We start from the raw sequence: 202,650 nt of genomic DNA on the forward strand, positions 1-202,650 counted from the left end.
CACACCCAGCATCCAGATCTTGACTTCTAAATACCATTTTCATGAAAATGAACCAAGATCCTTGGAGAAATGACTGATTCCAGGGCTGGCACAGGAAAAGTACAAGACGAGCCTAGAACACCTTGTGCTGGAAAGCTCAAAGAATGACAGGCCACGGCAAAAGGACACAGCAATTAGCTTGAATGGGCTCCAGGAAAATTGGGAATAATTATCAAAATAAGTAATGAGAGTAATGGGTGATGACCCGCTGAATCCATGAGTCTATGTGGACATAAATAAATTACTTGCCCAAGATCACGAGGAGGTAAGGTAGCACCGGGGAAGCAGGACGCTCACTCTCATTTTCCTTTTTCCTATTTTTAAAAAAAATCCTGTGAGTGGAAAGGATGTGACACACAGAGCAAACTAGTCGCCCAGAAAATTCCTAGAGAGACTGTCCAGGACATATGGACTTTTGAGATCTGTCCAGTATCACTTCCTGTTGGTGGGGAGGGAAGATGCAGGGGTGCCAGTGAGGAATGGGATGTGGGGGTGAGGGGAGCAGGAGAGAGGGAAGGGGGCTGGGCCCTCAGCTGCTGCTTCTCATGAACCCCCTGCCCAGGCACCGAGGGGCTGGGGGTGGGGGGCGAGGGGCCTCCTGGAGTGGCCTCTGCCCTGCAGAGTGAGGTGCCCCACATCTGGTTCACATCGCAGGGTAAAAGCAAACGAGTTTCTGAGCTGGAAGGAGCCCAGCGGACTTGGCCAGGCCATGCTGCTTGGACACCGGGGCACAGCATAACCTCCTCCGCGGGTCACCAGGCCTGGCCAGCCCCCAAAGGCCTGCAGAGGGGACGTGGTTGGAACGAGGCCATCTTCTCTGCTTAGAACCACATTATCTGGGCCCAGCTCTGCCGAATGCACAAAACAGCCTCATCATGTGTCCAGAGGGGCTGGTTCTGGGACTGGCGGATGACTCACTTCAGGCCCGAATGAGGCTGGAGCTGCACATACACCAAATGGAACCATCTCCACCCACTGGGCTTCTTTGTGCTTCTCCTGGCACCTCCCTTGACTGGGAAGGGACAACTGCTTGCAGTGGCATCTTGAGCAACTCTTTAAGCTTCTCTGAGCCCCGGTTTCTCCATCTGTAAAATGGGAACAACAATTCCTTCTTCCATGGTTAGCCTATTAGAGTTACTGAACACAACCACAGTCACAGCTCCGGAAAGCTCTCGAACAATGTCCGCCATTCCTATCAGTCATTTGGATAGCAGTCCTCTCTCTTCTATTGGATAGTAAAAATCTTAGGGAAAAAAAGGACTTTTTCTTCCAGACTTTGTACCCCAGCAGTTAGTACCAGCCCTGACAGTGGGAGGCAGGGGACAGATAGATGACAGCTCACTTTCTGGTTTTTCTATTTGGTGGCTGTGTGACTCTAAGAAGCTTCCTTAACCTCTCTGAACCTCAGTTTCCTTCCCTGTAGAGGTGGAGTCCTTGCCCCTGCATCCCAGGTGTTTTCGAGAATTCAGAGGTAACGCATGTCAGAGGATGGTTTGTGGTAAATACTATTTTCCTTCCCTGACTGATATTAAAGGCTCAAAGAACATTTGATGGGTTGAAGGGACACATGTCAGGGAAGTGTCTCTTAAAACCATCCAGCTTTGTCCTTTCTCTGCCCAGCGTTAGTTCCTTCCTCTTCAAAAATCAGCGGCAGCTGGGGGCCGGCCCGGTGGCGTAGCGGTTAAGTGCGCGCGAAGTGGCCCGGGGTTTGCAGGTTCAGATCCTGGGTGTGCACCGATGCTACTCCTTGTCAGGCCATGCTGTGGTGGCGTCTCATATAAAGTGGAGGAAGATGGGCACAGATGTTAGCCCAGGGCCAATCTTCCTCAGCAAAAAAGAGGAGGATTGGCATCAAATGTTAGCTCAGGGCTAGTCTTCCTCACCAAAAAAAATCAGCAACAGCCGGAAGATTGCTGATTCATTCTGAGGAGGGCTCTGAGGCCCAGCGTCCCAGGCAGTGCCCCTTGGAGGCCTCAGCTTCCCACCCTGGGCTCGCCTGTTGTTGTCCTCAAACTTACAGAAAGGACATTGCCTTTTTGCCGGATGGAACCAGCTTAGTCTTCTCCAGTGCCCTCCTAGATGTTCACGGGAGCCACGCAGCCTCCGTGGGCACGCTTGTCCATTGCAAGGAGCCCTGGCCAGGAGCCAGGTATGCAGAGCAAGAGTCTGGGTTCTGGGACACCACGTCCCCCAGTCCTTTGGAGAGGAAGGTGAAACCAGAGAAGCTGGCTCCACATTGGCAAATCATTTGGCCTCATTATGCCTCAGTTTTCTCATCTGTAAAAAGGGCTCATAGACACCACCCACCTTATAGAGTGGGAAGAGGCTTTCTTGAGAGGTCCAAGCATGTAAGGGGTGTACTTAGTGCAGTACCTGGTACACAGTAAGTGCTCTGTAATTGTTCACTGTTAGGAATATTAGGTCTCATCTGGAATCTCTCCAACCCTAAATAATTCCTGCTCAGTAGCTCAGAAGTTGCCAGAGTTGAAGCTCAGCTCTGATTTATCAGTGCGACTGGGGGGGGGGGGGTGAAGAACTCTCACTTGGTTTCTCTCCTTTCCACAAGTGAGGAATCTGATACCCCACCACCATCTAATCCCCAACTCTAACCAGCCCGACCATCTACAGATGGAGCCATAATCTGATCAGGTGATCCAATCCAATTTCCTCTCATCTGACCACCCGGATCCCAGCACATCAATTAACCCCTCTCCTCCTCTAAAAGTGTTGTCAGTCTCCAAACAATCACCCATTTAACTACCAGCCATGATCTAACCTCCCTCCCCCCAAAACTTGGACACTGCTCGGTGTCATCAACACAAAATTGAAAGCTTTCACTTTAAGCTCTTTCTCTGAAAGCTTGAACAAGAAAAAGAGCAGAAAAAAGCAGCCTTCCCTGCCTCTGTGAAACCCTAAATAAAAAACTCAAAATAAAAAACTAAAGATAAATATTATACATAATTATAACATACTATACTACATAATATAATATTACATATAACAAAATAATTATATAACATATATCATTTCCGTGTGTGTGTGTGTGTGTGTATGTGTGCGTACACTCAACCAAAGGCTAAGAGAAAGCTTGTCACACTCAAGAATGAAATGGAACAAATTACATATCCCTTGCATGACAAGAAAGAGCTAGAAGAATAACATTGTGGAGAGTCGCGGTTTCTCTGAGGCAGCTGTTGAAATCTGCTTCGTGACCAGAATGGGATGTGGCTGTAGGTGAGGATTAGGGACGGGCTTTCTGAGTAACTGTTTAGAGATTTTGGGGTTAAACCATTTTGCACAGCCTTAAAAATATCGTGCTCTCAAAAAAATCTATCCATCTATTTATTTCAATTTGTTGCCTCCTCCCTTAAACTCCTGTTTTTTAAACTAACACTAATTGAGAGCTTACTTGTTGAGCTGTTTATCTCATTCACCCTTAACACATCCCTGGGAGTTAGATATTAGTTTTATCCCCATTTTGCTGAGTTGGAAAGTGAGGCACAGAACAGTTAAGTAACTTTCTGGAAGTCACACAGCTATTAGGGGCCAAAGTCAGAATTCAAACTCAAATCTGTATGATTTCGGAGCCCATGCTATTAACCACTAAGCTCTACTGCCTCCTTGTGGCGGTTTTTCCAGTTGGGAGGAAGCCACGGACTATTATTTCATAAATAACCTCCCTGCCCCACAACAGGCAGAACTCAGTATCCCTCATGTTGCTTTTTATAGCAAACCCCACACCCTGTGTTCACATTTTCAACATACATAAAATATTAACTCACCGTGAGAAAAAAAATACATTTTTTTAAACCAATAACTTTTACTTTCTCTGATTCTAGACCATTATAAGGAAAGCATTTTTTTCTCACTTTCCTGTGTAAAACCAAAAGAATTCACTCGCTGTCAACTCACGGTGCCTTTTGGAAGCCAGTTATAGGTGCTGGGGGTTGAGCCTGGTGAGAGGGATCTGACGATGCACAGCCCAGTTTGGGGGAATTCGTTTTGACACCTAGATCTAGAATGCTGGGGCAGGTAACACCTCTGAAGTTCCAGAAACATCTTTGTTCTTCATACCAGTGTTTCAGATACCTCAGGGGGCAGGGAAGCAGGTTTATTTTTTCCTTTAAAACTTTCAAAGTTCGAAGCTAACATTTTTGGCCTCGGAGGCTGGTTCCGCTGAGTGGTGGGTGAGGCATGGGGTGGCGGGGCCGAGGGTCCTGGTGGGTGCGGTAGGTTTGAGCTATCCGGTGGGATTAGGAGCAAATGTGGCCCCTTTAATTAGAAGATCTGAACAGAGCTGCTGGGGTCTGGGTGGGATGGATTGAATTAAGGTTCTGTTGGGTGTTTGGTTCCTTACTATTTACCGAGTAATGTGGAGGGCGACAAAAACAGCCCAAGAAGAGGGTGAAGGAGAGAGTGTGGGAGATGGTGGGGTTCTGAGGTCGGGATAAGTGTTAGGACAAGAGGGAAGGGAACTTGCAAACAAGTAAAATAAAATAATTAAAAGGGTAGAGATACTGTGTTTCCTTTATCTTTTCCAAACGCCTCTCCGAATCAGAGCTTTCCGTGTGAAATTCGCTGAGAACCTGCAGCGGTCCAGGAAGGCAAAGACCACCGGGCCCCACACTCTTCTCATCTTTTTACTGGCATTCAGCCATTCGACCCTCATAACAACCCCATGAGGTGGGGACTATTTTCCATGTTAACAGACGAGGAAACTGAGTTACAAAGAGGTTAAATAACTTTCTCAAGTTCACAGCAAGTAACTGGCCGGCTGGGGCCCCAAGCTGACACTCCCAGCCCCCACACCAGACGCCAGTGTTGGCAATTTCTCCCTCAAGGACAAAGAAGGCAGACTGAAAACCAGGGGCCAGCCCCAGTTGTGGCTCCTGTTAGCTGTGCAACCTTGGACACCTCACTCCCCGTCTCTGTGGCTCAGTTTCCCCATTTGAGAAGGAAGATGTGGAATTAGATGGTCTCTTCTGCCCCTTGAAGATCTGATTCCATGACTAATATGTGCCTTCTTTTCATTACTCTCAAAATGTTGACAAATATGGCTGTCCAAGGGTTTCTGAGTTTTCGTTGGTACCATCATGAAAGCCATTTGTGCCCATCTATTGGGGCAGTGAGTGTGTGTGTGTGTGTGTGTGTGTATGTGTTCAGCACACAAGAATGATTATTTTGTGCATATCATGTGCTTGGCACTGTTCTGGGTACTGTGGTGAATACAAAGAGACAAGGTAAAACCCTATAAAGGCAAACATCCGTATTCTCCTCCTCTCCCTGGACACACCACTAAACTACATTTCCCATTCTCCTGGGAAGTTAGATGGGACCATGCAATTGAGTTCTGGCCAGTGAGATGTGGGCAGAAGTGATGTATGTGACTTCCAGGCCTGGCCCATAAGAACATACCTGTGGTTGTTCACGCTCTCTCTCTCTTCCCTGTGTGCTTGATCAGATGCAGAAACCGCTAGAAAATGATGGAGCCAATGGATGGAAGAAGGTTGAGTCCCTGAACGAGCATGTGGAGCAGAGCCCCCCAACACACACACACACACACACACACACACACACACCTGCATCAGAATATGATGTGAGCAAGAACTAATCTTTGTTGTGCTAAGCCACTGAGATTTTAAAGTTGTTTGGCCTATAAAGACTTTTTCCAAACAGAGAAGGAGTAAAAGCATTGCAAAATGAAACAAAGCAAAGGGATAGAGAGTGATTAGGGAAAGGGATGATGTCAAGGAACGCCTTCAGAGGAGGTAACATTTGAGGCAAGATGTGAATCATGAGAAGGAATGAGTCACATGAAGATATGTGAGGAGACTCCTGCAGGAATCTGGAACAGCACAAGCAAAGGCCCTGTGGCAGCAACAAGGTTGGAGAGCTTGAGGAACAGAGGGAAGACTAGTATAGCTGGAGCACGGGGATCTTCGGAAAGCGTGAGAGGAGATGAGGTCAGAGAGGTGGGCGCCAGACAGGAGCCAGTTCATGGAAGACCTTGCAGGCTACAGTGAGTTTTATTCTATGTGTGATGTGAAGCCATTGGAAAGTATTAAACAGAGGAGTGACAGGATGCGGTTTTTGCTTTAAAAAGATCCCTCTGTGATTGAAGTCAGATTAGTGGCTACCTCTGGCAGTACGGGGGTGGGGAGTGAGTGATACAGTTGTGGAGAGGAGGGATGGGGGGTAGATTAGTAGGTAATTGACTGGAGAGGGGCCTGAAGGAATCTTCTGGGGTCCGGGGAATGTTCCATGTCTTGATCTGGATGGTGGTCACCTGGGTCGGCACGTAGGTAAAAATGAGCTGCACGCTTAAGATTAGAGCACTTTACACACACGAGTGTATGTGTATTTACCGCAGTAAAGACAAATGACAGGGAGGAGTCGAGGAGAAGTTGTTGTAAGGATGAGCAAGATTCACCCAGGACCAAGCTCCGGTGGCTGCCGTGTGGATTGGAGAGGACAGGAGAGGAACCAGTAAGACCAGAGCTGGGGGCCACTGCTGCGCCAGCCCTTTTATTCTCCATTAGGCCGAGAGGGAGAGGACAGGGAGGCCTGCTCTTTCCGTTGTCCCCAGCTTTACTTTTCCATTTGTTTTTTGTTTTTGTTTTTGTTTTTTGGTGAGGAAGATTAGCCCTGAGCTAACATCTGTGCCAGTTTTCCTCTATTCGTATATGGGAGGCCGCCTTATTGGTGCATATATCCGCCTCCTGCGATCCGAACTCAGAAGCCCGGGTCGCGGAAGCGGAGCGTGGGAACTTAACCACTACGCCACTGGGCCAGCCCTACTTTTCCCTTTTAAATGTAAGTTGGTTTCACAGTCTACTTTCTCTCAGATCCATCTAGAGAGACAGAGTCACTGCCTTACTTTCAGAATCCTGGTCCATCTCTGCACCCCCTGCCACCTGCTGCCCCGCCTCTATGCCATGTCCTGGACTGCAGCGTCATTGATCCAGGAGGCCAGGCCAGGAGAGGTGACCGGAGTGACCCGGGCTCGACCTCAGTCCTGTGCCCCTGACAGGAGTGTGCCAGGACGGCTGAGCCCCAGAAGCTGCTCTGCAGGTTAGGGGGTGGGGGAGGGGAGGCGAGGGAACCACACGGGCCCTTACAGCTTCCGGTGGCTTTCTCATAGGAGGAGAAACCATGTGTGACGCTTGGGTCACCCCAATCCTACGACAAAGAAATGCTCCTGAATTGACTGGTGTGTCCACCCACTGAGAGTGCCTCCTGTCGACTTCCTGGACAGTTGGCTCAGATTACAGAATGAATGAAACCGCCAGGGACTACCCTAGGAGAACCATCACCACTTGAAGGGTCACCCAAGGAATTAAGGGCACTCTGCCAGTCTTTCCACTGCCCGTATGAAGAGGCCTGCCCCAAGTCACGCTGTGCAGGTCACTGTCACCTGGAGGTAGGCAGAGGGGTGTCACCCTGACCCAGTGGATGCCTATTAGGCCACAGCATAGGAAGTTGGTCCTACTGATCAGGAGCCCAGGACCCCAGGCAACCATCCTCCTCATGGATCTGCTGGGTGCACACCCCTCCACCTCCCAGCAAGGGGTCTGCCTGTGTGGCAGGCGCTCCATCAATGCCTTACAAGGAAACAGTAAAACCAGAGGGCCAAGAAGTCTTCATTTTCAGAAGCAAAAATACAAGCTTCCTGGTTGAGAATTGATGATGTTCTCTTCCTAAAATTCTACCTGCAAAGAGCTGGGAATAAATTGGAGAGAAGAAAGGACCCATCTCCCATAAAAATGTCAACTATACGATTATTGTTGCTTTTTTTTTTAATTTTTACTCTTTTTTTTTTTTTTTTTTTTTGTGAGGAAGGTCAGCCCTGAGCTAACATCCATGCTAATCCTCCTCTTTTTGCTGAGGAAGACCGGCTCTCAGCTAACATCTATTGCCAGTCATCCTCCTTTTTCTCCCCAAAGCCCCAGTAGATAGTTGTATGTCATAGTTGCACATCCTTCTAGTTGCTGTATGTGGGACGCGGCCTCAGCATGGCCGGAGAAGCGGTGCGTCGGTGCGCGCCCGGGATCCGAACCCCGGGCTGCCAGCAGCAGAGCGCACACACTTAACCACTAAGCCACAGGGCCGGCCCTAATTTTTAATCTTGAATTAATTTTAAACTTAAAAGAATAATACAAAGAATATTTTGCCATTGATGCTCCCCTCATATATATATTTAAAATTTTTCTGGGCCGGCCCTGTGGCTTGGTGGTTAAGTGCGCGCGCTGCGATGCTGGTGGCCCGGGTTCGGATCCCGGGTGCGCATCGAGGCACCACTTCTCTGTTCATCCTGAGGCCGAGTCCCGCATACAGCAACTAGAAGGATGTGCAGCTACGACATACAACTATCCACTGGGGCTTTGGGGGGAAAAATAAAATAAATAAAATCTTTAAAAAAAAAAAATTTTTTTTTCTTTTTTTTTTTTTTTGTGAGGAAGATTAGCCCTGAGCTAACATTCATTGCCAATCCTCCTTCTTTTTGCTGAAGAAGACTGGCCCTGGGCTAACATCCATGCCCATCTTTCTCCACTTTATATGGGACGCCGCCACAGCATGGCTTGACAAGTGGTGTGTCAGTCCGAGCCCGGGATCTGAACGCGTGAACCCCAGGCCGCCGAAGCAGAGGGTGCAAACTGAACCGCTATGCCACCGGGCTGGCCCCTAAAGTTTTTCTTGAATTATTTGTGTATAAGGTCCATACCCTTTTATGCCTAAACGCTTCCACGTTATCTTCTAAGGGCAAGGAGATTTTTCTATATATATAGAACCTATATAACCACAGTACAATTTTCTATATAACCACAGTACAATTTCCAAACAAGAACTTTAACATTGATATAATAATATTATCTAATATAGAGTCCATATTCAAATTTTGCAAATTGCCTCAATAATCTCTTTAATGTAATTTTTTTTTCCCAGTCAAGGATCCAATCCCAGATCATGGATTGCATTTAATTGTTGTTATGGGTTGAATTCTTCCCCCCTAAAAAAGATATGTTGAAGTCATAACCCCTAGTACCTCAGAATGTGACTTTATTTGGAAATAAGGTCTTTCCAGAGGTAATCAAGTTAAAATAAGGTCATTAGAATGGGCACTAATCCAATATGAATGGTGTCCTTATAAAAAGGGAAATTTAGACACAGAGAGAGACGCGCACAGAGGGGAGATGATGTGAAGAGGTGCCAGGAGAAGATTGCTGTCTACAAGCCAAGGCAAAGAGCCTGGAGCAGACCCTCCCTCACAGCCCTCAGAAGGAACCAATCCTGCCCAACACCTTTGTCTCAGACTCGCAGCCTCCAGAACTGTGAGACATAAATTTCTGTTGTTTAAGACGCTCAGTTTGTGTACTTTGTTATGGCAGCTCCAGGAAACTAACCCAGGTGTCAGAGCCCCTCTGACTTGATGAACAAATAGTAGATGACCCACCATTGGCCCTGAAGCAGCAGGACCGTCACCCAGGGAAAGAGCCCCTTCTCCCAGAACCACAGGCTGCCTGGCTTGTGGAGCAAGTTTTCAGGCATCCACAGCACCGATTAGGTGAGATCTGGGTGGACTTTCTCCCTTTAAATGTTCACCGGAGACGTGGGGCGGGCCAGTGCCCAGTGCCAGGCCCTGGGGGAACCCAGAGGGCACCAAGACTTGGACGTGCCCTCAGGCGGCCCATGGTCAGCAGGGTGGAGGGGACACCCTCCTCCCAAGGAATGAAGTGGACACAGCTTGGTGAGGGTGGCAGAAGGAGGAGGCCAAGGGGGTGGCAGAGAGGAGGGAAGGACTGCATGGGGGTGTCCGAGGGGCTCCCTGGTGAGATGAGGTTTCCCAGGTTTTCTCTAGAAAGGACAGTTTTCCAGTTTGCAAAAGGAAAGGTTGAAATTAAATTCCCTGGTATCTTTCTATTGGCTGAACATCCCTGTGGCTGCTTCTTGCTGAAGGCCGCAGAAGCAGCGATAGCCTGGGGTCTCCCTGGCGTTTGGGCCTTGAGGAGGGAGGAAATAGCTGCTCGCTGAATAGGCCCTGTCAGAGACATGGAATGCCTCACTCTAGTCTCTGCAGGAAAAACAGGATGTCAGAGCTCTGGGGCCCAACCGGAAACTACGCAAGAAGTGGCTCCTTTTCCAGAAAGATCACTCACAAGATGCACAATGCATCTGATTCCCAGAGAACACATGGTGCAGTGAGAGGCATGTCTTCTACGCCCATGGCTTAGAAGATTGGCATCACCCGCAGATGCATCCACAGCAGGCCTGAGCCCAGAAACCCTGGGTGCTCCCAGGAGCTGAGATCCTAGATCTGAATGGCCTAAGAGGTCACCAATATAAGATTTGGGGCTAAGAGAGAGGACACCAGCCAACACTCACTCACTTTGAACCTTTAGACCAGGGTTTTTCAATCTCAGCACTATTGACATTTTGGACCAGAGAATTCTTCATTGTGGGGGGCTGCTCTGTGCATTATAGAATGTTAGCAGCATTCCTGACCTCTATCCACTTAGATGCCAGTAGCATCCCTCTCCCCAAGATGTGACAACCAAAAATGTCTCCAGACTGTCAAATGTCCCCTTGGGGGGCAAAATCTCCCTCAATCGAGAACCACTCCTTTAGATAAAAATTAATCTTGGACTTGTCAATTTTTTTTTGAAAAAACCTGAAATCTTGCTCACAAGTCTAAATGACCCAATTTAAACACCAGTATCTGAACCCCACTGAATGCAGCAAAAAGCAAATCAAGGAGGCCATTAATTATACAGTGCTTAACTTGCTTCTTCTTTGCAGTTTCAATTGCATTAGCAGTCAGCTTCCCTTCCTCTCCACTGTTTGAATTGTTGCCGTGCAGGGCAAAAACAGCGGCTGGTCCACCTCAGAGCTGGCTGCCTTTCAATAATGGCTGGGAGGACTCTCATGGGGCTTTCCAAGCTTAATTAGTTCATATTTGTAAAGTTCCTTAGGAAGCTCAGGCCAGGATGCTATGGGAAGTCCAAGTTACTAGGATTCTCGCCATACTCTTAAAAAGAACATTCTCACATGAAAAGGCTGGGAGAGCCAGAAAAGAGCTCATAGGAGCATGTGTGTGAATAGGGAAGGAGTCCTTGTGAAGTGCATTTGAGACCGTAAAGAAAGAGAGTAATACTTTCCAACTTTCTGGCCCTCCTCCTATTCTCTAGAGCAGGAAATTATTTAAAGTATTTCCTGAACAGCTGAAGTATGTTAGAAACCTGCTAGCATTCTCTACATTATCTCCAGGAAATAGACGCTGAAGAATTTCTTTGCAACAAGAAACTATTTGAGCTCTGCTGCCCATTTCCACCTGAACGGGATGGATACTCTGACTCTGGCAACTGGAGACTACAATCTTCTTAGATCATTTTGATGTCACACTCAATGTCCTAAAGAAACATATCCTGGAAGAGAACTCTTTTAGCATTTGTATGTGTGCGTGTGTGTGTGTGTGTGTGTATATATATATATGCGTATATGTAAAGAGATAGAGGTAGATAGAGAGAGAAAGAATGAAGAACTTTGCCAGGTAGTTAGCAATGTCAATCATAGCTGGTTAGTTATCTAGTTATCTTAATCTTCGGGTGGGGTAAGAATGAGGTCAACCTCTTCTGTTTTAGGCAGAACTTTAGAACGTGTCACAAAAGGAAACTGACTAGCCCCATCCCATCTCTAGAGTTTTGCTCTCTCCAAGGTCTGAGCCCATAAATCTCCAAGGGTGGGGGCCACAGGCACCCTGCTCCAGCAAGGCAGGTTTAAACCTCCCAAGCAAATCAATGTTGGGATACTGGTGGGGTCACAGGACGGAGAGCCATCTGGGAGCCAGCTGTGACTTTGGCTAGCAAATTCCCCTGGTCTCCTACGAGAAGGGCAAGCATGATTACCACGGCAGAAATACTAGAGGAAAATGGCAGTTGTTACCTCCAAAGCAAAGAACAAGGCCTAGAAAGAAAGCCAATTCCTGAAGAGAATGACAGATCTGATTATGCTGGTGAAGGCCAGGCGAGTTCCCGGCTTCCTAATAACACTCAGGGACCGTTCCCCTGCGGTGGAGGGCTGAGGATCCAACACTTGAGAAGTGTGTGATTTGCCTCTCGGAGACTGGCTGTCAGTGGAGGGTGAAGAGCCAAACAATGGACGTCGTTACCGCCCACCCCCTGGGGCCTGAGGGGAAGCCCAACTGGAGGCCAAAGAGAGGAAAACAACCCCCTGCCATCTTCTCTCTCCGGGGACAAAGGCACCACATCCTTGGGGTGCTTCATCACGCTTTTGGAATGAATGTCAACCAAATGCCGTCTTCAGCTCGAGTTCTTGAGTCAAATTACAGCTGAATTCGTTGGTCCCAGGTCTTCAACTACCGCGTGAAGCAAGCTCAGGTGGTGATATTAAAAAAGAAGCCCACTGCAAATGTGTACGAAGTACATTGGAAAGATCTGTACCTGAAGTTTGTGTGATATTTTGAAGATGGCTACACCTTTGAGAAGCTCATTTTCATTAGGCTATGAGCCCTTCTCAGAAAAGCTCACATGCACGTATTTAAAAGTAAACTTTGCATACAATTTCAGGGGCTCATGGGTCCCTTTAAGGCCCATCCTGGATCTCAAGCTACTCAGATTAATAATCCCTATCTATGAAAAAATGTACAACCCAATGGTGGGATTTTAGGTTATTATTTTAATCCTGGTGGTATTCTGTGTTTTTTAAATTTTCTAAAATTAATATTACTTTTGTAACTAGGAAAAGGTTACCAGAAAGAAAGAAAAGGAATAAGCTCCGTGTTCACTAAATTAATGTTTCCTCCGAGTGATGGAGACTTTGGTTGAGAGGATTGTGCAGAGACAATCATCGGTCACCTAAAACCTTGCTCTAAGCCAAAGTTTTAAAAAGTCTTCTCATTTTTAAGTTTCCCCACATTTCTCCTGTACTCTAACAATTTTACTAAAACACGATATGTATTTTTTGTAGCTACAATCAGGAACTGGCTTCTCTATATCATACCTTGACTCTTCATTCATTTTAAATTAACTCAGTTTTCTGATTCATGCCATCCTTCCTCAAATTCCCTTCTTTTTATGGATAAGCTTCCAATATTTCTGCCTGAATCTGTTCAAGTTCTAAACATTGAACGTTTTTCAGAGTAGAAAATACAGCTTTGTTTCGCTGTCAAGTGTTTGCTTGTTCGAGGAGCTTTGCATCACGAGTAAGTAAAGACCAACCTGCTGTTTGCAGACAAGCTTCTAAGCACACCCTCACTGAGTTGGACTTGCGTGGCTCAGGTGGCATTCTCATGGCCAGTGAGAAGTGAGATGAGGAGGTGCTCCAAATAATCTATTGAATAGAATTAAGAGGAAAGGAAACAGTGGGCACAGGAAGAGAGCCCAGAGTTTCACTGGGATAAGCTGCAAAGGCTAGAAGCTGGTGGGCCTCGGGCCAGCTCCGCTGTTCAGAAAGCTATGGCAAGCCTTTAAAAGGCCTAAAGGCTGATAAAACATCCAACTTTTGGATACAGTCCTATCATTGAGTATAGAAACAATCCTTGTGTTGTCTCATGTTGATGTATATCTGTGATTGATAAGAAAAAAAAGGAAACATAATAATGAGCTTAGCCTAGGAGGTAAAATATATCAAAATAGGGGTCTGTGAAGAACTAAAAGAAATCTTTGCTGTTAAAAGTTTGGGAATAGCTGTCTATGGCTATAACACTTATCTAGGCTATTAATATTATACAGTAATTAATATCTGTAGAGTACTTATTTGTACCAGGGATTCAGCCCAAAGGTCACTCACTAAAATACAGTAGAGGCAGGATTTGAACTCAGGCAGATCTGGCTCCTAACTACTAGTCCGTTCCACTGCACCACCTCGCAGAAGTATGACAGGGAAAGACATTTATGATTGTGAAAAGCCTGGGAGGAATGCATGAACTGATCAATTTAAGAAGGTTTGGTGCATACAACTCCCACACAGTGTTATGAAACTGTCCCAAATATTTAGGAGGAACTGGACATTTTTAGACACCAGAATTATGCTTTCAAACTGTGCCAACAAAATGCCACTTAACATACAAATGCTCACAATTACATTGCTCTTATGCCCTCAAAAAACCCTACTTCATAGCCTGAGTGTTTATCATCTTTATTAGCTGGGGTTATGAAACTTAAATCGGTGATGTTGCTAAAACACTTTTCACTAACCCTTTCCCTTGGGGGAGGGGAGCATTGCAGGATTTGGCCAGGTTTTGTTCTTCGCAAATGAGGTCAACAGCCCAATCTCAGAATAAAGCACCATTAATGACATATTTCAAGGGCTTTCCAAAATCAGCCAGCTGGGTTTTGGCAAGCCTCAGCAAGGGTGGAGGGAGGAAAAGAGTAGCCAGCTACACTTCCCTTGATGGCCATCTGCACTCGGGGTCCTGTATCTCACAACGTTTCCAACTGCTCATACAAACAAAACTGAAGAGTTTGCTCTTACCACTATTTAAGGATGGGAAGGAACAAAGGAACATACCACTTTGGTGAACATAATTTTGGTTTTAATTGACCTGGTTCTGGGAAGCTCAAAAAAAAAACCAATTTAAGAGGCCAAATGCTGAAGCACAAATCTTGTTTAACAATGACTTACTAAAACAAGAAATTACCCCGAGTTTTTATCCTTTCAGTGATGATGCAGCCACAGAAAGGTTAAGGATGAGGGGAAAACCAAACAGCCTTAAGAAATGGAATGTTGGGGCCAGCCCGGTGGCATAGCAGTTAAGGTCACGCACTGCGCTTCGGCGGCAGACCTACCCACTGCTCGTCAACCCATGCTGAGGCGGCGTCCCACACAGAGCAACTAGGAGGATGTACAACTATGACATACAACTGTCTACTGGGGCTTTGGGGAGAAAAAAGAAAAAAAGGAGGAAGATTGGCAACAGATGTTAGTTCAGGGCCAATCTTCCTCAAAAAAAAAAAAGAAAAAGAAAAGAAATGGAATGTTTATTTCCTACTTTGTTCCCAAAATAGTCAAGTAGTTTGATAAGATTTAAAGCTAAGATACAATGTAGCAATTTAAAGAATCAATACTTTGTGAAATATTTAACACTGATGTTCAATCTTTTGATGTTAGCGTTACTTTTTAAAGATCTTTGCAACAAGCAAAATCAGTGTTAGCAGTTTTTACTTTGATATTTGCCCCATGAAAATTTGTGTTACCTTCCCACTCTTACTTATCTACTACAACTTATACAAAAATGAAAGTTACGGGCAAAAATATATAATTTATTAAAGTCTTAAATGGGATTTAAAACCACTAGGAGCTAAAATATTTAGTGCATTAATAAAAGCAATTTAGGCATTAACATTTCATGAAAGAGGGAAAAGGTGGTGGCTATAGGGCGTTTTACCACTTTTTAAAATCAAACTGAATATGCAAACATTCTCAAAGATATAAAATTTTATCCAGTTAAGTTCAATAAAAACACGCAGTTGCCTGTGGATTTTAACAACTCCAAGGAAACTAGCATGTTAAGAATTTTATCTAAAATATGAAAATGTATTTTTGGAAATCAGCTGTCTCTGGACCATTACTTCACTATTGAGTCATGCTTCTACTCTAATAAATCCAGACCTTATACTTTTTATCCAAGTGTATATTACACTAGTCCCTCTAAAGCCATTAAGCTCCATTTATCTTAAAGCAAAAACCTAGGGTGTCCAGGTTTACTCCCACATTATCTTTTCTCAAAGACTTTTGGATTCAGCATCCAAGAGACTTATGTTGGGAAAAGGATAAGAAAAGAGAGCAGTGGATTGAGAAGCAGGTGGGAAAGGGAAGGCAGCCTGCAGAGCCATGATTTTCTTACTTCTCTTCCCCCCACCCCATCCTTCTATGGAAGCCTTTGTACAGAGAAAGCTGAGAAAATGACCAGGACTCCTAATAAGATGACCTAAGCTTAGGGGGGACCACACCTAACATGGTTTAGCGTTCCAAGTTAGGAACTAGACTGCGGGAGGTGCTTTAAATAAGCATTAGCCAAAGGGTTCTTTATTTCTGCACTCAAACAAGATAAGCAGTAATAGACATTCTATTTCATGGAGAGAACTTTAAAACTCTGTTATCTGCAAAAGGCAAAATGTACTTATGTGTATGTAGATAAACCAGGGAAAGAATATCCTCACGTTTGTACCCATTGAGAGAAGGTAAATGGAAACGTGTTGCATTACACAACTGACTTGAGACACTAGCTTATTTTACTGAATACAGTAGCCTCTAAAGTTCATGAATTACTTTTAACTTCAGTCTTTCACCAAATGCTCACCTCCACCACCATACCTTTTTATCTTCAATGGGAAAAAAGGCAGGCAAATCTGTCAAGATTTCAGCAGTGGAGGCTTGGCTCATCACTTTTCCACTACCCAAAAAAGCAGAAATCGTATTTTTAAGATGCCATTTCATTTTTCCTGACTTATGGGGTACTGTAGTTAACACTCCCCCCACACTCTGTGCAGAAGTCATTTTCTATTCTGCTAACAGCACAGCTATTCTTGAGAGTATGGCTTTCACAACCCAGACTGCACAGAAAGAGCACCTGGGGATTAAATTTAAGAAAGATACAATTCTTGGACCCCACCCCTTACCAATTAAACAGAACTTCTGGGTAAACTTTCCCAGGTGATGCCAAGGAGCAGCTTTGAAACCACTTTTAGCCTTGAAGTTTGGGAAAAATGAATGCATGATTAAATTTAAGATTTTTATCCCATCTCCCTGGCCAGTGAGTTTTAGGAGACACTGGCTGAGGATTTCTGGGAAATTTTATTCATTCTTCTGTGAAAACTCCTGAAAATTTTTTTTTCTGGCTGGTGTGGAGTGGATGTGAAGTCTGGAAGTGCCAACAGCCATTATTACCAAGAGGGGAAGCAGCCTAGAGCAAAGCCAGAACTTAGAAGCAGGCAGGATAAAAATGATCACCCTGTATCCTTGATGACATCACAAACCTTACATCAAATGACATATGCAACCAAACTACACTTCTGGTTAGTCACATGGGTTTGGTTTGGTTATCCTTCATTTGCGACCTTTAAGAGCTCCAAATTAGGGAGCAACACGTAGGCATGATGAAGTAAAGAAAAGGGTGGAATTTAATCTTTATTTACAGGACACTGCAAGATATGAAATTCCACATAGAAATAAGAAACCCATTGAGAGGAGAAGCTTCATACAGTATGTACACAGTTTGGAACTGTTCAAGTATAGTTTCATTGTAAAAAGTGCTACAATAACAAACCACATTTAAAAAGAGTTCTTAGTAGAGAAACAGTTAAGACAAACTTACACCAAACATAGCACACAACAAACAACTTTATGCGTCAGCTGTACAATCTAAAAGTTAAAGGTCCCAGGAGTGCCATCCTGAACTTGGAATGTATAGCCTTCAGAGGTAGTTTCTGGCACAACATTTTGATCTTCCTCTTCCTGGAAGTGTTAAAAAAACAAAACAATATAATCCCATAAATATGGCACATTTCTAAGCAGTAGCCTGCCTAGAAGTCTGTATTTACTTTTTTCCCTCAATTTATTTAAGCTAAACAAACAAATTTAAGTTAAAGAACAGTTCTCTCATTTCTCCCACCCCTGGCAACCACCAATCTGTTCTCTGTATCTATGAGCTTGTTTTTTTTTTTAGATTCCACATATAAGAGAGATTTATCTTTCTCTGACTTATTTCATTAGCATAATGCCCATAATGTATTTACTCTTAAGGTCTTCATCTGCATATTTCACCTTTAACCCTGTATCATATTTCAGTATTTGAAATAGTGGAGGGAGGGCTACTGAAACTTGCCAATTCATGAGTGCTTGAGAGGGAAGGTTCTGAATGGGTTAAGGAATGCTACTACAATAACAGACAAATAGTGATTTTCTTCTCCATCTGTCACTTTTCAGTAGGAAAGGGGGAAACTGCTTATTAGGCCCAGTGTATGGTTGTGGGGATGGCCCACTTTATTAACTCCTACATACACTTACTCTTAAGAAACTCTAAGATTCCTAAGGCTATTAAGCTACTCATTTGAAAATAAATTGGTGATTTTTAAAAATCTCAAATTAACAAGACTCTATTATCATCAAGCCAAACATTAGAGGAGCAAATATGTACATTATATCCTATTCACACTGATATTTTGTTATATTTAACAAGAGTACAGGACTCATTAAAAAAGTATGAGGGGAAAAAAAAATCTTATGGGCTTGACCTTAAATGTGTATCTCCAAGTTCTTGCTAACATTACCATGTTACTCACCTCTACAGAAAAATACTTCTCAATCAAGTTTAATGAAGCTTTGTACACAGACTCATTTTCATGGTTTTGTAGAGCTTCAATTTTGTCCAAACCTCCACATTCTTCAATCATTATACTAAGTTTCTCAGTTTCACCCAGTTTCTCAGCAGCCTAAGAAAAATTACAAGTTTACTGGTCTATACTCTGAATGTTCTTTAATGAAGATAATAATGTCTATGTTTGAGTATCAATTTCAGACAGAAATAAACAGCTGACAGTTCCTTCAAAAATCCTACAAGAGAGTTTTATCTCCATTTTACATTTTTTAAAAATTCAAGGTGATCAGATCTATATGTGCTCTTAGCAATTACTTCTGTAGCTTTTGGCCACAGAGATCTTAGAACAGTTCTCAACCTTTTCTGTGCATCAAAATCACCTGGGCAACTTTAATAATGACACTATATCTAGGTTCAACTTGTCTGTGATGGGAACAGGAAATTACTGTTTTGTAAAAGCACCCCAGAAAATCTAAAGGTCTACATAGTCAAGGTGGAGAAGCACTGTTTAAGGGCAAAGATGGCCTATGGTGTGTAAAAACAAATTCCCCTGACTGGATTATTTGTTGATATCAAGAATTTATTAGATTTAAGAATGAACTGTGGTTAATTTTTTAAATTCCTCAACTTTTAGGAGATGCATAAATATTTTTAGGAGATACATAAATATTAACAAATAACTTACATGCTTCAAAAAAAAGATTTTAGGTAAGGTGGATGGAATAGGAAAATAGGCCAAATGTTGACAAGTTATTTATGCTGGATGATGGATACACCAGGGATTATTATTCTAGACTCAGCTTTTGTATTAAAAATTTCCATAATTAGAGGTTTAAAACTTGAGTAGGACCTACCTACCAACAATCACTGTGACAAAGTGCCATACACTAACATGCTTGGATCAATTAGGAATGGAACCAAAAGAAAAAAAATTAGATAACTTAAGTCATTCAAATTTAATTTCACTAAAATCCAGCATGAAATTGGGGAATTAAAGATTCTTGACAAAATAAATAGGTATGAATAGTGTCCACATACAGACTTGACTTCAATTCAGGTCACATCATGCACTTGTCATCTTTACCTCTCTTAAAAATCCCTCATCATGTCTTTTATCAAGAACGTGGTCCAAGGGCTGGCCCGTGGCTTAGCGGTTAAGTGCGCGCACTCCGCTACTGGCGGCCCAGGTTCGGATCCCGGGCGCGCACTGACGCACCATTTCTCCGGCCATGCTGAGGCCGCGTCCCACATACAGCAACTAGAAGGATGCGCAGCTATGACATACAACTATTCACTGGGGCTTTGGCAAAGAAAAGGAGGAGGATTGGCAATAGATGTTAGCTCAGAGCCAGTCTTCCTCAGCAAAAAGAGGAGGATTGGCATGGATGTTAGCTCAGGGCTGATCTTCCTCACAAAAAAAAAAAAAAAAAAAAAAAAAGCACGTGGTCCACATAAAGAGGCTTTCTGATTCTGTGGCCTACTGAGTAAACTTAGCTACCCTCCCCCTAGTCTAAATAGTAAACCTATTGTCATCAAGCCCAAATCCAAACAAATGCCACCTTGTTAAGCCTTACCTGAAAGATATTTGAAATGGCATCCAGAATAACCAGAATAATTTTGGTATCTTTCGCAGTTAAGAGGTTCATCAATGGTTCTATTATGCCACAATGAACAAGGTATACAATCTGTTCAACTGTTCCACCACTTGTATAGTTGGTTACAGCCCATACAGCTTCCTTTTGTGTCTTAAAGTCTGCCTAATAAGCATAAGGAAACGAGTTTATTGCAGAATGGTCATAAAAATAAGATTCCAAAACTACTGTTTTAGAAAAACAGTGACTAAAACTACCAACTGGTTTCATCGAACTTAAGTGAAAGAGGTTACTGGCTATTATTTAGCAAACCAACACTGGCACCTTAAGAATCTTATCAAGCACATCTCTACCAAATGCCTGTCCATAAACACTAACAATCCTCTGATTAAGTCCTAAGAGTTCATTACCTTAGAGAGAACGCCAACAAGGAATGGGACTAATCCATGATTCACAACTTGCTGTATCTGGTCCTGGCGGCCAGCTGTGATGTTGGACATTGTCCACGTAGCTTCCTTCTGAATATTAGTTTTGGGATTCGTTAGCAGGCTGGGAAAGATGGCCAGTGCTCCCGCATCTATTACAACCTGAGTCTGTTCATCTGTCCCAGTGACAATATTTCCTATGGCTCTTAGTGCAGGAGTCTGAAAAGGAAAAATAATGTTGATGCTGGTGGTTATCCTTTATTTTTTCCAGCATTGCTCAGAAACTCTGTACCCTAAGAGTTTTGACAAGTAAGAGGCTCATTATGGCTTAAAACAGAAAATATGTCAATATTAGTACCAATTGATGATGCTCCTTATACTTTATATTCTCATCTGAAAGTTAACAACTTACCACAATTGGCAATTCAGTAGCTCCTAGAAGCTTCACAAGTTGGGGTACAACTCCTGTTTTCACGACCATTTCAATCCGTTCATTTGGACCATCAGTAAGGTAGGAAATGGCCCAGCAGGTATCTGCTAATACTTCTGGATCATCATGATGCAGGAGACGAACTAAAGTAGGAAGAATTTGCTCAACAGCATCTAACGGGGGTGCAGGATTCTTGTTCCGACAAAGGTTTGACAGCGTCCAAGTAAGATTACGTAAGTAACCACACTGCGGGAAAAGAAAAAGGCAATGAGAAGTCTTCTGTTTTTTTGAGGGGGTGGGAAAAATTAGAAGCAACAAGTGAGTAACTTATGTCAGTAACTTACTGCTAAAGATGACATATCAGGAACTGCAAGAAGAGCCAACAGCGGCTCAACTGCACCATACTTGATCACCAAGTCTCGGAAAACTGAACCATCACCTGAAAAAAGGCAAGGTTACCTAATCACGTCTACGTGCCTAGCACCGTCAATGTTGTGACTGAGTGCACTGGTGTCTCACTGCAAAGACAACAAACACTCTTGGAAATTCCCTAACTTACTTAGATGCCACTTTTGCCCCTAATAAGCACTGGAAGCAAGTAAGTTCAAAACTTAATACAAAGGTCACTATTACTTACAACAAAGCACTCCTCCCAACCTCAGTATGATGAGAGACATTTGGTCAAAAGAATTTTAAATGCAAGTACCTGCAATGTTTCCTAGAGCCCATACAGCTTGTTCACTGATGTGAGCGTGGGGAGATGCCAACAGAGAAATGAATGCTGGGATAGCACCTCCATCTACCACAGCCTTGGTCTGTTCGGATGTCCCGGAAGCAATGTTAGTGAGGGCCCAAGCAGATTCAAACTGAATGGGACTACAGTCAGTTCTGCCCAAGAAGGACACAAATTTTGGAATCAAACCAGCCCGGATTATGTTGTCTATTGGGGGCTGTTTTTCCCTAGAAAGCAGTTTCCTAAGGGTGAGCAAAAAGAGAAACAAAAGTTGAAGATGGTTAACAAAAGAAGTTTGTGAAAAAAACAATTTAAAATGCAATTCAAGAATTTAGAACTTTAGAGAACCTGTTATAGAAAAGCACTAAATGGTGAGATAGCCTGGAATTTAAGAGGAGCTGAACAAACTGGTTGCACAGTGCTACCCTAAGTGGTGCCTATAACTACCTTTTTTCCAAAATCGAAATATTACCAGTAATGTAGAACCGTCCTCTCTGCTTCTTTGCAGAAATCTACTTTAGATCTTGTCACTTTTTTAAAACTGACAATCTGACAGAGTGTAACTCTGTGTTAATTTAATTTGCATTTCTCTGACCACTAATGAGGTTAAACAGCTTTTCCATGATCATTTGCCATTTGCTTTTGTTTTTCCAAACACTGTCAAGTTATAGAAATTATTAATCTTTTCTGTTATGGATGTCACAAATATTTGTGTATGGTAGGATGTAAGAGTCTAAATATACTTATTTTCTAAATGAATGTACCAATTCTAAATGGATATGCCAATCCCACTTACTAAATAATTCCTCCTTTCCCTGACATTGACTTGAAATGCCACTGACAAAAACTTTCTAATTTTCTTAATACACCAAAAGGTTAAAAATGATTATCACCGGGGGTAGGTGGGACTTTAGGCGATTATAAAAAATTTTAGTTTCACCAAAGGGAAGATTCTAATGAAAACGGGCCTATGGATGGCTTAACCTTTACTTTACCCACACCATCTGCCTGTCTCTTTCCCACCAAAAAATCTAAAAAGGCTGATTTCTTAGGTTACCCATGCTATAGCAGACAAGACTTACCTAGCTGCTTGAGTAGCTTGCAGCTGGCTTTCCAAATTGTTGCTATTTATGCCTTTGACAATGTCATCAACAGACCAATTTACAGTGCCCTACAAGAACAAAGGAATTGCACAAATTATCATTTTTAAGATTAAATACAATCAATAAAATTCCTACTTGCCATTGTGAAGACATTTTTAAGTTTATAATCAGTTACTGAAAGTTTAGCCCTATATTTAATTTTGCCTGTTAATAAATACTCATTATTTTATATATAGAACAGTTCTCAAACGTGGTATCATGACTCACTGGAGTCTCAAGTTATGGCGTATTCCAGAATTTTGTCACTAAAAAAGGTGGCTGTGAACAATTTAAAAAAGTGAATTAGGAGGAAAAAACAAAAAAGTGAATTAGAGCAGTTTGAAGGTTATTTCTACATTAGTCTCAATCACTCGCATTTAGATAAGCTTTTAGGGGAAAAAGGGATGGAGTTATAGGCAATGTGCTGGGGATTTTCACATCTAACCTTATAATCTATGCATTTCCATGGTATAGTGCTGCAAATATAAATGTTATATGTTGTAATCCCAGTAGAAAGGTTTGAGAACCAATACTATAACTCAAGTAGACAACTCAAAAAGACAGTGTCCCTTTTTCCCTAGAAGTTTACAACTTAACAAGGAAAATGTGACATCAACAACCGTACAACAAATAGTGTATATATATATATGTATGTGTATATATATGTTATACAAGCATTTACTCTCCATTGTTGGTGCAGAACCAGAGTGCTAGAGGAATTCTGAGAAGGGAGCATTTTTCCTGCTAAGCTGACCAAGGAGTGCTATAAGGAAAAGATGGATTTGAGAATAATACCCTAGAAATAGCACGTATTCAGTGGGGGGGGGGACACACAGATAAAATGTAGAGCACTAAAGGTAGGAAAGTGCCCAATATCTTTTAAAACTGAGAGATATTTAAAAATCTAAGATGGGTCTAATTTAAAAAAACCTTCAAATAATATGGATTTAAAACCATCAAAGTTTTAAGCAAAGAAAGAACATGTCTAAAGCAGAATTTTAGGAAAATTTTTAAGTAAATAGTATGTGGCATAGAATGAAGGGAAAGATAAATTAGGAGACTACTGAAAATATTTCAGAAAGAAAAAGCCCTGAACAAAGCTAGTGACAAGTACAAAAAATAGAGAATATCAAAAAAGGTAGAAATAAGCCAGAAAGTGGTTGGTTCTGGATACACTAATTTCAGTTAGCACTGGAATGGCCAGGTTAAGGTACCGAGCTGGCAGCTGGAAATGCTGGGAAACTCGAAGGGAGGAGATTGGAAATGCCGGGAAACTCGAAGGGAGGAGATTGGAACTCAGGACAACCTTGGAATCAGCTTCAAAAGATTATGGAGGGTGGGCAGGAAAGAAGACAACCCATCAGAATTACTGATTGGGAGCAGAAAAAATGATCTTCAGATTTGAGAGTTAAAACCATAAAGCCAGGAATGTTAAATTTCTAAGAAAAACCCCATATTGATTTTCTGGGTTTACCATAATTCAGAAGCTGAAATATATTTACCTGGTTGTTGCGGTTTTCCTGTAGTGGAGACGTAGCATCATCGGGAAATGAGCTTACATTTCTCCTTTTCAGCATCTGGTCATCCTTCTTAGCTTTCCTCAGCTCCACATTAACTTCTATTCGGCGCCGCCTCATTTCCTTGCAAAAAGATAACACATCATTTCACCTATTAGATTAGTTTTTCTTGCCAAGTGAGGGCATTTTTTCAAATTCCCTCAAAGTTCTGACCTCTTCTCAAATATCTTCCCATTTAAAAAACACCATAGGAAATCAACAGAAAGTACTCACTGTACTGTCTTTACCCTTGTTCTTGAATCTGTTAAGGCGGGCAGCTGGTGAATTAGCATTCTCATTCGTGGACATGGTTATGAGACAAAGGGAGAAAGCTCTAAGATGGGGGAGAGAAAAAATTTCCCTTTTATCATTTTGCTTTGTCAATAAGAAGAGCATCAACACAATTACCAAGCATATATTGAATCTACACTTCTCTGTTAGAGGACAAACTTCCTTTCTGAGCACTACGAAATAGTCTTGGCCAAATGATATCTGTCCCCTCCCCTCTGAAGGGGCTGAGACTTCCCGGAGCAGTGCTGTCCATCAGAAATATGATGCAAGCGTGCATAAATTTAAATTTCCTAGTAGCCACATTTTTTAAAAAGGGAAAAGAATTACGTGAAATTAATTTTAATAATATATTTTATTTAACCCAACACTTCCAATATATTCTCATTTCACCACGTTACAACATTAAAAAATTGAGATGTTTTATTTTTTTTCATACTAGTTCTTCGAAATCTTGCCTGCACTTGAAGCTTACAGCATATCTCACTTCGGATGAGCCACATACATTTAGTGACTATCACACTGGACAGTGCGGCTCTAGACTCTATACGGAGTCCATAAAGAGCCAACGGAAGACAAAGCAGGGGAACTGACCTTACTGTTAAAATCTATGTCCCAGGGGCAATAAATTCAGATTCTCTGGAGGCTCTCTATTGTCTTTAAATGGCCAAAATAGCTACATTCTCCCTGAAATTTCTCACTTGAAAACTAAAGAAAAATTTGGTTCATCATTACATTATGGAGTCTTCCATCACATTTCCTGTCAACACTGAAAACTTGCGACGCAGTTCTGCATCCCCAGCATCCCGCACCCATTTTCATTTCTAGGAATCGCGAGTGAATGCACTTAATCAGGCTGATATTAATGGTGCTTCATTCAGACTCAGATACCTTAAAAGCAATCTCTGAAAGGTGACGAAAGTAAAAGTCCTCCCTACGATCTGTTATCTTTAATTCCACTACGTTCTTTTACGAAATTGTGCCACAGCCAACCCAGCGCCTACGTGTTAAGGAGCGAGTCCTTCCAACTGCCGCCTCCACCTCCGGTCCCGTCCCCTGCCCCTCACCCCGGGGAGACGCGGCGGGGAACCGGCGGAGGAGGGGCCGGAGGCGCCGGGCCCACTCCCGGACTTTGGCCCTCGGGCCTAACGGAGATTCTCCGGGCCGCAAGGGCTCCCGCTGCGGTCCGCAGAGCCTCGGCGCCCTACAACCCACGCACTCGCATCGCGGAACAGCCGCCTAGTCAACCAACGGCGCCCCCAAGGCCTCGCCAACGAGGGAGGCCGAAGGCAGGCCGGGCGTGTACCCGGGCCTCCCCTCCCGCCACCCGAAAGCCAAGCGCGGCCTGGGGCCAGCCGTTACCGCTCGGGCCAGGCTGCGGCCTGAGTTCGTACCTTCACAGCCGGGTCAGGCTTCCACAGCAATCGGCGCGGGACGCACAGGCTGCGGATCGGATGCCCTCAAAACGTCCACCACGGCTCAACCCGAACACGGTGTGGCTCGTGCAGCCTGCCGGCGCGATTTAAATTTCCCGGTGGCTCCGCATTCCGATTGGCTGGTTCGAGCAGACGCTGTGCGTCCATTGGTGGATTTGAAAAACACGTTGGGGAGGGGTGGTGATCATAGGGCCCAGAGGAAGGGAGGATAACATCGCGAGATGGGGGAGCGGCCGGGCGATCCCAGAGCGCCTTGCAATTCTTAGTGGAAAGACTTCAGATCCCGGCATGCAACGCGAAGGGCCGGTTCCCAGCCCTGCTTTGGCTGGATGGTCCGGTCGCTGCTGAGGGTTTATGCGTGTAAGGTCGCTGGTCGTTTCCCTGGGTAGCCTTAACCACGTACCACAGATGATTCCCAAAATCTTTCTTTTTAAAAATCTTGATATAGAAAAATATTGATATACATTTTTTCCCTGATAGGACACAGAAGGAACGTGGCAGGGGTTTCTGGCCACTATGGAGGGGAGGGGTAAGGCAGATTTGTCTTGCATTTTTTAGTTTCTCTCTTTTTTTTTTAAAACTTGTGTCATAAAAGACTGCAAAGAAGCCACAAATATGGTAACAAAAGGTTTATTATGCCTGTTTTTCCAGACACTTATTTTTAAATAATTTCAGTACAGAAGAATTGCAAATCTTTACCCAGATTTGCCAAACGTTAACATTTGCCACATTTATTTCTCTGTCTCTCTCCATGTAAATACATATACACACATACATATATATATATGGCTTTTACATATTACTTTTTGAACGATTTAAGAGTAAGTTTCAAAAATCATGTCTCCTTACCTCTAAATATATCAGCGTGTATCTTCTAAAAATAAGGGCATTCTTTTATATAACCACACCACAATCATCAAATTCAGGACAACTGAACTTTGATGCTATTATTAATTATATAGTCCATGTTCAAGGTTTGCCAATTGTTCTAGTAATGATCTATGCTGTATTTTATACATTTCTGAATAAAATGTTTACATTTTCTTGCCATGTACTTTTCTTTAAGCATCAGTGAGGATTATCAGACCATCAGGATTGTGGGCCATTTTGTTTTCTTTCTGCTGTTTCTCTGTATTCTGAAAAAGGTATTTTTTAAAAAGTTGTGTTGATTTATTTTTTGCTATAAATGAATTGAAACAGTGAACTTAGTCGTCTTGCAGGCATTTATGCCAGTCTCACTCATTGTGTAGCAGCATGTGGTTCATAGGAGGTTGATTCTATTCCCACCTACCCAATCAGCAGAATCCTATCCACTCTAAGTGCAAAAACATGGAAGGAATTCACCCCTAAGCCAGTCATTGCAGGGCATTCTCTTGGCTACTGTGAATGGTTCAGGGGCAGGCATGTGACCTAAATTCATCCAGTTGGGAAGCCTATGCCTTTTGTTTAGTGATTGCAGGTAGGAAAGCAGGCTCTGTTCTTCTGAACTGAGGGATGTTACTCCTGGAAGTATGAATAGGACAATGGTGGAGAAACCATGAAAGCTCTGATTGACAGCATGCCCTACCTCTGAAGGTTGCAATTATACAACTTTGTGATTATGTCATCTGATACACTTTCTTTGTTGTTTAAGCTAGTTAAATTGGGTTTTCTTTTGCTTGAAAATATTGAGTACTATGTGCCCAGAAGTGTTCTGTTTTACATATATTAATACATTTAATCTTCACAACTGTGCGAGGTAGTATTATTATCTGTTCCATTTCACAGAAGAGAAGACTGAATCATGAGTGGTTAAGTAACTCGTCCAGGTTTACACAATGAATAAGTGGCAGAGACAGGATTCAGACCCAGGCTGTCTAGTCCAGGATCCATGCTCTCAATCACTATTCTGTACTTGTACCTGAAAACAACCTGAAACAGAAGTATAATGTCAAAAGTGAAAATTGCCTTTGAAAGACACAATGTTGCCCAGGGGGAACCATACATCCTCTACTCTTAGCTATTGTAGTCTGGACAGAGATTCAGGAGAGGGCCTGTCTGGCCTAGGCCAATCAGTACATTCTATGGCAGAGACACAGCCATATTGGTTTGGTGATGAAGATGTTAACACAGTACAGTAAAAAGTTTACTGAGGCCCTTGAGAGTGAGATAGCCTCTCTCTTCCACAGGACTGTGTGCTGTGATGATGGGCGCCTGAGACTGTAGCTGCTCTGGAGAACCAAACCCAAGTGTGTCCAAATCTGAATAATCATAGTTTGTCTGTCAGTCATTCTTTCAAGTAAAAACGATGTTCCACTGAAAAAGCAGCTAGTTTAGCCTGCAACTCAAACATCACACAAATGTTTTTCTCAGGAGACAACCACTGTATTTTGGTATGTGGTAGAAGTGATTTATGCACACTTCCCATTTTGTTACACAAAATATTAAAAAGATATGTACTCAAGACTGAATACAATTAATAATTCTTATATGATTATCAAGGACATTCTTAAATGAAGCTGGCTCCCCCCCCCACGGCCAGTGCGCAAAGGTGAAGAATACACCATTACTAGTTTGATGCCACTGCCTTGATTCACTAAGGTGTCAGTTTTACCCACCATCACTTCCGCACCATCAGTGCTGAATGATTAGTGAATTATTATTCACTAGTAATGTCCTAGCTTTCATGAAAACCATTTCCTGGATGAGTCAGGGTCCACAGGTAATAAAACAGTGACATATGACACAATGACACTTAAGATTTGAAAAATACACATCAAAATGTTGGTAGTGGTTAACTCCGAATGGTAGAATTATGGTCAATTTCAATGTTCTTCGTTTGGCTTTCCCATACTTTATACAATTTTACAATGAACAGGTATTGTCTGTCTAACAAGAAAACTAAATTGCGTATTTTTAAAAGCCACAAATGCAGCATCTTTACATGCAACAAGCACAGAGATATTGTGTATGGAACCAGAAAGTCTAAATCTTTATCCAAAACCCAGCTTTAGGATAAAAACAAACAAACAAAAATCCGTATTATTTTGTATTCAGGGACCTCGTTATATTCATTTTCCCTTTAACCTGGAGGGGAAGAGGAGACGGGGAGGAAAGTGGATGTAGACGAATGAGGGAGAAGGGCAAATTTGAAGAAAAGCCTGTTCACCCTGGAATCCCGCAACAGTCCCCAGCACATAATTATCAAATTAATGTACGTTGAATAAATGCAAGAAAGAAAGGGAAGGAAGGCCCTGTAAGGGATGGGAGGGTTGGGTGTAGGGGGCAGGTGCCGGAGGCCCTCACGCCCGGCGAGTGGTTCCTAACGCCGGCGGCAGAGGAGGGTCCTGGGGAACTTGTAAATACAGACGCCCAGGCCCAGCCAGATAAACAGAAATAGAACGTTAGGAGGACAGGCATTGGAATTTTGTGGTAAGTTCCCAAGTGGGCCTAACGTGCAGCCCGCGCAACGAACAGAACCCACCCGGAAGGAGGCCGCCCAGAACAGTCCGCGTGCCGGCCACGCAAGCCCAGCGCAGCGGGGCGGACAGGGCCCCGCGCAGGCGCGCGGGGGCTCGCCCTGCAGTCCGAGCCGAGGGCGCAAGCGCGCGCTGTCGCCGCTAGGGGCGGCTCCCAAATCACACACCGTCCGACGCGAGGCCGCGGAGCGCAGGGCGGGGCGGGGCGCGATGATGGCATCACGTAAGAAGACGGTGTGAGGACCCGGATTCTGTGGTGACCCAGTGGCCTAATGGATAAGGCATCAGCCTCCGGAGCTGGGGATTGTGGGTTCGAGTCCCATCTGGGTCGCACAGAGATCAGTTTTGGTGCAGGGACAGACGATAATCACTGACGACGGCGAGGTAGATTTTAAAATGTGGTTATTTCACTTCTCTACAGCGACCTTGAGGAGATTGTGTTACAGATTAGGAAATGCATCTCCGCTTGTTAAAAACACCGCAGTTGACAATTTGGCGTGAAAGCTGAGATAGGATCCGAAACAGGGGCATTTATTCTTGCTTAATTTACAGTGACTTTTGAAAGAAAAAAGCCTTAGGAAACATGAACTGCCGACTGGACGGATGGCATTACCTCTTTTTCTGCCTACCTTTTCAAGCAGAGCTTCACCACGGGCAGCCATACATGCAAAACTTTCTCCCCATCCTAATCCCTAGGAGTTTGGGAGCAGATCCAACTCTGCTAGCTCCAAACATTTATTTTCAGTACTAAGGAGAGTTTATAGCAAAACAACTGTGCTGTTACAACATACAAATATAATAAACATAATTTGTGGTTTCTGTCCCTAAACTATTACGAACAACAAATTGTATTTAGAACTTAACGGGTTTTGGGGTGTGTGTGTTTGATTTGCAAATTAGTGTAATAAAAGAAATGCAATCAGAGTTTAAACTTTTCAGGGTTCAGTTGACTAACTTGAAGAGTTTAAACACTTCTTGCAAAACTTGTACAAGAGGAATATTACTGAGTTAATTCCTACTCTTCAAAAACAACTAAACACTAAATGCAGTGTGGTATCCTGGATTTGAGCCTGAAACAGGAAAAGGACTTTAGTGGAAAAACTAGTGGAAGCAGAATACAGTCTGGAGTTTAGTTATCAGTAAGGTACCAATGTTGATTTCTTAGTTGTGACAAATGTACACGTAAGATGTTACCCTAAGGGGAAGCTGGGTGAAGGGTGTATGGGAGCCCTCTGTTCTGTCTTTGCAACTTTTATGTAAATCTGAAATTATTCCAAAATTAAAAGTTTATTAAAAAAACAAAACTAAACAACCAGTGGAGAAATATAACTGACACTTTTGCGCCCCCGCCGCCCCCAGCTTTAAGATTAGGAATGTAGTGCTGAATTTTTTAAACCAGAAGACATTAACAAATAAAGACCAGGGGACGATTTCCAGCTTCATTCCTGGTATCTCAGAGTTGGTGGCCACATTAGGTCCTTGCATGTAGCAGGTACTCAAAAAATCTGAACTGCATTGTCTCCTGCCTCCCACCTGCAGGCAGCATCTGAGGAAAACAGACAGTGACAATGTCTTGCTGGTCCCCAAAGGCAAGACTGCTCTCCTAATGGAATGCCCAGCACTGAGAACTGGGCAGGACAAACTCCTCACCAGTTCTCTGCCCTTGGACTTCTGACTGGCCAGCTCAGTCCTCCAGGGTGCTCACCCGAGTCTTCCACCTCATTTCTCTCCTTCAGCCTCCTTCTCAGCCCAGCTCCTTCTCTCTGGCAGATGTTTTGTGGCTCACTCACCATAGTGCATTCAGCTGAAGTCAGCAAACATTGATTGAGTGCCTGTGGAATACCCCAGATTCAGCTCACTCAATGCAAGTTCCACATTTTCATCTTTCTTCACCTCCATCATCTCCCCCATTTCTTTCCTCTCTGGCTCATACGAAGAGATGTCTCTCCTCCAGTCCCAGGCCAGTTCCTCTCTCTGACTTTGCTCTGAACCCATCCCCTTTCTCCTCAGGAAACTTGTCTGGCACTTAGTAAACACTCAAAAGTTGTCAGTCCATTAATTTCCCCTCTTGTCTATGTCTTCAGCTTGCCCCTCTACTGGCTCTTTCCTCTGAGCCCAAAAACGTTCTACGGTTTCTCCGTTCCTTGAAAGCTCACCCGTGGTCCTGGGAGCTTCGCATGAGTCCTGGGTGCACGCTCTCCACACAGCCAGGCTGCTCCCAGGGCAGTCTCCGGTGTCCAGTGTCTCTTTTTCTCTCCCTGCCATGCTCTTCTCACTATCCTGCCGCCCGGCACACTCCTCCCTGACAGTGACCTTTTAATTGGCAAATTTAAGAAACACCTTTCTGTTCGCATCTTGCCTGACCTCGCCCTGAGGTTTGAAATTCTTGACCCATCCTTCCTTCTTGAAACACAGTCCATTCCCAGGCTTCCAGGAAACCTCCTGTTCTTGGTTCTCAAACAACTCCTTCTCAGTCTCCTTTGCTAGTTCCCTCTGGTTGCCAACCACGGAAACCGACCAGCCCAACTGAAGCAAAGCAAATAATAATTCACTGGAAAGACATGGGGTGGGGATGGCGCTCACTAAAGAGCGGGGCAAAGCTGGAGGACCAGGCTCGGGAACCAGCAAGAATCAAGGACACACCAATGGCCCCCCAAAAGCAAGAAGCTGGAAGCACAGTGACTCTCAGAGCCAGAGACGCCTGATCAGGATGCCACCATTGCTGCCATCGTTGCCACCTGTCATGCAGCTAGAGCAGCAATAAGTGCCTCTGACAGTTTGCTTCATCCTAGGGCTACTCGCTCCAGAATCCAGGTTCCAGAGAAAAGCTTACAATTGGCCCAGCTGGGGTCACGGACCGTTCTCCTGTTGATTCATGGGGCCGGAGAGGAGTTACCCTCCCATCCAATTCTTCCCATAAAGGGGAAGAGGTAATTCCTTAAAAGGAAAGAGAGGCATGAATGCTGGCTAGCCATGCAGAACACCAGCACCTCTCCTCAGCAGAAATTTTGTACATTTTATTTTTAGTCGTTCTATCTCCACTGTTGATCTTAGGTGATATAGACTGGGATTTTTTTTCTCATTAAACGTTGTTTTCATGGGTCTCAAAATTCTCTGACAGATTTTTGGTCAAGTTATTTCCATTAAAAAGTACCAATTTTAAAAATTAATAACTTAAAACTGCCACACACACCAAAAGACGAAAGGTCCACAAAACATTCTCCTTTCCCTCTGACGGTTTTACGATGCATTGTTATCATTAACCAGTCTTTTAATATTAAGCTTAAATGGCCAATTGAGACAGACAGTTCTGAGACCCTTCTTCCAGCACTGGGGCCAGCGCTGGGGTGGCAGGTGTTGGGATAATATTCGTTCAGCCTTCTGAGCTTCCTGGGCAGACCTGGTGACCTTGCCGCTCCATCAGCCTTCTTGTTCACTGCTTTGATGACACCCACAGCAACCATCTGTCTATTGCCCCAAAGAGCAAAACAGCCTGGAGGAGGATAGTCAGAGAAGTCTCAACGCACATGAGCTTGCCAGGAACCATATCAACGATGGCAGCATCACCAGATTCAACATTTGCGGCTATCTTCCAGCTTTTGCCCAGAACGACAATCAATCTTCTCTTTCAGCTCGGCAGACTTGCAAGCAATGTGAGCTGTGCGACAATCCAGCACTGACTTGGCCAGGGTGGTTTACAGTAATCACCTGAGCTGTGAAGCCAGCTGCATCCATTGGTGGGTCATTTTTGTTGTCACCAGCCGCATTGCCAGGATGAGCATCTTTGACAGACACGTTCTTGACAGCGAAGCCCACGTTGTCCCCAGGAAGGGCTTCACTCAAGCCTTCATGGTGTATTTCAACAGACTTTGCTTCAGTTGTAGCACTGACTGGTGTAGCACTGACTGGTGTAGCACTGACTGACTGGTGTAGTACTGACTGACTGGTGTAGCACTGACTGGTGTAGCACTGACCACCATGCTGGGTTTGAGAACACCAGTCTCCACAGGGACAGTACCAGTACCACCAATTTTGTAGATGTCCCAGAGGGGCAAACATAAGGGCTGGTTAGTTGGACAAGTTGGTGGCAGAATGCAATCCAGAGCTTCAAGCAGCGTGGTTCCACTGGCATTGCCATCTTTCTGAGTGACTTCCCATCGCTTGAACCAAAGTATGTTAACACTTGGTGCCAGCGTGTTGTCACTATTTCAACCAGAAATTGGCACAAATACCACTGTTTCGGGGTTGTAGCCAATTTTCCTAATGTAGGTGCTGACTTCCATAACAATTTCCTTGTATCTCTTCTGGTTGTAGAGATCCATTTTGTTAACACCAACAATTAATTGTTTCACACCCAGTGTGTAAGCCAGAAGGGCATGCTCATGGGTCTGCCCATTCTTGGAGATACCTGCTTCAAATTCACCAACACCAGCAGCAACATCACGACAGCACAGTCAGCCTGAAATGTGTCTGTAATCGGGTTGTTGATAAAGTCTCTGTGTCCTGGGGCTTCAATGTTGATCACATAATACTTGCTGGTCTTGAATTTCCACAGGGAGATAATAATGGTGATACCATGCTCCCATTCAACTTTCAGTTTATCCAAGATCCAGGCATACTTGGAGGAGCCCTTTCCCATCTCAGCAGCCTCCTTCTCGAATTTTTGACGGTTCTTTTGTCTATCCGACCAATCTGTAGATGAGGTGGCCAGTAAGTAGCAGCAGTCTTGCCTGAATCTACGTGTCCAATGACAACGATGTTGATATGAGTCTTTTCTTTTCCCATTTTGGCTTAGATTTAGCAGTGGTTTTCATGACACCTGTGTTCTGGTGGCAAACCCATTGCAAAAAAACTAGACTGTGAATTTTTAAGGATTCAGACTCTCATTATATGTCAGTATATAAAGTGTACATCCTTGACATCATTAATAAACAAAGGCATCAAATCTTGGAATAAAGTTAACAGCTTTTAACTAATCATAGCTGCATCAGATTTATTATTTCAAAGCTGAGAAGAAAGATAAAATTACTAATATATATTATATAACATTTTTGAAATTTGGTTTAAAATCAACGTGAAGATTTAAATATGCTCTCCTATATCACATCACAACAAGGTACACTTAATATGGTTGATGGGTACTCTTGGCCATATCTGAAGACATCTTTAATTGTCACAACTGGGGGAGTGCTAGTGGCATCTAGTGGGTAGAGGCCAGGGATGCTGCTCAACATCCTACAATGCACAGGAAGTCCCCATAACTAAGAATGATCTGATCTAAAATGTCAACGTTGCCCAGGTCTAGGAACTGCCTTAGAGGCTTCACAAACAGGGATGGTATGACTATATTATTGACGGGCCTCATGAAAAATATTTTAGGGCCTCACCCATTGTTCCTGTTTTTATCATTTTTCCTTTGTCCCTAAGCAGACTCAGGGGCAAAGTGAGAAATAGATCAAAGGGTGCTTCTGAACAGATGTCTGGGGATGCTCAGGATAAGCTGGGTATAAAACTGCCCTCAATGAGGTCCTTGCTGTTCTAGGGCCTGATTCTGGAACCCTAGCATCACCAAGGGAGGCAGACTGGCATGTGCGGAAACTAATAACGTCAGAACCCCAAAATGTTGGAATTCGTTATATAGTATATAGGCTGGGGTGTTTGTCCCCACTAGCATTATATGACTAAGGACCCAATTATTTGGAGAAACCCATTTTCCCCACAGGAAAGTTATATTATACCTAATATCAAAGATAGAATCCTTAATAAATGGAAGAATATGGTAAAACTCAGATATTTAAAGATTTTGCCTAAAATTCTCCTTTGCATTTTAATTGAGCCAGATAAATATCAGTTGTTTACTAGGATCATAACTTATTTTGAATTATAGGCTGTTCTTCTTTTAGGTTAAAAAATAATTTTTATTAACATGTAACATACATATAGAAAAGTCACATATCATAAGTGTGCAGTTCAATTATGTTCACAAACTGAAGACACTTGTATAACCAGCACCCAAATCAAGAAACGAGACATTGCTCACTGCAGAAGCCCCCCTTGTGCCCCCTACAATCACTACCTCCTTCCAGGGTGACCAGTAGCCTTATTTCTAACAATTAATTTTGCCTGCTTTTGTACCAGATCACTTTGGAATTTTAATTTTTAAAGTCTTAGATGAATACAAATATTTATTAGTATTGTATTAGTCCAAATTTTCAAAATTCATTTAAGAATGTCAGAAAATATACCAGAATTAATATTAAAATACAATCCAATAACATCAACATCCAGAATTATCATACTTAAAATTTACCAGATTCCAGTATTAAAACTACAGTAAAGCTGCCATTTTTCTCCACTCCTCTCGGAAATCCCGCAAAAGCAACGAGGGAGATGAGAAGCAGAACCACAAACACCATCGATGAAACTCCTCTAACAAAAGGAGAAAAGGTTACCCAAAGCAGCGAGGAACCAACAAAGGTAAAAGGATTAGAAGAGGATGCTCACGGCCCCAGATTTTAGGAAAGGCCAGCAGAGGGCGCTTCTCCAAGGGAGGGTCGCACCCTGAGAGGCAAAACAATAATCCCTTGTTTGCAACGACAAGACTGGGGTGTGTGGACAGCGCCTCCTCCTCACAGGACAGACCCGTGTCCTGGGGATGGATTTGCCTTCCTTGCCTGCGGGGCTTCTGCCGGCACCACCATTCCTGGATTTAGACATTGCCGGAACACACGGGCCCAGGAACCAAGGAGAGGAGCGGAGTGGCCCCTCACACTATGACCCGTAATAACTCACTGGAAGAAGTTTTTGCTTTCCTTGCCAGTGATCTGGGAGTCAGTGGGGCCAGAGGTCCTAGTGTCCAAGGGAGAAATGTTCAGACCAGGAAACACTATCATGTGTCCTTTCAGTTGGAAGCTGAGGCTGCCCGTCGGCCATTTGGGACTCCTCATGCTGCTGAATCAATAGGCAGAGACTGGAGGTGGGGGTAGGGGGAACGTCCCTGTTATGGGCTGAATGTTTATGTCACCCTGGTATCCATATGTTGAAGCTCTACCCCACAATGTGACGGTATTAGGAGGTGGGCCTTTGGGAAACGATTAGGTTTAAACGACGTCATGAGGGCGGAGTTCCCATGATGAACTTAGTGACCTTATAAGAAACGGAAGAGTCCAGAAGGAGGCTGTCTGTGAGCCAGGAAGAGAGCTCTTCTCACCGGAACCCAACCATACTGGCACCCTGATCTCAGAGTTCCAGCCCCAGAACTCTGAGAAATAAATGTCTGTAAGCCACGCAGTTTGTGGTACTTTGTTATAGCAGCCCCAGCAAAGACGGTCACTGAACTAAGCCCGCGTGATCCCTGTGATTACCAACGGGAAAATGGCTCTGCTGTTCAGTGGAGGAAGAAGGAAATATCTAGAACCCAGGGGTTCACTGGGGGCACATCTTAGTGTACCCTTGTCCCAAAGACCTGGTTAATGGGAAAGTATAGCAATCCAATAAAGCCAGTAATATTAATTAATATTATAAAATATTGATTTACTATTAATTAATATTATCAATTAATATTAATTCATATTAATTACACCAAGAAGGCAGGTCCTCCAGGAATAAAGTTTTGAGTCTCCCTCCCAGGCACAGAGCCGTGCCCAGCTGAGGGTAAGAGGGATATGGAACAAGTGACGGAAGAGGGCAGCTGTGACGATCAGCTTAGACCTCACGGCCATTTGTAGAGGAGCCTCTAACAGCTATGTTTTATGTTAATTGGCTCTTTTCCCTTCTTTTTTCTTTCTATGTTATATGAAGACCTCTGGTAGTACCTAATGGTTTTGGTAACACTTGACTATAGCTGTATAACCTTGGGCAAGTTACTTAATCTTTTTGTGCCTCAGTTACTCATCTATAAAACTGGGATAATAGAAGTATAACCTCGTATTTCTTGTAAAGATTTAATACTTGGAACAGTGCTCAATAGGTGCCAGCTATTATTACAATCATTATTATTAACAATAGATTTTGGGGGCCGGCCCCGTGGCATAGCAGTTAGGTGCACGCGCTCTGTTGCTGGAGGCCCAGGGTTCGGATCCCGGGCGTGGACTTATGCACCGCTTGTCAGGCCATGCTGTGGCGGCATCCCATATAAAGTGGAGGAAGATGGGAGCGGATGTTAGCCCAGGGCCAGTCTTCCTCAGCAAAAAAAAAAAAAAGAGGAGGATTGGCATGGATGTTAGCTCAGGGCTGACCTTCCTCACTGAAAAAAAAAAAAAAAAGATTTTTTTTCATTTCATTGCAATGTTAGACAAGCAAGTCCCCAGATTAAGAAAGGAAAATTTATTATCATTAATTTAAAAGATCATTTATTGAACTACAAGTACATATTCATATTGAATGTTCCAAAATTTGGAATTAGAATTTCTTTTAAAAAAACCTCAAAATTAATTTATAATTTTTTTTTATGGTAGTAGTTGGCATAGTTATAATGGAAAAAAACATCCAAGAGAATGGTAGAAACCCCAAGTTCAGCATGATGATTTCCTCTGGGAAGGAAAGGAAATGGATTGGTGGGTGGCGGGGGGCATAAGGGGCTTCAATTGTGTATTAGTTATCTATTGCTGCAAAATAAATTACCCCAAAATTTAGCAGCTTAAAACAATAAACATTTATTAATCACACTTTCTGTGGCCCAGGACTCTGGGAGTGGTTTAGCTGGGTGGGTCTGCTCAGGTCTCTCAAGAGGCTTCAGTCAAGCTGTGGGCTGGGGCTGCAGTCTTATCTAAAAGCTCAATTGGGAGAGGATCTGCTTTCAAGCCTACTTGCTGGTTGTTGGCAGGCCTCAGTTTCTTACTCCTATTGGCTGAAGACTTCAGTTCCTTGCCACACGGGCCGGTCATAGACTGCTTGAGTGTCCTCTGAACATGGCAGCTGGCTTTCCCCAGAGCAGATGATCCACAAGGAAGAGAGAATGCACACCCAAGAGGAGAGTTAAGTCTTTTTGTAACCTAATCTTGGAAGTGCATGTTATCACTTCTTCCATACACTATTGGCAACTCAAACCAGTTCCGCTACAATGTGGGAGGGGACTACACAGGGTGTGAGTAACAGGAACTGGGGATCATTGGGGGCCAACCATCTTGGAGACTGGCTACCACCAACTGTATTTGTGATTTTTTAACACTAAAAAATATGAAGCAGGGGCCGGCCTGGTGGCATAGTGGTTGGGTTCACGCATTCCGCTTTGGTGGCCCGGGTTTGGCAGGTTTGGACGTGGACCTACGCACCGCTTATCAAGCCATACTGTGGCGGCATCCCACATGTAAAGTAGAGGAAGATGGGCACAGATGTTAGCCCAGGGCCAGTCTTCCTCAGCAAAAAGAGGGGGATTGGCAACAGATGTTAGCTCAGGGCTAATCTTCCTCACCAAAAGAAAAAGAAAAAGAAAAAAAAAAAAAGCAAATATGGCAAAAATGTTAAAATTTGAAAAAACTGGGTCAGGCTTATGCAAGTATTCATTATATTATTCTCAATAGTTTTCTGAATGCTTGTAATATTTTATAATAAAATATCTTCCCCTTAAAAATGCTCAGAAGAAAAGCACACCTCAGGGCCGGCCCTGTGGCTTGGTGGTTAAGTGCGCGCGCTGCGATGCTGGTGACCCGGGTTCGGATCCCGGGTGTGCATCGAGGCACCACTTCTCCGTCCATCCTGAGGCCGAGTCCCACATACAGCAACTAGAAGGATGTGCAGCTATGACATGCAACTATCTGCTGGGGCTTTGGGGGGGAAAAAAATAAAATAAATAAAATCTTTAAAAAAAAAAAAAAAAAAGCACACCTCAAATGATGATGACAAAGAATCTTGAGGACATCTTCAAGAAACAGTTAGGCATTCTCACAAAAGTACAAGAAGAAATGGTCCTTGTGAATCAGGAAATTATTAGAAGGGAGTAGACTAAGATGAAAAAACAACAGGATGAACCAAAACAGGAGCTAATAAAAAATACTCCCTTAACATTAAAATCTCTATTGGAAGAAGCCAAAGGCAGAGTTGATACTACTGAAAATGAAATTAGTGACATGATGTGCAAATTCAAGAAGGTCTCCTAGAACGAAAAGGAAAAAGATAAAGAGACAAAAATGATGAGAGAGAAGATAAAATATATTGAAGACACAATCAGAAGATCAATAATAAGAAAGTAACAAAAGAAGAGCAGTATTTGTCAGATTCCTAAGGTGAAAATGGCGCGGGTGTACAGATAAACATAGCTTAATACACTTGAAGCAAAATCATGTCTTTAGTCACTTGAAAATGAAACATTTAAGGTGTTCTGCATAAATGAGGAATACTAATGAAACAAAGATGATGACTATAATTGATATTATTCAAGAAACTTTGGAAAATTCTCATCAATGCAATAAAACAGTTAAATATTTAAGAGGAAGAGGCAAAATATCATTATTTATAGATTATATGGTTTTCTACTGGGAAAACCCAAGGGAATCAACTGAAAATAGTTTGGAATATTTTTGGATATACACAGATGGGGATATAAACCATAAATATGGATGTTCACACAAATCAGTAGCTTTTTTATACACCTACCAAAGCCAGTTAGAAAATCTAAAGGAAAAAAGATCCTTTCCATTAAAAGATAATATATTTTTATATAATATTAAAAATATAAAATACCCGGGAAATAAATTTAACAAGAAATGTTTAGAGCTTAGATGAAGAAAAAGATAATATTCTGACAGAGGGGAAAGAAGACTCAAAGAAATGTAGAGAAATTGCATTTTCATGGACAGAAAGATAATACAGGAATGTTGTCAATTCCTTTACAAATTAATCTATGCATTTAATGCAAATTCAAAAAAATCCAACAGGATTTTTAAGATTTAGCAGAATAATTCTAAATTTCACTTGGAAAAAGACCATTATAATAGCCAAAGAAATTATTGAAAAGAAAGATGTAACCCCACAGTAATTATAACAATGCCCCGATGTGGGCATATGGGCATGGGAATAAACAGATGCAGCAACAGAGCAGAGTAGAAAGTCTAGAAATAGACCTAGATTTATTAGAAGGTAATACTCTCTATGTTAAAGGTGACATCTCAAATTTGGGAAAGGATGGATTTATTTGCTAATTGGATTAGACAACTTTTTCCCAGCCACACACCGCTTGTCAGGCCATGCTTTGGCAGTGTCCCATATAAAGTAGAGGAAGATGCGCACAGATGTTAGCCCAGGGCCAGTCTTCCTCAGCAAAAAGAGGAGGATTGGCATGGATGTTAGCTCAGGGCTGATCTTCCTCACACACACACACACACACAAACACACACACACACACAAAACGGATTAGATACCTTTCTAGTTATTTGAGAAAAAAATAAAATTTGATTCTTACCTCATACCACACACCAAAATAAATTCCAGATGGAATCAGGATTTAACTACAAGCACTAGAAAAATATAGAATAATATATATAATTTTGAGTTGGAGAAAGTCTGTCTAAGCATGACCCAAAAGACTCAAGGGACATTGTTAAACAAAAGCTTGATGGATTTTACTATACAAAATTTAAAAGTTCTATGGCCAAAAAATTGCTACAAAGTTAAAAATCAAACAAAATTCTGTGAGGAAATATTTGCAATATGTAGAATGGACAAAAGGTTGAAATTCTTCAGCTATAAATAGCTCTTAAAATCATAAAGGAAAATATGAACATCCTAATAAATGGACAAGGAATATGAATAAGCAATTAACAAAAGAAATCCAAATGGCCAATAAATCTATGAAAAAATGTACAATATCACCAGCAATCAAAGAAACGTGAATTAAGGCAAAGAGGAACCTTTTTCAAAAAAACTCTTCAGAAGAGGAAGGATATCAAATAATGATGACTTGATATCCCAGTGTGGAGAAATAGTCATTGTTATATGTCTACATTGATTGCTGGTCAGTGTAGGCTGATACAATGTATCTGGGGAACAATTCAGCAGTATGTAGCAAAAATATTGAAATTATCATATCCTTTTTTTTTTTCCTTTTTCTCCCCAAAGCCCCAGTAGATAGTTGTATGTCATAGCTGCACATCCTGCTAGTTGCTGTATGTGGGATGCCGCCTCAGCATGGCCGGACAAGCGGTGCGTCGGTGTGAGACCGGGATCCGAACCGGGGCCGCCAGTAGCGGAGCGCGCACACTTAACCGCTAAGCCACTGGCCGGCCCTGAAATTATCATATCATTTGACTCAGCAATTCAATGTCTAGGAATTTAGTCATTAAAAATGATCATGGAATCCTATATTTATTGAAATGGAAAGATGCTGACACATCATTAAAAATTTAAAAACCGTGTCATAAAATATGTGTATACCATAATCCCACTTTTACATAAAGAAATTATGTAACATATTAACATGTACATATGTGTAGAAAAAGTCTGGAAATTGATACTCCAAAATATTTATAGCAGTTATTTCTAGACAATAAGATTATAGTTGATTTTTTTCTTTTTTCTTATCTGTAATATCTAATTATTCTTTAATGAATATGTACAACTTGTATAAATTTCAAAGGATTTGTAAAGGGATGGAAGATATCACCAAAAAAACCAACAGATTTGACTACATAAAGTAATAACATTTCTTATTTAAAATATCAAAAATTAATCGATCAAGCCATAGAACACTTCCACACCACAGAACCCTCTTCAGTAATCTATCCAGTCACTACCTACTACTAAGGATAACCATTATCCTGACTTTGAACTCCATAAATTAGTTTTGCCAAATTGTGAACCTTTTAGAAATGAAATTATGTAGTATATAGTCTTTTGTGTCACACTTCTTTTACTTGATATCATGTTTGTGAGATTCATCTATACTTTGCTTTTGTAACTGAAGCTCGTTTATTTTCATTGCTGTATAGCCATGAATATGGCTCCATGGTTTTGCCCCCAGGAGACATCTGGCAATGTCTGAGACAGTTTAGGTTGTCACCACTGAGTTGGGAGGAACTACTGATATCCAGTGGGTAAGGCCAGGGATACTGGTCAACATTCTACAGAGCACAACCAAGAATTATCTCGCCCAAAATGTCAATGGTACCGAGGTTGAGAACCCTGCTCTGTAGTGTTCCACCATGTCACAAGATATCCATTCCTCTGTTGATGGGGACACAGAGAGTTTTACAACAGCAAAAATTGAAAGTAGCCTAAAATGTTCACAAATTATGGTTTGTCGAAATGAGAACATATTATGCAGTTATGAGATTTCACATTTACAAAGAGTTTGTAATATTTTAATTGAATAAAAGCTGGATACAAAATTGTATACACAAAACATAAAACGGTGAAGCGCTTCTGTCATGGTGTATGAGAACAACACAGGATCCAAAATAGTGTAGACACTCTGACTGCACCTGTGTAAAATGCTATCTAGGAAAGAGCCCAGAAGGAAAAATGTGGGAATGTGGCAGTGATTGTTGGGGGTGGTGGTGGTGGTGGTGAGACAAGGCCTACGTTTTGTAGTTTTTGTGTCTACTCTTATTTTGTTTTCCAGATTTTCCATTACAATAACGTAGAGTGATAGGAAAATAAAATAAAGAGTTAAAAATTAGCTACTCGCTGCCTCTCCTGGGCTCACCACCGTCTGTGGGAGACTCCGTCTCCAGGGCATCGAGGCTCTCCAGCACCTTCTCCCACTGGGGATCCTTCCCTCCTGCGCCACCATGCTTCCTGGGCCTGGATGGACTCCACGCTCTCCCATACCTCCGTGCCTTTGCACGTGCTGTCGTCTCAGCCCGCAGTGCCTGCCCGTCTTGATCTAGCTGGTGAGCCCCAGTCATTCTTCAAACCGGAGTTTACAGGACAGCTCCAGAAGCCTTTATTGGCCTCAGCCTCCTGTTGACCGCTCCTGTCTCTCTAACAGGTACAGCTTTTTCCTATTGCACTTAACACCATGACTGAATGTTATTTCCCACAGTAATCTGAGAGCCTCTCCAGGGGAGGATTTTTTTTTTAAAGATTTTATTTATTTATTCCCCCTCCCCAAAGCTCCAGTAGATAGTTGTATGTCATAGCTGCACATTCTTCTAGTTGCTGTATGTGGGACGCGGCCTCAGCATGGCCGGAGAAGCAGTGCATCGGTGCGCGCCCGGGATCCGAACCTGGGCCACCAGCAGCGGAGCGTGCGCACTTAACCGCTAAGCCACGGGGCCGGCCCTCCAGGGGAGGATTTATATCTTAATGTCCCAGGACCTAGCCCAATACCTTTGGGAGTAAACCTAAGGGCTGTTTGTGAAAGTCCAAAGAATTTGGGTTGACCCTGGTCCCAATCAAGATGGTCCTGCAATAGAAGAACTAGAACATGACCGCAATTTGCCTAATGGAAACCAAAGCGACTGTATTATACTCTCTGGAAGAATGATTATGGCTGGTATTTATGGCTTCTCCAACAGTGCCTGGCACATAGTATGTTGATACCAACTGGTGAACTGCATTTCAGTTCTGGCACTAACCACCCAGAGTCAGTGCAGACCCCATGAGTGAAAGGGCATGGTCCACCAAGACTGCCCGCACTTCAGACCAACTGGCGACAAGCCCGGGGGTTTCTCACGAGCCCCCTCAGGTGTCACAGAATTCAGGAAAGTGCTATACTTACAATCACAGTTTTATTATAGAGGATACAGATCAGGACAAGACAAATGAAGAGACACATGAGGCGATATCTGGGAGGGTCCCAAATGCATAGCTTCAGTGTTCTCCCTCCGTGGATCAGGGCGCACCACCCTCCTAGCACATGAATGTGGTCGCCAACCAGGAAGCTCCGCTGAGTTGTCATTGGCATTTCACTAAGTAGGCATGATGGATTGAATCATTGGCCATCTCATTGAACCCAATCTCCGGCCTCTCTCCCCTCCCTGGAGGTCAGGCTGGCTCCAAGTCCCGACCCTCTAATGGCATGGTTGGTCTTTCTGGTGACCAGCTCCCATCCTGAAGCTATCAAGGGGCCCTCCAAGAGTCACTCATTAGCATAAACTTAGGTGTGATCCAAGAATCTCATGAATACATAAGACATTTCTATCACTTGGGAAATTCCAAGGGTTTTAGAAGCTCCATGCCAGGAGCCGGGCACAAATTCTTTATCATACAACACATAGTAGATGCTCAACGAATATTTGCTAAGCAGAAAGATACACTCAAAACACCAGAAGCTGGCAGGGGAGAGGAAGGCGGTGAGGCTCTTAGAGTCTTCCACCTGACAAGTGTGTACACCTGTTGTGGAGAGGGACACATTAGGCTATGAGAAACCAATGCCGTTAAACATTCCAATCCTATGACGAACTCCTTGTGCTCTGGGTCACATTACTAAGCATCCTCATGATAATGTGGCTTCCCATGTGACTTGTTTATAGCAAGAGAATGCAAGCCAGGCTGACATGAGCATGTCCTTCTGCCTGAGTCAATTTCTTGTTGTAAATTAATAAAATGGCATTCTGGCTTACATAGATCAGTCTCTTTGAGCTCTTTGTGCCTTCCACCATTAGTGTGGTTTCTGAGCCTGCAAGCTAGATGCTGCCCAAGACACAGCCCTGGACCCTGGCAAGTTCCTCCAGGCTGTGCCACCCTGGGAGCCTCTAGGAGCCTGTGGAAGCCATCCAGCCAGCTTTCTGCCTCTACATTTCAGGGTGTGGGCTGCAGGGCATTCACAACATTCCTGCAACAGAACAGCTTTGGGAACACCCCAACTGGATCTGGGTGACTTGAATATAATCTCAAGCAGGTATGTCTGAGATGTGGTTGTAACTGAGAAAGCTTAAGCCTAATTAATTTTATCCCCTTTGACTTAAAGAAAGAGCACATGAAAGAAGGGGCTCTGAGGACATCATAAACTGGGCCCCAAGAGCACAAATTCCACAGTGTTTATCTGGTCCTGGCCAGAGGCTGGAGACACTGACTCTGGTGTATACAAGCCTTGCAGTGACTGGAGAGATTTACTCTTTTGGAGGAAACAGAGAATTCACTCCTCTAAAACCTGAATGAGGAAGACTAGCTTGCCTTCAGCTGCAATTCAATTTAGTGCTCAACAGGCAAGCTTCTGCTTAATAATTAGACCTCTGAATCACCTTTCCTATATCCTCTCCATTGCAAATTAATAAATGACATTCTGGTTTATACATCTGCTTTTATGAGTTTGGTTAATACAAGTTGGTCCCACAAATCTCAGCTCTTTGTGCACAAATCTGATCCATTGACATAATTGAGTTTCAAGGTGAGGAAAGTTGAGGACCAGACTATAGAACACAGTGACCCCCTCCAACACATTGTCAGCCCGTGAGTAGACAGCCAGCTCCTTTCTAGATGAACATATTTACCTCACTGTATCCTTCAGTCCACAACACACCTAACTCAGGAACCTGTTCTACGGTATCTCTGAACGATGTTCTCTTTGGATGCCCCCAGTGGTCAGGAGCTCACGGTCAGAACCCTTCAAAGCAGCCTGCTTTCTTGGAGATCTTGGTTGGTAGAATATTCTTTCTTTCTTTTCTTTCTTTTTTTTTTTTGTGAGGAAGATCGGCCCTGAGCTAACATCTGCCAATCCTCCTCTTTTTCCTGAGGAAGACTGGCCCAGGGCTAACATCCGTGCCCATCTTCCTCTACTTTATATGGGACGCTGCCACAGCATGGCTTGACAAGCGGTGCGTTGGTGCACGCCCGGGATCCGAACCGGCGAATCCCGGGCCGCCGCAGCGGAGCACGCGCACTTAAACCACTTGCGCCACCAGGCCGGCCCTAGAATATTCTTTCTTAAATTGAAATTAAATCCGTCACCTCATCACTTCCACCTTCTGGTTCTTTCACAAAATGTAACACAAGTTTTTGTGTGCCTCGGGTGCCTATCCTCAGTTCCTCCAAAAGAACTTGAACATGACTGAGTCCAGCCCTCTCTCACCCTATTATTCTCCTCCTAGCGTTCTAGTGTCTTTCTTGAAAACATGATCCCCTCAGAATCTGGTCAGTCCACTAGCACTATTATATCATGATATAAGCGCAGCGTAAGTTTGCTGTTTCTTTTAGCAGCTGCATCTCACTGTTGGCGCCTATGCTTCCGATAAAACGCCTTCCATCTCAATGCATTTCCCCTTCCTTTTGGATGTGAAGCTGTTGAAATGAGATCCACACCGGTAAGGTTGTGGGTTTACGAGGGTGAGCTTATTTCCCCCTCTGGTGAATGCTGTTTCTGTTTAATCTGAGGCAGAGGGTCCTTAGCTCAGGACCAATAAACAGAGCTGTTTCAAGAATTCAGACCTAAGCAGTGAATGAGTTTATTTTTCTTAGGAAAAAAAAAAGATCCACCTTTCTTGAGGAGATGAGCCGTTACTAGAGATCTGGGAGGGTGTTTGACTCATCTTTGTCCCAGAGCACCCGGCAGGTAGAAGGCCCTGGGTATGGGCTTGATGAATCTAGCTAACTAGATACTTATTTCAGTTGGGGGCGGGGGAGGGGGATAAAAGGGAGAAGAAAAGCTATTTTGCTGTTTTTCCTTCTGGTTCTAGAATATAAATATTGTGTATATGGTAAACAGTTTGACCAAACCTAGGATGTAGAGGTTTGGTTTCTCTCAGAATCCCTGACACATTCCGGGATGAGTTATCTGTCATCTGGAATTCTCTCCCTTACACAAGCCCAAGCTGCCTCAGGCACTAATTTGCCTATTTGCTGTTGACTTAACCTAGGAAAAACTCCCTATGGCTCATTCTCCTCCACCCTGTCCCTCAGCTCCTCGACACCCTTATTCCGTCCACTTGCCACCCCTCCTTCTCCTCCCCCAACCCCAGCCCGCAAACGCACCCGGGGTTGGAGTTTAGGATTTGATCTCTCATTGCCCACAGATCGCAGGACAGACGTTCGCAGGGACAACTTTGAGAGGCCATGTGCTCGTCCCCCTCGGGAGTGGGAGAAATCCCTGCAGCTCGGTTTTGTTCCAATGGTCTGTTCAGTGAGTGAGTCCCGTTTCCCCAAAGGCTGCCCCTCATTAGCATGAACGGGGGTGGGGGTGTGGAGAAGGGTGGTGGGGAGAGAAGGAGCAAAAGCCCAGGCTCAGTTTTAGAGCCTGGGAACCGTGTCTACAAAGATGACAGCTAGAGCTTTCTGGCTCCTCTGTTTGATCGTTGGATCATCTCCCGAAGCCCCGGTGGCGGAGAGAAAAGGTAAGATCGATGAAATGCTGAGCCCTGGGAGAGGGGCTGGGATCCGGGGGGTACTGGGGAGAGGGCGCGATGAAGGGCGGGACGAGAAAGGGGTCAGAGCGTGCGAGGCAGGCGACTCCAGGTCCGTGTTCGCGTTCGGAAGGAGCAAAATGTGTCCCCAAGATTTTGGGTGTCTTGGCAGCCTTTTCGGAAAGAAGCCAGTTCAGCTACTGAAATGATCTCGAGCGAGCCGGGCAGGCTGGAGAAAACTTTGCATGCTAAGTAGTTGCTCCATCAGCGAGGAGGGAAAGTGTCAGAAGGGGTCGCGGCGCGCCTTTCGGGAGCCGTGCGGGCTCGCAGGACGCGGCGGGCGCCCCGGGAGCGCGGGGTCCGCCCTGCGCCCCGTCCCGGTCCCCGTCCCGCGGGCGAGCAGGGGCGCTGGGTGCGCCCGCCGGGCTGAGGGCGAGGGGAGCTGCAATCGGACACTGCTCCCCTCGCCCTGAGCCCCAACGAACGGCCTCGGGACACCTGAGTCTTGAAATTTTTCACGCATGAAATGAAAAGGTTACTGACGGAAGGGAGCAATAAGGGACTGTCTACGGGGACGTGTTTTTGTTTTGCTTTATTTGGATGTCCTGTTCGATTCACTATCTCTGGGAAAAATAGCTTCCGCACCTCACAGGGCAATTTACTTTGGGTTATTTTTCCACATGGAAATTGAATGACTTCAGTGGCATTTAACCCAAATATCAGAGAATCTTTCCCATGACAACAGATGGTGATATCAATGGGGAAGCAGTTCTGAGGTCAACAGTTGACAGTCAGGAATTGGATATCCACCAGAACTTTACTCAGCTGGGTATGGGACAACGTTGACCATGATGAGTCAGAATCAACCTCTTTGCAAAAACATGAACTATAACCAGCTATTATTGCTGGGTGAAAGCTGGCTTTAAAGGAGACTGTCAATTTGGCAAGTAGCAAACGAAGTGTTGCAAGAGCTGCAAACGGTGGCCCGAGCTCTTCACTGCAAGAGGAGAGAAATGCTGACAACCAGCCGTTAAAACAACAAAAAAAGAAAACGACTAGCTCTTGTGCCTGTTGGGAGGGCACTGGGACCCAGGCAAACAGGGAGGCGATATTGTGTAACTGGGCATGGAAAGTTGCCCAGCCTCCAAGCTGGCTGAAGTTTGCTCACCAACCTGTCTGCAGAGCTGGGGAAAATCATTACTAATTTAAAAAATTTTTCATGCCATACCATTTGGGAGATTGTTCTCCACCATGGAAGGGGGCAGGGGGATGTAAGCGGTGTGTGTGCTTTTAGACTTCACCAGGGGCCTCTGCCTCCCAACCACGCTTTAAAAATCTTTCTTAGCTGTGGTTTACTAGTAAGTGGTGTCCAAGAAGCCAGATAAAAATCCACTCACAAATGCTCGATTCTGCAGAGACCAAGATGACAGTGTAAACACGGATGGGAAAACCAAATAGTTCTGTTGTCAGGGGCGCTGAAACAATTAAGAGAACCTGTAATATGAGACCTTTCTCCCTGGGGTTTGCTCTTGGTACTTACTCAACAAACTGTACATAGCAAACAGGCGGATGTTTATATATATATATATTAAAGCAAGGACAAAAAGAGTTTGTTATTTAACCAAAGTTGTCAGATATGTTTAGTCCTAGAACAAATTGGTGGTTGTAGTTTTAGAAGCTATAGATTTGAAAAGGTTCCTCAGCAAAATGAAATGTTCCCATCAGGCCTCCGATTCCTCACGTGGTGAGAAAAATTTTCCTAGTTGGCCTCATTCTTAGAGGGCAAGACCCTCATCGCTGTCCTCCTTTGGGGCCTAGGAAACCTGTGCTCCACGCGGACCAGAAGCGGAGGCTTCCCTCCCCTCAACGTGGGGGCGCCTTCCTCTTCCCTCCTTCTTCCACTCCAGGTCTCCTGACCTCCCCATCTCTCCTCTCGCAGGTGCTAGCGGAATGTACATTGTCCCCCATCGCCTCTCTCCTCCCACAGCCCTTTCTTCTCTCCCCCCGTCGGCCTCCCCGGCCTCCTCTCCCCTCCCCCGTCGGCCTCTCCTCCCCTGACAGCCTCCCCGGCCTCTCCCCTTCTCTCCCTGCAGCCTCGCCGCCCCACAACAGGAAGCCCGGCCCCGGCGGCGGCCAGAGTGCGGAGGAGACGCCCGGGCCCCGGGCGCAGCCGCTCCCCGAGGCCCCGCGGCGGCCGCGCGCAGCCGAGGCCGCTCCCCGCCCCTGGTCGGACCCGCGGCGCCGGAAGCCCCCGCCGCCCGCCGAGAACCGGGCCGGCTTCCGGGAGACCGCGCGCGCGCCCGCGGGCCCGCCGAGCCCGCGCCTCGCGCAGGCCGAGAACCGCGCGTCGCCGCGCCGCGCGCCCGCGCTGGAGGAGTCCCCGCGGCGCGCGCGCGCCCCGGCACTGCGCTTCCCGGCCGCGCGGCCGCCTGAGCGCGCCGCCGAGGCTCCCGCCGGCTCCGCCCACCCCAACCGGCCGCGCGCCGCCGCGCCGCCCCCGGAGCCCGCGCCCGCGCCGCTGCCGCACCTCAGCCCGCCGCCCAGGGACGCGGAGCCCGGCGCCGAGCCCTGCGCGCGCGCCTGCAGGGCGGACCTGGACGAGCGTGAGTCCTACTGCGCGAGCGAATTCGGTGAGCCCCGCCCCGCAGCTCCTCCCGGGCCCGGCCCGCAGAGCCCAGGCCGCAAGGCGAGCCTCTCCGAGCCGAGAGCGCCGGGTCGTGCGCGCGGACACCCTAAGCCAAACCCTACAGAAACCCACCCGCTCGATCCCGCGGGCCCCAGACCCGTGTGGACTCGGTCGTGATTTGTTCAAAACGCACTAGGGAAGGAAAGAGGAAATGAGCGTTATGCATTTCTCCAAACTCTTTGTTTTTTGAAAGCAGCAGTGAACGGAATCGTGCATGATGTGGACGTGCTCGGCACGGGGATCCGGCTGGTGACTCTGCTGGTGGACCGGGACGGGATGTACAAGATGAACCGCCTGTACATCACTCCGGACGGGTTTTTCTTCCGAGTCCACATATTAGCCCTAGACTCCTCAAGTTGCAATAAGCCATGTCCAGAATTTAAACCTGGTATTGAAACTGACCTGACCACTTCATATTTGTACTTGATGCTATCATTTGTAACTTGGATGCCACAGCTCGGTCTTTGTTGGTCACCCCAATACCTTTTTTGGGGGGGAGGGGCATTCTAAAATGAAAAGAATTTAGACGACAGGTAATATTTCGGCCACTCTGTGATTTAAGCTTCATCAACCTCCCCCCTGCCACACCTCCAGTTAAAGGTGGGAACAGCGTGGATTGGCACAAAGAGGGCACCCAATAAATATTTGCTGACAAGTTGAGTGAATGACGAAACACCGTTGCCAGAAGGGATGTATAAGGGGCTCTATTTAAACTGAGTTTAGAAGTCTTTTTTTGGGGCGAAGAGAATACCCACTCCAACGTCTTTCTAGAGATACGCTCTGGAAAATCCTGCTGGTGCATTGTGATTAGGACGTTTGTTCTGTAATGACAGGCTGATTATCTGCTTATCTTATAAAGGTCACTAGACTGCTTCAGACCTGTTGTCTGAGGGTTACATGTCTGAGATTCAACACATCCAGCAAAATAGATTCAAGCTTAGGCATTTCTTAAAGGTCTTACGTTTTCTTATTGTTTCATGGCATTTAAAAGACACTATGAATTGAAATTTTGGTTATGTTTTTTCAGGCAGCAGGTATATTGTGATGGGCCACATCTACCATAAGAGACGGCAGCTCCCTACAGCTCTGCTCCAGGTCCTGAGAGGGCGCCTCCGACCAGGAGATGGACTGCTCAGGAGCAGCAGCTATGTGAAAAGATTTAACAGAAAAAGGGATGGGCAAGTTCAAGCTGCAGTTCACACCCAGTGTACTTGAAACGTACCATCTTGCCATTTCTGGATAAGGGACTTGGAATTCGCAACAAGACAGGAAAGGTCTTCATGTAATGGGGTCTTCCTTTAGAATAGGACACAGCTCCTTTATGAACTAGTTGCATAGTTCCAACTCTAATCTTGAAGTTGTCACTTTCTTATTTACAAAATGCTTCTTAAATGGTATGCTTCTGAGCTCTGCAGCAAAGTTATCCAACTCTTGTGCCAGTTATTCACACAGCTCAGATGACTGACCTGTCTAGTTAACAGATCACTGCTTCATATCATTTATTTTTAATTATTTTAATTTAAATACATTCTTCAGTAGAAATAGTTCACAAAACACATTTCCTTAATTTTAAATATACAACTTTGAGTAGTTTATATCATGTATCAAACCAAATTTTATACTCAAACCATCACGTTAAAATCTGTACATAGCAGTAAGTGCACTAGTCAGAGACATGTAAGAAATGTCATTGAGGTCAAACCCTAGGTCAGAGCCCAAGACAAGTATTAAAGTTTTACACCTAAAGAGTGCTCAAGGGCTTAATTCAAGCAAAATATTACTGAGACAAGTGTTCCTCATGTACCAAAATATAAAGTATAGTTTATTTTCATGCCTGTCTGCTCCTAAAAACATATGTTTTGTGCTGAACTGGCAGCTATGCCAATGCTCAACATATTCTGGGTGTATCTGATGTCATTTTTCTGTTAAGACCAAGTATCATGTTTGTGTTTGTAAAGCAGTAAATCTTGCCTTGAAATCAGATCTTGGATGCACCTGGTTTTTTTAGCCTCACTGAACCCCAAAGTTTGAGGGAAAAGCCTTCCTCAAACTTACTCCAAAACCCTGGACAATATTCAACGACAGCTTGCAAGCATGTGAATTTTAAACATTTTCCAGTTGGTTTGAAAAAGGTTTAATCACTAGTTAAATTTAGTATTCATTATACTTGAGTCCACAAAGACATTAATTTTTTTTCAGAAGACCAAGCTGTACTTCAGTTAACTTGAAACACTGTGAATAGAGAGACTGGTAAGCCATGGTTGAAGATCACTGCCTCAAGAAAGATAAAAAGGAACTGCACTGGAGAGAGAGAAAAACAGCCCCTTTGGTCTCAAAGGAGATGCACTCAGGGAGGTCAAGCTGTGTCTTCAGTCTGTAATGGCCGCACAGAAGCACTGTATCCCTGAAGGACACCAGGACAGGACTCGTGGGGAAGCAAGCAGCAACAGCACGAGACGTGACATCTGATCGTGATGGGAGATGCTGTTACCTTACTTATCCCAAATGGGACAAAGAGGTGAAATACAAGTTGAGAGGTTCTGACTCTTCTGTCATAAAGCATTAACTGAGGGATTTTTAGAGAATTTTCCCAAAATAAGTCTTGCCCAAACTTACTAAAAATCGTACTATAATTACTTCTTGGGTATATTACAACGGCATTATTATACAAACTATTGGCAGTAGAGTATGCAGTGAATGAAGAGCTTCTGGGTTAGTTTTCTTTAAGATAAAAGTTAACTCAGACGTACGATAGCACCAGTCACAAAAATCAAAGCCAAATTTTTAAATGTCAAAAGGCTAAGTGGTGATCTTGAGTAACATGGTGGGGAAAATAACAAGATGGCCCACCAGAAAAATTACTGTTTGGATGGTCAGATGTTAGAGCATAAAGAGAAGAGTTATAGGGGCCGGCCTGGTGGCGCAGCGGTTAAGTGCGTGCGCTCTGCTCCAGCGGCCTAGGGTTCGCAGGCCCGGATCCCAGGAGCGCACTGGCGCACTGCTTTGTCAAGCCATGCTGTGGCAGCGTCCCATATAAAGTAGAGGAAGATGGACACAATGTTAGCCTGGGCCAGTCTTCCTCAGCAAAAAGAGGAGGATTGGCATCAGATGTTAGCTCAGGGCTGGTCTTCCTCATAAAAAAATTAAAAAAAATAAAAAAAGAGGAGTTATAAATAGCTCTGGTTTAAAAGAAAAAAAAATCACTTTTACATAAGCCTGAGGGTTGGGGTTCAATTAGACCAATTTGATAATACTCAGTTTCTAAGAAGTTTTGGAAACACAAAAAGGACCAGAACTGTGTGGTCTCTGTGGTATTTGGAGGTCAGACAGCGTATATACCCTGGCAAACACAGGCAGGCCAGCTTTTTAGGAAGTGCCTCGTTAAAATTAAGGCCATCGTTCAAGACTAGGTTTGCAATGAAAGAGGAGTGAGGCTCAAAGGAGGCAGAAGAGTGGTGGGCCGGGGTGTGCACAGGAGGCAGTGAACACACCGGTAATTCCAGGTTAGGCGAAAAAGGTTAAGAATCATCTTTCAATATTCAGTCAGTACCTTGGATACAATATTTAATTTTATGGAAAATTTTAATTAGCAAATTCATTGTAGTTCCTCATCCTTCTGTCCGATAGAATTTTCTTAGCACAAGGGTTTGTGCTCCAGAGACTAAAGGACTATGTGCACAGTGCACACGTAATAGTCCTTCATCCAGTAAAATACTATGTTGCCTTCAAGAGTAACTCAATAGCATCCCTCCTTCAAATTGTTAGAATACAAGGGAAAAAAAAAGTACTTGTTTTCCTTTTTGGTAGGGAAGGGTCTATAAAACATACTTTTTTTTTTCCCGAGCTTTTTATGTCTTTTAAAGATATCATTTGGCGCTGTTTGTTTATATTTCTCTTAAAATCATTTGTAAGGTTGATCAAACACACATATATGCAAACAGCTAAAAGCTGGCCTGCTGCTTACAACGCATAACCTCAACTTCAGGTACAGGACTTTACCATTTTAAAATGCAGCTTATTTCTTTAGTTCAATTTGGTCCAAATTGGATCAAGAGGGGTGTGAGCTTCTAAGAAATGTCTTTTTCGGTATCTTAGGTATCTAGAAGTAGCTCAGAAGATTTCAAGTTATTAAAAGTAATTCTCAGCTGGCTATTTCCCCCCCAAGTACGTATAAGACATTACTTTCCCATGGGGTACCACCATTCTCATTTTGAGGACTGGAAATCAGAGACTTATAGGCAATGGCCTCCTCAATCATGGCGAGCTCTGTCGAGCTCAGACTGTGAAGTGTGCAGATTTCAAGGATCAGCAGGCTGGCTCTTTAATATCAGAAACACACAAAGATGCAGGGAGTCTGCCTGACCGAAGTGAACAGAGACAGGGAAAGAACGTTTGTTTGTGGAGTCTAGGAAGGTGGATTACAAACAACAGCAAATCTCAGTGTCTCTAAATAACACTCCAGGCCATTTGAAATATAAAAAGGTAATTGTTTTGCTTTCGAAAGTATCTCTGAAAGTTCACAGTTTTTTTTAAACCTACTGCAGGATATTAACTAAAACACAAATCCTGCAGAATTTGGACAGGAGAAAAAAGCCTTACCAATATTATGAAAGTGCTTTTTATGAAATGGTTTCAAGGATTGTGAACTTGGCAGGTGAGGCATAACAAGCATTGAAAATGCTTTTAGGGGCCGGCCCCGTGGCTTAGCGGTTAAGTGCGTGCGCTCCGTTGCTGGCGGCCCAGGTTCGGATCCCGGGCGCGCACCGACGCACCGCTTCTCCGGCCATGCTGAGGCCGCGTCCCACATACAGCAACTAGAAGGATGTGCAGCTATGACATACAACTATCTACTGGGGCTTTGGGGGAAAAAATAAATAAAATTATAAAAAAAAAAAATGCTTTTAGCCAAGGAAATCTATTGATGCAAATTAAATATGTTTGCAAGCCCAAAGACTGGGTAGAAAAATCCTAACTATCCCAAATGTGCACTCTAGTACTTGGATTATTCAAAGCAAAAGAGCTGTAATGTGTATATCTTATTGAATAGCAGAAGCTTGTCAAAGAATACTCATAGAAAAGCAGCTTTTGAAACTCATTTTGTTATAAGAATGTATGTTTTTCAAAAATTACTTTTAAAAGACTAAAGCTCTGTAGTTGATAAAACTATGTGTTTATGTATTTATAAGGTGATAGAAATTGCAAATACTATCAAATACACATGAAATTAACATCTTTTTGGTCTGAGGATTCCCATAAAATTTACCTTTTTTGTACAATTTGGCAATGCCAACAGCTACAGAAAATATATCAACCAACCAACCATTGTTTCATTAGGAACTGCACCAAATCCAATGTCAAAAACATTACTTTATTTTTCTAGGATGAAATGTCCTATTACGTACAAAAAGAATTGCTGTTTAGAATTTGCCACAATCTGTTAAAAACATAGCAATCTATTACCTACAGGTAGGAAATTTCTTGCTGCAACAAGTTTTAAATGATTAAGCCCATATATATCTATATTTATATATATGAATAAATAGTACAGAAATACTGTGACGTGATGAGATGCAGAATAATTTTATAATTCATTGAAATGTAGGATTCTTGCATCAGCACAGTGCATACAATATGTAACATTTTTTAAAAAAGGACCAATTTTTTTAAAGGATAAAATAACCTATATTTGACTACTTCCATGTTAATATTTTAAGCAAAAGCTTTGTTTCCATGTTTTCATATTGAGCAATTAGTCTCTTTAGTCTGTAAGCATAGGTTTAAGTGACAGTTTTATGTACAAAAAGGAATGGGCTTCATTAGATAAAATTAACCCAGAATAACCTGTACACCTGAGCCTGTAATAAGAAAGAATTGGGAACTGTAGCAACGTCTTTCTTTTAAGAAACTAAGGTCTGGGAAAGGTTTTGCATAGCAGGGTGATATTAAACAGAAGGAAATTTTTTAAAAACAATAATTAGATAAATTCCAGAACTTGGTAGAACAAAGCTAACATGAATTAGTGTAAAATTTTTGCAAAGCTGCATAAACCAACTATGGCAGATCTTATAGAAGCTATGATTACAACGCAGTAATACAATGTGTAAGGTTAGAACACTGAAAGGAAAAACATGCAAAATACACCTGCCTCCATTGTTTCCATTTTTTTCCTACTGATTACACTACTTTTCCTTATGTGGGAAAAAACCCAAAACAACTCAACCAACAAACAAAAAATACAAAAAGATGAAGTCATCTAAAAAATGCCCTTCATAAAATACAAGTAGCTGTCTGTAACTGACAATTTGCCTGGTATCATGTAATGTACAGATGAAGGCAATGTGTATTTTGTCACATTACCTTTTCTATTAGTACGATCAATTGCTGCAACAGGATTAGCACCCCTGAAGATTCTTCTTTGATGTGACGACAACGGGCTGGGAATTATGAAATGAAGGGCTACTACTATCCTGGAGAAAGCCAGGCACCATTCAATTCTTCTGCCTTTTAGTTACCTTACAGCCCTCCCTTTCCCCTCAAGGCTTACAGATAACCATCAGCGCACATTCAAAGACACCATCTGTGGGAGAAAAATTATCTCCATTTATTTTGTTTCATATACATCCATAGTTGAATTTTAATACAAAAAGAAAAAAATTAGAATCTGACAAATGTTTACAAACAAGATACCTTCAAATAGATTTTACTCATTTTAGCCTGGTGCAGAGTAAATGACAAATTGTACTGTTATAGTCAAGGCAACAGAGTCTGTAGTCCAGGACCACTTAGCCCAACCTTTATGCAAGCTTAATTTTTATCTACCATGAACAATAAACTCATTGTTGATTCCCAGTTGTGTGTGTGTGTGTGTGTGTGTGTGTGCACATGTGTACATAGCAGCTCCTTTCATAGAAAGAAAAGACATCTAGAGGTCGTCTTGTACTTTTACCTACAGGAATCATGATAAGATACAGAATGGATTACAAGTAACCGGGGCTGGATTTTATAAGAAAAAATAATTAGCTGACAAATGAGGGCAGCAATAAAAAAGCGTCTTTTTTGCAACAATAAATAAATACAGTCAAAAGTTTTCTGTGAGACTCTAAACCAGCTTCTTCACTGAAGAGCAGACGTGGCATTTCCATGGAGTTACACTTGACCCCATATTATCTTTTTTTCTTGCTTTCTTTTTTCTTTTTTTTTCAATAAACAAAGTTTTCCTGCTTCTGCCACAATAGTAAAACCATTTGATCTTGACAAGATAATGGTGTCGTTGACTTTGCTTTTCTCTTGTCCGTTGGACAAAATTGGCCAAGAATATAATTGGACTATTATGACCAATAAAAACGAAGTTTAGGTCAAGTCTTGTCAGGATAACCTGACTAAAAACATCTGGCTCCTTAATTTAAAATAGTTCAGACAACCAGATTCTTGCTGTGTTTTATTTTAGGTTAACACGCTGAACTTTAAGAAGCTGTAGACTGCAGTTTGTTGTTATGAGACCTACAGAATACAGAAAAAAGGGAACAATTAAGCACCCTTCATTTTTGAAAACAATGATGCTTTATGTGGATGCCAAGGTCAATCTGTCTGGGGGAAGCAGCCATGTTCTTTCATTTACTCTTGGCAAGCAAATATATGAGAACAAGTAAGCAATTTTTAACCTATAAAAATTTTCACTGTACACTAAACATGATAGTTCACTGGAAAAAGCCAATATTAAAAATATATATATATTTGTCTAGTAAAGATTACAAAATTCTTAGCCAAAGGGACAAATAGAGACATTTACAGAAGCATTACCATTGTGGTAAAAGATGTGTGAGTGTGTGTGCGCATGTGCTTATTTACATTGATTGGGGCATATGAAGAAAAAAAATTATGTTAAAAAAAAGAAATAGCAGTATTAAAATCACATTTTTCTATTAAAGTCCAGAAAGTCTCCTTTCTAGTTTCACAGTTTTATTCACAACTTTCGTTAGTAAACCAAATTACTGTACAGTTACCAGGACTAAGTCAAAGTATGTTCTATTGCAATAGTGTATATAAATACAGTATTCCAGGAGTTTACAATTCTTAAATACATTGTTCAACATGGCTGCTAGAATAAACTGTTTACTACTATACATCTTTAACATTAAAAAATTATATTAACTAATCTGAACTTTTGGGGGGCAATTTTGAATTAGGTAATCACGTGGTACAATAAAAAGAGTGACCCCAACATCCAGTTCTGATTCCAGTTAAAAATTCAGACTAAAGATATCACAATCTGTAAGAAAAGAAAGAACATGGATGGTATAAATGATGAATTATAACAAAATACAGTATTGAAAACAATGTGCAAACAATGTTGGAGATCAAAAAAAGGGGGAAATATGCCAAAGGAAATACATGTTTCATTCTGCCGTAAATCTGGAAATCAAAAATTCCCTCACATCTCTTCACATTTCATTTTATCTAAGCAGAATTGAAACTTCTCAACTGGCTCCCATGTTCTTTAAATGAAAATTACGTAAACCTGAATATAATAAAAAGCTACATGAGATAACCAGGTGGCAAGCTCTTCTAAGTGGCCCCCTTACAGTGCAGACCCAGCCTCTAGGCCTCCTCTCCTCCCTGCAACTCCTGTGTTTTGCCACAGGCCCACAGGCGCTTGCCTCTCCTTCAGCAGCAGCTGTTACCACTCCCACTCTGGGCTCTGCCTGCAAGCCTGGAGCAGGGTGGGATCCAATCCCCTAGCTTCCACCTCACAGTTACAACCAAAGGCTAGAGCCCTTCCAATTTAAAAAGCAATTTTAGAAATTTAATCAGAGGAATAAATGCACGAGGTACAAATCAAAAAGCACAGAGAGGCTGGGGCCAGTCCGGTGGCGTGAGCAGTTAAGTGCACGCGCTCTGCTGTGGGGGCCGGGGGTTCACGGGTTCGGATCCCGGGTGCGCACCAATGTACCGCTTGTTAAGCCATGCTGTGGCAGCGTCCCATATAAAGTAGAGGAAGATGGGCATGGATGTTAGCCCAGGGCCAGTCTTCCTCAGCAAAAAAGAGGAGGATTGGCATTGGATGTTAGCTCAGGGCTGGTCCTCCTCACAAAAAACAAACAAACAAACAAAAAAGCACAGAGAGCCTTTGATAAGTTGTGGTCCTCTCTCCTATCTTTACTCAACCTGAAGTCCAGGCTCCCTAGGATCAATTACGTTGAAGTTTCAGTTCTTTGGTAGTTAGATTTCTTATACTGCTATTTCTTGTTTCATCAACTTTATATTGTTTAAATCTTGTTATGGCAAATGAGAACTGAGCTCATGTAACCTTTTTCCCACCTCCCTTCTTGAGTCCAAGTTTTATTTCCCTGTAATTTTAAATTGAATCTTTCTATGCTTTGTCTATGGGCTGATTCTAAAAGTTGAAAATCAATGTAGTGTTTACTTATTATGATTATATAAATATTTTCCTCTGTAGCAGCTACTCCATTGCTAAAAGGGCATTCTTAGCATTCCTATACAACTTTTTGTTTTTCATGGAGTTTCTAATTGCCTTTCATTTTCCCCCCTTACATTCTTAAACAAATTCTCTAATGTATGAATCATTTTTTCCCCCAGACACCTCCCTCTTGGGAGTGCTCCATTCTCCTGTGCTAATTTGGACTCCTTGCTATATAGGCCTGCTGTACAAATGTCACCCCCAGTCAGAGTAATTCTCATTGCTTTCTTAAACCTCTTGTTTCCTGGATCCAAGGTCTTTTGTTTTCTTGATTTACTTCTTTATTTTGCTAGCGCATATCTTAAAAAGGAAGCATGTCTTCGAAGGAGGCCCTTTCTGAATCCTTACATGACTGAAAATGTATTTGTTCTACTTCTACATTTGATTTTTTGGCTGGATACAGACTTCTAGCCTCAAAATCATTTTTCCTCAAACTTTTGGATTTCTTCCTCCATAATCTTCTAGCATTCCATGTTGTTAGAGAAAAGTCTGATACCAGTCTAATTCTTGTTACTTTATAGATTGTCTATTTTATCCTCTTTAGAAGCTCTCAGAGAGCTTCTTTTATCCTTGGCATTTGGGAATTTTACAGTGATATATATGCGGGGTGGATCTTTTTCCATTTGTCCAGTTGGCTTACTATGTTTATCAAGTGTCCTCTTCATTCCACCCCCCCGCCCCCGCCCTGTCTCCCTGCCCCACAAGAATGTAAGCTCCATAGGGATCAGGAGCTTTATTTTATTCACTGCTATATTCAATATCTGACACACAGCAAGGTCTCAATAACCACTTGCTGAATGAATGAACTCATTCTACGTGGATTTGCAGTCTTGTGCCTCTCATCAGCTCAGGAAATTTTTCTTACATTAGTCTTTTGATAATTTCCTTTCCTCTGTCTTCTCTGTTCTCTCCTTCTGGAATTTCCGTTAAGTGAACCCTGGATACTCTATAACATATCTTTTCTCTCATATTTTTCATCTCCTTGTCTTTTTGTTCTTTACACTGAGAGAGTTCCTTGATTTTAACTTTCACTGCTTGCAATAAGTTTAAATTTTTTCTAGTCACTTTCTCTCAGATTGTTCTTTATTTCTAATATCCTGTTCACCATTTTGTAGATGCAATATCTTCTAAACTTTCTCTCAGGACATGACTTAGAGGCTTGTTTTGTTTTTTTAAAGTTCTCTTTTTTCCCCTCTGGAATCTATTTTTCTGCTATACCTCGACCTTTATCTTTTACAGTGCAGGCTTTCCTTACATATCTGGGCATCCCTGGCTGTCTGTTCATACTCAAGAATAAGTTAACGGACTAAATAGGTGCCTGGAGAGCCCTGTGTATGTACGTAGGGCTTACTGACTGGCAGGTTTAGTTTTAGATCAGGGTTTCTCAATTACAATATTATCGACATTTTGGAGCTGGATAATTATTTGTTGTGGGGCTGTCCTGTGCACTGCAGGATGTTTAGCAGCAGCTCTGGCCTCTACCTATTAGATGCCAGCGCCACTCCCCACCACTAAGTGTGATAAACAAAAATGTCTCTCAGCATTGCTAAATATTCTTTGGGTGGTGGGGGTAGGCAAATTATCTCTGTTGAGAGTACAACTTTAGAATGAGGGTGCCAGGGACCTGACCTTTCAGAGGTTAGGGGACTTGATTCCAATTCTCTTCTGTCTACTCTAGTTCTCTGAAGAGAGTTTATTCCGTTTCTTTAAAGAAGAACCCTGTGTTCTTCCAGTTCCTCAGGCTTCCTACACAGGTCTGCTCAAAGGGGTTGGATGGGGTGGGTGACTGGCCCATATACAGATCTTCAGTTAATTCCTCTTTTCCCTCTCTCTTGACTTCTACTGTATTTCAGAATCTCTGTATTGGAGGCTCTCTGGGGTTCTATTGGTCAACTCTGCTGAAGAGCCCTCTAGGAGGAGTATGGGCTGTGGCTTGCCTGGCTTCATCAGTCAATCTTCTTCCACCTGCTTTCTGTATTCCAGAATCTACTGAAATCTCATCAGCTAATTAACTTCTACCATATTCTTTTCACTACTCTGAGTTTATCCCTTTATTATTTTCCTGGAGACTCTGTCATATTCAGTAAGCCCTCTTCCATTTTAAGTTTTACAGCGAATAGGTTAACATATAGGAGATGATAAATGGGGAAATTTGAGAGATTTTGGAAAGTTTCTTGGTTCCTGGTCTACAACCTGCCTGCCTACCTACTTGCTTTCCTTCCTTTCCTGCTTATAGTTTTTGATTCCTTTGCTGGGAAGGTAATTGGAAACTTCAGCTGGGCTTGCCCTTCACGTTTAGTTTAATGTAAACTGAATTTAAAATACAGTTCTTGATCTACCTTGCTACAGGAGAAGGAGAGAGACAAAACACCCTACAGATTTCCCTCAGAGGAAAATTACTAGGTAGAGCGTTGATTCTTACCCTCTGGTATGCAGAGTCCCTTGGAGTTCATTAGACAACATAGATGCCCAGGCCCCAACCCAGCCAAGATCTACCCAATCTGAACATCTAGGGATGACCAAGCTTGCGGGTTGGATGGGGGATGGTGAGTAATGAATCTCAGGGGCTATAGAGTGGTGGCAGCTATCATAGGAAAGGGAAACAGGCCTCTGTGGAAAGGAAGAAAGTCATGGGCTTGAGAAAGGAGGCTGAGGTTCAGAAACAAAGGGCATGAAGGTCATAGTATCTGAATATCACGCAAGGTTGCTCAATGCTTTTATGTCACTAGAGGTTCAAAGAAAAGATCTGTGGACTTAGCGTGAAGTCTAGTTTTGCCCACAGAAAAAACATCCAGAAAAATAAAACATTTTATGATTTCAAAAATATGAACAAACATAAATTAAGGAGAAAGTGTGTAAATGCCCCCTTCATGGTCTTCCCCCTTACTCTACCCTATAGAACAGTCATTTTTATACTTCCGTAAACTCAACAAGAGCAAGAGCTCTGTCTTAGTACTATCTTTGTATGTGCCCAGTGGCATTTAAGACAGCATCTCACATTCTGTAAGCATCTGATAAACGCTTTTTAGATTTTAAAAAATGACTTTAATTTTAAGTAGATCACAAACTCAGCAATTTCTCATTATTGAGTCTGTCTACTTGTCCTTGGCAGTATATCATAATGCTAGGGTCTCGGTTTCTTTTTTTTTTAAGATTCTTGATTTTAAGGTTCAAATTTACCATAAACTGCATTTGCTGAATCCTTAGACAGTATAGAGAGTTTGAGGAGGTGAATTAATTCAGAACACTGAACACATTTGCTCACCTGCTAGCCTTGAATCCTTTCAATTTCTGTACAAAGAATGATTCAAGAACTTCTGCACACTGGTAAAAAGGGGAGTCACTTGGATTGTAGTAACGACAGTTATCAAAAATTTTGGTCATATCTGCTACAAATTCCGTCAGCTTTTCATAGTATCGTCTTTGTACTCTTTCTTCCATGGTGGCAAGGTCTTAAAAACACAAAATGTAAAACATTTTCAAAGCTTTAAGGTTGTTCCGGTATGAATATTGCCTGCAGTTTTGACTAGCAAGAATATATATTTCCTCTCCAAGAAGTCCTGGAACCAAGCTGGTTCACCACTGGAGACTATTTAGCAATTCATAAAGAAAATAGGAGCAATTTTTCCAATTTTGTTTTTCACTGGGGTTCTAAAATATAAATCTTGGCTACTGTTAAGAAGGTTCTTTTACTTTCAGTTAACTACAGAGAACAGCTCCCTATTCAATTGGTTCGAAATATAGGAAACTGCACCAACATGATCAATACATATCTAAGTATAATACATCTTCACATGCAAACAATTAATTAAGTATATTATATGTACAAAGAGAAGTGGGGAATCCAGAATTAAGAACATCTCTGTGGTTTTCTGATCCTTTAATAACATCACTTTGTTTTCTATCTTTCTTTGTTTTATTTTTTATGTTATTTTCATGAAGCAATTTCAATGGAGATTATTTTTGGGGGGGGAAAGATTTGCCCTGAGCTAACATCTGATGCCAATCTTCCCTTCTCTCTTTTTTTTCCTCCCTAGAGCCCCAGTACATAGTTGTATATTCTAGTCGTAAGTCCTTCTAGTTCTTCTATGTGAGCAGCCTCCACATCATGGCTACTGACAGACGAGTGGTGTGGTTCCATGCCTGGGAACCAAACCTGGGCCGCTGAAGTGGAGCACACTGAAACTTTAACCACTAGGCCATCGGGGCTGGCTCTCTTTATTTGTATTGTTCCCTTCCACTGGTGACAAGTGATACTGACTTAACACTTATGGTAGTAATGATATAAAGTGTCTACTTAAAATAAGTTTAAGGGAAAAATATTAGCTGATATGAATAAAAATATTAGTATGTAATAGTACAGGTAGTATGCAGAAATGACAAAAATCATTAGGGTGGTACACAGGTAACTGCTTTGGAATATACTGAGCTATGGAATATACTGAGCTAACTCTACCTGAAATAACATTAGGGCTTAGGAGAGAGTTGTGTTTGAAGAAAAATTCTTTTTTTTTTTTTTTTAATAATTTTATTTATTTTTTTTCCCCCAAAGCCCCAGTAGATAGTTGTGTCATAGCTGCACGTCCTTCTAGTTGCTGTATGTGGGACGCGGCCATGGCCAGAGAAGCAGTGCGTCAGTGCGTGCCCGGGATCCGAACCCAGGCCGCCAGCAGAGGAGTGTGCACACTTAACCGCTAAGCCATGGGGCCGGCCCTGAAGAAAAATTCTATATACAATTTTTTTTTTTTTGGTGAGGAAAATCAGCCCTGAGCTAACATCTGCCACTCCTCCTCTTTTTGCTGAAGAAGACTGGCTCTGGGCTAACATCCGTGCCAATCTTCCTCCACTTTATGTGGGACGCTGCCACAGCATGGCTTGACAAGCGGTGCATCAGTGAGTGCCTGGGATCCGAACCCTGGGCTACCGCAGTGGAGCGCGCACACTTAACCGCTACGCCACCAGGCGGCCCCTCTATATACAATGTTACATAAAAATCTGGGAGAGTAAGAGGCTAGTGATGTCGAATCAATCTAGGACTGAAAGATAACACAATTCCAAACTAAATGTCAATGATTACTTCAGAATTTGAGAAAATGATTTTAAAGTTCATCCAAAAAATAAAAGTTCAAGAATATGTAAGAAACACTTGAAAAATAAAGCTAATGGGAAATAATTTAACCTATCAGACATTAAAAAATATTATAAAGCTGTGATAATGAAAAGTGTGGCACTGTGCAGGATCACACAAACATTAATGGAATGGAATTCAAACTAGGAGCAGACCTAACTGTATTCAGCATAAGAATTTCATATATGTTGAGGATGTCATTTCAAATAAGCAGAGAAAGGAAGAATTCATTAATAAATTGGGTTGAAGCAACTGCCTATACACCTGAAGAAAAGCTTCTACCTTACACTATATGCCAAAATAATTAAGGTGCCCTTAATTAAAATTTAAGGGCAAAAATTAAAACCATAGAAAATACTAAAAGATACAACTTTGTGAATGTAATTAATCATTGAATATAAAAATATAAACCTAGTTAAAACAGCAAATTCTATGTTATATATATTTTAACACACACACGCACACACGTCTTTGATAGTTCCACTTTACGTAGGCAAGGGAAAAATGTGTAAACAAGAACAACTGCACAAATGCCTCTCGCCTGATTAAATTCCAAGCGAGACTTGGGCACATCCATTCTGTGTAGGTTACGTAAGCTGTACAGGGAAGAGTGAATGCTTAACACATTACACAAGGATGTTATTGTCTTCATACTTAAGTTCTGGGTACTTACTGCCTGACTAATTTTAATAAAGTATGTGAATAGTGTCTGGACATTTTATGATACCAACTTAATTAGGTATCCCTTTAAAAAAAAAAGGCACTAGGAGGGGGCTGGCCTGGTGGCATAGTGGTTAAGTTCTCGCACTCTGCTTCGGCAGCCCAGAGTTCTCGGGTTCAGATCCTGGGCTTGGACCTGCACACCGCTTATCAAGCCATGCTGTGGCAGGCATCCCACATATAAAGTAGAGGAAGATGGGCACAGATATTAGCCCTGGGCCAAGCTTCCTCAGCAAAAAGAGGAGGATCGGCAACAGATGTTAGCTCAGGGCTGATCTTCCTCACACAAAAAAAAAAGCACTAGGAGAACACATAGGTGAGTAGTTATATATTTGTGGTAGGGAAAAAGACTAAAAGCATGACTCCAAAGGCAGAAGTCTTGAAGATTAACAGATCTGAATCCAAAAAATGTTAAAAACTATCACAGTCCAAAAAAACAAAATCACTATAAAACTTTTAAATGTCATTAGTATATAAACAGCCCTTAAATAACACTAACAATATGAATATCCCAAGAGAAAAATGGGCAAAATACATAAATAGGAAACTCACATAGAAAAAGTTCAAACAGTAAGTACATCACTGGTTATTGAAATTACGTAAAATCAAAGAACCACTTTTTTTGTGCAAACCAGCAGAAATGAAAAATTATAACATCAGCCTATTAACAGAGGTTACCTCTAAGGGAGAGATGAGAGTGACAGTAAATTTTACATTTTACTCTCTACACATCTGTCACATCTGCATTTGTACACCAAACATATTATTTTGAAATAAATATTTTCAAAGAAAGAAATTTCCCCTCAAAGAAGTGATAATACTCAGTGTTTTCAAGAGTGCAGAGAGAAGGGTACAGATATACACTATTAGTGGAAACTGCTTCCGTTTGCTCAAGTGCAATTAGACAACAGTTATCCAAACTCTAAAAAGTACATATACCCTTTCACCCAGAAATTCTCATTCTAGGAATTTTTCCTAAGAAAACAAACAAGCGCAGGCAGGTGCACAAACAAAGATGTTCACAGAAGTGTTGTTTATAGCGGCAAAAAGTGCACACAACTGGAAAACTCATTAATGAGTGATTAAAAAAATTATCTTAATTTCATACAATTAAAAACGATTCAGGTCTACACCACAGCTGATGTGAAAAAGGGACTGACCAATTTACAGAGTATGTTATAAAGTATGGTAACTACAACACTATTTCTGTTTAAGAAAATAAAAGCTGCTGATCTTGTGGGCTCTCTCATACCCCCCAAAGAGGCTACTATTTTCAATTTAGTCCATATCTTTCCAGATATTTTCTATGCATTTCTAAACACATTTATCTACCCTTAGAAAATATGTAATTGTTCACTGCTTAAAAGTTAGGTATTGTTCTGTAACTTTCATTTTTCTTTCAACAATGTGTCTTGGAGATTTATATCATCTTTATGTACTATCTACAAAAGATGATGTTTATCTTTGCGGTATTAAAAAAATTTAAAAAAGTAAAACGATCTAGCTCTTCAAGAAAAAGAATTTTGGTTAAATAAGTTAAGGTATATTAAATGTACAGACTACATAAAGCAATTAAAATCATGTTATTCAAGATTAATGACACAGGAAGATGTTTGCCAGACAGATCATTATATAATCTCAATTTTAACACAAACACACACACAAACACAACAAAATGTAATGAGATTCAGTGAGGAAAAGATAAAAGGTGCATTTTATCTTTCTTATTTTTTTCCCTCATCTCCTACAATTAACTTGTGTTATTTTTAGAAGCAGAATTATCTACCTATTTAAACATACAGGGGCCGGCCTGGTGGCATAGTGGTTAAGTGTGCACGCTCTGCTGCGGCGGCCCAGGGTTTGCGGGTATGGATCCCAGGCGCGCACCAACGCACCGCTTGGCAAGCCATGCTGTGGCGGCGTCCCATATAAAGTAGAGGAAGATGAGCATGGATGTTAGCCCAGGGCCAATCTTCCTCAGTAAAAAAGAGGAGACTTGGTTTTGGATATTAGCTCAGGGCTAATCTTCCTCACCAAAAAAAAAAAAAAAAAAAAAAAAAACCCACTTCCAAGTACTTTCTCAAAGGAGATTATACAAATCTAAAATATGTACAAGGATTAAGTTCTTTAGTATCAGAAGAATAGAGATAATGACTACTTATTTATTTTTCAAAGATAGTTTTAACTAAGCCCTCATTTATCTCTTCCTCGTTTCCTCCTCTTTCAAGGTGCCATCAAACACAAACCCTTCCCATTTTTTAAAAAAAATTTTTAATTGAGATATAATTGGCATATAACCTTGCATTAGTTTTAGGTGTCCTACGTAAATCATTTGATATATGTATATATTGCAAAATGATCACCACAGTAAGTTTAGTTAACATCCATCACCACACAGTTACAATTTTTTTTCATTGTGAGGAGAACTTTTAAGATCTACTCTCTTAGCAACTTTCAAATATACAATAAAACCTTTTCCACTTAAAAAATGCTTAGCTGGCTTTTGGAATACTTCTTTCATTAGATGGAGATGATCCTTTAGCAATTTTGGAACCTTTTATCTATGTTTTAATTTTTATAATTTCTTTTGCAGATAAACTATTTTCAACTTAATCATCTATAGCTGTTCATCATAATACAATCACTTGTAGCTGTTATTTACTACCATTTTTTTTCTGGGAAATGAAGCTCCAGTCTCTTGGATCTCTACCATGGGTCTATCAAATTTGCTCTTCTTCAGGAAAAGATGAGGAAGAGGTGACAGAGAAGGATAAGGGGCTCAGACAGATTCCGACCCATTCATTGATTTCATTCATTCTTTTATATAGCTGTATAATACTCTGCTTATACATCATTTGATTTAGCTATTCCTCTATTGATGGCTATTTATTTCATTTCCAGCATTTTTGCAATCATAAACACTGCTGTGATGAACGACATACTTGTGCACATGTAAATCCTAAGAACTGAAATTGCTGGGTCCATGGGTATGCACATTTAAACTAATATACATTCTTAATTTACTGTACAAGTTACCACACCAATTTATACTCCCACCAGCCTTGCTCAACATATCCTCATGATTTATCAATTTTATGGATGAAAAATGAAATATCTGCTGACACTTCTGAAAAAACTCCATATTCAATGCAAGTACTTACCCATAGGTTCCTTAATAACACCGTAATAATCTGGTGCATCATTAGGATCCACTGGTTCAAGAAAAGGCCAGGCCATCTTATGAGCCTATAATGAAAAAACAAAAATGCACCATTATACTCAGGTGGAAATACTAATTCCATTTAAATTTCCCATTTGTGTTACTGCATCAATCAACCCTTAAACTCCTGAAGTCAGTTTTAAACTTGATAGATGAAATTATTTACACATAGGGGCCGGCCCCGTGGCTTAGCGGTTAAGTGCGCGCACTCCGCTACTGGAGCCCGGGGATCGGATCCTGGGTGCGCACCGACGCACCGCTTGTCCGGCCATGCTGAGGCCACATCCCACATACAGTAACTAGAAGGATGTGCAACTATGACATACAACTATCTACTGGGGCTTTGGGGGAAAAAAAAAAGGAGGAAGATTGGCAATAGATATTAGCTCAGAGCCGGTCTTCCTCAGCAAAAAGAGGAGGATTAGCATGGATGTTAGCTCAGGGCTGATCTTCCTCACAAAAAAAAAAAAAAAAAAGTGAGGCATTTTAAATACGAGTGTTAGATAAACAACAGTTGAGCTAGTGTGTGGAGATGGGAAACCTCACGACACTGGCATGTGAAGGACTGAAATCTGTGGAGCACTTCCCTAGACTAGCTGGGAGTCAGTAAATAATCATGTACACTAAGATCAGCAAGTTCAAACCCAAGAAGTGTTACCAAAGTCACACTGGTTGATTTCATCTTCAAACACTGAGCACAGAGTGGTTTCTCACCTGTAAAGAACGTAGCACCCTCTTCAAACCCTCATAATCTTTCTCCGTTAGTGGCGTGAGCACTGTCATGGCATCCTCTGTTGACTGGCACTGTGGACAGACATACTCGTCAATGAGCTCTGCCTCACTTTGCAAGATGCCAACGCAGCGCCCATGGTACCAATTCTGACAGCGATCACAGCCAATATAAAATCTGCAAGATCCGAAATGGAAATGTGAGTTCAAAACAGATGGGATCACATTCCTTATACTTGACTTTTAAAAAGTAATAAAACATGCACCTGAAAATATTATAACCCTGGGATATAAAACAGTTTTAGTATTATAATTATTTTAATACTTTTGAAGATTGACAGCAATGTGTTAATTTAGTATTTGTGATGTTAAGATCAAGCATTAAAAGTTTATTAAGAACACAGCGTAATATTGGAGAACTAATATGAAGAAAAATGTAAAACATTTAATTGACTTTAAAGCCCCAAACAAAAAGCAAAAAATCTTTCAACTAGTACTGTATCAAATGGGAAGCTGATATTGGCCACCCAAACAGGAATTCAAAATCCTATAGGCTAATAACAGAGTCTCAGAGCTTGTACCCAAATTAGTGTTTTTCTAACCTTCAATGAAGTGCCATTTCAAACACTGAAGTCCAAACAAGTCAGGCTATTTTAATCTCATTAATTTCTATGTTACATATTGAAGAATCAAGCCTACCATTAAACCATATTTTTCTCAATGCATCTCAAACATTCACTATGAAACAACAAAAATTTTGAAGGAGAGGTAGAGAGAAGAGAAAAAAAATTGGAAAGGAATTTGTAATGTAAGTGTATAATATATGCAGAAAAATATCTTGCTTTTTATTTTATAATAAATAAGTAACCAGTCAGAGCAATTTGGCTTCCTAAATTATTAAATATGATGCTCTTATCAGAACTCACTGTGACTCATCATAAGGTGTTCTGCAGATACAGTACAATTCCTCACTGCTGCCCTCTTGTGCCCGTTTACAATCATTACAGATGTACACATCCATTTTCTTAGCCTCCTTTTCTGTGATGCCAACACATTCTCCATGATACCAGTTAGTACAAAGATCACAGCCAATATAGAACCTAAAAGCATTCACAATGAAAATGACAATGTAATTGTCATTTTGAGCTGCATGGTACTTAAATCTCTCTTCCCTGCTCTGATTCACTTTCTTACAGGATAACTTTCTGCAATGAGTCAGCTAAACATCTTGAATCCAACCATTCTAATCCTGGCAAACTACAGCATCTGACCCTGTATCAAGCGTGGAAACATAAAGTCACTCACATCAATTTCAACAAATACACTGTTTAGTGAAATATGGGTCTTTAAAAACATACTGGAATTTGAAAAAATAAACAACACACTGATGGTAATGTCTCCCTCTTAATGAATGTGTGTAAAACTGTTAACAGGCACAAAAACCAAAGCCAAAGAATCAGACTTACATCTGTCAAACCTATGCCACAGAAGCCATTTCAAAATCAGGGCTATTTCTTAGATAGGTTTGAAAATGTATCTCACAATTTAAATTTGAAAACAAAGCAAAGCGCAAACACCAAGGAGAAGTTACACTACAAGGAACATGCAGATCAGCCAGGTGTAGAAGATAAATAAACGGTCAAAATATGATATGAAGAAGAAAACTAAGAAAGATACATGGAGTGATTCAATTTCTACCATATTTTCTAAATAAACATGGGAATTTAATCTAATTGTAACAGATTATGACATGGGCCAGTTTTTCAGTTAATATAGTATGTGTGACAATGTGCAGGAGAGTGGTCAGCTTAATTAACTGGTGAGGAACTACTTCAATTCAAAACCAGGGATATACGGTGTGGAGAGTGATGTAAGGATAGTTATCCAAAACAGCGAGAGGTTCTACAGTACTGGGCAAGGTGGGGCTGCACAAGTTACGCGTAACTGTGGGTACTCACATACAGCTAACCCTTGAGACTTTTGTAATATAAGATCCCAAATGACAAAATGAAAAGTATCCCTGACAAACACATAGTGTATTTAAAAGTGTTGACAGGTGCTGTGTAGGAATGCCATCTCAAAGTCACAGCAACAATTAGCATGAATCACAGAGAAGCAGCCTGGCCTTGCTGATACCATTGGTTCTACCAAAGTGTTTCTTGGTAGATTCACCTATAGGAATGGAAGCAGTCCTTGAAGGAAGCTTAAACTAACCTGCTTTATGAACATACAGGAATAATACATGGTTGTGTGGTTTATCCTTTTACCACTTTTTCTTTTTTCTTTTGAATTATGACTCTCACGTGATTTTCAATGCCACAGGTGGGGGCCTTCAAGCTGTTTCTGTATGTTGCCTTCATCAGATGGTGGGCTGTGTGGTCTGGAAGTAAGCTCAGGACTTGAATTTCAAGTTTTAGTCACTCTCACTAGATTTCCAAACCAGCCTAGTTTGGTACAAGAGATTACAAAATACTCCTGAAAAAACACTACCTCATCCCAACTAGAACAGGGAGTGAATGAACCTAGTATACTGAAGCATTAATGACAGACTGAAAAATATGAAATATCCACAAAATAATGAGGCCATCTCAATAGAATGAGCACATGTACATGTGTGCCTCATTTTAGGCAACTTAGGTATTACAAAAAAGTTGTGTGTGAAATGAATTTCTGTGATCTGAGTATTTTAAATAGGCCAAAGAAGCCTCATTATTTAAAGAAATTCCATAAGCAGATCTTTTTGTAAAGAAAGTAAATCATGTTGTTTTGTTCTATAAATCATTTAGTATATTTTGCTTAAAGGGAGGCACACTTGTATTAGACTAAGGGGAAATCAATTAATAGGGTTCCACTTTTTACATTATACATAATTTCCAATAAAATAAGACAATGAAAAGTGAAGATGCCTAAACTGATCTGTGTTTAATGCAACACAAGCTAAATCTACCAACAAAAAATCTTGATCTAGCACTTGCAAACAGATTATAATTTAAATAGCACCACCAACACAGCTTCAATGTTGCAACTTAAACATCATTAAAGAGACCACAATTTTATTTTATAAATTGATTAGGCATCGACTTAAGGCAGACACTAAGCATTCCTAATTCTAAATGATCATATTTTTTAGCACAATCAAAATAAACATTTTGGTACTGCAAAAATACTTTGGTTAAATTATTTTTTAATTGTAATTAATTTTGGCTTTAAAAAGCTGGACTACATTTAAACGCTCAAAATGGAAGCTAAATACTTAGTTGAATGAAAATAATGATAAAAAAATGAAACTACATTTATGGATTAGGGTCTCTAAAATCTTGTATTTTCACCAAATACAAGTCACAACTGTCAAAAACAGCTTCTAGCTGCCACGCTTATCAAATTTTTGAAGTCATACTTGAGGAATGGGTGAAAGGAACACTTTTTGTATTTTTCTGACCTTTGTCCCCAGTAAGAGTGGGAACTTTGACAAAAATAATATGAAGTTACAATATTCCAATACAAAAAACATAGAATTGCTTAAAATTAAACAATAAAATGCCAAAACCACTCAAACTCAAAACCTCTTGCACCATTCATATTCAGAGTGTCTAGGATTGAATGTGATCATAGGTTGTGAACAGATTCCAGAAAGGATACTCTCAACTTTGGGCAGTGATAATAACACACTTCCTTCTCCAGATAGCATTACTGATGGATTTGGAGTTAATCCAGAGAGAAGAGGAGAAAGCAAAGGAGCAACAGAAAGCTTGCTTTTGACAGAAAAGAATATGATGAAGGACAAACACAAATCATGAACACATGAAATAACAAATTTTTACTTTTCTAGTGTCCAGGTTAAGATATCAGATGCAAGACCACAGATGAAACATTATTATCTTAAACTATTTTCATTTACATTGCTACCAATATACTCATTTTCTTGAAAACTAGAAATTTAACAGCTAAACTTTGAAGAAAATAAACTAGAGCTCAGAAAGGTCTACTCACTTAGATTCATCGTAAGGCGTTTTACAGATACAGTAAAGCTTTGTGTCTTTCTTAGTTTCCTTTGAGGTAGTAGAGATCATTTTCTTCTTCTTGGACTTGGAGCTTGAGTCTCTTTCCTCTTCCCGCTTCCTCTTCTGGGAAGCAGCAGGCAGCGTGGCTGTGGCCGTGGCAGTGGCCAGTGGGCCCGAGTGCTGCGGGGGAGGTGGAGGTGGAGGCGAAGGCGGGGGGGCTGGAGGCGCAGGTGGCGCTGCAGGGGGGGTGGCAGCCACTGCTGTGGCCTGCACCATGTCTTTTTCTTTCTTAATTTTCAGGTCTCTCTTCAGCTCTTCCTGTTGTCAATTAAAGACAATACGAGACTGTCATTTGACTTATGTAAACGCATGATCTGGCCAGAGGACATTACAATACCTCCCCCTGTCCAAGTGGCTCCATGGTTCAGCCGAATGTGAGAGAGTTTTCCTAATTCCAAACAAGAGTGTTGTTATTATACCTTAAACCCAATTAAAACAACTAGAAATAGAAAATGAAGATTACAAAACAACTAGAAAGCTGCTACTTATCTTCAAAGGAGATCTGACGGAAAGATGAGCAAATGTCTAAAAAGAATATCCCCTCCCAGCTTGCCCTTGTCGTGCTTATTTCAATTGTCGCTTAGGACGTGATTTTAAGGGTCCTCACCCACTGGCTGCTTTCTTCTGGCTGCTCTCCTTCTGTGTCCTTAGAGTGAGACTGAACATGATACTCAAAATGTGGTCTAACCAGCCCCAAGCAGAATGAGAGACAGATTTGCCTTCTTGCATACTAATGCTCCTATGTCTAGAATTTAAGACTGCAGGGAGAGCTATTTTCTTAATACAGATTTTGCCATAAATTAAAATACTTTTTTTCACGTGAAATATTTTATAGACACACCTCTGCTACCTAGTGCTACCACTTATTCTTAGAAATGATGATTAAAGAAAACTGTATTTCCCTAGAGAAAAACCACTGTGATTGGCAACTACGAACAAACTTAGTGTAAATAAATCATAGCTATGACCAAGCCCTTAAATATCACAAAAATCCTAACAAATAAACCTGAATGGTCCTGGTTTAACGATTAAGAGAGTCTAGACAGTCTTGCAAGTGAGAAGATAAGCTCTGTAGACTATTCAATAGCCCTTCTTCACTTAAGAAGTCTGAACTTCTTTCTAGGGAAGAAAGTAAATCTTGAGTTTCACTTTCCTAATTAATATGTGTTTATAACATAATGAGATGATTTTTAGGAAAATCAAGATCATCAAGACTGTATAGTGGGCACAAACTTTGATCCCCCCTTCAAGAAGATACTAATGACAGTAAAATATACAAAAGAGAAACGACATGGCCATGCTTGAATAAGATATAAATGTCTCTAAGGAGCAGAAACACAAAACTGTGAACGGGGTAGGCTCCAGACATAGAGCTGGAAAGTGATGGCCCAACAGGAACGGTTTCTGCAGGAGGAGACTCAACACTCTTCGTGCGAGCTGGGTAACAAGAGCAGGCTCCCTGCAGGATGTGAAGGTTGGATGGGGTACGGTGGGCGTCAAGAGCGGAAACAAAAACAAAACTCCTCTCACTTAGAACACCAAATGCAAAACCAAATGCAAAACATGTAATGTGAAAGAAGCAACCAACAAAATCAATAACTGAATCTGAATTCGCTCCAAATGAAATTAATTATATATAGAACAATTTCACAAAAACTTTATTGCATGTTATGTTTGAGATATTCAAAGAGCTAAATGAAGGTCTAAGTGCTATTAAAAAATGAGTAAGAAATTATTTTTCAAAAAGACAAAAAGGGGATGGAGGAAGGATGAAAAGGTGGAATACAGGGCATTTTTAGGCCAGTGAAACTATTCTGTATGATGCTGTAATGATTATTCTGTATTGCATAGGACACTATGGATCTGTCAAACACATAGAACTGTATAATAGAGAGAGCAAAACTTAATGTAAACTATGGACTTTAGTTAATAATAATGTATCAACATTGGCTTATCAATTGTAACAAATGTGCCACACTAATGCAAGAAGTTAATAATAGGAGAAACTGGGGGGGGCGGGGAGTATAAGAGAACTCTCTACTTTGTGCATATTTTTCTGTAAATGTAAAACTGCTCTAAAAAAATAAAGGCTGTTTAAAAAAAAGACAGGCAGAAATGACTTAAGAACAGGTAGATGTAAAGGACTAATCACATATCTTGAAAATAAAAATAAAATCATTAGAATTAAAAATTATTTTTAAAATATGCTAGTATATATACATTTGAATGTTGTCCTTTAAAGCAAATTATCTTAGCAATAAATTCTGAATTAAAATAATGCTGAACATTTTCTTTCTTAAAGTTTAATTTTTCTTCCTCATTAGATAATACACCATAATTGCACAACAGAATATTTATAGTAGTAATAACATTTTTAACTGGCTGCATAGTGTATTGAATGCAGAAAAATGTTTAGTAAATGTAGTCTCCAGTGTGATTCTGTTTTTGTATAAAATGTGTTTATATATGAATACATGTATTAAAAATAATGTATACAGATTATTTTTAGTTGTTGGCCAAGGCAATTGCTTTGAAAGACATCTGAATGTACATGTACATGTCCAGTTTATTTATTTATATATAAAGGATATAGACTACAAATATCTCCCCACTCCGCAGACTATGGAGTGGGAAGAGTGTGTGACACACCTTAAATGTTAAACAAATACTTGCTAAGTGAATTGAATGAATATATCACATTATATATACTATTCTGCAACCTGCATTTTTCATTCAAGAATTTATCATTGAGAATTTTCCCCTAAAATTAAAAACAAAAAAGCACCAATCCTACCCTAGCCATTTTGTTAAAATGGCAGTCCATTGTGTGGACACTCCAAAACGTATTTAATCCAGTGGTTCTCAGCTGAGGGTGGTACTGGTAGTGTTTGAAAATGTATTTGGATGGGACAAGGTCATTTTTTTGGTGGTTACAATGAAGGGGATGCTACTAGCATTTGGTACCTGATGCTTAACTTCCTACAGTGTGTAAAAAACCGGCCTGTTGAAAGGGCCCAAAGTGCTCCTGTCGAGAAGCACTGATGACCAATCTCTTCTTTTTGGACTATAGGCCGATTTCAAATTTTTGTCATTATTAACATTTATTCTATCTTTGTTCATATATCATACCTAATTGTTTCTTAGATGAATTTCTAGAAGTGAAATTATGGATCAAAGAGTATCCACATCTTAGAGTCTTTTGATACATACTGATGAAATGTTCTCTAGAAAGATAGCATTTTCTTTTCTTTCATTAATAGTTAGGTTGAATATCTTTTTATATGTTTATTGGTATTTGGCCTTTTTTTTGCTGGGGAAGACTCGCCCTGAGCTAACATCTGTTGCTAATCTTCCTCTCTCTTTTTTACCCCCCTCCCCAAAGCCCTGGTATATAGTTGTATATTCTAGTTGTAAGTTCTTCTACTTCTTCTATGTGAGCTGCCGTCACAGCATGGATACTGACAGACAAGTGGTGTGGTTCTGTGCCCAGGAACTGAACTCAGGCCACGAAAGTAGAACATGCCAAACTTTTTTTTTTTTATTTTTCCCCCAAAGCCCAAGTAGATAGTTGTATGTCATAGTTGCACATCCTTCTAGTTGCTGTATGTGGGACACGGCCTCAGCATGGCCGGAGAGGCAGTGCGTCGGTGCGCGCCCGGGATCCGAACCCGGGCCGCCAGCAGCAGAGCACGCGCACTTAAGCGCTAAGCCACGGGGCCAGCCCTAGAACATGCCAAACTTTAAACACTAGGCCATCAGGGCTGGCTCAGTATTTGGCATTTTTAAATTTGAAAACTGCTTTTGTGTTTTACACATTCTTCTACTAGAGTCTTCTTTTTTATTATTTATTTTATACCTTTATTGAGGTATAATTGACAAGTAAAATGGTAACATATTTAAAGCATACATTGTAGTGATTTGATATATGTATATACTGTGAAAGGCTTCTCCTCATCTAATTAATCAATGTTCGTCTTTTTCTTATTAAGAGCTCTTTAAATTTTAGAAATACTAATTCTGCCATAAATGTTACTAACATTTTTTTCTGTTATCTGTTTTTCAATGTTGTTTATAGTATCTGTTTTCCTACACAATTTTTTTTCTTCTTATGTCATCAAATCTCTCTTTTCCCTTTGTGGTATTTGGAATTTGTAATGCTTAGGAGCGGTTTTCTCTACTCCAAGATTATAAAAATGACAATCATGTTTTATTATTTTTGTGGTTATTATATTAAAATTTTTATATGAAATGTATCTTAATTTGAGGTGGGAGATGGTATTTTAGATATTCTGTTGCTTCTGTGAATTGGCTCTTTTGTTTATTACACCTTGACAATGGTTATAGTCTCGATATTTATCCAGTTAAGTGACTACCTTACTGAATTCTCTCATAAATTAAAAAAATTTTTCTTATGGGGTTTTGATATAATAATCATATCATATGCAATAACAATTTTATCTTCTTTCTTTTTTTCTTGGCTTAACACATTAGCTAGAATTTCCAGAGATGTTAAATAATAATGATTTTTGGCACTGTTGACTGGTTTCTGACTTTAGTGGGAAGATCTCTAACGTCTCAGACTTATGTGTAATGGTTATTGGGCTCATCAATATTTTCTTAATGTTTCTCACCTTCTTAAAATATAAGCCACTTTTAGGGATGCTTTAGACAGCCTACTTCTCTTTTAAAAAGCTGTCTAAATATGTATGACTAGATGTCTTCTTCCACTTTTCAAAAAATTCCCTAAGCAAGCATAGGATTAGCAACGCCTGCAGGATCGGTTACAGATCAAGGAAGAAATTTGGTCTTATTTAATGGGCACACTTTGTTTTTCATTCTTTCAACATTATTTCAGTTTCTCTGTAAGAAACTTGACTCCTGATAAGTTTTGGAAAGACTGTGGCATAGACAACAAAAGCTATTCCCAAGAGAGTTCTCAAATATTTTAATCAATAGACTAATCCCTTAGAGATTACAATATACATTTAAAAATATAAAATCTCTGTCTTGTTTCAAAAGACATGTGTCCCACTGCTTTTTACTCTATGTACAAAGATGCAAATGTCAGAAAACAAGCTGAAATTTTAAGCTTAACCAAAGTTTCAAGGGAAAAAGAAGAAAATTAGATGCTAAACATTGGACACAGGAAGAAAGGAAATACCTTCTTACCTGCACCTCGATTTGTAGATCTTTGTCCAGGAGGGCTCTCTTTCTCAGTATCTCAGCTTTGAGTTGCTCTTTGTGTTTGAAGAGCAGTGCAGAGAGCTTGGTAGCATTCTGCTTGCTACGTTTCTGTTCCACGCTCTCTTCGCGCTTCCGTTTTTTGGCTGCCTGTTTTTCTTCTTTATCTATCTTATCCAAAATATACTTCATCACCTGGTTACAGACAATCATTCTAGAGAGAAATATACAACCTATGTAATGCTGGGCATTTCACTCTGAAAGGCTTAAGACATGATTTTTCTACGTCTCTACAGTTGATATACAAACTTTCTGACTGGAAAGCTTCCAAGAGTCATTCACACCAGTTATAAGCACCTATTAGTACCATGTGTTCTCATTTAATGAACTTCAAAATCAAGATAAAAAACCATAAACTCAGAACTCCTGTGTGTGTGCATGCTAAAGAGAAGAGACCTACATCCAGTGAGACCCTGCGTTCCCAGGTTAGAAACAGTTCTCCCTACCTTTGATTCTCTTCTCTTTCAGCTGGAGTCATGGTCTTTTTCTGTTTTAAATGTTCTATTACAGCATTATGCTTCATCACCACCTTCAGGACAGAACAAAATCCAAAAACGTATATTTTATAATGACTACAAATTGGTACACAGATAAAAGTAGAAATCTGAGCATATGTATATGTTTCCCAAAGAAATTCTAAGAATTTTATATCATAATACAAATAAAATTAGAGCTACCATACGGCCTGGGTGCTTAGCATGTACCGGGTACCGTGCTAAGGTAAACATTTGACGTTACCTCATTTATTCCTCATACTAACACTGGAAAGTAGGGATGATTTTATAAATGAGATAAAGAAATTAACCAACTTGTTTGAGATTAAATAAGTCATACAGCTGTAATTTTAACCCAGATACCATTCTCCAAAGGGCAGGTTTTTAACATTATGCTCTCTTCCCAGGCATTAATTTTAAAGATTCTCCACCTTCATCCTGCCTTGTATAGAGATTAGGGTAAAGACATACACTGTAATAATTCCCAATTTATAGACTATATAGTAGTAAAAGCTGGGTAAAAATGAATTTTAACAAATTATGTATGATGTCAATTTTAAAAGAATATTACCATACATGTTTAAAGTCCTTTTGCTGTTTAAAAAGTGCTTCTAAAACAATATTGTATTATAATCATCAAACTTGCTAAGAGACTAGATCTTAAGTATTCCAATCACTAAAAAGAAATGACAATTACCTGACATGACAAAGGTGCTAATTATCGCAACAATAACAATCATATTACAATTTATAAATGTATCAAATCAACATGTTGTACACCTTAAATTTACATAACGTTTTATGTCAAATATATTTTAATAAAAAATAAAATAGAAGTGCTTCTTCATATATGACCTCCTTTAATCATTATAATAATCTTGTGTGGCTGGAAAAAGAGGGAGATTTAATGAGGATGTAGCTCAGGGGAGGTGAGTGAGTTTCATGGACTGTGAATGGGAGACCCAGGAACTGACCACAGGTCTCATGATTTGGGAACACTTGAAATCCACACTCATAATCCTGACAAGTGCTGAGCGGTGCACGCTGTAGATGCAAAGAACGTTTTCTCCAGTAATGCTACAGGATGTTAAACTTGTGACTTCATTTTAGGTAGAATAATTCTAACTCATCTAAATTGCCTTCACTAAGATGCTACTGTATGATGCCACTTTGTATTTAAGCTATGGAATAATAGTATTTAAATCTTTTTTATAAAGGTGAGGCTAGAAATGCAAATGAGTTTAATCTGTCTATAATTTGCTTAGCCTACATGCAAACAAAGGAATGACAACTGCAAATAATAACTTCAAACAAACTGCTATGATGCTTGAAGTGACTTTAAAACTTAAACTTTCAAGTTTTGTATTAATGATACTTAAACTCCTAACTCCATTCTTCCGATCTTCGTTCTCTCCAAATACAGGTGGTTTTTCTACTGTTTATATCCCACAAAGAGTTCCAAACTGTACTAAGTCATTCGGTACTTTTGGGTCAATCCAGTGCTGCTTCTACATGGAAACACCAGTGACTTCTGTCTCATTTAGGAAATCTAAGACAACCAGACACTACGTCTAATGCACAGCACAATAATTCAAGCTACTGAACATGCTGCTTTTACTTAATAACTTTACCTGTTTCTGAATGATTTCACTTTGATTAGAAGCTTGGAGGGTGTGTTCCCGCTTAATTTCTATCTGTTGCTGTTTCTTCTTTTGCTGCTGATCCCTGAGTTGCTGAACCCTTTGCAACTGCTCTTGCACACTGGCTGCCTGCACTGTAACCACATTTTGAATCTGGTGAGTCTGCACAGGACTGCTTTGCTGAATTTGAATAGGTAACTGGAGTTTGATTTGCTGGGGCACACCACCTTGCTGAGCCTGTATCTGAGCCACAACCTGCGACTGGATCTGAGAGAGAACCTGGACTTGTTGTTGCAGCTGAGGCACAGCAATGACTTGGGGCTGTGGCTGCTGTATTTGTAGCTGAGGACGGGATGGGGATGAAACAGTAACTTGACTTAACGTTTGTCCTGATGAAAGAGTTTGAGTTGAAGACTGTACCTGGGGTTGTGATTGTGGCTGGCCCTGGGAAGGTATCTGAAGAGATGTATGTGGTTGAATTGGAATCGGTTGTGAGGTTGTAGTCTGGACCTGGGATTGCTGTCCAGGAGACACCTGGGATGGAGTTGATGGACGTATTCGAGTCTGTGGTGGACTGTGGACGCGAGCAGGAGACTGTCCTTGGGCATTACTCTGAGGCTGACACTGTACTGCAACCTGGGGTTTGGATGACTGAGCTTGGGTGGGTTGTGCTTCAGAAGGGACATGGGATGCAACAGTTGTTTGGGACTGAACTTCAGGCTGAGTCTGAACTTCAGGCTGAGCTGGGGACTGGGGCTGGGTTTGGGGCTGGGGCTGGGGCTGAGCTGAAGGCTGAGCAGTCTGTGGCTGGGCTTCCGGAGGACTCACACTTGATGACTGAGCTGGTGGCAAGGTTTTGGCTTGTTGCACCTGCGTTGGGGGTGATAATTTACTCTGCTTTTGTTCACTTGTACCTGTGAAAAAGAAAGACCAAATATTTCTATTACTCGAGAACATAAGACCATGGTTAAAGAAGAATTTGAAGGAGATTTTCTAAAGGTGAAAAATCTGCATTTCAGTATAGAAGATCGATGCCTTAGAAACACTCCATTTAGACACACTTGGGTTAGGACTCTCCTAAACTGGGGAGTGTGGGTCCTGGTTCCTGGCCACCCTCTTGCACACTCTGCTAACTCTCCAGAGGGCTGGCTTCCAAAGCAAGGCACAGTCTCTGGAAATCGGCCAGGTCTTCTGGCCCAGGCTAACGGCAACCCTCATTTTACTCCTATGGAGTGGTGGCAGTTAGCCACAGGAGCTTGCAGTAAGAGGCTAACAAAGTGGTTCTGGACCTGCAGCTCTCAACTGTACGTTATGAGCTGGATATATCCACCCTCCGTGAGATCACCTCTATGACTCAATCAGTGCCTATAAGGCTTGGAAAAGACTAAGTGTGGGCATCGTTACCAAAAAAATATCCACATTTTTTTGATGTCTTCCCCAACCCTTCAACGTTCTTTATGGGGGGATGGCGGTAACAGGGAATCTGTAAGAACAAGAGATCTTGTCGAGATCTTGTGAGGCTGACCAATCAGCTGTAAAGCTCACTGGCTTGAGGCATATCCTCCCAAAGATAAGCCCTGGTCCTCCTGTCCCCCCTGTTAGCCCAGCAACTTGCAGGAATAACACGCAGCCTTTATGATAGACCCCAAGTTCTACCTGCTGCTGTAGTGGAAACAGTGGTGGTGGTGGTGCTGGCTGCTGTGGCTGTTGTGGCCAATGGGGTAAAGAGGAATCGCTGAACAGTGCCATTTGGCATCGCAGCTTGCATCAGCTGCTGTCCTGGACCAGGAAGTACAGACACCCCTTGAGGTATCAGCTGCAACTGTCCAGTAGTTTGACCTTGTCCTTGAATTACTACTGTCAAACCTTGATTGCCACCCTATGGAAAAAACACATAACACACAAACAGTGTTCACAGCATCAATCTGTAAGTATATCATTTTTTTTTAATATTTTTTTATTGATGTTTTAATTGTAAGTATATCATTTTTATGTTGAAAAGATCCTTTAATACAACGAAAATACACATTTGAATGTCTATGGAATGGCACCAGGAGGAATTCAGATAAGGTAAAATAAGAATATTTATTTAAAAAGACTGATGTTGTTTAGTGGAAAAAACAGGAACAATGCAGAATGCCAGTCTAAGCTCTCCAAATGGACAGCCAGGTCTCTGTCTACAAGTAACATCACTCCTCCATATCTAAATTTCCCAATCTATAAAATAAGGGCATTATAGTGAATGACTGAGGTCTCCACAAAATTCTGATTTCCAGTTATATTATTTTACAATTTTCAAAGCATCTTTATTCATACTGCCTCATTTGATTTTCAGAATGGACTTGTGACTCTGTAGAATAGGGAGAGAAAATATTACTATAATCTTATTTCCAATTAAGAAACTCAGGTTAGAAAGTTCAGGTCCCCTGCCCAAAGTTAGAGACCAAGTTAAAGGTGAGATAAAAGGAGGAACCCAGGTCTCCTAGTTTTGTTTTTTTCAGTATGTACCAAATTTCCTATGGTGTGTGTTTGTGTGCGCTCAAGTATAAAAAGCTTAGGGTTTTAGACACGGAATGCAAATACCAAGTCAGGAGGGCCACTAATGTCTGAGGAGTTATCAAAATGGAGACTAGCAACTAAAAACTCCGTATGTACTGCTTCTTCTTACTTATGTCCAGGACTTAAACCTTAACTACCAGGAGAATTAGAAAGCAAAAGTAAAAACAACCCACTCCAAATTCCCAATAGCCAAAACTGACACTACAAAGTTCATGTACTATTACTAAGCTCCATTTTACTCATGAGTCCCTTACATACTCTTGCTTTTCTAAAATATGTTTTGTGTACATTCAAAAATACATAAAACACTAAGTTTAAAGAAGAATTATAAAGTGAACATCTATAAAGCCAGCACTCAGGTCATCACTGCCAGTATCAGAGAAGCCCCCGATGTGACCTGCTCTGATCTTAATTCCCTTCCTTTCCCCTAGAAGTAACCACTATTCTCACTGTTATGATAACATCACATTTCTTCACAGTGCTACTAATTAGGTATAGATTTATAGGGCCACAGGCTCACAACTTCAGGTGCACCGTCCACAAAAAATATGATAGGAATGGTGCCCTCTCCAAGGTAAACAATGTAGCAGCCTTGTATCTCTCCACAATACAGCTAGTTTTGCCTGTTTCTGAATGTGATGCAAATGAAAGCCTAATGTAAGTTTGTTACATAGCTCAACAGTGTAGTTCTGTGTGGCTGTAGTTTATCTTCATTGCTGCAGGAATGTTCCACCAATTTACTTACCTAATTGATTGTAGATAGACATTTGGGTTGTTCCCAGTTTTTGACTCTTATGAACAATGTTGCTATGAATATTCACGTCCATTATCCTGGTGCTCACATGAACAAGAACTACTCTAGGAAATAGACCTAGAAGGAGAACTACTGGGACCTGGGGCATGCAATCTTCAACTTTGCTAGATAATGTCTAGGAGTTTTCCAGAATGGCTAAGCCAATTTATACTACTACCAGTTGTGCATGAGAGTTCATTCTGCTTCACGTCTTTGCTAACTCTTGATTTTGTCCAACATTTTAATTTATAACAATCTCTTAGGTATATGGTTTTAATATGCATTTCCCTTTTTACTAATAAAGTTCAGCAGTTTTTTTGATTTTTGGATATTTCGAATTCTTTTGCCCTCCAGTTTGTTTGCCCTTTTTTTTTCTTGAGCTATTGGATTTTTTGCTTCTTGACTTATAGTAATTCTTCATGTACGCTGGATAACAATCCTTGGTTGGTTGTATTTATATCTTCTCTTATTCTTCTCATGCTCTCTTATAATGTTTGATGAACTGAAGTTCTTATTTTTAATGCAGTTGAATTTATAACTCTTTTCGTTTTAGTGTTTTTTGTGTGTTTAAGAAAGCTTTTCCTACCCTGAGGTTATGAAGATTTTCTTCTATCTTAGCTTCTGAAAGTATCATAGTTTTGCCTTTCACAGTTAGGACTTTTATCCTCCTGGGATTGAGTTTATGAGTGAGATAGTGGTCCAATCTCATGTTTTCCCATATACACTCAACTGTCCCAGCACCATTTACTCAAAAGTCTGTCCTTTCCTCAATAATCTGCAATGCCACCTCTATCATATAACAAATGTCCACATATGCATGAGTCACTTTCTGGACTCTTTACTGTTCCGTTGGTCTATCTAACCTTGTGTCTGTACCTTACTGTATTAATTAGTGAAGCATTATATTAAGTTTTGATATCAGGTTATCACATAGGGCAAATCCTAGTCTTTAAAAGTGTTATAGCTATTGATCCTTTGCAGTTCCATATAATTTTTAAAAATCAGTTTGCCAAGTTCCACAAAAACATCTCTTGGGATTTTGATGGGAACTGCATTCCATCAATTGATTAGTATTGGAAGAACTGATAACAATATTGAGTCTTGCAAGAAAGCTAAAGCTTAACGTACTCAAATTTTATTTTTCCCGTGGAAATTGGCCAACTAATAAAATTTTGGTAGTTAAAAGGGTTATCCACGTCACTGTCATAGCTCACCATCTAAGGAGTCTAGACAGTTGAGGTTTACTATATCTTGCCTGTAAGAAGTATTTTTGTTTGACTCGAGGAAGCAGCCATTTCTTAAAATAAGTACATTTTTAAACTTTTTTTTTTTTTTTGGCTGAGGAAGATTCGCCCTGAGCTAACATCTGTTGCCAATTTTCCTCTTTTTGCTTGAGGAGGATTTGCCCTGAGCTAACATCTGTGCCAATCTTCCTCTATTTTATATGAGGGTTGCCACCACAGCATGGCCACTGACAAGTGGTGTAGGTCCATGCCCGGGAACCAAACCCAGGCTGAAGCGGAGCGCACTGTACTTAACCACTAGGCCATGGGGCCAGCCCTTAAACCCCTGAAAATAAGTACATTTTTAAACTTATAGGAAGAATAAATAAGATCACCTCTAAAGTTAAAATGAAGTCATGGTACTTACGTGGCCCTGTGTTAACTGAGTGAGTTGAGCCATGGTAAGCTTCACCTGTCCTTGTTGGGGGCGAGGGGGTTGTGAGGCTGAAGACTGTAGATTTGCAGTGGATGTTCCTGAAGTTAATCCTTTCTGCCCAGGTGCTGAGGAAACTGCATTAGGGGCAGAGATTGCGGTGGAAACAGGCTGCCCTCTGATGATCTGAGTTACCACTTGTTGAGGAGCACCTACATAAACAGCAAAACATTACGAATGCTTATATGCCCTTAACAGAATTTTGAGTTGAAATATTGTTCAATACTGCAGATGAATATACTCTTTTCATTTTTCAAAAAGACTTATGGGAGGCCGACAACCCAAGCATGGATTCAGTCATATACCCACACCCAAAGGACCCACTGGGTTGTCAGTGAGCCTGTTTTCACTCAGCTCACTGACAACCATTCTCCAGTTCCCGCTTTCTGTAGTAGAGTGAGAAAACAATTAATATTCTCCCTATGAGTCTAAAGCCAAGATGTCAATAGGGAAGACAGAAGAAAATATGTAAAATATACCATTTATAAGGCTGCCTTTCCTTAGGAGTATAATATCAAAAATAAGATGATAATCTAATACACAGTTAATTCATGTGAATTTTAAACAAAACATACAGAAACTGGAATATTCTGGGCCAACTACATTTATAAATGAGCACTTCTTATTGCTATTTGCCAGAAGTTTGGGAGAACCAGGAGGGCAAGGACCACTACATCCTGAAAGCTGGGCAAAGTGCTCACAGAATGCCTCCATTGTTCCTGTTCAATAAACATCTACTGAATAAGTGAAGTTTAATTGGAATGGCTCTATAGTCTTTTAGAAATTTCCATTTTTCATTAAACTTACTCAAACGGGAACAGGTGGAATTTTTTCCCCTGTGGAACAGTTGCTAAGAGTAATTATTTGGTAACTAATTTTAATTTACAATGTCCTATTTCATTATTACTCAGTGAATAACATCCCATTTCTGAAGTTTTGTATTCACTTCCTGTTTCTCCTTCTGTGAATATATCCATATTTCTGTGTATATTTCTTTTAGTGACTGTTTTTTTTTGCGGGGGGAAGATCTGCCCTGAACTAACATCTGTTGCCAATCTTCCTCGCTCTCTTCCCCCCACCCCCAAAGCCCCAGTAGATAGTTGCTTATTCTAGTTGTAGGTCCTTCTAGCTCTTCTATGTGAGCTGCTGCCACAGCATGGCTACTGACAGATGAGTGATGTGGTTCCATACCCAGGAACCAAACCCAGGCCGCCAAAGCAGAGCACACCAAACTTGAAGCACTAGGTCATCAAGGCTGGCTCTAATAACTGGTATTTAATATTACTGCATATGTATAAAACTGAACCTATTTTGAAATTTAGAATAGTTTCCTTTTCTCTTTTTTAAAATAAATGCCTTGGTGAAATCCTTGCTTATAAATTTTTATGTGCCTCTAATTATTTCCTTAGAATAAACACCCCCACCAGCACCCCTAAAACATTACTGGGTTTATAGTAGGAACACAGTACTCAATTGAATTTTAGAAAAGTTATACCAATTCACACTCCCACCACTGAGTGCCCATTTCACTGAACCCTTGCTAACACCAGGTATCATCACTAAAGTAAAATATTCCAGCCATCAGAAATAGTATAATAGGACCACCGTGTCTGAATTTCTTCAGTTACTATAGAGGGTCAGCATTTGTGAACTCTCTCCATGCTCTGTCTATTCCACTACTTTTCTTACTTATTTATAGTTGCTTTTTATAGATTAAAGATATAAATTACAGATAGGTATTTTTCCTACTTTGCTGCCTGCTTTTAAATTTTATTTATTTTTAAGCCTATAAAAGGTTTTTTAAATGTGGTGGGGGGTTTTTTTGGCTTTAATTATTGCTTTTAAAATTTTTCTGCATTCTCTAATCAGACATGTCTTCCCAAGTATGTCCTCAGTCATGGCGTATGTTGGCAGAGGTCTATTTTCCCCCCAAAGCATAAACTGATTATTCCAGTATCATAAATGGATAAATCTAGTCTTTCTCTCCTGACTCAAAATGACACCTTTGTCATAACTGCAAATTCTCACATATAATGCCTCTTTAATTGCTTCTACTGGTCTAGTTTCCTTTGGTGTCACTCTCCTAATTCTGGTGGCTTATAAAAGGCTTCAATAACTGGCAGTGCAAGTTTTCCCTCATTACTCTTTCTTCTTAACTTTTCTTGGTTATTCTCATTCACTTATTCTTCAAGATAAATTGAAAAACAGTACGGCATGCATAGTCAAGTGCTTTAATTAGAGAACTTCTGGACCCCAACACTATGTCCTTGTACTGTGGTTCAAGGGACAATGCATGAAAAGTTTTTTAGTTGATTATCTGGTACTGATACTGTGTCATCATAAACACAGATGGATAAAAGGGTTGGTATCAATTGATTATACGATGGTCATTCAGACAATCCCCGATATGTATGTGTCAATTTATTTTTAGATTATCACCAAAACGCAAATTAATAATTTTCAGATTATATCCTGGGAGTCTGCGAATTCCACTTTGGGAAAGGCTAGCGTGGTGGTAGGAAAAGGGATAAGTTGATCTGTGCCAACCCACCTGCCGTCCACACCTCTCTGACCACAATTCCTATATGACTCTTCTTGTCTTCACTGGGCCCCCACCAGTCCCATCGGCCACCCTGCTTTTCCTTCCACACACCAGACTTCACACTTTTCCTTCATACTCATATGTGAAGCTACAGAATCACATATGCAAATCAAACACATAACTGCAGCTACATAAAGCATTAGGGAACAAAGGCTCTATACATCTAGAGTACTATCTTGCAATTTGCCAAATTTTTCAGTTTTCTAAGTGTATGACCATTTATCATCTATAAATTTTTTTTATCCTTTACATTAGTCTTATCTTTTCTTTTAGTTACCTGCCTAATTGACAGCTATTTTTAAACGGGAATATTGAATTTTATCAATTGTCCCTGTAGCATTAACTGACATAATAAACCATACTTTGTTTTCTGGGGTAAATCCTGCTGAGGCATTAGAAGACTGCCTTTAAAAACAAAACAAAACAAAACAAAACTATGCCATGTTTCACCTTAGAATTGTGCTAAATTTGTAAAATGAATGGGAAAGATTTAATCTTTTCTTCCCCCTATGCCCTGGAACTATTTTTTTCTTTTTTTTGTGAGGAAGATCAGCCCTGAGCTAACATCCGATGCCAATCCTCCTCTTTTTTTGCTGAGGAAGATTGGCTGGGCTAACACCCGTGCCCATCTTCCTCTACTTTATATGGGACGCCGCCACAGCATGGCTTGACTAGTGGTGTGTCGGTGCGTGCCCAGGATCCGAACCTCTGAACCCAGGCCTCCGCAGCAGATCACGCACACTTAACTGCTGGCGCCACCAGGCCAGCCCCTGGAGCTATTTTTTGATAAGAAGGAAATTATTTGTTTCCTAACCATTTCAAAGAATTTTACTTGTCAAACCATGAGCATGAGGTCTGGAATTTCTTTTTGTAGGTAATGCTATGGCAACTTTCCAAATTTCTTTCCTTGATATGATTCATTGAGACTTGAAATTTATAAGCATAGAATATAATTATGCTTCATCATTCAAATAGATTTAGTTCCTGAGTTTGGATAGTGAGGATTCTTGAAGTCTTACCACAAGGTTACCTGTTCATAATTCTCTTTCAATTTAAAAAAGTTCATTCTATTTTTATAGTACTTTCTCATTCCTAATTCTGTAAACTAGCATTTTGTTCCCTTTTCTCAAGATTAGACTTGCAAAAGAATGGTTTATTTTAATAATATTTGCCTTTTCTGTTTTCTAATGGTTAATACTTGTATTTTTATTTTACTTCCTCTCTCCTTTTTTCATTTGACTTGTTTTATATATTTTTCTAATGTCTGATTAAGATTTAAGAATACGGATTTTTGGTCTATTCTGTTCACCAATGTATTTCACCTGCCTAAAATAGATGCTCAAATATTTGTTGAATGAATGAATTTGCCTCTGAGTTCAGATTTGGCAGCATGGCTTAACTGCTATTTGGTAATCTGTTTGTAATTACACATATGATGTTTCTTTAACCTAAAAGTTTCTTATAAGAATATACATTTTTAAATTTCCAAGCAAGTAAAGGTTATTAATACCTTAATATAAATTTCTAGCTTTACTTACTAAAAGAATGTGGCCTATACATATTCTACTTTTTGGAATTCATCAATGTTTTACCTATGACTTATTATATAACCAATTCCCTACAAATATTTAAAATTTGCCCATAAATATTTAAAACCAATATGTATTCCTGAAAGTACAAAAACTGATACACAGTCTGTTTCTGGTCTACTAGGCTTTTGTTAATCCTTCCTTGATTTCAAATAGTTTTTGCTTTATACACCTCAATGACATGTTACTTAGTTCATAAAGATCCCAGATTGCATCTGCATTGCAACCTTTATGTTTAAGCAATATAAAATGACCCTCTTTGTCCTATTTAATGCTTTTTGTAACACTGAATTCTACTCCATCCAATATTAGTAGAGTTATCCATGTGTTCCTCCTTCTCTCCTTTCTTCCCTCCCTCCTTTCCTCCTTTCTTTCTTTTGCCTTTATTTCACGTATCTTTGCCCATCTTTTTATTTTTTACCTTTTCGTGGTAATTTGATTTTAGGTATGTTTCTCATAAATGTATAATTGGATTTTTTTCTTTTCACTCAATCTTTACAGTCTTCAGCTTTTAATATGGGAGCTTTAACCTATTCACATTAATGAAGGGCTGGCATTGCCTCTGTATTCTTGTTTTATGCTTTCTGTTTAAATGCTTCTTAGCTGTTTTCCTGATTTTATCTCAGTTTTTTGCCACAGAGACTATTTTCTTTGCTCATTCTCTTTACTCCAATGATTTGAATGTATATATCCCATTTATCAGAGGTTTTTAAAACATTTTTAATAAGCATACTTGGATCTATTTTTCTCTAACTGGCAATGCCAGAAATTAAATAATATCTATGGATGCATCCCATGATGGATTAGAAATTTAGTGTGTTTTGAAGTCTTAATTCAAACTGGTATTTTCCAATATGTGGAGTGCCAAATACAGAGTATTATAGATCTCCTAGACTGGTTGTTTAGCTGTAAAACGATAATACTGGATGGATGAATACCTGGCTGTACCATCACAGGTGTTCGAATAATTGCCTTTCCTAGTGTTGACTGTTGGAGTGGTGTTCTAATCACCGTCATACCAGGGCGGATCTGAGGCCCTGTGATTACCTATAAATGACACAAAGGACAATGAATTAAAATGTTTTTAAAAAACTAAAGCATGATGGACTTAGAACACAGATCTTTAAACATCCTATATTGATAAACATGTCTACAGAAATGACAGAGGCTCTTGGACATTACATTGTAAATTATATTAAGCATCAGAATAAAGATGAAATTTTGAGGGGAGAAAATTTAATTCAAATGATATCATATGCAATTCCTTGTCACTGATACCAACAACAGCTTACAGACTAAAGGGAAGGAACAAGACCCAGTGAAGCTCTGCTCTATAACCACCACAGTTGCTCACAGGAAAACGCTGAGTACTATTTTTCCTGAGCTCCAACCCATATCTGTAACTCAGAGAATATAAGAGCAAGATCAGAAACCAAATATTCTTTCATAGTTCTTAAGGAGAGACTACAGAGCACGTTATTTTCAGTTTTATAGTTAGGTTCAGAACATTTTCAAGTCTGCGCAACTTTAAACCTTTTCCATAATACTAGTGCCAAAGAAATGATGTATCTCATATGCGTGCATATCAGCTGATAACAAACTAGTCCTAGTGCTGTGGACTGTAATTTTCATTCTATTTCCTAGCTGCATAGCAAGTTTCCTTGGGTGGTCAAGCACTGTCTATTATTTTACATAAAGGAATTTTCAAAATAAAATCCTAGAAAGTAATTCTTATGATTCACAAACTATACTAATGTGCGTTACAAATTAACAGTTCACGTATCATTTTTACTTAGAAATATAGCAAACAGACTTTTAAAAAATCAGTACTTTGTCATCGACTAAGTAAAAGGCAAAGGAAAATTAGAAGCTGGATTAATCCTGGAAGAGGCCATTCTAAAAATTTCAACCTGGTGTGATTAACACTTCAAAACAAAATAAGCCTGTAAAGAATTCTTACTTGTGAAGTGCTTGTCGTTCCTCCGGAGCCTGAGGTATTGGGCCTAATTGTGACTGTTGCTGTCCTGGGCTGAAATGAAGTAAAGGTCTGCTGACTTGTACCTGTACTTGATGGAATGATACCCAGGACTTTCTGCTGTACCTGAACAACACCTTAAAAAAAGATGAAGAAGTAATTAGCAACTACCTCTTTAATAAAAAGCATCAGGTTTGCTTGGTTTCTGAGGATAAACTACGTGTGGCAGGGTTGTATAGTGGACTACATAGAATGTGAGATCCGAGGACTGAAATCAGTGAAAAGGAAATGAAAAATAATGGCAACAGTATGATCTGGCAAATGTGAATTAAAACTCTTCACATTTCCCTTACCTCCTTGTGTTGCTGGCACATTTACAGCGACAATCTTGCTGTTTGCAGGAAGTGGCAGTTTGGTAATTACTTTTCCTGCCATAGTGACTGGATTGCCTGTAATTTGGAACGTCTGACCTGTGCTGGCAATGGTTGTAGCAGATGTGGCAGCTGTGCTGGTGGCTAATGGGGTATAAGACATTTAATAAGCTTTAGATTTATAATAACCAGCAACGTAGTGACTTCTAGGAAGGGCACCAATGCATGAAATGTGGCTCATTTTGTATTTTTAAGAAAAACATTCCTCTTCACTCAAAGTAAGTGAATTATGTAAATGTTGAAAGTGAAATAATGTAAAAGAGGAGTTTCACTAATGTAATATTATGAATAGTATCTGCAACAAACCAACTGGTACAGCTTGTTTGCTCAAGCAGCTGCAGAAGAAAAACAATTCTCTAAAGAAATGTTTCATTTCAGTAGGTAAAAGATTGAAATTTCTTTTTCTTGAATGAAAGCAATCTTTTATTTAATCACAGTTGTATACCTGAATTCGACTGGCCTTGCTTAACCCACGTAGCAAAGGTCTGATGGAAGTTCTTGTTCTGCTGGAATGTTACTGTTGCTGGAGACCCAACTTTAGTAGTTAGTACCATTTTAGTTCCAGTTGTAACTGAGCCACTTATGGGGGCCACCATAACTTTCTGTGCTGGAGAGATGGTGCTAGTTGTACTGTTTGTTGGGGAAGTAGTGGAAGCCGCAATTACTGTAGGCTTCTGCTGTTCCAATCGTTTCTAGAAAAGTCAGGGAGAGAAAACACGAACCAAAATAAAGTTCTAAATAAAAACAATATCATTCTGCAATAAGTGCAGCCATAATTTCTCCCAATCTAAGAAACTGGACCAAATTTCTAAAATATTTTACTTCTGAAAATATGCCCGTATAAATTTACCCTTGAATTTAATTTCTTTTTTAATTATTTATTTATTTATTTTTCTTCCAAAGCCCCAGTAGATAGATGTATGTCATAGCTGCACATCCTTCTAGTTGCTATGTGTGGGACGTGGCCTCAGCATGGCTGGAGAAGCAGTGCGTCGGTGCGCGCCCAGGATCTGAACCCGGGCCGCCAGCAGCGGAGCACGCACACTTAACCACTAAGCCACAGGGCCGGCCCATAAATTTAATTTCTCGATGAAGGCAATATTATATTTGTGACTCTAAATTGCATATACTTTATTAAAAGTAATAAGTTTTTCATAACAAAAAATTAGAAACAATCAAGTTTTTCCAGCCTGTACAAATGTCCCAGCTTTCAAGAGTGAAAATAAGAGTTATGAGTAATCTTATTGGAGACAGGAGGGAACACCCTGCTGCTCAGCGGTGGGATTTAGAGCACACAGCAAACAACGGGAATTTAAAAGGTTTCCAGTTTACTGTAATCTTAATTTATCCAATCATAAAGAACATGTCAATATTTAAATATCACGACTTAAGCTGGCGGCCTGCAATCAAGCAAGCTGAAAATTCTAAAACAATTTTTCTAGACTTCTTATATTAGTCAGTTCAAACATTTTTACAGAAAAACGACTTTAAACTATTTTATACAGAGAGGTATAATCTGATCAGGCTATAGGGTTATTAAAGACAATCTGTATATCTTTTATCATAGATTGCTGATATTTTCTGTCAGCTTACCAACACGACAGTAGAAGCTCACACATGTAAAAACAATAGGTGGCACCAACTGCAAACCTGGTGGCAGATGCTTTACCCTCATTATCATATTTGATGTTCAAACCAACCCAATAAAGTTGCTGGTATTTTGACTTTAAAGATGAGGAAAACGAGGCCCAGAAAGGTTGTGTAACTGGCCCAAGCCACAGAGAGAGTTAATGGTGGAGATGAGATGTGTACTAAGATCAAATTCCAATGCTGAAGTATCCCCAGGCCATTGGAAACTGCTCACTAATGACATCACAGCCAATCTTTTTAGGATTACTTTTGTACACATCCTATATGCCTGAAAATAATGTGAGGTATTTCACATGATTTCTCATTCCTCAGAAGACTGAATCAGTTAAAAAAAGAAAGCAAAGAAACTGAACACATATTCAGTAGTTATTTCCTGAGGGTATGCCTTCAAAGTGGGAAATATTGACTATCTTTGTAAATAAACATTTTAAAGAAATTTTTAAAAGTAAAACATTAGGGTGCCAGCCCCATGGCGTAGCGGTTAAGTGCACGTGCTCCGCTGCTGGCAGCCTGGGTTCAGATCTCAGGAACGCACCAAGGCACCACTTGTCAGGCCATGCTGTGGTGGCGTCCCATATAAAGTGGAGGAAGATGGGCACAGATGTTAGCCCCAGGACAATCTTCCTCAGCTAAAAGAGGAGGATTGACATGGATGTTAGCTCAGGGCTGATCTTCCTCACCAAAAAAAAAAGTAAAACATTAGGTTACATTGTAGAGATGACAAAACACACCCATAAAATGAAAAACAAAACAACTTGCAAGTTTTTCTATGAATGGACAGATAGATATGACAGAATCCAAAAGTGTTGTTATCTCAAACTTGGATGTAACAGTCAACCGATGTAAAAGATACATAAGGGGGGCCAGCCCTGTGGCTTAGCGGTTAAGTGCGTGCGCTCCACTGCTGGCGGCCCAGGTTCAGATCCTGGGTGCACACCAACGCACCACTTGTCCGGCCACGCTGAGGCGGCTTCCCACATACAGTAACTAAGAAGGATGTGCAACTATGACATACAACTATCTACTGGGGCTTTGGAGAGAAAAGGGAAAAAAAGGAGGAGGACTGGCAATAGATGTTAGCCCAGGGCTGGTCTTCCTTGCCAAAAAAAAGAAAAGATACACAAGAATTCGAAAAAGTGTTTTCTAAAATGTGAGAAAAAAAAGTAGTTTGTAATTTTTAAATAGTTATATGTAACTAAGTTAATGTGGTGGTCTAGTGGTTACTGTTCAGCGCTCTCATTGCCACAGCCTAGGTTCACTTCCTGGTCAGGGAACCACACCAGCCCTGCCTGTCGGCTGTCACACAGTGGTGGCAGTGTGTTGCTGTGATGCTCAAAGTTATGCCACCAATATTTCAAATACCAGCATGATCACCCGTGGTGGACAAGTTTCAGCGGAGCTTCCAGACCAGACAGACTATGAAGACGGACCTGGCCACCCACTTCTGAAAAAATTGGCCATGAAAACCCTGTGAACAGCAGCAGAGCACTGTCTGATATAGCGCCAGAAGGTGAGAGGATGGCGCAAAAGGACTCGGCAGGGTTCCACTCGGCTGTACACAGGGTGGCAGGGAGTCGGAATCAACTCAGTGGCACTAATAATAACTAAGTTAATGATATTTTAAATAGATATTTATTTACTTCATCTGTATCCTGAAAGTTTATATATTCAAGTTGGCTAAAAACTTTTATAGTATCTTCTCAATAGAAAAAAGGGGTACTCATCTTTCATATTCAGGCACATATGGTACATCATTTACAGTGTGGAAATACTAAGAAACAATTAGTAGCCTTATGAACATCAATTACAATAAAGCCTTACAGAGTTTTAGGACAGTTTGCTTTTTCATAGACTACAGAGATTTTACAGATTGAAATTTTGCAGGAAAACATTATCTTTAGAAACTAACCATTGAATTTTTAAGAGAGAAATGTTATTACAAATATTGTTCTCCAGATCTGTACACTTTTTACAAAACCACACCTTGGTGCATCCACAGAGCTATTTTCAAGTAATGAAATTAAGATTTATGTGAGATATACTTAAAAATAAAACCACATGAATATATAATCACTGTGCTTTTGGTGTGCATGAATTTGGCTAAAAATGTCAATTCGTTGCCAGGTGGGACAAGTACCAACTCCCCCACCTGCTGGGCAGCCAACCGCTGCTGTTTGAGGTGAGCCTCCATTTGGGCCTTGAAGTCCTCTGCCTTCTTCTGTTCACTAACCTTAGCCTGTTGCTCAACTGCCTGCGCTTTTTCTTTTTCCACCCTGCAGCAAAAAAGAGGAGGAACTTATCAGAAACTACCTTATTAGGCACCCGGCATCTAATATTAAATGAAATCTGGTTGACTTTCACATTGTACAAAGGTATGAAATTATTTCAATTCAAATATAAAACATTTAAATTAAAATAACTAGAAACTGACAAATGGATAATAACAAATTCAAATTAGAAACAGGACCTTAATAAACGATACACAGCTAGCACTTAAAACCAAAAAGTAGAGTAAAATTAACTAGGACATACTGAATAAACTATTAAAGGGGTAATTCTTTAATTCTGAAGTGATAAAATCTTCAAATATCTGATCACGTGTTAACATTTCCTTACCTCTCAGCAAACGCCCTGATCTCCCATAATTCCAACTCTTCCTCTGCTACCCAAGTTTCGATAATAACAGGGCCAGTTTGCTTGGGCGTTTCTGGTCTTTTTGGCCGCAATGCACTTGATCGAAGGCCTTTTCTCTGAGGTGTAGGTGTTTCTTTGGAAAAGAAGTCAGAGTATTTTAAGCAATATAGCTTCTAAAATTACAGTACTGCTGGCATTTCCTTTTACATCAAGAAAAGCAGGAGCTGGCAAACTTTCTTAAACGGCCAGATGGTAAATACTTTAGACTATGCAGGCCAGATGGTCTCTGTTACAACTACTCAACTCTGCCTTGTATCATGAAAGGAGCCAAAGACAATACATAAGGTAGTAAGTGTGACTATATTCCAATCAAACTTTATTAACAAAAGCAGGCAGTGGGCCAAACTACTCATAGGCCATGGTTTGCTGGCCTCTGATATAAAAGGCCTATGAGCCTTTACACAGCCTGTTCCCTCTGGAACACTATTCCTACCCTCCCTCCCCTTCATTTGACTAATGCCTATACATCCTTGAGACCCCAACACGGATACAACTTCCTTCAAGAAGCCTAGGTCGTTCCTCCCACCCTTGGGCTCAGTGTCCCTGCCATGTACAACTCTGGCAATGTGTACTTCCCCACCACAGCACTAAGAAGGCGGATTTGAGAGTTCCCAATGTAAAGAAGGGATCTGAAACTATTAATAGATAAAATCTCCTAATGATAAAGATTTTAAAAATGACAAGTAGGGAAAGACAAGAATTGGACTTTCTTGTATGTTCAGGGAACAGGGAAGCAGCAGAAAAAAACTGAAACAGCATCAGGACTTGCACTGTACAAAGTGATACAAGCCAAAGAAAAGTGATTCAAGGAGACTGCGGTGGTTTGCACTGATGGCTGCGGGGTCAAAACTGAAGACTAGTCAGGAACACCTTCTTCCATCTGTGTCTCTACCTATCAACTGAGCTGCCTATTTATCTTCCAGGAAAACACTGTTTTAATTATGCTAATATTTCACCATCTACTAGGACAGGTACTCTCTCTTATTGATGTTCTTTTCAAAAAGGCCATTCTCAGTCATTTATTCTCCAAGATGAACTTCTGAGTTAATTCAATCAAATTTCAAAATTTAAATTTATACATCTGGGGACAATTAACTTCTATAAAATAGTATGCTACTATCTAAGGATTTTCTTTTTACACATTTCCTAATAGTTTTTTTTCCTAAATATTTTTACTGCACATATAAAATAAAATTATTGATGTTTTGTCTTTTTACATCTTGAATCTGGACAGCTTACTGAACTTTTCAGTGTTAACAGTTTTGATTCTCATGTATGGTAGTACAAGACTATAACCTTTTCTTTGCTTCCTTGAGAACAGGGGCTGGATCTCATTCTTCTATGTATTTGCTGCCTCGTGCCTATCATGTAGATGGTCTATAAATGTTTCCTGAGAAACTCTTTATGTCTCTCAGATTATTCCTACCCTGAGCGCTGAAGTATTTCACAATAGCTTTAACCCTTGAGTCAACAAATCTTCACTGACCACCCGTGTCAGATTCTGCCGCAGGTGCCAGGACTACAACAAACCAGATTGACTAGGTGGCTGCCCTCATGGAGCTGATGGTCTGATGTCAATCACTGCTCCACCCCTTAATTATAAGAGGTATTATTATAGCCCTTTGTACCCTCCCTGTGCTTGGCACAAAGCCTGTAGGCATCAATGTGTCCCTGGCGGAATCTTGCTATGTTTATTACATAAATACCATTTTTTAAATATATTAGTTTGTAATGAAAAGATATCTTTTTCAAAAGTTGAATAAAGAGTTAAGGAAACAATTATAATCAAATTTTAATTCATAAAAGATGTGGCTAACAGGTCAATAAGGAAAGAACAGAATTCTTTCTATTCCTTACCTTTTGGGGCTTCTGGAACTCCAATGGGGCAAATGATTTTCCTGATACAATATTCAGATCGAATGCCATAAGGACCAACATCTCGCCTCTTAATTATTTCTGTTGTTGTGATTTCAGTTTCAGATGTTTCTATGGTGATTTAATTCACACAGTATTAATAACCACCTAAGATATTCAGAGACTAAAAAGGTACAACATCTGGTGCTTTAAAAAAGAGACACACACGGAAGAAACTTTCGGAAACGTTTGATTAATTAACGACTACAGGATCACTGCTAGACTGCAATAATACTGAGTTTCTTCCGCACTGAAAACTTCTAAACTGACCAAAATGCTGTTTGGGGGCAGCTTAGTTCCTGGTGGCAAAACTCAGTCAAAACAATAAAAATCCTAGGAGAGAAGCAGCAAGCACAGGGTTCCAGATGTCCCAGTTTAAATGATTTATACACTACCATAATAAATATCTTTAAAAAATTCAGACTGGTTCACATGTAAGCAACTCACCTTATAATTTGAACCACCCTTCCCGGCCCCCAGGATTACATAGCATGTGTTGCCAAACTTTACCAAAGCTGTATTTTTAAAACACAAGCATTATATTTTAATAAAAAACAGATATGCTTAAAATTAAGTGAACTATCAAGTGATTTTCTCTTTTAAACTTAAACTAGAAAATAAAAAACCCTTACCTGTCCGTGTAGTCCCTCCTCCTGGAGGAGCCTTGGCTGCCATGTCATCCCATCTCAGACTTGCCCACAGTAACCGTAACATAAGGCTCACTCCCGCTAAGGACTTTACGGTCTGAAGTCTATACCTGAAAGAAAAACCACATATGTATGTATATACACACAAACACACACACGTTCTATTAAACTGAAGGACTGCTTCTTGCCCTCAGTATGACATCAATATGTATCATACAGTTTTATAAGCACTTTGGCTACTATATATCCCTTAATAAAAGAACTTTTTCTTCCTAGGTATAACATGCAACTAACAACTTAAAAAGGGTCTGTAGTCACTTCAAATGCCATATAAATTTGTAAACCGAGCATGTTTCATTGCAAGATTGATAAGGCAACAATTTATAAAGATTTTATAAACTTAGCCTAATTCCAAAACGTGTTAGAAAAATTATGAAGAAGAGTAAACATAGAGAAATAAATAGTTGTGTTACGTGTTAAAAGAGTTTTGAAGAATAAAATCTTAACTGATTGATTTTTGCTGAAACAAACTAAAAATGTTGAAATTTTGTCAAAAAGCAAAACAAAACCAAAAAGACCTTGCATAGCCAATAAGATCTTTTCAAATGGACAGAAAATTTTGTATCCAAATGGTGGTTCTGCAAAACATGAACTACTGGATGATGAATATGCTAATAGTAATAACACTTTAAAAACAGTATAGTTTTGAAATCCTACAATACAACAAATAATAAAATGGACAATACTGTATTAGTTACTAATCAGGAGACAAAGGAATCTGTGTTCAGGTTTTTTCAAAGCATTGTGTGTGAAGTTATTGAACATTTTAGATACTCTTTTAAAAATAATATTAAAAACACATTTCAAAACGAATTTATAACTGCAATGAATATCACGTCCTAAGATGGAATTAAGCGTAAAACATTTTAAAGCAGCCCTAGGCTGTCAATTCTCTATTAGTGGTCTTTGTGTAATTAAATACTTTGTTGACATTTCCACATACATAAATGAATACACTGGTTGATTTCGGTGTAGAGAAAACCTATAAAACTAAAATAATTTCCTCCTCTAACAGAGGTAGAAGGTAAATCTTAGACAATTTGTATTTGAAAGGCAATGCTTTCTATCCTTAAGATTAAGTTGGAGAAATGCACAAAGTGAGAAAGGGAAAGCTCTAGCCAAAAGGTTGCTGCAACTTCTTAACTTCCCATCTCCACCTGTGACACCATGATTTTCTTTGTTGTGCTGTCACCCTGTGAATCCTCTGACCTGGACAGAATAATTCTTAAATTAGAGGGCAAATATTAGCTAGTGCAGGGATGTCCCCAGAGGGGGAAAGTGTCTGTCACTTTCAGACCACACCCTAAAAAATGCCTAAGGAACTTTAGACTCATGGGAGAAAGCAAATTAATATTTACTCGGAAAGAGAAGTTTTTTCTTATTCTCTCTCTTCTTCCTCCAAGTATGCTCTACTGTCAAACAACAACTTTAAAGCATCTCTATTTTACAATGGAAACAACACCAGGTGGGGAACACACCTCATGCGTTATCAGCTTGTTCATTTCTTTCCTCATTCAAAAAATATTTGAGTGCCTTCTATGTGTAAGACTACATGAAAGGAGCGGGAACACAGACATGAATTATAATCTGTTATTGCATCCTCAGAAGCTGTGTCAGACGAAAGCACAAGGGAGGGGCATGATCTGGCTCAAGGATGGGGATTAGAGCTTTGAGCCTCAAAGGACAAAGATGTTGGGGTGGCTGACTGAAGGCAATGGACACACATATGCTTAGAAGGAAAGTACAGAAGAACACTCACTTCTTCCCAGAAACCACATCTGGTGTGCTGTGGATGGAGGGAAGGGGTGTGGAGGTGTAGCAAGACATGAGGCTGGCATGAGAGAGGAAGCAGAGCCAGAATGTGTTGCACCAAATAGAAGGATTAAAGAAGAGCATTAAAGATGATCTATATTAAAACCTCTGAAATTTAGCCAGTGTTGGATGGGTTGTAAAGGGAAGTACTTCTCACAGATGTGGTGTACAGGTGACAAACACTTTCCCTCTCCCAGCCTGGCAGTAATTAACTCGTCCCCTTTAAATGCTTGCTCAGCTCAGTCAGAATTCACAAGATAGATCTGCATTTTAGGAGGATCCTTCTGGCAGCACTGTGGAGACAACTACTGTTTCAAAGTGATAATGAAACACAGAATCAGGGCCTGGGGAGAAGGGAGTAAGGGAATGGACAGTGTGGAGGGAAAAAGAGGCCCTAATGAGTCGATGAGACAAGTTTCACTTTTTCAATACTGCTCAGCTTTAACATTAAATTAATAAAATCAAACACATGCCTTTGGCATTCTTAGCTCCTACACTAAGGATCAGACATATTTTATTCAAATGTGAGTATAAAAATGCATTTCACATGCATGGTTTTTATAGCGATACGTTTTTCAAAAATGCATTCTTGAAGTCAAGAATAATTTACACATTCACCCATGCCTCCGTTAGAAGAGATTATGTTTCTCCCAACTTCAGCAAATTCAGACATTAGCATATACTGGAAGGCAATATCTGTTTAAAATGTACAGGAAGGTATTTCCTTCCATTAAAAAATGAGAAATTAACTAAACAGATACAAATTGTGCCCACAGCGCATATTAAAACATAACAATACAAGGCTCCTGAAACCCAGCCGTGCAGAAAAGGGCCCTGGGCAACACTTGATCAAAACTGGTTCAGAGAAAAGTGCTTCCCAGTTGAGCCTACCTTCCATTTCAGAATAGAAAAGAGCAGAAAGGTCGGCCTCCACAACTGCCAGGTCATTTTAATGAAAGTATTTGTACACAGTAACTTTTCCAGTGGGAAAGAAGTTACCTGCAGGACAGTCAAGGATACATTTTGGGACCGCTCTCAATGAAGAAAGCAGAAAAGTGCAGAGTAATCCTACAAATCCATGAACTGTAATGAAGAGTTCCTTGATTCCCTGCAGGATTCTGCAAATCCTTCATTGCAGGCCCTGCAGAGAAATTGTACTTTTCAGCTGTCTCTATTGAATGTGTAATGGAGTGATGATATTTTAATTCAAATCAAAAGATGCGTATAAAAAACTTGGTCAAACCAACTATGACTAGTCATATTAATAAGTTAATCCCTTTATAGTGAGTACTCATTTACACTCTTTTTTTTGGTCTTTTGTAATACTAGCTAATTGTCATATCAAGGAAACAAAAAAGCATGATTTTAACTTAAAGAAACTGGAACCATATTAACGACACACAGAAAAGCAGCCTACAGTGGAATGGAGTCTGCACAGCCACTTGCTGAAGTGATCCATTTCAGGATCCCAGCAAGGTCTAACTGCAGCTGCGACTGTTCCTGACTTCTGGGCATGTCCCACAGGACTCTTATGTTCTCAATGTCTATGTTCCATCCTTTTCAATTGTAAGGGTGCAAAGATAAAAAGACGAAGACATGAAGAAGGACAAAGCAAGGACAAATATGTGAAATGTGATACAGCAGATAAAGTACTGGATGGGGTTTAGGAAAACCGGGCACTATTCCTAACTGTCCCTCTGTGGCCAGAGGCAAATTGTTATATATCTAGGAAAGAGAAGAACTTCTAAGATCCTTTCCCAATATAAAATGACATGATCTTACAACTGCCAGCACTATTTACTTATGACTCATTCCCAAAGCTTAATGCCCAGAAAATTTTAAATTAAAACTATTTCTGGGTTTTAAAAAAATCCCTAAGGAATCTCAGAGACTACCTTTTCTCACATAAATAACGGAGAACTCTAAAACAAATGTTTATCATGTAAATAAGTTACATTAGGAAGCTTTCCACATTATGATGAACCTTGTGTGATTTACAGGAAGGATTCCTGTCTTACGTTTTTATGAATTACCTAGCAGAAATAAAATACAAACATTCCAGAAAATTGGTGATTATCCAATTCTGCAATTATCTCATTCCCAGAGCAAATACATGGCAATAACTTGGAAGTTTAGACTACAAAAACAACCATGTTTGACATATTTCTTTTGTTTTGTGAGAAGTAAAACTGAATTTCATTTTAAATGATTCCTTTATATTTTCAGTTGTTAAACATTTTTTCCTAAGTAAACTTTAGTACCTACCAGCTGGCCAAGTTCAAAACTTTCTGTATCTTATTTCCATTATGAACTTTGGCCATTAAATATATGCTTCCCTGTCTTATCTCTATTATCCCATTTAAAAAAAATGAGATAGTCTTATTAGATAATTCCTTTAAAACTTTATCCTTTTCCCAAATACATTTTAAAGTACATACCTCCATGTGATACCAAAGGTTGGTCTGGGAGATGGATATGGCCATATATCCAAGGCAGGTTTTGCATTGTAATTAAAATAGGGGACTTCTCGGATTCCTCCTTTTCTGGCCAACTTTTTTAAGTCATCATTAGGCAAAACAAATATGCTCTTCTTGCTGCTCTTGGTGATAAACTTTCTATAGGATGGCAGAGCTGTACCTGAGCGAGTCTTTTTGGGTCTTGAAAATTTCATGAGTTTCACTTTGTCCCTTGTGGAATATTCTTTGCTCACAGTCATAGATGTTACCAGAGTGCCTCCTGCGGTAGTCAGTGAGTCTGTCACGGTTGTGGTGACCACGGTTTTGCTCTGTTCCTTCACAGAGATAATGTCCACACTGCTCCCTGTGGAGGGCGTGGAAAGCTTCGTTACTGTTGTTGTGGTGGTTGTGACAGTGGATTTGGCACAATTTTCTGTAGCAGAGACCACAGTTTGCTTATCACCTTTTGCTACCTTGATTACGGTTTTTGATTCTGTGGCCACTGTGGATGTCATGGTGGTGACTTCTGTGATGACTGTTTTTCTTTTAGATTCTCCACTGACATTTTCATCTTTGTTGGTGGGCAGACCATTTTCATCAATGAAATCATTACTAAGGTTAGATTCCTCTCCAGAAGTAATAGGTGATGGAGTAACTTTCTTAACTTCTGAGGTTTCAATTTCCATATCTTCTACCTGATTTGTTGAACTGCTTTCTGGACGAGGTGGTGGAGATGTGGTAGCTTGTGCACTCTCAGACTCTTTGGTCGATAGCAGGGTCTCTAGGCCATCTTGGTAGTCACCTTCAGCATCTGAAGATCTCAGTAAAGATGATTTTGTTTCCAAGTCGTTTTTTTCATTAAAATCTTCCATGATGACATCACCATTCATGAATGGCTTTATAGCAGATTCTTTAACAGTCAAAGACTTAATATCATTTTCAGGAATTATTTTATTTATATTATTAACCTTTGGTTCAATGTCACCACTTACTACTTTACTCTCAGAGATTTCTTTCAAGCATTCACCTTTCAAATATACTTTAGGCTTATTATCTTTTCCATTTATTTGAAAGGCACTTGCTTTCTGTCCTTTCTTTTCAGACTCTCGATTTTCATTATTCTTTTTGTCAGTGATATTTTTTAGATTTATTTGAGCAACACATTTATTAACCAGTCTCTCCTCTAATTTCTGTTCTTGACTTGGTTTTTTACCATTTGCTTCAGTTACCTTACCCTGCAGCCTGTCATCACAGTTTCCAGTGGACTTCTCTGAAACAAACTCATGTTTCAATGGTTCCATGTCTTCAACGCTTTGTTCTTGAGTTATGAACTGTTCAGAAATACTTTCATTGCTATTCTGAACAATCATATCTTCTTCACTGCTGTCTTGAATAGACATAGTATCAGAACTATTTTCCAAAGTGCTATTATATTCAGAATCACATCCCAGTTTTCCTTCAAAGTCCACTGCTTTTGACAGAGATGGTATATCTCTATCACTGCTACTTTTCGGTACTGATGGAAGTAAAGGGCTCTGGGAAGGAGAAACAATGGTGTCATTATCCTCCTGTATAAGTGGTTTTTTGTTCTTATAGACCAAAGTACCAATTTCATCTGCACTGGCTAGTTTAGAGTCATCAAGGAGAAAATCACTTCCTTTTGTTTTAATCTTACTGGGTTCCTGGCCTTTACTGGCAGGTTCAGAGAGACTCTCATCTATGTCATTTCCAATGGAATTTTGTTTCTGACAGTTTGTCTCTGGGCTCTGAACGGAGACGTCATCTAACACTTGATCTTTTGGATAAAGTTTGTTTGCTGTATGATCAGGATCACTGATTCCAAGAATTGAGGAATCACTTGGTGAACATCCCCGAATCAAGTCTTCAGATGTATAGTTACTTGCATTAAGGCTTTGTTCTTGTCTAAGCAAGTCACTTTGACACCCTTCTTTTGCTTTTGTTATTATTGATGACTCAGACAGACTTTTCAACGAACTTGTAGAGGTCTTTCCTATACCCTTAATTCCACCTTCCAACTTCATTTTTTCGAGGCGCTGTTTTTCTTCCAGTGTAAACTGTTTAATTCTCCTTTCAAGAAGTCCATCTAGTTTGGATGATTTACTTTTCTTTTTATAACTAGTCCTTAGATGAAAACCCTCACTGACATTCACCACGTCTACTTGAGGACTTTCCTGACAATTTATATGTGACTCTGTTTTCTCATCATCGTCTACTTCCATTGGTTCTTCCTTAAAGGATTTATCATTTTCAGAATCTAAAACTTCTTTTACATCTGTGAAACAAAGACATTTACATAAGTGTAATTTTTAGTCTTAAATGTAGAATTCATGATAATATTTTTAAAAACTACCAATTTTTCTTATTTTCACTCAAGAGCTTAGATATAAATATCTATATATTTCAAAGTTTCTGATATGATTAAAATAGGTCAATGGACAGGGTTAAACTTTATAAAAGATTAAAAAATACATATATGCCAAATATTTAAATATTCTGATTCTTAGTATCTAAAAATGGAATGCCATAATAAAAAATAATTTAGTTACAGCTATTGCATACACCAGTAGAGTACCTTCATGTAAGATTTTGTATAAGTATTTTATAGTTATAAAATATCTTATGGCTCATGAATTATCTAGCTTATCTAGTTTTTAAAAATCGACTTTTCATAAAAGACAATGTAAGTTCCTCAAAAGGTTGAACGAACAGTTATCTCACAACCCAACAACTCCACTCCCAGGTATTTACTCAAGAGAAATGAAAACATACGTCCACACAAGAACTTGTACACGAATGTTTATATCAGCATTATTTGTAATAGCCAAAAAAGTAGAAACAACCCAAATGTCCGCCAACTGATGAACGGATAAACAAAATGTGGCACATCCATACAATGGAATATTATCCGAAAATAAAAAAGGATGAAGGAATACTAATATATGCTACAATATGGATGAACTTTGAAAACAGTACGCTAAGTGAAAGAAGCCAGTCACAAAGGATCACATGTTACATGATTCCACTTATATAGAATGTCCAAAATAGGCAAAGCCATAGTCTTGGTGGGCTGGGGGGATTTAGGGAGGACTGGGAACTGACTGCTAATGGGTATGAGGTTTCTTTTTGGGGTGATGAAAATTCTAAAATTGATTGTGGTGATGGTTAAACAACTCTGTGAAACACTAAAAACCACTGAATTGTATACTTTAAATAGGTGAATCATATGGCATGTGAATTATGTTTCAATAAAGCTGTTACCAGAAAAAGATAATGCAGTACCTTTCCTGCTGTGTGAACTAGATCCAGTGCATTCTCATCACCCCCAGGCTGCCCTCCACACTCGACTCTCCTTACCTTGGTCGTTCTTCTCAGTAATCTTTGAAATGTCCATTTCACTTTGGTCTGCTCCTTTTGCAGCATCTGAATCTTTTACCTCGTCTTTTTCAGAATCAGGTTCTGTTTTTATTTTTTTTGGACTTTGTGGACTTTTTCTTCTATCTGATTCATCCATATTTTCATCCATATTATTTTTGGCTGAAAAGAACCGAGTATACAGTAACTACAGGTATTTCGAATATTAACAACTTACTTTAATATATCTAGTTTAGTGGAAATTATCAAGTATTTTCCAGCAATTTATACTCCATTATTTCTTATTTAAAAAGTTGAAGATACTACATACTTTCTTATATGCTCAGCTGACCTAAAGCATAAAAAGAAGGACTGCATTTTATTTATTTTTTTATTTATTTTTTTTTTAAAGATTTTTTATTTATTTATTTTTCCCCCAAAGCCCCAGCAGATAGTTGTCTGTCATAGCTGCACATCCTTCTAGTTGCCGTATGTGGGACGCGGCCCCAGCATGGCCAGAGGAGCGGTGCGTCAGTGCGCACCCGGGATCCGAACCCGGCCGCCGGCAGCACAGTGCGCGCACTTAACCGCCAAGCCACGGGGCCGGCCCCAGGACTGCATTTTAGATGTGCTTCAGAAGCCTTCACATGAGACTATTTCAACCCGTTCAATGACTTCAGAAAGTCTGTATCGGTGGCTTCTAACATACCTTGTGTTCAAGAACCATATTAGAACTGGATAAATGCTATGATCCCCTACCAAGAGAAAAGGTACATACACAAATTTTTGTAATCAATTTCAATGGATTCTTGGACAACCTTGAAGTTTATCCATGGACTCCAGGTGAAGAATACTTAAGTCTGTATCATAGAATGAAAAAGACTTAAGAGAAATAACCAAATGCAGTGTGTTGCTTTGTTTGGACCTGATTTACTGCCAACAGTAAAACAGCATCTCTGAGATAACTGGGGCAATCAGAATATGAGCTGAGAATCAGAGGATTAATATGTTAAATATTATTAATTTGTTGAATGTGATAATGGCATGATGGTTATGGAAAAAAAAGTCCAGTTCAGTTAGAGATATATACTGAACTACTTTTGATAAATAACATGATTTCTGGGATTTGCTTTAAATACAGGGAAAAAATTCCAGGAAAAAAAGTGGGCAGTGACAATTAAAAGAAGAGTGATAGAATTTGATAACTGTTGAAGATGAATGATGGTTACCTGGGAGTTCATTATTCTCTTCCATTTTTGTGTAGTTTCAAATTTTCCATAAGAAAAAAAAAAAATCAAACCCACAAAACAGAACTATTGCCTAGATAAACATTCTTGGGCCTTAGAGGGATTTTCTACCTTTTTCTTCTTCACTTGAACCCAAATATCCCAAGGACTTAGCAAGGCGTACCTATTTTTTACTTAAATGAATGACTCCTTCCAGAAAAGTTTGGCTGAGGGAAGGGAAAAGTGTGCAAAAAATACACTCAGTACCTGTCAAGACAACAGGATACTGGTGAGGGAAGAGAAGAATCATAAAAAAGGGTGATGGGGTATGTCCGGATCTCACAGGCAACAAAAGGACAAAAAACTAAACTGATACTCTCCTTATTCAATGCTTCTTTAGTTATTTCAGAACAACGAGGCAATATTTTTTCAATGGTTTCAAGTTGCTCGAAAAGAGCTTTATATGACAGTGGTAGCCCCATTTACAAGCTATAAGAAGCCTGATATTTAAATTCGACAACTGGGCCGGCCCCGTGGCTTGGTGGTTAAGTGCGCGCGCTCCGATGCTGGTGGCCCGGGTTCGGATCCCGGGGGCGCACCGAGGCACCACTTCTCCGTCCATCCTGAGGCCGAGTCCCACATACAGCAACTAGAAGGATGTGCAGCTATGACATACAACTATCTACTGGGGCTTTGGGGGAAAAAATAAATAAATAAAATCTTTAAATTCGACAACTAAAAAATGTTTGGGTTTTTTTTGTCCTATTAAAAGTCTTCTTGACATAAAGAATATTAATATATATCCTTTATTAAAGCTTATTAATTAACGTGCAAAACAAATGCATATGTCTGAGTTAGAAGAGGTTAGAGATAAGGGACACAGTCAGCAGCCAAACAAGCTGAACACTCTGGTCTTCTGAGGCTATGTCAAGTGTTCCCTGAACTGCATTTCTCTCTGTTTTTCAACACATCTGTGCCTCTATATGATCAGATTAGATTAGCCGTGATTATAGGGACCAATAGTTCTGAGATTTTAAACAGCATAATTTACACTGATACACACCAACAGTATATAAATACACTGTTGCCTTCACTGTAATTCCCACTCTGGAGTTAAGCTAAGCTAGCAATGTACACTGCTGCTCTCTTCCCTGCTACCACCCGGGAGGAACAGCTCAAAAGATGCTAGAAGATCAACTCAGTACCTGACTGGATAAAGGCCCAGATTTGGACAGTGGGAAACACTATGCTAAGGAAAGCAGATACAAAATAAATTTGCAAAAGCCTAAATATTTTGCATATTGATAATGTGGATTTTATTACACAGGTGAAACCAGGTCAGACACAATTAAACAAAAGCGCTCTATAATTCTAAGTGCTACATGGGCAACTGGAGCAACAAAATGGTAATAAAAAATTGTAACAATCTTTTGGAATTTATTATAATGGACATTTAGCTTGAATATAATCAGATAATAAGAGAACTGAATATTTCTATTTAGCAAAGAGAAACATTTATTGAGCATCTACTATGTGCTAGACACTCCTGGTTCCTATAAATAAATTCCAGTGAGCCTTATAAAATACATATTTTTTCTGTTAAAAGGTAATCCAATGATAACTTTCCCAAATTAAGAGTTTCAAAAATCTACCAGTCCGGGTTTCACCAGAACCATTCACAAGGAAGCCAAATCTGTTAGCTAGGTATGTAAATAATACTTATTTGGCACTATAGCATACGCTTCTTGGGAAAGGACACAGCACAATATAAATTAGCAAACTATATTGCATAGTGCACAGAACTGCTTTTGAAAATCGCTTAGATAACAAAGGAGGGACCGCACAGTAGAGTGCAAAAGGGCAATCGAAGCCAGAAGACATGGTTCCAGCCAGGATTCTATCACTCCATCTGTGTGAACTTCAGTATGTGCTTAATATCTTCTTGAAATAATTTGCTCACGTAACATTAGTTTCAAAATACATGGTCTCTTAAAAGGGCAGTTCACCGCTAGAGTTCTGTGATTCTAAATACCAAAACTATTAGCCAGTAGCATAAATTGGGTTAATACCTCATTTATGTGATAGTGTTACGGAAGCCTCTATCACTTCCTTTCTGGTTTTTGGTATGTGCTACAATGCTGGGTTACCAGATATGTGAGTCCTCAAGAAGCCAAGCAGTACTGAATTTAAGATTTTAGAAAAATAATTAGGTGGCTGAGGGCTTTTGTTTTTAAACAAATTCTATTCTATCATCTTTCTTTAATTGAAATCCTGGATATCAAAATCCTTTGAATAAAGGTAATTTAAAATTTTTTAGAGTTTATATAACTAATAAACTACATTAGTAATTTTGCACATTCTATTACAAATTTCAGAAAAACACTTTTATCCGAAATATGGTCAATATACTACAAATTTATAAGAAATAATACAAATCAGAAACAATTATGCAGGAAAAATAACTTCAATTACTTACTTCCTTCTAATGACTTTCTGTAATTCACATTGGTATTGCCTGGCAATTTAGGAACAAACCTATAAACATGAGTTTTACTAATCCAGCTCCAACCACCATATCCTGTTACTCTGTATTCCTCTCCTTTTTGTTTCCAAACCTGGTATAAATGAAAACATTCTGATTAAATAAGAATGAGAATGCTTATAAAGCACATGTGGTTTTAGACATTTTTACCAAAAAAGATCAACAGTCAGGCAAATTAATTAAATTTATCAATCAATTTTACTTTCAATGGGAATCAAAGATTTATGAAAAAACTTGATGTATGAAAAAAGTAACACAGTTTTACAACAATTTCAACAAACTGGTCAAATAACCCACTTATATTCTACTAAGATAAACCTATGCTTATAAAATTGCCATAAAGATTTACTTCAGTCCAACTATACTAATTAAAAGATTGTGTCAAGGTGCCAGCCCGGTGGCACAAGCGATTAAGTGCACGTGCTCCGCTGTGGCGGCCTGGGGTTTGCTGGTTCCGACCCCGGGCGCGCACCGACACGCTGTTTGTTAAGCCATGCTGTGGCGGCGTCCCATATAAAGTAGAGGAAGATGGGCACAGATGTTAGCCCAGGGCCAGTCTTCCTCAGCAAAAAGAGGAGAATTGGCAGATGTTAGCTCAGGGCTGATCTTCCTCACCAAAAAAAAAAAAAAAAAAAAAGATTGTGTCAAAAGTAAAAGAAAATGATTAAGTATTCAAAGTTGCAGAATAGAAGTCTCAGAAATGGCTAACACTATTTTAAATGATTATAATAAAAATTACCTGATGTTTAACTGGAAATGTATATTTTACCCATGTAGCTTGTTGCATCGTTTCTTCCTCTTCCTGTTTTTTCTCTTTTTTTTTGACTTTCTCTTTTTCTTCTCTTTCAATTGATGTCATCCTGTGTAACCTAAGAATATATGAATAGAAAGATGGAATTCCATTTAACTTTGAAAAGTAAAAAGATAAAAGTACAGCACTGAAAATTAGGAAGACAAAAACAAAGAATGGTTAGCATTTATAATCCCACAACCCAAACAACCCCAAGTCATAAAAATAAGTACATGTACAATTCTATAATAGGAAAAATCAAATAGTACAAAAAGATAAAAACCAAAACATGCTATCCTTTCCATATGTCTCTCCATAAGAAATATACTCACGACTTATTCCTGAAACATTTCATGCATACACCAACATTATATTTATACAAAAGGGATATTATATTGCAAACACAACGACAGTTTTTAATCAATGAATAATTGCACTAGGAGATCTCTCCATACCAGAAGATACAGATCTTTTTAAAGAATTAAATAATATACCACTGCATGAACATAACTACAAGTATTTGAACCAGTTCCCTATTAAATGGAATATTTCCTTCCCCAAAAAAGGCCAACAAATCCAAAAACTTTTATCAATAAACATTTCTGATTCTTTCTATCTAGCACTGGGGATTTTAAAGTCTTCACAGGGTCCACTAACATAGAATTCAGACTTCCTACACCCACAGACAAAGGGGACCACATGTTTCCTGCTTTTGGGTGAGGGGAAAGGCTGGGAAGGAAGGACCACAGTGGTTAGGCATCAATCATCAGGCATAAGGTACAGGCCACACTCTTTTTCCAGGCAGGAGAACAGTTACGAATGCACTCAGCAGTAAGGAGATGGGCAGGCCTGTGGTGAGGCTCTATATTAAGGTGATTAGACTAGATTTTCGTGATGGGAATATTTCCCATAAACAGGGAAATTAACGAAAACCTACGAAGAGAGAAGCTCCTGTCTCTAAGAGTTCTAGCAGTAGAAGAATTGCTTTTTATCACATCTTCCCCAGATGTAGCCAATTTCGCAAGCATGGCTATGTGGAAAGAATAAAAAGATCTTTTGTCAACTTGGAGTAGGAGGAAGTGCTAGAAAGATGTGAGAGGGGATTTAATTCTTTTTATCTCCATCCCTCTACCAAAAACTCCCTTACCTATCTACCTATCTCCACTTTCAAGAAAGCTTTGTGTCCCTTTCACTATAGGACCCTAGAATCTAGCCTTCCCCAGGCCAAGAGTTCATGCTTATTAACTGCATGCAACCAGTATAGCAAACATTTTTCATTCTCTCACAACCTGATGGGAGGAGAGCAAAGGGAGTGGATCCTCACTGGGGACTAACTTACTGACTCAAATACCATCCATTTGCCACTCTTCTTGGAACCAGGGAGTGGGGCAAGCTCTGTAGGCACAGCATGGTGGGTAACCTGACAACCTCAGCCCACCAGAGTAAGGAGGGAGTGACTGAGCCAGAACCAAGTAGTATTTCTCAACAGAGTTTTTGTGGGCTCAGCTTTAAACGTCTCTAAAAGGCCAGGACCAGCACAGCAGCTATCTTCTCTGACCGTGGCCAGGGACAAAGCACCGTGTGTGGAGAACACCAGTGCAGCGACACCCCGGGAGCTCACAGCTGGGCACTCAGCTTGTGCTCTTGGTGTTCACATGCGAACAGGTCCGTTTTCATCACCAAATACAAAGGCTTCACTTTGCTGAGGATGCCAGGCCAGTGAGGTTGTATTGTAGCTAATCTGTGATGTTAGCTATCTCAGAGTCAATTCTACTGTTCTCACTGCCACCATGACAATCCTTATGGGAAAAGACAACAACAAGAGTGAGCTCCAAAGGAGTTCAATTCCATTTAGTTGGGCAGAAATCTTGGCTACTCCTGGCAGCCTAGAGGCCCCAGGAAGGAAGCTCCACCAGGCTGGTATTGCGCAGCCTCCAGCAGCCACTCCATACTGATGGGCGCACTGGGTGGCAGCTGTTCCTTCCACATCTCCACAGTTCAACTGAGAGCTGGACCAGGAGTATGGACTAAGCTTTAGCTCCACTCCCGATGTCCACATGGTGCCCAGGGTTTTGATGTGTTTGTTTTACTATTACAAACAAAGCCGTGATAAACAATGTTTTACGTCTTTCTTGGTAAACTTGGGGAGTATATTCCTATGTTCCCCAGGGGAACAATGCCTGAGTCCAAAGGTTTTTGCATTTAAAATGCTGACAGTGCCAAATTGCTCTTCAGAATTGTACACTTCACACTACCAATTATAAATCCATCAATTACAAAGCTACCCTGCTTTCCAACACCTTCACTCAAGTTAGCACCAAATTTCTAAATCATTAGCCCAATTGAGAGATAAAAAATACTACCCCATAGTTTTGATTTACATTGCCTTAATTATGAGAGAAGTAACCATTTTTTTAATTGTCTACCTGGCCTTTCATATTTATTTTTCTGCAAAATGCCTGTTCAAATCCTTTGTCTTGTCTGTACTGGACTATTAGTCCTTTTCATTTATAAAAGGTCTTTGTCAATTACGGAAATTTTCCATTTGTGGTGTAAATATTTTTCCTCAGTTTGTCATCTGTCTTTTGATTTTGATTATAATATTATTTTTCCACTCAGAATTTTAAATACATACATCCACTTTTTTCCTCTATGGCATCTGGGTTTTATATCTGTTTAAAAAGAAAGTATCACAACAAAAACAAATTAATTCATGCTTTCTTAAGTTTTTTTGTTACTTTAAGAGTATGGTTTTTTAAAAAAAATCTTCATTTATCTGAAAGTTTTTGCTGAAGCAGGGATCTAGGTGATATTTTCCCCAAACATGCCTTCTTTCCTTCTCTGACATGCAATGCTATCATAGCTAGATTCCCACATGTGTTTAGGCCTATTTCTGGATTATCAGTTATATTCCACTGCTCTACTTCTGCAGTACAAATTATTTCGATTATTGTAGCTTCAAAAGATGTTCTAATACCTACTTCCTTTTTTTCTAATACCTACTTCCCTTTTCTTGCACATTAATTTTTCTAGATGAAATATTATTACCATTTTGGCAAAGCCTCCCTGCCCCCCAAGGAGGAAAATCCCACTCACAATGCAAATGAATGTTAATTTTGATAGATTAAATATAATTAATTAATATAACGCATGGCATCTTTAGAAAATGTAATATACGTTATCTATGCATATGATATACCTTTTCATTTACTCAAAGTATCACTTATATCTTTAGTAAAGTTTTAATGATTTCTTTACATGATCCTGGATATTTCCTGTTAAATTTATTCCTAGTTGTTTGAAGTATTTTTTTTTGCCAAGGATTCGCCCTGAGCTAACAACTGCTGCCAATCTTCCTCTTTTTGGATGTGAGCCATTGCCACAGCATGGCCACTGACAGACAAGTGGTGTAGGTCTGTGCCCGGGAACTGAGCCTCGGCAGCTGAAGCAGAGAATGCTGAACTTAACCACTAGGCCACTCAAGGGCTGGCCCTTGAGGTTTTTTTAGTTGTTGCTGGGTTCTTTTCTTTCACTATAATTTTTAAAAATATGTAAAATGTAACCAAGTTAAGAAATAGAACTTTATCAATAACACACCTGAAGCCAGTGTGTCCCACTCCCAGGCAGTTGTTTTCCCGACTTTTGTGTTATCATTCTCTTGTTTTTCTTTATAGTTTTACCAGCTATGTGTGTATCTTTAACAGTATAAAGTTTGGCTTTTTAAAACTCAGTAGCAAGAATAACACTACAGTCACGAGTCACTTAATGATGGGGATAACGTTCTGAGAAATGTGTTGTTAGGTGATTTCATTGTTGTGCAAACATCATGGAGTGTACTTACACAAACCTAGATGGTATAGCTTACTACACACCTAGGCTGTCCGGTACTAATCTTACGGGACCACTGTCATATATGCCGTCCGTCATTGACTGAAACGTCGCTATACGGCAGATGACTGTCGCTGCATGAGCAAAAGAGCAATATTGTCACTATTAAAGGAAGGTTCCCAAGAAAAAATAAACTTGTCTCTCTCTGGGTCACAGAGGGCAAGGTCATGAGCAAGGCCTAGAAGACAGTGGGCTCACCACACTCAGGGTATCTGGCAGGACTGCGTGTAAACAGGTACAGTGCAGAGATAGGATCCGAAGTGGACTGCTCTGTACTTCCCGCTTTCGTGCCTTTTGAGGATTCTATGGTGTAAGTGGTGAAAATGCTCAGTTCTCCCCAATGACGTGGGTAGGTTATCATTTGTTCATCTGCATTATTGCTTCCACAGTTTTACTGGTGCTGTATTCTCTGTTGCTCCTCACGTCCCTGTGGGTTTATTTTTTTTTTTTTTTATTTTTTTAAAGATTTTATTTATTCAGTTTTTCCCCCCAAAGCCCCAGTAGATAGTTGTATGTCATAGGTTCACATCCTTCTAGTTGCTGTACGTGGGACTCGGCCTCACGTTGGACGGAGAAGTGGTGCCTCGGGGCGCGCCCGGGATCCGAACCCGGGCCGCCAGCATCAGAGTGCGCGCACTTAACCGCTAAGCCATGGAGCCGGCCCGTCCCTGTGGGTTTATGCTTTTAAAAAATATCCCTTTGGGCCAGCCCATGGCTTAGCGGTTTGGTGCCTGCGCTCTGCTACTGGTGGCACAGGTTTGGATCCCAGGCGTGCACCGATGCACCACTTCTCCGGCCATGCTGAGGCCGCGTCCCACATACAGCAACTAGAAGGATGTGCAACTATGACATACAACTATCTACTGGGGCTTCGGGGACAAAAAAGGAAGAGGATTGGCAATAGATGTTAGCTCAGAGCCGGTCTTCCTCAGCAAAAAGAGGAGGATTGGCATGGATGTTAGCTCAAGGCTGATCTTCCTCACAAAAAAAATATATATATATTCCTTTGCCATAAGTTTAGTGGAGTTCAGCAGGGAGCAAAATTATATACGTTTATTCAACCTGTTATTTTAATTCAGAATTCCCATTGTATTTTCTAGATGGTTACTATTCATATACATAAAACCTATTGTTCAGTATGGCAGCCACCTTATCTAATTTTCATATTGTTTCTGATAGTTTTTCAGTCAATTTTCTTGAGTTTTTTAAGTATATAATTAGATCAAATAATTGTTCCTATATCTGCCAATATATGTACGTTTTATTTCTCTTGGCAAACTGCATTGGCTAATACTTTTAAGAAAAGTTAAAAGACAGCAGTGATAGCAGGCATCTTTGTTCTGTTCCACCTGAACGTTAATGGGAATGCTTCACGAGTTTCACTAAAAAGTAAAGCGTGATGGTTTGGTTTGAAATACATCTTTACAAAAAATATAAATAAAAGACTATTCATCTATTCCTACTTAAGTTTTTTTTTAACCAAGAATTAATAATGAACTTATACCTTCTTAATAAACAAATACCTTCTTGGCACCTAATGAGATGATCAAAGTTTTCTTTCTTTGACTTCTTAAAATAGCATGGTATTAATAATGTCCTAAGAAAGGACAAATCTTCCATGCCTACAGGAAGTCAATTTAGCCTTGGTTTATTGTTCTTTTAATTTACTCTTGAATATACTGGCTAATAGTTTAAGATTTCTTGAATACACATCTATTTGCTATTGATTATTAATCAATGGTAAATACTAATAGAGGAGACAGGGCTATAATTTTCTACTTGTCTATTTCTATTTATCTAATTTTATAACAGTTTTATACTAACAGAAATAATAATCTGCAAGATTTCCTTCTTTTTCTATTTTATGGAAAACTTCAAATAGAATTATGTTTCCTGAAATTTGAAGAATTTCCTTATGAAATCATCTGGTCCTACCCATCTCTTTGCTGATAGGTGCAGTGATATCCTTTATTTATTTATTTATTTATTGTGAGGAAGATCAGCCCTGAGCTAACATCTGCCAATCCTCCTCTTTTTTTGCTGAGGAAGACGCCCTGGGCTAACATCCATGCCCATCTTCCTCTACTTTATATGGGACACAGCCACAGCACGGCTTGACAAGCAGTGCGTCAGTTTGCGCCCGGGATCCAAACTGGCAAACCCCGGGCCACGACAGTGGAGCGCGCGCACTTAACTGCTTGCACCACCAGGCCATCCCCAGTGATATCCTTTAAACTGAACAGAAATCCTTTTCCTGCCTGAGGAAAAAGCATAGCCTATGCCCTACCGTCCAATGACTGAGATCAGTGGGGCTCCTCCCCTCCAACCCTTCTCCCACCCAAAATGAGGAACCCAACGGGACCCTTTCTCTGTGGATGGAGGAAGCCTGAATACTATGTTAGCGGATTCTGTGAAGGTTTAAAATCCCCAGTACCAGTGAGAGAGAATCAGAAATATTACTTGGTACGACCCCTTTTTTACTCTTGATCATGGTTATTTGTGCTTTCTCCTTTTATAACCTCATCAGAGGTTTATAAGTTATAATAGTATCTAAGGTATGTTTGTTTCCTATTTCAGAAAATATTTAATATTTGGTATTTCTCAATATTTCCTTTCTTTGGGTTGAGTCCTTGAGATGTATGCCTAGCTAATTAACTTGCAGTTTTTCTTTTCTAATGTAACCATTGAAAGCTACCAATTTCCCCTGGGTACTGTTTAGTTGCATCTCACAATTTCAACATATGTAGTAATCTCATGAACATTCAATTCAAAATGTTTTCTAGTTTCCATTATGATTTTTCTTTGTCCATTTTTTATTTATTTAGAAGTATATTTCTTAAGTTTCAAGCATATAGCCCTTGTATATCTTTAAACTTTTACCACAAATGTCTATATCTCTAAACAATATTGTAATATTATATTAGCATACATGATTTTAAATTTTACATAAATGGAATCATATTATATGTATTTTTTAGAAAAACAATTGTTTCCATTCTGTTGTACATTTACGAGACTCAATCTTATTGACACTTGTTGCTCTACTTTTTTTCACTGCTGTATAGTAGTCCATTAAAGAACCACACCACAATTTAAACATGCCTGATTATGGGCATTTAGGGATTGTTACCAAATTTCACCATTACAAAATATTATAAAGAACATCTTTCTATGCATCTCCTCACGTACAGATGTAAGATTCTGCTAAGGTATTTAATTAGGAGTAGAATTGCATTTTCAACTTTGTTTTACCAAATTGTTCTCTAAAATGGGTGCAGCAAGCATTATACTAGTTACTCTTTTATCAGCAATGTTTCAGAATTCTCTTCCTATTATGTCACATATTTACTAATACTCTTTAAATTTTTGACAGTCTGATGTATGTGAAATAATAGCCCCTAGTTTTAATGTGCATTTTCCTACCTTACCAGGGAGGTTAAGTATCTGTTCATGTCTCTTGGCTATTTGTGTTTCCTCTTCTGTGAATTATCTTTGTATCTTTGGCCTTTTTTTCTAAATGGTTTGATTTTTTTCTTATTGAATTGTATAAGTTCTTGAATATATTGTGTATACTAACTCTTTTTTGACTACAGTATAACAAAACAATAAAAATACCTTTAACCAGTCTGTGATTCAGTCTTTTAGGACGATACATTATTACAAAACTCAAACAACAGGAAACGATCCACTGTTTACTGATATATATGTATGTGATAAAACTACATCGTAAAAATAAGAGTATAACAAAACACAAACTTAAACATTATGGTTATCTCTCAGGAGAGGCAAGGTAATGTGAATGGAAAGTAGATGCAATAATGATAATATCCTTATTTTTAAATTGGGTGGTGAATTCACAGGTGTTCATTTTATTATTACCCCTTACAGCTTATATATTACATACAATCTTATGTATATACCACTTATTAAACATAAAATAGGAAAGTCACTTGTAGTATGTGCAGACACACATATGCACGCACATTCATTCTCATCTAATAAATAACATGCTTATAAATGGAAGAAATAATGCCTACCTTAGGTATGTTTTGGGAGATACTGAATGAATCAGGAAGGAAAGAAAACAATCAAGAGAAAGAGAAAAGGAAGAAAGTATGAAAGGGAAGGAGGAAGAAGGAAAGAGTATAAGGAAAGAGAGACCGGAAGAAAGGAAAAAGAGATGAAAGGGAAAAGAGAAGGAAGTGGAGGAGAGAGGGAGAGAACTTCCTTTACTCCAGGGCCATAAAGATAATCTCTCTATTTTTTCTTGGAGTTGTAAAGTTTTGCTTTTCACATTTAGGATTTACTCTACCTGGAACTGACTATTGTGTATGATATGTAGAACAGAATTCAATTTTCCACCGTATGGATAACTAATTGCCTCATCACCTTTTACTGAATCGTTCATCCTTTCTAATGCCACCTCTATCATATATTATATTTCCATATATGGGTTGGTTTCTTTCTGGACTGTTTGTTCTGTACCACTGGTCTATTTGTCTATCTTTGCATCTATACCACAGTATTATTCGAGTTACCAACTTAAGTTTTGTTACCTGGTAGGGCAAGTCATTCCACCTTGTCCTTCAAATTTACTTTTACTGCCTCTTTCCATATAAATTTTTTAATCATCTTGTCAAATTCTACAGAAAGCTCAACTATAATTATTGTTATTAAAATTAATTTATATATTAACAGGAGGAAAATTGACATTGACAAGACACTGAGTCTTCCTATACACAAACATGAGATATATTTCTATTTAGGTGTTCTTTAATGTTTTTCAAGAAAGACTTTATAATTTTCTCAAAAAAAGATTCTACTCTCAAAGCTTTACTATTGAATATCACAATAAACATTTTATGAATAAAATATTTGGTTGCATTTTTAGATATTTCCCTAGGACTGAGTCTTAGAAGTTTGTGACCTAGAAGTCTGTGACTACAGTATTGCCAGAAGTGAAGTCTTATTATTAATTTCTAATTTCCTGAATCATGGTCTCTAATTTTTTAAAAAGTCAATGTGTTCTATTTTATCTTACCTCATCATATTAAAAAAGAGTTCTTTTGTATATATTACCAGAAATATCATACTAATACAATTCATGATATAATTTTATAACTCTAAGTAACATGTTTAGAAGACTAGTCATAATGAGGAACCAGGATGAAAAAAAAAAAAAAAAAAACCTTGATTTTTTTTAAAAAATTGAATTCCATTAGAATGTTTACTATTTAGAAACAAATTTACAAAAGATAGGATTTAGTCATTTTAAGTTACGTTTGAGTATTGGAGTTTTATTTAGCAACATCTAGCTTAGCTCTAGGTCTTGAAGTATTGATCTCTGCCACCAGAGACATGGCTGCTTGGTCCACCAACTAAGTTTCAGGATAATCACTGAATAGGCGAATGTTGGGACAGAATGGTTTTGAGCAAGTCTGGAGGTAAACGCAAGAAGGAAAAATAGAAATACGGAATATTGCCTCACAATTAACTCCGACTCTCTCCTTGCTCTACCCTGATGAAAGAGAGCAATAAGAAGCAGAATAAGGGCGTGCCACCCATTTAGCTCTCCTCTCCTGGGAGGCACCATCTGTAGTACCTTCACTTAACCCTGTTTTTTATCCTAGGAAGAATTAAGCCCATTCCATTTGTGGAAGCCTCTACTGGTAGCAGCAATTACATTCAAAACAGAAGGGAGAAAAGAGAAAAAAAAGTATCCAAAAGATTTATGTGGGGAAAACACCAAAGAAAACTGAGAGAAACCCTTAGCAGATGAAAAATGTTTAGTAGGCATAAATTTACTTTTCTTAAAAAACTTTTCATTATAAGATAAAACACAGATATGGAAAGAAACAAAAAATATATTTATATTAAAAAAAATGACAGCATTGTATCTTTGGAGTGGGCCTTGTAGAGGGGCAGGGAAGGTAGAATGATTCTTGTCACAATGAACAATAATTTTTTACCATAGGCTTATATTAGTTTTGCATAACTTTTAAAAAACTAACTAAAGTTAAAAAACAAATCCGATACGGCTAAAAAGTAGATTCAAGTCACAAAATTTATCTATTCTTTTTAACCAACTGCTAGGTCTACTCACAAGCTGCACAATCTTTGACCAGACACTCAACTCTAAATAAAGCAGATACCTGGCACAGTATCTAGAACATTCTAGAATAGATATTCAAAAAATATGAGTGTTCTTTATACCCAATAAAAATGCTTTTTACTTTAGAAAATATTTTTAATTTTCATATACCTGATGTCTTTTGATCATTACAATCCTATATCACAAATAAGAACTAATGTTCATGTTTACATCCTACAGAGGAGGAAAACGAGGCCAAGAAGAGTTAAGTATTTAATATGGTCTTTTAAATACAATAACTTGCATTATTAATAGACTAATATTCCAAAAGGCAGTCTAACACACCATTCACAAAGCTCAGAATTCACTTACCTGGTATGTCCTAAAGATTCCCGCCATATTGGTAGCATCACAACTGGTTTAACTGCACACTCCAAAATAGCCAAAGCCAACGCAAATTCTCTAGGTTTGCTACACATCTGAACTGCCTTGATCCAATTTGCCCTATATTTCAGAAGAAAAAAAAATTATTTCACTTCATTGATCTTAAATTAAAAGCATAAGAGTTGTAATTTATGATGATTCCATCTTATACGGATATGTTTCTAGGCTAAGTGGGATAACTATACTGCTACTAGAAGTTCCTACCTCACAGAATCATAGACTTTGGACACTGGAAGGAATCCCAGAGGTCATTCCCAATTAGTCCTCCAATTCCTTATACCTTCTACAAAGTTCTAGAACTCTGGCTGGCCTCCATTTGATTCCAGGGATAAAGACTCTGCTTCCCAGAAATCTTCCAAAGGCTAGTGTTGGCTCAGTAACTTAGAAATACACTCACATCCCTAATGCCCTTAGTGTTTTGCTAAGTTGACTTCATTCAATTCACTGATGATGACAGCTTAAAGTGCACACTTGTAATAATCATTTTGTAAATATCTAGTATATTCACAGTGATAAATGAACCTTAGTTTCCTTTACCTGTGTGAAGCCCAATTGGGATGAAGAAAGGATGAAGGGATATTGTTTTCCAGTTGGGTGATAGTCAGTCTCAGAGTAGATATGGTAAGAACTTTGGACCCATGGACAGAACCATTCCATTTGAACTCTCCTGCTGGAGTCAGACAGAATTTATGTGCAAGATGCCTTCTCTTATCATGATCTTCTCTGTGCTGGTGCTTATTCAAAGCAAATGAATTGGTGGAATATTGATTGTGGTAGACACGATATTTCCCTTCTTGACCCAACTTAAAATAATTGTTGATATTTCCTTTCATGACCACTTCCTTTTTAGTACTCAACCGTGAAATTTCTCCTTGAGAGTTAACTACCAGTACCTGATCAAGAAAATAAAAAGACTCCATTATTCATATCAAAGATGTAAATCTGTCTGATCAACTGTCTTTCAATAATTTGTAATTTATCATTCAAAATAAGATACATCTAAGACTGAACTTTTGAAGTTTAAAAGCTAAGTTAAAAACTAAAGCTAACTGTTCATAATTAAACAACCAAGATATGCCTGCAAAAAGAAAGAAAACTAACCTCTATATTAAGTGCCTATTATATGTGAGACATTAAGTACTTTCATGTATCTCAAATATACACATGAAACTGTATGTGTAAATCCTTCATCTATCATTATTTCAAGCCTACAATATACAGGTTAGGGAAAAAAGAGTACATTATACGTACTATTACCCAAAAAATACATTCCTAAAAATACCTTTTCTTCTGCTCCTTTTATCATTCCCGCTTTAGGATAAGAGCCCATGGATACTTTAAAATAGTGTTTTCAAACAGTTGATCCCAATCCTTTACTGGACTGTGAAATCAATAGTGGGCCTTACTTAGCTTTTTAAAAAATGAAGTATAATAAATAGACTCAACTAGAAGAGAAAATACCAGAGCACTTCCCATATAATAAGGTAAAATACTATTTCAGGAAACTTTTCAATGTGTATACTGGGTTGCTATGAAAAATGTCTTGCTGAGGGTCAGAGTGAAAAAGAAGCTTGAAAGCCACTACTTTAAAGCAATTCCTGATGTTAAGAACACTGTATATTCTTGCATATCTACACCGCAAATAATTCTCAAATCTCGGAGACACAGTTGTGGCCATTGTTCTGTCACCATGGCTAGCTAGCGGGGCAGAAATACTGAGTCCTAGCTTCAATTTTTTTGTTCATAATCAGTGCTGGGGTGCTGTGCTGTTCTATGCACTATACTCTCCTATAGAGGGGTGAGTCTCATCCTTTAGCTGCAGGCTCGCCTAAAATGATTATAGCTAGAAACGAGCTAAATCATCTACAACTCTTCACTAAAGCCCACAAATAGCCTACTCATTACCATACATGAAAAAGAAGCCTCTATCTCTTTAGAATAATATACAAAAAAACTAACCATATAGTAAGAAAGTATACCACCCATTTACAACATTCCCATGCTTCAAGAGAAATTTGGGTACACTACTATACTTATCATAATATAAAGCTAACTTTTAATCTTGTTACCGACTGTGCTCTTGGAAGTGGAGAAAACACAATTCAAAAGTAGGCCCATAAACTTCTCACCTCTAATTTTAAGGTCTGATAAATAAAATTATTTCACATTCCAGAGACTTTTGTTTTAAACACACCTCTTTGCCCTCCTTAAATAATTTATTTGCTTCATGGGCTGCGGCTGCCACCTGTTGGCTCTTCAGCTGACTGAGCTTGCTGTCTGGATTCCGTAATCTGGTGATAATTCGCGTTGAACCAGACGCTCCTCTTCCACCTCCAGGAGACTCGCTCATTTCCCCATTAGACTTCTCTGATTTGAAATCACCTGTCATCAAATGAAAAGCCAAAAATAATTGCTAACAGTAAGTAAATAATAATAACATCTTATTTACCCAAAACTTATACCTGGTACACATCTAAGATCCAGAAAGTAAACAGAAAAAGTCCTTGAATAGCCAAAGCAAATGTATTATTTTACAGAAAATTCAAACATGCCAGGTTATGTTTCAAAGCTCATATATTAGAAAACAGGAAGGGCTAATACACATTTACAAGTAGCAAACACAATAACTCAAAACTCACACTAATAAAATGTTGCCTTATATATTCAACATGGATTTCTATACAAAAATTAAAGAATGTAATTAATTTTAGAAAGATTTCCACTGAAATTCTGTTTAAATACCTAATAGTTTAAAGCTTATAAACATAAATGCCAAGTGAATTTTCTAAGAAATCTAGATAATTATCTGTGTATTCAGATAATTATACATGTGAAAACCAACTGAATTAGTTTCTTTTTTAATATAATAAAGGCATCTCACATTTTCACAGTAACTTAATTTTAAAGAGTGACAGATTTAACTACCAAGGGGCAATTTCTGCTTTCCCATGAATCTCACTTTGGCTAAAAATTTCTATACATTCTAAAACCATCACATTACTATCCAATTTCCATTAGCAAGACAGTTGAACAAGATCTCATTTTTCTTTTTTAATATAAAGATTTTAAAAATTAGGGCAGTATGGCATTGGCAAATGAAAAAACAAACAAAATTTACTATATTACATATTATAAAGATGGCATTTTAAGTAGAGGAAAAAAATTGGATTGGGAAAACTGGTTATCCATTTTGAAAAATAAAAAGTTATGACAATTCATCAAACATTCATTAATTTTATCTGTTCAACATCCCTTCTTTCCTTTGGGGAGATGCTTTCCCCCTACTTCAATCATACGATTCTGCCAGGGCTGCAAATCAAGTATCTTGCCCGCAGTGATTATCCCAGGACTGGCTATGTGGCCCAAGTCATTCAGCATCCTATCCCAATTTTTAAAATCTGGAGATGGAGAAAGGGTCTTGCTTTTATTATTAGTGAGTAGAAAGGGTATAAATTAGAAGATGGCTACTTTTACGCCACAACATGGAGAAAACTTTCAATAATAAGAGACAAGCCCATCACAGGGGCGGCGGGGAGATATGGGAGGAAGACCCGTGATAACCTCCCTGGTCCGTTAATGCACCTGAGGCTGTCACTACCTCTGGACTTGCCAATTGTATGAGCCAATAAAATTTCCTTTTTGCTTTAAGCAAGTCTAGTGGATTTCTGTCACTTACAACCACTAAATTCTTTTTTTTTTTTTTTTTAATAATTTTATTTATTTATTTTTTCCCCCAAAGCCCCAGTAGATAGTTGTATGTCATAGCTGCACATCCTTCTACTTGCTGTATGTGGGACACGGCCTCAGTATAGCCAGAGAAGCGGTGCGTCAGTGCGTGCCCGGGATCCAAACCCAGGCCGCCAGCAGCAGAGTGCGCGCGCTTAACCGCTAAGCCACGGGGCCGGCCCACAACCACTAAATTCTAAACAATCAAGTAGAGTATCTTAAGATTTGAACCCCAAAATATGGCACTAAATCAAGATGGGGTAGGGTATTGGCTATCTTGCCACCCCAGGCTGGAAAGCTAGTAACCTTCAATGTGTGGTAGCAAAGCACCTGGTCAGACTATGAACAATTTTCTCTTTAGTCTCAGACCATGAGCCTACCCATGCTGGAGTTTTATGCCCAGATGTTGAACTATGGTGGCTACTTGTTTGGACCATCTATTAAGTCGTACTATAAATACTTCTTAGACATTGTTTGGTCTAGGCTGGACTTTCTAACAGCAGAAAGGGAATGGCACAGTGCTTTTAAAAAGAAGCCCCTCATTTTAGAGCCAACAATCTAATAATCCTTTGCCACTTGCTGAGTTTAGTGCAAATAAGGTAAAGGAGGCAGAAAATTCATCCCTAGGGGTAGGACTTGAAGGGGCAGAGAAAGGGAACCAGACTGAGAGTGGAGGTCCTTATCTAATACCCCTGCCCAAAGGCCATATTCCTCCTACTATAAGGGAGTGAATCACTGCGACGTAGCCTGGAGGCAGAGGACAGAGCTGCTTTACCCCAGCCTCTGTAGCTCATTGTTTAATGATGTCAGGAGGCAGAAGCCTAGACAGACTGTATACACCTGAGGGCCAGGGCTATTGGTCTGCTAAGCAGACAGACTGGGCAAAGTAAGTGAATTTACCTTCAGGGACCCAGAGCCACGTTTCTGGACATGAGGTCCTAGCTGGGTACCCAGGCAATCTATAGGGGGTGCTATTGCCAGAAAAAACTCCAAACCTGCCAAACTAGGACATATGATTCTTCAACACTACAGCAATCCCCAGCAACCCATCCTTGAAAAAGCTAACAGGAACTAGGATGCTAAAACAGAACGGCCTCCAGAAGCGGGATCTTCCCATATACTTCTCACTTCTTATCCACATCCACCCTCCCAGAAAACCAATGGCAGCCAGATTTATCAAAGAACATCCTCCACTATCAGGATAATGAATGTTGCAGGTAGTTAAATTCATAATTTTGCACATGGATTATGAGATGAAGATGAGCCACATCCAGACCTTATCGAAAATAGCACATAACACACAGAAATCCTAGATACAATTACAATTACCAGATGTAATTTCGGGAAAGATGTTTTTGAAAAAATTTTCAGTTGGGCTGAGCTCTTTGCAACATGTTAGAGGCAGGAGTACTTTTGCATTTGCATACACAGGTTTGTGTTGAACTACCAAAAGGTGAAATTGTGTATATTTACTGTTTTCTAACTTTGCAGCATCCCTCTTTCTCTGGAAAACCATTCCTACCCCACTTCAATCATATACTTTTGCTGGAGCCATCAATCGAAATACCTTGCCTGCCCTGGCCACACGAGTGGGAACAATCTGTCCAAGACAGGCCACTCAAATTGCTTCCTCAAGGACTTTTGATTTGGAGCAGAAGTAAGGGCCTTGCCTTTGCGTCACAGACCTCAGAAAGATATGAATACAAACTGCTGATGCCATCTTCCCTGCCACTTGGAAAAAGCCTGTCTGTATTAGGAGAGAATGAAGTTAACACACAAACATATGCAGATCCAAAATGTGAGAGAGAAAGAGAAGACAGAGTTTTGACACCTGGGGGTCCAGTTATGCCTGATGATAGCCTGGACTTCCCAATCACATGAGCTAATTAAATTCCCTTTTCACTTAAGCTAGTTTAAGCTGGTTTGGTCACTTGCAATTGAAAAGGTCCTAATTAAAACAGATTTCCATCTCATAGCATACACAAAATTATACTCCAGAAGGATTAAAAACAAAGTTATAGAAGTATTATGTGAAATTACTGTAAAACATATGTATATTCTTGGGAGAGTGATGGTCTTCCTTAAGACCACAAAATCCTTCCTTACACAAAATCCAGAGAAACCCTAAAGAAAAAGATTGATCAATTTAACTAGATAAAAATGTAAAAATTTCTGTACAAGATAACAGAAAGAGTTAAAAAACAAGCAATAACTATATAAGTATAGTTGTAAAACCAAAAATTAATAGTCATAATACACAAAGCATTCCTAAAACTCATTAAGGAAAAATATCAAAACTCAAGGGCCGGCCCCGTGGCTTAGCGGTTAAGTGCTCGTGCTCTGCTGCTGGCGGCCCGGGTTCGGATCCCGGGCGCGCACCGACACGCCACTTCTCCGGCTATGCTGAGGCCACGTCCCACATACAGCAACTAGAAGGATGTGCAGCTGTGACATACAACTATCTACTGGGGCTTTGGGGGGAAAAAAATAAATAAATAAAATCTTAAAAAAAAAAAAAAAAAAAACTCAAGAAAAATATGAGCAAAAGATATGAATAAGCAATTCACAGAAAGTTCAATAAACACATGAAAAGAAACTCAACCACATTAGTAAGGAGGGATATGCAAATTTTTAAATGAAACACTTTTCACCATTGGCAAAAATGTAAGAGATTGATGACGTTGAATCGAGGTAAGAGTATGACGAAAGACAGATGTACATGAATTATTGCTATAAATCCCCCCCGCCCTTTTTTTTTGGCGAGGAAGATCGGCCCTGAGCTAACATCTGATGACAATCCTCCTCCTTTTTTGCTGAGGAAGACTGGCCCTGGGCTAACATTCATGCCCATCCTCCTCTACTTCATATGGGACGCCGCCACAGCATGACTTGACAAGCGGTGCTTCGGTGTGCGCTGGGGATCCGAACCTGCGAACCCCGGGCCACCGAAGCGGAGTGTGCACACTTAACCACTGCGCCACTGGTCCAGCCCTATAAATCCCTTTTAATGTACAATTAACCAGTAGCCATCACTATTTTTAAAAGGTACCTACCATTCGACCCAGCAATTCCACTTAACTGTTTCTATTCTGCCACAATTACTTGTGTAACACTGAGGATGTTAAAAAGCACTATTTGAAATAATGAAAAAACCGTTAACAGCCTAAATGTTCATCAATAGAGAAACAGTAAATGAATTGTGGTTCATCCATACTGTAGAGTATCATGCAGCAGTTAAAAAAAGAATGAATCCAATTTATAACATGAAGATTCTCTATATGTATTAGTGAGTAAAAAAGTAAGATGCAGAACAATACATGCAGAATGATCCCGTTTATACAAAAAGAAAAAAAAAACCTTTTTGTAAACATACAGACATTAAGGTAACTGCACGGAGAAAGATATTTCTTATACACCAAACTGCTGATGGTGGTCACCTTTGGGGAGGGGGTGTGAAAAAGAAATATTTTTTCCTGTGTGCTTTTGTATTTTTTTAAACAAAAAGAATGAGTGCAAGTGCTACTTATGTTGAAAAAAAAAGAATAAAAGGAAAAGAAAATCTAAATCTTCCCCACCCCCATCAAACTTTTATTTAAAAAATTAAAAATTAAAAAAATTAAAAAGCTTGCTTTAATGTATGAAGTGTATTCTTACCTATCTCTTCTTGAATAGAGACAGGTGTATGAGATTCTCTTTCTCCATTTTCAGGATCATCAGCTGCCTTAGCAGAGTCACTCTGGGAGGAATTTAGTTCACTGCTGCTGTTACTGTTTTCCAGATTAGGCTGGATGGAGGTAGTGGTAGCACTAGTGTTACTGCTGTCACATGTCTTGTTAGGTTCTTCTAGAAAAATAGAATAGCTGATTTTTAAATTGGAAATCACATCAAAATAACTAATTGTCATAAAAGACATTTAAATGTTTCAGGATTGCATTACAAAGCTAGATTTTAAAAAGAAAAGCTGCTCATGTATGAATAATGCAATGTATGAAAAGAAACTTGTAAGCAACACCCTATGAGTTATTTTTTAAGTCTCCCAGTCTATTAACTCAGACTCTTATCATCTTAGTCTATAGCACAAGGTAGATAATCTTTCAGATATCCCAGAGCTAAAGAATAATAAAGTGATATAATTATGTCACAAAACCTATTGCAGAAGTGGTTTTGGTGAGATAATCTCTCAAAATCTGAAATTTACATTCTTAACTTTTCAAACAGTATTAGAAACAGAATTAAACGGGATTATTTATCTCTAAGGTTTCTGACTGAATTCTATGCCCCCAAATTAACTATAAGGTAATGCCTAAGAGCTTGTTAATTCTAAGAACAATTTAATAGTATCACTAAGAGTATATACACCAAAAGTATGTCAAAATGAACATGAACACTGCCATGAACTGAAAGCCTAGGTCTTTCCATGGCAGTTCAGAAATTAAGGGCCTCCTCCTGCATTTCATTTTGCCACTAATAAGATAATCTTTAAATCAATCACTAAACTAATAAGAGGTTGAGAGTATATCATAAAGACTACCTCTAATGTATAACGAGCTCCTAAGGTTTTTTTGAGGGAAAAAACCCAACAACCTGAGAGAAAAATGGGAAAACATATGAACAGTCACAAAAGAAATGAAAATGGCCTTTAAACATATGGAAATATGCTCACTTAATTCAAACTAAGAGAAACGCAAAGTAAAACTACATGGAGAAACTACTTCTCAGCTAATCAGACTGGCAAAAATCCAAGTCTCACAACACACTCAGGTGGAGAGGCAGTGGGTTAACAGGCACTCCCACACATTGGTGTGGGAGTGCAAAATGGTGGAAGTGAATAAAAGAACTGACAATACCTAGAAAAATTACATGTGCATTTATTCTTAACCTAGCAATCCCATGTCCAGAAATCTATCCCAAAATACACTGGCAAAAGTACTAAACTACTTATCTACAGAGCTATTCGTTGCAGCATTATTTATGACAAAAGACCACAAACAAAAAATGTCCATCAATAGGGCACCGGGTGAATAAAAGACGGTACACACAATGAAATATCATGCACCATAACAAGGACTGAGGAAATCACTATATCCACATATGAAATGATCCCAAGATTAAACGTAGAAAGAGAGGTACAGAACAGTACTTACAGTATGCTAACTTTTGTGTAAAAAGGGGAGAGAAATATGAATTTATGGACATATTTTGCTTTTATTTACCAAAAATAACTCCTGGAAGAATAACCAAAAATTAATAAAAGTGGCTACCTATAAGGGAAGGGATGGAAATGGTTACCTAGAGAGAGAAGGGATGGAAGAGAAAATTCTCTGAATATATACAGTTACACAGTTTGATTTTGGAATCATGTAAATATTTTACATTTTTAAAAATTAAAGTTACAAATACAATCCCTAAAAAGTGAAAACAAACCTAACTGTATATCAAGTTGTTGGCATAACCACACAGAGAAAAACATTATTTCAAGTGACTTTGGAACACAGTATCTTGACTGTATGACTTTACTGGAAATATGATATAAGGATGAATAAAGAGCTGCAAAAAAATCCTAATGCCATTCGTTAGTCTTACTGTCATTAGTAATAGTGGTATTATGAAAATACATGATACATAAAATAATTTTTATTATTAACACACATTGGATGTTACTAACAACATTATTAACAGACATCTATATCAGAGATAAAGCAAATATGTAATTACGTTACTGTTGTTAGGAAGTAAGGCTTTCAGTGCAAGACAAAAGAGATACAAGTGTAAAAACAAAGAAACTACACAATCCTCAATCTGAATTTGAAATGTCAATATGAATTGATGGTCTTTTTCTTTTCAAAAATACGTATTTCCTAACACTACCCACCAAAAAAGCCTAGAGATAGGCTACCTATCTCTACCCCTACCACAGTAGGGGCCCAGAGCAGTAAGTACTCCTGGGCCCCTACTGTGGTCTCCAAATATTTCCCCACCAAAAGGAACCAGGGCTTCTTGGATGAATGATTGATCCCAGGTCTGGGGTAGGAAATGTATACGATAAGCCTCAGATATTTTATTCTGCCAAAAAGCAAGGAAGCTATCTAAGACTACTGGAGTCATGGCAAAAGGACTCAAAAGCCCACATGAAGGGGCTCCTGCTGGTCAATATAAGAAAATGAATGATTACTACAACTGACTGAATCAAAATGAATCCATAAAGACCCATGAGTTCAAATTGATATTTAAAATGAGAAAGCCACACGCCTCACCCAAAAGTCCATAACTCATGAATTGCCACTGAAGGTAAATGGACACCAACTCCTGACCCTGAAAATTTGAATTTAAAAGAAATAATTAAGTATTTATTCCTGCTCTTACTATATTTCAAGGTATTCAAATAGCCATAGTTAATGAGGGAAAATTCTTTACAGAAGAATTCCAGTTAAAAAAATATGGAAAAAACGATAAAATTAGAAATCACCATATTATAACCTCCAAATAGATAAGTGTTTCTGGAAAGATCATCAATGAATGAGAAGTGGACAGGAAACTTTATTCAGCATCACCACCTGAACTCTGATCAATCTCAGCATTTGTAAAGGTGGAACAGACACTATGAGCCTTTTGAGGCGATATGATATGAAGTACCCAGCACATAGCTTATGAAGTATTCTCGCCAAAAATAGTTGAAAATGAATTTAACCAAGCTTTTAGAACAAATTAAACAACACTAAGAGAAAGGAAACAGACAAATCTTGGATGTGGAATAGTCCATAGGAGGATACACTAGGATTCTTCAACAAGTCAACAGCATATGAAATAAAAAACTGAGGGAAGGGGAGAGTGCTCCACATTAAGAGACTCAAGAGATATAAAACCAAACGTCATGTCATATAGGAACCTTATTTGCAGTTATTTCAAACACAGCAAAAGCAAAAAAAAAAAAAAAAAAATTTTAAGTGAGCAAATTTAAACTGACTGGATAGTAGATGATATTAGGGAATTGTTGTCAATTTTACTAAAATGATATTGGCACTGTAATTATGTAAGAAAATGTCCACATCATTTAGAGATGTATGTAAGATTGATATAATATGATGTCTGGGATTTGCTTAAAATACTGCAGTAGGAAACAACCCAAATTCACATCAACAGGAAAGAAGATAGATAAACTGTGGTGTAGTGACACAGAGGAATATTATAATGCAGTTCATATGAAAGAACCCCAGCAACATACAATATTATATTAGTAATATAATGTAAAGTGAAAAAATTAAGTTCCAAAAAGTTACACTTAACACAATACACTTAATAAGATATACTTAACACAATACACTTGCTATAAAGCTTAAAACAACTAAAACAGAAATATATAGTTTTTAGCAAATCATGTAGATCATCTCAATGAAAGCAATAATATGTGGGTTATACATTACTTTGACCTCCAGTATCAACAGTCTTAATTCTACTGAGTCTCCCTCACAAAAAGGAAAGAAGGTAATAAATAGTGAACACAGGATTCAAAGTGATAATCACTTCAGGTAGGGGAGAGAGAGGCAGGGGATGGGATCAGAGATATGGTTAGACGCAGGTTAGCGTCAAAGCAGGACTTAGCTTTTTGTTTTGGACTACACATTCCTAGGTGTTTGTTTCATTATTAAACATAATTTAAAACCTGAATGAATAACTGAAGGAAGACTATGCAATGACCAACGATGAGTACAATTAACTAACAATTATGATTTATCTAATACCATACACCTGGGCTCAAAGAGGGAAAATTTTTTAAATTTGAGCCAAAAAAAGAAAAAAAAAGGAGTTTAAAAAAAAAAAAACCATGGCTGAAACAAGTATGACAAAATCTTGCTAATTTTTTAATCTAAGCATTAAACATATGGGGGGATCATTATACTATTCTCTTTTGTGTATGTTTGAAAATTTTCGTAATAAAAAAATTTTATATGAAAGCTAGAAATGGCAAATTTAAAATCTGACAGCTATAAACCAGTAATACAATCAACTTACTCATGTTGGAAAAATGCATATATTTGAAAGAAAAGAAGTCAGTCACCCAAATAACATCAAATTCCTCACTAATCATTTCTTTTACAGCTGTGGATCTAGATTTGTGAAGTGTAGTATTCCTAATTTATAATTGTCTAAAAATCATCTTCTCAAATAATGAAATAGTATATAAAGATATCCCCTCATTTATGAACTCAGAATTCAGAGTGCATTTTCTCATAGAAATATAAGAAAAAAGTGATTAGGTTATAGACCAGCCCGCAAAACTTTTTTAGCACATAATATACCCCAAGTATGGTTTTAACTAAGAAAAAATTCTGGGATAGGAACTTATGAGATTCTGACTATACATATCTTAAAATACTTTATAGAAAGTGCTCTATGCTATTAGGGAGATAACGGTACTTCACGAAGACAAGACAATCAATCCCCTACCCAGGTATTCTGATCTAAAAAAGCCATTAACCCACCGAAGGCAACCTGAGTTCAGATTCTATCCATTTAAACTTTCAAGGTATTAGTGAGCTGAAGAATACCACAAACTTGTAATACATAGCTTTTTTGTTAATTTGTCCCAGGTTAAAGGACAAACTTAAGTGAGAAACAGTGTTTTCCTCCATTTCAGTTTACAATACTGATTTTGTTTCTTTAAAATAATTCTTCTAGAACTCATCACCTCTTTACCTCACTAGGCTATAGAATTAAGGAAATCTCAAGCATTTGCTTCAAAACACCAGAAAGAAGGTAACACCTTCCAACACGTACATTTTAATCCACACAGTCCTAACGTTCCAGCCCTACAGCAAATATTATAGGTTTTGGTATTTACAATACTATTTTCCCTGAACATGACAAACGCTGTAAATGAATAACAACCGGAAAATTCTTGTAGTTATTTCTCAAACCAAAATTATATATAGACCTTGAACTTTAACTTCTGAACATAAACATCAAAGTTTAAAAAACAAAAAATTCTAAGCAAAAAACTACAAAGAAAAAAAAGTAACTTTTCTACTTGAAGGTAAAAGGGGACTTTTTTAAAAGGAAAAAAATGAGGTAAAATACATAACCAGAATGCAGATGACTGGAAAACAAAAACAAACACATTAAAAAGACTAAGAAACAAGAGTATTTAACTGCAGAACCTCCTAAAGCCATTACAAATCAACTTAACGAAGTTTAAAAGTGTGCGGGGAATGCATCAGTTCAGCATCCAGTATCAACAGCCTCTTATCCACTGCATTTCCCTTGTAATAAAATTCAAAACTAAAGCAAAGTGGGGCCGGCCCCACAGCTTAGCGGTTAAGTGCGCGTGCTCCAATGCTGGCGGCCCGGGGTTCGGATCCCGGGCGCGCACCGACGCACCGCTTCTCAGGCCATGCTGAGGCCACGTCCCACATACAGCAACTATAAGGACGTGCAGCTATGACAGACAACTATCTACTGGGGCTTTGGGGGAAAAATAAATAAATAAATAAAATTAAAAAAAAAAAAAAAACTAAAGCAAAGTACTATCTTCTAAGATGTCATTAACCCAAAAAGTTAAGAAATAGGGTAAATCAATACATTCTTATAGTTCAACTTTATAAATATTCGAGTTTCAATATGTCCATGGAAACATTTTCAAAGTAACTATAAATAGTTATGGAAATAAAGCCAGTTTTATCTATTACTGATATTTTCCTAATCTCAGGCATTAAATCTAGAAGCATAACTTCAATGAAACAAATGCTGTCTGCATTACATGTTTGAATACAAATTCTCAATAGTGGATTTGAGTTTAAGATGCTAGAAAGACACGTGCCCCTTATAAATTTAAAATTCGACATTGTGGTAAAAAAAAGTTCTAATCTAAAATCCAGAACAAAAGTATAATCCTGAAATTGAGCCTTTTGTCAACTACAAAAAAGTTACACTGAACACTAAACAGCATACTTGCTATTTGGGGCGCTTTTGGCAACATAACCATTTTCATGAACTAAAGTGAAACGTCTGGAATGCAGATACACGGGGGAAAACCTCTGAGGAATAGGTATTAAGAGATTAACTTCTTAAAGTGATGTCTACCAACCTTTCCCTAAATATGGCTCAACTTTTCAGTTTAATCCTCAATCTTAGCCACATAAAACCTTTCTGATCACTGATCATACTCAATATGAAATCTGCCCAATTTTCCTTATGTTCTCAGTCCTATAAATTTTTAGACCATAAATTTGTAATTTTTACTTTGCATAATGTCATCTATCATTTTATATGAAAATGACAGTGCTCTCTGACAAGACTTTATTATAAGATACAGCTTGAAATAATGTATGTATTTCTAAAGAAATTCTAAAATACATGTACTTCTAAAGAGATTCTAAAGATGTATTTCTAAAAAGATTTTAAATTCTCAGATTATTTTTTAAAATCTTTCTATTCCACAAAAGATATACAGTGCAAACACTAACCAAAAGAAAGCTGTTGTAGTTTAGAAATATTAAAGATAAAAGACACTTCACAATGATAAAGTTAATTCTACAAGAAAATATAAAAATTATGTGCACCTAATAACACAGCTTTAAACTATATAATACAAAACTGAAAAAATTTAAGAGAAAAAGGCAACCCCACAGTAAACAGAAACAATTTTAAAATATCTTGCACAGAGGAAAACAAAACGTAGCAAGGATATAGATTTGAACAACACATTTAAACACTTTGACCTGGGCAGCTAATTTTTGGCAAAGCAGCCAAGAACATACAATGGAGAAAGGACTGTCTCTTCAATAAATGGTGTTGGGAAAACTGGACAGCCACATGCAAAAGAATGAAAGCACGCCATTATCTTACACCATAAGCAAAAATTAACTCAAAATGGACTAAAGACTTGAATGTAAGACCTGAAACCATAAAACTAGAAGAAAAGAGGCAGTATGCTCTTTGATATCATTAATAGTATCTTTTTTAATATGTCTCCTCAGCTGAGAGAAACAAAAGAAAAAAGAAACAAATGAGACTACATCAAACTAAAAAGTTTCCACACAGCAAAAGAAACAAATGACAAAATGAAAAGACACCATACTGATTGGGAGAAGATATTTGCAAGTCATATATCTGATAAGGGATTAATATCCAAAATATATAAAGAACTCATACAACTCAACGACAAACAACCCAATCAGAAAATGGGCAGAGGAGGTGAACAGACATTTTCAAAGAAGATATACAGGTGGCCAACAGGCAGATGAAAAGATGTTCAACATCACTAATTACTAGGGAAATGCAAATCAAAACTCCAATGAGATATCACTCCATTCCCGTCAGAATGGCTATTATTAAAAAGACAGGAAATAACAAGTGTTGGAGAGGATGTGGAAAAAAGGAAACCCTCGTACGCCGCGGGGTGGGAATGCAAACTGGTGCAGCCACTCTGGAAAACTAGTATGGAGATTCCTCAAAAAAATTAAAAATAGAAATACAATATGATCCAGTTATTCCACTTCTGGGTATTTATCCAAAGAACACAAAAACACTAATTTGAAAAGATATATGCATCCTCATGTTCACTGCAGCATTATTTACAATAGCCATGACTTGGAGGGGCCGGCCCAGTGGCGCAAGCGGTTAAGTGTGTGCACTCCGCTGCAGCAGCCCAGGGTTCACAGGTTCAGATCCCGGGCACGCACCGACACACCGCTGGTTAAGCCATGCTGTGGAGGCGTCCCATATAAAGCGGAGGAAGATGGGCACAGATGTTAGCCCAGGGCCGGTCTTCCTCAGTAAAAAGAGGGGGATTGGCAGATGTTAGCTCAGGGCTGGTCTTCCTCACAAAAAAAAAAAAAAAAGAAAAAGACTTGGAAGCAACCTACGTGCTCATCAATGGATAGCTCATCAATGGATGAACGGATAGAGAAGACACGATATATATACATACAATGGAATACTACTCAGCCATAAAACAAAAGATGAAATCTTGTCATTTGCAACAACATGGATGGACCTTGAGGGTATCATGCTAAGCAAAAGAAGTCAGACAGAGAAAGACCATTACTATATGATTTCACTCATATGTGAAAGACAAACGCACACAGAGTTACAGAGAACAGACTGGTGGTTACCAGAGGGGAAGCGGGTGGAGGGAAGATGAAAGGGGTAAAGGGGCACATGTGTACAGTGATGGATGGAAACTAGACTTGTGGTGGTGAACATGATACAGTCTGTACAGAAGTCGAAATATAATGATGTACACCTGAAATTTATATAATGTTATAAGTCAATGTTACCTCAATAAGAAATAAAAAAATAAAAACCGTGACCTAATTGTCCTATACTGCACCAATAACTAAAAATACATATCCTCTTCAAGTGTACATGGGACATTTACCAACATTAACCAAATGCTGGACCATAAAACAAGCCTCAACAAATCTTACAGGACATAAATCACGTATAGAATACTGTCTGACGACAGGAGGTTAAACTGGAAATCAAGAACAAAAGATAACTAGAAAATCTCCAAATGTTTGGGTATTAAGCAATATATTTCTAAACAAGCAATGGGTTTAAAAAAAAAAAACAAAAACCACATCATAATGGAAATTAGAAAATATTTCAAATTGAATGATAAAGACAATATAACATATATAAAGTTTGTGGGATGTAGCTACAGCAGTACATAGAGGGAAACTTATAGCCTTGACAGCAGACATAGAAAAAATAAACAAAAACTGAAAATCATCAAAGCATTCATCTTAAGAAGCTAAGAGAAACGATAACAAAGAGGGTGTAAGAAACTTTTGGAGGTGACAGATATGTTTACGCCATAGATTGTGGTGATGGTTTCAAGGGTGTGTATTTATTTTCAAACTCATCAAGTTGTATACATTAAACACGTACAGCTTTTTGTATGTCAATTATACCTCAATAAAATGATTTTTTTAAAAAAAAAGCAGGGGGGAAAATCCACAAAAATGCAAAGAAAATAAAAGGAAGGAAATAATAAAGATCAGAAATAAACTAAAAAAAGAAAAAAATACAATACAGAGGATCAAGAAAGCCAGAAGATATTTTTTTAATAAGACTAACAACAGTCATTAAAAGTCTTGTGAGATGGTTAAGAAAGAAGAGAGAAGCAATTTCGGGATTGAAAAAAAGAGAACACCAGGGGCCGGCCCGGTGGCACAAGCGGCTAAGCGTGTGCACTCTGCTGCAGCAGTCCGGGGTTCACCGGTTCGGATCCCAGGGGCGCACCAACACACTGCTTGTCAAGCCATGCTGTGGAGGCGTCCCATATAAAGTGGAGAAGATGGGCACAGATGTTAGCCCAGGGCTAGTCTTCCTAGGCAAAAAAAGAGGAGGACTGGCAGATGTTAGCACAGGGCTCATCTCCTCACCAAAAAAAATAGAAAAAAAGAACACCACTATAGATCCTATAGACATTAAAAAGATAGAATATCATTATGCCAATAAAACTTAAAAGTTAGATGAAATGGGTAGATTCCCAGAAAAATGCAGCTAACACCGACATCAGGAAATATGAATAGCCCTCTATCTACCAAAATGAAATCTACAATTGATCGCTTTCCCTCAGCGAAAACTCCAGGACCAGATGACTTCAGCAAACATTTAAGGAATAAATACCAACCCACAGAAACTCTTGCAGACAATAAGAAAAGTGGGAACTTGTCTCAACTCTTTTTATGAGGTGAGCATAATCTTGACACCGAAGCCTGACATGGACATTATGAGAGACAGGAAACTGTAAGCCAATCTCACTCATGAAAGGAGATACAAAAATCCTAAACAAAATATTAATAAACTGGATGCAACAATACATAAGAATGAAAACACATTACAACCAATTTGTATTTATTCCAGGAATACAAGATTGGGTTAACACTTAAAAAATCAATGTAGGAACTTCTGCTGCCAGTCAAGATGCAGTAGAGGGAGTGGATTTACCCTTCCTCATGAAACAACCACAAACAAAAAAAGAGACCACTTAACAGAAAATGAACAAAGCAATGGACAGGCACTTCACAAAAGATATCCAAATGACCTATATGTATGTGTGTGTGTGTATATATATATACATACATACACACACACGAAAAAGCGCTCAATATCCTTAGTCACCAGGGAACAGCAAGTTCAAACTGTTAAGATATTCCTACATTCCTATCAGAATGGCTAAAATTAAAAATTTTAAAAAAAGGAAAGAATGACACTGATGATGTCAAGTGTCGCCAAGGATGTAAAGCAGTTACAACTCTCATACGCTGTTGGTGACGTGTAAACTTGCACAACCGCTTTGGAAAACTGTTTAGTAGTATCTATTAAAGATGAGCATGGGGCCGGCCTCGTGGCTTAGCGGTTAAGTGCGCGCACTCCGCTACTGGCGGCCTGGGTTCGGATCCCGGGTGCGCACCAACACACCGCTTCTCCAGCTATGCTGAGGCTGCGTCCCACATACAGCAACTAGAAGGATGTGCAACTATGACATACAACTATCTACTGGGGCTTTGGGGAAAAAAAGGAGGAGGATTGGCAATAGATGTTAGCTCAGAGCCGGTCTTCCTCAGCAAAAAGAGGAGGATTAGCATGGATGTTAGCTCAGGGCTGATCTCCCTCCCAAAAAAAAAAAAAAAAAAGATGAGCATGCACAAATTGAATGACCCAAGAAAGCCACAACTAGGTTTATACCTCTAGAAATGTACATAAAATCACAAAAAACATGTAAAAGAAAATTCATAGTAGTATTATTCATAATGGTCCCAAACTGAAGTTTAGTCCCAAACATGAATGGCCATTCAAATGTCCATTAACATAGAAAATGGATAATAAAATAATTGTTATATATCTATAGAATGGAATATCATACTGTAATAAAAAAGAATGAACTGCTACAAGTAACATCTGGATGGCTCTCATTGATATATAGCCGAGGTAAAAAAAAAAAAAAAAAAAAAAACAGACATCAAAAAGTATATACTGCATGATTCCATTTATTTATTTTTTTTAAGGCAATACTAATTGGTGGTGATAGGAGTCAAGATAGTTAATACCTTTGTGGGAGTGAGAGTAGTGGTGGCTAGGAGGGGCATGACATGGTTCACTTTGTAGCTATCCATTAAGCTGTTTACTTAATAACTGGGCACTCTATCATATGTTACACTTTAACAGAAAAGTTTACCAAAAAATATCTTTCCATACCACTTTCCAATAGGATGGTATCTTTTATTGATAAGCTTTAATCATTAAATTAGGTGCCGAAATACATTCTGAAGGGTTAGAAAAGAAACTTGAGTGAGGTGTCTTCTATCACGGCTACTGTTTTTCACCTACCTAGAATAATTCCCCTCCCCAATTCTTCGAACACCACGTCTCATCTACTGACCATGGAGGGGTCAACAGTGGTAACAGAGATTGGTCCAGGGATACTACAAAGGACCTAGCACACTGCCAGGCACACTGCAGGTGCTCAATAAATATCTGTTGAATAAATGAGTGCAGAGAGAGAGAAACAGAAGGAAGCAGAGTGACATGTTTTAGTCTTCTGAGGGTCAGAACTCTACGGTTGGCCAGTCTACTGTCCATTAGAATATAAAGTCCTCAAGGGCCTTGACTTTGTCTATTTTGGTCACTGACACATCCCCACTAGTATATTCCGGTGTCCTAAGTTCTTAAGTCAGGGATCTATAAAATGTTTATCCACTTTATGAAGAGTACCAAATTCCTCTTAAAAACTGGTGTGATATGTTTAACATGTGTCTTTAAAAACGCTTTTCACAAAGTTTTGGAAACAAGAATGAGAATATCAGGTTTCTAAATTTTGTTTTGTTTTTTTTTAATTTTTATTTATTTGTTTTTTCCCCCAAAGCCCCAGTAGATAGTTGTATGTCATAGCTGCACATCCTAGTTGCTGTATGTGGGACGTGGCCTCAGCATAGCCTGAGAAGCGGTGCGTCGGTGTGCGCCCAGGATCCGAACCCAGGCTGCCAGCAGCGGAGCGCGCGCACTTAACCGCTAAGCCACGGGGCTGGCCCTTTGTTTTGTTTTTTTAGTCTACTCATGAAGAGAACTATGATTTAGTAAATGGTCAGGTTTTGAATTTATTGCAGGGACAGCATCTTCAGCTATACAGCCTTCTCATCCTGATAACAACCCCAAATCACTCTGATGACAGCTATTAACACTTGTTATTTGCTCCCATTCTAGCTTCCTTAAAATTTCTTGTTTAGGTTCTCATGTAAATAAATTTTTCATCATGATATATACATGAAAAAACCACTTGAAGTGCAAAGTTTAAATGCAAGGGATCTCATTTACAAGAATTAAGTTGATTAACTACTACTGAATCAGTAAATGTATAATTCAACTCACCCACTTTATTACTCTCTTCTTGCTAGGCTTTCTCACTCTTTCAAAGAACTGATTATATACAGCAGTAATAAGAACATCCTTATCAAGCACTCAGTATGCGTCAGGTACTACCCTAAGTGCTTTATACATGTTTTGTTAAGCACTCTAAAAATGTAAGTCAGATACTAGGATAAGAGTTTCTCCCTTAAACCATTCTAATAACAAAAGAACAAATATCTCAGAGAAATTAATAAATTGGTAATAAATAGCTTAAAAAGCTAAAATCTAAGCATAGTTGTTAACTGTGTTTGGTTTACAAATCAAACAACTAGTATATAAATCCACTGGTAGGATGGAAGTTTACATTAAGTAGCAATCAATCTAAAAGGACAAAGAATATTTTAAGAAGGATTTACTAAGAATGTAATCATAATTCCAATAAAAATGAAAACTTTTCACATTATATTGGGGCTAGTACTCTACTTTCACACTTTCAATCATGAATATGTGGAAATCAGAATAATGCAATATTTCAGAACTGGACAAGAGATCTAACCGCAGAATTATAGAATTAAATTATAGATCTCTGAGTTTCTCCAGTGCCTTCAACAGAGGACTCTCACCGAAATCAGCTTTGATAGGTATTTAGTGAACGCATCTAGTGAAAGGGAATTTATTACTTCTGTTTTCTGAACTGCTCTAATTTGAAGGAAGTTGTTTATATTTAGTCAAAATATTCTTCACTATTATTTCTACCTGACTTATTACCCTACCTTTCAAAGAACAAGTCTAATCTCTCCAGCCCCAACATCTCAGCCCCTCAAGTATTTCAGGACAATTACATTATTTCTACCTACAGATTCCTTTTGATGCCAAGCCTATTCTTCTCTAGGCTAAAAAATTTGTTTCTTCATTCATTTCACCAAATAGCACAGTTTCCAGACTTTTCTTCATCTTAGTGAGCAGTCTCTCATTGGTATAAAATATGGTGGACTAACTGTTGTGATTCTTTTGGATCCTACACATACATCTCTGCACACAGCCTAATGTTACAGTGGTGTTTTCAGCAAGAGCTCACTGTTTATAAGCAACCAGTTGAAAGCAGTCCCCACAAGAACTGTTGATTACCAAAATTCTTCATGTTACAAAACAGGAACATTGAGGCCTTGAAAGATTAAATGACATTAACTTAATGGCTGAAGTAGATCTAGAATCAAGTCTTCTAACTACTAGTGATGTCTTCTTCCCAACACATTACAATCACATCTTAGTATAAAATGTAGCAATGACAGTACTGAAAGAATATGTGATATTCTTATAATACATTGAAAAAATCTTCAAGGACTTCCATCAAGGTATTAACTACAATTCTTGATTTTTGGTGGGATTATTCAGTGTTAATTTCCTTATTTTGCTCACCTTAATTTTGTAATTTGTTTTTTGAAAACATATAGCTCCTATAATAAAAATTCTTTTATTTTTAAAAAAAAGGCAAAAGGAAAGGCATAATGACATTCCTGGTGTGATATAACTTACTTCGAGTATTATTTTAATTTTAAAAAGCTTAAAAGATGAATTACCAGTTAACTTACATTTTTATGTCAAAATATACCTTGCAAAAAAATATTTTGTGACAATGGTTTTCTATCATAACATTATGGTTTGAAACGTTAAAAAAAACTACATGAGCACATGCAAACAAAATTAATTTGTTAGTACATACAGAACTGAAATGGTCAAATCATTCAACACTGAGCCATTAGTATGTAAGTACTTAAAACCAAAATACCTGCCACTATGGTCTGGTGATAAAATATACAAATAAGTCTATTAGACAAAACAGCTAAATGAACTTTAAAAAGCATGAAGATTATGATGAGTTTCAAGCACTAACTGCAAGAACATTTGTCAAACTTCAAATGTTAGGTGAAATTTAGCAATCAGGGATGGCACTTAATGTAAGCAAGCAGCATGAATGAACATATACTTTCAAGTTTAGGTGACATTCAGCTTTTACTACAAAAGGGAAGGATTCCCCCCATTACAGAGGCATTGATACACTGCCCTCTGACCTGGCACATCCTGGGGGAGCTCAGATGCCACCTTCTTCTCTGCCATGTTGCTGCTATCATGGGTTTCTGAGAGACACCCCACAGGACTCCTCCCTTCAGAGGGACTAGTCTCTTCTGAAGAAGCATTTGTTGTGTTGTCGCCAAGATTTGCTGACACAGAGTTACCTTTATCCCCAACTTCTGTTGGCTCTACAGTAAAATGCACAACAAAACTTTAAAGATATCCTTTAAAACTGCTTTAGGACAAATGGCCACATTCAATCAACTACTAAAAATGAATGATTATCAAAAAAACCTGCTTTTATTTGATGGCCATTTTGAAGCAATTAAATTCTGGGATATTTTTGCAGTAGGTAATCCAAAGAGTATTGAAGAATATTTAATATATTAAGAATGTTTAAATAATATAAAAATGAACATATTTTATCAAATATAAAAGTGTATACTCTGGTATAAAAAGTGATTTTTCACCAATAAATCTCATAGGGAAATGGCACCTTATTAGGAAATATAAATACAGATATGGTATAACATTGTAGCAGATCCACCAATACATAAAACTCATTACAGTGATTATGTGTGTTACAAGGGGGAAGGATATCTTAATCTCTTTAGGAATGTAAAATTAAATAGTTGTTTGTAATAAAAAAGATTCATCTTCATTTTGCAAGTAAAATTGGAGATTTCATAAAGTTGTTTGTAATAAAAAAGATTCATCTTCATTTTGCAAGTAAAATTGGAGATTTCATAAATAACACTGATGAAATATTTCTTTTTAACCAAGTAGTTTTTTTACCCTCAGATTTTCCTTGCTCAGGATCATCATCTGGTGTTTTGTCGTCATTGTCTTTTTCAAGGGACTGGTCTTCAAATTCCTCTCTGCTTTTCTCAGCATCTTTGGAGTTATTATTCTCACTCTCATTCTTGTCCTTTTCCATTTCTTCCGGGCTTTTAATAATATCAATGTCTCCCTTTTTGGCTCTTATGGATTCCAAAATTTCTTCTATAATAAAAACAAAAAATTTTGTTTCCTTATATACCAAATATAAAAGTACTACAAATGCCACTTAAGAGTTTCAATAAAGTTATTGAAGTTAAATATGTTAAAAGCATTAGAACTATGAAATAAGGATCAAGATTACCAATAAAATTTTGATGTAAGGAGAACTCAACCAATTTGGTTATCTTCACTTCTAGAAAATACATGCTAGTTATAGGCTCTACTTTTTTAAAAAAAGAAAAATTAGTCTATCTTTTGAAATTGAGACTTGATATAGATTACTGTCATATCCTCTACCATATGAAAAAAACTATAAGCTGACACAGACCCACAGTCTGGGCAGTGTGATCAAAACCTAGAGACCCATGACCTAGTGTAGATCTGACTCAAATTAGCTGTGTGACCCTGGGCAAGCTACTTAACCTTCAGGCCTCCACTGTAAAATGAGAAAACAGAAGCCCATTTGGAAACATTGCTCTCTGAAGTCCCATAACTGTTCTGAAAGTCATTAGATCCCTAACTCTAATCTTCTTTCAACTTGGGCAGAGTGATACTACAGCACGATGCAGACCAAAAGGCATTCAGCATGGACTCTTGGATATTAATGATATTCTTTGGATTATGATCCAATACTGTCATTCTTTATTTTACTGCTCAAATTGTTCCAACTTTGGCCATTGGGAGCTTCTTCAGGTGAGTCCTGTGTCCTTTAAACACACCTCATTCATTCATTTATCCCCTCCTTACTTTCCAACACTACAAGATGCTCCAGGCTCACCTTGTATTTTCCCTGCCCAAGTCCTAGAATCCATCATCTCTCTAAGGAGTCTTGGTTCTTTTTTTATTGGAAAATGATATTTAGAAGTCATGATCTGGGCACCAGGTATACTTTTTACTACTGGGTGTCACCGCTTCTACACTCTCTCAGCCAACAGAGCTAGGAATGTATGTATGTATACTTAGCTAGATAGACAGATAGATAGATCAATCGATCTCTATTATTTCTGTATCTATCTGTGTGGGGGGGTGTGTGTGGTTCATTCAAGCACTGCCCTGTTGCTTATCTGTAATTTCCTTCTCTGAGAAGAGAAACCTGGTTTTCAGTATCTACAATATATCTATTTATTTGTTCAATCCTAGAACACATGGTGAAATAGTTTCAGAATTGCTAAACTGTAGCCCACAAGAAATAGACTTACCAACTAGAGTACAAGGTCAGTGAACAAGAAGAAACATTTTTAATGCCATGTACCCATGGTACCTCTTTTTGGATTTTTGAATTTCCTTGCTCACATTTCCCTTGTTTAAATGTTCTCTAACCTTATTTTTGTCAATATTTCTTAAATTGTAGGTATCTAGAATGTTTCCTAGGATTAGAAAAACCTTGTAAAGTCATCACTGGAAAATACTGACCTTTCTGGTAAAGTGATTATGTTTGAGCTGGCTGGAGTTAATTCCTCACACACTCTCTGACCTTCTCTACTCCTAATTTCTATAAGAATTCAGAGCCAATGATTATATGAACATCTAAGACAGCTACAGGAAAACAATTTCAAACGGAAGGAATTCCAACCAGCATATTTTCTGTCCTCTTCATCATCCAAGTCATCCCAGGATCCTTTTTTACATTATTTCCTCACCTCCCTTACCTATCTATACATAGTGTTTCCAGTTCCAATTTACCCTAGCTGCATTTACTCTTGCTTTAGTACACTAAACTTAGCAATGGAAGTATCTCACTTTTTTAAAGAAATTTTTATTTAGAACAAATAATTACCTGTTTTTCTTAGAGCCATATTATTTCTCACGTTCAAACAAAGCTCCACCCTGATCTCCAACTGCCAGCTTTTCTCAACCAAACTGTCATACATCCCTCCCAACTTCCCTAGTGCCAGTTAATGAGAATCCAACACTAAAAAAAAACACTACTAAGTTTAGACCATCTAAATTAGATGAAAAGCACCGGTGGGATGACCACAGGTCTCTGATTTTCTCTAATTGTTCTAATTTCAAATGTTCTATCTTGTTAACGCACTCTATCAAGTATACATATATTTATCAGTCTATATGTGATTATTTTACGTTCAGAAAACAATGGTACCCATAGCCCTAAGAAAAACAGACTAAAAAAGTTTGGAGGAGAGAAAAACATTAAAGGATGAAAGAAAAAATAATCAGTTTAGATTGTATCTGATCTATAATAAATATGCATATACTATAAACATCATATTCTATACTTTGCAGGAATATTTCAAAACTAAAAAGAAAGAATTAACCTATCAGATTAAAAAAAAATCTCTTAGAAAAATTTATTCTAAAAATAACTTCCTTCAAACAAGCAAAATAAAGCATTATAAAACACAATTACCATAAAGGTATATGACAAAACAAATACAGTAAACTATTTACAGTTACAAATATATAGTAAACTACAGAATTTAGATGATAGGCATATGGATGTATAATTCCTTTGACCTTTCTATATATTTGAAAACTTTCATAAAACATTAGGAAAAAATTGAAAAGAATAATTCAACTACCAAAAATAAACTTAAATTCTCCTAAAGTGGACATATATGTATATAAAAACCAGAGGGCTATATATTTGAAAGGATTTATGCTATTTGGGAGGTTAAAAACGTCAAGTCATTAGGACAGGCTGTGATTCTGAAATTACTGTTATGATACTGTAAATTATTCTTGGCTATTTCAGAACCCCAGTAGTTTCTGTTGTTTTCATCTCATAAAATCCCAATTTAAAGTACACTACTAGATATTATTTTGAGTATTTACCTGGGTTGGATGCTCCTAAACTGACTATCATAGCCAAGATTTTGGTTCCCAGAGAGTGCAAATAAAGGTAACGGTGGCAGACCGGTGTTTAATGGGGAATTCTTCTATCTGAATGCTTAATTCATTCCCAATACACTCCTTACAAAGTTGCTCAGAGGATTAAAGGCTTGTAAAACATCTAGTTGAACACCTGGCCCACAGTAGGTACTCAAAAATGTTAGTTTCCCCTTCTCTTCCCCATCAATTTTCAATTCTTGTGAATCCCTCCTCCTCTAGTACCAGGTTGGTTGCACCTTAGCAAAAAAAGAAAAAAGAAAAAGAAAAAAGAAAAGAAAAAAATATACAGGTCACTTGTTGTCTGATCTCACCATTAAATCCAAGGTGCAATTTACCTTATTTAATGAACTTCATGTTGAAAAGAGTAACTGCAGGCTGCAAGGCAGTCTCAGAGCACTCACATTGTGGCCACCTAACTTTCTAATAATACAGTGTGGCCTAATGCTCAAAGCACTCTCTGCTCTTCTTGATTTCTACAAAAGGTTTAACTAATTTTTAAAAGTACATTACACGCTAAATTACACTGAAATATAACATGCTCATTGTAGGAAACTTGAAAAATATAAAAGGAAACCAACCATAATCTTACTATGTTAATTGATTATTTTTTAATGATAAAAGCTGGTCTAGTCACCCAGTTGGTTATTTTTTTTTTTTTTTTTTAAAGATTTTATTTATTCAGTTTTTTTCCCCCCAAAGCCCCAGTAGATAGTTGTATGTCATAGGTTCACATCCTTCTAGTTGCTGTACGTGGGACTCGGCCTCGCGTTGGACGGAGAAGTGGTGCCTCGGGGCGCTCCCGGGATCCGAACCCGGGCCGCCAGCATCAGAGCGCGCGCACTTAACCGCTAAGCCACGGAGCCGGCCCTACCCAGTTGGTTATTTAGAGGAAGAGAATATAAGTACCTCAATGACCCAGGTACTGTTTTTGCATGGTACCTTTAGTAATTCTCCAACGTACTGTGTTCTATCACATGATAATCCACAATGGAATTAATTAATTCCTCTACATTAGACATTTTTTGTTTTTTACAGTCCCCCCAAATCAGATCACTAAACATTTTGATTATCCATTCCAATTTGGTTTTGTTCTTTATTTAATTAAGAGGATACTATGCACACAATTTTGTACACAGACAAGCTCACTCTAGAAAACATTTCTAATTCAATAAACTTGATAAAACATACTTCACATTGCTTTTTAGGGGACTGGACATGATTCTTCATTATTGTACTATAAGCTGAGAATGCAAGAGAGTAAAAAGGGATTTGTCAATTTGTCAAAAGGGAATGCCACGATTCATGGGAGGAAATTAAGAGGGGAAGTAACCTGACTAAAATTAATTTTACACTTCTTATTATTTGATCTATAGTGTGGAGGGAAGTGAGTGAGAAGGTGATTGTATTACTGCAATTATTGACCTCCCCAAAGAATTCTGATGACTGAAATTTATCTGCTGAAAAAATTACATATTTTTCTAAACAGATCTAATATAAAAATACTTCCAAATACCAGATATGAATAAATATAATCCTTGGTAACTGAGTCTGCTTCTGAAGACAAAGTATATCTGTGTGCAACAGCACTTACATATGACAGTATGATTATCATTCTTTAAAAATATGCATGAATTCAAGAGAATATTGATGTAGAGTGTGTAAGAACAAGCTTGGATATAGCTGAACTAAATATACTTATTAATTATAAACATTCTATTTTTAAGCAAATGGAGAATGGGGAAATTTTTCAGTAAATGGAGAATGGGGAAAATTAATAGGCTTATATGTATAGCAGATAATGTATGCAGAAGAGCAGAAGGTGGCCAAGTACACTTTCAGAATCTTACCTAATCATTTTATCTAAGTTAAGATTAAAAGGTACCATTAGAAAACACAGGTGATACTTATTAAATATGCACAGACTATATCTGGTAGGATTTTAAAAAATGGCAATACTGGTTGTCTCTGGAAAAAGGAAAGTAAAACTGGGGATTATGAAGGAGAGAGATTCACTTTTCACTGCATATGCTATTGTACTACCTAAGTTTTTAAAAAATATCATATGTATTTATTATATTTTTAAAGGCAAGAATCTTTAAAAAGCAAAAAGTTGAGCAATAAAATAAATAAGGTAGTACTGAATTATAACCCAAAATATAAAATAAATATCCATGAGTCTATACTGATATAAACAAATGACTGAATAAATAAACGGAGAATAGACAAATCTCCTGTGCAGGAAAATCCCAAATAATTTATGTAAATAACTGCTCCCTCAAGGCGGTGGAGCATAACTCCCCACCCACTAAGTGTGGGCTGTGCATAGTGACTTTCCTCCCATACGGTATGGGTGGGAGAAGTAATTTTACACTGAAGAAACCTGACAAACACTACCCTCCACCAGGCAATCAAGGTCAACATCATCAGTGATAAATCATGTTGACAGCATGTACTCTTCGTATGATGGTGAGAACAGCACTTCACCTCTGTGGTCTTCCTCCCCCAAATCCATAACCCCCGGCTAACTATGCGAAGAACATAAGACAAATTGAGGGCATTCTACTAAATACCTGACCAGAACTGCTCAAAACTGTTAAGGTCATCAAAAATAAGGAAAGTCTGAGAAACTCTGACAGTCTAGAGGAACCTAAAGAGACGTGATGACTAAATAACGTGGCATTTCTGCATGGGATCATGAGATAGAAAAAGGACATTAAATAAAAACCAAGGAAATCTGAATTAAGTACAGACTTAAGTTAATTACAATGCATCAATATTGGTTCATTAGTTATGCCAAATGCAGTACCATAATGTAAGATATTAATAATAGGGGAAATCCAGTACAGGGTATATTGAACCCTCTGTACTGTCTTGACAACTTTTCTGTAACTCTAAAACTATTCTAAAATTAAAAGTTTTATTAAAAAAAAAAGCAAAGAGTAAATTTAAGAAGAATATTAGTTCTCAAAATTAAAAACAAGACTCCCAAAAAGGTTTAATAAGATACTTGATTTAAAGAAACAAACAATTTGGGGACTAATAGTAATGACCAGGGCTAGAGACAAAACACTAAATTGCATAGCATCCCTACTGTATGTTGGTATGAACAAGGTTCCCTTGGGAAAATGAAATATAAAGAATTAAAGCAAAACGTACATACTTGAAAATTTTAACATATTTTCAAATTCTGTAGTGATTTCATACCAAGAGTTTATCTCAAATCTAACAAAAAGTAAAATGAGAAAATGTCCCTCTCACCATTAGCTGCCGCCAGAAAGGATTTGTTACTGCCCCGAGCTTTATTGGTCAGGTCTTCAGTTATGTCCATGTGCCGGTGGATTTCTTCACGCATTTCTTCCAGAATTTTGCAGAGTTCTGCCTCCCAGTAATCTTTGTCTAGACAGTCAATTAATTCTGCAAGCTGAACCTTTGTGCTGTAGTACCAAATTTTCTTTTCATTTTCATTTTCTGTATCTTCTTCTCTGTTTAAAAAAAGTACAAAAACACTTTCTATGTTGGCACTTATCTGACAATTTCATCTACGCGGTGAAAGTTAAAATATGTAACAAAGTTTGTGCACTAAAGCTCAATAAATTTGCTCACAAGAGATCTCCTGAGGTCTCACTCAAACTCAAGTTACTCTTATTTTATTTGAGCAACCTCTAACTATTTTGATTTCCTAGGCCACAACAGTTTAGGATAAAATAATGTGCAAATAGCAGTGGGGAGAGAGGAATTAGTGTAACAGCAAAGAAGGATATCTAAAAGCATGACACACAGAAACAGGACCTCAAAATTCAGAAAGTGTGAGTACTTGGTGGAGGACAGTCTTGGTTACACCTCACTTGACTTACTTACTTATTTATTTATTTATTTATTTATTGTGAGGAAGATCAGCCCTGAGCTAACATCCATGCCAATCCTCCTCTTTTTTTTGCTGAGGAAGACCGGCCCTGGGCTAACATCTGTGCCTATCTTCCTCCACTTTATATGGGACGCCGCTACGGCATGGCCTGACAAGTGGTGCCTCAGTGCGCACCCGAGATCCGAACCCGGGCCGCCAGCAGCGGAGCGCCCGCACTTAACCACTATGCTATGGGGCCGGCCCCCTCAGTTGACTTTAAAACCATCATTGTAACAATCTGATGAGGGAGAATTTTAACCAGAAGTATTCAAACTATGTTCAGTACATGGCAGGTCCAGAACAGGCTCACATTACAATATAGTTTAGAAACATTTTCATTAAAATGGTGTAAATGCTCTGCTAAATTCTGATCCTTGAAGGAGTCATCTCAATCCAGTGATGATGTCTCATCTCTTTTCTTACGGACAATCAAAGCTCAAACTGGAGAGAAGACAAGCAGCTTCCTTTCCTGCTTAAATCTCTCCGAAGGTTCCATTCACTTGAAACAGAGATAGAGGCTTCAATAGGGATGGTCACTAACTAAAAACACAAGGCAAATTAATGTCTAGGACCAGACTTAGAGAAACACATGTAATAGTATTTCTTCTCTCATTCAAAAGGAATTCAGGTATCTGATGAGACAGAGTCTTAAATTTCCTGTCTATTCAAAGGCAAATTCATGGAGTTGAAAGAATTGGGCTTCAAGAAAGATCTGGCTTTTAATGGGCTCAGTCTCTTATGAGATATGTGAGCACGGACAAACACAACCTCTCTGAACCATTTTATTTACCTAACTGGTAAAATGGGGATAACAGTACCTGTCTTCAGGGCCACTGTAAGAATTGAAGGTATTAAAATAAGGCATCGGGGCCGGCCCCGTGGCTTAGCGGTTAGGTGCTCGCGCTCCGCTGCTGGCCACCTGGGTTCGGGTCCCGGGCGCGCACCGACGCACCGCTTCTCCCACCATGCTGAGGCCGCGTCCCACATACAGCAACTAGAAAGATGTGCAGCTATGACGTACAACTATCTACTGGGGCTTTGGGGGAAAAAAAATAAATAAATAAAATTATAAAAAAAAAAAAAAAAATAAGGCATCTATCATAGTGCCTGGGCACATCATTAGTGACCAATAAATATAAAATATTATTATTACTACTAAGGTAGTAAATAAATAAAAATCTAGCAGAATTCCAGGAATGAGTCATTCAGTAATTCTGAAGAAAGAAGGGATACATTAAATTGTAGATAAATAAAAGGACATCAAAATTATCAAAAATTTTAAAGAAAAAAAGATTAATAAAGTGTCCCTGTTATCTAGTTTTGCTCTTCCAAACCAGCATCTGCTGACATATGCAATTAGTATATTTCTCTGTTAGAAACTTTTTACAAAAATTTCTGAAAATCATTTTTTTTAAGCTGCTCTACATTTCACTCTATAATGGGTATTTCCACTGACTTCTTTTGACTGAGTGAGGACAATGGTCTTAATTCCAATTTTACAAAATGTTAAAGATGTCAGAGTCCTCTAACCAAAAAAATTAATGAAAAGCTTATTAGTTGTGATAAATTACTTAACCTCTCTATGCCCCAACTTCTCCATCTGAAAAATGGGGTGACAGTACTTATATCAAAATGCTGTTGTGAGGATTAAATGAGTTAAAATACATAAGTGCATACAGTGGGTGCAAGAGGCAGAGTTGCTGTTATTTCCCTCATATATGAAGTATGTGATATCTACCTTAAAACAAATAATTTCAAGTGAGATGGATGTCAAAAAAAAAAAAAAAGAGAGAGAGTAGAAGTGTTTCAGGGGGCGAGAGGGAGAGAAGTTCAGGGAAAGGCATAAATAGGCTGAGACTCAAAGGATAAGTTAGCCAAAAAGTTTTTGGGTATTTTAGTTTGTTTTATATTTATTCTGTTTTGGGTGCTGGGCAGCAAGAGAATTAAATGTACAAAGTTGGGGACCTGTGTTAAAGAATTTGAACTTTGTGTAAGAACAAATGGAAGTAACTGAAAGGTTTTTCAACTTGGGGGGAAAGGAGAACTGATCAGAATTGATGTTTTAAAAATCATCCAGCTAGGGAACACAGAATAGAATTGGAGAATGGGGAGTTATATACAGACCAGTTTGAGGCTACTACACTAGTCTAAACAAGATGATGTTGGCTTGTATCATGGTAGAGAGAGTCAGCATGGAAAGAAACTGATTCAATATTTAAGAGGTAATTAAAAGGTATAACAAACAATACAGGACCCAAGACTATTCCCAGGTTTCTAGCTTGAGCAGCTGGTAGGATGATGATTCATTTACTAAGATGGGAACACTGCAAGAGGGTGGATAACGGGGGAAGTAATGAGTTCAGCTTTAGACATTTTGTGTTTGAGGTGCCTACTATGTGGACATGTCCAGGAGGCTGCTGGATATACAGAACTGGACATGGGCAGAAGGGTTACAGACATGGGTCTGATGGCAACTAAGCCAGCAAGTAAATAGGTGGTTTACAGCTAGAACGGGGAAGTGGGGGTGGAACGCTGTATAGGTTAAAAAGTATAATTTAGTTCATTTAAAAAATGAAAAAATACAGAGTTTTAAAATGTGCTCAAGGTAATTTTATTCAGAATGGAAAATGACAGGAAAAGGTACTAATCTAATCTGGCAATTCCTGTTATACTAAAGGTCTCAATTTCAGAGCAAAGGATTGATAGAAAGAAAAGCAATATTTAAGAAAGATTGGCCTTCTTATATATTGAATTAAAACTGATCTCTAAAATTGCTGAATATATATCATGGCTCCTCAGGCAGACTATAAACTCACGTGTAAGAACGTTTCTTTTATTATATGCTTCACTAACCTGTACAAATAACATTTTTAAATGCATATTAAACAAATAACAGCAATAATGGAAAAACTTAATTTCTATAAACTACTGGCATTATAATTAAAAATTGTTCACTGCCCCAGACTTTGGGTCCAGATTCACCATTTTAAGCTTACGGGCTTCCAGGGAGAAAATATACCAAATCTCCACATACTGTCAACTGAGCAATTTGCATGGCTTCAAAACTTTCACCAAGAGTCCACATATAATCTACCACAAGGGGGCACTTAAAGTGAAATTGTTTTAATCTAACTTTAATAAAAGATGTAAAATCTTTCAGATTTACTCAAATTACTGACAAGGAACACTTAATTATCACTAAGAATGCTATTTAAAGTTTCGTATTTGACTCCACACAGAAAACAGTCAAAATATCACAGCATGAAAAAAAGATACCATCCTGATTCGTCTGAAATCTTCATTAAATTTTGTGTACTCTATTATGCATTAAGAAAGGCAATTTGAGGAACTATGATTAAAGATTTTAAAGCAAATAAATTTATATCAATAGTTTCATTACCAAACATATAGCAAAGAATTTTACTGTTCAACTTAGAAAAGTAGATTTCACTTTAACAATAATGTAGCACAAATCCATCCACAGGTGCTTCAAAGGTAATAACTTTTTTTTTTTTTTGGCTGGGAAGATTTGCCCTGAGCTAACATCTGTTGCCAATCTTCCTCTCTCTCTCTTTTTTTTCTTTTTTCCTCCCCAAAGCCACAGCACATAGTTGTACATTCTAGTTGTAAGTCCTTCTAGTTCTTCTATGTGAGCCATCACCACAGCATGGCTACCGACAGACAAGTGGTGTGGTTCTGGAGCGTGCTGAACTTTAACCCCCAGGCCATCAGGGCTGGCTCCAAAGGTAACTTCTTAAGTCCTTTGACTCATGCAATTTCAAAGGTTTGTACTTATTTACATTCAAAGGGTGTTGAATGTAACTATGCTAATACTGATTTATCAGGAAGCAGAACTTTTTGGGAATGCCACCTAATTTATTTTATATTTTCTAAAAAATGCCTTTACCTTAAATTTTAAAAGATCCCAGAAATACCCAGTACAGGTATAACAAAAACCATTACCCTATCTTTTCCCCCCAGTTATAAGCACTGATTTTTAACAGCTAAACCAATGCAAACTGCAGACTTCTCAAGATAATGGCTTAGAAACTAGACTGCCATATAAAATCAGTTATTGAAAACATTCTTATTAACAGGTTCTGAAAAATAATTCCAGGTCCCACTTCCAAACAGTCATAGTCTTAGGCAAGTCCTAGGGCAAGTTATTTAACTTCTCTGAGCTTTAGTCTCTTCATCTATAAAATGCAGACAACAATAATACCCACATTATTGGGCTGTTGTGAGGATCAATGAAAAAAACATATATAAAATGCTTAGAACACTCTGAGGCACATATTAAACGCTCAATAAATGTTGTTGTTGGCCATTGTTATTACCAGCTCATCACCAACTATTTCCACCTACAGGTCCCTAAAACCAAGGCCTAGACCACTGATTATTGTGTAATAAGCCTTACAGACGTCAAAGCCTATCTACATGTGGACAAAACACCTTTGGCATCTCTCTGGCCCAAAAGGGGAGCACAGGGAAGGAAGTGAGAGGCAGTGAGAATGAACATCCAAAAGGCTGAGGAAAGGCAGGATACGGAAGGGATGCATAGGAATGGGAGAACAGGAGCACGAATAAATTTCATTTACTTCCTAATTTGGTCACAGCAAACCTGATGACTCTGAGCCCTCTCAGGAGGGCATCTGAGACTGAGTAAACGGGGCCTGTTCACTGCTGAATGTCTAAAGAGAGCACAAGCACCAGGTTCCCTGACAGGCAGGATCACTGACTTCTCACTTAAAATGAAACTTCAAACCAAAATGTGGCTACAGTTATTTCACCATTTGTAGTAACCTTGCCAACGGCAGTTTCCATGCCACCACCTCCATTGCAAGATATCAAAAAGATAGCACAAGAAAACATCTTGACCAGATATTTGCAAGATATGTGGGCAAGAAAAAAATTACACAGATTTTTAAAATAACTGATCCAAACCAAAAGGCACAAAATATACATTTTAAAACTTTATATACTGTTTCTCATATCAGTTCCTGGATTAAGGTGATAGACTGAACCCACACATCTCATTTTACTCCTTCCTGAAACCTTCTTAAAACTATGCTAAAGAAATATTTTTAAAGATATAAACTCACAAGGATAAGAAAAATAGGAGAGACAACAAAAAAATTCTGGAAGGAGGAAAGCAAACGGACAAGTGACAACTTCCTTAGCAGAGCCAAGAAAGCCCAATCCCAACCCAAAAAGGTGAAGTTGAGAACCAACAATTGCACTCCTCAAAAGGCACTGCAGGGCCGGCCCTGTGGCTTGGTGGTTAAGTGCGCACGCTGCAATGCTGGTGGCCCGGGTTCGGATCCCGGGTGCGCATCAAGGCACCACTTCTCCGTCCATCCTGAGGCCGAGTCCCACATACAGCAACTAGAAGGATGTGCAGCTATGACATACAACTATCTACTGGGGCTTTGGGGGGAAAAAATAAAATAAATAAAAATCTTAAAAAAAAAAAAAAAAAAGGCACTGCAAGTGAGGAGGGGAGTGTCGCCGCAGAGGACTGCCTGTAAGTTGTTCAAGGAACAGATCCCTAGACCACCTAACCTCTCCAAGCCACTAAAGGTTTAGTCTCTAAAGGAGGTAAAACTGAGAGTCTCCGGACCAGGGGACACCAGGCTCAGGTGTGAACAAACATACCGTACAGAAAGCCAAGGCACTGAGAGACCACACGTACAGTAAATGCTGTGTGCGTAGTAAGGGCAGCCACTTCCACCACTCAGCCAGCCAGACCCTATGCTACAAGCAGGACACCACAAAAGGCCTCTGTGGGCCATCTGCTCAGCTCAAGAGGAAGGACTAAAGATAGTGACATCAGGGATTCCCAATAAAACAGATTAAGAAAATCACCCAACGGTTAAGCTTCAAATTGATAAAGCCTACCCACTTGCTCAGAGCTTCCAATCAGCTATATAATCCCACGATGTTAAGCAAGAGCAGAAAACTAAGAATTAATAGACATCTGAGGATGGAAGAGACAGACCAAAACAATCAGGAAGAAGCCAACTTAGAACAGAGACTATGTATGCAGAGAGGGAAAAAAACACAAATACTATCATTAACGTCCTCAGAAAAGTAAGAGAAAATATTATATCCATGAAACAAAAACAGAATATTATTGTTTTTTTAAAAAAGGAGGACAATTCTAAGAACAAAAGAGCTCTTAGAAAATAATGACAGCAGAAAAGAAAAACTAAATAGTAGGGCTGGAAGACTAAGATAAGGAAATCTACAAAAATTGAGCAACACACACGTACACATACATACACACGTGCACACACACCCCGAAGAGGAAAAAAGGCGAAGAGGAAAACTGGAGAGAAAAGATAAGAAAATCAGAAGACCAAAATAGGAAGTCCAACGTTCAGTAAAATAGCTCAAGATAAATACAACAGTGAAAAGGAGAGGAGGAAGTCCTCAAGAGAAGTTCTCAGAACCGAAGGACTCAGCTGCCAGATTGAAACTGCCCACCAAACAGCGAACAGATGGAAATAGACCCACAGGAGGCCGTATCACTCTAAAACTGCAGAACACTGGAGGCAAAGAGAAGATTCTGTAAGCTTCCAGATTAAGTTCAAACCAGTCATGTAGAAAGAATCAATGAATGGATTCAGATTTCTCAACAGCAACACTACAAGAAGACAACTGTACAAAATTCTCAAGATCTCTGCTTCCTCTGTACCATCTTTATAAACTAAGGGTGAGCCTGGCTAAGATTCTTATCTCTAGGTGGCTTGGCTTGACCATGTACTAATGAAGTTCCTGCCCTCTTCTCCACGCCCTGCTCTGACATTCATTTCAGCCCACCACAGATTTTCTGATTTGACCTAATACTGAGAGCTGGGAGAAGGCTTTAAAGACTTTAGAAGCTGAAAAAATAAAAAAGCCCACTCCCTCTGACCATATTTTTACAGGATGTCCAAAACCAATTCTACACTACAACCCTGCCCGACACCCTGACTGAGGTAAACCCTCTGCCTTCCCAGACTGCCTCCTGACCTTCCCACTGACTGGCCTGGAAGAGCCTCTTGAAAACTCTTAGGAAAGCAGAAGCCAGACTATGACCACGACTCTGTTGGGCTTCTCTTCTCCTGGGAGACTGCGACCAACAATGGCAGAACTGATCTTTCCTCAGACAGTCGGTTTGTTCTTGCTGCTCCACTTTACATACAGATATAGTAAAACTATATAGTAAAACTAAAAAGAGAAGCAAGAAAATCCTAACACCAAAGTTAAGGCGGAGATTACCTCAGGGTTGGCTGTAGGGAATATAACCACAGAAGGACTCCCCAGTGGCATGTGGCATTCTGCCCAGTGATGTTCTATTTCCTACCCTAGGCATTGAATACAATGGTGTGTATTTTGATCTTTTTCAAACACTCTTTTTTCTTTACAATTTTAAAAACTGTTTTAATGTACATATTCCTTCAAGTTAGAAATTACTTAACTATATAACTCATTATCAAATCACAAAGGTTTGTATCACAGAAGCATAGCTTTGCCACATCAATCGTGAAAGAAACTGGCTTAATTTTAAACACATACAAAAATTAAGACCAGATTTACTTACATTATGAGTCTTCGGTTTAAGAACCAGTATTTCCTTCTACTTCTGTCATATCCAATAGGTTCATGTCGAATATACGGTTTGTTTTTTTGGATTTCAGCAACACAGTCAGTCACACCAGGCACCTTATGTGCTACACAGACTTCACACTGCCATTCATCCTCTGGAACCTCCTCAAGAGGTGGTTTCACACATTCCAAATGGTATACTGCTGAACATGTCTCACAGCAAAGCAAATCCCCAAGTTTGTGGCAAACTCTACAATGGTCGTCATACTGGATCACCCCTTCAGACATCAATTCCTCACGAGCGATATTTGTGGTAAGAAACTGATCAACTAAGAATTGCAGAACTTTGATTTTGTTCTCTACTGGTCCATAAGGATAGTCCTCTGCTTCTTGGTAAGGAAGAACGTGATGGTACTCCTTATCACTCTCACAGTACACCCGCAGCACCTCCGGCCACGTCATCCCATCTATGAAATACAGCGTGGAATTAACGCTATCTTTCAGATCAGCAGGTCCAAAGGTAGTATTGGAAGTGTCTTCTTCACGCAAAACTGCTTTCAAAAGCACAACGTGCATCTCCGCCATAAGTGTGCACTGCTCTTGACTCACCAGAGCTGCACAAAAGTCCTCAAAGCGAAAAGGAGATAACCTTAAAACAGTGCCAAAGTTCCGCAGTACCTCATAAATGGCAATAACATTCATTATATGCTCATTAGGCACCATTAAATCCTCAGAGGACTTGGGAAATTCAAGGGGTGGGATGTCTTTTTCTTCCAATATTGGAGAACGAGGCCGATGTACTCTTGGTTTTCGCCTACCTGTAAATAAAGAAAACGGTATTATTACAAATCAATACATCATTTCTACAAACTAAGAGTCCGGTTTTTTCTATTTGACCATATACCTCAAAAATAGATAAGCATACTTTTATTTTTCTAATTACTGTCAAGTTAAAATAATAGAAAGAAGCAATGATTTAAGTCTAATTTTTAAGTCTACAGAAAATCTAAATTCAGTTTTCCCATTATATTCCAAACTAGAAGTAAAATATTTTAAATTATAATCAGCTCTCAGTTACCTAGAGGGGTTAACTGGTTTACAGGCAATCATAAAAAATAACAGTGCATCTGTGAAAGATCTGACAAGAACATGTGAAAGATCTGACAAGAACATAAGTGAGAAAAAACATCTCCACGTAAGATAACAGGCGCATGCCATGTCAGCAGCAATACAGAAATGCCTCTCCACAACCAGACAGGAAGCTCTCTGGTGTAGCACCCCTTTTCCTCTGCCAGAAGTACTTCCTGAGAGCCAAGTAACGAGGAGTTCCACAGTGAAGCACAAGGGTAGGGCTGAGACAGAAAGGAAGGAGGAGGAAGGAAGAGAGAGGAGAAGTAGGGTTTCAATACTGAGAGAGAAAATGGGGGGGGCTCACCTATGAAACAGACAACACACTATACTTTTTAGCAGTTAAGCAACTTTTGGCTCCTGTTCCCCAATTTATGAGATGTGATGTCCAGGAATATATATGTATGTATATAAATGTATCAACATATAGCACTTGAGAGCTTACTTTGTAACAAGCATACAGATCTCATTTAATCCTCTGAACAAGTCTAGGAGGTATTATGATCCGCCCTGCTGTATAAATAAGAAAACCTGTTGAAAGCAACAAGTTTTTCCTAAACTGCTGTGCCTATATTATTATTATTACACTTTCCAGTGATGTTTACAGAATAGGAAATGTATTTTTAAATATCAGAAATAATTTTAACCAGATCAATTAGCATTAAATTCATTTTTGTACAATTAAGTTTTATTAACCATTATTTTGAGTTGCTGATAACCTCTTAACTGCCTCCTCCCTCCCTCAGTCCTGCACCCTCCTCACCTCCAGCTTACTCTCATTATCTACAAACTAAAAGGGTACTTGATACCAAGAGAAGAAAGTATGCTAAGGAATATAAAAGGTCAAGATCTTTTACTTTATACAATACGCCCCCAATATTCATTCACTGGAAAGTAGATTTTCCAAATAAGAATATACCCATGACTTTCTGTAGAAAAAAGTTCAAGGGATCACTCTGGGCCAGACAATGCTGGTGAGCCTACACAGTGAGAAAGATGCCTCCCCATCTCAGCAAACTGTGCAAAAGTGACACCATCTACACAGATGCAGTTTCAATAAATTCAATTAAATCATAGAATCACCATATTAGTAAGCATCATGATGGGTAATCCAGTCCATCTCACTGTCTTCCGGAAATTATTTGGGACTCATCCTCATGAGTATAAATGAGAGAAATTAGAAACGGAATAAAAGTGAAGACTGAATCTAGAGGAACACCCTCAAATAAGAGTAGAAGAAACACAAGTCAGCAAAGGAGACAAAACTGCTTATAGAAACAGTCCCTGTGTTCCTCTCAGCTGTTTATGCAAAACACTGTCAAAAAGAGTCCAAGTAAAGCATCACAGGAGGAAAGGTCAGAAGAGCAGTTCTAGGACCAGGATGCAGAGGTCCTTAAATGTTAGGTTTAGGAGTTTGTACAGTACTTTATTCTGGCAGTAATAAGGGGTTGTTACAGGTTTCCTGAGCAGGGCAGGGATATGCGTAGAATGTTTCAGAAAGACTTCTCTGGCTTCAGTGTACAGAATGAATAGACAGGAGGAACAGACCAGAGGCAGGGCATCTTCTGCAATTACCCAGAAGATAAAGACCTGGATTCAGAGTCCAGCTATGAGAACAAAAAAAAGATGGATAAAAGTGACCTCAACTGTTGTGGAATATACCAACACCACCTTGAGATTTAATGCTGGCACCATTTCCTCCAAAAGGTTAACTCCCCCAGGCTCTTCTGAATTCTTGTTGCTTTCTTTGAACGATACGTTACCTTATATTATAATTTACCTTTTCGTGTTATCTACTCCATCTCCCCGGCTGAACAACCAACTCTTATGCCAAAGAAAAATTTGGCATATTTCTTTTATTGTAAGCATGTGCCCAGCATCATTCCCTCTAGAGAATTTCCCTTCCCTCATGCCATGTGATTCTGATGGGGCCACCCAATCACAGTACTCCATCTCCTGATCACTGGCATGGAGACACGATGCAGGGCAGGCCAGCTAGAGTCTTCACCTGGGATCTTATATTCACATGCTGAGTGAGAAGTGCTCTGAAGCTCTTTCTTTCCAGGAAGGTGGCCAGAAGCTGTCTGTGGATCCTTACCTCCCTCATGGAAGAAGGGAACAGCATGACAGACAGAAGCAGAAGCAAGAAATAAGTATTGATAACTCTTGAGTTCTGGTAGAACTTGTCCTTTGAATTTCCCAGTCACATAAACCAGAACCATTCCTCTTTTACTTCAGTGAACATGTTGATTTTCTGTCACTTGCAAATAAAAGAGTACTGATTAAAACAGTATCTGACACTGTAGACAGTAGGCTTTTTATAATGAGAAACACAGTAAATTGCTATTTAAAGCATTTATTAACGAGACCAGTTAATGTTAAAAAAAAAAAAAAAACCTGCTGACGGGCTGGCCCGGTGGCATAGTAGTTAAGTTTGTGCGCTCTGCTTTGGCGGCCCGGGGCTCTTGGGTTCGGATCCACAGCATCAAGCCATGCTGTGGTGGTGTCCCCTATACAAAATGGAGGAAGATGAGCACAGATGTTAGCTCAGGGCCAATCTTCCTCAGCAAAAAGAGGAAGATTGGCAACGGATGTTAGCTCATGGCCAATCTCCCTCACAAAAACAAAATCTGCTGATAGTACTCTTTTGTAAGGCAGTAACAGAAATATTGTCTAATTTAATTTAATATCTCATTTTAAAGTATCAGCTTTCATACATTCTGAAAGATTCTGGATAACCACTGTATTATTCTGATTTGTAACAGTTCATTTAGTTTTATATTAAGCTAAAATCTGTTAGTTTTCTGTTAGTTTTCGAGGTAAAAGGAAGAAAGGCAAAAAACATCCATAAATTCTACATTCTATATTATCTAGCTGGAAACCACTAAAAAGCTTCTATCCAAATTATGACTATATACATACTGAACAATGTGAGCAGTTTTCTCTCTGTGTGTGTGTGTGTGTGTGTGTGTGTGTGTGTGTGTGTAAGGAAGATTGGCCCTGAGCTAACATCTGTGCCAATCTTTCTCTATTTTGTATGTGAGACACCGCCACAGCATGGCTTGATGAGTGGTGTGTAGGTCTGCGCCCAGGATCTGAACCCACAAACCCTGGGCTGCTGAAGCAGAGTGCGCAAACTTATCCACTAAGCCACTGGGATGGCCGCAATGTGAGCACTTCTGAAAGTTAACGTTAAATACTGGTCAGTTCACTGAAGCATTACTGGTTCAATTTTTCAGAAGGCAATTTGGCAAAAATCTATCTGAATGCATATCCTTTTGATGCAGCAATTCTATCTCCTGGAATTCATCCTACAGATATACACACACATGCATTTAAGTAATTACAAAAATACTTAATGCAACAATTACAAAAGCTGAAGTTTTGTGGGTTTTTTCCCCTTTTAACCTAAATATACATCAATACATAAATGAATTATGAATTATGATACATCTACACAATGGAATGCAATCTAGCAGTTGAAAAGAACAAAGTAAAATTCATATGTGCTGAAATGAAAAATCTTTAAGATACATTATTAAGTGGAGGACAAAGCCAGCTACAGAACAATGAACAGAATGTCATTTGAGAAAAGAAATTAGGGGGAAAGAAAAAGAAAGAAAAGGGGGCAATGATAAAATATATACGTTTAAGAGGTCAGAGAAGAATCTTTTTAAAGCAGTTGCATCTGGGGAGGAGAACTGGGGGAGAGGAAATGAAAGACTAATTTTTTTACCTTTTTATATTTTTTAATATCACATGCATGTATTTTTATTATTTTAAAAGAAAATATTGGGCAGCTATCTACGCAAACATAAAAATATTAATACTCAAATCAATAAAACGATGCTGCTACTAATGGCTACTGTTGGTCTTGCATGAATACAAATATAAGGTCATTATGCCAAATTCAAAGATTCAGATTTACAGAACTGAGTACAGATTACCGTGTACAAAGAGAAAATTCATAAAAGTAAACCACTTAAGCCCCTCAACTGTCAATCACTAGTATTAACAAGTCAAGTCATTTCAACTATCCACTGAAATGTATTTATAATAGGCCACTGAGGATTATGCTCACTACCATTTTCAACACTAATCTAATATCTAGCAGATAAATTATATTAACTTTATTGTATTTTTAAAAAAGGATTAACGTCAACCTCACTAGTCATCAAGAAAAGGCAAAGTAAAATCACAATGAGATACTGTTTCATACTCATCAATGAACAAAAATTTCAAAGTCTAACCAAACTTTTGGGAAGAATGGAGAACAGAAACACCAGTATACCAGTGGGACTGTAAACTAGTACCACCCCTATGGAAAGCAATTCAGTAATAGGTTAACGTTGTGCATTTAACCTTGAGAGCGCAATCTGTAAACTTTTTGCCCATGACCCAAAGTAAGAAATACACTTTACATCTCAATCCAGTACACACATACCCTAAAAGAAAAGCTGTACAAAACATTACTCTTTCTACATGCCTTATACTAATATCTTCTCTTCTATCCTAATCTAATACCTTTTGTTCTCCTGCTTAAAACATGCTGGTTGCAGCCCAGTTTGAAAAACACCTTTCTAGAGACACTTTCCTTATGCATATGCAGAACATTCAATATTGTTTATAAATGCAAACAATCAGTCAATCAAGCTGGAAATAACCAAAATGTGCATCAACAGGAGAATGGTTAAATTGTGGAACATTCATTTGACAGAATTCTATAGAGCAGTCTTTTTTTTTTTTTTTTTTTTTTTAAAGATTTTATTTATTTTATTTCTTCCCCCAAAGCCCCAGTGGATAGTTGTATGTCGTAGCTGCACATCCTTCTAGTTGCTGTATGCGGGACTCGGCCTCAGGATGAACGGAGAAGTGGTGCCTCGATGCGCACCCGGGATCCGAACCCGGGCCACCAGCATCGCAGCGCGCGCACTTAACCACCAAGCCACAGGGCCGGCCCTAGAGCAGTCTTGATAATTTAGGGATACATATATCAGCATGGATTAATCTTAAAAATAAAAACACCACGAAACAACAGAAACAAAAAAATCGCTATAAAACGATACACAATTTGAAATCATGCAAAACAGTTTTATCTATGAAATCATGCAAAGTTTTATCTATTGCTTACGGATGGATATATATGGATATATGAACTAGTGGTTAACATCAGAATGTAATCTCCTTAAGGGCAGGGAGTTTTGTCTATGTTGTTTGTTGCTGTGAATAGTGGCTGGCACATAGTAAGGTACTTAATAAATATTTATTGAAAGAACTAGTAGTGTTGAAGTGCTAGCCCACACAATTACACAAGAAAATAATGTCTTTACATTATCTGCAGATGTTAGAAATGTGTTTTTACTCCTCACTATGTAAGTAAATAGAGGACTAGAGTGAGAAGTCATAGAACAGTGGTCATCGAACTTTGTGCATCAGAATCACGTGGAGAGCTGATTCTGATTAAAACAGTTTCTGATTCGATAGCTGTAGGACAGTCTCAGAATCTGCATTTCTATCAACTCCCAGGTGATGCCACTTGTTTGGGTGTGAGGCCCACACTTTGAGAGCCGCTGTCCTAGAACTTAGAAAAGTTCTCTGAGATCCAGATGAGTAAAAATTAATACACATCAGATGAAATTCACTAATTCCAGAAGTCACCTTCAAACCTTGCTACTCAAAAGGTGATTTGGCATTATCTATGATGCTTCAGAGAAATTCAGAATCTCAGGCTTTACCCCAGGCCTACTAAATTAAGATTTGCAGTTTCTCAAAAATCTTTGGGTGATTTGTACGCTCATTCAAGTTTGATAAGCTGCCTTGAAACAGTCCGTCCTGAAACAGGAGGTGCAGCAAAATTACATGGTAAGCTGTTAAAAGCAGAGTGTCAAAAGGCAACCCAGGGCCGGCCCCGTGGCTTAGCGGTTAAGTGCGTGCGCTCCGCTACTGGCAGCCCGGGGTTCAGATCCTGGGCGCGCACCGACGCACTGCTTGTCAGGCCATGTTGAGGCCGCGTCCCACATACAGCAACTAGAAGGATGTGCAACTACGACATACAACTATCTACTGGGGCTGGGGGGGAGGGGGCGGGAAAAAAAAAAGGAGGAGAATTGGCAATAAAAAAAAAAAAAAAAGCAACCCAAATGTACAGAACCCCAGGTGAAGCTCAGTAATCTGTATTTTTATCTTTCTCCCCAGATAATGCTGATGTGCAGCCAAGTTTGAAAACTACTGCTTTACAAAATTGGATATTCCCCCTACCAAGGAGAAAGTAGGGCTTTTGTGGAAACTCAAGGAAGAGAACTAAGAAATTGCCTCAGGAGGCATGACTAGAATAGGACTGATGTGAAAGGAAGCCAGCCGAAGCCTAATCAAAGATATTAAATAAGCCTTCAAAAAGAAAACGCTAAGGACGCAAGTGGTCTGCATGAATTCTGGGGGGAAAAGAAAGAGAACCAAAGAGCAAGAATTTGTCAATGAATTTCCAGCATAGGCTAGGTTAAGAGAGAATTTCTTGATAGAGTAACAAGGATTCTGGCCCATCTGACAGGTTATTACCTTAACAGAAGAATTATGTTACTATGTGTACTTTATTTAAATGACCTGGCAGTTGCTGAGGCAAAACTTTCCGCTCTTTTGTATTCCATAACAGAAATCTACTTAATAGGGTCTACAGGGATGCTCTCTTCTCTGAACTCTTTGGAAGAACTGGTCAACAGTATTCACCAAGTGTTAACTATTGCTTGGGGTCCTTTTCTGCATGCCTGGGTTTTTAAAATACGCACTGTGGGCATGATTTGTATTTGTTTAGTTAATTTCTCATTTTTTTAATTAAAAAAAAACTTCTCTATACATTTTAAACAGATACTGCTTTAATTTGCTGAAGTTGCAAGAAATCCTAGACCTTTTCTCAAGCCCTGATCAAATGTCACCTCTTTTGTCCTCTCTTGTGCTTCCCGGCACTGTGCTTCTCTGACACTTTGTACAGCTCTCCATTTATATTACAGGTAATTACTCACGTGCCCCTAGATCATTTGTTAACTTCTTTAGAGCAAAGACCATATCCTTAGATATTTTAATAACTAAAAAATATTTGTTCAACCAATGACACCCAGAAGCAAAACTACCTGCAGAGAGTGGAAGTACAGGGGTGAAGTCATGCCAAGATTAAAACCCAGATGTCACTACAGATTTTTCGGTTTGGCCTATAAATTTTTAACGTATTAATTCTAAGAAGAATATTTACAGATGTTTTCAGACTTCTAGATCCCACAACTCTATATATAATGTGTGTTTCTAGAGGGAAAAATATAATATTGTCCCCTATTTCTCATTGGTTATCTGAGAGAAAGATGGACACTCAGTATTGGTATGGGGGTGAGGGAAGATCATTTCCAACAGAAGCTAATACTCTACATCTAACAAAATCTAATTCTTGGGGCTGGCCCCATGGCCTAGTGGTTAAGTTCAGGGCGCTCCGCTTTGGCAGCCCGGGTTCGGTTCCTGGGCGCAGACCTACACCACTCTTTGGTGGCCATGCTATGACGGCAACTCACATACAAAATAGAGGAAGAGTGGCACAGATGTTAGCTCAGGGTGAATCTTCCTTAAGCAAAAAATAAAATAAAATAAAATAATCCTTTAGTGTTACAAAAAAATCTAATTCTTTAATCTATTGTTTCACATACATACATCACGAATGGCATAACAAAATAAATCATCTGTGATACATTTACTAATCGTCTTTTAAAAATTACAAAACTGATTTGTCAAAACTAACAAGGATTCCCCCTTTGATCTGGAATAGTGTCCCAACCTGGTTTTAAGGTTATTACTCACAAAGTTGTGCTCTTCCAGGGGGTACATTCCATTTGTCTCCATTCCCTATCCTTTCATGCCAGTAATGATAAAAAAAACAGCAGGCAGCTTTCAGAGGGATTCTCATATGCCAGGAATTGTACTAAGCACATTTAAACGCACTATCTCATTTTATCTTTAGATCAACTCCACGAAGTACTATTATGTCCTTCTTTTTGTATGTGTGTGAGGAAGGTCAGCCCTGAGCTAACATCCACGCCAATCCTCCTCTTTTTGCTGAGGAAGACTGGCCCTGGGTTAACATCCGTGCCCATCTTCCTAAACTTTATATGAGACACCGCCACAGCTCGGCCTGACAAACGGTGCGTTGGGTGCGCCCAGGATCCGAACCTGCGAACCCCCGGCTGTGGAAGTGGAGCGTGCACACAACCGCTACGCCACGAGGCTGGTCCCCTATTATCTCCTTTTAAAGATGCATATAGAAAGAATAAATGACCTCTCCACAACCAGTACCACTAAGAGTTACAACTAAAGCACAAGTCCACCTGTCTCCTAAGCTTGTGCTCTTCACTACATTAGACTTCCTTCCCTATGGTTAAAAACCAAGTCAACCCTTCAGTGAAACAGCATTTGAGAAATAACAAATGCCCTTTGTGCAGGTGTGAGAAATAGCAGACAAAGAAGATCAATGATAGGGTCAGAAAGTGTGAGCCCTGAAGGTAAAAATTTTAACAAGAACCAGCATTTCAAGTGCTTTAATAGCCACATGTGGCTAGTGGCTACCATATTGGACAGTACAGATATGTAACCTTTCCATGATCAGAAAAAGTTCTATTGGGAGCCCTGGTCTAGAAATGCATCTAGGCACTACTGCAGAACAACTGGATTTCAAATAACAACCTCACTGGGTTAACAACACAAGGCTAAAATATATTCAATACTCTCTCTAAAACAATTGCAAAATACTAAATACATTCTCAACAAAGACTTCCAATAAAATAAGAATTCCATCAAAAACGAAATAAAGAGGGCCGGCCCTGTGGCTTAGCGGTTAGGTGCGCGCGCTTCGCTGCCGGCGGCCCAGGTTCGGATCCTGGGCGCGCACAGATGCACCGCTTCTCCGGCCATGCTGGGGCCGCGTCCCACATACAGCAACTAGAAGGATCTGCAGCTATGACACACAACTATCTACTGGGGCTTTGGGGGAAAAAATAAATAAAGAAATAAATAAATAAAAATGAAATAAAGACATAAGCATCAAATTAAAAAATCTATCCACATATATATCTATACACATAGATGTATGAATTGATAGAGCACATGGTATGTGCTCTAAAGAAGCCCCCCCCCCCCAAAAATTGGCAATAACCTAAATGTTCCTCAGTAGGAAATGGATAAATACAATGGAATACCATACAGTATTTAAAAACAAATGAACTAGGTCTATCTACGTGGATAAATAGTAATTTTTAAAAGGTGAAAAAAGTAAGTTAAACAAACACCAAAAGACTGTCTATGTAAATTTTTTTTTTTTTTAATTTTTTTTTTAAAGATTTTATTTATTCAGTTTTTTCCCCCCAAAGCCCCAGTAGATAGTTGTACGTCATAGGTTCACATCCTTCTAGTTGCTGTACGTGGGACTCGGCCTCGCGTTGGACGGAGAAGTGTTGCCTTGGGGCGCTCCCGGGATCTGAACCCGGGCCGCCAGCATCAGAGCGCGCGCACTTAACCGCTAAGCCACGGGGCCGGCCCTATGTAAATTTTTAAAACATAAAATACTTGCATACAAACATTTATAGTTCAAGTACAAAAACATGGATGGGAATGATACACACCAACTTCAGGAGAATGGAGACCTCTGGAGTGGCAAGGAGGGAAAAAGGAAAAGGGATGTTAACTAATTCTGTAACATTATCTTAAAAAAGAGAAACAGCTGGAACAAATATGGAAAAATCTCAATATTTACTAAATCTGATTAGTGGGTAAAGACTGTTATATATTTTTAAAACTTTTCTGAATGTTTGAAACATTTTCTAATTATTTTAAGAGGAAAGTTTCTTATATTTGAAAAGTTTACTTACATAGAATTACCACCAAATTCAACGGTTCATCGACCATTACTGAATACGTTACTTTCCATATATTCAAGAAAAATTTTCACTACAATAGAAAAACAGGGAAAAAGGAGAATTCCGACTTCAATAAAAGTTTAAGAATTCATTTAATTTCTTTTAGCCTTTGAAAAATAAAAATCCCTTTCATATACCTCTTCAGTTTCTTCTCCAAATAAAGTATGCCTCTACAACAGTTCAGTAAACATTTTAAGTAGCATTAGCAAAGAATCTTAATTCCTAAACATTCGGCACAAGAACTATTATGACATAAAAATTCCTTGTTTTACACAATGAATAAAAAAAGAATCCATCTGTCTACAGTAATACTCAAAAGGAAGGGAGGAAGGGGGAGGTCTTCAAATGCTAACTAACAAGTGAAGGAATAAAAAATTAGAAAAATCACCATTTTGCAATCACCAATGTAATCACTGATTCAGGCAAGGCCCATCAATGGACGCTAAAACCACTTGGTGAAAGACTGTTGGGCAACAGGATATTCTCACAGTATCACCTCACAAATTACATATCACTTTCAAAGGGGAAAGGTACCCTTAAAGGGAGAAATCTGCCAGACATCACCCTTACCAAGTGATCAAACTTATGATCAATAATAGGACAAATTGATGGCATGCCTCCTGATGACATGTGCTAAGGAAAACACAACATCACTTAAGAGTATTCCTACCAAATGTATCTAAACTCAATCTATGGAAAACAATCAGATAAATCCAAATAGTGAGACATTCTAAAGACAACTGGTCTGGATGATTGAAAAATGTCATTGTCACAAAAGACCCCTCCCATCTCCAAAAGTGACAGAACTGCTCTAGATTATAGGAACAAGAGATGTCAACTATGGCTGGCCCCGTGGCTTAGCAGTTAAGTGCGCGCGCGCGCTCCACTGCTGGTGGCCTGGGTTCGGATCCGCTTCTCCGGCCATGCTGAGGCCGCGTTCCACATACAGCAACTAGAAGGATGTGCAACTGTGACATGCAACTATCTACTGGGGCTTTGGGGGAAAAATAAATAAATAAAATTATAAAAAAAAAAGAGAGAGATGTCAACTAAACATAATACATGATCTTTGACTGAATCTTGGATGGGGGAAAAAACAGCAATAAACAGCAACTGGGGAAGTTTGAAATGCAATATTATATACATGTTAAATTAAATGTCTTGACTAGGCTGAAGTATTTATATGTCTGCAACTTATTATCAAATGGTTCAGCAAAAAGAAAATTTTTGAGAGAGAAAGCAAATATGGCAAAAATGTTAAAAACTGGTGAATCCAAGAGAAGGGTATATCATTGTACTCTTTTATTCATTGTACTCTTCTTTTAGCTTTTCTGTATATTTGAAATTACGTAAAGTAAAAGTAAAAAGTTCAGAAAATTTGTTCTAAAGTTCCTTATTTTTAATTATTTCAATTACTTGTTTTAATTTTTTCAGTATGTATAGCTAACAGGAAGTATCATGTTACAGCCTGAATAGAGAAGAAGATTAAATGAAGAATACTCTATCAACCACAAAAACTGACAAAATTTGAAAACATCAACTGATACTTGGGATGGAAATTGTTGTAACATATCACCTGCATCGCCTGGCCTCTCTTTGAAAACATCTAACATCTCTGGCCACAACATCCTTCTTAAACTTCCTACTGCCACCCAGGACTCAATTTCCTTGACCAGTTGTTCCTCTGCCATACAGCTTACCTGTGGGCATTCCCCAAAGTTTAGTCCTCAGCAGATTCTCTCACTTGCCCTCAATTATCAGTGGACTCAATTACCACCAAAATATCAAGGACTTCTATGCATTTCTCTACCCAGACCTCTCTTCTAAATCCCAAATACATTATTTCCAACTGCCTATGAGCTATTTTCAACAAGATGTCCCAGGTAAACTTCAGATTGTAGGAAATGAAAATAAAAAGGAGTTATAAAAGTTTAATTCAAAGCAAACTTTTAAAACCCCTAAATGGAACAAAGATTTTGTAATGATAAAGGGTGTAGTCCACAATGAGGATATAAAAGTTATGAACCTCTTTATAAAACACAAATGTAACTGTGCCAGTCCCCAACTTTAAGCCTTTCAATGACTTCCCATCATACTTGGATTAAAATCCAAACTCCTTCCGGAGACCTACAAGGCTTTACATGATGTGGGCCCTGCCTACCACTCCAACCTCAGCCTCCCCTCTCCTTTTGCTTCAGCTGCACTGGCCTCCTTGACCATGCACAGCTCTTTGCCTCCCCACAGCTTCACTGCAACCCCATAGCTGTTCTCTCTGTCTAGAATACTCTCTCCCACTCTTTCAAGCACCAGCTCCTCATTCATTCAGATCTTCTTCCCTCATAGAATTTTCTCACCTTTATAATACTTCTACTTTCACTCTATTAACATAATGCCTCCACTAGACTGCAACTTCCACAATGGCCAGGACAATTTTCATTTTGCTCATCAGAGCCTAGTGTTTATTACAGTGCCTGGCACGTGGTAGATTCCTGAATAAATAGCTGCTGCATGAATTAATAAACCAAACAAATTGGCATCAAATTATATAAAGCAAAACGGTAAGAAATTCAAGGAGAAATGACAGAAACAGAATAGTAGCACGAGACTTTAAGACACTTCTTTTTCTCCTTAACAGATCTAGCAGACTGACTAAATAAGTACATGGAACATGTACCTGGAACGTAGATCACAAATTCAAATGTCTACCAAGAGGAACTAGGAGAAGAATGAGTAAAGAGGATGGAGGCAATCTACAGGGTCCATTTAAACTAGAGCTAACCTAACCAAGAAAAGTGGGGCAGAGCACAATAAATAAAATTGGCAATGACGAAGGGAAACTTGCCATTCGTACAGAAGTTATTGAAAGAATGCTAATAAAGTCTAAATCCTGGGTGAAAGAATGTTTTTTAGATAACTAATCACCAAAACTAAATCAAAAAATAGAAAACAAACCAATAATGATGAGAGAAACCGAGGAAGATGTCAGAGAGCTCTTACCCCTAAAACAGCACCCAGCTCAGATGGTTTTCAAAACATTCCAGAGGAGAGAGAAAGAAGAAAAGCTTAAAAAGTCCTTTTACAAAACCTAGGATAACAATGACACAAAAACCTAACAAAGACATACACCCTTCCCTCCATGAAAGAAATGACAGGCCAATCAGTAATTAAAATAAAATAAAAAATATATTTAAAACTAGCAAATAAAACCCAGAAGCATATTATGTGTAAACATCTATGAGAAATTAAAGGATATGTACCTTTTAATTAGCAACTCCCTTTCTAAGAATTTACCACATAACATACTCATGTATACATTCATTTTGGCATTGTTTGCAACAGCTAAAAACTAAAAACAACCTAAATGTTTACCACTAAGGAACTGGCTAAAATAATAAACTATAATATTGTACTTCCACACAAAGGAATACTATGCAGCTCATAAAAAGAATGTGGTCCAAGGCCAGCCAAGTTAGAGTAAGCTCACTAGAGCCAATGGTTCCCACTAAACTACAACTAAAAACTCTGGACAAAATACAAAAAGCAACCACCAGAGGATTCTGGGAAAAAAAAAAGAAAAAGAAAAAGCACATGGACTGGAGAGGGGAGTCAAAACTCGCAGAAGCCAACTCATGCAAAGGTTTATTTCCCCATTTTTTTCTGCTGGAATAGAACAAGCTCACAGTGGATCTATGTGAGAAGCCTGAGCAGAAAAGACTCTCAGAGAAACCCTGTATTTCAGGCAGAGGACTAGGAAAAGGGTCTCCTGAGAGCTGGAGAGCGTGAGGAGAGCTGGAGAGTGTGAGGGGAACTGTCTTATTATTGTACTTATATTCCCCTCTTCTGGCCCCGGCCTCAAGGTGGCCCCAACTACAAAACTATAAAAAAAAAAAAAAAAAATCACATCTTTCTGGCAAGTGGATCAAGAAAAGTGGGCCCCTGCAAGCCAGAAGGTATGGAAGGAATTCCAGAACATATAGTTGACGAAAAATCTAGAGAACAGCAAGAGAAAAACAACACATTAAATATAAGAGAACAATAATTTAAATAACTGCAGAACAATGGAACATCTTTAAAGTGCTTAGAGAAATGTCAACCCAGAATTCTATATCCATCAAAAATACCCTTCGACAATTAAGGCAAAATAAAGACATCTCAGATAAAGAAAACTGAAAGAATTTATTGCCAGAAATTCTGCTCTAAATCAAATGGCAAAAGAAGGTCTTTAGGCTGAAGGGAAATGATACTAGAGGGAAAATTGGAACTTTAGGAATGAAGGAAGAGCAACAAAAATGGTGTGTATATGAGTAAATTAAAAGAAAAAAAAAAAGGCTGTTTCAACTCTTAAGCGCTTTAAAATAAGTATAAGGGTTGAAAGCAAAAAATGTAACACTTTAGTGTGGCTTTCAACGTATGTAGATATGTATGACAATTCTACCATTGAGGAGGGGCTCAGACAAAGGAATCTATACGGTTGTGACACTTCTACATTTTATTTAAAGGGGTAAAACGCTATCTTTAAGTAGGTAAGTTGGATATGTATTTTCTAATTCCTAAAGAACCAGTAAAAAAATAGCACAGATATAACCAAAAAGCCAATAAGTTAAAACAGGACAATAAAAAATACTCAGTTAATCCAAAAGTAGGCAGGAAAAGGAAACAGAGAAACAAAAAAGAAAGAAAGAAAAAGAATAAAGAGGAGATAAACAAAAAACAAATAATAAAATAGTAAATCTAAATTCAACCATATCAATTACATTAAATGTAAACAGTTCGAACACACTAAAAGAGGCTGTCAGAAGACTGGACATTAAAAATAAAAACAAAAACAAAGAACCTCTTTAAAATATGATATAGATAGATTAAAAGTAAAAGAGTGGAAAAAGATATACCATGCTAACATTATCCAAAAAAAAAAGCTGAATTGGCTATATTAATATCAAACTGGATTTTAAAGCAAAGAATATTACCAAGTGTAAAGAAGGTCATTTCATAATGATAAAGGGGTCAAATAATCAAGAAGACAAAACAACCATAAATGTTTATGCACCTAATATCAGAGCCACAAAATATGTGAAGCATAAACATATATAACTGCAAGGAGATAGAGAACAAATCTGTAACAATAGCTGTAGATTTCAACACTCCTCTCTTAGCACTCAACAGAACAAGCAGACAGAAAATCAGCAAGGATATAGAAGACCTCAACAACACTATCAACAAACTTTGACCCAATGGACATTTATGGAACACTCCACCCAACAGCAGAAGAATATACCTTCCTTCCAAGTACGCATGGAACATTCACCTAAACAAACAATATTTTGGGCCATAAAACAAATCTCAAATGACTTAATTTTTTAAAAAATAAGTCACATCCAGGGGCTGGTCCAGTGGCATAGCGGTTAAGTGCGCATGCTCCACTTTGGCGGCCCAGGGTTCGCAGGTTCGGATCCTGGGCATGCGTTGATGCACTGCTCGTCAAGCCATGCTGTAGCGGTGTCCCATATAAAGTAGAGGAAGATGGGCACGGATGTTAGCCCAGGGCCAATCTTCCTCAACAAAAAGAGGATGATTGGTATCGGACGTTAGCTCAGGGCTAATCTTCCTCACACACAAACACACAAAAATAAGTCACATCTGGTATGTTTTCCGACCATAATGGAATAAAATTAGAAACCAGTAACAAAAAAATATCTGGGAAATCCCCAAACGTTTGAAAATTAAACAATACACTTCAAAACAATCCATGAGTCAAAGAGTAAGTCATGACAGAAATCAGAAAATATTGTGAATTGTAAGAAAATGAAAATACAACAAATCAAAAATTGTGGGATACGGCTTACAAAGTGCACAGAGGGACATTTATAGCAATAAATGCCTAGATTAGAAAAGGAAGGTCTGGGCCAGGCCTGGTGGCCTAGTGGTTAAGTTCAGCACACTCCACTTTGGCAGCCTGGTTCCGTTCCTGGGAGTGGACCTACACCACTCGTCTGTCAGTGGCCATGCAGTGGTGGCGGCTCACATACAAAAAGAGGAAGATTGGCAGCAGATGTTAGTTCAGTGCAAATCTTCCTTGGCAAAAAAAGAAAAAAAAAAAGAAGAGGAAGATCTCAAGTCAATGACTGTAAGGTAAGCTTCTACTTTCAGAAACCAAAATAAAAGAGCAAATTAGCGGCAAGCCCAATGACGCAGTGATTGAGTTTGGCGCACTCCGCTTCAGCAGCCCGGGTTTGTGGCTTCGGATCCCTGGTGCAGACCTATAGCACTCATCAACCCATGCTGTGGAGGCAACCCACATACAAAATGGAGGAAAGACTGGCACAAATGTTAGCTCAGGACCAATCTTCCTCGCCAAAAAAAAAAAAAAAAGAGCAAATTAAACCTAAAGCAAGCAGGAGAGAAACAATAAATAGTAAAACAACATCAATGAAATAGAAAAGAGAAAAACTATAGACAAAAATCAATGAACCCCAAACTGCTTCTCTTAACAGATCAACTAAATTGATAACCTCTGGATGGACTGACCAAGGAAAAACAGAGAAGAAAAATTTCAGTATCAGGAATGAGAGAGATGGCATTACTATAGACATCACAGATATTAAAAGAAAAAGGGAATATTATGAACAACTTTATATTCATAAATTGGACTCACATGAAAGGAATCAATTCCCTGAAAGACAGTAATAATCAAAGCCCACTCAAAAAGAATTTATATCTGGAAGTCTTCTATGTATTAAAGAAATTGAATTCATAGTTAAAAATCTTCCAACAAAGAGAACTCCAAGCCCAGATGATGTCACTGTAACATTCTTCCAAACTTTTAAGGAAGAAATAATTATAATTCTACACAATCTCTTGCAGAACATCAAAAAAGGGGCAACACTTTCCAACTCATTTTGAGGTGAGGCCAGCATTACTGATACCAAAATCAGATAAGACATTACAAGAAAACTACAGACCATACTCCCCATGAACAGACATAAAAATCCTCAAAAAACATCATGTATAAGAATTCAGCAATATATAAAAATGATAATACATCACGACCAAGTAGAGTTTAACTCCTGGAATGCAAGCTGGTTCAGCATTCAAAAACCACTCAATATAATTCACCACATCAAAAGACTAAAGAAGAAAAACCATATGAACATCTCAATAGCTGCAGAAAAGGCATCCGACAAAACTGAACATTCATTCCTGATAAAAACCTCTCAGTAAAGCAGAAATAGAAGGGAACTTCTTCAATCTGAAAACCTACAGCTAACATCATACTTAATGGTAAAAGACTGAATGTTTTAACCCTAAGATGGGGAACAAAACAAATATGTCCACTCTCATCTGTCTTATTCAATATTGTACTATTAGACGTCCTAGCCGTGCAATAGGAAAAAAAAAATTTGGCTTGGAAATGAAGACATAAAACCATCTCTAGGGCCGGCCCCGTGGCTTAGTGGTTAAGTGCACGTGCTCCGCTGCTGGCGGCCCGGGTTCGGATCCCGGGCGTGCACTGACGCCCCACTTATCCGGCCATGCTGAGGCCACGTCCCACATACAGCAACTAGAAGGATGTGCAGCTATGACATACAGCTATCTACTGGGGCTTTGGGGAAAAAAGTAAATAAACAAATAAAGTCAAAAAAAAAAAAAAAAACCATCTCTATTTGCCAGGCAACATGATTACCTATGTAGAAAATCCCAAGAAATCTACAAAAAAAAAAGCTACTCAAATAACAGGTGAGTTTAGCAGGTCACAAAGATCACAAAATCAATTGTGTTTCTATTATAACAATAAATAACTGGCAGTTTAAATTCAAATTTTAAAAAGAAGTACCAATTATAAAAGCACCAAAAATCATGAAGTACTTAAGTATGCTGCAAACAACAAAACACTGATGAAAAGAGATCCAAGAACTAAATTAATGGAGAGACAAAATGTACTTAAGGATTGGAAGATTCAATATGGTAAGATGTCAATTCTCCCCAAATTGAATAGAGATTCAACACAATCCCAATCAAAAATCCAGCAGGATATCTTGTAAATATTGATAAGCTAATTCAAAAATATAAATGGAAAGGCACAGAAACTAAAATAGCCAAAGTAATTTTGCAAAAGAAGAATAAAGTTAGACAATTCATATTACCTTATTTCAAGAGTTAACCAAAAATCTACAGTAATCAAGATAGTAATCAAGTAATCATTACTTGCAGTAAAACAATAGACACAGAGATCACTGGAACAGAAGAGAGAGTACAGAAATTGTCAAAATACAATCAACCATATTTATGAGTCAAAGATGCAAAAGAAACGCAATGGAGAACGAATTTCAGTTCAACAAATGGTACTGGAACAACTGGACATCCATACGTGGAAAAAAAAAAACAACCTCAACTCCTATATCACACCTTATACAAAAATTAACTCAAAATGAATTGTAGACCTAAATATAAAACCTAAAACTGTAACATTTCTAGAATAAATCAAGGAAAATCTTTGTGACCTTGGGTTAGTTAGGCCAGGGATTGGCAAACTATGACTCATGAAAGATAAATGGCTAGAAAAAATAATCAAAATAATAATAATATTTGGTGATGTGAAATTCAAATAGCATGTCCATAAAGTTTTATTGGAATATGGCCCTTCTCAATCATTTATATATTGTCTCTAGCTGCTTTCTTGCTACAGTGGCAAAGCTACAACAGGTTCAACCAAAATTAAAAACTTCTCGAGTCGGCCCAGTGGCACAGTGGTTGGATTTGCACACTCCACTTTGGTGGCCTGGGGTTCATGGGTTCAGATCCCGGATGTGGACCTACACAACGCTCATCAAGCCATGCTGTGGTGGCGACCCACATACAAAGCAGAGGAAGACTGGCACAGATGTTAGCTCAGGGACAATCTTCCTCAAGCAAAAAGAGGAAGACTGGCAACAGATGTTAGCTCAGAGCCAATCTTCCTCACCAAAAAATAAATAAATAAATAAATAAAAACTTCTGCTCTGGGAAAGACATGGTTAAGAGAATGAAACACAAGCCACAGACTAGGAGAAAATACATGCACCTTACATAGGCAACAATGCACTTATCTCCAAAATATATAAAGAACTCTTACTAGTCAATAATAAGCAAGCAAGCAGCCCAATTAAAACATTCTCAATAAAGATTTCATTATCTTTCCATCAAAGGTGATATACAAATGGGAAATAAAAAGATGCACGTGAAAAAATGCTCAGCACGAGGCTGGCCCAGTGCTGTGGTGGTGAAGTGCGCGTGCTCTGCTTCAGCGGCCCCAAGTTCGCAGATTCAGATCCCGGGTGCGCACTGACGCACCGCTTGTCAGGCCATGCTGTGGCGGCGTCCCATATAAAGTAGAGGAAGATGGGCACAGATGTTACCCCAGGACCGATCTTCCTCAGCAAAAAGAGAAGGATTGGCATCGGATGTTAGCTCAGGGCTAATCTTCCTCACCAAAAAAAAAAACTATGCTCAACACCATTAATCATTAGGCATAAGGAAATTAAAACCACAACGAAATACTCCTATACATCTATTAGGGTAGCTAAAATTTTTTTTAAAAAAAGAAAGAAACTGACAATATCAAGTGCTAAAGAGGATGTGGAGCAACTGGAACTCTCATATATTTGCTGGTGAGAATGCAAAATAGTGCTGCCACTTTAGAAAACAGTTTGGCAGTTTCTTATAAACATACAACCCAGAAATCCCATTCTTAGGTATTTACCTAAGAGAAACAAAAACTTGTGTTCATACAAAAACCATTTTGCAAATATTTACGACAGCTTTCTTTATAATTGTCAACAACAAGAAACAACCAAAATGCCCTTCAACCGTTGAATGGAAAAATGAACTGTAGAATATCCATATATTGAACTGCTACTCAGCAATAAAAGGAAATAAACTATTGATACACAGAACAACATAGATGAATCTTGAATACATTATGCACTGTGCAAGTATAAACATTAAAAAACTAAAATACCTTTTTAAAAATCAAGCAGTACATGAAAAAATTAACAACATGATCAAGAGAGGTTCATTTCAAGAATGTAAAGATGAGGCAACATTATGAAATTTACTAATATAATTCCATTAATTTAATACGTAGCACATAGGAGAAAAACTATACAATCATCTCAAAAGAAGCCACGAAGACATTTGACAAAATACAATAGCAACATCTGATTAAAAAAAAAACTCAGAAAGAAAGCAAAGAGAAATGAGTGAATATACTCAACACAATTAAAGGTCTCAAACCAACAGCCAGCATAACAATTAACAGTGAAATATTAGCATTGGTCCCATTAAATTTGGAAAGCACACTAAGATGCCTATCATTACAACTAATATTTAACATTGTTTTGGAGGTGGCAGGCAATACAATTTGGGAAAAAAAAAAAAGGAGATATAAATATAAGAAAAGCAGATGTGTGCATATGATGCATCTTTGCAGATGATACTATTTTATTCCTAGAAAATCCAACCCAATCAACAAATAAGGCATTAGAAACAATTAGAAAAAAGAATAGCTGGCTAAATACAAAATTAACTTTTGAAATCCATGAGCTCTCCACTACAAGCTCCACAAGAGCAGATATTTTTGTGGACAAATTATTTGAAGATACAGTAAAATTTCATGGTATAAGTGAAAAGATTTACAAAACCAATTACACATTATCCAACTAAAAAAAAAAAAAAAATGTATGTTTCTACACATGTGAGTACTAACTCATATGTATTCACATAAAGATGGTTACTAAAGAAGAGCAACCAAAATACTAATGTTAGACCTTCTGAGTTTTCTTTCTTTTTTTTTTTAAAGATTTTATTTATTTTATTTTTTCCCCCCAAAGCCACAGTAGTTACTTGTATGTCATAGCTGCACATTCTTCTAGTTGCTGTATGTGGGATGCGGCCATGAGGCCGGAGAAGTGGTGCGTCGGTGTGCGCCCGGGATCCGAACCCGGGCCGCCAGCAGCAGAGCGCGCGCACTTAACCACCAAGCCATGGGGCCGGCCCATGAGTTTTCTAAATTTAGCTCTTTTCCTAACCTAATTATCCAAATCACAGATTAATGAATGTCAAGAGCTCAAAAGTGAGTTGGCAAACTGTGGCCAGCCACAGCCTGTTTTTGTAAATAAAGGTTTATTTGAACACAGCCATGCTCGTTTGTCTACTCATTGTCCAAGGCTGCTTTCATGCTACAATGGCAGAGTTGAGCGGTTGTAGCAGAGACAGCCTGGCCTGCAAAGCCTAAAATACTTACTATCTGGCACTGTAAGAGAAAGTTCAACAATCTCTTGCCCACTGGATCATTTAGTCCAGCCTATACTTTACAGGTGAGTAAACTGAGGCCCAAAGAGAAATGACTTCTCTCTAAGGTCAAATTCAAGCTAAGAAGCATTAAAGAATTCCATTCTCACCTAGCCAGAAAATTCTCAAAACAGACATCTGTCTCCCAGTTTGGGAAATAATCCTCTGGCTCTCATATCACAAGTGAGTATATTTACCAATAAATTGATGAGGAAAGGACTTCAGGCCTAATCCATATCCAAGAACACCTGCTACAGGTCTGAGAAAACTTCCACAGATTCTAGAAAAAGTTAATTTAAAAGCCACATAAACATAGATTAGGGAAGGTTTAAAAACAAATAAGTGATGGGTGTATGATCTGGTTCAGCCTATTATACGTAACCCAACAATCCCACTCCTAGGAATCTACCCTATAAAAAACACCAGTCTGGGTGACTAAAGATATATTTCTAGCACATTTAGAATAGCATTGTCTGTAAAAAGCAAAAAGGGACTAAAATTTCAATAGGGTTAGTTTTTCAAGGCAAATAAATATTAACAGCAAAGGCAGTTTTGTATTAATAAAGAAAAAAAAAGGTCACTTCATGTCTTTATTACATACTTGAACCCTATAGGCACTTGAGTTTGTGACCTCTGCCATAAACAATCTCCATTGTTAAGGTTTCTTCCAAGACACAGGAAAGATTCATAACTCAACCTATTTAGGCAATTAAGGATAATACATCTGGATGAAGGCAATCTTTCAAGTTTAGATAGGATCAGAAATCTGAGGCATCTCACCCAGATAACTCAGACCGAAAAGTCCAAATATATATCTGAAATTACACTAAAACCACTTTTTAATTTTTTTATTATTTGCATAACACTGAAAGCAGAGTATGGTCATAAGTTGGAGAAAAGGGTAAATTTATTAAGTAAGACTTCAAGGCGTGTGAAATAATTTTGATGTCTAGAAGAACAGAGAAAACTGCACTAAGAGGAGGAGCTAAAATTTTATGAGCTATTTTAAATGTTGGAAATTTTTAAATGTTGGATTACTTCCTCAGACCAGTCTCGATATAGCTATGCAAGCATTAGAAGGAAAACGGACAAGAAGAGAAATTCCACACAGATTAATATGTGCATTTCTGAAATACTTTTTTAAGTTCCATAAATAGAATATACTATAAACAGACAGACCTCAAAGGAGGCAATGTTAACATACTGAAATCAAGCAGGAAGCCATGACAGTAAAATAAAGAAATTGCACCTACTGAACACTGCCATTCAGTACGAATCACTTGGCCATGTAGTCTCCCAAGTGTGTGAATTCTACAACAGATCCATGAGCAGAGAGGAGTCAAAGCATCAACTTTCCTAGCAACTCTCTGGAGGTTCCTCAGTTGCAATTTTTCTCCCCCCCCAAAGCCCCAGTAGATAGTTGTATGTCATAGTTGCACAGCCTTCTAGTTGCTGTATGTGGGACACGGCCTCGGCATGGACGGAGAAGCGGTGTGTCGGTGCGCGCCTAGGATCCGAACCCGGGCCGCCAGCAGCCGAGCACGAGCACTTAACCGCCAAGCCATGGGGCCGGCCCTAAGCCATGGGGCCGGCCCCTCAGTTGCAATTTAACATCACTTAAATAACAAAAGACCTCCACTCAAAAAAAGTGATGTCTTTTCTTCGAAAGAAAGACATTAGTTAAATTAGTTTGGCCAGAGACTCCTGAGAAAGACGTTTTATATAGGAGAACCCAGACACACTGGGACACACAAGTATGTCACAATTCAGTTCACGTACCAACTTTTAAACTTTTACAACATAGGAATTCTCTGAGTTTTCAAATTAAATTTCTCAACCAAAAGTCTCTGAATTTTAATCCATCTTTCCCTTCTGTCCTACATCTATGACCCTTAGCTTATATATCAGGAGTGTGGCAGATTTTCTAAAACTAAGTGTTAACTGACTGCCTCTTCCCCTACCACCAAGAACAAATGACGTAATCATCTCAAAGATGATTCCAAGTCTCACTGCAGAGATTCAACCCATTATATGCACAAATAACACTAGGGCGACAGTTTCGACAAAGGAGGACCACAGACAAACTGCTGGGGCTACCCAGGCCGCGCAGGACTCAGAGCAAATAGAAGACTAGAGGAAAAGAGACGCTAGGTAAATTCTCACAGTCTAGTAGAAGCAGACTGACTACAACAGCACAGTCAGTCCAAGAGAACTTTCTGTGATGTTATAAAATGACCCAAATCTTCTAAATCTGTGTGGTGCAATCCACGAGCCACTAGCCACATGTAGCTACTGGGCACCTGAAATGTAGCTAGTGCCACTGAAGAACTAAAGTTTGAATTTTACTTAATTTAAATTTAAATAGCCACACGTGGCTAGTGGCTGCCATAGTGGACAGCGTGGAACTAAGGGTGAAAAGAATCCAGAGACTTTCTTTGACCTGTATACTCACTTCAACAATCACCTGTGCTGGGGCCAGCCCGGTGGCGCAAGTGGTTAAGTGCGCGTGCTCCACTGCCGCGGCCCGGGGTTCGCTGGTTCGGATCCTGGACACGCACCAATTCACTGCTTGGCAAGCCATGCTGTGGCAGTGTCCCATATAAAGTGGAGTAAGATGGGCACAGATGTTAGCCCAGGGCCCGTCTTCCTCAGCAAAAAAAGAGGAGGATTGGCAGATGTTAGCACAGGGCTGATCTTCTCACAAAAAAGAAAAAAAAAAACAATCACCTGTGCTTCCTACTGCACACTAGAGATTGAGCCAGGCACCAAGGAGAGGGAGATGAATGAGACCCTCCCTGCCCTAAAGTAGGTTCTAATGAAGGAGACAGCCAGATAATTAACAGTCCATTTCAGTACAATTTCTTAAATAAAGATATAATAATAAAGGGGTTAAATAATCCTTCCTAAATGTTTATGCACTTAATATCAGAGCCTCAAAATACATGAAGACTCACAGAACTCCAAAGAGAAAGAGGCAAATCCATAACAATAATAGTAGACTTCAACACTCCTCTCTTAGTAGTCAAAACAAGTAGATGGAAAATCAGCAAGGATATAGAAGACCTTAACATTGCAACCAACTCAACCTCACACTTGTGGAGCCCTCCACCCAAGAGCAGAATATACCTTCTTTCCAAGTACGCTTAGAACATTCACCTTGACAGACAATATTTTGGGGCACAAAAGAAACCTCTAAAAATGTTTTTACAAAATTCAAGTCATACAAAGTATGTTCTCTGAACGTAATGAAATTAAATTAGAAATCAGTAACAGAAAGATACCTAAAAAATCCACAAATATTTGGAAACTAAACAACATATAAATGCACACGGTCCTGAGGGGGTCGGGGAGAGGCAAAGGAACTTAGCCCCACCCGGAGAAAAGGGAATGGTAATCAGGGAAGGCAAGCTGGAAAAGACGATAGATGGGTGACTAGGAATTAAGCATCACAGCAGTGAATAACTATAAGGCGTGTGAGGGGAACTACAAAGAATTCAGTATTACCTGACCATCGAATTCAAGGTGAAGAGAAATAAGCTGTGAACCAGGAAAGCAGAAATAAAGGAGATTTAGAAGTCAATTCATCCTTGACCTCTTTCTCCCCTTCACCACACCCTGCCTAACCAATCAATCACCAAGATGTGTCATTCTAAGTCCTAAACTATTTTTTGAATTACTTCTCTCCATTCCCACCAATACTAACCTAGTATAAGATCTGTTACCTAGTCTACTTCAACAGCCTAATTCCCTTCAATTCTTATCCCATTCCAATTCACTCTCCATTCTATAGCCAGAGGGACATTTAAAAAAAAAAAAAAAAACAACACAAATCTGATCACATCACTCCCTACTTAAAATCCATCACGGTTTTCCCTCCAGTCCATTGCATGCGATGATCCTAGAGCCTAGAATCCTCTTTCCCCTCCCTTCACCTGGCTACTTAAATTTTGAGCTTAATTGTCACCTCTTTGGGAAGCCTTCTCTGAACCACCCCTCCCCGCCAACTAGATCACATTTACTTGCCCCCTTTCAAAATACTTCTCTCACAGATAACACTGGCTCCCTTCCCTGCTACATCAGGGCAGGGGCCATATCTGATTTGTGGCTACATCCCAGAGAGTGGCTGGAACACAGCAAGTGCTCCATAGGTATTTTTTGAATAAATGAAGAAGTCAGTGAAGCAACATAAGAGGAGGCTGGTAGGGGAAGCAAAAGCCAAGTCACAGACTATCCACATACCCTAAAGCTCACAATCATTTTTCCAGAGATTTTTTTTTAAAAGGGCATAACATGGTCAGATTTGTCTTAGAGCAGAACAGTGTGTATGTGGAGGATCGATGTGAGAGGAGTTGATGAATGGACAAAAGGAGGCCAGGAAGGCAGGCTGGTTCCTTCAAGAGGCCAAGTGAGGGATGAAGAGGGCCTGATCTAAGGAACCATTAGCATGAATGAACAAGAGAGCTGAAAGACATTTAAGAGATATATAAGATATAAACAGGACCTGGGGCCAAGCCCACACATGGAGAGTGAGGCATGGGGAGGAGTTTGTTACTTTCTCACTTCTGACTTGGGCAATTCACTATTCACTGAGCAAGGAAATGGGAGGTTGGGAGCAGTCACTAAAGCATGAATTCCATTTGGAACATGTTGAATTTGATGCGTTTATAGGACATCTAAATGGAGAGGTTCTAGAAGTATTCATCCACTGAAGAGTTAAAACACAGGAAAGAAATCATGACTACAAACATAGATTTGGGTATCAGAGGCCATGAAAAGTATGAAATTTTATTAGCAAAGAAATGCAAATTCAAACAAGAGTTTTTAACCCATTGAATGCAAAGATGGTTTATAAATAACCAGTGTTGGCAAAATGGGCACTTTCATACACTGGTGGTGGAAATGTATTTATTATATTTATAATATATATGTATATTATTACATATTACATAATATGTATGTTATATAGCATTTATATTAGTAATATGTAGTGAAAGCCTTAAAAAAAAAAATCAGGGATATGAACCAAGATTTACCTAAAAGGATAGTCACTAAAGGCATCATAGCAAACAGAGTACAGCTTAACTATTTGTTAAAGCCTTAGGATGGAATCTTATGTAGCTATTAAAGGTCATACTATATCAGCACCTTCCTGTTCCAATAAATCCTATACACCAAGGCCATCCTAACAGATTATTTTTCAAAAAGCTGCTTTACCATGACATATTCCAGTTTAAAAACAATCAATGACTCCCTACTGCCTACTAAGTACAAATTCCTCAGACTGGCATTTATTCAAATTGGACCAAAATATAATCTCCACTTCTCTACAGTCTTATCTCCTTGACGCTCAAACCGCAAGCACGTAGTCCCTAAACATGCATCTTCCTGTTATCTGTTACACTTCATATCCTCTTTTCTCTTCCTGTTCATCCTCCACCCGGCGAAATCTTACCCACCTTTCAAGACATATCTAAAATTCAACCTTGTTCTTGACACCGTTTCTGATCTTCCAATAGACTATGACCTCTCTCCCTAATTTAATTCTCTTTGTTTTTCTTACAGCACTTACCATAGTCTGCCCTATGTTATAGTTATATATTTATCACTGTGTTATTATTCCGTCTTCTAAAGAATAAAGACCTGAGAGCAGGGACCATTTCTCACCCATCTCTGCAACTCTTTGAGGCTTTTAACACAGAACCTTGTACAGTGAATGAATATTAGATAAATTATGTTTTAAATGTTTTAACCACATTGTAAAGAAATACTTAATGAAACTTCTGTTTACATATGATAAATTGGTAACAGGAGTTAATATCCTTTTCCTCTCAACGGGGAAATTTAGTGAAGGGAGCATACCGTAAGGTGTGAGTCCTGGCCACCTTCCCTCATCCAGTTTCCCAGGATACTGGGCATACACACCCCCTCAGACCCCTACTCTCAGCCCCAGGCAAGAGACTTAAGAAATCATCCCTTAAGAAACCAAACAGACTCACAGGAGAAAAATAAAATAAAACAGTGAAAGAGAAAACAAACAAAAATACACAAAACCAAAAACTGATTATCTGAGTTCTACCAAAGAAAAGGTTTGGCTCACTGCCCTATTACTTTACAGCGAAACCCACCAGCTGACAAACCAGAGCCATCCACAAGGTGCTATCCAGCACCTCACTCCTAAATATGAACAGCTCATGATAACCAGGCATTTGAAAAAAGCCTCGAATATGAAAGAGAGAAAACTAAAACTGAAGAATGGAATCCGAGGAGACAAAAGAAACAGAAGGAAACTTAAAAAAAAACTATAATAAATGTCCTGAGAGATAAGAGAGGATGTTGCATCCAAGAAGAGGATGCTCTGAAAAAGGAACAGAGAAAAGAGCTTTGGGAAATTACATATCATAAATATTATGTTAGCTGAACTTTCTAAATTCAATAATAAGAAAACAACCCAATTAAAAAACTGGGCAAAATATTTCAACAGACAGTCCACCAAAGATTTGCTTCACAGACAGCAAACAAGCACATGAAAAGATGCTCAGCACCATTAATCATTAGGGAAATGCAAATTAAAACCATAATGAAACATACCACTATATACCTATTAGAATGGCTGGAACCCTCACCCATTGCTGGCAATGGGTGAGGAATGCAAAATGGTAAAACCACTTTGGAAAACAGTTTGGCAGTTTCTTAGAGAGTTATAATACACTTAGCATACAACCCAGCGACTCTACTCCTAGGTATTTACCCAAGAGAAATGAAAACTTATGTTGGCACAAAAACCTGTAAGTGAATGTTTACAGCAGCTTTATTTATAATCTCCAGAACCTGGAAACAACTCATAATGTTCTTGAACTGGTGAATGAATAAACCAACTGGTGGTACATCCATATACTAATGGACTACCTATTCAGCAATAAAAAGGAATGAATTATTGATACATGCAATATCTTGGATGAATCTCAAATATAATGTGCTAGGTAAAAGAAGCCAGACTCAAAGGCTACATACGGTATAATTCCACTTACATGATATACAGGAAAAGGCAAAACTATAGGGACAGAAAACAGATCAGTGGTGGCCTGGAGGGTGGGGAGGAGTTGACTAAAGAAGCACAAGGGAATTTTAGGAAGGTGATGGAACTGTTCTATATTTCATGATGGTGGTGGTCACGTGACTGTATTTGCCAAAACTCAGAGTCAAAATTGTACACTAAAAAGGGTCAATTTTATTGTATATGTAAGTGGTACTTCAATTATTATTTTTTTAAATTATCATTAATGAGACATATAAGATGATACTGTATCAATGAACAGGATGCTATGAAAAAGGAAAAGAGAAAACAGCTTTTGGAAATTAAATATCTGGTAGCTGAAATAAAAACTGATTTTTTTTTTTTTTTGGTGAGGAAGATCAGCTCTGATAACATCCATGCCAATCCTCCTCTTTTTGCTGAGGAAGACCGGCCCTGGGCTAACATCTGTGCCCATCTTTCTCCACTTTATATGGGACGCTGCCACGGCATGGCCTGACAAGCAGTGCGTCGGTGTGCGCCCGGGATCCGAACCCAGGTCGCCAGCAGCGGAGCGCCCGCACTTAACCACTACACCACGGGGCCGGCCCCATAAAAACCGATTTAATAGAAGAAGGCCTGGAAGAGAAAGAGAAAGAAATCTCCCAGAAAGCAGACCAAAAGGACAAACAGATAAAAAGAATAAAAAACGATAAGAAACTTAATGCGATTAGTCTAGAAGATCCAACACCTAATCAGGAGTTCAAGAAGAGAACCAAGCAAATTTGGGGGGAAATCAGCAAATAACAGAAGACATTTTCCCAGAACTAAAGAACATGAGTCTCCAGATTAAAAGGGCCCACCAAGTATCCACTACAATGAATGAAAAAGAGCCCCATCAAGGGATATGACAGCCCCGTAAAACCTCAGAATACTGGAGACCATAAAAAGAGGCTAAAAGCTTTAGAAAGGAAAAAAACAGGTCAGATATGAAGGACGTAATCAGAATGGCCCTGGACTTCTCAACAGCAACACTAGATGCTGGAACACAATGAAGGAAATCTTGAAGCGAAATTGATTTTTTAATTTAGGATCCTATACCCCGCCAAACTATTAATCAAGTATTAGGGTTGAAAAGGACATTTTCATACATGTAATGATAAAAAAAAAATTTTATTTCTCATGCACCCATTCTTAGGAAGCAACTAGAGGTAGTAAGGGAGGTAAACCAAAAAAGATGTAGGACCCAAGAAACAGAATCAACGTGGGAAAGCAGAAAAAGAAGTTTCTGGGTGAGGTTCAATACACCTATAGAGCAACCAGTTCGGATGAGAGCAGAAATGCTGAGGCTGCAGAAGGGAGATCAACAAGGAGAAAAATGGAACTGTTACATTTGAGAGTTTGGAAAATAACAAGTGATAAGATATTTTACAGACTTGATAGTGCACGGGGCTAGGTACACAGAACACCAGGCAAGTGAAAAAATATGGCAATAATTCCAGGAAAATAATTACAAAAAAAGTCATAGCACATTATTTTATTTAATTGTGAATAATATTTACATAGCTATAATAATGTAATCAATCCCTCATGATTTATCCAAAAATCATGCTGTAACTATAATAAAGGGATAAGGAGAAAGTAATGGTAATTATAATAGGACTAAATCCTCACCTACCACAACAAAGTCAAGAGATAAATTTCTAATATTGATAAATCAAACATAAGCATGTTATTTTAAAATGTGGTAAATACCAGAAAAAAAAGCTACAAGAATTAAAAGCCACTGCCTTCGGATAGGTCTTGCGGTAGGAAGAGGTACAGCAGGGAACTGCTTTTGCTCACCATGAGCCTTTAATTTATTTTACTTATGTTCATGACCTACTTTGATACAGACACAATGATATGGGAAAAATTTGCTATATATCAAGTAAAAACAATCAGTTTGTTTAATATGATCCTAGTCATATCTTTTTAAAAATATGTAGATTAAAATATGTTATAGAAAATGGAATGAAAAAATATATAAAAACATTTCCAGTGGTTATCTTTGGTTGGTGGGATTACAGATGATTTTCATTTTCATCTTTGTATTATGTATATTTTCCCAAAAGAGTATATCTGCACTATTTTTATAATTTTTCACTGCAACTTTTAAAAACAACTTGAGAAAAGATGAGATCTCAGGGGAAGGAGGGAGACAGTGAGAGGGCCATGGGCTGGTTTGAAAACCTGGAAAGCTGGTGTTCAAGGAACAGGCAGAGAAAGACAGCATGGAGTAACCACCAAAGAGCTAGAAGTATCAAGAGCACTTTCTGGGGCCGGCCCTGTGGCTTAGCGGTTAAGTGCATGCGCTCCGCTGCTGGGGGCCCGGGTTCGGATCCCGGGTGCGCACAGTTGCACTACTTGTCAGGCCATGCTGTGGCGGCGTCCCATTAAAAAAAAAAAAAAAATAGTGCTTTCTCTACTTAACCAACCACTGCAAATAACTGAAGTAAATGCATTAGTTACCACAGTTCTGGAATAAGTCAGATGTAAACTAAGTCTTTTTTTTTTGTGAGGAAGATCAGCTCTGAGCTAACATCCATGCCAATCCTTCTCTTTTTGCTGAGGAAGATTGGCCCTGGGCTAACATCTGTGCCCAACTTCCTCCACTTTATATGGGACGCCACCTCAGCATGGCCTGACAAGCAGTGCGTCAGTGCGCGCCCGGGATCCGAACCCGGGCCGCCAGCAGCAGAGAGCGCACACTTAACCGCTACGCCACGGGGCCGGCCCCAAACTAAATTTTTTTAATGGGTAAGTTAAATATTTAATATTTCTTTTAAAGCGAGAAAAATAAAGCTCTGTTCTAATGTACATTTTTCTTTAAATGTGGTCCTCAAAATATTTTTATTCCTTGTGAGTCAGCTGACAGCTTTCCATAGAATAAAATACTACCTCACTACACTGTAAGGTCTCTATATCGTCACAGAATCTCCATCTTCAGTTTGGGAACAAATCAACAGATAATACTGGCTCATATTTATTGAATCTTTACCACGTGCCAGGCACTGTTCTAGGCATTTCACAGGTACTAACCCATGTAACCCTCCCAACAACTTGAATTAAGTACTATGATATCTCCATCCATGGGCAAGCTGCCCATCATGACAGAGCCCAGATTCAAACCCAGGAAGTCTGGTTCTGGATTCTTCACTCTAAATCTCTATGCTACCTCCCTAGATCCCTGAAATTCATAAGACATTTATCTAGATTCCTCAGATTCTCACACATCATGAAAGCCTAAAATTCTGTGGCGGGCTTACAATTTTATTTATTTATTTATTTATTTTTTTCCCCAAAGCCCCAGTAGATAGTTGTATGTCACAGCTGCAGGTCCTTCTAGTTGCTGTATGTGGGACGCGGCCTCAGCATGGCCAGAGAAGCGGTGCGTCGGTGCGCGCCTGGATCCGAACCCGGGCCGCCAGCAGCGAAGCGCGTGCACTTAACCACTAAGCCACGGTGCCGGGCCCAGTGGCGGGCTTACATATGTAGGTGCCTCTGATGCCTGCCACAAGTTCTCTCAGTGACAGTGTGGAAATCAATGGTATGACTCCACTCACACTGGTCCTTCTCTGACAAATCCTTCTGGAATAAATTCTCCAAGCTGACCTAAGGCAATCCAAAAATCATAGATATCATGGAATACTTACAACCCAGCTCTCATTCATCCTAACATCCTACTGTTTTAAAACTACTGTAACAAACAAAATAAGTCTAGTTAAATATGGTTCTATTAAAATTGTATTTGTAATGATCCAGCAATTCCACTCCTAGGATATACCCATGAGAAATGAAAAGCTATTCCACTGCTGGGTATTTATCCAAAGAACATGAAAACATAAATGTCTAAAGATATATGCACCCCTATGTTCACTGCAGCATTGTTCACAACAGCCAAGACTTAGAAATAACCTAAGTGCCCATCAAGGGGTGAACGGACAAAGAAGATATGGTATATATACACAACGGACCACTACTCAGACATAAAAAAAGATGAAATCTTGCCATTTGTGACAACATGGATGGACCTTGAAGGTATTATGCTAAGTGAAATAAGTCAGAGGGAGAAAGTCAAATACCATATGATCTCACTCATAAATAGAAGATAAAAGAACAATAATAACAACAAACACACACATAGATACAGGGATTAGGTTGATGGTTACCAGAGGGGAAGGGGGGAGGGAGCAGGGTGAAAGGGGAAACCAGGCACATGTGTATGGCGATGGATAGTAATTAGTCTTCGGGTGGTGAATATGATGTAATCTACACAGAAATCAAAATATAATTATGTACATCTGAAATTTATATGTTATAAACCAATGTTACCTCAAAAAAAAATCAGATAACATTAAGAAAAAAAAAACCTATACCAGAATGTTCACAGCAGCATTACTCATAACAGCCAAAAAGTGGAAATGATTCAAATATCCATGAACTGATGAACAGATAAGCAAAATGTGGTATATCCATAATGGAATATTATTCAAATATTGTACTGATACACGCTACAACACGCACAAACCTTGACAACACCATCCTATGTGAAAGAAGCCACATATGGTATGATCCCATTTATATGAAATGTCCAGAAGAGACAAATCAACAGAAAACGAAAGCAGTGGTTGCCAGGTGATAGAGCGGGGAGGGAGAGAACAGGGAGCGACTGCTATGGGTATGGGTTCCTTTTAGGAGTGATAAAAATATTCTAGAATTAGGTAGTGGTGATGGTTGCACAACTCTGTGAATATACTAAAAACCACTGAATTACACACTTTAAAAAAAAGGTGACTTTTATGGTATGTATCTCAATAAAACTGCTATTTTAAAAATGGAAGTTTTATTAAACATTGCTTGAAAATTATTCAGCAATTTAGATGTCCAATGTTAGCTATTACTGTTACTATTTTTAAAAATCATTCAGGAATCAAAAAATAATATTTGAGTAATATAACTTAATACCTAGGAAAATATATAAGATAATTTGATATGTACCAGTAGACAAAACAATTAAAACATAATTATATTTAGTTGTATACATTTTCACTCTTTCTGTATGGTTTTACTTTCGATCTTTTAAAGTGCATTTTCAAGTATAAATTGTGTTTTTTTAAAAGAAATATTATGCCTCCTGAGGCTTATCATTTTAAAGAACTGAAAGCATGAAAAAAATCAGAATGATGATCAGTGCTTAGTGCTAAATTACGAAGTTGAGGCTCTAACTGCTACACACAGGCACTCAAAGAAGACCAAGGTGAGCGACAGTACTCTGCAAAGACTTGTGGGAAGATGTCTCCTGGGAAGTGGGATTCCAGCCTGGCTAAGCAGCAGGCAGGGAGGAATCCACTCAACGCAAAGACGGCATCTGCTAGGATTTGCTCCTGTCTGTGTCACCCAGATTACCATTTGCCCACCATTACCACCACCTCTCACCCCTGCATCCCCCCTCCAAGGATCTGCAGTCACAGGGAGGACACAGGGTCTTGAGGAGTGAGAAAAGGAGGGCCTAACAGAAGAGACCAGAACTCCTGGCATTAACATCCCCAATCCTGCTGTGTGCACACATTTCAATACACAGCTCCATTTCCAAATATACACCAGAAGAGTAGACGAGCAAGAACTGGACACAAGACCACTTATTACTGCAGACCTCGGACACATCTCTTTACTACTCACAGATCATGTTGCCCAACTTTGTAAAAACCCTTTGGGGCCCTCATTTCCTTTCTTTTAACTCTCATGTTTAACCTCTTCAGGCACCTGAAAACAGATCTCATTAATCTCCCTTACAATCTTAAATTCCCATTGCTACTGAAAGCACTACCATTCTTACAGAGGCATATGATGCATTCCTCTCTGTCTATACTTCTGATGTTGTCAGGCCTGGAGAACTCTGAAGTATCTCCTGAACTGATCTTCCATCCAGGGCTACATAACCCATCCAGATCCCCACCAGCTGTCTCATCCTCTTCCAATCCATCCTGCAGAACAGAAGCTATGCTAAACTTCCTAACATCCCACTGAAATCATCTCACTTGTTTCCAGATCTTCTGATTGATCCCTAATAGCCACAAATGAAACAGATTTGAAAGAGATTGGGGAGGGGGCTTCAGAAACCACTACCCCTAGTAATTCTCTCCATTTGCGGGGAAGAGCAGGCTGCACCAGTGGTTTAACAATATCTCCATGATTTGATTTGGTTTTGTTTCAGCCTCCTACATGGTGCTGATGGGAATACAGCATATCCCTTGGGTGTTCCAGGAGTGAAAAATGACTGAGGATCATGGATCTAGCCCACTCCTTACCCTACAGATGAGGGAAGGAAAGTACAAATGCTGTAGTCTGGTTTTCCAGGTACTGCCCAACAACAGAGCTTTACAGTTTATTTCTTGTTCACATACTCAGGCTGTGGTTAAACCAGGTTACTTAAGAATGCCCCCACTTTAAAATCTGTGCCTTAGTTCATGCTGCTCCCTCCCTCTGTCTATCCTCAATGGCCACACGCCCATCCAGGAAGCACACACCAACACCAACTCCCCCAAATCGGGTATGATCTTGCTCTCCTTCAACTCTCCACTGCACTTTGTAGCTCACTTGTAGCAATCAGAAATTACAAGTATACTGAAAAGATATTTCTTGACACTGGTGGGAATAAATATTAACAATCCAGTAACAAATTCTGCTTCAGTTCATTCATGGCATCTATGCCATTGATCTCCACTGTCATAATCCTTAGAAGCCATAAATCACTAACTCTCCCAGGACAACACCAGGGCTTTTGCTTTCTGAAGTCATCAGAGGTTCTGAATTTCAAAATTCCAGCTAAGTATTCTCAGAAGTCCCACACAAGTTAAATGCAAGGACTATTCTGTTTCAAGTATGATTTAATTTTTTTAAATTAGCAAATGCTTGATTTCAAGGTGCTGTCAGAACTTTACCAAATGCCTATTCAAAACAGATTTTCTATAAAACCCTTCTCAATGTATTGACAAAGTATGTCATAAAACCTATAGGCTAAATAACTCTAAATTTTAACAATAAAAATAAATAAAAGCCTTATTCAACCGAATGCCTCTAGCTTAAGCAAAACTAGATGATTTCAATTTTGGATTAACAAGTTGTTATCCCTACAGTAATATCTGTTATGTGAGTACCTTATGTACCCATTTAAATTTTTTCTCCATAAAAGGAAAACATTTATTCTCCAGTGAATAAACTTTTTTAAATCTATGATTTTAGCAAATTAAGCTAGTAATATCAACCAATGTCTTTGCATCATCAACAGTTACATGATCTATAAAGTACTCAACAGATGAATGAGTTACTTCTTATACTAGGAATTTAATACGTTAGTAATTAATATGTCAGTGTAGTCTACAAAAATTAATCAAATTGTCTAAATAAAGTAGACAATTGTCAGTAAAGTATATTTCCTTCCAAAGCATACACACATACACACTTTTATCTGACAGCCTTCTTCCCAGCCTTTACTGACTGGAAGTACAGACAATAAAACTATGTGCTTAGCCTAAACAACTCACTCTTATGCATTGTTACTAACTCTAGGCAAGTGAACGTTTAGAACACAAAATATATCATTCCTTTTACCACAATCTTGAGAAATAATGTGTTTCAAAAAGTAAAACATCCAACAAGTTAACACCACATCCAATAAAGAAAGGAAAATGCCTGGCAAGTATGAAGTAGTAGCTCAAAACATAGTAATTCTGCTACTAAATCTAATTAGACCAATTTTTAGATTCCCAAATCCAAAGGATTTTAGGAGTTATGGCAGCACCCACTGTAGCATTATCAAAACTTCATCTGTTAAAAGTTCTCACCCACTAACAACCACCTATCCAACCAATCTTTGATGAGCACCTGCTGAGCAAGACACTCTGCTAGAAACTGCAGAGGACATAAGATTAACATAAGGATATATAATCCTTAATTTCAAATAAAGATAGGATAAGTATAAGGTAGGCTGCAAGTGTCATTAAGAAAAACAAAATGTCATGGAAGTACATAAACATACGAGCATTTTTTTAAAAAAGGAAAGGTAACCATACATTGTAATTTAACTCAGCATACACATGGCTATCAATCCTAAACTATTTGCTAGGCCTTCAAAGAGGAGTTAAAGTTAGCTGAACTGCCCTGCCAAAATGCCTTAGCTCTAACTTGAAAAAAACTTCCTCCGATAATGTAATTCAGTCTCCATGGGTCTTTCAATTCCGGACTCTTGGTAGAAAGGACCACATGTGATTTCTTAAAGTAAAATCCATTACGATAAAAGATGTATTAAACTTAAGTTGGCAAGAAAGGAAAAGTGGCATGTAGTTCCTTCTACATACAAGACATAAATACTTGACACTTGATTCATTCCCTTCATTCTCCTGCCAGCCTCCCCCCACGAAAGACAGGCAGATAGTCTCACTGTCAGGCAAAAGAAATTACCTCTTTCATTTGCTGTTAGGACAATCTAAATGGGTTTACATCTGGCTTAATACTCATTCTCCTCCAATAAGTATTCAAGCATTTATGAAAAAAGGAAACATTTAAATTTAACCACTTCTACTACTCTAGTCTCTTTTAAAAACAAGTGACACATCTTAATTACTTTTTTAAGATCCTATTTCCTCATAAACTTTACTTTGTAACTGCTCTTAAAACTGGATTCTAATTTAGTTAATTCAGATTAACAAAAACATAAAGGAAAAATCTTGTAGGTTATTCCTACAAGTAATTTTTTTTTCACAATCTAGTAAGCCACAACTACGTATTTAATACAAAGCAGCAATTGTGTTTTGTTTTGTTTTGTTTTGTTTTTTTAACAAAATGCATCTCAGCACCAACCTAGAGAAACTTTCTGTGAGAAAACTGGAGAAGAGTCACCATGGAGAAATTCATTACAGATCCAGGGAGGACTTTTATCCTTAGAAAGAGAAGGTAAAGAAAAAGTAATTTCATAATAAATCCCCCTACACTTCTGCTGTTATGACTTAGATGTTGGTCCAAAAGCTGATCTTCAGTAGTTACGTCTGCATGATCAACTATACATCTTCTGCAACAGGTGACACGAAACGGTATTTCTCAAGCAAAGCAAAGGGATCAAATTAGTTAAGACGGCAGGCTCCTGCGGTTTTTTACTTTATCTCGGATTTTACGAAAATGATTTGAATCCGATGAATTAGTGAATTTGTTTTGGTTTTGTTTGGTTTTCTGCTTTGCTTTTTACTCAGCCATTTACTAGCAACTGTTGCACGAGCCCATTAGCACTCAAGAATAAAAACAAACACACAGGACCAGATAAGTCTCCCCTACTAACCCAACTGATCCATTTCCTTAACACAATTTTAAAACCACACAGCTAAGGGTGTGAAGAGAAGCATGTTGTGTGTGTGTGTGTGTGTGTGTGAGTGCGCGCGCGCGCCACAATCTGTCTAAATCCTCAATTTCCTTTTAAGGAACAGATATATAATAAAAATCTAAAAGAAACCACATTAGAAATGCAAAGAGGTTTGCAAAACAAGAGGCTTCTTTCATTCCAAAAAAATCACACCAAAACAAGAGAGAAAAATGAATGCAATGGATACGTGTGTGCCAAAGTTTCAATCCTGCCCGGTGGAGACACTGCACTGGCACAAATTTTCAAGAGGAAAAAGAGGGGGTTGGGGGTAGAGAAAGGGAGAGAGCGAGTGTGTGGCCTGCAAACTGCAACAATGCAATCTCCATTTTGAACAATGCGCCTCTTTCCTCTTGTAAATCTAGTTTTTTGCCACTTGATGTGCCGTCGCATTTCCCCTCCGTTTGTGGGGGAGGTGGGGGTGGGGGGAGACCCGAGAGGGAGTGAGCCGGGGGGAGGGCAGAGGAGGTGGGGAAGGAGTCTGCAGCAACTGGGCTGGGTGGGTACCTGGAGTGCTGCTGTAGGTGCTATGGCTCCTGAAGCTGCTTTCCGTGCAATAACTGGCGTCGTCGTCGTCGTCTTCCATCTCCTCCGGATAATCGGAGTCATCGTCGTCCTCCTCCATCTCATCTTCCTCGTCGTCCTCGGAATCCTGGGTCTCCTCGGCGTCGCCGTCCTCCTCCTCCTCCTCCTCCTCGGAGACCATGTCCTCCTCCTCCTCCTCCTCCTCCTCGCTCTCGTGGTCATCGTACACCACTTTGTTGACGGCCCTCCGGGCTGGGGTGGTCCGGGCCAGGTGGCCGCCGCCGCCCCCGCCCCCCGTCCTGCCGCCCCCGCCTCCTCGCCCCCCCCGGCCCGGGGCGCTGGTGCTGGGGGGGGCCGGCGGCGGCGGCGGCGGCGGCGGCGGCGGCGGCTTCCTCCGGCTACTGCTGCCCCCCCTGGGCGAGCTCAGCCGCGTCTTGGGCGCCACCTCAGCCTGGGCGGCGGCCCACCTGCCCCGGCTGCTGCCGCGGTGCCGCGAGCGCAGCCCCCCGATGGGTCCGGACGTGGACGGCGGCGGCGGCGGCGGGGCCGGGGCGCAGCGCTCCGCAGCGGGAGCCGCGGGCTGCTTGGGCGGCCTGCCCCGCCGGCCCCTCATGTCGGAGCCGCGGCGGGGGGAGAAGGGAAAGCGGAGGGGGGAGGGGCGGGCGGAGGGGGGGCGGTGGGGGGCGCCGGGGCCGGGTGGGGAGGCCCGCGGGGCCGGGCGGGAGGGGCCCGGCCGGCGGAAGCGGGTGGAGGGAGAAGGCTCAAGCCGAATTGCTGGGGCCCCACTCCGGATCGCCTTCAGCCGCCATCTTGTTTCTTCCCTCTCGCTCGGTGACTGGGGGAACCGACAGCGGCCGCAGGCCCGGAGTGCGGTCACGTGAGCTGCGCCGCCGACGAGCCTGGGACGGAGCGAGGCCGCGCGGCGGCCGCTAGGGGGAGCGCGGGAGCGCCGGGTCGGGGGCGAGGAGCCCGGGGCGCCTCCGCCCGGCGCGGCTGGACGGCCGAGGCCGGCGGCGCGGCGAGGGGCGCTCCCCTCGCGAAGCGGCCCCCGCCGAAGGCCTCGGGAGACGACGGCAGCGGCGGAGCCCCCGCTGGAGCCCGAACTCAGCAAGGCCTCCTTCACACGTCTCCTTTTCCCCGGCTCGGAGAGGAAGGCAGGGGAGCCCCCAAATTCTTCCCCTTCGCTCCCCCTTAGGGAAACTGATGCTGAAAGAGCCAGAGAGGGTATCGCGGAGGGGGGCGACTCGAGCGACCGAGAACAGGGCAGCGCCAGCGGCGGGGAGAAATTAACTAGGGGGCGGGGAGACGAGCCCCCAGAAATGTGAAACTCCCAGGGCTTGGTTCTAGAGAGTCCTGAAACTGATCCTATGACAACTGCTGGGGGCTGTGCCAGGAACCACGCCCTGGGCTGCCAGACCCGGAGGGAGAGTCACTGAAACTCACTGGGTGAAATCTCCACCCAAAAAGCCTCGGATAAACTCCAGAACGCAACTACATTCCCGTCTCCTTCCACCTTTTCCAGTGTCCCAGCTAGAAACTCGGCCGCCTCAGCGAGAACTTTTCAATTTCTCGTTTGCAGTAGAAAGGGTGACTTCCCGCCTAAAATCTACTTCAAAATGTTGTATGTGTGTGTTATGGGGAAACAATTTTAATTTCTTTACCTGACAAGTCACCAGGTCTCAGCTTAGCCTAGGGAACGAATCGTGATGATGAAATTTCAGGCACCCCCTCAGACCAAATCAAGGGTACCCAACTCGTGGTGGTCAGGGTCAGCCCTGGGGATAAGAGAAAGGTTTTATAAACATAAATTAGTATTTTTTGAAATATGTGACAACCAAAAAGTGATTTAAAGAAAAATAGTGGGCCTGCCCCGTGGCTTAGCGGTTAAGCGCTCGCGTTCCGCTGCTGACGACTCCGGTTCGGATCCTGGGCGCACACCCACGCACCGCTTCTCTGGCCATGCTGAGGCCGAGTCCCACATACAGCAACTAGAAGGATGTGCAGCTATGACATACAACTATCTACTGGGGCTTTGGGGGGGAAATAAATAGATAAATAAAATCTTTAAAAAAAAAATAAAGAAAAATAGTTAATGGAGCCAGCCCATGGCATAGTGGTTTAAGTTCAGTGCCCTCCACTTTGGTGGCCCCAGGTTCATGGGTTGGGATCCCCGGCGTGGACCTACACCACTTGTCAGCCATGCTGTGGCAGTGACCCACATACAAAACACAGGAAGATTGGCAACAGGTGTTAGCTCAGGGCGAGTCTTCCTCAAGCAAAAAGAAAAAGAAAAATAGTTAACAGGATTCTGTCCACCAAGTGGCTTATTACAATCTAGTTAGAAGACCCATGTGAAATGAAAATGAAAATACAAGTAATGGCCAAATTAATTTATTCAATATAATTCAGCTGAGCACCAAGGGTGGCAAAGTTATATGCCTTCAGGGACCAGGTAAGTAATGAATAAAGGGGACAAGGTGAGGACTTTGGCAAATGGAGGTGCCTGTGTTTTGTTTCAAGAGGGCAATTGCGGGAATGTGGACCTAAAATAGCCAGATCTTCAAATTTTTCAAGAGAAGATGGAACTGTGCATTTCATATGAAATCTCTTGATTTTTAAATGCTGGCAACTAAGTCAGTTTTTTTTTTTTAAAGATTTTATTTTTATTTTTTGCCCCCAAAGCCCTAGTAGATAGTTGTATGTCACAGCTGCACATCCTTCTAGTTGCTGTATGTGGGACTCGGCCTCAGGCTGGACAGAGAAGTGGTGCCTCGATGCGCACCCGGGATCCGAACCCGGGCCGCCAGCATCGCAGCGCGTGCACTTAACCACCAAGCCACAGGGCCGGCCCCTAAGTCAGTTTTTTAAAAACACTTCAGACTGATCAAAATAAATGCAGTTCAGATATAGCCTAGAGTCTACAAGTTTGCAACCCGTATCCTGCAGTATGTAAAATACAGTGCTGTGTACTATAGGGAGTACAAAGATATTAGAAATAATGAGAGCCTTCAGAGTTTAAAAGCTACTGGTGGAGGAAGTCTGTTTACCAAAAACATTACAATGGGTGGCATAAAAAGGTGTTTTTTAATTACTTTGGAAATTTTAGTTGTAAGCAAGAGAAACTGACGTTGGCTCGTTTAAACAGAAAAGGAACTTGTGAGAAGGATATGGACACCTCCAGAATTGCTAGTTATGAGTATAAATGGAATCCAAGCTCTCTAGCTATCGTCTTCCAGCTGCCTCAGTAGCTGTGTATTCCATGGGCCATTCCGCTATTCTGTAAAGCCAGCCGCTTCTAGTTATTGGGGTCCACAGTAGAATTAGTGAATTTAATAGGACAGCCAGTTTCTTTATTTTCTTTCACTGTAAAGTTAGTGCCCTGCTCAGATGTTGTTATGGACTGAATGTTTGTATCCCCACCAAATTCATTTGTTGAAACCTACCCCCGCCCCCACTAGTGTGATGGTATTAGGAGAT

General features: G+C 39.4%; 3 protein-coding genes, 1 non-coding gene and 1 pseudogene across 20 annotated transcripts; 2 read left to right on the forward strand and 3 right to left on the reverse strand.

Annotated features, from left to right (window-relative positions):
• Positions 1–17,168: 17,168 nt before the first annotated feature.
• KPNA2 (karyopherin subunit alpha 2) lies at positions 17,169–26,062 on the reverse strand. Its single transcript, XM_087441436.1, has 11 exons — positions 25,931–26,062; positions 24,483–24,582; positions 24,195–24,332; positions 22,633–22,721; positions 21,524–21,792; positions 21,162–21,256; positions 20,800–21,063; positions 20,373–20,606; positions 19,945–20,127; positions 18,336–18,485; positions 17,169–17,508 (listed from the first exon to the last, which is right to left on the reverse strand). Exons 2-11 carry the CDS (start codon positions 24,555–24,557, stop codon positions 17,416–17,418), a joined length of 1,590 nt encoding a protein of 529 aa, XP_087297562.1. The 5' UTR covers positions 24,558–24,582; positions 25,931–26,062; the 3' UTR covers positions 17,169–17,415.
• Positions 26,063–29,688: 3,626 nt separating this feature from the next.
• Positions 29,689–29,761, forward strand: TRNAR-CCG (transfer RNA arginine (anticodon CCG)). Its single transcript has one exon. It is a non-coding gene; the product is annotated as a tRNA-Arg (tRNA).
• A 2,909-nt stretch (positions 29,762–32,670) lies between these two features.
• LOC101389896 (elongation factor 1-alpha 1 pseudogene) lies at positions 32,671–34,253 on the reverse strand (annotated as a pseudogene).
• Positions 34,254–47,485: 13,232 nt separating this feature from the next.
• On the forward strand, positions 47,486–52,314 carry C16H17orf58 (chromosome 16 C17orf58 homolog). Its single transcript, XM_004432666.3, has 4 exons — positions 47,486–47,636; positions 49,739–50,275; positions 50,528–50,719; positions 51,359–52,314. Exons 1-4 carry the CDS (start codon positions 47,561–47,563, stop codon positions 51,544–51,546), a joined length of 993 nt encoding a protein of 330 aa, XP_004432723.2. The 5' UTR covers positions 47,486–47,560; the 3' UTR covers positions 51,547–52,314.
• Positions 52,315–55,678: 3,364 nt separating this feature from the next.
• BPTF (bromodomain PHD finger transcription factor) lies at positions 55,679–200,005 on the reverse strand. Of its 17 annotated transcripts, none has more exons than XM_087441439.1 (32): positions 199,156–200,005; positions 159,784–160,606; positions 151,553–151,776; positions 145,241–145,447; positions 144,445–144,633; positions 129,674–129,862; positions 124,488–124,675; positions 122,831–123,186; positions 122,222–122,353; positions 111,820–111,949; positions 111,015–111,153; positions 107,316–107,495; positions 103,923–106,233; positions 99,598–99,722; positions 98,909–99,037; positions 96,974–97,124; positions 96,507–96,630; positions 93,153–93,399; positions 92,630–92,791; positions 92,262–92,413; positions 91,240–91,348; positions 86,045–86,262; positions 82,699–82,921; positions 81,034–81,956; positions 79,355–79,437; positions 78,837–79,062; positions 73,597–73,925; positions 70,533–70,706; positions 69,592–69,784; positions 68,819–68,903; positions 63,075–63,261; positions 55,679–56,908 (listed from the first exon to the last, which is right to left on the reverse strand). In XM_087441439.1, the coding sequence occupies exons 1-32, from the start codon at positions 199,784–199,786 to the stop codon at positions 56,896–56,898; spliced, it is 9,552 nt and encodes a 3,183-aa protein (XP_087297565.1). In that variant the 5' UTR covers positions 199,787–200,005; the 3' UTR covers positions 55,679–56,895. The 17 variants fall into 17 exon arrangements, with proteins under 17 accessions (XP_087297565.1, XP_087297564.1, XP_087297568.1 ...); XM_087441438.1 differs by lacking the exon at positions 55,679–56,908 and adding an exon at positions 56,910–57,831 and having other exon boundaries at positions 129,674–129,859; XM_087441442.1 differs by lacking the exon at positions 55,679–56,908 and adding an exon at positions 56,910–57,831 and having other exon boundaries at positions 96,588–96,630.
• Between the last annotated feature and the right edge of the window lie 2,645 nt (positions 200,006–202,650).

The sequence above is a fragment of the Ceratotherium simum genome, chromosome 16, assembly GCF_057802395.1.
Source record: "Ceratotherium simum simum isolate JZ-2026a chromosome 16, ASM5780239v1, whole genome shotgun sequence".
Classification (NCBI taxonomy): domain Eukaryota; kingdom Metazoa; phylum Chordata; class Mammalia; order Perissodactyla; family Rhinocerotidae; genus Ceratotherium; species Ceratotherium simum.

What these genes read in the sequence shown, in the direction of transcription:
- KPNA2 (XM_087441436.1), bottom strand. Translation starts at nt 24,557, where the DNA reads ATGTCCACGAATGAGAATGCTAATTCACCAGCTGCCCGCCTTAACAGA. An exon ending in GGCTCTAGGAAACATTGCAG is followed by an intron (nt 21,257 to 21,523) that starts GTACTTGCATTT and finishes GCCTTTTTTCAG; the next exon opens with GTGATGGTTCAGTTTTCCGA. An exon ending in AGAAGTATTTTTCTGTAGAG is followed by an intron (nt 17,509 to 18,335) that starts GTGAGTAACATG and finishes TAACACTTCCAG; the next exon opens with GAAGAGGAAGATCAAAATGT.
- C16H17orf58 (XM_004432666.3), top strand. Translation starts at nt 47,561, where the DNA reads ATGACAGCTAGAGCTTTCTGGCTCCTCTGTTTGATCGTTGGATCATCT. An exon ending in CTACTGCGCGAGCGAATTCG is followed by an intron (nt 50,276 to 50,527) that starts GTGAGCCCCGCC and finishes TTTTGAAAGCAG; the next exon opens with CAGTGAACGGAATCGTGCAT. An exon ending in ATGTCCAGAATTTAAACCTG is followed by an intron (nt 50,720 to 51,358) that starts GTATTGAAACTG and finishes ATGTTTTTTCAG; the next exon opens with GCAGCAGGTATATTGTGATG.
- BPTF (XM_087441437.1), bottom strand. Translation starts at nt 199,786, where the DNA reads ATGAGGGGCCGGCGGGGCAGGCCGCCCAAGCAGCCCGCGGCTCCCGCT. An exon ending in ACCTGTGATGGTACAGCCAG is followed by an intron (nt 86,263 to 91,239) that starts GTATTCATCCAT and finishes CTGTTTATGTAG; the next exon opens with GTGCTCCTCAACAAGTGGTA. An exon ending in ATCTACAAATCGAGGTGCAG is followed by an intron (nt 73,926 to 78,836) that starts GTAAGAAGGTAT and finishes AATTGACAACAG; the next exon opens with GAAGAGCTGAAGAGAGACCT.